Here is a 245046-nt window from a genome sequence, read left to right on the forward strand (position 1 = left end):
GAGCCAGCTGAGATAGGCGCCAGCAGCCCCTGCGACCCTTGTGAGGAATAAGCGGTCAAGAAAATGGATGGATCGATACTACTACTACAACTAATAATAATAATACATAAAAAAAAAAAACAAAGGGGAAATTTGTTCTACTGTTAACAAACACGGGTCTCTGTATTATTATATAATTTACAATAAAGCCTCCTTTTGCTCTGACCTGTGTCAACTAGTGAAACCACGTGAGTCGCCTTGATTGAAAGCCTGGCTGTGCATGAGTAGCTTCTCGGTGGGTGTGTTCGTTTGCGTTCACAAGGTGGAGCGTCTCTGTAATGGGGGGAGGGGACGTGGGTGACACAACGAGGGAAGGGCTGTTGATTCTGTGAAGTAGTAGTGAGCACTTTCTGTACCGCACGCTGAAGAGGGGGTGGGCCGGAACGCCACGCCCACTCCGGGGTCCTCTTCACGTGACTTTTGAGCTCATCTCTCCCCCACCCCCTGTGGAACTAGTGCTGGCTGCCCATCCTACAGCTGCAGATTGACTGTGGGGGGAAGACAACCCCCCCCGCCGTCCCCCCACCATACACACAGGCCCAACTCAATGAATGAATTGCACTTGCGCGGATTCAAAATGGTTGCAGTCAGATTAAGCTAAATTGATCAAATCAATGCCACGGCAGTCTCCTAGTGTGGGCTGTTTACATTCTCCCTGTCTACGTTATGGCCAAGTAGGTCAGCGTGTTAGTCTTCCAAAGTGTAGTCAGTGACGAGAGGACGCCATCTTCTCGTTGGTTCCACGAGGGGGGAAACGACACAAAACCTCCACGTCCTGTATTTTCATGAAAAAAAATAAAAATAAAAAAATAAATATATATATATATATATATATATATATCGTTTTGTTTGGATTAAAGGGGAAACATGGGATCATGGACTCACAAAAAAAACAACATATTTTTATGTCAGAAGGTTGCATAGAAGAGAATTTTCTTTGTTAAAATCCAACACATTCCTACATTAATTTCGTTGGTTTAAAAAAAAAAAATACATGTGAAGGAAAATGGTTGACATACTATATCAGATAAGAGTAATTTGTCAGTAGTTGAACATGATTTGTGCTTTGAAATGTCAAAAACTACATTGTCATACACACAATAACATAAACAAATTGTACAAAGCACATCCAGTTGGTAATTTTTTATTTATTTTTTGCCATTTTTCCTAGTGGCAAAGCCTCAAGATGTCTTGTATCTTTGTTCAATAGCCAATGTCATCATCATGACCCCCTAGAGAAATCCAGCTGAGTGATATGTGGTGAACGAGGCCAGTGATCATCGCTTCCAGTCCACAAGTCTGAAAGTGTTTGACTTTTAACACATACGGTGGCGCAGCAACTTAACAGGAAAATGGTCGATGACGATCACACCGTTTTTCTGGTTCCCAGAAAAGTGATGGTTTTAGGGATGCATGGATCCCGCTCGACGCCATTTGAAATTCTTACAGTTGGGCTTTTTTTTTTCCACCCACAAAACCTAGAAACTCCTCACAGGTTATGACAACAATCTTTTGCAACAAAAAAATATTTGTAGGTACCAATTGAGAGCCAGCCCGCTCTTGCCAAGCAAGAATCAACAGATACAGGCTATACACTAAGTTATGGTGTATTGGGCTTTTAGGTGAGATTATTTTTGCAGTTTACTGTTATTTAAAAACAGCCAAAATTCACAGCAGGTTTGATTCAAGAATGGACCAACAAATATCCTGGTTCAGTTTGAAGTGGTATTCAAACAGCCCTCTTCATTAGGTTTATATGGAGATACTGAGAAACTGCAACAGTGACAGAAAGGCAAACAAATGGGCACATTTTTGTAGTAGTTGTTTGGTACGGCTTGGCGACAGCGGGGAAGGCTCTTGCCTTGTACCTACAAAAATATTTTTTGTTGTTTCAATGCCATTCATTTGCGATTTGACAAGAATTGCAATCAAACTCATTGCAGTCCGTGCTTAAAAATGTGCATACAACATAACTAGTAACATTTCTTATTTCCTTGACCAGTTCAATTAAGTTAAATGACAATGATGAAATAAAATGTAGTCATGAACGTTAGTAAAATGGTGTGTGCTTGAAACAAAAACAACACACGTAAAAAAAAGAAAAAAAAGAAAAAAGCTGCAAAAGGTGTTGGGATGCATTAAATAGTTGGTTATTCGTGAAATCAAGACAGTGTGACATTAATTCAATTCAATTTAGCCAACTTTGGACAACTTTGAAATCAAATTGGCATTTTTGGCTAAGCCAAAAGTCCCCAAAATGTTCTAAACTAGTGTGACCCCACACTGGTGCTCTGCAGTCAACATGAAAGTTAACACACGGTCCCCATAATTGTCATAAGTCAGTAGGTTATGTTTCAAAAATTTGAACGGTGCTGTTAGTTGTTAGTCCCACAAGTAAGTAACATTATTTCCTACTCAACAACCCTGACAGTAGAATAATATTAGGTATAGCCTTGAGTGTAATAACAATTGGATTCTATCAAATTACTATCTTTACAAGTAATGACAAGGCGTTTGGTCTACATGTAAGGGTTTATGTCCTGTAAAGTCTGACGTAATAGTATAGGATAAAAATATGATCATAGCACAATACAAAACTAAAAATATGCGCCCGAACAGGGACTTGAACCCTGGACCCTCAGATTAAAAGTCTGATGCTCTACCGACTGAGCTATCCGGGCTCTGCAACAATATTGGATTACTTTGTTATTTATATGATAAAAAAAAAGTAGCCAGGCAAAAAGAATAAGGTCCAAAAATATAGGATAAGGGCTTTTCAAAGAGCTGTGAACTCCTTCGTACCGAAAAACGCTAAAAACTTCACGAATTCGTTCTTAGCATAGACAGCGACATCTGCTGGCACTTTTGAGTCAAGGCAGGGATTCGTTCGACTGATCAAAACGCTATGATTACATCATTTATCATCATTTAACATTTTATATATTACAGAAATGTTTTATGATATAGTGATGAATACAAAAAAACAAGAAACAATTATTGTGACTGGTTGGTTTAAACGTACAAACAATACACAATGGCGGCCAGCGGAGGCGCTGTTAAAATCTCTGCTTTGCTTAACAACACCGAACTCAAACAAGGAAGTGATTGCCGGTGTGTCAACTGACGTCAATGTAATGCAATAGTGCAACTTTCGTGCCAATTTTTGGTAAGTTGGATTGTTTTAAGTATAAATTGTATATTCTTTTAAATATTAATTCATTATTGATTAGCTGTTTTAACATCGGACATTACATACTGTATTTTTTTTTTTAGCATAGGCTGGATCCATCGCAATCAATGACTAGCTATGTGTTTAAATTGCGTTTTGTCTCAAACACTACACGATTATTTCTGTTACTTTACAGACTGGATAGTGTTCCTCGGGTTGAGAAACACTGCTCTAGCAGACTTCCAGGTAGTCAGGGTGACACCTGAGTGCTCTTCAGAACAAGCAGCATTATGTTTCTGTGCGTCTCAACTGAACATTTAAATCAAAATCATTATTTCACCTTTTCTTCATCTTGCTATTTGCTTGTTAACCCATGTGTTTTGTAGTTCTGCTGTTTCATGTTGTCATTACAACACCTAACACTTTTATGTTGGGGTTGTTTGTAACCGTTTTGTCTTAGCTTCTGTATAGCACTATGGGTTCTCACAAACTTGGCTTGCCTTAAACTCTCTGCCTCTGCCTCTGCCTCATATGCTGTTCCAGGTGTTTGCCATGAAGCCAGTGAGTCCGGACTACTGCTCCATATTTGATTTGTCCTCCCAAGATGAGGCCTTAACAGGACTTAGTGAAGTTAACCCCATCCTAAAGCAAAGTGCTAAAGGAGAGCCAGCTACAGAAAGTAAAAAGCGTGCTATATTTGCATAATACTTTTGTTATGTTAATAATGAATGGTTGTCATTTTTGAATTTCTTTGATTTCAGAGCTTGAGGATAAAACGGCCGAGGATGTCAGAGAGGTCTTGGATAAGATGGCCTGCTCGGCCTGCAGATGCTCGTTCTTTAACCGTGAAGAACAGGTGAACGCTTTTACAGTGGAACCTCTCATTACGAGTGACTTGGTTCACAAAGTACATTTTCAAGGAAAAATTATATTGGTTTATTACCTATTTTCGGTTTACGGACAGTTTTAGCATGGCTTTTTCTGATGCTGTGTAAATGGTTTTATTTTCTTTAAATTAGCGCTCAGTGTGGCCGCAATGATTACGAAGTATTCTTGGAAGCTGAAATGTATTTTTAGTGGTTATAAAGGAAGTAATAGCCAAACATGAGAAAGATGTTTGTGTTCTGGTATGTGTACTATTGTAATTATAATAAATCTAATGTGTATAACATTTTCTCAACACCTGAGAGAACAAAAAATAAATAAAAAAAACTTTAAAGTTTGGTGAATTCAGCTGAGGTGGCGAAGTCGGCCCTCCATGGAAGGAGGAGCTATGTTGGCCCAAGGTCCACCCAGGTTGCATCTTCAGCTATGGTTAAACAGCTCGCTGGTGATAGTGTTAGCCAGTCTTTGTGGACTGTTTCCTTATCCATCCATCCATCCATCCATCCATCCATCCATCTTCTACTGCTTATCCGAGGTCGTGTCACGGGGGCAGCAGCTTTAGGAGGGAAACCCAGGCTTCCCTTTCCCCAGCCACTTCAACCAGCTCCACCGGCGGTATCCCAAGGCGTTCCCAGGCCAGCCGAGAGACATAGTCTCTCCAGCGTGTCCTGGGTCTTCCCCGGGGCCTCCCGCCGGTGGGACATGCCTGGAACACCTCTCTAGGGAGGCGTCCAGGAGGCATCCGAACCAGATGCCCGAGCCACCTCAGCTGGCTCCTCTCAACGCGGAGGAGCAGCAGCTCGACTCCGAGTCCCTCCTGGATGACGGAGCTTCTCACCCTATCTCTAAGGGAGAGCCCGGACACCCTGTGGAGGAGACTCATTGTATCCGGGATCTTGTTCTTTCGGTCACGACCTACAGCTCGTCACCATAGGTGAGGGTCGGAACGTAGATCAACTGGTAAATCGAGAGCTTCGCCTTTTGGCTCAGCTCTTTCTTCCCCACGACGGACCGATAAAGAGTCCGCATCACTGCAGACTCTGCACCGATCCGCTTGTCGATCTCTCGCTCCATCCTGCCCTCACTCCTGAGCAAGACCCCAAGATACTTGAACTCCTCCACTTGGGGCAGGGATCTCACCCGCGACCCGGAGAGGCCACTTCACCCTTTTCCGACATGTAAATCCCTTTCCATTTATTTCCTGTTAACATGGCGTCTTTTCATTGGCTGAATATGATTGTTTACATTCACCACGGATACGGCGAGCCCCAGATTTTATCTGACAATGCAACGCGGATCCCAAAGCCGCATTGCATTGTGGAATTTGGCAGCCATTTTGGACCTAGTTCCTCAGCAATTTTTTGAGCTTAAACGGACTTTTGGATAAATTCCAGTCAGGTTTCCGACCTCATCACAGTACAGAAACAGCTCTGATTAAAGTACTGAATGATATAAGATTGAGCACTGATGCAGGGAAGGTATCAGTGCTCGTCTTGTTGGACCTCAGTGCAGCATTTGACACGATTGATCATAATATACTGTTAGACAGGCTGGAAACTTGGGTGGGGTTAAATGGAACAGTCCTTAAATGGTTCAGGTCCTATTTGGAGGAAAGGAGTTACTTTGTGACCATTGGAAATTTTGAATCTGATCGAAAGGCCATGACATGTGGGGTCCCTCAAGGGTCAGTCCTTGGACCCCTGTTGTTCAGTCTGTATATGTTACCTTTGGGTCAAATGCTTCAGAACACCGATGTTGACTATCATAGTTATGCAGATGACACACAACTGTATTTATCTATGTCCCCAAATGACAGCAGTTCTATTAACGCATTGTGTCATTCTCTAGAGCAAGTTAACAACTGGATGAACCAAAATTTCCTTCAGCTGAACGAAAACAAAACGGAGCTCATTGTTTTCGGCAATAAAGAAAAGAGGATTGCTGTTAAAAAACAGCTTGAGTCACTGTCTTTAGAAACTAAAGACCAAGTTCGAAATCTTGGGGTATTAATAGACTCAGATCTGACCTTCAGTAATCATATTAAATTTATCACTAAAACAGCCTTTTACCAGCTGAAAAACATATCCAGACTGAAGGACTGCATGCGTCAAGCAGACCAAGAGAAGCTTATCCATGCTTTTATCTCCAGCAGACTAGATTACTGTAACGGTCTTCTGACTGGACTCTCTCAAAAGAACATAAGACAATTGCAGCTCATTCAGAACGCTGCAGCTCGAGTTCTGACCAAAACAAAAAGATCAGAACATATTACTCCAGTACTTAAGGATTTACACTGACTCCCTGTCAGCTGTAGAATCGATTTTAAAGTTCTGCTACTCGTCTATAAATCACTAAATGGTTTGGGTCCTGAATATATCCCAGAAATGCTGATTGAGTACAAACCCAGCAGGGCTCTGAGATCGACAGACTTGGGCCAACTAGTGGAACCCAGAGTTCGAAGTAAACATGGTGAAGCTGCATTTAGCTATTATGCTGCACACAGATGGAATAGGCTACCAACAGAAGTGAAGTCAGCCCCGAGTGTAAATGCTTTCAAATCCAGGTTAAAAACTGCTTTTTTCTTATACCTTTGATTAGGGACTTTTAAACAGCTTTAATTAAGTGTTTTTTTAATTATTATTTTTATTTTTATTTTTATTTTATTTTTTTATTTTTTTTTTTATTATCATTTTAAACTTCCTTATGTTACATTTTTTAAAAGTTTGTTGAATAATGTTTTAAGATTGTTAGTTTGTAACCTATTTTTATTTAGTTTTCTTCCTCTGAATGTTAACTACTGTTTCTTGATGCTTATGTGTTGTCTTTCCTCGTGTAAAGCACATTGAGTTGCCTTGTGTATGAAATGTGCTATACAAATAAACTTGCCTTGCCTTGCCTTGCCTTGCCTAGTTTACATAAACAGTGTATATGCGCAGTATTTATTTTTACTGTACATAATGGGAATAAGGTACGGAAATATAACATAATTCTGGGGCTGGAAAAGATTCACTGCAACCAAGGTTCTGTTGTATTTTTATACTAACGTTAACTTTTTTGACATGAACTCAAATACACATGTTCCCCAAAATTTCAGATGGAACACTACAAGCTCGACTGGCATCGATTCAACTTGAGACTAAAGATGTCAGGAAAGCCGCCAGTCACCACCGAGGAGTTTGAGAGGAAGACTGGAGCTGGTAAGTAAAATCCCGCATGGTAGTTTACAGTTGGACATCATGCGTCGCCTCCACTCCTGCCTTCCGTTTTGTCTTTATCGCTACACAGGAGATTTGTCAAGTATCTCAGGTTCAGAGTCTGACTCGGTGGAGGAAGAATCCGATCAGGATGAGGCAGAAACGGGCTGGAGCGCCGCTGGTGGGGATGATGACAACTCGGATGATACTAGCTTAATGACAGGCAGGCTCTCCAGCAAAGTGGTGTTCCGGGATTTAGCGGGACAGTACATGTCAATCTACCGCTGCGTTCTACATGGAAAGGTAAGGCTTGAGTTTAGGCTAAGTTTTTTTTTTTGGTTTGTTTGTTTTTTGAGAGGTGTACAAAAATTATGGAGAAATACCCTACAAAGATTTATTTATGAGGCAATCACGTTTGCCTCTCGCTTTTTATTTTATTATATTTTATTTTAAATTCTATTAATGATCATTTTATTTGGTCAGTCAGATGAAGAGCAAGCTCTGGAGTGCTGCTTAAAGTCTATCAACAAGAGGACACTGTGGATAATCCTCATGACAGGCGGTGGCCATTTTGCTGGCGCTGTATTCCAAGGGTATGCTTTGTTTTGATCACCTTTGTAGTAGGGATGGCTTGATCAATTGATTATTAAAAAGTATTTCAGTTGTGTGTAGTTGGTTGGTGATTAATTCTGACTTGAAGAAATTGAAGCAAAACAGAATGCGCCAAACGTGCTCCATCATTTGCCCAATGTTTCTCAACATTTTGCTTTTACTTCCTCAAGGAAAGAAGTCCTTCAGCACAAGACCTTCCACCGATACACTGTGCGAGCGAAGAGGGGCACCGCCCAAGGACTCAGGGATTCTCAAAACCGGGGCCACGCGCCAAGATCCGCGGGAGCCGCTCTGAGACGCTATAACGAGGCAGCGCTAGTCAAGGCAAGTATAACACAACCTCTGTAGTTTGTAGTTTGATCATCCTGCTTGGGAAAGGTCGCTCAAAACCGCCATCATATGTAAACATCGCGTCGTACCACATTTTTACAGGACATTCAGGATCTCATGGTGACCTGGGGCGATCACTTGAAGGAAGCCTCTGCCGTATTCGTACGAGCTCCAAGCTACAATAAGACAATCTTCTTTGGCGGTCACACGAGTCCGCTAGACAAAAAGGACGCCAGGATCCGCAGCATTCCCTTCGCCACGCGCAGGGCGACCTTTCGGGAAGTACAGCGGGTACACAATGTGCTTTCCTCTGTTCAAGTTTACGGTAAATGGAATTACTACTAACTTGTATGGTGCTATATGTGTGTAACATGCTTTGTCACACAGATGTTGTATGGTGTCTTCATCCAGGGAAGGACACTGACGTGTCCATTTTCAGCAGCGGATCAAATAAGGCATGGAAGAAGACTGTCCAACCTGCAGCATCACTGAGGACTGAACAAGAGGAAGGTGAGTTTCAAGGTCAGAAATTGCTCGATTTCTGATTCCATCCAAGAGAATTTCCTTTGAGAATCATTCTGTGGCTATGAAAAAAAAAAAACATATAGTCTACCACTAAGAATTTGTTCTTTGTACCTCAGCAGACGATATCCAGAGCAGCTCAGATGGGGAAGAAGGAGGTGAGATCCAGCTTGAGATGGTGGAGTCGACCATTGGAACACAGGACCTCAAGGAGTTTGACATCCAACCCTCCAGACACAATCGGAGGAGGTGGAGGAGGAGGAGGAAGAAGGAGGAGGAAAACAGACAAGAAGAAGAGGGTGTGTCTCACTTTCCAAAGTCACACATTTGGTATTAATCAGGGTTATTATAGTTTTGGAATTTTTCATTTCAGGTAGTTTTTATTTCGTTTTGAGTTTTGTTTTTTAAATTCAGTTAGTTTTAATTCGTTTCCAGGGTGGTTCTATTAGCTTTTATTAGTTGTAGTTATTTAATAAATGTTTAGTTTTACTCAGTTTCAGTAAAAAAAAAAAAAAAAGTGTATTATTTAAAAAAACACCATGGGAGCGACGTCATCTGAAGATGCTTTCTATTGGCTGTTGATAGATGACGTCACTTCTGTGACACACACTTTCAAACGTCCTTATTCTGGTTAATATCAAAATAAATCTACTTTACTTAAAACCACATTTAAAATCATCCCCAAAGGCTCATGCATTAAATTAATTGCCAAAGACTAAAACTTGCTATAATTATAGTTAGTTTTTTTTAAACATAAAATATAGTTTGTTTTCGTTTTTTAAAAGAGCATTTTTGTTTTTATTTCCTGAATGAAATTGTTTTTTATTTTTATTGAAAAGTGGAAGCCAAACATCTGTTTTTCACGTTTAAAAAAAAAACTGCGCATGCGAAAGACCCATCCTACCAGCTCTCCTGCTCGTCCGGGGGAAACGCCTCTCAAATGTCGCTAACATGCAAGCTCATCTTCATCATCATCTTCATCAGTCTCTGCAGCCGGCCTCGCTTCATACGGGTGTCCTATTGCGGCTCTCAGATCTTTTCAAAGTATGCGGTCAGTTAGGTGGAGCTACAACGATAAATGGCTGAATCCGAAGCTCACGACACGAAGCTAGCTACATGCTACAAACACTCAAAGTGCGCATGGGCAGCTCGGAACGAGCACGCGCATCGTTGTTACGCAGACTGATTGACAGGATCGAGAAACAATCGTGAAGATGATCCACCTGGAATACACTGTTATGTTCTGGGGTTGGATCCCAAACACGCAGACACAAATAAGATTTTAACAAACTTGACTAGACGAGAACCAACGAGAATGTATCAAGAATCACGAGAGTCATGACAGACGCGGCGACAAAAAAAATATTTGAATCCACCTTTAACTAAAATAACCTCGGTATTAATAAAGCGAAAAACAACAATAATTCTCACTCAGATATGGGAGACCTCAGTGACGCAGAAGTAGATGACATCAATGAGGAAGATGTCACCCCTCAGCGGACACTACCCAAGAACAAGAGTAGGAGGAAGAAACGACCTGATGGTACATTTGCACTCATCATTACAGCGGCGAATGGGAGAAATGATTTTGTTTAGTGGTTCCACTGTACTAACATGCATTGACCTCCCGTAGAAGCGGTGGAGGACTCCTGGGAGTACAGCCTGAGGGATGCTCTCTTCACAGCCTGCAAGGTTGGAGATGTGGATGCCTTGTGCCGTCTCCTCCATCCTTCCGGAGAGCCTGTAGACGCCGCCAGTCCTTTGACTCTTCTTAATAAGCACATTGACTCTTCGGGGTTCACTTTGCTGCACGTCGCAGCGGCGGCTGCTCAGAAGGCTGTGGTCAGGCTGCTGCTAGATGCTGGAGCTGATCCGGCATGCAGGTAGGAATAGCATTTATTATCTTTTTGTTTTTGCATATACCTCAAAATTTGTTATTATGGGGTGAGAATTAATCCGTTTTGGAATGAAGCTGTAACACAAGCATCTCCCACAGTGATAGGAAAGGGCAGACCCCATATAACGTCAGCCCCGACAAGGACACCAGGAACGTGTTTCGTAAATACATGGGTGACAATCCTGACAAATATGACTACAACAAGGCTCGGGTAAGAGGCTTAGTATCTCAACTTTGGCACAGGCGCTCAAATAAAACAGACTTTTAGCATCTGCGCTCCCCAAAGGTACCCGGGCCATTAACGGCGGAGATTGAATCGATGAAGACGGAGAAGAAAAAGGCTCAAAAAGCGCTGAAAAAACAACGTGAAAAGACACAAAAGGAGGAGAAGAGGAAGCAGGAAATTGAACTGGAGGAAAAGAAGAAGTTTGCTTCTTTATCAGATAGGGAAAAGGTGACTTCTTGTGCATGTTTATTTTCTCCTCATTTGAATTCCCGCATGCAGTAAATATTTCGTTTTTTAACACCAGAGAGCTTTGGCCGCTGAGAGAAGGTTGGCAGAGCAAGTGGCTGCAACAGGAGCCAACATCTCCAACGTCAAGTAAGACCTTTTTGTGTCCACAACCACAAGGTGTCACAAAATGTCCACCAAATGTCTAGTTTGTGTTGTTGCATGGTTTATCACCAGGAGGTGCTGGCAGTGTGGAGAGTCTCTGCTGGGCAAGATCCCATTCCACTATCTGGATTTCTCCTTCTGCACCCCTCGCTGTGTGCAAGCACATCGCAACGCTAATGCTGCAACAGGAAAGAGCTAAAGACTCTAAAAGGAAGGTACCTCTTATATGGCTAGGTCCCTTAGAGGTTTGTAAAATATAAAGATGAATCACAGATCTGTCGATCAGCATCTGTATTGTAAAAAAAATAAAAAAAATAATAGTCTTTATAAAAGATTAAGTTTTACCCTTATGGGGTAAAAATAAATTGTCATTGCATCAATGTTGGACTGTCAAATGCTAAACCATGAAGGAGCATTGGTGCCACACTGAAAAAGGGGAACAAAAAAATTGAGGGGGGGAGAAGTCAAGCTTTTTAAGAATAAGATTGCAACATCACAAATAATGTTAACAGAATTGCATTTTTTTTCCAACCATTTTTTTTTTAAACTTGAACAAGCCACTGTCAAAATGACCACACAAACCCAGAGGTCCACCTGTTATTAAATACATTTTGAATTTTTTTCCTGAAATAATTTGTCTTTTTTTAATTAAAAACAAACAAACAAACTTTAACACAACCTCATTCTCTAAGATGAAGGCTGTTTAAAAAATAATACAAATAATATGACCATAGATTTAGAATTAGGACTTTTATTCTCCTGACTCAGTCATTTTTTGAGCACTTTTGGAGAATAAGAACAGATTTTTTAAAACAAAAAGAATCCAGTTTTCTCAGTTCAACCGGATTATCTTTACCTGGATGACTAACATTATGCGCAGACATAAAAAGACAAAAGCAATTTTCAGCAAGCACCTTCTTTTTTTCTTTCTTTTAAATACAACAACAGCACTTTTAAAGCTGCCTTATGTAGGAATTTGCCAAAAAATCTCTTTACAATAGCCTTTTTATTTGACCATTTATGATTCAAACGTCTTCTAATTAGTAGATGATCCCTTTCACCTCATATTAGGTTTTTCTTTTCTTTCATGTTGATTCGTGTATAGATCTCGTTTTCACTGTCGCCCTCATATTCCTTTTGTACAAAACAACAGAGTTCAAAGTAATAAAATCTTTTATGCTGGATTGCCACAAGCATCGCCCGCGTTTTATTGTTTCAAACTCGAGCGTCACGACTTATCAGCTGCGGCTTTTGAGCAGGGGTCGGTCCATGAAGAGCACCCTTAAGTGTGCTGGCGCCCCCTCCAGTTCAAACACTGTGATGTTGTTGGGCAGGGTAGCGCTGAGCAGGGGTCCGGGAACATAAAGTGTCTGCTGCGGGCCCCTGGCTGGCCAGTATCGCCCCAGATTGACACCATTGATCCAAACCTGACCCTAAGAAGGTGGAACAAAAAAAAAAGTGGATCAAGATGGGAAAACTTCAATTCAATTGTATGCGTTTTGTCATTGTACCTTTGTCCATTCGTTTAGCTTGAGAAACGTGTCCCATGCTACACCACTGGGCTGCAATGTTCCCATGTAGAAGGTTGGCCCATTAGAGGGTCCATTTGTTTGGTCGTGGAGGCTAAACGTGTGAGGCCATCCAGCAGCAATGGTCGCATCAATGTCCAAAGGGTACATTTTCCAGTCAGTTAGTACATCTTGGCCCAAGATAAGGTTGCTGACGAGACCCTAGAATTGATGCAGTTTGGCCTTAGAATCATGTTACTCTTATTTGAGTCTTTCCTTAGTGGACAAACAATAACATCGCCTTGCCTTGTAGTCATTGATATGGCTCCCAAAGTTAACTCTTCCCATATTTTCCACGAGGATGTCCACGATGTCCCCCCGTCGTCCAGTAACGTTCGTCACCAGTACGGTGTCTCTCTCCAAGACACCCTGGAAAACCTGCTCACACATTTGTGACCAATTCAGACTTGATTTGACTTGGCATTGCAACATTAAGTCGATTTGTGAGGGCTTCTTACCCCATTGACGGACACATACGCACGGTCACGGACGCCATTTTGAGGAGAGATGAGTGGCGTAGGCTCTGTGAGGTCGCGGGGCAATGTGGTCTGATATAACACGTATCCATAGAACTAAACACAATATTGATGTGAGACACACAAGCAGCCAAGGGGCTTCTCTCTATTTCATGAGTGGCGCTACCTGTTTGAGCTCCTCAAAAGTCAAAGGGTACTTGGATGAAACGGGTCCCACGGAAAGTGTGTCCAACAGACTGCTGATGTTGCCCACCTGGTGGAAGAAAAATTTGCATCTGTTAAGAGCCACTGATCTGAATATATGACTGGATAGCGGATAGGCCGAGACTTTTGAAGTCGGGAGGCCGCCATATTGCTCCTCCCAAGAAAGGTTTCTCGGTATACGAGCCTATACATTTACAGTATGAAAACTGGAGAATATTTGAGACAGTACTTGTGATTTATGATGTTCTAAATGTGGTAGACATAAACAAGAGGACTTCAGACATTTTACAACTTGCCATAAGATACATTTATATGCTTAATGAAGTTTACAGGAGGAAACTTGTATATTTTTAAATTAAAGAATTACCGTATAACTGTAATTCAACAAAAGATGCGTCTGCCAAATCTACATTGTAATTATTGGGGTCTAAGGAACTGAGCGATAAAAAGGGGGCCTTCAAAGCAGCACATACTGTCCACTTGTTTTTTTTGTTTTTTTTGTTTTGTTTTTTTTTACATGTAAAAAAAAAAAAAAAGTGACCACCCTGCCACAAACACCCCACCCCGCCCCCGCCCCGATACTAACTGCCTACGAGCTGTATATGTCTCCTCAGATGGGAGGAGCAAGATGGCCGCCCTGTGACTTCAACGGCTTGCACGGGCTATCGACTATCCAGTCATATATTCAGGTCAGTGGTTAGAACAGAGACGAAATATGGTATTCATTTTGTTCAAAACTGTTCTCTATTAAAAACAAAAATATATATTATAAAAAAATAATAATTAAATATTTTCGTCTGTGTGCTGTAAAAAAAAACTTCTGCAAAAGCCAAATTTATTGAGTTTAAAAATAAATAAATAAAATGGCTTCTTGTAAATTAAATACAACTTGTGCTGTGGAAAATGACAAATTGTTTGAATTGGAACAGGTATTAAAAAGGTACCTTTCTTAGCATCACAAAGCCATAGGCGAATTTGGGAGTAGCAGGTGGCATGGGTCCAAGGGGGATGTCCTTAAACTGCAGAGAAAAGAACACAATGCTGTGTTTCTCTTATTATGTACATGTGTAAGTGTTACATAAACATTGTTTGCGGCGGGGAAATCCATCAAACCGTTTTAATGACGTCACGGATGGCCAACAGCTTGTCCGTGGGGTCCCCTGCCTCCGATAGAGGGGCGTCGTAGTCGTAACTTGTCACCACGGGACGGAACCTGGTGTCGTGGTCAGCACCTTTTGCATGGCATGACAAGAGATGAGAGACACAGATGAGATTTTGAATACCGTAATCGTGAGCAGTGAATTGAAACCGCACCATTCCAGTAGCCAAAGTTGGTCCCGCCTTCAAACATGTACCTGTAGAGAAAACGTAAATCAAAATGTCGGTGAATTCTGTCCACAGCGAAACAAAATTATTTTCAAATCCAAACAAAATGGATGTCAACCAAGCCTTCAACCTAAGGCTCTACTGCAGGAAAAAAAAAAAAAAAAAAAAAAAGTATCGCACGTTTGTGTGGACGTACATATTGACGTTAGCGCCCATGCTTAGCATCTCTGTTAACCCTCTGCTGACATTCTGAGTATCAACCATGGCATGCTCGTCACCCCAGTGGTCCAACCAGCCCGTGTAATACTCTGAATTCACCTGCAACATCATCAAAGAGACAGTTCACTTTTTGTACACATCACTAAATATTGAAACTATAACTTTCCATTACAACTAACCAAAGGACCTTGTGGTTCAAACTGCCTTTGCCTGTTGAATGCTTCAGTTATGTTGTCACCTAGTGAACAACAAATAGCAATAATTGTGACTTTCAATCAAATGCGCTCCACTTCTGGACAATTCCCTGCAAATGTCAACCTGTGCCAAAGTCCACAGTGGCGTATAATCCCTCCAGGGTTCCACATCTCATTTCCTTGTCCGTGTTGCCATCAGTGGTGAACAGGACGGTGTCCTTGCCCAGAAAAACTCGCAGCAGAGTCCGCAGGTGACGCAAGTAGTTGTAGTCACAAGCGTAGTAGCTTCCGTACTCGTTCTCAACCTGACGGTGACAATGGAAGCAATCCGATTTTCAATTACTTGAAAATGAACTTTCAACTTCTGCTGTTATCCCGTTTACCTGGACACTAATGATGTTTCCGCCATTGACATACAACCAAGGCGTCATTTTGGGGAGGAGAACAGCAAACCAGTTAGTGACTGCCTGCAAATAATCTGGAGAACAAAAATAATTTGAAGCTATATGTCAAACAAAAATAAATAACGTGCATTTCCTCATATTTGTCTGTTGTACCTGTATCAGCTGAACGTAGTGTAATGTTGTTTCTTTGGAGTAACCAGGCTGGCAACCCACCCTGTAAGAGTCACATTAGTTTGAAGCTGTGTGATTGTGGTTTCATAATTTGATTAAATTAAGAGATTGGCAGTTTGATTGTATTCGGAATATAAGAGTCCTCTGTCCTTAACACTTTTATGGAAATGAATACAAACAGTGATTTCTTACCATCTCCCATTCGGCACAGATGTACGGGCCTGGGCGCAGGATCACCAATAGGCCCGTCTGATTGGCCAGACCCAAGAAATGCTCCAAATCCCGGTCCCCTTTGAAGTTGTGGATCCCCTCCACGGTTTCGTGAAAGTTCCAAGGAACATATCTGTGTTTGTGACCACAAAAAAAAAAAACACATCTGATAGTCATACATTATTGATCTCAAAGTTGTTTGTGATTTCTTCAGGCTTACATTTGGATGGCGTCGAGTCCCGCCATGTACATCTTGAGCAGGCGATCCTTCCAGTAGAAACGTGGGATTCGGGAGTAGTGAATGCTGCCTGAGATGTACTGAAAGGGCTTTCCATCTTTCAGGAAACAATTGTTTTTGTAGTCTATTGTGAATGATCTCTCAGGTGACAACTGCAAGAGGAGAACATATTCTAATAAAAAAATAAAAAATAAAAAAAAATCCCCAGAAATATCTAGTTTGTAAAGGCACATTTTTAATCCAACCGAATAAGAATAAATAACACAACATGTGTAGAAATTGGTAAGTGAAGTATTGTGCGTTTGAAGTCGACCAATTGATTTGTCACTCAGTAGAGCACAAACCTGCGCAGCCTATTTTGACAAAGGAGTGGAACATAATCGTTACTGTAGATGTTTTGAGAAAGGAAAAAAAAAAAAAAAAAAGGGACGTTAACTAAGAACAAGGGGAAGCGATTGAAAACAAACTTTCAAATCTTGTTTGGAATTAGCACTAAACGGGGTTTGGACAAAAAGTTAAACTTGTTTTGAATAACACCGTTATTATTTGCTTTTTTATATTAGCAAAGATGAAAACTGTATTCTACTGCATGTAATTAAAATATTTTTCTGCAATATCTAGTTTGTAAAAGCACATTTTTAATACAGCCGAATAAGAATACGTCACACAATATACATAGACATTGGTAAGTTCTGGCATTGTTATATACCTATATGTAGACAAAGTAATTAATATTATTGACTTAATTGATAGGTTCTTTGAAGTATATGAAAAGAGAAGTGTACTGTACACGTTGCATGTAGTCTTACCCCATGGGCAGTAGAACACACAATGCTCACTGTGATGGAGAACAAGACACTCGCGTGCATTTTGGCTGCCTTTCGCCTTTTCCTGCAACAGAAGCTAAAAATGTTGTGTGTTCAACATTGTTTGTGCTTAGAGCACTTCGGCTAAAAAAAAAAAAAAAAAAAAAACATAAACGAGAACGTTCTAGTTTGTTGTTATCGAGCGATACCATGCGCCATCATGTGATGTACTGTACGTCGGAGGTGGGCGTCTTCCGGATGGTATGGTAAAGTAGACACCACTTCAGGCTGTTACTTCTGCGTTAATGAAGTCGCCATATTGGATGTGATACAGTTGAGCGAATGAAAAAAAAAAAAAAAGGCTCGCATTTACATTTTTGTGCGTTTTGAAAAGGTACAAAGCCGTTAGTGAAAGCCAAAATTGAACAATTACTACATTTTTCAGGTATCTGGACTTTATTACGTTTTCTAAAGGCAAACTATTATTATATGTGCTTTTTTTGTTGTTGTTCGTTGAGTAAAAATGTAGACTTTTATAATAAAGTACATTTCAGACTACACAATGTGCTTTTTTTTTTTTTTTTACTTAACTAATTAGTATTTTTACCTGAGTCTTTAGGAATAAAGTAACAGTTACTGTGACGATAAATATTTAAATAAATACATTAGTCGTTTTTTTTTTGTGCCACAAATTCCCTAAATAATATTCGTTTGTATGTGAACGGGTGAATGAGTGGAATTTTGAAGTTATGTTCATTGACTCGCATTAGGGGACTATCTGACGCATTCAATATGGCGGACGCTCTTATTTTGGTACAAATTTATTGAACTAACACAATATTTGACCACGTTTAAATATTTAAAATATACTACATAACCTTCTTTCTTACTGGGTATTCTGTACTGAATTAATAGGGTGAAATTGTTGTCAAATAATACATTTGTAAAAGACCAAAAAACATCACGAGAGTTACTTATCCTCCATGGGCACAAGATGGCGGTGTAGTAACGCTGGTCACAGACAATACATAGCACAACCGCAAACGCATTCAGATGATATGTGAGAGAACTCAAACCGGGATCCACATTGCCACATATTAATCATTGCCAATCAATGACAACGATGCCATACTTTTTTTTTTTTTTTTAAGCTGTCATTGGCAATCAATGAGGGTGTCATCCTTTGAATGCCTGGATCATTTCAGCGACTTTTCTATAAGATGGCTTTGGGATGACACATCAGCCTTTTTCTGATGGTTCATTGTCATACTGTGAGTGCAGTATTCTGTAACGTGAGGCAAAGAAGCCGTGAGCCATTGGGGGAAATCACAGAAAAGTAAAATAGAAAGTAGTTGTGACAGTAATAGTGACGCATCAATGTGTCAAGGCTTCACATATTACATCCTCCAACTTTGTAGTTTACCGTCTTTCGTTGGAATCCCTCAATATGTTTCAGAGAAAAGCAGCCAGCGTTGATTAATAATTCAATTTATATGTGTCTGTGTTTCACCTTTATTACAGCCGCATTTCATCATACGTTTTACTACCAATGATTGGACTTGAAAAATGGTTGCAGCTCCTGTCATTAGAAGATCTGTGGCTGGGTGTGGTTGTTTTTCACCATTCCCAGTTCTCAAGCTCGGCAGCAGGGTGCGTTTATCTTTCTCGTTCTTTTTCTTTTTTTGAAAAACTCAGTATGAATTCTTAAGATCATATAAAAAGTTTCCCATGTAAAGTTCAGGAACTAAAACACTAAAAGGGGGCATATTATGTCTTTTTTTTTTTTTTTTTTTTTTTTTTAGTATACATGCAAGAGTGTATTTTTTCCTGAAATGGAAATTTTTGTCCAAATTCCTGTTTGATGTCATGGCGTAGTTGTCGGGACCCCTACGGTGAAAATAAACAGCAGTCAGTATAGTTTGAAGTTTTGAACATATAAACATATAAACATAAACAAATAGCAAATAAAAACTGAAAGAAAGAAGAAGAAAAAAACTCATAACAATCATTAGTGATGGTTTGTCCAAAGGGAGTAGGAAGAAGTTAAAAACTTATCTAATCCTACCCCTTATTCTTTGTATCTTATTTCATTATTAATACAGTAAATTAATTCATTACAATACAAGAAAATGTGCAATCATACTCATGTAGACAATTTTACTTTAACATACGTACAATTGTCAGTTGCGTATGTGCATGAATTTCTTAGGCGTACACAATAATACATCATCGTACTCGCATATACAAATTTCATTACACTCATAATGGTACATCGAAAAAGGAAATTACATTTCTGCAATTGTACTAGCTCATGTCAAACGACATCTCACCACATTTTAAAATAAAAAATAATCCTCCCAAAACAAATTACAATAATCCCAAGTCCAATGTTTTTCTCAAATGTTTATTTTCTTACTGCTGCCATTTGTGCAGATTTTAACCAAATAATCATATTATTTATGCAGTATGTATATGTATGCAGTTGCTGAGCGGAAGCTCCTTTTTTTTCCCAACCCATAGGTGGCACTATTGAATAACACAGAAGCTCAGAATGATGGTGTGATAATAATTTCTCCAATATTTTCTGTCTACTGTGTAAAATAAAAGGGAGCTTTTAAGGTCCATTTTTTATGCACAGCTGTCATGGAAATACATAAAATGTGTCTCAAAGTATCAAAACTTTTCTTAAACTGTTACACCATGATTCAGTCAAATCAGTTCAGATTTCAGAGGTAAAATAATATCCTAAATCTTATGCTAAAGCTTTTCAATGAAGTTCTTGTACTTGAACGCAAGCTCCAAGTTATTTGAAACACTTCTGAGTGAGACTCTACGTCACTGGAAAACTACCACACAAAAAAAAAGAACATACTGCAAAGTGAATTATCGTTATTTCTCTTTGTCAAGGCAGACATTTTATATTGAATCTCATTGGAATGTGTCTGACTTAATTTTGAGGTATGAGACCTTTTAATAGGGGTGGTCATTTACCGTATGTGCAGTTTGCCGACCCAAGCGCAAGTACCGGGAAACATTTTGAAAAAAGTGTGTCCCTTTTAATTTGTGCTGCATTCTATATTCACGACGTGAGGTAGAGCTAAGTCCTGGCTCCACTCCACAAAGGACAGAATGCAAATTCCAGCTAATGACTTCATGGTATTCTGCTGATTAAGTTGTTTTTTTTTTTTGTTTTTTTTGTTGGAAAGCACAGCAAACATTACTGTAGAGTGTAGACGTTGGAAAAGTTTCATTTCGGTTTTTGAATTCAAAAAGTAACATTCAAATATTATAATTAGGGATGTAACGATAAGGGCAATATCGTGATATCGTGATAATCAAACTGCCACAAATAGGCGGCGTCATGTTCACAATATTTAAAAGTAACACATCTGTTAAAAAAAAACTCACGTTGATTTCCATTTGTGCAGTTCTAGCGCCCTCTAGGGGTTAGTTTATTTAATTTTCATTAGGGATGTTTTGGCCTTCTATGTTTAAAATCTATGCTAATTGTCAGATGAAGGGAAACCTAATTTGCTTGTGAAGCGATCAATGTGTGCTTGCATTAGCAAATAAGTGCCTCAATATTGTTATTAGAGATTGTAGGTGGTTTATGTGCATTTCTGTCATATACAAAAGCACAATATTGTGCTCTTTTTTTAGTATGAGCTATTTTTTTTTAACAATATTGTGATCTTCTTTAAATATCGCCAACCCCCCCACGATATTATGATAATTATCGTATCGTGACCTTCATATCGTGATAATATCGTATCGTGATGTTTGGATACTCTTACATCCCTAATTATAATGGATTCATTAAACACATAGAAGGCCAATTACTCCCTTATTTCTGTATCAAATATTTCGATTCTGGTTTTTGTCTCGTGTAGCCTTGAGGTAAGAGTTTAAATTATTCCAAGGTTGCTGGGCTTGGCAGTAAAAACAGCCATACACATACAAAATACACACACTTGGCCATGAATCCCTGGCACTCACTCACTCATGGCACATGATAATGTGGTAAATATTACAGTCAGTGCAGGCTCACAGTGCACATATACGGGACTGCAGAGGGTAGCTATGCACGACTGTATAGTTTAGTGAACCTTCATGCATACATACGACCTGTTTAGTGATTATTGCATTGCCACTGGCTTATATGCAACACAAATTTAGGGGGGAGGGAGCAAGACGGGGAGGACCAATGGGATGTGTGGACCATAAGCACAGATGAATATTTCATCTGGATGTGTTTATGGCCTACCCCTAAAATATTAAGCCTCAGTCATATGTATCAAATGATACGTATGCATTTTTTCCCCCACTATGCAAAACAGTTCCCAGGTGTTTAGACAGCTCACAATTATAAAATGTTGCAAATTGGTCCGCTTGTAAGTCAAGGTATCACTCTCCAAGATTTAGGTGGTCATTCTTTTCATACTTGTTGGCTGGACAGACACTACAGAGACCAAACTGTTTGTAAACAAGCCATTAAAAAGGCAGTTTGCCATGATATGTCCTCTTTAAGGAACACGCTAGACTGCAGTGGCTCTCAAATATTTTATACAAGCACCAAGTACCGCCATTAGGGGTGTGAATTGCCTAGTACCTGACGATAGGTTTTTTAATACTTTGTAATGTACTCCCAAAAACGTGTTTATACGTTTTTTTGTTTTGTTTATGCTAGAGCATACAGAAGGCTTTGATATAGCTTCTGACATGAAGAAGTCACTTAAAGCAATGATTGTTAATAATAAAAAAAAAAATGCCATCAGTTTGCAGCAGAGTATAAGAGATCAGCCAGGGCCATGTTGCAACAAGCTCTTTTTCACAGTATTTTCAACAAGTTTGTGAATAATGATTAAACTTAGCTATATTATAATGATAATTGCTGTTCTGTGTTTTTATAGCAATAGAACAGAATACTCTGGACCTTGCAAAATCAGTCAAAATCCAGTAAAACAGCTGGGAGCAAAGGAGGTTTGTTTCAGTGAAAATGGCTGGGAGTGAATGAGTTATGCACCTTGAACATGAACACTGTGTTTACATATAGGAAAAAAAAAATAACAAATCTCAAATAATTATTAATTAATTAAAATGAATTGCACATAAAATTTATTAAAATGTTTTTAAAACAAATGTAAATTCTATTATTTTATTATTTTAAATATATATACAATTGAACTGTATGGATTATTGAAAAAACAAAAACAAAGTAGTGCAGCGTTTCAACATTTAATTCAGTGATTCTTTCACCTACCACTAGAGGGCGCCTGCATTTCACTCACGTACCACCTTTTTAAGAATAGCTGGGCTCGAGAGACGAAACAAAGAGCAACAAGCGTGTCGCTTTAGTATGAGAAAGGCTCTGGAATAAATCGTGTGAGTGGCGATGCACGGGGCGATGTGTCGCATGCGTGTTTGCATCAAAGAGGAAAATTAATCAATGGAAGGAATAATTCACACAGAGGAATGCAGGACCGGGTGTGGCGAAATAGAGATGCCGGGGTGATAAAGCGTAATGAAAAAGTGCACGAGTGGGAGGGATCTGAGCGGATGGATGGCTAGTGTGAGTAATAATATGTCGTCGAGAGGGAGGGAGGGGAGAGAAGGAAAGCGTGGCCGATGCAGGCTGATGTATGATGGCGGCTGCTGGTTGGAGGGATGGTGCAGAAAGCGAGATGAAAAAAAGTCACGGCGATAAAATGGTGAAAGGACTACTGATGCAGGATTAACTTCCCGCCCAAGCGGTGACATTAAAAACTCTTTGACTGCTAAAAACTTTTAATAACGATGACTAAAATCACGATGTATGCCGCCATAAACGTTAAATGATGTCAACTATGTTTTTTTTAAATCAATGTGAAGTGTTAAGTGCAGCGCTGCCTGGTCAATAGGTTGTGGAATCAAAAACACCCACTTACCATGGCCAGCAGATGGCAGCATTGTATCTCTTTTCAATGGGCTCAAGGTGTATAAAATTACAGTGAAACATGACCAAATCTAACGAAATAGAACGTTTTCAAGGATGACATGAATGATCAAAGCCTTTGTTACTTCTAATCAAATTCACAGAGCGTCACCAAACAAAAAAAATATTAGTGTCAAAAGTACTGTTGTGGAGAAAATTTATCTTTTCACAAAAAGCTTGTTTTCTCAAATTACATATTTTAAAATGGTGATTACTAAAGAACAGAATAAGTTAGAAACATACTTTTTTTTTCTAATGAGAGAATGGAATGCAATCTTTCATGTGGTACCACTACCCACCAGGATTATGTAGTAAAAGTACACAATATTAGTTAAAATGCTCGAAATCAGCTGACACTGTCGGGGTTATTTTTTTGGATAACGCGTGGCAGTAAAAGAGTTAACAAATATCGGTGCCATGTAAAATACCAACAAAAACATTTATGCTTAGCGGCAGATCACATGACGCATGAGCAAGTTCTGTCACCAGTAGTTCAAATATCATCAGGCCTTGAGGGGGGAAAAGTTGGCTACCAGTGCTTTAATGCTCTGCAAACAAACAAACAAAAACTTTTCTTTTTCTCTCTTGCATCATAGTTGTTGAGCACACAATGTCAACCCTGAATAACAGCAAACAAAAAAGTAAGCAAAGTGACAGGCTAGTGACGCTTAAGTGTCTTTCTGCTGAATTAATATTTCCCCGGTCTGTTGTTCAATTCTCCTCGCAGAAATGAAGTTCAGTCCATCGAACACAATGGGACTCATTAGCAGCGAAGGGATAACCACTCCCAACGCAAGCACATGCATCCTAAATAAGTCGCACACGGATGCTTACTTTCCTTCCGTGGTATCGTACATCATCATCATTAAAAACAACTCAAGGTAAACTATATGAAAGCGGCATGTTTAGCATTTGCACGTGCATAACTGCGACTTGCAATACCGAGCAAGAAAGGTAGGTTTTAATCAGATTGTATTAGCTGCATATTATTTCCAAAAAATTATCTGCGGGGGCTGTCAAGCTGAAAAACTAAATCAGAATGTCATGAATTTATCTTTTAAATGATGAAAGCAGTACCCCGAGACTTATTACTTTTCAGTGATTTCCCTCTTTATCAACAGGAATTCTGATATCAGATTGCCTAAGGCAATAATCCACACACCTTTCATCACAGTCTCCTGACAATAAGCAATCTTTACTATCAGAGCACTCATCCAGAACAGAGCTGAACCTGATATGCGTTTATTTGGGTATATGCCAATATACAGCTAATAAAGGCTAGGTTGTATTTCATACAAACATAAAATAATAATAATAATAATAATAAAAAAAACAACAACTCACAATTCACAATATTAATAAAATGAACATACGTCCGTCTCATTCCTGAAATACTTCAAATATTTTTCTTCTCCTTTCACCTTTACACCGTCTCAAACTATAGTTTGCCGCCACCTAGTGGTTAATAGTGGGATCACACCCATCAAAAGACAAGCGTTAGACCAGATAGTTATGAACCGTACAAACAAACGAACCTGTTATTATTATTATGATGAGTTGATTGAAATTACTTTGTTTACTTTCAAATTAATCGTCTTTTGGGGGGCCTCAACAGGCCCCAAAACTCACTTGCTTTCCCCAATCGACACAAACTTGGGTAGCATTATCATAGCAAATGAACAGGAAGTCAGCCCTTTTTTTTCTTTCTTTTCTTTTCTTTTCTGAATCCTGCTATTTGGGGTCGAATTCCAAGGCTAGTACTTGGACAAACTTCTACAAGGGATTTTGCCCAAATTAATTTATGTGTATTGTATAAAATACTAGTATTACTGCTATTGTGTACCCCCCCTTTTTTTCTAGCTTCTATCAACCTCCATCATGCTAGCATGCTAGCTTACGGCCACTGACCATGTGGTCAAATGGATAAGGCATCTTACTGCGAATCAGAAGATTGAGGGTTTGAGTCTTTTCATGGATGTTTTTACCTTCTACCTGATGGTCTTGGTAGTAGTTATTAATATGATAATCATATTAATGACTATTTAATCAGGAGTGGGTGTCTCAAGTACTGTATGCTAATTTCCAGATGTGATTCAATGTTAGATTTGTAGGGCATAGGGTGATGCACCACACACAACTTTTTCCGATATTTTGGTTACCTTTATGTAGCTACACGAGGGTCAAAATATTGGTTACATTTAATTACAGGTACAACTTGCTGGCATCCCAAATGGTGACTGAGAGCCGTGGTATCCTGTTGGCGGAACCTTTCAGAGCTGGCAACGGAGTGAGAACGCGCGCGGGGAGGATTCCCACGACGGAGCCGCTCGTGCCAACTGTCTCTGAGTAAGCAGCTGCCTCACGCGTCGTCCGTGGTTTACCTGTCATTCAAGTCGTCATAAGTCATCGCAACCAACCAACTAAATGAAGCAAAAGCAAACCGTCGTCAGCGAGAGACCCATTCACACCTGCGGTTTTGATTTAGATCGAATGGTGTTGGTGCAAGTAGCTAAAAAAGGAAATGTTGCTTATCATGTTCCCTGTTTAGGAAACTGTAACTACCACAATAAGAAAACCCTCATCTAAAAGTATATCATTTATTTAATAGGGCATATCATGTGAGAAAATTACTTTTTAAGCGATTGCATACAAATGGTTGGACCTTGGAGGGTCCGGTATGAAATTAAACAAGCAAGTACAGTAACTCTCAAATTTAATAACTGCTTCCTCGACGACTTTGCACCTCAGCTTGCCAAAGTGTTTCCAATTTCAAGCTACCAAAAGGTAAGCAGAGCTGCGGTGTTAGAACAGATTAACGTTAGTTAGACAAGGGTGTTGGCATATTTTAAATGCAAATGTTTCATCTTAAAGTAGCCTGTGATGTTTTTTTGTTTTTTTTGGCAGCCTGGATGCAAACAAGTGACTATATCCTGCTATCTGCATAAGTCTCCAATAACGTCACAAAATGTCATCAGATTTGTTTCTATTTTTATTTATTTATTTATTTTTAATATTCAAGATAGGCAACGTTGCTAATTTGGCAACAGTGAGTATAACACTCATATCGAGTCGCCCCTTAATGACAATAAGCCGTACTCTGGATTTGCATGATACTGATCCGACCCTCAAAAAACGAGTAATTTCAACTATAGTTGCAAGTGGATATTAAGTGTGCTTTAGCTATTTAATTCTTAATTTGTTTTCACTGAAAAAACACGCATATCACAAATCATCTTATCAAATCATCTTATTTCATTTTGAGTTTTGTTATTTAAATTTAGTTTTAATTAGTTTTTAAGGTGGTTCTGTTAGTTTTTATTAGTTTGTTTTTTAATGCTTAGATTTAGTTTAGTTTTAGTTATTCAGTATTAGTTTTCGTTTTTTCTTTATTTTTTAAGGTGTATCACTTGTGCACAATATTTAATCAACACCATGGTAAAATGAAAACATCACTTCAGTGTGACATACTTTCAAACGGCTTTATTCCGGTTAATTAATAATGTAATAAATATGATTTTAAAATCATCCCCAAAAGCTCATGTATTAATTAGCAAAGAGTAACATTTTTGCTATAGTTTTAGCTAGTTTTGTCAACATAAAATGTAGTTTCAGTTAGTTTTCGTTTTTTAAAAAACGTTTTCGTTTTTATTTTATTTTGTTAACGAAATTGTTTTTTGAATTTTAGTTTTTCGCTAGTGTTCGTTAACTATAATAACCTTGGTTAGAATGTATGGAGTTTTGCATTGTGTCTTAGCATTAAGCAATTTAATTTTTGTAAGTTACAGTATGTCAGTTGGTTAAATACACTTCTCTGTGTTTTATGTTGAAACGAACAGCAGCAAATAGTTTGAAGCTTGTTGTGAAGTTTGCTGCCTCCCGTTCAGCGCTCTTAACAAAAATGTTGCTTGTAACTTAAAATAAAAAACTTTTAATAGCAGAGCAACATTACTATAGTGTAAAATCATCAGGCAGCAATGTGTACGTCAGCAAGTGGTGAGTTTAAATGAAAGACAAATTAAGCAAGAGGATGTGGGTGACGAGAGCGCTGAAGCTGCTCACACGTTTGAGGAGAACTGAGTTCGACTGAGACAGACAAGAAGAAACAAGTGGGGTGGTGGGGGTGCAGGAAGTAGTTTTCACACACAGCGCCACGCACCAACGCGACGTCCATGCGGATGTCTGAGCGGCAACTTCAAAGACTGGCTCAGTTTGGTGTGGCTTCTCTAAAACGCATCACTGAGCGAGTTAACGTTGCGGTTTTACGGTACAGACGTCAACATGATAAGCTGACTGAAATAGACTCCGAATGTAAGCGCTGAACGCTATCCTGAACAGGATGCAGCTCCACATCTACTTGCTGCTACATTTAAAGTCTACTCGGCTAACGCTAGAAGTGAAAGAGAGTGCCTGTTACATCTCACGCAGGACTTCAAGCAGCTTGAATTCTGCGACCTTGATTGATTGAATGCAAAGCTGACTTTCACTTGAACAGCTTCAAACCACTGAGCAATGGTCCGGTTAGCCCATTTAAGATGCTTCTCTTATTATCTGTGGTTCATTAACTCATTCACTCGCAGCCATTCTCACTGAAGCAACCCTCTTCGCTCCCGGCTGTTTTACTGGATTTTGATTGATTTTGCAAGGCTCACAGAAAATTGTGTTCTACTGCTATGAAAACATGGAACCTACCAAAAGAAAGATTACAGTCTCTTCTTTCATCAGGAAAAAACAAAGTATATTTCTGTTTCCGTTTTGCAGTAATTAGCATTAGAATATAGCTACGTTTCATCACTATTCACAAATCTGCTTAGAATTGTGGGGAAACAGCTTGTTTTCATCATGGCCCTGGTTAATCTATTATACTTTGCTGCCACCTGCTGGCCGTTTTTGTCATTACTACCATTTCTTTCACCTGTTCTCTGCCGTTGAGGAGCTGCATCAAACCCTTCTGTATGCTCGAGCATACAAAAACAAAAAATAAGCATATAAATACGTCTTTGGGACACTTAATACATTTAAAATAGAACATATTTGGTTTGGTTTATTCATTCTTTCCTTTCAGACACATTACATCGATCACATAATTTGCAACATTGACATCCGAAAGAAGGGCTGACGGGTAGAAGCCGATGGCTTATTCGAGACCCGTCCCCATCGATCCCTAACTAAAACCCATTTATACGTTTTGGGGAGCAAATGAGTTAAAGGTGTATTTAAGGATCTTCTCAAAAAGTAGAAGCCAAACATCCGTTTGTCACTTTTTAAAAAATGCGCGTGGCAGACATCCTATCAGCTCCCCTGCTCATCCGCGGGGGGGGCGGGGCCGGATGTGCATGCTCAGCTAAGAGCGAGAACGCACAAGGTCGTTACGGCAGATTGATTGACGGGATCGAGAACCAATTGTTAAGATGATCCACCCGGAAGACGGAGAGACAAAAGATCCTTGAATACACCTTTAATGTCACGATAGCATATTTTCAAGACACGTCTGTGTGTGGTGTTTATTTGAGCATTTAAACCAGTTCAGTTAAAATTTTGGTCCAGCTACCCCAGGTTTGGAAGTCGCTCGAGTGTTGGCTGCGTGATTGTGCTCATGTTTTACTACCATTCAATAACTGAGGTGGGAGTAAGTCACATTCTATATGTGCAAGTTATAAGTAAGGCTCAGGTCTTAACCTTCAAGTTTCAAGCAAATGCCATTCACGCAGACGGAGCATGCAGCTCCGATTCCTGCCAGTCCCAAGCCCGGTAGTGCACAAACAGTGACCTACTCCTACATACGACCCGTGACAGAAATATTGTATATCAAGATGCTGGATTTTTCCCTGCTCCCAGATTCCTCGACTCTCCGTATACGCCTGCGATTCGTCTGTCTCAGCACGTTGAGGCCACCATGAAATGCGGTAAGCAGCGTAAACAGGTGGCTCATCAGATTCCTATCAATGCAGAGGTGGGAGGCAACTAAACACTAAAACCACAGCTGAAGATGTTTTGCGATGCTGTGCCGAGATACAAACCTCAGGCGTGTGGTTTGGCGGGGGCGAGATGCTGGAGTCTGTTTACTTCGCAGTTAACTGTATTCCTTTAGATGTCTTTTTTTGGGGGGGTTTCACAAAACATGCAAAATTCATTTTACTGTATTTTCACTCTCTCAAATTTGGATCACTTTTGAAAGCAGGGTCATCTCGTCATTTCTTTTGATTTTAAGATCCTTCCACAACCACCAGGTAGCTGATGTAAAATTCTACAACTAATCTATCGATTAACACAATCTGCGGCAGTTTCTGCACTCAAACATGATCATAACTGAAGTAAACAAGCTACGGGCGTTGCACAATCATTTCACAGCACATCACTCTTATACTTTCGCTGCTGATTGAAACTACGTGAAGCATCAGGTCCAGGAAACCGAGGTAACCAGAGCTGAGGATGAGGCTATCACCTTTTCTGCATATCCTCATGAGTTGATAGCTTTACAGGTAGAAGATGACAACGGAAGAGCTGGTCCATATGTACCGACAATGCTTTTGAGGTTTGCATCCATGACACTGTTCTTGCACAAAAAAAAATGGAGCTTGCCAGCAAACTGATTGAAATGGTAATATGATGTACTGCAAAATCATATGACAAAGCAGCGCATACCGTAACTACAAGTTACAGTTCTTTCAGAACTGAACAGCAATGAGTAGGGCTGAAATCAAGAATCGAATCGTCTGATTACAAACAAAAAAGTAAAATCTCTGCCTCGAAGCTTCACTGCTAATTTTCCCTCATGGACTAAGGTAAACTGTAGTCTTGTGCCGCCACTGTGTAGAAATAAGTTGGCAAGATGGCGGTGAGTCAGGATAGTTCATAAAGGACAGATAATGTCCAAAGTTTGGGATCGTTTCACACTTGAAAAGACGTTAAAGTGCAAAGAAGAGCTAAGTGACTTAGCGTAACAGCATGTCTACAATGGTTAATTCATATAGGACAGATAATGTTCAAAGTTTGGGATCATTTAACACTTGAAAAGATGTCAAGTGCAAAGACGAGCTAAGTGACTTAGCGTAACAGCATGTCTACAATGGCTAACTCAAGGTATCGATGTTAGCTAATTTCATTTCGTCTAGCATGCTTTATTGAGAAAACGGCGTAAGGGCGTTCATACACAAGCTGCTATGGCCACAATTGACACCCAAGAACTCAACAATACGTTAGCCAGTTAACAACCAGGCTAACTTTAAACTCTCATTCGCTGACTCCTATGTCACTCACAAAGAATCCACCTGTTATAGCTATATAGCTAGGAGAGATCAGAGGGTGTTATCGGAAATTTGTCAGAAAATTACTAATTTTCTACAAATACACCTTTGCTCATCTATTTATACCAGTGACGTATTGTTAAGGTTCCGGTGCAACCGGAGAGTGGATCCCAGAATCACAGAACACAGAGGAGTAAGCGAGAGGTTTTATTCACCAAAACACGTGAATATGAACATAAAGCGCTGGACACAGCCAGGAAAAATGTTAACAAAAAGTGCTTGCAAATTGCAAGGAGGGAAATTAACACAAAGAGACCCGAAGGCTACAAACCGCAAACACAAGAAAGCAACAACTTACTATAGCTATGAAACGCACCACATAAAAGTGGGAACAAAAAAAAGACGTAGCAAAACTTACGTAGATGAAAATCAAGAATCTTGGACTATAATAATTAGCGAAGGCGAAAAACAGTAGAAACACTAGACGATGGCTGTGAGCAGACTGAGCAGACGGAGCAGCGACCCGACAGTGGCTGCTAGGAGTCCCAGTCCTTATGAAGGCCTAATAGGTGATGCACTGCAGGTGTGGTGCAGGGGACACGCCCCTCTCATTAATCAGGCACTGTGAGACAAGGAAAACACACTGAGAGCCCAGCAACATGACAAGCATTGTGTCAGGCAGAACAATTATGCGTTCCGTTTTAGATAGCAGTCTTTATAATAAACCTGCGTCGGCTATCCAACGTTTGCCATTCATACAACACTGCTTAAAGAGGACTTGAAATCCAAGTGTTGTGAGTCACGAGCATGATCACGGAACAAATTCAGCTCGCAAGTCAAGGCACAGCGGCATCACAATTTACAACTAAAAAAGACGGTGCCGCCAAACTTGCCATCTTATGTTCTGAACATCCTGTCTGCAGTCTTGAAGCCCTCCTCCCTCTTGTCCTCTTCCTCTCTGACGAGAAGAGCTGTCAGCTGCAGTCAAGTCATCTGAAAACAAGAAGAAAGACGGGCAGACGAGATGCCGTTTGGCTGCCGGACGGCCGAGCCGCCGCTGCTGTTGCCAATGCTGCCGATGCTGTTGCTGCTGCCAGCGGCTTGTCTGGCTCACAGTGGACAAGGAGACGCTGACCTGGGTGAGACCAACAATGGTTTGGATCAATACAACAAGACACTTTTTGCACTTTATCACTCACACTGTCCGACTGCGTGAAACAGATGAAGATGACTTGGTTTGAAAAATTATCAAAATGTTACTGATGTTTTGTTTTTGCAAATGTAGCTTACTGTATTGGTGGTTGATTATAATAGTATGATGATTTGTTCCGTTTTAATCATTCATAATCATCAGTATTTATGTTAGGACTTGATACCCTTGCACAATTTGTTCTGTATGAACATTCCATAAAGTGGACGGTATGCCAATAACTCTTTGTCTTATCTCTAGACGAATTAAAAGCTCTGATAATTGAAAAATATTGCATAAATCTGACATCCCTGTAAGAATGAAGTAATTTTCTTTTGACCAACAGTTGCATTATTACAGGAAAAGTATTTTTTTCAATCAAAAGCTTGTGTTCTCTCATTTTCCGCTGTGGTTAGGTTCCAAAAAAATACCCGCAATAAATGATATCCGCGAAGTAGTTAGCTTTATGTTTTACATTTAATGTAAATATTTTAAGGCTCGAAAACCCCTCGTCACACGGTACACTTTTCTCATCAAGGCATTTACATTTTCTCACATTTCTCTTTTGTTTAAACATTCTCAATGTTCAAACCTTCATAATTTTTTAAAAATAGATAAAAAAAAAAAATGCATGCAAAATTGTACTAAAAAAAATCTGCGAAACAGCGAGACCACGAAAAGTGAACTGCTTTGCAGCGACCGAGCACTGTATTGAATACGCAATGGTGGCATTTTGCCTCTAAAATTTTAGACAGTGCAACTCAAATTTGAATCTTTTTGCACGTGTGACAAATATATTTGCTTCATTAAAAACATGTTTAATCTATTTTTTTTTGCTGCTGACAAAGTTCTGCTCAGCGAAAATTTTGATTTGTGATTCGTGTCAATCCCTAAATTTTCTATTTGTCACTGTGCTTCTAGTAAAAAATTAAAATAAAAACTAATATCCTTGAGCCCTGCACATACAGCTCTTTTCCATAATAGATGTAATATTTAAAACAAGAATGTTGTATTTTTGAAAATTACTTGCACAACTTTGAATTGAAAATCATATTACAACTTTATTTTGGAGAAATGCAATATTATTCTCACAGGATTCATTTATTTTCTCCCAATTTTATTTTTTGGGAAAAAAAATACGACTGTTCTCATAGCATTGCAACTTTTTTTCCCCTCTAAAACATTAATCTGTTGTAATATTGCAACATTTTTTTTTATCATGATAGTTAAGTTTAACCCCTTAAAATTCGGATGGTCTCTGGTGGGCATTCTTAAAAAAAATATATAAACTATGCCGATACTCTAAATGGTTCAGGAACAGCTTCAAACTTACTTTGAATGCAACTTTTTTTAAAGCATTTTCGGCAAAATTGCTCGTATGATAAGGGGTTAATATCTGCTTGGTCCTTGGGAAAATGTCTGCATGGTAATCCGTAGGTACCGGGACAAACCTCCGAGCTTCTCAGTCTCCTTTCTGCTCTTGTTCCAGAGTCCAGAATCATCTGCACTTCTCACATCGCCAAAGTAGAAAGCAGTTTAACCTGCAAACTAACTGACAGCAGCAGCGAAGACGACGAAGATGAGGATGACGGCGTGGAGTCGATGACCGTGTGGTAAATGTCACACCTGAGAGTTTGCGTTGATGGTTTCGCATCTGTCAATCAACATGATGCACACTTATTGTACAGTATGTTTGTTCATATACAATTATGAATGATCATGTACTTTTGTTTTGTTTTTTTGTTTTGTTTTGTTTTTTACCGGTACTTCTAGTTTCACCATCCCACAAGAGAAGAAATTAAAATGCCTGCCAAGGTCAGGAGATTCGGTCACCTCTGCCGAACTGCAACCCCTGACCTGGCTCAACCTAACCATCCGTCTGAAGGGGGGCGACATCGCCACCAAAACAGTCCAACTGAGGACAATCGGTAACAATTCATAAGATCACAAGGACTTGTAAAGTATCTTTTAGGTTTGAAAATGTTCATACATGTTTCTTTTTAATTAACCCTATAAAGCCTGAACCATGAAATATTTTTTGGAAATAGAGTACCGGTATTTATTGACCCTTTTGAACAAACAATTTTTTTTTTTTTTTGGAAAATCAGCTTCCACATAATGACTTTTGATTGGTGTCATATTTGATACATCCGGTCACAATACTTAAAATTCGTACATTTATAACTGTCAAAAATATAATAACGAACAGACATAGCAAACATATTAGTATTTCCAAAAAACAGAACATTACCCACTATTAATAAGTCTCTCTTTTCTCAATTGGGACCATCTTGCAAGGTCGCTGGAAAAGCCATCAACTGGGTGATACTGCCCTCTACTGGAATATCCGTCCAATGCATGTGTCATATCATATACGTCAGGGTTTTAATGGGAAAAAAAATATTATACTCATGAAATAGAGCGCTCAAAATGTCTTTTATTTATGTTACGTTTGGCTTTATAGGGTTAATTTGAAAACAGCCTTTAAATAAAAAAACAAAAACAAACGAACAACAATGAAACTGGGTTCGCCAGAGGAAGGACTGTTAAGTAATAACCCAGACCGAAATAAAAAGTGATTGAAATCAATCAATCAATAAATAAATACTTTTGAATAAAAAAAAAAAAAAATGAAAATTGGATCAGATCATCTTGGGTTTACTTGGGTAAATTTGACCCAACTTTGGGTCAAATATTGGGTCATTTTGTATAAAGCAACCCAGAAAGTTGGGTCAGATCCTCTACTTGGAGTTAATTTGGCTCAACTTTTGGGTCAAAAAATGGGTTCAATGTGTATAAAACCACCCACAAAGCTGGGTCAGATCATCTATTTGGGTCAATTTTTCTCAACTTTGGGTAAAAAATTTATGTCATTTTGTTTGAAAAAAATCGAGAACGTTGGGTCAGATCCTCTGTACTTCTCAAAGCAACTCATCCCTTCATCGCTACTTCTAAACTAGGTCAGAACCTGACTTGCTTTTGTGTACGTTGTCCTTGCAGTTAAACCTCGAAGTCCGGCGGTGTGGAATGTAACCGTGATGCAGGAGTCAAATCAGGCTGTGTTCTACATTCGTACTCCTTACCACCACGACGACTACCTGAGAGTTGAAAAACAGCTTTTTCAGCTGCATATTTGGATCTCCGGCCAGAAAATGGTAATAGCGGCTTAAGTTTCCCGTGTTGGGTATGCGTCAACCATAATCCACGTCGCAATCTTTGCAGATTCAAAACGTGTCTGCGTCAGATCGGATGGCCATCGACATGGAGCATCTCCGTAAAAACGCGAGATATCACGTCAAAGTGCGAGCGATACACATTTCTCTGAAGGGGAGCTGGAGCGAATGGAGCAACGCGTTGCCTTTCTCCATCCCTGATGGTGAGAAACGCTCCTACTACTTTTTTTTTTTTTTGCTTTTCAGTAAGACATTTCAATTTCCATATGACATTAACTTGCCATCCATTAATCCTCAGAACAGAGACAAAGACACGAGAGAGAGAAAGTGACAAGGAAGCTGATTGTGTGTCTCCTGTCGTTGGTAGCGCTGATTTCCATCTTGGGGTTCTTCTGTAAAAAAAAGTAGGAATCTCTAAATTTTGAAATGGATCTGCTCGTATTAATATTCCCACAAATAAACAAATGCAATTTTCCCCACAGGATATTTTCTTGCATGTGGCCCAGCATTCCGCATCCTAAACCCACGCTGGTGCACAACTGCAAACCCAATAAGGTGAGTTCTACTTGTTCTCTCAGGTCTCTCCTGGCTTCATGCCTTCTTGTTTCAAACTAATCAGCTTTCAATATGGCTGTTTCTGGGATGTTATTGCATCTTCACAGTCACAGTTTTCAGGTCCAGACCTTTCCTTGTGGGTTTTCACATTCCAAAAACATGCTTCTTCGTGTAGTATAATGAATATGTACATTTGGCTGAGGCATTTTTGGTCATTGGGAGTCTGTCTGTTGTTAAGCTGTAACTTTGACTATTGTTTTTGGTCGTTTGATCTTCCCTGCTCCCAAAAAAGATTACTGGCCAGGAGATGACACAGACTTTTACAACCTCTATCTAAATTACTAAAAGAAAACGGACTTTAAGATGTCAAGGAGAGCGTGTCTGTTGTATGGTTGAAGGGAGCTGGAAACCATTATAACTAATTCTCATGTTTATTTTGTCATATGGGCCTTTATTTTGTCATATAGAATTGAGCAATCCTACCTGGAGTTACCGAGTGAGACTTTTGTTCGTACGTCAAGGTTTTTCTGCATCCGACCAGCTCAAGGTTCTTATGCCGCATTCGAGGATGGTTGGAAGTCGGATATATACGAGTTGGTGTTTCCCAGCTGAAAGTGTTCGAGGCGAAAGTAAACAACCAAAATGGCGGATAGTGATAAATAGTTTTTATTTTGGTCCTCAAAACTGATGTTGACCTCCAGCAAACTTGCCTTCTAGTAATTTTGCTTCATTTATTGTTTTTATCTTATTTCATAAGCATCCCATACAGTTCAAGTCGTTCACGGTATAATTGCATGCAGGGAGTTAGCGGCATACTGTCACGTATGTTGTGTTACGTGAAGTTATGTCGAATATTTATGAATGAAGAAAGCTATCTAGTTTCATACTCAAATCAATTATTTTACCATTTACGGTCTGTGTTTCGAAACGGTTCCATTGTAGAGTGACGTCACATTGTATAGTCCGTCGGTGAAGTTGGCGTACTTTTTTTCCTGACTTCGAATGGAATTTCCGACTTCTGACCATCCTCGAATGCAGCATTAGTCAAGGTTTCTCCATCACGTGTTTTCCTCGAGGCCATCTGAATCCAGCCCCGCTCTATCATGATAAAGCGTACACTTCTGTACATGACCGCTCAGGTGCATGGCAAATATACTCTGAAAGGCAAACCGAAAAAAATCAGCCATCAGCACGACGAAACAAAGCGGCGCCAGCATGTGGCGTGGTGCCATACTACGGATTGTTACAACGTTTCTGGAACAAAAGACTTGTTTGACATACAACCTGAATCCAATTTCTTGTCATTCTTTGTTTTCAGGTTGCCCTTCTACTCCACATAAAACCAGAGGAGTTCAGTACGCTTAAAATCTACCCAGAAACAGCTGAGCAAGAAAGAGTCCTGGTGATCCATTGCGCAGCCAATAATCCCACACTGGCCAATTCTCCCAGTTCCACGCAAAACTCCGATTGCAGCACCAGCACTCAAGAACTGGAGCTTTCCATCTCGCACAACAGCAGCTGCTCCGACGGAGACGACAGCCTTCAGAGCGCCAGTTCGCCGCTTGTGCCACCCGCTGAAGCCAGTCCGGGAGACTCCGTGCCTCATATGTTAGGACCGCATCAAAAGGAGGAGGATTATGTCACAATGTCCAGTTTCTACCAGGTCAAATAGAACAAAGGTAGTGAAACTGCGATCTGTCAAAATCTCCAAATGGAAACCGTCTTCAAGTCAGCCAGAAAGGAGACTGCTGGTAAGAAAGAGGAGGTGGTCTTTGGTGCTACCAGTGCTAACACCGCCACCAACTTGACATTTGTTCCATACGTCATCAAATTCTTGTGATGCTTGTTAGACAATGCGGTCTTCAACTGTGCGAGACAGGAAATAACAGATTTTGCCAGATTGTTAAATCTATTAAAATTGCTGTTTTTGGCTTCGTTTTGGCAGGATTTATACTGTAGGTCTTTATGCCCTACAGTAGAAAAATAGAGCTCGGACTGGCACCCAAAATCTCTGGTCCTTAAATCGTGTTGACGGCAGCAAACAAGTTGTTTGGATTCATACTGTGAGTACTGAAAAGGTTTTCTTTTTAGTTTAAAATTGCTTCCCTAAACTTGAAAGTATTTGACAAGAAGAAGAAGAAGAAGAAAAATAGAAGAAGAAGAAGAAGAAGAAGAAGAAAAACAGGAGAAGAAGAGAAAGAAAAACAGGAGAGAAAGAAGAGAAGAAAAAGAACAGAAGAAAAACAAAAAGAAGGAAGAAAGAAGTTTTTTTTTTTTTTTTTTTTTTTTTTTTTTTTTTTTTTAATTCGACATTACCAACATCAAATACAATACAAACAAATTAATCACCACAAAATGTTACACACAAGTCGATTACAGCACACTTCAAGAAACATACACTTAAAAAAACAACAACACATAATTTGAACAAATAAAGAACAAGGGGCAGTGTTACAAATTGTCAAAATTAAAGGATCCCATAAATCTTTTAAATCGAGTCAAAGTCATTCAAAAAATCTTCAAAAGAAAGGGCATTTTTCTGATTCATAAACCTTAACGATTTTTCAAAGAGACAGATCTCATTCTTTAAGTGAGCCATACTAGGATTTTTAATCACTATTGAGTATAAATAAAAAATATATATATAACTTAGAATGAGAAAAATATGGTCTATCTGATTCATTCGACATAACCTGAAACAACTTTACACGCACATATGTCCAAAATGCATTCAAACAACTGATAACAAATACATATAATAACACATATTGAACGTTCCAAACCTTTTAATATAACTAGACTAAGTGCAATTTCTTGGAGAAATTGCGTGGGAATGCTGAAAGCTGAATGCTAAGATTTGGATGCATGTGGAATTCTTATGAAGTAAAATGAGAGATAAATTATAAATGATAACCCCAGGAGGCGTCAATTTTTGAAACTAGAAATTTGAACAGTGTAAATGGGAAGTATTATGTGGGAGTTATTACGCGGCAAAGATGTGTGGAGAATAAAAATCACCATAACATACGTGGGAATGCTTTAGCATTCCCACAATTAACCTTGACATTACTCCACTGGCCGTCATCGGGAATGAATTTGCTTATTCAAATGTCTAAGGACCTCTTATGTAGCATATTTAAATCTTATTTAACGGTGTATGTTTTGATGTCATCATATATCCACACATCAGATATCAGCATGCTTTATACTAAAGAAAAATAAGAGGAAGAACATTTTTTATCATCCTGAAATTTGACTTAATCTCCTCTAGTGGTTGATCGTCCATGTGTTCTGATCTACCTCCACGATCATGACACATATCTGAACTGGGCGACGTCATCATTTAGCGTAAATGCAACCTAAGAGATGTCATTCTTCAAAGTATTTCTATATGAGTTAATTGTATGTTTTTATAACTTGAATTCTCCCTGATGAGTTAAAGTGTGACTTTGTGAGAAGACATGAGGCAATTGGATCCTTGGCGAGGGGAGCCCCTTTTGGATTTTTTGCAAAGCTGCTATTTTCTGGAGGTATTTCAGCACGCTTCTTTGATGCTTCATTATGTTTGACCGTTTTGTTATTGTTATTATTCTTATTCATGGGACAGGATGTGGACATATGGAACAGGATGTGTTGCTGCAGCAATCGCATTTGCTCAAAGCTGCAAATTATATCATGTTTATGTTTGTTTTGTTCAATTCTCTGACTGCCCATTTTGCTGCTGATGATATATCAAGTGTGCAACAGGTGTTACGTGGAATTAATATTTTCTTAGACCTACACTGAATACGTATATAGAAATGAGACTATTTTATATTTTTTGTGTCATGTGTAAATCTGCCTCTCTGTGGTTTGGATTTTTTTTGTGCTTGGTTTCCTCAAGAGGATTAAAAATATCAAGTTAAAACAATAAATAATCTAACTGAATAGTTCAAATGGACTGCATGCTTTAGCAGCCCTTCAGCAAGTAAAATAATGAAAGCATTAAAATTAAACAATCACTTTTTAGGAATTCTTTTTTCTTTTGTGTGTGTGTGTGTGTGTATATATATATATATATATATATATAAAAGAATTAAACTTGGGACTTTGCTTTTGACTTGACATGCTATAGAATAGCTCCACAACATGTTGACCGCACAAATAAAATTATATCAAATATTGCATATATAATAATGGTCAACTTTGATTTCAGAGAAATTTCATTTGAACAATTTATTTTGGTTGTAGTTGAATTATACTTCATCACAATTAGAGCTGTTGCTAATAGTTAATTACTTGTATGAAAGTAGGTAGAGCTGTCAGTATAATGCATTGTCCTGAAATAATAATAATAATAATAATAATAATAATGGTACATCCAACAATATATTTTTTTCTTATTTTATATACAATTTGTTTACATGTTTTATATTATTTGCATATTTTATATTTATACACAAAATACATTTTCTATATTACAATATGTTCACTTTTTATATTAATTCCATATACTTTATATTTAAATATAGAAAACACATTTGCTTTGATTTAAAAAAAAAAAAAAAAAAAAAAAACAGCCATTTTTTTTTTTTTTTTAACCGACATGTTCTGTCGAATGGCCAGGCTAACTGTAAACTGGTCCCTTTTGTCAATAAATACAATTTGCATTGTGCCACAAGTTTGTCTGTGGAAACATGATTGTGATCTCTGACGTCTGTCACCAAAGAAATACTGTGAATCATCTGAGAAATGACTGGAATTTATGTGATGATTCAGTTTATTTCTAGTTTCGTGTGTATGCATGTTTTAATTCGCGTTCGTGTAAACACATGACCTTTGTAGATCTAAAAAAACAAAACAAAACTGGTGGCTACATATTAAAATATTATTATTGTGTTCAATGAAGTATTTATGCATTTATTGCCAGATTCTTTGATTGGTCAAATTGAGTCAAAAGTAGTAGATTGGTAGACTAGATTGTAGATTTTAGCTGTATTTTTTTTCTGAGTCGTCATAACATTATGTTAAGGGACCACTTTGAACATTTTTATCGGGTATGTAAAAACAGAAATTGTTTTGGATTACTAGGATCAATTGATAAAAACAACTCTGCAAAAATTGACCTATGATTCTGTCAGCACTAAGATCAGGTGTCATCTTCAAATCCAGAAGGACCTAAAAAAAAAAAAATAAAAAAAAATGGCAGAAATTAATTAGTCATTAATTTCCATCGTCGTGCAGAGCCACAGCAGAAGGATGAAAATCTCCGGAGCTGTTGGGTTGCTGACCCCTGCTCTAAAACGCACAAAAACAAACTACAACGACAAAATAAACAACAAAAAACGTTTTGTGTGTCTGTGACAAATTAGAGGAATTATTTGTTGGCCCTTGGAGTCTTGGCACCGTGCCGTAACTCTTTGTTTAAAGAGGGATGGTAAACAGAGGCTCCCCTAACCCTGAAAGGTGATATTTTTTTATATTGTGCTCACAAATCATCTGGATCACAAACAAACAACAACGTCTTGCTCATGAGTAAATAAGATTTATTTGAACAAAAAAGGCAACGTGAGACAATTTGGTTCACTTGCTACAAGGGTAAAAGTAAAAAAATAAAAAATAAAAAAAATCACTTGTCACACCTTCCGGTTCCTTTCCAATAGTGGTTAGTCACTGGTTAGCATTGTCACCATCTTCTTTCTAACTATGCCTTCCTTACTCCCTCAGTCACCATCCATCCTTGAGCCCCCCTTTTCCTTTCCCATTGCTCCTCCGCTGATGGCGGCTATTATTAAAAGCTATGTCACCCATGGCTGTTATTGATGCTCTTTCATTATTCATTATGCTCGAGTGCCCACGTTAGTGCTGACTGGCTGAAAACCGGCTGACACGACTCACGAGAACAACTTTTAGCACTGTGCGCGTGTCACACATTCAAATGCAAATTATTGAATGATAGTCCTAATAGGCCACGCCTTTGACTCCTGTGTGTCATAATCCCACTTGATCGGTCAGTGGATTTATAGTTTGTTAATATTTTATATTCAACAGCAAGGTGTATGTGCGCGTGAATGCGCTTTTTTGTACATTTTTGTCCAGTAATAATTCAGTAGCCTATTATTTATGGGATGTAATTCCACTTACCGCCATTTGGAGGCGCCACACTATTGTTCAAAAACTGTAAATAGTAATAATAGCTCAGTAGTTCATTATTTATGGGATGTAATTCCACCTTCCGCCATTTGGGGGCGCCACACTATTGTTCAACAACTGTAATTTGGAAGAAGAAGAACAAGTGATTCATTGCTTAAAATTACACGGAAATGGATTGCAAGCAGTTTGAGTGGCTACTAAAGCTTTTTTGTTTATTACATTTTTTTTTTTTATATATATATAAATGAAAATTATGTATTGTAGCCCCTCTCCCAGGATTACTGGTGTCCGCAGTACCCCACCTCCCCCCTACCAGTCAGACGGTAAGGTTGAGGTGTTGGATCTTCAGATGGAACCTTCCAGCTAACTGTTCATAACTGGTTTATTTTCCATTTTATTTATTATTTTATTTTAATGATACGTTATTGGATAAGAATAATTTATTGGTACATTAACATTATATTATTAATAGGGAGTAGGACTAGATAAGTTATTGTGCTTCTTCCTACTCCTTTTGAACATGTAAATTGTAACATTATTAGTGAATTATTTTCTTTATTCAATTTGTCATTTTAACTTCAATTTATATTGTGTAATGTGTTTATATGTTCAATAACCAACCAACAACTCTCTGGCCTGTGGTCTCCTCTTTGCTCTGCTTCGTCAACATTTTGAAGCAGATGTAATGTCTCTACTGTTGAATTTTTTTTTAATAGGCCAGTCCAGGATGACATTTCTCTTAATGCCTCTGCTGAAATAATGGGTTCAGATGAAAGCTATGAATTCACTCTTTAAAATGCTACCAAACATACATGTCTTAAAAGATAGGTAAACATCTGAAAATAAGCTTTAAATAGGATATGCACCAGCGCCAAGAATCCAATTTCTTGAATGGTGGAGTCATGTGCTGATATCAGTGATAAAGCTACTACTTGGGATGGGTTATCATACCAAAAAAAAATATCTATGGACAATATGTACCTTCTGAAGTATTGTTACTAGATTTTGCCACCCTGAGTGATACCAAATTCTGGTTTGGCCCATGGACCAAAGAGAGAAAAAACAAAGCAGAGTTAAACCCGTCTCTCCTCTTCTTTGATGCTTTGACAAATGCACACAACCACACTCATAAAAAAACAATAATGAAAATATACTCCAAAACGCTGACAACTGGTCGGGGTTCTCTGAAGGAAAACAAACGGCGATGGCAACTATTATTAAATGTTTTAACACATTTACAGTGTTAAAATGCTTTTTTACTCAATTTTCCTCATATAGTGTCACAGGGTGTTTACTTACTGACTTGGTGTTATTACACACACACCCACACGATTTGCAAGCTAAGCTGACACTTGTAAATGATGGCGCCGAGAGGACTAACAAGCAAAGTGTACCTCAACATACACCGATTTTTATAGTCCGAGTAACCTCTTTATCATCTCCGCCAAGGATAAAGACGTTCTCACCGCTACTTGTGTTTTTGTTCGCAACTTCCTGGCTAAAGTTTTTCTGATATTATTTTAATGATGAATAGGTCTCCTTGCAAGGATATTCCCACGAAACATTTATCATGTTGTAAAAATGATAAAATCCTTCTCTACTGCACCAAACTATTATGCGTGTACAAATGCCATATATTTGGGAAGGTTATTTGTTGAACTTGTTGTCTCATTCATGGGTGACAAACGTTTAACTTTGTGATATATTATTGAAAATATTATAGACATCTGACTTTGTGTTGCTCATATACAAATAGTTTGATCTAGAACGTTAAGTATGACATTAAACAGCCGAGCTGTTTCACCACAATTACAAAATCTATTTTGGAAACTGTAATATATTTGGAAAATAATCCTTCTCACTTGAAAGCATTTTGAATTAAGGCACTTAACACTTTATTATGTCTTTTGTCACATTATGAATGGTCAAAAACTTCTCATAATATATTCACTCAGCTACTGCTGTTGCGCTGATTTATAGGTCACATGATACTGTGTGAACTGTTTATATGGCTGACGCCTACGCTCTTCTCGCTTCCTTATGAGAAAACCATGCAAACCATGTTCTATGACAGATGCCTTGTCTGAGTCTGGGACTCGTATCAAGCTACACGGACACACATATAGGACAACTTGGAGACATATGGAAATACTTACTGTTGTTTGTCTATGTGCTTGACTCTGTTGTTCTAGGTTCTGGTTGTGCACCAAAGGAAGCCATGTTGTACGTCCTGTCAACACATAACCCTTCAAGGTTCATCGACTGGACGTGCTAAGGACGGGTAATGTTGAAAAGCATTTCATATACACTGGGGGAACGTGTTTGCGTATGACATTCAGAATATTTGTTCATGTCAAACTGTTGGGGTCATATTTTTCCCCCATTTTGAATTATGCAAGTAATTAACTGATTAGAAAAAGAGGATGAGCGTGTGCAGTGGATGAAACATTTTGAAGACGTCTTCCTTACATTAAATGTAAAAAAAAATTAACACAACAGATGCTCTTTAAAATTTGGCGGGCAAAAAATGCAAAAAAAAGTTCTAAAATTCTTGTGGCATCATACTTAGAGCTGTTTATACAACCAAAATTCCACTGAAGTAAAGGTTTTGTGTAAAATATAAATAAAAACAGAATGTAATGATTTGCAAATCCTTTCAGCCTATTCTTGTTTATAAAGACAAAATATTTAATCTTTAAACTGATTAACTTATTTTTTTATGTAGTTATTTTTTTTTGTAAATTAGGATATATAAATATTTTTTTTAATGCTTGCAACACGTTCCAAACAAGCATTGTTGGATCCGAAAAACGAAGACACAAATAAGATTTTAACTCTTTATTCGCACAACATCGAGAGGCGTAGAACAAACTTGACTAGACGAGAAACAACGAGAACGTATCGAGAATCATGAGACGCTAAGCTAACTTGGGCTGTGGAGGTGCACAGAGGAACAGAGGTAATAATCCGACAAAACACACCCTTCTCAGACAGGCTTATATAGACAGCGAATCGATCTCATTGACTGTGGCTAGACATGTGGGTAACAGGACTGACATGGAATTATCTGATTGGCTGTTGACTAAATAAAGGGATTAAAGATTCCTGACATCACATAGCTTCTGACATCACATAGCGTTTAACCAGTTGAAACTAGATGCTGGTTACATCAGTTCAAAACAGACACTTGACCTCACGGTCATGACCCAAACATAACCCTTGCATGACCCTAGTCATGACAGTAAACATAACCCTTACATGACCCTAGTCACGACAGTAAGCATAACCCTTGCATGACCCTAGTCATGACAATAAACATAACCCTTACATGACCCTAGTCACGACAGTAAACATAACCCTTACATGACCCTAGTCACGATAGTAAGCATAGCCCTTGCATGTCCCTAGTCACAACAGTAAGCATGACCCTTGCATGACCCTTGTCATGACAGTAAACATAACCCTTACATGACCCTAGTCACGACAGTAAGCATGACCCTTACATGACCTTAGTCATGACAAGCATCAAGTTGCAAAATATGTAAGTCTATACTCAGACACAATCAAGAACCCAAGTGATGTAGAAATGGTGAAACGGATAAATGTTTTTTTTTCCACTTTTTATTTTAGATTGGATATGATGTCCCGTCTTACAACAGTATGCTATAGAACACAACACAAGACTGGTCCCACCAATTAAAACAACAACATACAGCGAAATGGTAAGTTGTTGTTTTTATTATATTTTGTTTCTGTATTCTGTATGTTAATCAAAACATTTCTTGACATGAAAGTGGTCTGTAGCACAAAAAAGGCTCAGGCCTGCAGTAGGCAACTCTATTGAAAAATAATCAATGACGTCATCAATTAATTGACTTTGTCTCAACTGTCTCTGTTTATTTTGGTTTCTATGCCAATCTGTAAAAATATCTTTATGTTAAACTGGTCCGTGGCACAAAAAAGGTTGGGTATGCCAGTGACATCATTGACTAGTCTACTTTGGTTTTCATCACATTAGCACCCACCAACAAAAAAAAGTTACATTAGTGTATCCATACAGTACATCACAATGTTGACACACCCAGAATCTATATTGATTTGTACAGGTCTGAAATGTCAATGATCATCTTTCACAAGTGACAGGATTACTACAAAGCATCCGCACCCAATGTTGGGAACGACACATGCTGAATGCTCAAGTAATAAAGAGACTGCGGCGATGTTGTGCAGCAGAACAATTGCGGCGTTGATGAATTTGTTGCGGAACAAACGGCGTCATCGCAACGCTACCTCGCCTTCCATCCATCACGCGTCTTTACGGCTTGTTTGGGGAGGGCGTGGATGTGCGCGGCAGCCTCGCTTTGTTTGTTTGCGGCCCTAACACGACGCACAAGTGTAGAACGGCGAGTCAAAGAAAGTATGCGAGCGTCGGGATAAGGCTCGGTCAGGCAATTAAGCAGCTGTGCTAATTATTTTGGTGGTTTACAGCGCCATACGAGCCTTTACGGCCTTTGTTGTCACTGTAATTTAGTGCTCTCGGCTATAACGTGCTGAGCGGTTTGTTTGGCCCATTGAGCTCGCCTTTCCTCATAAACACCCACCTTCACGCACAAAATGCAAATATGCGCGCTCTCTTTTACATACGCACACACATTACTGCTCTTTTATGGCGCGTGTGTTTTTTTTATGACGGGTGTCTAGTGATTCACCCCGGGAGCAATCACAAGCCATAGATCTGGATGATCATCAAGTGCGGTGTGCAATAAGACTGCGGAGGCCACGGCGGAGGCTTTGCATTGTGCATTGAGATATCTTCTATGAATACAGAGAAGCCATCTTTCATACAAACATCCCTTTCTATAGCGTCTTGTCCTCAGTTTGGGTCGATCAGAATTTGCGGATTTGAGTGACAAATGAATCATAGCATATTGTCGTGCGCATGTATGACAATGTTTATCCGGCTAATGAGCGTTAGGTTGAACTTTAAGGAGTTTAAACTAAAAATGAAAATCTTTCCCTAAGTTGAATATGAGCCTGAGTAAAGCAGTTTGGATAACATATGCTGTTGATGAAGAGCTATATAGGTTCACCCCATTTACCATTTTTTGGACGACAACGTGTTTTTCTGCAAAAAGTACAATTACTATCTCATTCAAATTGATTGGAGATTCGGTGGTGAGATGATAAACGAACAGTAATCGTGCAATTGGGGTGCAAGTTAGCTGGGCTGATATTTAGCATTTTGATGAACATCGGCATCGGCCATTTTGAAGAATTATATGGCCGATAAATCCATTTTAAAAAAAGGGGGGAAAATCAGAGAACTTATTATTATACTGATTATTTAAATTTTCATTGACGCTTCTGGCCCTGGGAACTAAAATTTTAATACTCCAGATATTTTTAAATTAAAACAAAACTTTATTTAATGTAGGATAGAATAGGTTTAATAAGTTTTTATTTAACTGTTGAAGACATATTACTGGCGCTGGAAGATCCCTGAACTTTTTGTTAGATTTTTAAAAGGAAGATGTCTATTGAATAAGATTTTTTTTTTTAAAGACCAGTATTTTACAAACCCTAATTGTTGTCCAATAAACATGTATTTATTTATTTATGTATGTATGTATGTATGTATGTATGTATGTATGTATGTATGTATGTATGTATGTATGTATGTATGTATTTATGTCATTATTTATTTATTTATTTATTTATTTATTTATTTATTTATTTAATTTAATAAGAGCTGAAGTTTGTATGTTTTTTTTTTTTTTTTTTGATGCCAAGATTTTCCTTTTTAGTGAAAATGAATACCAGCTCAAAAATATCGATTATCGGCATCCTTGACGACTAATAATCAGTAACGGTATCGGCCCTGAAAACAAAAAAAACAACAACAAAAAACAAAACAAGAACATATTGGTCTATTCCTAGTACAAATCCAGGCAGCGAGACATAGATATGAATTATAAAAGAAGAAAAAGATACAGAAAATATTACAGGGTGTATACAGGGTGCGGTCAGTTTTTCTGCACATCAATAGATGTGCAGTGCTCAATCGTTTGATGTGCATTAGTTAGAGAGTCGCCACCTGTAACTTCAATCACATTTGGCCACGTTGCTAAGCGTGTGGTGGGTCTAATGATGATAAGGACAGATGGAAAATACAGTTGGGCGAAGATGCATAATTAGAAAATAAATCAAGAACACAATACTGGATATATTGCAATATATAAACTGATAGAGAGTATTAAAGAAATAATTCACCTCACCCACACATGCATACAAATATACACCAGCACTTGGCCTCTCACTGCACCAGATGCTACCCCAAGTACACCATTACACAAGCATTAGCACCTCAATAAACAAACCCTCGAGTTAGCTGACAAGCTCCTCGGCATGTTGCGGCTCTTGTTGTCATGGACGTCAAATCAACTTAAACGTGACGTCAAATCACGCGTGTTTGAAATGGCTGCCAAAGATGAATGTCTTTTTCGTTCCGTTTTTGACTGTGTGTATGTGTGCGTATACCCAACTCCTATATGTGTGTGTTGCACGGGGTCTTAATTAATCTTTGTCATTAATAATTTAATCATGGCTTTTTGTTTAATAAACAGTCTGGCAGTGATGTATTGCGGCTGGGTCAAGTAATTTGATTGGTGGCGGAAAGGAGCTGGCTATGCATATCTCTCTGTCTCTCTCTCTCTCTCCCTCTGCTCTCGCTCACTCACTTTCTTGCCCCAGCGTAGAAATGATGGCATTCGGGGGCCCCGCCAAGTGTGCACGCGCAACAGGAGGAGGGCAATTACGTTAAGATGCAATAATGATTAGTGATGGATGTGGAGAGTGGAGGTTCTTTCACAGCACATTTCAACTAATGGAATAAATAGTATGGGTGGGGAGGGGCAAGAAAATCAAAAATATTTTATTAAGTACATTTCCATCACAGTCTCAACATTTTTACAATTATTCCGGGGCTCAAAATGGAGTCGGATGTGAGTTTCTGCTCTCTCTCCGAGCACATTTATTAATGAACCTGTGCCAGTGCTTCAGCCAATAATTCATCTTGGCAACACTAGGTGGCACTCTTGAACAACCAGCATCAAACGACATCCTCTTTTGACATCCTCTCAATTTTTCCTCCAGCCTGTCCAATTGTAAGAGAATCATCTTTTAGCATGTCAAAGGCAACACGCCATTGGGATGCAGGCCGCAAGATGGATTATAATATAGAAAAGCTTCATCTTTCTCAACTTCACGATGTGATTTTTCATATAATACAGAGCAGAGGCCCACCCTCAGCCTCTTTCCTGTTGCAGTTCAAGGCCAGGTCGTAATAATGTGGCAAGGATACACTTGACTGGCTAACATTACCCGGCAGGAGTTGCACAACAGTGTGACCATTCTCAATTACTTTTTTTTTTTTTTTTTAGGAGGTGTTTTTGTTTTGTTTTGTTTTGTTTGTTTGTTTGTTTGTTTGTTTTGTGATTAAATGTGCGAAATGTTAAGGTTAAAAAAACAGTGCTTTCCAGAAGTCAGGTCTCCACTTTCCCATTGTGGTCTTCTTTTAAAGGGGCTGTCTGCCGGTTTCACTCAGGAAAATGCACTTTTTAAATACAGGATGTACACACTTTAACTTTCTCTCAGTCTACACAATTGTGTTTTTGTTCATCTTTTGTGGTAATTTCGTCCTAAACCCCCAGCCTGTATTTCGCCATTTTGTGTTTGTTTTGTAAACAGCGGGACATTTCTATGGAAAGACAGTGTTTACACCCCTCCAGCCAATCGCAGAGCGGGGGGTGGCGTGTCGCAAACGGGGCCGGGCGAACGTGTCAGCTGCGTGACGTCACTCCCGCAGCAATTTGAAAGCACGCACGGATTTTATTTTTTTTTCACTCACTCACTCACAGAAGCTTACGTGTGTGAATGTGAGAATCGCGATTCTTTTATGAATCGATTTTTTGGCACACCCCTAATAAAAAGTAATACAGTATTAAAACTACACAATGTACCTAAAAAGTTACGTTAGTAAATGTAGGAACATGTCACGCCGCCACCAGGCGTGGCGGTTCATGCTTTTATTTTTGTGTCTCTGTTTCCCGTTTTACTTTGAAATCCTAACTCTCCTCTCACCCCAGGTCACTTGCCCTTCCTGCCACTCCATAATTACCGGTCCCCGCCCTTGATTATCACCACCTGCCACCAATCACCTACTGCAATAAAAGCCACCTGCATTCTCCCCTCAGTGCCGAAGTGTCACCGTCAGTGCATGGAAGCGTCCACAGTCCTTATGTCCTCGTTCATGTTGCCTTGCGTTGTTGCCTTGTTTTTGTGCCTTTTCCTCCCTTTTGGAGCGCCTTTAGTTACCCCTTTTGCCTTGTGCCCTTTTTCCTCCCTAGCGGAGCGCTTTCTGTTGTCCCCAGTACCTTTTGCCTGTTTTTTCCTCCCTAGTGGAGCGCTTTTTGTTCTCCACTTTTTCCCCTCCCTGTTCTCCTCTCAGTTTGAGAGGAGACCACTGTTGGCCGGAAATAAACCTGCTGCCTTGGTGGCCTACCTTACGCCTGCGTCTGAGTCCTACTTGACCTCGCCTTGTCAGTACACTTCGGCCAGCATGGACCCAGCAGGCACGGTCGAGGCCGCACTGCAGAGCCAGGAGGCCCGGCTCAACAACCAGGACCGGATCCAACAGACCATGCTGTCCCGGATGGAGGAATTGACCAGCCAGGTCCACGAGCTGGTAGGCCTTTCACGGCGTCGAGCGCCAGCTCCCACTGGACAGATTCCTCACCCTGAGTTCTCTGTACCGACCACGCCATTCACCGGGGTAGGATTGAGACTGGCCTCCCCAGAACGATACTCCGGTGAACCCGGACGCTGTCAGACTTTCCTCACGGAATGTGATATTCATTTTGAACATTTACCACAGGCATTTTCCACAGCCCGGTCCCGAGTGGCCTTCATGGTGTCTCACCTGACGGGACGGGCCAAAACCTGGGCGACCGCAGAATGGGCCAGGGGTTCCTCGGTCTGCCAAAGCGTACAGGACTTTCAAATCGCTTTGCGCCAAGTCTTCGATCCAGAAAACAATGACCGAGAGAAGGCACGAGCACTGAGCCGACTTCAGCAAGGCAACGAATCTGTCAGCGACTATGCAGTTCGCTTTCGAACGTTGGCAATGAGCAGTGGCTGGAACGCCATCGCACTTCACGACCATTTTTTAAAAGGACTCTCACCCGCTATTCAAGAGCTTCTGGTTCCCGTAGATCTCCCCGCGGACTTGGACGCCTTGATTTCCCTCGCCATCCGGACCGATCATCGTCGCCAGGAGCTGGCCAAGATCGGCGGACCACGAAGGAGGGAGGAACCCACCCCCTGGACGCCGACACCGGAGGTCAGAAGGCCGCGATTCATCGCTCCTTCCCGACCGGCACCAGGAGAGGTGGACCTCGCTCGCGACGAACCCATGCAACTGGGAAGGGCTCGGCTTTCGCCGGAGGAGAGACAGCGCCGACGCCGAGAGGGCCGTTGCTATTATTGTGGTGGTCTTGGACACTTGGTGGAAGCCTGCACCACGAAGGGCAACCCTCCGGTGAGTTCTCCGTCACCCCGATCAGCCAAGAACCACAGACTCACGCAAATCCAGATAACTCACCACAATGTCACCACAGTTCTGTCAGCCCTTATCGACTCCGGATCCGACGAAAGTCTCATGGACTGGGAGCTCGTAAGGCAAATACGATGCTCCACCGAACCCCTTTCCGCGACCATCCTGGCTAAAGCGCTGAATGGCAAGGAGCTCTTCAAAATCACCCATATTACTGAACCTCTGGAAGTCCGAATCGGACCTCACTTCGAGACTCTCCGTTTCCACGTTTTCCACGCTGCTTCCCCCACTTTGGTGCTGGGACACCCTTGGCTGTGTCTACATAATCCCAGAATCGACTGGAACACTGGAGTTGTTCTGGAGTGGGGAAAGGACTGCAGCTCTCACGGGTCGGAACAACCCGCACTCCGAAACTCCACAGCCCAGGTTCACCAGGTGACTCTCGTCCCACCGGCTCAAGAAGAGTACCCGAACTTGCACACTGTTCCCTCCTGCTACCACCATCTGCGGGAGGTCTTCAGCAAGACCAAAGCCATGACTCTCCCTCCACACCGCCCATATGACTGCCCGATCGATTTGATTCCCGGTTCAACCATTCCCAAGGGGAGACTGTACTCAGCCTCAGGACCCGAACGCCAGGCCATGAATAACTACATTGATGACTCCTTGAAAGCCGGCCTCATCCGACCGTCTTCCTCGCCTGCAGGACAGGGCTTTTTCTTCGTGAGTAAAAAGGATGGATCCCTACGCCCCTGCATTGATTACAGTCCTTTGAACGACATCACTGTCAAGAACCGGTACCCATTGCCCTTGATGTCCTCGGTGTTCGACCAGCTGCAACAAGCCAAGATCTTCACGAAGCTCGATCTGCGGAACGCCTACCACCTCATTCGGATCCGTGAGGGAGACGAATGGAAGACAGGCTTCAACACTCCTCGGGGACATTATGAATACCTGGTCATGCCATTTGGCCTCACGAATGCTCCCGCCGTCTTCCAGGCAATGATAAATGAGGTACTCAAGGACTTCATAGATCACTTCGTGTACGTTTACTTGGATGACATTCTGATCTACTCACCTGACCTAATGAGCCATCGAGACCACGTAAACCGAGTACTCCAACGTCTTTTGGATCACCATCTGTACGTGAAAGCTGAGAAGAGCCTATTTCATGTTAATACCATCTCCTTCCTGGGATTCATCGTGTCGCCAGGAAAGGTGGAAATGGACGCGGACAAGGTCCGCGCCGTACGAGAGTGGCCCACGCCAGACTCCCGGAAGAAAGTGCAACAGTTCCTCGGATTCGCCAACTTCTACCGCAGATTCATAAGAAGCTTCAGCACCATTGCCGCTCCCCTACACGCCTTGACCTCCCCACAAGTCCGTTTTTCATGGAACCCGGAAGCCGAAAAGGCATTCAAAGACCTAAAAGCACGCTTCACCAATGCCCCAATTCTCAGAGTCCCAGACCCCAAACGCCAGTTCGTGGTGGAAGTAGACGCCTCCAGTGTTGGAATTGGGGCGGTGCTGTCCCAGCGTTGTCAAGAGGATGGCAAGACACATCCCTGCGCATTTCTTTCACGTAAATTATCCAAGGCTGAATGCAATTACTCAGTCGGAGATCGGGAGCTTCTCGCTGTAAAAGTGGCCCTAGAAGAATGGAGGCACTGGCTGGAAGGCGCTGAAATGCCTTTTGTGATCTGGACCGATCACCGAAATTTGGAGTACCTACGCCAGGCCAAAAGACTCAATCCCCGACAGGCCAGGTGGTCCTTGTTTTTTAACCGCTTTGTATTCTCGTTAACTTACAGACCAGGCAGCAAGAACGTCAAGGCGGACGCATTGTCAAGAATCCACGAATCCGAGCTATTGGAGGCCGAACGACTGAACCAACAGCTTGAAACCGGTCTCCGATGCCTTGTCTCCCAGAACCCGACCGCCTGGAGCAAGTATCTGGTATGGGTCGAACTTGCGCACAACTCTTTACCCACTTCTGCCACAGGTCTCACCCCGTTCAAGTGTGTCCATGGCTACGATCCCCCATTCTTCGCCGAACTGGAAGAGGAGGTAACGGTCCCCTCGGTCAAAGCCATGATCCGTCGGTGCCACAAGGTCTGGTCGGCGGCCCGGACGGCGCTTCAACGCCAGGGTGACCGGGTAAAGAGGGCCGCCGACCGGAAGAGGAGACCGGCTCCAGAATACCGCCCAGGCCAGCGAGTTTGGCTATCTGCCAAACACCTCAGACTCAAGGTACCATGTCCAAAGCTGGCCCCGCGATTTGTGGGGCCTTTCCCAGTAACCAAGTCCATAGGTCCCGCCGCCGTTCGACTCCGCTTGCCAAGATCCCTCAGAGTTCATCCAACATTCCATGTCAGTCAAGTCAAGCCGGTCCACGAAAGCCCACTTGTGCCCTCCGAACCCGACCCACCCCCCCCAGAGATGGTTGAAGGCGGCCCCGTTTACAAGGTCAGGAAACTCTTAGATGTGCGTAATCGGGGCCGCGGAAGACAATACCTGGTCGACTGGGAGGGGTACGGCCCGGAGGAAAGACAATGGGTCCCCTCCCGGTTCATCGTTGATCCCTCCCTCATTGATGATTTTTATGCTGAGCACCCTGACATTCCTGGGCCGTCAAGAGCCGGCCGTTGAGGGGGAGGTACTGTCACGCCGCCACCAGGCGTGGCGGTTCATGCTTTTATTTTTGTGTCTCTGTTTCCCGTTTTACTTTGAAATCCTAACTCTCCTCTCACCCCAGGTCACTTGCCCTTCCTGCCACTCCATAATTACCGGTCCCCGCCCTTGATTATCACCACCTGCCACCAATCACCTACTGCAATAAAAGCCACCTGCATTCTCCCCTCAGTGCCGAAGTGTCACCGTCAGTGCATGGAAGCGTCCACAGTCCTTATGTCCTCGTTCATGTTGCCTTGCGTTGTTGCCTTGTTTTTGTGCCTTTTCCTCCCTTTTGGAGCGCCTTTAGTTACCCCTTTTGCCTTGTGCCCTTTTTCCTCCCTAGCGGAGCGCTTTCTGTTGTCCCCAGTACCTTTTGCCTGTTTTTTCCTCCCTAGTGGAGCGCTTTTTGTTCTCCACTTTTTCCCCTCCCTGTTCTCCTCTCAGTTTGAGAGGAGACCACTGTTGGCCGGAAATAAACCTGCTGCCTTGGTGGCCTACCTTACGCCTGCGTCTGAGTCCTACTTGACCTCGCCTTGTCAGAACATAAATGTATATCTCATTAACCCACTTCTGCTTACTATACTGTTTATTGTACCAAACAGCAAAGACAGAGATGTGTCTATCCTACAATAAGTTCCATTAATGGGGTATATGCCACGGAAGAGGCGGGACTGTTTTTGCACATCAGTTTGTTTCCGGTTCGGTTTGCGACGTGTGGGCTGCGTCAAAAATACTTGCGCTTCCGACTTTGTGCCCCTCGGTTGCGCGTTCGCAACCCGGACCGGAAACAAACTGATGTGCAAAATCACGTCCCGCCTCTTCCGTGGTATATATCCCATAGTTGTGTTATATATATATATATTTTTTTCCTCCATTACTTGTACTTTCTTGTAGTGACACTTTCCAAAAAAGCCAAAGAATAAGCAAACCACACTTAGAGGAATGGATTTTATATTGGGTTTGTAACTGGGAAGTAGAAAACAAAACAAAAGAAATCCTGCGTCAGTCCCCTTTGGATGTGCAAAACATAAATATGGCCTTTATTTGTCCAACTGCACCCTATAGTTTTATGATAATATTTATGGTAAAACAGTCCTGAGCTTTATTTTGTGGGGGGAATGGTATCCCAAGAGAGGCATGTTTATTTTATCAACCTTATACGTTTCAAATGCTCTCCTGTGTCGTTCTTATGTAAGCAAAATGGAGTCAAGTTAATACTTTGTCCAACAATGTTCAGACTTTTGTGAGAAGTCCCAAGGCGGTGTTTTCAGCCAAGGTCACAAACAAACCAAGTCAGTTTTTAAAAGTAGTTGCAGTATAATGGAGTAAAGCAGATGTCCTTCTGAGTATCGTTTGGGGCACTTCTAATGTTGACTTGATGTATTGTTTCTGTAACAGTTCACTGGAAAGATTAGAGAAGGCCTTTTTTTCATAATTATCTCATTCATCATCCATAACAATGATAAAGCACAAGAAAGCACAATTCCTTATTACATACTTACAAACTGTGACTCCAAATAAGAATAGTGTAGTTTTGAAGTGAAGAATTAGTTAATATAATTACGGTTGTCAGTATCAGGCTAATGAAACACATCATTTATACTCTGCACTATTGATACGGAATATACAAATTCATGTGTATATTATATACTATTGTTCAATCAAATGCAGCTGAGGCCAGTTAGGGGTTCGACCACTGTCAATCTTACGATTATTTTTAGTCTGCCTAACCCAAGTGATTTCTAACTACAGTAAAAGCCTCATTTCAATTTGAGTGGTATATTATTATTATTTCCCCCTATAACACTAGACAAGCTCTTATGCTAATTCGCTAGCCTAATGTATCACTCATACTTCATAAACATTTAAATTACATTACATGTATTTTAGTGGCATGTCAGAAGTATATAAGGCTGTCTGCTTACCGATGCTCATTCATTGCGTGAGTCGAACCAACCAACCTTTCAATCTGCTTCTTATACATGAATATAATTACATATATTTTATATGAAAACACTAATGGGGCACCAACCACTTAGGAAGCACTTAGGTAGGCTACATACCAGGAAAAAAGTACTGTTCCCTGCTGTCTGGTGTGCATTTTTTAACTCTTAGAATGCCGTAAGTTTCTCAAGTTCCAAGTGGAGTTCTTGTAGGCTGGAATGTCAACAATGTCATGTGTAAGGGAAATCGGTCCAATTAATTATTAAATCAATAATTGTTCTTTATTAAATTAATAATCAATTAACTCAATAATTGAAGGAGACTGAAACTTAATCTTTAAATTCATTTTGAAGGATGTACTCTTCTGCAATTGGCTGGCAACCAGTTCAGGGTGTACCCTGCCTCCTGCCCAAAGCCGGCTGGGATAGGCTCCAGCACCCCCGCGACCCTTGTGAGGAGCAAACGGTTAAGAAAATGGATGGATGGAAATTCAAACAGAATTCGCCTCTCCCCCCCACTGCTCGTTGAATCAGTGGGTGCTGGTGTCTGTGGACTCTCACTCTGCTTTATCTATCCTTCCCTCCTTCCTCTCTTTAGTTTTTCCTCTGGTCTGTTGAGATTGCCTTAATTTGTTGGAATTTAGAGGTTTCTGGGGTTGGCATAAGACTCTGATTTTGTAACCATGTGGATGGCAGGAGGTGTTTAGTTGGTGCTGGATTTCACTTTGATTTATCTTTCTCTTCTTTGACCTTTCCTCTGGTCTCCTGACCTTCTGAAGTTCACGACTCTGGCGAGACTCTGAAGTATCCGGTTAAGGTGAAGGGTAATGGGATTTTTATTGGGTTTTAGGTGAATTAATAAGCATAAATTTACACGTATTCACACGCACGCACGTGCACGCACATACGCGCACACATACGCACACAAAAAAAAAAAGAAAAAAAGAGAGAAAAGAAAATGGATGGATGGATGTACTCTTACAATTCTGTTTACTCTTTACAATTTTGTGAGTTCTTTGTTCAGCTTAAATTGATGAAACACACAGTAAAACAATCAGGTTTTGATTTTGTGCACGTGTATTTTCTAGCCTATGTGGAACTTCAAATAAGCTAAACGAACTACTGTGATAAGAAATAAAACAAGAACTAAAATGATAAAATAATCAAAGAAAAACAAGAAAAGAGAAACGGTCTTCACCAAGGTGATGGATTTCCTAATCAAACCAACATAGGATCCACACTAATTGCTTGCACCAATTTGTACAATCTGGCTAATGCCTGCAAAGTTGCACTTACAGATGGTCTTGTGTTAATCCGAGAAGCGTCGGGCCCTGGATTGGAGATTCACCAAGCCCGTTCTTTGAAGAAGAGATGTAGAAGGTTCAGTTCGGGAGAGGGACAGAATTCGTCCGGCTGGCCAGCCGAGCCTTTTTGGTTGAGGCCTCAGGGTGCCTGGAATGGCACCATCCGTTTGAGCTTGTGCAGGGACAAAACACTGTGTTTCGCTCTACCTGTCGCAAAAGCGAGAAAAAAAAAAGGGAGGCAAGCAGGAAGCGTGCCTTTTGTAGGGGGCTCGGCTACCTACTCACCAGGGGTCCGCGTCTCAAATTACAGAGACAGAAACTGGAAATTTACCAGCTTGGTGTGAATTTTGGGAAAGAATAATGAGATTGAATCTGGATTCCACGTTCAAACGAGATTCTAAGGTCAAAATTCAATCAATACAACACGTACAGTTGAATACGTCGAACGAAATGTTCCCTAGCTTACAACTGTCAAAAGGTGCACCCAAGTGGGGAATCTGCCACTGCAATGGATCATTTTCATGACATTTCATGGAGTCAACATTTCAAAAATGGCAAACATTTCAAAATTCATTGTCCTGTTGCAAAATAAGACGAAGTGAAGTCAGTTGTTTATGTAACATGGGTTAGTGATTGTATACATGCAAGTATGGTTTTTAAGCTTCTTTGCAGCCATCTTGCCACATTTATATCCAATTAGACATTTTAGGCGGGCATCAGTTATTTTTGCTATTCATTGTAGGACTTGGGCCCAATCCCCAGCAAATGGCTGTAATATCAATATAGCTTTTGTTTGTGAGCTGATATATATGTGCAGACTATCGGTTGTACGTACTCTTCGTAGACAGTTCTCCAGATCTTCTTGTGATGTCTTTAGGGACAAAAAATGATCAGACAAGATGAAATTGTCTGCATTAAGTGTGAGAAACATCCTCAGTGATGTATCACCACATGTAGACTTGCTAATTAAGTGTGTGCACCATCTTAAAAGGAAAACCAAGATAAGACTTGTTACCTTCTCTTGTTCCATCTTCATAATGTCTAATGCATGCGAGCCACCCTTAACCCCAACTCATATAGTGCTGGGCTGAATTGTGAGTCAAGCTCTTGTTGCCATCACAACACGGGGGCGTCAATTTGTGCGCAGAAACGTGTATGTGGTAGCACATGCAGCGCACACATCTGCAATCACAACCCTCCCCATCCGCATGTCAACAACTGTACAGAGAAATGAAGTATACACCGCTTATCAGAAAGTAAAGCTGTGGATTCAGTGAAACGCAATGCAGCTTTGCTTACCTTTTGGCTTTGATAGGATTGCAGCAGGTTTACATTCATGGGATATTTGGGTATTTCTACATGATAGCGTTTCGATGGTTGCTTGAAAGTGGCACTGGAGCATTGCCAAGCCTCACAAGTCGCAGGCATGAGGCCGCTTATTATGAAGTTAGCCCCACTGTTATGTAACTGAGGGGGTGGAAGTGCGGAACATTTTTAGAAATAGCCAGATAACAAAAGATTGACTTTGTTGTTTACGGTAATTTCACACTTGATGCGACTTGTGCAGGCATGCCAGCCTATTGTAAACAGGCAATTCTAAACAGTCACTTTTTGATAATAGGTCTCTTTCAAATCCCATAACACCGTCTATTTTCTATTGGAACATTGAGCACGTGAGTCACACAATGGAGTGAAAACAAAGCATTGTCAGTCGCTGTAATATTTTTCTTTGCGCTTGTCACAAATGAAGTGACACCTCCCCTCCAAGCAAGGTTTGATTAATTAGACAACCATGTGCGTTGCGCTTGTGATGCTGTTTAGTGGTGCGTGTAACATGTGCTGTTATAAACACTGGAAAAAAGAAAAAGTATATTTACCGATTCCATTAGGGATTGGATATTTATGCAATTACTTATATATCTATATATGTGTGCTCTCAACCGAATGATATTAGTGTGTCTGTCAGACGGGCTCATTATCCGTTGCTATCACAGTAGTGGGTACTGAACAGGTCCAATGCAACCCCCCCCCAGCCCCCGCACAAGACTGAACAGATGTTTCCTATGAAAGAAGTCTATGACATGACAGGACACGGCGCCCTCGCACACTATGGCGCTAATCACCACACTTGCAAAGCTAAATGTCCGTTGCCGAATACACAGCAACTGGTCACAACGTTATAACGACTTGCACATGATGATGAGAGTCAATATGAGAACTGGAAGGAAAATTCTGACCTTACAAATATGATTATGTTCACTTTGGGTTGACACTGTGAGAGGTATTCATATAAAGAATAGGGAAATTCCAGAATGTTATTTGCTGTTTTATGATCTATTTTGGTAATCTTTGTCTTTTGTATACTGCAAATATCTAAGACTAAAAAACATAATTTTACTTTTTTTTATTTATTTATTATTATTATTTTTTTAGCGTAATAAATCGGTGAACAACAAGAAGTGTGTTAAACTATGGTAAGTGTGAGACCAATAACTCTAACCAACAGTGCCAGCCGATTTCGAGCATTTTCACTCATCTTTACGGCAAACAAAATATTGTGCGCTACAACTACATAAACATAAAAAAAAGTATCTTTCTACCTTATTCCGTTCTTTAGTAATCACCATTCAAAAATAAGTAATTTGAGTGACATTGAATAGATACATTTTTTGCACAACAGTGACTTTAGACACTATTTTTTTGTTTATTGACACTCTGTGAATTAGATTTAATGTGACAAAGGCTTTGATCATTCACGTCATCATTGAAAACGTTCAATTTCATCATATCAATCATGTTTCATTGTAATTTCATATACCGTGAGCCCATTGAAAAGAGATACAATGCTGCCATCTGCTGGCCATAGTTAGTGGGTGTTTTTTTTTTTTTTTGATTCCACAATCCCTTGAGTAGGCAGTGCTGCACAAGACATTGCACTGCCCATTGAGAACAAAAAAACAAAAACGTCAAGTAACGTTTATGGTGGCATTCATTAGGATTTTAGCATACGACATTATACGTTTTTGGCGGGCAAAGAGTTAAAAATAAGTAGAATAAAGATTGTTACAGATATCAAAGGAAGTCTAGACAGGAGATCAGAAAAAGCAAATGACCCAATCACATATAAAGGAGTTGTCTCTAAACATAATTTTTTGTAAATAATTCCATGTTTTTCCCAATGAGCTTCAGTCTTTCCCATCGATTTGAAAATAATTGTTTTTTTGTGATTGGTCCTGCTCGAACATTAGCCTCTTTTTCCTTTCGGCTTTGACATTTTTCCCGCTCCTAAGAAACATAATCAATTTTTACTTAAGTCTTGATTAAGGTGTTGGATGCCGAGGAAGGGACAGGACGCAACCTTAACCTCATCTGGCCCTGCCCGGGGACCCTGCTAGCCGAAAAATCACTCGCATTTTCCCGACATCAATTTGAACCCACGCCTCCAGAGGAGGCTGCAACCTGAATGTAGTAACAACGTGAACAACATTTTGTTCATCATTGTGGTTGTTGTGTACCACTGCAATGCATCATATTATTGACTGATGTTTCTAATATTTTTACATATTGAATTAACTTGAATACCAGATTGAGAGTTAACGCAGGTCACTGGCGAGCATGTCGAAGGCGCCCCTGAGCTATTTGCATTTTAGAATGCCAAGTCATACTTTTGCAGTTGTTTTTAGTGAGGACTAAAATGAACACTTTAAATCTTCCTGTGTCCCTCAAACACAAAGCAAACACTTGTAATACCTAACCAGGCTGAGGACAAAACAGCAGCCTTATGTACTTTAGCTTTTTGTGTTGGTTCTTTATGTCCTTTACATAATTGTTCAAAGGATTTAATCTCTTCTGCTGGGAGGAAGTAAACATAACTGGCTATACTTATGTTGGAGACACATTAGCAATGATGCAGAGGAAGAGTGGAGTACTATAAGAAACTGTTGTCTTTTTACAGGAAGTATCATACGTGTTGATCATACAGTGGCAGTGATACTCGGAACTATTTGCAGTTCAAACTCGGCTCCCTCACCCACATATGTAAAACAAAACTAAACAACAACAAAAAAAAAAGGACAAATATCACACAAAGAAAAACTTTGTTAGTCTTTCATTAAAATTCACACATGCTGGGTGATGGTAAGAGCCACACTGATTGGCTTAATTAGCTGATGAAGTAGGAAATTACACCTTCAATGAGATTTGTGTGATTTCTGGCCTCAAGGAGAATGACTTCATCAAATATAATCACAATGGAATAAGTACCTTCATTTACAACCGCAACTACCGCTACTACACTTGAAATACTAAAATAGTGTATGTTTTAATGACCACATGTAGTCACACACCAATCCGTTTTAGATTTTAAAAACTTTACTGTAATTTTACCTTGTACATTGACCATCTTGTGCTTAAATGTAAAAAAAAAAGTTCAGACAGAAAATGTTCCATTAGATTGGTGATGATGATATTTGACTCTTCAAGTGCCACCATAATGCGGTGAGCATGTAATTGTACATTGAAAATAAATTCAAGCCAAATACATCTAACATTCCATTCCAAATATGCTACCAATGTAGCAGCAATGGCTAACATCAGCTTGTTTATGGCGCTAACGCTAGCTTATGCTGCATTCGAGGATGGTCGGAAATCGGAATTTTCCGAGTTCAAACCAGGAAGTGTGTACGGCAACGCCTCCTTGAACTCGGAAATTCCACTTGTTGAAGTCTAAAAAAAAAAAAGGACCTCGACTTCACCGACGGACTGCAAGTAACGTCACTCTACAATGGCGACCCGTTTGGAAACACAGACCGTGAATGGTAAAACAAAACTTACTTGAGTATAAAACTAGATAGCTTCCTTCATTCATAAATATTCAACATAACTTCACGTAACGCAACGTATGTGACAGTATGCCGTAATCTCCCTGCATGAAATTATACGGTGAACTACTGAACTGTATGGAATGCTTATGAAATAAAAACAATAAATGAAGCAAAATTATGAGAAGCTAAGTTTGCTGGAGGTCAAAATGTGTTTTAAGAACCAAAATAAAAAACAATTTACCACTATTCGCCATTTTGGTTGTTTACTTTCGCCTCAAACGCTTTTAGGTCAGAACTGGGAAAAAACAACTTGGATTTTTCCGACTTCCGACCATCCTCGAATGCAGCATTATTGCTCAGTAGTAGCGTATAGTAGTATAGTATATACTGTGACTGTCACGACAAAAAATTTTTGAGAATAATGCTCGGGGAGCAGGTTTGGTCAGGGACTCAAGGGAAATTATTGAAGTGAGGATAGATCTAGGTAAAAAAGAAAAAAAATGCACCTAATTGTTTGGGGAAAAACAGTTCTGAAAGATGAAATGCAAACGTATCAGACTTCAAAGTTGAATACAGCTGAAAAATGTACAGTAAAAAAAAAAATAAAAAAGCATAGTTTGTACATTTAATTCAGTGAGTCTTCTCATCTCACACTTTGGCAATCACTAGCTAGTGAACATATCCCATAAATCTAACTGGATCCTTGACCTCACAATAATAAAGGATTTAGACACGATCACATATTCAGACAGGTAGCTGTGACATCCGTGGAAATGTGGAAGGACAGTTTATTGAGCCAGTCCATGTGCTTGTAGACTCAGGTACACTCACGCACACACACAAATCCCTGTTGTCATGGGTACCCAGCTGACTAAAATAACTTGTGTTCTTTGTTCAAACACCTGTACGCTGACTAGCCTCGACTTCATTTGCTGTCACTGAACTCCCACATTGGAATGGAAACACTTTTAGATTATTATTTTTTTTAAATATTTTTTTTACATTTTTTTTTTATTAAAAAAAAATAAAATAAAAAATAAAATAAAAAAATAAAAAAAAGGAAACACTTTTAGAGCGGGGATCATCATGTAAATAATTTCATTGAATCTGTCGTGTCACGAAACGTTACATTACCTTTATACTATTAGCTACTACATCTGCTATAATATTCATGAAATTACAAAGTGCCATTTGATTATAATTAACAAGCGACACTTCTAATGGAAGAGGACTATTTGTTTTATTCAAAGTGATTGCAATAATGAGCTAATTGTCTATAGCTGTAGCGCTACAAACTCAATTTGTTGTAGTTCATTGGTTCAGTGTCAACAATATGTCACGATAGTATTAGCATTGATGGAGAGCATCGTGAACAATAGCTGTATGTGATTTATGAGGCCGCTGTAATTGTACACAAATCCATATTTCCTCAAACAGGGGCCTCCACTCGAATAGCCGGTGTCGCCATGAAAGGCCTGAAGCAAATAATCGCCTCCCCGAATATATTACTCTTGCTTCTTGATGTTTCTTTGCATTTTCACTATAAGTAATTCTTCATTTTGTTTGAAACTTTTTCTGATAGTGGGCATTTTTTTCCCCCTGTATGAGACCTGATTTTGAGTTTCCATTTACCTTCCTTGACGTACTTTGTATATCCGAGTTGTGCCACTGGAGAATATAAAAAAAATTGGGTTGTGTGAGACTTGAGCCATGCAGTGTAAATCCAGCCAAATAACACCAGTGAGCAGCTTTTCCATTAGCATGCTGTACTCCTCCATGTTTGACATATGGGGCGGCAAGCTTTGGATCCACTATCCATTCCTAGTTTCACGTTAACTCTTTTACTGCCACAACGTTATCCAAAAAACAACCCGACAGTGCATTTTCACTCATCTTTCAAGGCAAACAGAATATTGCGCATGATGACTACATAAACATGGTGGATACCATATGAAAGATTGGATTCCATTCTTTAAAAAAAGTACATTTCTACCTTATTCCGTTCTTTAGTAATCACCATTTGAAAATTGGTCATTTGAATGACATAAGCGAAAATAGAAAAAAAAACAAAACAGAGAAAACAAGCTTTTTGTGAAGATGCATTTTCTGCACAACAGTGACTTTGACGCTAATATTTTTTGTTCAGTGACACTCTGTGAATTAGATTTAATGTGACAAGCGCTTTGATCATTCACGTCATCCATAAAAACGTTCTATTTCATCAGTTTCCGTCATGTTTCATTGTAATTTGATACGCAGCGGAGCCAATTGAAAAGAGATACAATGCTGCCATCTGCTGGCCAAAGTTAGTGGCTGTTTTGGATTTCACAACCCCATTGATAAGGCAGCGCTGCACAAGATGTTACACTGCCCATTGAGGAAAAAAAAAAAAGTAGTAAACGTTTATGGCGGCATTCATTTTGCTTTTAGCATACGTCATTAGACGTTTTTGGCGGTAAAAGAGTTAATACTTGCCCCCCATCAATGCACTAATAATCCAACCATCCTTGTTTTACTCACCTTCAATCACCCATCAAATGAACCCTCTGACACCAACTTCTGTTTCATTTTCAAAGTGCTCTCAGCCCACCGGGGACACTGCCTTTATTCTTACCTCCATGTAAATGTAGCTCAGCTTTAAAACTGGGTTAGATCTCTCTGACCACACTCACACACATGCACAGAGGTGCAGAAACACACAAAGAGCCCCCCCCCCCCCCCCCCCCACACACACACACACACACACAAAAAAGATCCCACACAGAGCACACACTGTGCCAGTCCACTTAACCAAACCACTCTCTTTCTGAAAATGGCTGATTTGAGCCCCTGCAGCCCCTAATCATCCAATCAGGGACAGGCCAATCTCCTCCCCACTGGGCCTATCAGAACCTTTCGCTCAGGTTCTACCGCTCCCGCGGCGATGGCAAACCAAGTTGTGTTCAGAGCGCCCTGCCACTCATTGTGTGCTGCATTCAAAGGTTTTTTTTTTTTTCCTTTGCACTTCATTTTTTTGTAGCTACTGCAGACCATCAGCCGCAAGTCTGAAGTGCATATTGGCAGGATCCACAAAAGGTCACATATGTCCTCTTTAGTACATTACTGCTTTCACCAGTCTTCATACCACCTCTCAAATATTGCGTGCGTAATAGCGAGTCATAGTTATTAGTCATCATTCTTTTTTCCCCTTTTTTTTGTGTGATTATATTGGCAACATTCGACTGCCTAGATATGTCTCCATTGTATTCGAAGCGTAATCCATGCTGCGTCCAGTCCTTTGTGCTCTGATTGTCATCATTAGCATCAGAAGAAGGAAATTACGCCCCTTCAATGAGATCTGTGATTTCTGAGGGTGCGAAAATGAAGATTCAATCAAATGTAATCACAATGGAATAATTGGGACTTTTATCTATTGCGAAATGTTATAATCGTAAATGCCAAAGTTATGGTTTGAAGTAAGATCAAGGACAAGATAGTTCGTATTTTCATATTTAAATCAACCTTAGACATTGGGAGTAATATTGTACTTTATTTGACTTGCACTCGTTTGATTGCTGTTGAAACAATGAATGACGGCAGATTTTCCTGTACTTGGCTGGCAACATTGCGAAAAAAATAAATAAATAAGGTGCTGATTTCACGACAAATCAATGTCATCTGCTTTTTATACTGATGTGATGTCAAGAGTACACAATTCTTAGTTATGATGGAACTCTGCTTGTGCAGCGGCAACATACTGTAACACAAATTAAGATCAATAACCTGTGTTGTAGTAAATCTTAATTACAGAAAATACTAGGGGTGTGAATTGCCTAGTACCTGACGATTCGATTCGTATCACGATTCACAGGTCACGATTCGATTCGATACCGATTAATCCCGATACGAATTTATAAGTCGATTGTTGCGATTTTTTTTCATTCAAATTTAGAAAATACTAATCAGTAAGCTTGTAGAGTGTAAGATTTATATGAAAATGTATTATTTATTTATCTGAAATTTCAGTCTTATAGAGGTTGTAATTTGTTTCATGTTTGAACAGCATTGAAATAAAATATTAAGGCTTAATGTTCCGTTCATATAACATTCTTCCATGCTCAAGGTGTGAATCCTAAAAAAAAAAAAAAAAAAAAAAAAAAAAAAAAAAAAAAAAAAAAAAATCGATTCAGCCGATTATTGAATCGATTCGAGGATCGCGCGATGTAGTATCGCGATATATCGCCGAATCGATTTTTTTTTTTTAACACCCCTAGAAAATACAGTGAAAATTCCCTGATCTACTCCGGACCCACAAAATTCTCCACATTTTTTGTCATTTGTTTTTAATAAAATAGAATAGCAGTAAATAAGATAAGTGTGTGGTGATCCATACTCGCTGAGTTTTGATGGCATTGTAATAAATGGTCCGATTGTTGGACTCAAACATATACAGTGAATAGAAAATGAAAGTTTGCCTTCCACCGTAGCAAAGTGCACTACGGTCGTCGAGGCTAAGCCATCAGAAATGTGTCTTTTGTTCAGGCCATTATTGGCATGTGTTCATTTGGCACCATGAAAACACACGCACCATGCGAAAGGCCCAAGAGGAAAAACAAGCGTGTGCTTTTAGAACTGTCGTGGGAATGAGAAGAAGGGCAGGTGGAATTAGCTTCTATCTGTCTCCGTGCCGGTGAAAGGGGATGTAATTAGAGAAAAAGCAATCTCCCTTCCATATCCATCTGTGTCTTTCACGACCTGTACTCTCACTCAGCCCTCATCTCCATCACTTTTCTCGCTTCCATCTCGCTGTTTTTGGCCATTTGATTTTCTCCTTTTGATGCTCCATAATGGACACATTCAGAATCCTCATCCCCGTCCTCCTCTTCTCTTCCATTATCCCCCCTTTTGTCATCGGCTCTTTCCCTCCTCCGCCCCCTCCAGCTCCTTCCCCGCCTGCCCCGTTCCTCACTTTTCCACCCCGCTCTCATTGCCCCGAGTGGGCCTCACGCTGCGCTCCTGGCCATCGGTAATGGATCGTGGCCTCCGCCGATGGTGGAGTGCAGTTGTGGCGCAGATGAAATATTAGGGGGGGCGGGGGGGGTGGTGAGATTCTGTCAATGATTGGCTTATAAAGGCAGACCGGGCTCCTTGGTAGCCCTCACACATGCTCATCGAAGGCTTGGCCTGTTCTTGCTATTATCTTTGCCGCTGTGGGTGACCCTCACTTTTGTGTTGGTAAATCATGCTGTCGCCATTCTCGAGTTCTATCAGTTAATCATCAACACCAATTTATTTTCTCCACTGTTGAACTGAAAAGGAAAAAAAAAACTACCTCACCTTCCACTGTGTCCCTCTCAATCAGATTCTCTCCTTCATTGATGGGATTTGATAATGAGGGCTGTGACTTATTGTGTCTATTTTATACCCTCTTTTCTGTCTTCCGCCATCCACCTCTTCCTCTTATCTGCTTCTCTTTACAGCAGCAGGTTGATAATGGGGATCAGAGTGTGTGTCTCTTCCATTAAAGCTACGGGTTCATAAACCAAATCGCAAATCAAACAAAATTGCAGAAACACGGGCATGAAGGACTCCGTATTACACCAAGCAAGTCTGCGTTTTTGGGACCCAAATCCAGAACATAACACCTAAATGTTCTCACAAATTGAAAGCCGAACTGTCGAAATGGTCTTGAGCCCCTTACAGACGGGCCGAATGGGCGACTGAAGTCACCCCGGGCTTCAGACGCAGTATCGGAGTCGTAAAAGAGGCCGAACGCCACCGACCGCGACCAGGGTGTCAGGTTTAACACCCGAGACGACTGTCACACGCCCCTTTGTGTTGAAAGCAATCGTAGCTGTCGCAACTGACAGCTACAATTGATTCTTTCATTGCGCCAAGCCACATAGGCTGCGTGACACGGTAATATCCCGCTTGGGTGAGTTCTGTCTGAAAGGGACAGGCGAATAAATCCCGGTTCTACTGCGACGCCGCTGATGCGCCACTTTGCCGGCAAGTCAGTGTGAAAGCAGCTTCGTATGAAGATGAATACCCCTCAGGTAGAAGCCTCCACTTTAATAGATGCCATGCCTCAATTAGCCGCTGGGTGCGTTATCCACTTGAGCAAAAAAAAACGCCTCACCAAATGGATGCCCCATGAAAAATACAAAGAACTCTTTTCTAAGAAGCTATGAATCCATTTTGTTATCACCACATTATTTTTATCCTGTTAAAACAATGCATTGGCTCAATCTGAACACGTTTGGCAAACATTTATAGACTCTATACAGAATGACGGACATTGTAAGAATCAAATTTTTAAATTAGTCTTTCAACTCACTTTGGAAAAAAGTTCTTCATATGAAATGATACTAACGACATGTTCCCCCAAATGGGTACTGATTGGAATCGACAACTATCCTTTGATGAATTAAACAATATTGATGTTTCGACCCAGTCTTATACAAACGTTTGTATAGGTTGTACTCGTCTTAGGACAAATTTCCGTTCTAACAGTGGCAACGCAACTTCATTTCGTACATAAGTTGGAACGTGTTATGCGGATATATACGTCAGTCTGTTCTTCAAAAAGTCTTCTTTTTCAAGTCAAAAACTACTACTGCTGCTGATACGGTAATCCATTAGATTTCAGGTTGACAAACTAGTATTTAATACTGAATACTGAATATTATATTAATTGTAAATGATCCCTTTGTTCGGCTTCCCTATAAGATAGTGTGCAGCGGTTAATTATGCAGGAGACTGTGCTTTGCATAATTGAGCAATAATTAAGCAATTGTGGTTTTACATAAATGGACTTCATTGCCACGGTTCCTGTCTGTGGGTTGCAGATACATGTTCAGCTTTAATGCTGTCAAAAGCTGTTGTTATTTCCCCATTTCAGGATTTAGTGTTTAGAGTCATTTCAGGTCATGACCATTAAGTGCGTATAAAAATTATTTATGCTTGAAATGGAAGTTAGTGGTCGGTTAGGTTTGGTATATTGTAGGCATTAAATGGCCATTTGTAAAATGTTACCATGCACAATAGTACGGATGCAGCAAGTAAATCCTTGCAAATGTCAAGAAAAGACATTTCGATTAAATTCTTACTAAGGTGCATCCATGACTTCCTAAGTCTCGTTATTTATGAGTGCGTTGTATCCAATAGCAGTCACAGTAAGATTAGAAATTATAAATGTCCATGTGGAATGTTTATCTCTTTTATAATACTGACAAATATGGCACAACAGAAGCATTTGGATCTAAAATATAAATCTTTTGCCCCTGAATGTCATTGATGTTTTCCACTGTTTAATATATAATGAACACTGCATCTGAACTTTCTACTATGAGGTGTAATCTGACACACATATTTATTTGATTTAAACGCAGAGATTATCTGGTGTAGTGTATATATTTTTTTTTCTTTACCCGTTTAGACTGTAGACAATCCCACCTAACTGGCTGGCGGCTGGTCAGTGGCCAATTACAGTCAATAATAAGCAATTATTTAACTCAATTCACACCTATAGATAATTTAGAGACTTAAAAATAACCCGTTTTTGAGGAAATCGGAGCAACCAATGAAGTGTGCCTGAGTCCAGGATGGAATCCAAAGCCTCTCGACTGAGGCAGACCTGCTAACACCACTGCCCTACATAGCATCACTGTATATTTCACCCCCAACAAAAATAATACAAAAAAGGACAATTAAACATTACAAAAGTACAAAAGTTTTTCCAACTCAGTCGACACTACCGCGTCATCATCATTTTACTGAACAAGCATTGAGACTTTAATCGGTGTATAAATCAGTCAAGTATCTTGCAAACTGCCTGAAAGACCATTACTATGCAAATGAATGCCAGACTGCCTCATATTTTGTCTCTAGCTGGAATCCAAACAACATGCTTTATCATGGTTAGAGTCATCACACTATGACTAGCTGTAGAGCTTTGTTTATGAGCTGTTGTTTGTATCTGCTGCTATTATGCTGTTAAATAAAGGAAGTGGTCAGGCTTTCTGTTTCAGATCCATGAAGAAGCATGAAAAACTTCTCAAGGCTACCTAACGTTATCGGTTGCGTTTCCACATCTTGTATAGAACCGAACGTCGTCATCGGATCTGGCAAATCTTTGTAATCCAATTTTTGGACGTCTTTCTTAAACCAGTCAGTTTGTCCTTCATGCACAGTAATTCACATAATTCATGAGGAGCAACATCGGTGGGTAATCTACGGTATCTTAAAACACCGTTGATTTTGGTTGATGACGTACACACTGAAACACAAAAATGTTCATGGTATTGTTTGTGCTGCTTTTATGAGACTCGTACTCGGTAAAGCAAGATTACGAGCTGTATCATCTGCAATGAATATGATGTCACGACCTCTATTTCACATCATACCCAACTCGGTGTTCATCACAAACACAAACATTTTTGAACCAAAATACTGAACAAGTTTAACAGGTCTGATTTTGATGGCAAGAGATTGAAAAATGCCCAAATGAGGCCCGATTATCCCAACATGTATACCCTGCTTTAGTCAAAAGACTGCCCGTCACACCACCGTTGACCGTGTTTTATTCATTTATTCATTCATTTTCCAAGCCGCTTATCCTCACTTGGGTCTTTTAACACAGTGTTCAATCATAATGTTCATTATATGGTAACCAGTTGGAATCCATTTCTGACTTGACCGTGACTATGATTGGTAGGGCGGAATTAAGGTGAAATTCGGCCTAATTATCGTTTTGCGTGTATCGGCAGGTAAAAAAAAAAAAAAGATCTCCCACACAGAAATCAATCAGTCATTTCATTCTCGTAAAAGTATTTTGTCTCTGGTTCTTGATTGCTTTCTTTTCCTTCATCTGTCATTCTCTTGTCTTTCCCGTCCCTTGCTCTCCCTCTGCTTCGTGTCCCCAGTGTTCGTTGCCACACTGAGTTTTCACAGGAACTTAAGCATGAATCTTTAATTAGCAACAGCTGTTGTTCTTCTATCTGCGTGTACGTGTATGTGTGTGTGATGCTAACTATTCTTATGGGCTCGCTGTCACCTCAATCCCAGCCTGCACTTCATGAACAAGTTTGCCAAAGATGTGCATGCGTGCACACAACCACAAAGGTTAGCACCGATTGCATGCGCATGTACTTATTAGCAGTCATTAATACGCATATACATGCATGCCCACACGTGAATGCACACCACACTTGCGTCTGTCACTCACCACACGGTATGTATACACACACACACATACACATGCTGACTTTTTCCAAGCTCCTTCGCCCATTTCATTGATGCCCTCGTCTTGCCGTTTTTCTCTCTTTTGTCCTCAATTGCTCAGCTGTTAGTTGTGAATTATGTATTATTTCCTTATGGAGTGTGAAGAGCTTCGCTCGGGGCTATCGTTCCTCAGTAAACGGCCATTAGTTGTGTCTTTGCTCCATTTACAATTTGATGGCTGATCGGGATCTGTTTGCAGCTATAAAACTTCTATTTGCAGAAAATGGCACACGGAGCCCGATTTCACTCAAAAGTCACATTGAAACACAATACAAAGCAAGTGCAATGCAATTAGAACATGCAGCCATTTATCAGTAACTAGAGTTATAATTTCATTGGGACTGTGGAGAGTCATTGTTGCCAAAATATTGAATGGGGTGCTTGATCATTCCCAACAGCCCATTTTTTGTGGCAATGTGTTTCTTCATTGACAATCCTGACATGTAAAAGTTTATTGTACGTGGAGCCTCAATACGCTATAGGCTACAGGTCACAGTTTTCACTTGGTGAGTGGGTGTGAGTCACCAGTTGTAATTTTTTTCCCCGATGGTCCACTTAAGTTGCTTTCAGACATGTTGCTCGGTGAGCACTGAGCAGCTGTTACGATATGTGGAGTATGGATGTGGTGGATGGACCTTAAGGCGGAGAAACAAGGCAGGGAGACAGACTGGGATGGCTATATAAGGAACTTTATTGTCAATGAATAAGTAAAAGGGGACGTGAGAGGACTGGGCACCAAGACTTGACTTGGAAAGGGGAAGCTGGTTGACATGACGGAACATGAGCAGACTGGTCGACATGACTGGGCTGGGATGTGGAAGACTTGGCTTGGACATAGAAGACTTGGCTTAGATGCGAGAGACTTGGCTTGGACGCGAGAGACTTGGCTTGGACCCGAGAGACTTGGCTTGGATGCGAGAGACTTGGCTTGGGTGCGAGAGACTTGGCTTGGATGTGAGACTTGGCTTGGGCGTGAGAGACTTGGCTTGGATGTGAGAGACTTGGCTTGGATACGAGAGACTTGGCTTGGAAGCGAGAGACTTGGCTTGATGCAAGAGACTTGGCTTGATGCGAGAGACTTGGCTTGGACCCGAGAGACTTGGCTTGGATGCGAGAGACTTGGCTTGGGTGCGAGAGACTTGGCTTGGATGTGAGACTTGGCTTGGGCGTGAGAGACTTGGCTTGGATGTGAGAGACTTGGCTTGGATACGAGAGACTTGGCTTGGAAGCGAGAGACTTGGCTTGATGCAAGAGACTTGGCTTGATGCGAGAGACTTGGCTTGGACCCGAGAGACTTGGCTTGGATGCGAGAGACTTGGCTTGGATGCGAGAGACTTGGCTTGGATGCGAGAGACTTGGCTTGGACTCGAGAGACTTGGCTTGGACCCGAGAGACTTGGCTTGGATGCGAGAGACTTGGCTTGGGTGCGAGAGACTTGGCTTGGATGTGAGACTTGGCTTGGGCGTGAGAGACTTGGCTTGGATGTGAGAGACTTGGCTTGGATACGAGAGACTTGGCTTGGAAGCGAGAGACTTGGCTTGATGCAAGAGACTTGGCTTGATGCGAGAGACTTGGCTTGGACCCGAGAGACTTGGCTTGGATGCGAGAGACTTGGCTTGGATGCGAGAGACTTGGCTTGGATGCGAGAGACTTGGCTTGGACTCGAGAGACTTGGCTTGGACCCGAGAGACTTGGCTTGGATGCGAGAGACTTGGCTTGGGTGCGAGAGACTTGGCTTGGATGTGAGACTTGGCTTGGGCGTGAGAGACTTGGCTTGGATGTGAGAGACTTGGCTTGGATACGAGAGACTTGGCTTGGAAGCGAGAGACTTGGCTTGATGCAAGAGACTTGGCTTGATGCGAGAGACTTGGCTTGGACCCGAGAGACTTGGCTTGGATGCGAGAGACTTGGCTTGGGTGCGAGAGACTTGGCTTGGATGTGAGACTTGGCTTGGGCGTGAGAGACTTGGCTTGGATGTGAGACTTGGCTTGGGTATGAGAGACTTGGCTTGGATGTGAGAGACTTGGCTTGGATACGAGAGACTTGGCTTGGAAGCGAGAGACTTGGCTTGATGCAAGAGACTTGGCTTGATGCGAGAGACTTGGCTTGGATGCGAGAGACTTGGCTTGGATGTGAGACTTGGCTTGGATGCGTGAGACTTGGCTTGGACGCGAGAGACTTGGCTTGGACGCGAGAGACTTGGCTTGGACGCGAGAGACTTGGCTTGGAAGCGAGAGACTTGGCTTGGGTGCGAGAGACTTGGCTTGGACGCGAGAGACTTGGCTTGGATGCGAGAGACTTGGCTTGGACGCGAGAGACTTGGCTTGGACGCGAGAGACTTGGCTTGGATGCGAGAGACTTGGCTTGGATGCGAGAGACTTGGCTTGGACGCGAGAGACTTGGCTTGGATGCGAGAGACTTGGCTTGGACGAGAGAGACTAGGCCTGGGTGCGAGAGACTTGGCTTGGGTATGAGAGACTTGGCTTGGATGTGAGAGACTTGGCTTGGATACGAGAGACTTGGCTTGGAAGCGAGAGACTTGGCTTGATGCAAGAGACTTGGCTTGATGCGAGAGACTTGGCTTGGATGCGAGAGACTTGGCTTGGATGTGAGACTTGGCTTGGATGCGTGAGACTTGGCTTGGACGCGAGAGACTTGGCTTGGACGCGAGAGACTTGGCTTGGACGCGAGAGACTTGGCTTGGATGCGAGAGACTTGGCTTGGGTGCGAGAGACTTGGCTTGGACGCGAGAGACTTGGCTTGGACGCGAGAGACTTGGCTTGGACGCGAGAGACTTGGCTTGGACGCGAGAGACTTGGCTTGGATGCGAGAGACTTGGCTTGGATGCGAGAGACTTGGCTTGGACGCGAGAGACTTGGCTTGGATGCGAGAGACTTGGCTTGGACGAGAGAGACTAGGCCTGGGCGCGAGAGACTTGGCTTGGGTGTGAGAGACTTGGCTTGACAGCACATGAAACCAACACAGCACGCCATAACAGGACAAGACAAGACAATGCTCCCACACCGCGTGAACAAAACACTGACTAAATATACCAACACTAACGAGACACTTATCAAGACACACAACAAGACACACCTGGGAAAACACAATAGGCTTAGGGCACCGATTGGTCACACATACTGGGAAAGGAAAGACAGTTGGACGAGGTTAACCATGATGAGACAAGGGTAGAACTCAGGACAAAACACTACAAACACCTAAAACCAAACAAAACCTAACCACATGGAACCAAAACATGACATCAGCGCGCCAAAGGCTGAAACGGCTCTGTGACACAAAGACAACGTAGACGTAGTTTTGCTAGTGATGCGATATTGAAACTGCAAAGTTTACTTCCTCATGCAGTGCTGTCGAACCACTATTGATTTGTTCATTCCGATCTCTTTGAAATGCAGCGCATGTCAGTAAAATAGATGCCAATAGGCCACAGAAAACAAGGCTTGTGTGATAAGAATAACAATGGATAAAGGGACATTCATATACTGCGTAATTATTTACACTCTGGCTTGTTTTCATATGAGAAACTTTTTTTCTTCCTTTTCCCCTCATGTTTGCCCACGTTTCTATCAATGAGTGTGTAGGTTTAATTTAAAGTAAAATGACCGTAGGCTAATGAAGAGAAAGGCGGTGGAGAAAATGTGGAATGCTTTGAAAAGGTCAGTGTGTGTGCGCACGTGTGTGATTTCACCCAGCGATCACACTTGAATGCCAAATAAAATAGATTTTTTTCCTTCTTTTTTTTGTTTTACTCTATACTGTATATTATCAGGCAAATCCTTCTTACACACAATTTCTCCTCCTCCCACATTGCTTCTTTTCCCCCCCTCTTCTTTTAGCCCTGTGACCTGTTCAAACCTCGGCTTGCTGAAAATTCAATCTGAGCGCTGTGATGTATCCCTCCAATATCATACCCACTACCCCCCCTCCCCCCAATTACAGGCCAAAATGTTCACCAAACCACCATTCCGCACACACACATGAAAAGCAAGCAAAAAAGAAAACATGACAGAGGCATTTTCTTTACAAAAGCCAGTCTGCAGTGGGATGTGATTGTGAGTGGATTCAGGGGCACCATAGTCTCAGGCCAATCATCTATAATTCATTTTTCCAAGGCATACAGTAATATCTCAACCTGCCTTCTATTTCATCAAAGTGAACAAAGAAATGGAATTTTATATGAGGGGAGACTATGAAAATATTGTTCCTAATAAATAAATCTGTGGCTTTTTTTTTTTTATCCGAGGCATACTGAACTGAGGTTTTGTTGAAGACTTATGAAGTTGAATATATAGGGAAAGAAACATCTTCTTGGTCTCAATCTGAACTGAATGTGCTGTATTGTATATATTAGGGATGTAACGATAGCCAAACATCGCAATATGATATCACAATATGAAGGTCACGATACGATAATTATCATGATATTGTTGGAAGGTTGGCGATACAAAAAAGGTCACAATATTGTAAAACAATGAGCTCATACTAAAAAAAAAAAACACGCAATATTGTGCTTTTGTACAATACAGCAATGAAAAATTATATATATATAAAAAATAATACTTGCTAATGCAAGCACACATTGAGTTCCCGCACATATTGACTCGTTTCACAATCAAATTACATTCCCCTACATCTGACCATTACAGTGGATTTTAAACATCAAAGGGGAAAAACATGCCTTATGAAAATTAAACTGCACTTAAAAAACTAGCCGCCAGAGGGTGCTAGAATTGCACTTATGGAAATCAACCTGACTTTTTGAACAGATGTGCTGCTTTTAATATTGTGACGACGGCGGCGATATATTGTGGCAGTTTTAATATCGCAATATCAAGATATTATCGTTTTTGTTACATCCCTAGTATATATGTTTTTGTGATATGCTTCAACCTTTCTTTAGTTTGGTCACTTTTTTTTTCTTCATCTGTTATCTACAGTTGAACCTTGTTTTTTTGGGATTAATGTGTATAAAAAAGTCAGACTAAAACTAATTTAACTTTAAAAGCAAGCATTTCCATTGGAAATAGTGTCAATTCAGTCAATCTGACTTCAAACATGTTAACCAATGTTTTTTTTATTTTTATTTTATATATTACATGATCAGCCCTTGGTGTCTTGAACTCCTCACCCTTACCTCTATGACCTCACATTCTTTGGGTCATTACCCAGAGTTCCATCACGTAGGCGGAAGTGTTAATATTTATAAATTGAGATCCTCACCGACCAGCTTCGTTTTCATGCTCCAGCTTCCCATTCATGAAAACACACTCCAAGATAGCTCCAACTGATGATGACACTTCACTTGCGAGTATTGACAGTCATCGCTGTCGGTTCACGTCGTTCCGACATCTGCCCCACACGGTGCCTGTTGGAGGTCACAGTCTGATGAGGCCAGCAAAACCAAACATCCTCATTTGCATAGAGCAGAGATGCTAACCTCAGGCCCCTCAAATTGGACCCTCACCAGCCCCTGATGGCACTTTGAGAATTTAGCATTAAACAACAAGTCATGTTCAGACGCCTTGCCGAGAATATAAAATGTGGCTCTTATCCATAAATGGTATAGTTTTAAAACACTTACTATGGTACAAAAGTGAACTTTATCTGGCGTTAATGAGAGGAACTTGAAATAGTGGCAGGTGTGTGCTGCTGACTCATACTTAACATGTGTTTGAATGTTACTGCTTAATTCTGAGCACTCCCACATCCCCGTTTATAATGTGAACACTAGTGCAACCACATTAACGCAGTTTATTTTTCTTTTTGTCTCAAAAAGGTTTTAAAATTAATTTCAATTGAGTTGTACAGCTTATAGTTCATGTTTATGGTTTTTGATTATTATTATTATTATTTTTAAAGAAACTGATTTTAAATGATTTATCTTGGTCATATTTAAAAAGAAAAAAAACATTTAACCTGGCATTTAAACTGAGACATGTAATCCACTTAGATACTGGATGGATGGATGGATGGATGGATGGATGGATGGATGGATGGATGGATGGATGGATGGATGGATGGATAGATAGAGATTTGCAGTGGTTTATCGCCACAATCTAATGAGATTTGACACAAGTGTTGCAACAAAAAAGCTGCTGGAAATGATTTAGTGGTGTCACTCAACCGAAACACAACAGTTATGAGCAGTAATGGTTGTGCATAAAATTCAAGAAGTGGATAGTGTGGACAGCTGAATCAGTATTTAACAATGCCATTTTATGCACGGCCATTGGATTCATTGTGGATTTGCAGCGAAGAATGAAACACTAAAAGTGGTGTGTGGATGCTATAGTGTAGTGAAACACTACAACTGCAAATTGGATAATACAATAGCATATCTTGGGACTGAGTATTAAGTGGTGTGAAGGTCCTCTTAGAATCTCTGTTTATCGTTTTTCTTCTAGTGAATGAATCACCTTTTTTGGGGGGCCCTAAATTGCCCCAAAATGCACCAATTTTGGCAAGCATGTGCATGGGTAAAAATGTACGTTGTCTGTGTGCTCTTTTGATTCTAAAACTATTAATGACAATAATATTCTTATCACTGCGCGGCGCATCGCATGCAGCTGATAGATGCACACTAATCTAGAAGATGTTTGCCTTTTCGAAGGCGGAAGGATCAGCTGGCTGCAGTGCGTCGATTAGCTCTGTACAGGGCGACGCGCAGTGATACGAACGCACAGAAAAGTAGTGGCTGGCGGTAATGGCGTCTGACTTTTTTCAGAAAAGGAGTATTGTGATACAAATGTATCACGCTTTTGAACACAAATTGTTTTTAGAAGAAAAGCGCTTTATTTCCGAGACCCCAGCCAGCTTGCTGGACTATTTTCCTCTCGTCCAACACCGGACCAGAACTCGTGTCACAGAACGCTGTCAGGGGTAAGTCAGTGCTGATCGCACACACTGGAGGTGAGGATGAATTTGAGATTCATGCCAAAAAATCCGAACGATCCCTTTAACAATAAGTCACACAAATAAATAACCCAAAATGTTGGGTTAGGTTTCTTTTTTTTGTGTTAACTAATTTGCTCGCAAAAACGTATAAATGCGTTCTATTTTAACTATTACCATGCTCCCAAAGACATATTATACGTTTTTTTTGTTTTTTGTTTTTTTAATGCACCGTCTGATCTGAAGAGAATGCTTGAAGCAATGGTAGTTATTACAAAAACGACAAGCAGGTGGCAGCAGAGTACAACAACCAACTAGGCCATTTTCCAACAAGCACTTTTCCCCACTGTTTTAAACAGATTTATGAATAATGGTGAAACTTAACTTAAGTCAATGAGTTAAGTAACCCTAAAAGGTGTGTTATATAACTTTCTTGTGTTACAAAAACAACTCCGAAAGTTGTTTTTTTTAAGATTGTATATATTGCTGAACAGTTTGGAAACTTGGGTGGGGTTAAATGGGACAGTCCTAAGATAATTTTGGTCCTACTTGGAGAAAAGAGAAACTTTGTAAGCATTGGAAATTTTTTATCTGATTGAATCACAATGACATCTGGGGTGCCCCAAGGGTCAGTGCTTGGGCCCTTTTTGTTTTGTCTGTATATGTATATGTGACCTTTTCTTCAGAACACCAATGTTGGATATCATGGTTATCATACTATTAAATTGATGAGATAGGAAGGCGCCAAGCCGTGTAATCTTTTGTATATAAGAGAACCTTAAAATCGCATCTCAAGTGGACCGGATGCCAAGTGCAAGTTGGTTTGTATCGGGGTAATTTGATCAAACTTTCTCGTCATAATCTAGCTGCAGCATTTTGTATTAACTGCAGACTTTTAAGACTGATCACGGGAAGACCAGAGAGTAATACATTACAGTAGTCGAGGCGGAACATAACAAACGCATGAATTATAATCTCTGCATCATCATCAGACAAAATAGGAACATGGTCTCTTTAAACCTTCTCACACGGTTCACTCACTTTGGTACGCAAACTATCTTAGCTGGAAATATTTGAAACTAATAAAAACAGTCTTCAGATTATACTTACACAGATTATGTTGCATTTTTTTTCTATTGATGGTGTGCAAATTTAGTATTTTAATTCATTTTGCATACAGGACGCACAAAAGGAAGGGTCTTTTGTCGCTGCCAACTTATCTGACACGGCTCATGAGTTTGCGGACTTAGAGTAGGTTGATACGGAGGAAATCCATACCCTGTACCATATCACGCTTATATTATTACCAGCAACATTGCATTCTCACAGATTCTTTGAACTGCTTAGGGATTAATCCAAATAAAGAGTCGGTGTCAATCTCCACTCTTCTGCACAATGATAATGTTAAGATGAATAAAGCGGGCCAAGATGATGGTGTGTTTAACATAACAAAGGGGTTTTGCTTTCCATTGCTTCTCAGGCTTGGAAAACCTTGACTTCATTCATGCTGCAGTCAGTCGTCGTCAGTCTGCTATAAGCTTGTCTTTTATTATTTGCCTTGTTCTTTAAGCTGCTCCGGGTTTCTCTCTATTTCTTAACCCTCACAGCACATTTTCGGTCTCCTCTATCCTCTTTATTTCCTTGTTGGATTTTCTTCCTTACTCTCTATTTCTTATCTGTCAAAGTCTGCTGGTCGTCTCAGGATTGGGGTTTGCAACTACTCAAATATTTTTTATTTCTAACTCATTAGGAGTTGTAACGTGATATACTGTGATTTGAAAACTATTTCAAGATGATGGTAGTCCCTGAGAAATGGGTATTACTCAAAGTCATACGGGTACTGTGCAAAAGCCTTCGGAATCACTATGATTAGTATTTTAGTAGTTTCATAATGACCACATAAAATACAATTGAGTCCATTATCATTTATAACCTGGAAAAATTACAGTTAAGTTACTTTATGCATCCAGCCATCCATCTCCTATACCGCTTATCATTCAGGGTCACGGGGAACCAGAGTCTGCGATTGACTAGAAAACCAGTCCCGGGTGTAATCAGACTTTTTGGCCTGAAGTCAGCCGGTATAGGATCTGGCTCTTGGGTGACCATTAAAACACATGGATGGTATCTTTGGTTCTAAAATGAGAGTATCTGCCCTACTGTTTTAGTATGTCAAAACTGACTGCTGCGGAAAAGATCAATAAAACAGCAAAGTTCTACTCAGAAATGATGGCAAAAGAACTACGACTGAACATGCGTTGGCTGGGGGTTCAAAGTATAAGGATTGAGTGGGTGTTGGTTTTCCATTAATGAATTTACATGAGGTAATAGGGCCTGCTTGCCAGACAGAATGTAATTCCCATTTTCACAATGTGATCGGTAACGAGTCTGACCTCTGACAAGTGGACCGTTCAGAGATGCACGGAGAAAAAGAGAGCGTGACTGACCTTAGAAGAAAAAAGATCTCTTACTAAATTTCAGAAGCATTAATTTACAGAGGCTTTCATATGAGAAAAGGGAGCGATGGGGAAAAGATTAAATAGTTTCATGCATTGATAATATCCCATATTTTCTATCAGAGAAAGAAAGGACGGACCCAAGGGGGAGAGATCAACAAATTGTCTCAGGGCTGGTATATCTTCTTAATTTCACAGACCCTCATTTACAGGCATTTTCACAGAAAGGAGAGGGATTAAATTGCTTCGTGCATTGAAAATGTCACTTTTTCTGTAAAAGAGAGAGAAAGGAGATAGAGGGCATGAACTTGGCGCTCTTTCGCGATACAATTCTGCTTCTTTCATTTCATTGTAAGACTGCTTCCAAAGCCATTGCTCTGTTCATCAGCTCACATTCAATTTTCACTCCACTGAAAAGGAAAATGTAACATACTATATTGATTTGTGGTGACATTTAAGGGTTCTGCTTGCATCAACAAATTACGCAATAAATGAATATATATTGCCCAGGTAACTAAAACACACCCCACCTTACTCGTCTATGCCGTAGAACCCAGATGTTGTCCAAAACAACACTTCAATCAATCAATCACATTGTTGTGCTGTATGACGTTTCTCCATTCCATGTATTTTAAATCAGTTCCACCGATGGCCTTCAGTGCTGATATTGCAGTGAGTTGAAATGAGCCCCCAACATATCCCGACCAGGTTGATCGATGGAAGCTCACTGGAAGGCTGCGTGTCGTGTCGTGAGATTTACCAGCATGTACGCGTGTCATCGTGGCTGTGAAACTTTCGGGTCATTATAGTCCTCAGGTGGCTTTGAAGGCCACAACATTTTTTGTGAGGCAACCATAATGTAGTGATAGTTGATGTCAACGTTGATTAATCAATGATGACATTGTTTTTTCAGCACAGTACGGCTGATTCGGTTTCAGCTCAATCAAGAGATATTGTCGACGGACAGACATAGAAACAAAAACAAATGATTGCAAATCAAACTCACCATAAAGCAGCTGTAAAAAGTGGGAGCATTACACATTCTTCGCTTTACTGAGCCATCTTGTGTTCCCGCAATTATCTTTAAACGTCAGTGTTGAGTAATAAATTCGACTTGCGGTTCAACAGCTACAACAATGAGGCCACGTTGATTTAAAAAAAAAAAAAAAGAGACAAATACATTTTACACAGCAGTGTCATATGATCGTGTAACTGTAACACAAGCAAACAGCCGGGACAGAAGAGAAGCAACAAAACAAACTTCACTAATGGATTAAAAAAAAAAAAAACAGTGCAAAGATGTTGTTTACATTTTTTTCACTGGGCCAAATGTAACTTGCAGTGAAATCGCACCAAAACAAAACAAGAAGTCCGTTGCTGGATACAAATAATATTCATCATTACAACATGTACAGCGGGGGTGGCGAGATCCGGTCCTCGAGGGCCGCAGTCCTGCAGGTTTTGGATATTTCCCTTCTTCAACGCAGCTGATTCATGATCAGCTCATCAGCAAGCTCTGCAGAAGCCTGCTAACGAGCCTGTTGATTGGAATCAGCTGCACTTCGAGTAGGGAAATCTATAAAACCTGTAGGACTCCGGCCCTCGAGGACCGCAGTTTGCCACGCCTGATGTACAGTGTTGTGGCATCAGGTTTCATTTATGTTGATGCTAAAGAGAACATCAAAATGTCTATAGAGAAATCATATTCTTGGTTTTAACACCATCCTTGCTTCAGGCTTTGAATCAACCCAAGCCTGATTGTTTTCCTTACATAATACCCCAGACATGATGGGCTGCATAATGTATTATAATGACTTATTGCATAATAATGTTGTGATTATGAACTGCATGAATACATTGAAATCAATGTAGAGATGTTTGTTTAGATTTTTTTAAATCACTGTTTGGGTGGAGAACATGTTCATATTTAATAGTTGGATTTCAGCTTCAGCCACATTTGCCATGCAGTGGAACCTGGAATACCAAAATCCATGATACGAGTCGTCATTCAGACAATTTTTGTTTTGACTGCAAGCAAAACTTTGAGAGTTCAGTACGGTGAAAGTGAATTCAAATCACTTCACAACAAGTGACAGAAGAACAATTCTTTACAAAATAGTGTCATGTTTCGGTTTTGGGGGGTTGGGCTTTGTTTTAGTTTTGGGTGTTGGCTTTTTGTCCAGTTTTGTCTCCCCTAGACTCGTCATAGTTAACCTCGTCCACCTGTGTGTCTCCCCTCCCCGTATGTGCCCTCTGCCTGCTGTGTTTCCCAGATGTTTCTTATTAGTGTCTCGTTAGTGATGTATTTAGTGAGTGGTGTTTGTTCATGCGTTGTGGGAACATTGTCTTGTCTTGGCTTGTCTTGTCTTGTCCTTTCCAGTTGAGGTGTGCTAAGCCATGTTAGTAGTGTCAACGTCTGGTCAAGTTTCTCAACGCCTGGTCAAGTGTCTCCACGTCTGGTCAAGTGTCCCCACGTCAACTCAAGTGTCCCCACCTCTAGCCAAGTCGTCCTATCATGGCCAGTCTGTCTTGCCAAGTCTGTCCACGTCCTGCCAAATCTGTCCACGTCCTGCCAAGTCTGTTCTGCCAAGTCTGTCCACGTTCTGCCAAGTCTGTCCACGTCTTAACCAGTCTGCTCAGGTCCCGTCCCGACATGTCCATCACCATCTTGGTTGTAAATAATGTTCCGCACGTTTCCCTTTCTATCTGTCTCCCTGCCTTGTTTCTCCGCCATTGGGTCCATCCACCACATACCCTGACAAATAGGCTTTAAGCTGTTTATTGCCACTCCCGGTTTACATTACTGTCAAACTAAACATAAATCATTACAATTTAAAACAACACTTCACCTTAAAAGTCTATTAACTCATTGCAAACACAACGTTGTCGATGGGCTAACAAATAGCATTGTGTTGTGGACTGTTTCTTTACATGCCATTTGATTGTCTTTTTTTTTGTTTTTTTTTGTTAAATAAATCACAATTTTATAGTTATTCTTATTTTGTTAAAAAACAAACAAACATTGAAAACATTTTTATATTTTTGGGAGGGCAGGCTGTAACAGATGGGAAAGATGATTGAAGTGTTTTGAGCGGGACAGGTGTGGTAGCAGAACGAATCAAACTCAAGCCAGTACTGTAGTCTACAATTTATGAAGTCTTTTTCTCACTTTCCGATTAAATGAGTCGAGTTTAGCTTGGATGTAAAAATAATAAGCGCATAAATTGATAAACGGTCTGGTTCACGCAGGTGCGCATATGGAGGCTTTTTTTCTTCATCACAAAAGCAGGTGTCGCAGGTGAATGCAGCACTCATCCCTGAAATGATGGAATATTTCTATGAAGTTTCTCGAGCCTTCAGATGAATTAGCCCTGCCTGTTATACACATATAATTAGCTTTCAAAGCACTACTCCGTGAATAATATCAATTATTTTCTTTCACTTCACTTTCCGCGGCGTCAGGTGCATTTATTCACATTTTCTGATATGACAGTGTGTTAATTGAGCCATTAGCTGGAGGTGTGAACGAGAGACAGAGACAAAAAAAACAAAAAACTCTTTGCTTAGGTTCACAAGTGTGTGCATCTGCTCCTTCAAAGGTGTTTTGTATTTCATTCAGATAACACCTGTTAATTAATAACAGCCTGATACTTCCATGTGCTTTTCTTCCCTTCGAAAAATAACTTTAATGGTGTTTGTAACAAAGAAGTTCTGCTATTACTTTTGTCGATTGCTTGCTAAAAGGTGATATGAAGTGTGCTAAAGTTCATCTGGAACTATTATTTGTTGGTGTGGATGCATCCCACTTCATGCCAATTAATTACCACACAAGAACATAGTTACTAAAATAATAATTCTTCACAGGAGAAGCATCAAGCTGTTTAATGCCACTCCCAGTTGACGTTTACATCGAACTAACCTTAAAACAAGGACTAGTATTTATTAAAACGACAAAACGTTGCTTCAAAGCATGCTAGCTTAATGGTCACACATAATGGGGAAACGCAAACAAAAAGTGCAAAACAAAACAGAGGAGTACACGTCTGTTTAATGAGCACAGCCAAATAACTTTACCTTGACGTCTGCTAGCTTAATGCTAATGACGATTGTACGAATAGCATCCATGTGGCAGTTTTGTAAGTTTCAAGCAAGCGATATTTGAACGAACGCAAAGGGCAGCAATGCATATAGACAGACAATTTAACAGAACACACGGGCGTATATTATTTATCCTCTGCAATAAAATAAAAATAGCAGTTTACTGACAAATAGACATATGCAGTACTGCTCCCTGGAGGAGCCTAAATGAAAATAAGCATGATACACAAACTTTTCAGTTCTTTATATTATATTTAAAGGGATACTTCACTTATTTAGCCCATTATAGCAATAAAAAGTTAATATTTTGTCTATAATTAATTTGATACTTTCATTATTTTTCAGGTACAAATAGTACTTAAAAAAACAACACATTTTGCAACTTGCTGTCGACTGAAAATGACATCACAAGGGCTCAGGCAACCTGTTTTCTAGGTTTGGTCATGTGACATTCACAAGCTGAGCTGTGATAGGTTACCTGAGCCCTTGTGATGTCATTTTCAGTCGACAGCAAGTTGCAAAATGTGTTTTTAAAGGTACTAATTGTACATGAAAAATAATGAAAATATAAAATTTACTATAGGTAAAATATTAATGTTTGACTGATGTTCACTTGATGTTATTATGTATTTTTTATTTTTTTTAATTTTTTTTTACAATAAGCACCACTGTATTTTCGGTGCTTCAATTAGCATGGGAGTCCAAAAAATATTAATACCAGTTGGTGCGTATGTGTCACTGGCGATTCTGGAGTGTGACTGATCAAATCTCCCCGCTGAGATGGTATCGATCTGTCTATTTCTGTGACCGACACATGGCCCCGCTCAACATCACACCCGTCTGCAGGCTTTTGGAAAAATCTTTCAGGGACCTGTCATATGTTAGCACACAAGGGACAGTTTGTTTTAATTCAGTCATGTTTTTAACTTAATACACTGTATATATGGTTTGTACTTTGTTGCACTTGCCAATTAATTCCTTTAGCAGTAGCAGGAAATTAATACATGTCTTGTTCTCCCCAAAACATGCACACATGCTAGCTTAATTGACGACTGGATTGTCCCATTGGTGTGAATGCGATTCTGAATAGTTGTTTGTCTATACATGTCCTGTGATCATCTGGCGACGAGTCCTGACACCCAAATTCAGATGGGAAAAGCTCCATCTCACGCGCGTCCTTAATGAGGCCAGGCGCTATATGAAATGGATGGCTAGTTTAACAACCATCTGCAGTCAAAGTCTGTGATTTTACCATCCATGTGTACAGCCTGCATCGGTCAATTTTCCGCCCTCCCACTGCGCCTAGCATGTTCTTCCAGACACACTGATTTATTTGTCAAGGTCTTGATGGATCAGGCCCACCAGCAGGGAGCATGCACATTTGCTCGATACCGCTGACAATAGGACTTTTTCATGTGGAGAGGCAATGGCAAGGAAGGGAGTAAGACTGACCATTTAGTTACACTGGGTGTGAATGCATATGGAATTATGCCACATATAAAAAAAAGAAACATACAAAAAGTAAGGCAAAGAAGATTTCTGGCCAACTATTCCATGAGTTCTCGAAATTAATTCAAGTGTAACTGATCAGTTAGAAGATATTCAAAGTCGCTGAAGACGACTCAAAAATAAATATAGAAATATAGATTTATTTTTTTCTCTTTAATTACAAATTAAGCATTCTAGGTCAGAAATATGTTATGTTCTATAGGATGCTTATGATGTAAAACATAGTTTGAGTCAAATAAGGGTTTGTAACTGAAACTGATGCTCATCATAATTAGTGTTATTCCGATACCGATACTGATATCGGCAGAGGTGCCGATACTGCATTAAAACAGTGGTATCGGTATCGGTGACTTCTCACAAGTAACATGCCGATACCATTAATTCCAACACTAATATAGGATTTTGGATGAAACATCTTGTGACATTCACTGATATGTGACATGTTCACTGCATGCCGATCTAAGATATCCTATTGGCCCTTGAATGCTCTGAACCAATGGCAGGACAGCTTTTTCATGTTGAGGAAAAAAAAAAACTTCAGTATCGGTATGGTATCGGCCGATACTGCAAAGTTGGGTATCGGTATTGGTATTGGGAGCCAAAAAATGGTATCGGAACAACACTAATCATAATGTATGAAAAGAAATATGAAAAAGAGCGTCGCACACAGAGAAACTTTCTTCAGTTCATTAAAAATATTTCCAAATATTCATTGCTTAAATCATTATTCAAGCGTACTCCTAATTTTCTAATTTTAACCAAAAGAATTAGGTAAATTATGCATGTGTGTATTAGAGGCCTTCTCCCCTGTGGTTCATTAGAAGCAATGAAATTCAATGACCCAGAAACTAAACCTAGTCCAAATCAATTAGTAGTAGACGTACACATGCATACATTTGAACTGCTAATTACAAAGGCGGAGTCCGCCTCTCAAGGAGGGGTTTCATCTTTGAAGTTCCGTCAAATTGTGTATGATGTTATGCGAAATAGAATATTTTGGTTGGCGTCTATTGTTTAATATATTTGAGGCGACAGTAGGAGATGATTAATGGGGGATTATTTCAGAAGGGTTTGGCAAGGTTTGCACGACACAGTTACTAGCAGAGGCCTCATTACTTTGGCGGCACAAACATCATCAAAAACTTCACCGGGTTCACCAATCAAGTGTACCATAACAGAAGCTAACACTGTTAGCTAATGCTACAACACTCATTGCAGATTTGTTGGCCTTTGCAGATGAGCACTTCCACCCACCGTGTGTACTATTTATGGTATTTAAAATATGTCGAAGATAATAATGATTGAAGCGGCATGGTGAATGAGTGGTTAACACATCCACCTCACAGTATTGAGGATGCGGGTTCGAGTCCAGGCTTCGGCCTTCCTGGGTGGAGTTTGCATGTTCTCCCCGTGCCCACGTGGGTCTTCTCTGGGTACTCCGGTCTCCTCCCACATTCCAAAGTCTTGCTTGGCAAGTTAATTGAACACAGAATTGTCCCTAGGTGTGATTGTGAGTGTGGGTGGTTGTTTGTCTCCGTGTGGTCTACGATTGGCTGGCGACCAGTTCAGGGTGTACCCTGCCTACTGCCAGAAGCCAGCTGAGATAGGCTCCTGCACCCCCCGCGACCCTTGTGAGGAGTAAGTGGTCAAGAAAATGGATGGCTGGATAATAATGATTATGTTGTTCAATAAACTGATTTCTACAATGATTCAAAAGTATTGTCCCACACTGTTGTCATATTTATGAATGAAACACGATATGCACCACACTCATCCACGAAGCTCATAATTTGTCTGCCTGCGCATCATTAACCCACCAATCTCACCGCCTTCACCAAAATTTAGACCTGCTTTTGGATAGTCTAAAATGTAGTCCACTTTCAGTCCATAATTTCCATATGCACCAAGGATGTGCAATAGAAGACATTGGAAGGCCTTTCGAGACACATTAAACTAGATTTACCATGCACAAAATGAAGATGCACCCATTTTTATACAGAGCGCTCTGTCACCTTTTGTCAGGTGCGCCGGTGCCGGAACAGTTCTGTCTGCCAGAACGCCCAACAAGGTGGAATACAATCTGCCAAATTCCCAAACACTGTTCGACTTGCCCGGGCACGAAAACGAAGATGCGCTTCTTTTTTTTATAGTAGGAAAATAGGCCCCAGGTCTCATCTGGAGGCTGGCACTTTTTCTGTACTGTCACTTTAAGAAAGTAGCGAGCAACCTGGCTGTGGAAGCGCTGGTCAGGAACTGGCCAGCAGGAGCAGACGCTTGGAAAGGAATCCCCAAAACTTCCCCCCCAAGTGTTTACCTCTCTATTGCACGTCATTTCCAGGTAGTCCGATATTAAAAGTACTTGTAATCATCAAGTGACGGTCGGCGATGAAGTGGATACCAGCGAGGGCCTGGAGAAAAGAAACATGAGAGTGGGGGCAAAACTTGTGGAATGATGCCTGAGCGACTGCACGCCTCCCAACAAAGTTCAGCGAAGGTAGCTAACGTGAGCTAGCTCAGGAGTGGATCGGATGGGAAAGTTTTTGAAAATGACGCGAAACGCCACCTTTCTCACGCGTTCCTTCGACTAGTTAGACGGGGAGAGCAACAGCTACGCGTATACGTGTTGTGCTGGTAACGGAATGCCGCTTGCTGACTTGTTAGGTTGGCGCTGCTAGTTTCCAGTTGCGTTACCAAGCTAATGTTATTTAGCTAAGTGACAGCAGATGATACCAACCTCTGCCAAGGCAACTTCACAGAACACTGGACGGTATTGTACAAGTGAAATGTTACGTCACGAATAAACCTGCACATCATTACAACGGTACACAAAAGTAAATGAGACGCATTGTCTGCAACCAATCGATATGTTAAGAAGTTTAAAAAATTAACTAATGGAGATTTAAGAGTGGAGAACAGTAGAGCAGAGTTTCCTACACGTTATTGAGCAAAGGCACCCATTTAGCTTTCGAAACATTACCTGAACTTAAACTCAACTAATCACCTGTGGACAAAAATCTTACTGGGTGATGAATCCAAGGTTGAACTTTTTGGACATAATTCCTAGAGATACGTTTGGTGCAAACACAACACTGTTCAGCACCGAAAAAACACAATACCTGGAGTGAAACATGGTGATGTACTGTCTTTTTGTCTGCCTGAGACAAGGAATGAATTATGAACAGTTTGATGTTGCAGTTAATGTTTTCAGATTAAATAGAATATAAATAAAGTAAACCAGATTTTGTTTCAATTCAAGTGTGCTGCAGTTCTTCACAGAGGATAAAGAACACAGGCCTATAACTAGTGTTATATTACAGTATCGCTACATGTGTTGCACCATTTGTGTTAAAATATCCACACCTTAAGGGTCATGACTCAAAAAATGTGTGCTCAAAAAATCGATACGGCAATATATCGTTGCGGGCCTCATTACAATACACGTATTGATACACAGGTGGCAGAATCGATAATGCTTGTTAACTTTAAAGAGGCAGTTAACGTTTGCCGTTGCAGCTTGCATTGTAGCTAAAAAATAAAAACCAGCAACGTCTTTGAAGTTAATTGCCTCCAATTAATGCAAAAATAGCTCACCAGTGATTGGAGACACTGTCTTGCTAAGAAAAATTAAAGCAGAGGAAGAATATTAATATTTATTTACTTATAAACTTTACATTGCACATGTCTTAATGTACCAGTTTTCCTATATTTTGTTTAAAAATGAAGTAGAATGTGTTACGTGAAAAAAATGCTGTTTTTGTTTCCCCAAATATTCCAAATAAGCACATTTTAGAGCTGTAATTTTAATACGTTGATATTTTGCTCATATCGGCTCGTGCCTATTAATGATTGTTCCCGGTGTGTCTGTGAAAGCTGCAAATTTAGACCAGGCACACCGCTTTGGTGGTAAACCAGAAGAGCTGCTATCAAAAATATTTTTTGTCAGTCAGCATTAACAAACATATCCTTTAGGCATACACATGACTGTTACTATAAAATGCAAGAAAATTAATGTAACATATTGAGATACGTATCCCCATGAAGATCAAGTATTGGAACACATATGTATAGCGATACGTATCGTATCGCGGCCCCTGTATCGTGATACGTATCGTATCGTGAGGTTGGCGGCAATACCCAGCCCTAGTCATGACTGCAACACAAATGCTATTTGGTAGTCTGTCTACGGCGTTTCCCATTGTGTGTTGCCATTAAGCTAGCAGATATTGAAACAAACTGATGTCATTTTAAATACTAGTCCTTGTTATAAGGTTAGACTGTAAAGTTAAACTGGGAGTGGCAGTAAACAGCTTGAAGCCTCTTTTTGAATATTTGTTTACTATCTTCCAACCGCTGCTTGTTGTGACGTGAGGCGAGTTGAGTTGAGTTCACTGCCACCACGCAACACTTATATATCGAGTTTTTGCTGGCAAGTGAAAGCAAAATATTGAAAAATTGCACCATTTTTCTTACTGCACAGTTTATAGGTTGAATTTTTTTTTTAAAATGATATAGCATTATCTTTATTGTCTTTTTTTTTTTTTTTTTTTCTCGCTTACATGACTAAAACCTGTCATTTGAACAGGGGTGTGCAAACTTTTTATTTATATCCACTGTATATTTCAAGCCGTTTAGCATTAACCTGTGGCTTTAAAACTCTTAGTTCCCATTTTACATAGCAACGGCTGTACTTTTTAGTGCTAACCTCTCGCATTAGCTCCAGTCATTTTGCTCAGCATTTGTGGTTCCATTTACACCACGACTCACTGACTTTTCCACTCGCTGCGTGCTTGCTTCCTTCAGGCTTCCAGCGTGCCGTTCTACTACTTTGCAGTTTTATCCACTGCTACGCCGAGCTCCTGCCATCGCCTAAGACCTCGGGGAAGCGTCCCACAATGAAAGTGACGGTGACATTTGGGCAGACGGGTGTGGTGGTGCCTTGTAAAGAGGGATGGACGGTGAGGGACCTCATCCAGCAAGCCACCCAGAGATACAGAAAACTGCTGGAACAGGTATTGTCAACTACAAGTAAATCAAGTATAAATAATAATAAATTACAAGTACTCAGGGAAGTGCAACACTCTAGTTTCCACTATATGCAAATAAAAATGTATTCCAGTAACTCCCCTTTTATAACTTATTACCTCTAATATAGTTCAAATGTAAACTTTTGAAGCCTGGAATGAAAATAAAGTAATACTTTTTGTATAGGACCATAAATCACTAACTTCATTTGTTGAAGTAATTGGCACGAGTTCCTCTGCAGCATCCACACTAGCTTCCGTTTACAGCATCTGGTTGCACGTGTTACTTCACCTTATTGTTTTTACTTGTCAGAGCAATGAAATCTCGCGGGCTGTAATTAGATTGAAAAGACGAACAGAAAGACTGACTTTGCTAGACCAGCGCGCGAGATAATTATGTTAAAGCTGCAATGTAAAATCTATTCATCGTAAATTTGCATATATAAACTGAAGTGAAAGTACGCTTGTGTGCAAAAGTAAACATGTTTGAATATAAATGAGTGAATAATACTGTGTGGGTCTACACAGCACAGTAGAATGGCATGACTGACCCATAACACAGTGTTGAGCAATTGTACATGCTTTTGGTGAATGGGGTGAAATTTATCCAAAAAGATTCCTTATGACAGCAGAGATAAATGAGTCACTTAAGTGTCTCGCAGTTGTGTGTACTGTAGGAGATGGGATGGACTCTGTTAGGTCACTTAGCTGATGTTTCTCCTTGGCTCATATGTCTCCAGTTGACATCTTGTACAAGTACAGCAGCAAAATAATATTGTGTGAGCAATTACTAGAATACACTTTAAGGGATGCTAAAGGGATACTTGACTCAATGAGCCATTTTCAGCAGTAAAAAGTTAATATTTTGTCTATAATTAATTTGGTAGCGTCATTATTTTTTATGTACAATTAGTACCTTTTAAAAAGTAATGTTTCTTCTTGCTGGTGACTGATGATGACATCACCTGTGATGAGGAAGTAGGTAACGACCAGTCATCGTCCAATCACAGGTGAGCCATGATTGGTCGTTCCTCAGCACAGGTGATGTCATCATCAGTCGAAAGCGAGTAGAAAAATTACTTTTTAAAGGTGTTAATTGTACACGAAAAATAATGTAGTTATCAAATTCATTCTGGACAAAATATCAACTTTTCACTGCCGAAAATGGTTCAATGAGTCACGTATCCCTTTAATGGCTAAATAACTCAGAGATAACATTATTTGAAACACTATAATTATGTAAGTTCCTTTTGAACCAAACAAGATTTATTATTAACTTATTAATTTTTCACAAATCTATTTAGAATTGTAAGTAATTGAGCTTTTTTCAACATGGCCCTGGTTGATCTCCTTTGCTTTGCCACCTGGTGGCCGTTTGTGTAATAACTACCATTTCTGCAACCGTTCGTTGCAGTTGAGAGGCTGCATCAAAGCCTTCTGTATGCTCTAGCATAAAAACAAACAAAAAAACGTATAAATACGTCTTTGGGACAATAAAAATATAAAATAAAACAGTTATACGTTTTTGGGAGCAAATGAGTTAAAATTGTCATTTTAAAATTAAAAAAGGTGCAAATATATAAATTCAAACAACTCAAAATTAGTATTAATAATCTTTTGTTTACGATTATACTGATTTGGTAATTGTGGAGAGTAGTAATTGAAATTGTAATAAAATTTCGATTAGTTGCACGGCCCTAATGGCGACATTGTATCGCTTTGGAATCGAGATCAGCACAAACTCAAGTAGAAGACTAAGTTTAGGGTGGAATTTCCACTTGTCACGTCAATTATGAAGGAGAGAAATGCCAACATGGAAGTTGGACATGTTTAGGAACCTCACACTTGAACAAGACATGAATAAGTTTATGACTAAGTAAATGTAAATAGCCCTTTTTTTCCCGAAACAAAACAATTGCAAATAAATTCCTAACAAGCATATACAGTACAAGACATTTGGCATTGGCCTTAAGCGACTTCAAATTCAATCGAAGATGGATGGATGTTTATTGACTTCAAACACTCCAACAAGAGGTCCAGTTGGCTGAAATTACATGTCAGCCATTATGTTTATTGTCATTTTTATAATACAGATTTTTATAAACCACAGAAATGCTTATGAAAATAGCTTTTTTTTTATGGTGCAACATTACTTTCAGAATCCCCAACCTCCCGAAGCCATACAATTATTAAAATCTTTGTCATATTTAATACCGTAAAAGAACCCAATGATTTCCACGTCGGAAATTCTTTGCAAAAGCCACAGAGGACCAGCTCTTCATAATTGCAGCATGAAAAATTAAGCGCATATCTGATCTGAATTGCGATGCACCAGACAGGAGGCTGCATGACTCATTTCCTCTTAAGATTGCGAGTTGGTGTAAAATGCAAAAGTCTCTCTCCTGTGACTCCTTTATGACTGTTGTCGATTCCCAGTGTTACTCTCAGGGCAGCGATCCTGCTCCTCCCATCAGACAACCAGATCTTCTCAGTGACCTCGCGAATACCGGCTGTTATTTAAACAACACACCAGACGTACAGTATGTGGCCTCAGTCGGGGCTCGATAGTGAGATGTCGATGTTGTGTGTTGTTCTTTCTCTTCCCCATTACTCTTTCCGCCTCTTCATCTCTTTTCATCTCTTCATATATCAACTCCCCATGCCCAGTGCTCCCATGTGTTTTGCCCCATCGTCTTATTTATCATCCTTTCTCTTTCACTATAGCGCAGGCTTCATTTTCTACATAGCCTCAATGCTTGCCTCCCCCCGTGTGAACTCTTGATTCCTACTTAAGTACTACTTGGTAAGATAACAGTGTGCCGTGTCTTATTGGAGATGATAAGCCCACTTATTTTTAGGTCTCTAATATGGATGGGTATTTCACTTAATTTGAATATTTGGTACAATCAAGTTATCCATCAATAGACTTTTCTACTTTTATTATTTATGAAACCTTCTGAACTCCTGTTTTGTTAGAAAGCTTCTCAGTACAGTACTGGATGAGAGTCTTGTCAAGCTCGTGGGAAATGGAACACAAACAGGAAGTAGAAACCTACCAAAATAAAACCAACAATGGCGCTAAACAAGATTAATAGAACCAAGATTTCTACAGTTATCAAAATGTCTTCTGGCTATCATTTCCCATTTTGACAAAATGTTGGTAAAACTTTACATGTGTTGGTGTTTGAACTTAACTCATTTGCTCCCAAAAACATATAAATACGTTCTATTTGAAATGTTGTGTCCCAAAGACGTATTTATACGGTTTTTAATAAAAAATTTTTATGCTAGAGCAAACAGAAGGCTTTGATGCAGCCTCTCAATTGCAGAGAAAGGGTGAAAAAAAGGATAGTAATTATAAAAACGGCCAGTAGGTGGCAGCAGAGTATAAGAGATCAACCAGGGCCATGATGAAATCAAGTTGTTTCCCCACAATTCTAAGCAGATTTGTGAATCATGATGAAACTTAGCTATTTTCTAATGCTAATTGCTGCAAAACGGAAACAGATAGAAATGTACTTTTTTTTTCCTGATGAAAGAAGAGACTCTAATCTTTCTTTTGGTTGGTTCCATGTTTTTATAGTAATAGAACACAATATTATGTGGGCCTTGCAAAATCAGTCAAAATCCAGTAAAAGAGCCGAGAGCGAAGGGGGTTGCTTCAGTGAATGAGTGAGTGAATAAGTTAAAAACAGTTTTTCTCCCTGACTCCCTCAACAGTGTAATTTTCAGTGTGGCAACTTTAAGCGAAAGAAATTTCATGGCCAGAGGCTCAGGCAGCCGAGCCAAATGAGCGAACCACTAACACAACCCATCACCAGTGTAACACCACTTGTCTAAATATCATTTGTGTTCACATAAACATCAAATCAGCACTAAAACAACATGAGATGCGGAATGTCATGTATTAGACCCTGGGTTGCCGTCACAAGCGCAGCTTTGCAATGAAAGTGCCGTTACTGGTCCAGCTTGAACTTGATGTGCCCGTGCCATAATTGACAACTGATGAAAGTAAAAGCAGCACGACACTCTTGTGTAATACTTCAATAATATTTCCTGCTGGCTTCAATTTCCGGTGCTTCTGAACCCGGTTTTACTTGGAGATGTTTTTAAAAATTTATGACGCAGCCATAAATTTATATTCTTGTACATTTTTAAAACCTTACATTTAATTGTGGGAATGCTGAAGCATTCCCACGTTATTGTGATTTTTATCCTCCACACTTTTTTGCCACGTAACAACTCCCACATAATACCTCCAATTTACACTGTTCAAATATCAGCTAGCTTCAAAAATTCACACCTCCCGCGGTATATATCGTCGGATTCCACATTACTTATATTATTTGCACAATTTAACATTTAATATCAACTTTTCCCCATTCATTTTCAATGGGACAGACATTGAACTTTTTCCAAGTATCACTTTCCATGCCAACTTCCATACATATAACTTACCATCATTACCAGGTGTCTTACACTGCTCGGTGACACAGTTGGTTAAGTGCTTTGTCCAGTAACCAGTAGGTCATAATTTATCTCTCAATTTACTTCATAAGCATTCCACATGCATTCAAATCTTAGCATTCAGCTATTAGCATTCAGCTTTCAGCATTCCCACGCAATTTCTCCAGAAATTGCACTTAGTCAAGTATATTATTAATCTTGATCAGTTTAGACTCTGATGATGTTACATTTTTTTGTGTTTTAAACAAATGAGAGCACATCCTTAATTCTTGGTGGCTTTCCGCCACAGCAGTCACAATTTAGCTACACTGTAAATGTTCCCAAGAGTTATCCAGGTTTGTTTTCCTGCAGCTGTTATTAATGACGTCGCTGTCTCTTGTATTGATTAAATCTCAGGGTGTAGTTTTTCCCGTCTTGGTGAATGTAATGCCTTGTTAAGCACGTGCACAGTGTGTTGGCAGCATTTTTGCAGAGATTTTTGCCTCCACTGTTTAACATTTGCGAAGTCTAAGACTCTTTGAATATTTAAGACTATATTTCCCCTTTTTTAAGTGGTCCAAACCTTGTTGAGGTTTCACCATTTTCACCCCGCTCTTTTTTTCCTTCATATTTTCTCTAATGTTCCTGCTGTATTATAATCTTTAGTTTATTTCTTCATCTCTGTTGTTGGATGGGTGTTGTTGTATGTTTGTTATTGTGTGGATGCGCTGTCCATCCTTTAATCCCTCTTGGTGCTATGCAAATCACATTTTTTTTGTAAAGAGTTGACAAGACAGCTTGCTAGTTGTTTTTCTATTTCCACGACATCGGCTTCTGTGATTCATCATACTTCAGAGTATTTTTTTGCTACATCTAAAATGCTCCCCACCCCCACTTGCTTCCTGTGAACTGTAAAGGCAACTTTGCTTTTGGACATTTCAATGCATTGGCGGAAGAGTGGCTAAGAAAATGGATGGATATATGGATGGATGGACATGTTCGTCATGACAACAAGACTTTAAAAAAAAAATGGAATGCTGGACAAAGTGACAAAAGTGGTGGAATAACTAAAAGTTGCAGTATACCAAATATTGGCGTAATATACAGTACACTGTGTAAAGTAAATTAATTCAGATTTTGAAACGGCAGAAATGATGAATGTGAAGAGTTTATGCCTGATGTTGAAAGATTGGCTGGAAGGTGCAGGGGGGAGGGAGAGTTTGTTTTTCTGGGGAGTTGCCAGGAAGTTCAGTGCTTGTTGGCGCACTTCTTAATTACCTTCATCCAGCAGATAAGATGGTGGTTGTGTACTATTAGAGGCTATTATATTCTCGTACATTTTTAAAACCTTACATTTAATTGTGGGAATGCTGAAGCTGCTCGGTGACACAGTTGGTTAAGTGCTTTGTCCAGCAACCAGGAGGTCATAATTCATTCATCAATAATACAAGTCATAATCTGGCTTAGCTTTTGCTTAGGCGTTGCCTAGTTTCACTGGCCTGAATGTATAACTGCACATATAATTGTTAATATTTATACAGGTGTTTTAAACATTAGATTCCACTTAATGTGTTCAATTTAGAAATAAACTGCTAAATCATTTGTGAGCTAAAATTTGCTTTGCTTTTTTGTGTGCTTTTATTGTTGTTCTTCTTCTTCTTAATGGATAAGGGTCATATACATGTAAAGGGGCCTATGTAGGATTGAAATAATTAATGGTCAGCACATGCGGTGCCTTTTGACTGGTGCAGGAAGAAGAAGATGCATCCAGGAATACTCTGTTGCTCAAGCTTTACTTCCCTATTTACATGCATGTTTTTTCACCCTAACAATACATCTATTTTTATATTTATATTTATCTTGCTTTATTTAGTAGTAAAGTTTGAACTAAAACTGAAAGACGACTCACCATGTGGCTGGCTAGGTTGCGGAATGATCAGATTGTCTGGTGAGCAACGGTGAGTAATGGTTCCAGTGTCATTTTCCGACCCCATACTCATTGTTCCCTTTTCTTGATTTTTACAGACACACTTTGCCAAAGAGGTCACGTGATGGTTAAACTCGTATTTAACATTTACTTCAGACATCTTGCGTATTTATTAAGGCAGCTGAGAGGAACTGTAATATGGTGATGTGGATAGTTAAGCTGTCAGAACATCCTTTGTCACAGGTGTTTTATGAAAACAACTGACCCCGAAAGAGGGATTTAATGATCCACAACCATATTTTGATTGATAATGCACTTTCATTTTTCACGATTTAGGTGTTTGCATGTGACTGTACAGTATTGGCCAGATTCACAGTAATGTAGTGTCCTACTCGGGACGTTTTTTTTGTGACATTTGACATATTTCCCAACTTTTAACGAAAACGCTCGCCCAAAAGCTGTGTACATTCATTTGTTATGGGATGTTTGCCCTTGAAAGTGCTATATAAATAAAGATGACTTGACTTGACTTGACTCCGTGAGGCGCAGCGGAAGCTAAGTAGTAACGTCCGCTGGAAGGGTCTATTCAAGTTAGAAACCATAATGTTTGTTCCGTACACAATAGTACACAAAGACAGCATATAAAACAATTCTCTTCAAGTTGCATATTGTTGATCTGCATTTATTTTGCCTTTTGTTGTATAGGAAGGGGAATTTGTGGTTCGGACACACCATGTTGAATACTGTGACGGAGGCATTCTGGATCCTGACGACATACTCAGTGATCTTGTAGAGGACAAGGACAAGGTAAGACCTTGCAAAATGTGTTGTCCAAAAGCTACCTTTTCAACATTGTTGTTTTTGCGTGTGGCATCTTGAACGACACTTTCTTTAGTTTTCACAAGCCTTTATTCATTGGTGAACAAGGTTGCGTCTACGGTTACATTATATCACACATTGTTGGTCCATTATATTTCTTTGTCGCTCCTAGATGTATGTCTGACGGATTCATTCATATTAAAAAAAATCTCTGAGGTCACTGGAACTCATTAGCATTTTTTTTTTTAGCTTCTCTCATTACCTTTATATAATCTTTTATGAAACACTTTCCTCTCACTCCACTGGTGAGCGGGATGCTGTGTAGGTAACAAGCTTAAAATAGGAGGGTTATGCACTAGATTCAAACTTAGTCATACAGTAGCTCTGGGCGCACACCAGTAGGTGCTATAGGTGCTGATTCAGGCTATAATTTACATAATGTGACTCCTCACACTGTAATTCCACCCATGCTGCTTTTGCCTTCTTCTTGGTATATATTTTTCTTCTTTATTTCCTCTCCCTGCTACACCTCAGACCGAAACTCACTGTTTGGTTTGCTTTGGAAATTTGCTATCAGCTACTGTATTGAAAGAAAGGGATGCATTGTTTTACATTCCAGCTTCTAGCATGTTTTAGTTTCCCCTTTCCACACTGCTTCATACGCGATACATTGCTTCCTAAGCTAAAAATGTTTTGCCGCTATGGTCTTCTTTGGTCTCTTTTATATCACCTCATTTCCAACCGTCCTGATGAATAGTAGTTTGTGCCCGTTAAGATTTGAGTTTCTCAAACGTTATATCATCTCATGAAATAACATGACCAAGGTTTATGTTTTCCCACTTAAACTACAGGTTATCATAATCTCCAGCCTGAATAAAATTGTACTTTTGCAACAATTGTGGCTGGGCAGCTGATGAAATATGGGAACTTAAGAGCAGAAATTGTGCAGAATGTAAATGTAATGTAATGAATGTAAAAACCTGGAAGATTTTTGTTTTAGAATTAATCTACAGCAGGAAAAATTAATCTTAGAAATGTCTGAAGACATCTTCCTGCATGTTTTCCCCACCACCACCAATTTCCCCCTGTTTTTCATGCGATTTTTTTTTATTTTTTATTTTTAAGTCACACGTGACACAGCACATTTGCCCAAGTATATCTGAGAAGGGAAGTGAAAAAGCTAAAATACTGATATAGCCTGACGGAGATAACCTAAGACTAGCGTCTCAATTATTGCCTAAGCTTGAATAAAGATGACTTCACTTGACTTGACTTGAATCCTGGAAAAACAACAGAATTTTTGTGAGAATGTCACACACGTGACTGGAGAATGGCTGAGTCATGTTTGTTTGTTTGCCTCTTCTACAAACACTTCTAATTAGATTACTTCAGTCTTCGCTTTGCACTTACGGTCCTCTTCAAAATGTTCAATAGGGAAACCCATCTGAGCTACCTAAAGCACAAAACCCTCTTTTAAGTATTCTGGTCACCACTACTTGTACGCCAGTTGCCAACAGCGTACACTATCTTTTAGAGTAAACACGCAAGTGCTTTAGTGTTGGCTATGTTGGGATAGTAGTAAATCAGGCCAAATGTGTTGACTTTGTCCATTTGATTTGGCTAAGCATGTCAGCGCGTATATTTCTTGGCCCGTTATGGGACTTGGCCATATCAGTGTCGTCATTGTCTCATTATCTGCACACACAATGCATCTCTGAACTATCGCATATTTTGAATTGAGGGCACACACTGGGCCATATTCATTCATCATTATATGATGCGTCGATCTTGCACTCTGTAACGTTTTTTTTTTGTATGTACTAAGGGCACATTGATACTTGTTAGCGCTCTGAGGTGATGTGTGCACTGTTGTTCACAATTACTGAGTAATTGTGTACTAACCTCGCAGAGTGCAAGAAGACTTTACAGGTATAAGCATGCGAGACGCGGATATTAGATATTCGCTACATGCAGTCTGAAAGCATTTAATTTGCATGTTGCACAAATACTGCTACTTGTAAATTGCATTTTCTGTTAAATGTAATTTTTTGTTATCATTGCTATTTCCTCATGATATTGTGATACTATTTCGAGTCCATGTCGAACACCTGAAGCTATTACTAATACACACAAAGAGAAAACATTCTCGACTGAGTTGAGATGCCATCTCTCATAGCAAATAGATTCAGAGATATTTATTTTTCTACAGTGTAATGTCAGCTTGCTTAAGTTAAGTGAATGAACGTGAAAGACAAACACACTCTAAGGTTTCTGTCACACACCCAATGTGCGGCTATGCAAACAGTTTTTTGGTCACCTTTGCCATCTTGGCCCACCATGTGAAGTGGCCAGCCGGTAAGAATAATATTGACCTTGGATCAAAGAAATGAGAGTACCTTATTGCTTTCACACGTTGAAATGGTTTCATTTACAGAGAATCATAGTCCATTTCTGTATGGGTACAAACATTCATTTTACATGTTTGTTGTGGCATACAAGTCTTTTTATTTATTTTGGTTAGCCTTTTTTTCCTGGATAAATTACTTTGTTGTTTTATTGTATGTATAACAACACACAACTACCATTTTTAAACATTTATCAACCAAGGAACTTAAGGCACCAATCATAATAAAACAGAATCACCACTAAAAATATCTACTGTGTAATCTCCTGTACTTCAGTTAGTATGCGTCTAATATTATACTTGACAGGAACTCTACGTGGCACTTAGATGCTACTTTTGTCATTTGACGCATTTTGACGGTTTTTCCCATTCCATCTTTCCAATGTCATGACTCTGTAATTGAACTTCCTTGTTCACGGCGGTAGGCATCTATGTGAGTAGAGAAGAGGTTAGATGTTAGTCCTTGAGAAGGAAATGATCTACTATTTCACTCACTGAGCTCATTTATTATCTGAGTTGTGAATTGTATTTGATGAGGCTATGGCCTTATCGGTAAACTGCATTTCACGGCCTCATTTATCAGTCTATTTTGGCAGTACATATATTTCCAGAGCTCCTTTAGCATTTTCTGCTCTTTAGTAATCAGCAGTAGAACATGGGTTAGTTGACCATAAACATCATTTTTTGACCAAATAGCAGAGAAAACGAGCTTTTTGTCAAAAGAAACATGTCAAGCAGACAGTGACTTTGGCATTGATATTTTGTACATATGTGATACTTTGAACTTTTGATGTCAAAATAATTATTTAGCAGTAGCTAGATTTACACCCTAATCTTTATCCTCGCATAAAATGCTGTGTTGAGCTCAAATCCAAAGTGATGCAATGCCACCACCTGTAGTGATATGATAGTTATTACAGTAGTTTACAAACCTGAATTTCACAGACAAGCTTGGTGAAACACTCTTTATTTTTCTATCTGTTGAAAAACGTACTCGACAAATGTATTTATCAGTGGTAGAAAATGGTTGTATTCCGGCTGACGAATATACGCGTCCACGGCAGTGAGTGAGATTTTTTGTTCTAAAAAATAGACGTGGTCTGCCTTGAACATTTTTATCAGACAGTCTTCAAATGAGTTCTTTGTAACAAAAAAATATGTTTTCTGTTCTCTCATCTCTGTCAAGTTTAAAACTACAGGTTTTAGGCTTTTCTACCTCAATGTGCTGTGATATTTGCTGAATGGACACAACAAAGACGTCACACAAATGCACTTCAAAACAAGCTGTTACCTATTTGAGTCACGTTATTCGTTCACCCTACTGAACAAATTGTCAATGGCAGCCTTAAAACAAGTTTGTTTTTTGTTTTTTTTATGACTGGTTCATTAACTCCAGGTCTGTATCATGACTGACAGTCTGGATGAGTTAATGATATAAATGACCAGTTCTTTGTCATCTTCCTTAACAAACCCCACTTTCAGATACTTCATTACAACAATTAATCATCACAATGAATCCGTGAGGATGTGGGCTTCATCATAAAAACAATTTGCACAAATACACACTCACGCACACCTATTTCATGCATCCATCAATTATGGGTGGACCGCAGGTGCAGCTGTGTTTCCTTAATTAAGAGTTAAGGTCCGTGAAGAGTAGAGGCTTCATCGTTTATTATACTCGTAATTAACCGTTTCCTCTTCACCCTATCAGCTTCTCACTCCGTTTCATTTCAATCACCCTGTTAACCCCTTCTCCTTATCACTTAAAATCAATCTCCCGTAGCTTGCTGATTGGCTCCTTCTTGTTGTCACCTTGTACCCATCGCGTACACACTGTCCCTATCAAGCCCACATTTGCCTCTATTTTGCTATCTCCTCCTCGGTTCTTTAATTACCTTCCTCCCAGTGCGTTTCATTCCATTCACACCAGCAATTAACCCCTTTTTCCCTTTTGCCCCCACCTGCTTCGTCTTCTCATATGCTCTTACAAATTGCGCCTATTTGTCTCATTCTGACACTCTTAATGCACCTATTGCCGCTGTCTCTTAATCTCTCTGGCTTTCTGGCTCGTCCTCCTGTAGAGTAAACGCCTTGACTCAATTAACCCCCCTTGGTTGCGAGCGAAAGGTCAACATATGTATCAGGACTGGTCACACCAAGATGTGACTCAAACATGATTGAATTCATTAGAAGATAGGGTAAAAGAGACGGTGAGTGAAGTAGGAGACAGAGGGGGGTGACTTGGTGAGGAGGCCAAATCATGGCCAAAGCATGCGAGCAGGTGATTCAGGATATGGAGAAAGAAATTACTCCTTCAATCAAATAATATGGAATGAAGCGAACAATAAATGTTGAGGTAGAGAAGGGGTGAAAAGCCTTTGATTTATTGATTAAAGGAATTTTTGTTATAATTTTTCTCAAAAGCAGTGCAAATTCACAAGGGTACAGATTTTCGGCATTACAACATACGTGGATTTGAGGTTCTGAACTGAGCGCGGCGAACTAATCTGAGCAGCGACATAAAAAGTAGTCACAGAACTAGGGTTCGGCGTTGTTTGAATTTGGACTGAATCTGGTTCTTATTCCGGTTCCTTGATTTGATTCAGATTCCAAAAGATTACCAATTATGATAGAAAACGTATGTATGGTTTAATAGTTAAATTATCTCAACTCTGTTTAATAGTTCAATTATTGCAGTCATGCAGTTAGGCTAACGATATTACAGATACAGAGATGCTAGCTAGCATATACAAAATTTCTCTTCCTGAACAATTTATTTTCATATTTTTTAAATTCTGTCAGGAACAATTATTATAACAGTAACGGCAGTGCAGTTTAGCATTTGTTATGGTGTGATGAATAAAGTTGCCGTTAGCACACAATTGTCGTCTGCATATTATTGGACATCATAATATGGTGACAAAGCTTAACTTTGTGTCACTGTCATTGTTCCTAACCACTGATATGAATAATGGCGATCAGGGTTAGCCTCAAGACGTTAATTTTCAGTGAATGTTTTAATTTAACACATTACAGACAGACCATAACAGTCGGAATGGAACCCCGCCGTAAACCAAGGACCCTATATTTGTTCTTTAGGAAATAATTTAATTTTGGTCACTATTGGCGTAGTGATAACCATTGCTGACATACAGCCAGTATGAAATCGATTCCCACTCAGTGACTTTAAATGAGAACGTGAGTGCAACTGATTGTCTAATGCTGCGTTCTCACCAAAAGCGGGGGAAGGCGTTTCGGCGGCACTGTACTCAATGGAGTTCGCACGCAACGGAACGAAAGTGCGTGGGGCGGCGCGGAGGACGCGTTTGGCGCGCTGGGATGCCGTGCGCAGCAGCAAAAATCTGCACATTCGTGACGAAAATTCGCACAATCGCATATTTGCCAAAGTTAAAAAACTTTTTCCGCTTTTCGCCTCGCGGCAGCCAATCGGCTTTAAGTACGGGCTACGTCACACACAGTGTCTTCTCTATTGTCACCCCGAGCGCATCGACACACCAGCCGGGACAGAATGGTGAGCAAAGAAGTAGCATTCAAGTGCTGGTAAGTCTGTTTACTTGCTAATGAACTGTACTGAGGAAGCAGCAATGTTTATCATCCATGTCAAAGCTATTTTTAGCGCAACGGGCGGCCACCAGTTTTCCACTAAAAAAGCGAAAGCACTATCACGTACCTCAAAGAAGGAGAAAATAGTGCCACGGCTGTTTAGTCCCAGGAAAGAAGTTGAAGTACTTGGCGGTGCTCACTTTTTGTTGACTCGCTAAAGTGCTCCACTTCCTTGTTGACCAAGGGACACGCCTCCTCCGCTCCGGTGCGCACAAAAGCGCGAATGAGTGGCAATAGTTCCAAAAAACTCTACCCGGTGAAACGCTCGCGAAGGAAGCGTTCCAGTTCGCCTTTTCGGACTTGGTGAGCACCCAGCATTAGAAAAGGAAATTGATAGGAGGAAGATTAAACTCTTTAATGTATTGTTCATCCTGAATGTGTTCTCAGCTTGAAAGACTTATAGTATCACATAAGCAAAGCCTCAAATCCACGAAAGCCGCACAAAAAGACCTCCTACATGTCATCAGCGTTCGGATTGGAGGGTGTTCTAATCAGTGACACCTGACAGAAAGCAATTCCAACTTCAAAAGCTACTCAGACATACATTGTTGTGCGGCGAGGTAATTGAATGAGATAAGAGGTTAGAAAAAAGAGAGGGTGGAGAAAAGGAATGCTGGATAAAATGGCTTTAAATGGGATTGGGGGATGGAGACTAAACCTTTGTATAATTAAGAAACCATTAATTAAATCATAAAAAAAAAAAAGATAGCGAGAGCACATTAAGCTACACGCAAAATTGATTGATTTGCTCTGCCCAGGAGTTCATTTGCTGTGGTTACAAGTGGATTGAACCAAGTGGCGGAACCGACTAGAGTTCGCTGGTGTGAAAGCGCCTTTAGATGCCTTCTGTTGAATATTTTTGATCAGCTGCAATTTCCTGCACAGAATGTGTCCATCTGTGCTACACGAGTCTCCATAATGCTGTTCCATATGGCCTTTTGTGGTCTACACATACTAGCATGTAGTCCTGTGTAAATTACACACACTCCCAGATTACCAATATTCGTTTATGACACGGAATTTATGTACTATGTGTAATGTAAGAACACATATTGTCAACTACACTCACAGAAATATTTCAAACCCAACTTTATGGACCGTAATTTATTTATTATTTTTTTTTTTTATAACAAATTCCCGTTTTTAGATCATTTTAACACAAACCTACCAAATAAAACTTATATGATTAGTCTAATAAAGCATTTATAAATTTATTTGAAATGCACAATCCTCAGTTTATGTATTTAGTATTAATAAATTAATTACTATTGTTTTATTTTTATGTGTTTTGGGATGTCTACATTCAGTTTCATCCCAAAAACATGAAAAATTTAAAAAATAAAATAAAAAAAACAAGTTTTTCACATAGTGTATTTATTATGTATAGGTAACCTGATTATTATGCAATTCAAACAGTATGTATTTTAAATAAATACTCATTACTAATTTAGAGTAATTATACTTTAGTAATACTACTGGTATATATATAAACCTGAGGATTATGAATTTCAAATAAATAGGCTTTATTAGACGAATGAATATGTATCATATATGCAATATAAATAAGCAAAAATGCCATACATTCTGGATTCATTACAAATCAACTGAAATATTGCAAGCCATTTATTGTTTTAATATTGCTGATTATGGCTTTTTTTTTTACTTGGTCTGAGGAAATATTCCAATATTTTGAGATAGGATATTTGAGTTTTCTGAAACTGAAGCCATAATCAACAATATTAAAAATAATAAAAGGCATGCGATATTTCAGTTGATTTGTAATGAATCCTGAATGTCTGGCATTTTTGCATTTTTAATTGCATTACAGAAAATTATGGATTTTATCACAATATTCTAATTTTTTGAGACGGTCCTGTTGTAAGGTGTATTTGGTTGGTTTTGAAAAAAAAAAAAAAAAAAAAAGTAAATGGGAATTTGTCATGTAAAAAAAGTACATAAATCTCAAGTTAGGCTTGAACTATTTCTGTGAGTATATCAACGGCTACCGTATCAGATTAAAAATTCTGATGGATGATGGACAGACTGTATTTGGGTTCTATTTTGGAATGTTATACACGATTGTCAGCATTTCATACATAAGGGACATACCTCGCATTGCAGTGACCCTCATCTGTATCTGCTGTACTTCTGCGTCACAGGAAGGATCTGGCTTTACTGGCAACCTCTGCTTTCTTTATTCTTTGCCTCTATATCTATGGCACAAACACCCAGAGCCACATATGTACACAAACACGGGTCTATTCAGCGTTTGCGTGGAGGCCCCTAGAAACCCAGTGTTGACGAGCTCTGTCCCATGTTAAGCTAAACGCAGACTCAGTGCTATGTTCAATAGACAGGGATTGCACTATATAACAAGGCGAGCGGGAGCCCCGTGTCGCACACATGAAGAGGAGGGACACAAATGGAGGCTGTTAAGTAGTAGTTAGACACACTCTTATTAGAATGCTGGGCTCCTTGGACGTCCTTTACAGTGTCCTCATCCACAAGGTAAAGTAAACAAAAGACATTTGTCTTTCTTCGGTTTGAAGAAATATATTTCTTGTGGAATATATTTAGGGATTTGACGCGCACAAACATTGCAAACATTTTACCTTCTCTTTGACTCGTGTTATACTGTTTGTAAAACCATAAAGTTACTGCTCTCGACCTCCCACAACAAATGATTTGGAAGAATAGAATATTTGAAGAATTCTTGAAAATTATCAGATGCCTTAAGTGTGTGTTTTTCTTATTTCTACCAGCTGATGGCTGTGTATGAGGAGCAGGAAGCCCAGGAGAGGGATGCAGCCAACACAAGCCCCGCCCCCAGCCATGATCGCTACCAGGCTGAGCTGTCCGTCTTCCAGCCAATCACGGGAGGAGAGATAGAAGTCACTTCATCAGCTCTCAAGTCAAGTGAGTATTGGGAAAAAAAACAGACAGTTTCACTAAGAGACTGTACCAATAGCATGTCCCCCCCCCCCCCAAACCAAGTACTTGCATTTTAGTACTCACTGATATTGAGGATGGATATTTGATGATGCCATTACGTCTTACAATTATGATGGACATTTTAATCAAATATTGTTAAAGCGGTTCCAATGATGGATAGATGGATAGTTGGATACTAAATAAAAGAAAGGTCTCCCTTTTTCTTGAAAATGACCATCTTAAAAGAAGTCATTTTTAACGTTTTCCGAAAACAACTCAACAAACAAGAAGTGTTGCCTTGATTCAACCTTTGTGGGTAACCATGACCTGAACGATTGAGAATCTAAACAGACAAAAACAATATATATATATATATATATATATATATATAGATATATATATATCATGACTTGGGAAATTTTACTGTTAGACTAACTGTAAATATAACTTAAAGACTTTTTAGAGTAGCAACTTGTCATTTTAACATTCAACTGCATGTTTTTTTTGTTTTTTGTTTTTTTTGCCACATATTTTACTTATATTTCCCCTGTAAAACAAGACATCTCAGTTATGTGGCGTCTCGGTCTGAACCTTAGTGGCACTATTTAAAAGGACATAAAGTAGATAAGAGACACAGAAGGCATACGAAAGGGAGAATATTGCATAATCTGGTAGGAGGCCAGGTTACTTCTGTCTGTTAGCTATGAAATAAAATGAGTAAAAAGAAATACAAGTTGAGAATACTGAAAGTTGGGGGGGGACTAATAGGTCAACTGAAGTCATGTTACTTGCTTGCCTTCCTAGTGTGTCAGTCTATGGATGTCATGACAGAAAAATGATACACTTTGTTCTAATGCATATTGCTTTTACCCTGGCATCAAATTTCCCTCCAGCTTCCCTAAGAACATTTGAAGATGTGAAACTTTTCCTCGGTTGCGCAGATGCCCGAGCTGTTCGATCCAGCCACTGTTAAGACAGGAAGTTTAGTCTGTTTCAGTATGGTTGCCTGGCAGGAGAGATTAGAGGTAATGTGTGGTTGTCATGGAAGATTAGAGGTAACAGCGCTCTGGAGACTATTACTGTCAGTGTGAGAAGGTCAGAGTTAGGCTTCTGTCTACTACTCATACTCGAGAGTAACTTTCCTCTTTCCAAAAACAAATCTTCAAATCTTTGTTTTAATGCGTTCTCTGTTTTCTGAAACATTTTATGACTAGTCTACAAATATGATGGAGGTTGGAAAGTCCCTGACCATAAATGCATATGACTGTTTGTCCCTTGTCAGCTACTCATTTGTACTGTTATGTCTTGTCAAATTAATCTCACTTTTATTCCTATTCACTTTCATACTGCAGCCAACTTGAGCCAACTATTTATGCCTCTTTTGTCCTCTTCCTTTTCATTGCCATTCAGTGGGAGGGGATGCATTGATTATGGCATTGATGTAATCCTTACCCCCCAGACAGTCTTAAGAGCACCAAGGGTCCATTTTGTCACAATCAATAAATGACCCTACAAATATCATTTGTCATTTGTTCGCTCATGTAACGCTCTCTCATCCAAACCTTTGCCATCCAATTCCCAACGGAACCACAAGGCTCACATAACCAATGTCTTAATGTATACAGTATATGAATTGATTATGATTAAAGAGGATAAGTATGAGAGAAGGGAGTATACAGATCCAACAGTGATGCCCTTGTTTTACTAAACTCTAGCAGTGATCGTCAATAGAGGAGTGTTTCATTCATCATCTTCTATTTTATGATTATTTTATGCAGTGGGCTGATGAAATGAGCAACAGGAGGTGCAATATGTTACCTTTATATGCATACAAATATTTGCAAATCACATACTTGACCATTTGGACCAATGAGCACCAGTCTGTTCGGAGGTACTGTATGAAACGCATTGATTTGTTTGTTTTTTGTTGTATTCATTTTTGTGGATACAAAAAACTGTACCATGGAATGTGTTTTGAAAAGCAGTTATCCTGCAGGTACCTCCACTTTCCAGTGGTTTCTCACTTTGTGAAAGAGCTGAAGTCCTGTTTCTCCTTGAAGCCAGTTTCATATTGATGACGCTAATGCAGCACACATGATTTGTGCCACAGAAGTCTGTGCACATGTAGCTCGGAGTGGCAAACTAGTTGAGACTGAATCACACGTGCTGGTTTTATTCCGCCAAGTTGTGCATTCCATTTTTTGTAAATTATTCGATTTAACAATTCAACACACTCAATAGAATTTATTATTATTTCACCTTGACTTGCCTTGATGTGAAATGTAGTTACCAATCATCTGCATTAGCGTCTTACACCGACTCTTTACAAAGGAGGTCACCATGTTGTCATTTTGCTTGCTGTGCATTATGAGAGTAATCCTCAACACGGTATTATTGATTCATGAAGTTATTTGTCCTTCTTATTTACATCTGCCTTTAAGAAGCCTCTCTGTCATATCCCTCTTGCATTTAGAAATTCATAGTTCTTCCTGAATATATGATAGCAAATGCCAAATAGGAGTTAAAACTGGCAGTAAGTGTCCAAATGCGGATGGATTGTAGACTGCTCTTGCAACATGTGCCTTTGTATTTCCACAGACACCCCCCTGCTGGTGAGAAGCAGTAGTGATTCAGCTCTCGGTGCTCAGTCAGCCGAGCTTGATTCCTCCCGCCATGGAGATGCCTCTGTGATGGTAAGACATTGACAATGTCAGATGCTTCTTCTGAAACCTGAACCCTTCATTTGTCACTCGATGTACAGCATCACATATGTGTTTGCACACATATTTTTAAATACATACATAATATCCCAACATATAGCCTTAGACTCACATTTAGTTGAAATATAAGATATCTGCGATCATTTTATTTGTGAGTACTTATGTTAGTGTTACAGTTATTCCCCGAACATGTTTGGACATAGCAAGTCCCACAAGATGTCTTTTGAAAGGCTCGCCATGCTTGATTGGACTCCTGAGTGGTGAACCTCTCGAAACAAATCTTTTTCTTACCACGTTGTAAAAATCCCTGTAGAGCAATATGTTTACGCGTTTCAGTTCTTTGGTGGATATGGTTTGTTCTTAAAGGTGGTTGAAGCAGGTTCTCGGTTTTATATCTTGCTAATTACTGGATTTGCAGGTGAATGGGAGAACCTCGAGTATAGTCAAATGGCACCAACAATTGATTCATGTAACAAAAAAAAACAAAAAACAAAAAAAAAGATGAAGATGATAAACACGTAACCAAACCACATTAAGCCATGTACGTCATCATATAATTCTTTTAGGCAAGCAGAAAATTATCAGTGTAATTCTCTATACAGAATTTTGCGTGTGTGGTTAGTGAGGGGAAATAGATTTTGCCATCATAGAGGGTCATTCTGTGCGCTGTGAAGCACAATAACCTTGATGACTGTGAAAGAGAGAGCTAAACGAGGGGAGGGCGCTCGGCTCGCACGTAGACTTGAATGGATTTTAGCTTATCCCTTCTTATAGAACAGCTTCAGCTCAGGGATGTTGGTGGATGGCCTGCATCAATTCTTGCTCTGCTGCCAAAGTCTCCCCGAGGAGAGATAAAAACATGTTTCGCTGTCCGTTCTCTTGATTTGCAAGTCACATTGTGTACATGGTGTGTCTTTGCTCATGCTACAGAGGTTTTTTTTTTTTTTTTTTTTTTTTTTTTAATACTAAAGACCACTCATACAGTTGGAATCTACACCAAGAATAACTAAGAATAGATTTGATCCTACATCCATCATTTTCCTTGCAACACTGTGACATCTTTTTTATTTATTTAATTATTATTATTTTATTTTTTTTGTGCGTGCATGCATGCGTGTGAGTTTTAATTCCCCTGAAAACTATTAAAAAAAAAAATCCCAAACCTTCACCTTAACTGGATATTTCAGAGTCCCGCTAGAGTCATGAAGTTGTCAGGAGACCAGAGGAATTATCAAAGGAAGGAAAGATGAAACAAAGTGAAATCCAGCACCAACCAGACACCACCTACCACCCAAAGGGTTACAAAACCAGAATCTTTCACCAAAACCAGAAACATCTAAATTCCTACAGATTAGGGAGACCTCAAGAGACCAGAGAAAAGACTAAAAGGAAAGAAGAAAGGAAGGATATGGCAATATATGATATGTGGCATCTCTTTCTTTTTTTGCAGTTTCTCTTTCTGTGTCTCACTCATACACATAAAGTCAATTGTCCGTCTACACTGCCAGGTTCAGATGGAGGTAATGGCCCTGTGTAATTGTTCCAAATGTCACTTGGCCTTTTTGGTAAGAGCAGTGAGAGGAGGAAAGTAAAGTTCTTGCTGTGAATTCCTCTCTGTGTTCTCTCTTGTTTTTAAAAGTCTCTTTCGCTGAGTCTGTGGCATAGTGGCAGGTTAGTTACGATGTGTTAATCAGACTGGGACTATTTTCTCTTGCCTGGAATACTACTGGGGCTAGAAGGATGTACACTACTTATTAATCCTCCAGAACCTTGCTTGAAGTGTGTCTGTCGGGTTCTGTTTACTTTCTCGTGCCTTCTCAAATAAAATAGCTCTGGAATTATTGAATTAGAAATGAAGTCGCTATTCCTCAAATTGCTGTTACATGGTTGGTTCAAATATGTGAATAACAACGTAAGTACTTTTCTTTCTTTTTATACTTAAATGTATGCAGAATTGTGTGTCTTATAGATCTAATACTTTATGAGGTTAGCATGAATCATGTGGCACTTCTATTAATTGACATTTTACAAACTACTGTTTGGTTAAATACGTAGTTATTGGCCTTTGGTAATTACTTCAGAGAGCTATTTCTCGATTAAATGAGACATACAATTAAACACTGATAGACTTTCCAATTAATATTGTATTTCAGCGGTTGCTAATATGATGAAGGTGTTAGGATAATGAATGTTACCTGCCACTCTGACAGTAATTAAGCTAATATGACGGCATCTGCATCTTGGCCAGGCTAATTGTTGTTCAAGTCACCAAAGCCGGAGCATATGTCGCATATGTGTAGTCTGTCAATCACTGTCAGTGCTACAGTGGAGTTCTCACCTCTCCTCATTGCTCATATTTAGCTTCACTCAGCTATCTTAAGTGAAGTACACATATACGGATTTTTGCCAGCTTAATTGATTTTTAAAATGTGTGAGATGCCACGCACGATGAGAAACAAATCAGCAAGTGTGTACGCAGGACATCCAGACTGCGGATCAAAAAATACTGGTATACCTTGACTTAGGAGTGACCTGACTCTCAAATGTTTTGAGATACAAGTCGTCGCTTGACTATTTATTTATTTTTGCTTTAACTAACAAGCAGAAATTTGAGTTACAAACACTATCACTAAAAACGTGTTTGTGTGCGCTCTCTACAGGCACCAAGTCCTGCTGTTGCAAGACCCCAAGTCAAATATGCTTTCAATGACAGGTCAGTATGTGCATTTTGTCTTTTTTTTCAGTGCAACATCCACCTTCAAGTAAAATAACTGGTCTAGTAGTATTTATAGAAATATATGGAATATACTTGCACACTGACAAGCCTCAACTTTATGAACGCTTGCACGATATAATGATACGCAGTACAAGAACCACATCAAATAACCTTACAAAAATCCAAAACCATGTTGAAATGTAGAAGAAAGGTCAAAGTAGCCGTTTTTGCTTGGACATGGCCTGCTTATAGGGATACTTCACTTATTTAGCCCATTATAGCAATAAAAAGTTAATATTTTGTCTATAATGAATTTGATACTTTCATTATTTTTCATGTACAATTAATACCTTTCAAAACACATTTTGCAACTTGCTGTCAACTGAAAATGACATCAGAAGGGCTCAGGTTAACCAATCACCTGTTTTCTAGGTTTGGTCATGTGACATTCACAAGCTGAGCTGTGATTGGTTACTGAGTGAGCCCTTGTGATGTCATTTTCAGTCGACAGCAAGTTGCAAAACGTCTTTTTAAAGGTACTAATTGTACATGAACAATAATAAAAATATCAAATTTATTATAGGCAAAATATTAACATTTGACTGCCAATAATGGCTAAATAAGTAAAGTATCCCTTTAACTATTTATTGTGTAGGTCTGAAAAGTGTGCCTGTTTGTCAGTGTGCGTGTTTATGTTTTTGTGTCCTACTTGGCCGTCTTCATTCATCATCTAATGTAGATCAAGGCCTTTAAAGCAACAGTTAGTATAAAGCCTCCCCATCATTAGCCCACTACAAAAGAGCAAAACAAGGTCACACGCATGCACACATGGGCAGAAAATCACCCATGGGAGGCATTCAGTATTCTCGACTCCAAACACTAAATTGGGAAGCTCTCATTAGCTCATCAAATGTGTAGGGTTGCTTTGCTAGTAAATTAATAAAAATATCCTATCTGTCCGTCTGTCCGTCCGTCCGTCCATCCGTCCATCCATCCATCCATTAAATATGTATAAACTTCTATGCAGTCATAGTAATTTGATTCAGTCAGGAATTGGTATGATAATTTTCACTATACACCAATAAGACAAATCTCAGCATGAAGTAATGTATAAGTGATTTAGTGGTTTCTGTGCTTGTCGGTGAAACGAGCCTTGAAATTGCAAAAAATCAGAAACTATGGACCAGGACTATGATGGCTATAAATATTAGAACAGTAAAGTGTTCTTTAAATCAATGTTTATGTGTTTGTGTTTGAATTACTGATGTTGACGCTGCCCGAATGTGTGCCTGCATATCTGCGCATCGCCTACTGTAAGTACAGTAATAGCTTATCATAATTTAAATTGCAGAACCAAGAAGAAAATGATATTGCATTTGAATAAAAGCATCATTTTCATCTGGAGGATGAGATTTACTGCAAATTGTTTTTCGGAATGGCTTTGATAGTGCCACATATTTCTGCCTGGGAGCTGTTTCTGGAAAAACAGGAGGTGAAGGTCTGGAGTGCTTTATAAAAACTCGATTTAAACCGATTTTTCAGATTTTATATGTTACCACGTCCATCAATCATTTGAACAGAAGTGAGCCGGTCTTTTGTAAAGTATGTGTGGAGTTTTTGCCGATTCATCCAGAAGAAAATTTGTGAGGCCTGAGTGATGTTTGACGAAAGCGCCCGCCTCACAAGATTTATTAACATTAAGTCCAGAACTGTTTGATGGGGTTGCTTTACATTTGTTAAGTTCTTCACCAAAAAAAAAAAAAAAAAAAAAGTACCTTAACAGACATTGCTTTGTGCAATGTACCATACTCCATGCTGCAAGAGTAAAGGGTTTACACAAGTTACAATTAAGATGGAGGTGAACAAATCAAGCGTACATGCACACATGGACCAATTTTTAGCACCTTAACAAATTTCATGTGTGCTTACTGTTTTTATTAAGTGTGGTGAACTTGTGACCCGCACAGCACACCATGTGCTTAAACATATCTGAGCTGACAATTATGAATTTCACCTCCTAAACAAGGTTGGCTGACTTGGGAAAGGAAGCACAGTGCCACGTGCCATCCAGAAGCAAAATACAAAGTGGTTGTAAGCTAACAAGCTAGCCAAGTTAGCTAAGTCATCATCCATTTATCTGAGCAGAATTTGCAGTCAGCTAACAAAGTTTTGGTCATCCTTGTTGATTTTAATATACGTCAACATGACTTTAACTCTTTGACTGCCAAACATTATAAAAAAAAAAACAACCCCAACAGTGCCAGCCGATTTCGAGCATTTTCACTCATCTTTCAAGGCAACAAAATATTGTGCGCTACAACTACATAAACATAAAAAAGTATGTTTCTACCTTATTCCGTTCTTTAGTAATTACCATTTGAAAATAGGTAATTTGAGTGACATTGAAAAGATAATTTTTTTGCACAACAGTGACTCAGATATTTTTTTTTTGTTTATTGACCCTCTGTGAATTAGATTTAATGTGACAAAGGCTTTGATCATTCACGTCATCCTTGAAAACGTTCAATTTCATCAGATCAATCATGTTACATTGTAATTTCACATACTGTGAGCCCATTGAAAAAAGATACAATGCTGCCATCTGCTGGCCATACTTAGTGGGTGTTTTTGATTCCACAACCCATTGAGCAGGCGGTGCTGCACAAGACGTTGCGATGCCCATCGAGAGGAAAAAAAAAACAAAACCTTAGTAAACTTCAATTAACATTTAAGGCGGCATTCATTAGGATTTTAGCATACGTCATTAAACGTTTTTGGCGGTCAAAGAGTTAATGGCTCCTGGTCCACCTGATCTGAAGATACATAATAGGCTATTGAAGTGGTATCCTTTTTTTTTTCTTCTTCCAATTGCAAATTCAGACAAACAGTATCAGCACTGATGTCAGTAGCTATTCCTCTGAACTACATTACAGTTGCAAACTCTTCTATGTGTCTTTTCTTTTTTTTTTTAAATTGTGGTGAATGACCTGTGAGATGTGTTATGTAAACACTCAACACAACCTCAGTTCAGTGAGCTTCCGATTTGGCTATGTTTCATGTCATAGTCAGATTCCTTGACTCCGCCAAACTTTGTGTTGATCAAACACATAAGGATTTGCAGGGGAAATATTGAACAGGTATAGCATTTACTATTGTCGCCCTGATGGTTTTCCGAGCAGATCAGGGAGGATAAATCACTCTTAACACTCGGCACACTGCAGACTTAACGCTCAGAATAATAATCTTTCAGAGACATCAGCGGTTGAGCCTTCGCTGACTTTTGATCGCAAGGGATGAGATATGCTAAAATGTGTCCTGTTTATCGGAGCTCTTTGTATGTACCCCCACTTAAGGGTCTAGTTCAGTTAACCGTTGAGCTGTTATTTATTAAGAGGCGTCCCAATTCCTTTGACCACACAGTGTACCGATGTTGTCATCACAAACAACCCAACATTAGGCTGTCAGACGTGCCCATTACCTTGACAAAAGATGCATTGAAATGCCACCAAAAGCTTGGGGACACCTGGGAATCCTGTGATACACCCGTCACAAGCAGAAAATATTCATTTAAAATATAAATTATTCCATTTTTTTTTCTTTTTTTTTGTATTTGCATACATTAACATTTTGCATAGCATTAACATTTTTCCCTGGTTTGCATTCACTCCACTTCTTTTTTTTTTTGTGTGTGTTGCTCTTTGAAGATCAGCATGTAAAAATGTGGGAGCGCAAGAGGAGAATGATCCATTCAGTCCATTAGAAAATAGATGACAGGATGATGCTCGGTTTTGTAATATGCATCCTTTTGGCGTAATTTCTACTCTGTGTGTCAGTCTTTCATATCAAGCATCAGTGAAGTGGCAGGTGGAGAACACCTGCTCTTTTCATCTGTCTCTCTGTGTGTATGTGGCCTATAAAGTGTATTGTCCTTTTCCCTTTGCATTGGCCTCCTCTTTCTTTCCTCACCCAATTTCCTCCAATCTCTTCACACCACTTGAGCCTTTTTTTTTTCTTGTCAAATATCCCAAAAATCAAGAAGGAAATGTAAACTGTCTTTTTGGTAAGGAAATAAGAGAGCTACAGGAAGACATGGGAGGGCGGGGGTCTTTTCCCCTCGCTCATATTAATACTATTCATTAGCTTTGTCTAATTAATTCGCTGCTTCCTTCATTTCACGTTATCGAGCTTACAGTGCTCGCTTGCTTCCCTTTTCATTACACCGCTTTACTTCCTTAATGTATCATTCGCTATAAGTTTTGCCCTCAATGTATTCATTAATTTTTAGAGTCAGTATACTGTAGTTCAAGGGGTGTCCAAACTTTTTCATTTGAGGGCCACATAGAGAAAATCAGAAGGACGCAAGGGCCACATAATGTTATGAAGAGAAATTGTGTTTAGTCCTAAAAATTGTACAAATAATTTATTCGCGCTTTTGCATATTTAGAAAAATGGTACAATATATTAGAGATAGACCGATATGGTTTTTTCAGGGCCGATACCGATGCCGATTATTAGTCGTCAATGACGCCGATAACCGATATTTGGAGCCGATATTAATTTTCACTATAAAGGGAAAATATTGGCATCAAAATTTGGAAAAAATACAAACTCCAGTTCTTTTTTTTATTTTAAAGTATATACTTATTGAGCAACTTTTAGGGTTAGTAAAATATTGGATTTTTTATTTTTTTTATTTTTAAATCTTAGTCAATAGACATCTTTGTTTTTAAAATCTAACAAGTCCCAGGATCTCCCTGGTGCAGTGGCATGTTTTCAAAAGTTAAATAAAAACAAACAATTTTTTTTTACACTAAACAAAGTATTTCAATAAATTTGAAGTATTTTATTTATTTTTTAAATTATCTTAGTTTTAATTTCAAACAAAAACAGATGGTGCAGAGAGTTCCCAGGGTCAGCAGCGCCTCTGAAAATTTAAATGGAAAAACAAACAAACAAAAAAACCAAACATTTAAATTAGTTCCTTGAAGTTTTTTGTTTGTTTGTTTTTTTGTTTTTAAATGGATCTATTATCGGCCATATGATTCTTCAAAATGGCCGATGCCGATATTCGTCGAAATGCTTAATATCGGTGCCGATAATCGTCCCAGCCGATTATCGGTCTATCCCTACAATATATAAACCATTTTATTTGTAATATGGCAGTAGGGTTATTATAGTCTGCGATTGGCTGGCAACAAGTATAGGGTGTACCCCGCCTACTGCCCAGAGCCACTGAGATAGGCTCCAGCACCCCCCACGACCCTTGTGAGGAATAAGTGGTCAAGAAAATGGATGGATGGGTTATTATAGTATTCAAATTTTTCATTAGTTAGTTTTTACAAGTTTTAGTTCTTTAATAAATGCTTACTTTTACTTAGTTTCAGTATCAGTTTTAGTTTTTTTTCATTTTTTATTTTTTATTTTTTAATAATGTGTATTACTTGTGCACAATATTGAAAATAACAACACCATGGGAGCAACGTCATCTGAAGATGCTTGTCTATTGGCTGCTGCTAGATGACGTCACTTCATTTTTGTTTTTACTTTATTTGAACTGACGCCATTTTTAGCACATGTCGTGGGCCACTAAAAAATGGACGGTGGGCCGTAAATGGCACGGCTGTAGTTCTTAGTGTAGGAAGTTGGCAAGAGAGCCAGCCTGTCACTGATGGTAAACTAAAAAAACAAAAATTATCATGTGCTATATTTAAAGGACGTAATTAGCTTTTGGTTGCTAAATGTAGGTCAGTCACTAAGCCATATATTTTTGACCTTCCCATTCTGAGGCCTTCGTCTACAAGTAATCTTCTAAGCACGAAGAAGCACTTTTAGTTATGCTTTGTGATCCTACGTTAATGTATTAAAATTCTACTAGGAGGTTCACCTCCTGTCTCACTTTTCCATAACTGATGACCTAAAGATGTTTTATTCAGCGGTCTTATTTTCCCTCCATCACCACATCCGTTGACTCCACCTTCTTCTTCTATCACCTTCACTTTCTTCAATGATGATCAGGACGCACCAGCTTTATTTTTATATACTCCATGTGAAGCAGAGGCATACCATGTGTATTACCCTTTGCCACTCGCCATGATCAACAGCCCTCTCGCTGAAGTCTATCACCGCACCTACTGCTCAGTTCATTGGGTGCTTTGGGATGGGTGGAGGGGTTTTATTTCGTCGCTCCCGAACGCCAGGAGGGTTTTAGAGAGCAAGACAAAAGGAGCAGCTGGCCTTGGAGACATAATTGAGGTTGTAGCTACAGAGCACAAAACTAAGTTGATGCAAACTTCTTGAAAAGCAAACACACAGAGGGAGCAGGGAGAAGGGCAGGCGGGGATTATTGTCTGCACTCTGATAGATAAACTAATCAAACAAAGACTTCAACGAGCACTCCAATTTAAACACAGATGCAATATAAACCGCATTCATATATGAACAATCCAATTTAGAAAGACATGTTCATAGATGACAAACAAGGAAGAGATAAAAAGAACAAAAACTGTTGTCGAGCTTCTACTCGCAACAAGTGTGCTGTTTGGATGCCTTTCATTAAAATAACCTCATCTCTACAGACGAGGTTTGCGCTCATGGATTAACTTCACAAATCGTCCTTTAAAGCATTGACTACATTTGTGAAACTAATGTATCAGTATTGCATAGTATGAACTACATAGAACAGACTCATTTCCAAGAGAGTATTGATTTCATGTTTGCATGAGAGAATTTTCAGTCAATTGCTTGCTATTAATAAATCAGCCAGCCGTTTTAGAAAATTTGAAAATTTCCAATACCCATGCGATATTACGTTAAATAATTATATATTAACCGAATCTACCAAATGACAGAATAGACTTCCTACTTTTTGCCCCTTCCCGTTCTTTTATAATTGACAGTAGAAAAATGGTGGTTTGCCAAAATACAGCTATTTCTCCCATGGACTCTGAAACTGTGTTTATTTTGTATAAAATGGGGCAATGATGTCATCTACCGGTGGTTGGGCATCAGTAAAGTTGTTTCCAAGTTTGGCATTTACAGTGGAGCATAATCAGATTCTTACCATCTATCCCCACTCTAAAAAATACAATTGACAAGTATACTTCTCAAAGGCAGTGAATGAGTTAAAGGAAATTGCTAACCTTAACTTTCGCAAGATGAATTCTTGCGGTATTTGTGAGTTCACAAACTCCGGAGAAGACATCTTGTACTGCTCCTGCTGATAACCGCCTTTCCCGAACCACTGGTGTTTCGGACCAATCACAGAGTGACATTGTGTTTGGGGGCGGGAACAGCGAGAGGCGCTTCGTGCATTTTTAGCTGGTAAGATGTTCGTGCTTTCCCCCCTTCCACATGAACGAAGATGACGTTTTTACCGATGGCCGCGATTGATTATCAAACGTGTAGAATGTCACATCGTCCAATCAGCTTGAATTATTGTACAGAATGTCCCGCCTTTTCCCGACCAAATTACTGTGGAGCGGTACCAGATAGATATGTAAAATGGTATCCATCTGGCTATTGCCAGGTTAGGAAATTGCCGAGATTAGTATTAATATATATGTTCTTAATTTGTTTAGCCTGACCCGAACAGTGGAGATCCTGGGAGGGGACAGTCCTTTGGGAATCCATGTGGTTCCATACTGCTCATCGCTCAGTGGACGGTGAGTTATTTACACGTAAACCAAAATACAAAAAATTGTTTTTTTAAGTTGTATTTGTCTTTTTGGTGCGGCCTTGTGCAACTTGTGATACACAGTGGTGCCTTTACTTGAGTTTAACTTGTTCCGTGACAATGTGGTCTCTCTAAACTCTCACCTCAAATCATCTTTACCCTTTTCTAATGGAAACGCGGCATTAGTGCATTCCAGCCCACATAGATCCCCACCATGGGGCATGCTTGCATACCTAACACACAACGAATGTCACAACTCCTCAGTAAGAGGCAGTAATATTAGTCGTTTGTCAATGACGTTAAAGAAGATATGCCTGTGAGTATTGTTACAGTATATTGTCTGTCTACATGTGTTGCACCATTTTTTTTGTTCAAATGTCCGTAGCTTAAAGGAGCGAGATTGATGCAAATTGTGTTAGGTTGTTGTTTTGCCATGTGTGTTAGCATTAAGTGAGCGGACTAAAGTTATGTTAAAACAAACACTTTTTTCTTTTCTTTCTTTTTTTTCAAGAATTATTCACTATCTGCCAAACTGCTGCTTATTGTGAAGTTGACTGCTGTTGTCAGGTGCTTAACTCAAATTTGTATTTGCAATTCAAGACTAAAAATTAGCTGACTGGTGGATCTTTTCAGGAAAAACTCATAAATCGGGTCACTTATAGGTCAGGTACCACTGTGTATATACAGTATTCAGATATATAGTTGCAATAACTAACTGTATATAATACTCTATAATATATATACTCTGCTCACAGGTCTCTTGGTTTGTATATCCGTGGAGTGGAGGAAGAAAGTCGCTCAAGTAAGGAAGGTTTGTTCCAGGAGGATGAATGCATTGTCAAGATAAACAACACCGACCTTCTGGACAAAACTTTTAGCCAGTGAGTTTACTCCTGTCTTTGTTTTTCAGGCCCTTTAATTAATCAGTTGATTAGCCATAGTGTTGAAATTTAGTAACCAAAAGGACTATATGATTTTATGTTTTTTTTTTTTTTTTTCTTAATGTAACCTAACGTATAAGGATGTTATCCTATCTAAAATCTTGAACAAGATATAAATAGTAGAGACACTTTGATGTTAGGTCTGATTTCTCTTCGTGTTACCACTGCTGTCGCCTTCCTCTTGTCAGAGGTCTAATTTAACATGTAGCGACATCACAGAACAATACAAAAGACACTTGGCAGATGTCTGAGTAGTAATCCATGGAGATCACATTGTGTTTCTGCTCATTCCCTTGTATTACTTTCCGAGAAGATTTGTTCAGGACTCATTTGAGACTTGTTGTTTGTCAGTGTTTATTGCATCAGTGAAGAACCCGTCAAGTAGGCAACTTGGCGGCATTTCTTGGGGATGTAACCTAATTACTGTAACATTACAGAACATACAGTACATATGAATTTTCCAGCGCAGGAAATACACTAAGTTTTTTTCATGATTAAATACCATATGTAAAATGATTATTTTGTGTTGCATTGCAAATGACAGGTTTTTAAATTCATCAGTTGTTGGCCTATGCTGGTATTTTTTCCCCCTTGTTCTAGTGGCTGCCATGTATATTTATTTAATTAACTTTTTCATCTCTAATGACACATTATGTGTCTATATTCTATGTTTGTCACTATTTCCCCTCTCCCAGAGCCCAAGAAATCTTTCGGCAGGCAATGCACTCCCCGGTGGTCTCTTTGGAAGTACTTCCCTCATCCAACAGAGAACGCTTTGAGAAGAGTCTGATAGGTCAGCTGTTTAGCAGCAATGCCGGTCCTGACAGCAGTCCCCGGATTCCCAAAACCAAAGAGCCACCTCCGCCTGTCAAAGCCAAACCTTGGTTCAAGCCTCCTGAGAGTGCCATCGGGAGAGTAGCTGAAGATGCTGGCACTCTGGAAGCCGCTGTGAGTTTTAAACGCCTTCGCTCCAAGCTAACCTTATTTCACAAGATATCTTGACAGAATTCAATTGTATGCAAATGACTACAGTCATTTGCACTGTGGAATATATTGCCATTTCCTGTTGAGTGATGGGCTTGAAAGTGACCACCCTTTTGAATATCTTGGTTTATAGAATATCTCTGCGCTGCATTAGTGTTGAACTTTTTACCACTGTAAACTATTTAATATTGCCCCCTTTTCTCTCTACATAGAGATCTAAAGGAGGAAGTGAGAGCTCGCTTTCCGAAAAAAGCCCTGCCCTGTCCAATCTGATGGCCAGTAAGAAAGGAGGACGGAGATTAAGAATTGACCTTAAGAAAGGTTAGTAATGTTACACAACATTTTTCTTTTAAATGGATTTATGTTCATTTCCAAGATTTTTAATCAATCACTACGTATTAATTAGTGTTGTTCCGATACCAATACTGGTATCGGCAGAGGTGACGATACTGAATTAAAAGAGTGGTATCGGTGAGTACTCACAAGTAACATGCCGATACCATTAATCCCAACGCTAATATAGGATTTTTGATGCAACATCTTGTGTCTTGCTCGTGCACGACATTCACTGGTATGTGACATGTTCACTGCATGCCGATCTAAGATATCCTATTGGTCCTTGAATGCTCTGAACCAATGGCAGGACAGCTTTTTCATGTTGAGGGAAAAATAACCTTAGGTATCGCTATGGTATCGGCCGATACTGCAAAGCTGGGTATCGGAATTGGTATCGGGGGCCAAAAAAACGGTATCGGAACAACACTAATCGGTATGGTATCGGTATCGGCCGATACTCCAAAGCTGGGTATCGGAATCGGTATCGGCGGGCAAAAAACGGTATTGGAACAACATTAATCGGTATGGTATCGGTATCGGCCGATACTGCAAAGCTGGGTATCGGAATCGGTATTGGGGGCAAAAAACGGTATCGGAACAACACTCGTATTAATACTGATATAGGTTTCACCTTCTTGAAAAAAACCCCAAAACAAAATCTGCAATGTGATATAGAGACCCAGGAAGAAAAACATGAAATTTGCAATCCTGCTGTGCTCTACTATAACATTGCTTGTTTAATCCATGTTTCATAGTAATTAAGAAACTTGACTCAGTGCAGGCCACTTGTGATTAATATCGCTGTAATTCCACAATTGCTGCCTCTTAATACTACCGTCTGCAAGTCCAATTAAGTGAAGTTTTGGAAGGATGTATTGCCTCACAATGAAGTTTCAGGATTAGAAATCATTAATATGCATGTCAGTCAGCTCGCAACCATCCGTTCATGTCATTCAGATTCATAAAACATCATTTTACTAGAGTTGTTGGCCAATGTCGATATTGCATTAACTTTCTTTTGGGATTGTTAGACATTTAGCTTACAATTGCAGTATTTATTGTTTTTATGCATTGCTTTTTTTTTTTTTTTTTTTTAATTACCTCTGAACATTGACTCCTGTAACCTTACATACAAAATGATGTGAGGCAAACTAAAGACATTGTGTCAAATCAAGCTGTCAACAAGATTAAGAGACTAATTTCATTTTAGTTTCCTGACAACATCGTTATTTTTTCATTTTTATTCTAACTTCAAAAACTTGGTTTACGAAACCAAACGGTGAACAAGTGAACGGTGAGGTGGAACACAATACAAACGCCAACAGGCCGGTGATTTGTTACTATTGTGTGTTATGGGTGAGAAAACCTTGTATTGTTGTTCTCATTGAACTTTTTTTTTGTAAAATTACGACTTTTTAACTTATTGTGGCCCGGTGGGCTGTTTAATTTTACTGTGACATTAAGCTACTGTTCCTTCCAAAAAGAAGCTCTGTGCATCAAGTGGACCACTGGCCTGACTTTGGAGCGTTGAAAAAAAATTAAAATAAATAAATAAATAAATAAAGTAATAATAATAATAAATAATAAAATAAGTAGATAAATAAATAAATAAATAAATTAAAAAAAACACGTTAAAAAACAAAAAAAAAAACAAAGAAAAGTAAAATCAAAACACAATCCCAGAGTTGATGCTTGGTGAATTGAAGGATGAAATTAGAGGCATATTTATTTACCACATTTACTTTATATCGCACATGTCTCAGGTCTTAGATTTTCTCTTTCGCCCTTTTCCTTTCCTAGCACTCCTTCCTCTCTCTCCATCTTCTTGACTTGTTCTCTTCAAGGTCTATTAAGTCTTTATTGATCTGTTCATTTCTGCTGATATGAATTCATAGCGGACCAAACTGCTGACTTGGCGCTGCTAAAGAGACCAGACTAAATGAGGTCTATAAAACACACAACCAGTCTGTGTATTGGGCACTGGCATTCATGTTTGAGTGCTTTCTTACACAGTGTGTGTGTGTGTGCGTGCGCACGCGCTCGTGCGTGAGCCTGTTTTCCACTGATTAGTATTTTAATCTTCCTCACTTCTCTTTCCAGAACATTCACCACTGCGTTAGACTTACACCTCATTTCCGCTTTACTGTTCTATACTTCACCCCCACCCCGCCCCGTTCTGCCCCACACCTGAACTCTTTGCAGATACGAGCCAATGTTTTAAAGTAATGCACATACTGAGTTGTATCTTATGTGCAGCACAAAGAGGCACAAAAGCGCAGCGTGGCATTAGTTTGTTTCCGGCCAATGCTGAAAGTAATTTTCTCGCCCCTGCACCCATGTGAGTGTGAGGTTTGAAATGAGGTGTGGTCAGTGGCATAGTATAGCTTGTGTTTGCGTTATTGCCCAGTGACAACTACATTACTATAGTACGTGACAAACTTTTTTGTTTACTCTTTTGGGCCATATTGCTCGAGTAACAGAAAAGGCCAAGCAATCTCATCCTGTGATTCCTCAAAATTGGAACACCTCATAGGTCTGTCTATTTCTGATTTTTACAATGTATACAAAATTCCCACAAAAAAATAAAAAATAAATTGTTAAATTGTCATCCTTTGTGAAATCTGTGGCAGTTTAGCTTAAACCACTAGCCCCAGACTGGCTAGCTTCTACTGACATGTGTTATTAAAAATAGGATGTTGTATTGATTCTTTGTTTTGAAGTTTGTTTTTTTTTTCTTTTTCAATATTTGACACTTGGGTGACAAATGACCTAGGTTTAAACAAAACAAAACAAAACAAAACAAAACCCTCTGTCATTTGTTATTAAGGTTCAGAGAATGTTAAACATCATTTCAGTGGTTCACTTGTATATTAGGGATGTAATGATAACAGCAATTTCGTGATATCGGGATATTAAAACTGCCACAATATATCGTCGTAGTGATGTCACGATATTAAAAGCAGCACATTGGTTAAAAAAGTCAGGTTGATTTCCATTTGTGCAGTTCTAGCACCCTCTGGTGGCTTTTTTTTTTTTTTTTTTTAGTGCAGTTTAATTTTCACCAGGCATGTTTTGGCCCTTATGTTTAAAATACGCGCTAATGGTCAGGGGAACGTAATATGCTTGTGAACCGAGTCAATATGTGAAGGAACTCAATGTGCTTGCATTAGTGAAACTAAGTGCCTTAATATTAAGTGTTATTAAAGATTTTAGGTTGTTTATATGCATTACTGTAATATACAAAAACACAATATTGTTGTTTTTTTTACATTTTTTTTTAATGCACTCAATTTTTTACAATATTGTGACCTTTTTTGTATCACCAACTTCCCCACAATATCGCGATAATTATCGTATCGTGACCTTCATATGATAATATCGTATCGTGATTTTTGGAAATCGTTACATCCCTATTGTATATGTGTTTAAAAAAAAAATAGTGTCCAAACCAAACACAGTTTCCCAAACTTTATCGAGCCAACGAACCCATATGACCTCAGAAAAAAATCTCAGGGCACAACACCTAACAAAAATATTCCAAAAATATAGATCGATATCAAGAAAAAAATATGTATAATTTAATAATTAGTTCATGACAAATGAAGAGAAATTAGATAATTACCTGCAACAACCGCAATATGTCACAGCAAACAGTTCTCATTAAGAATCACTGATCTAAAACATTGTTTGTGCAATTAATACGTTTTATGGCAAAAATTGAAATATTTATTTATTTATTTTATTTATTTATTTTTTTATTTCCTCTATTTTGTTCTGTGAAGACGTTTTTAAAAATGTCCCAAAAACTGAAACAACTTGTGCTACAAAATGGGAACTTGTTGGCCACCCAACTTGTAGGACAACCTGAAAGTCGTGACATTCCCCCCCCCTTTTTTTTTTTTTTCCTTTCTTAAACATAACTAACATTAACTCCAAATTATGTATTCTGTTAGTATTCCCTACTATGTCAGTTGGGTACAGAAAGTAGCTAGCTACTTGAATAAAAAACAAACAAACAAAGGTGTTCATGCCTGTCACTATTGTAGGTTCAGAGGGTCTTGGATTTACAGTGGTAACCAGAGACTCGTCAGTTCACGGTCCTGGGCCAATCCTTGTCAAAAACATTCTACCACGTGGGGCGGCTGTCAAAGATGGACGCTTGCAATCAGGAGACCGCATATTAGAGGTATGAATGATCAGTGAGCAAAACTTTTTTTTTTTCTTTTTTTTTTTTACGTTAAGGTTTATGCTATATTTAATTGCTTCTTGTTTTTTAGGTAAATGGTGTGGACATAACTGGTGTCGGTCAGGAGGAACTTGTGTGCATGCTGCGCAGCACGCGGCACGGCGAGAGCGTGTGTCTTGTGGTTCTACGACAAGAAGACATGTTTCTGCCCCGCGAGATGGTAAGGTCCAGTTAATGCTTTTATTTGGAGACCAAATAAAATCTTTCACATCAACTATCCCTTTGCATTTTTTATGATAGTGTTTTTCTTTGATTGTTGAGCCGATCAACAGGCTTTTCTGGATGACGAGCAATTTAGCACCCATACGTATATTTTTATTGGCATTAATTAATGGCGTATGAGATGCCATGTGATTGATTTGTGTGGTGCATAGTGAGCACACTGTAAATCCTCACATTGATGGTAATTGTGTTACATCATCACTGGTGATTTACCAATTAATAAAATACACATGAATCCTGTTTCTGATTCTCAGTCTGTCTTCTCCTTCATTTTTTTCCCCTTGAAAAATGTTTTGGTGTGAGGCATGACATCAATTAAAGCACTTTTAATTCATATTTCACCCACGGCTTAATTAAAGCCGTTTTGAGGTAACAGACAATACATCCAGATTAAAACCATTATGAATCATAGCATAGAGTTCTTTAGCACACTAGCACACGTTATATTAGCATTTTGAGAGTTCACAGTGTTGTCCTGCGAGGGCAACTCCATCCAGTTAATGAATCTGCTTCAGAGCTAATTTTCACTTGCAAGGAAGTAATTAATTAATAATCCATTAACACTGTGTGCGACAGTTAGGAGATGCCATTTTTTGCACATGCAGAGAGTTCAAGTACCACTACACCTCTTTTTGCCCTCTTGGAGCATTGGCTATTCAATTATTTCAGCAGCTCTTGTTTCTTCCGAGGAGGTATTTGGCACCGAGCGCACTAAAGTAATCTAGAGTTTAGTTTCTACAAATGAGAATGCAAATGTTATTTTGGAAAAATGGAATGTGGTCACGATTTGAATTGGAGAAAAAGGCAGATCGATGAGGCTCCGACTCGACGGCCTGGAATTGAAGAATGAATGTGAAAAATGGATGGATTGACTCTCCGTTACAGTTAATCGTGAGAACTGATTAATTATACGGGTGAGCCGCAATTTCTCATAGAAAAGCTTAGCTCAGCTTGAATATGTCAATAAAGTAGCAATGCGTGGGCGTGGGTGTTTTGGACATGATTATTTAGTGACCGTGTACAATCTATGATGCATACAAATAGGGCACAAAAAAAGAAAAATTCTATTATCCATTGTTGTGGTCCTGGCCAAGCAATGAGATCACATCTCTATGCGATGTTGTCATGTTTTATCTACATCAGGTTATTACCAAAATGAATATAGTTAAATAGATGGATAGATTCAACAAAGGTAAGCGTATCTAATGGCACTTCATAAAAGCCAAACCCCCTCAAGCACTTAGTGGGCATATACTGGCTTCCATTTACGTCTATTTGTCATGCAACAATTATTGTTGTTTTTTTTAACCTCATTTATCGCATACCAAATATTTTGTTTTCCAAATCAGTCCGAGAAGAACAAAAAGTACTTGAGTTGCTTTTTACCAATTACTAGCATCATCGCAAATACTTTTAGGATTTTAATTTGCTGTTTTACTGCCACAAACTAATATATTGTTATGATCTGGAGTTGGATACCAAGAAACTAGATGCTGGTTACATCAGATCAAAACAGACACTTGACCTCACTATCATGACCCTAACATAACCCTTGCATGGCCCAAGCATAACCCCTGCATTACCCTCGTCATGACAGTAAGCATAACCCTTGCATGACCCTAGTCATGACAGTAAGCCTAACCCTTGCATGACCCTAGTCATGAAAGTAAGCCTAACCCTTGCATGACCCTAGTCATGACATATATTGGCAAGTACATTTTTCAACAGGTTGATGTAGAAGAGGGGCTCGCTCAGCTTTTGTGAAATTTAAATTTGTAAACCATTATAATGACTAATACATCCATGTTGTCACGTCTGGTATGAGGGAGACAAATGCACAAAATGTAGACATTTCACACTAAGTCAAATGTTGTTAGACTCAAAGTCACTCTTCTGCTTGAGATGTTTCTTTTTAACACAAAAAAAAATATTTTTCTCCACTTTTTGGCCAAAAATGGATGTTTATGGGTGAAACCAGCCCACGTTCTACTGCTGATTAGTCAATAATGCAAAAAAAAACAAAAACAACCTTTTGAGTGCAGTGTACTGAACTCTCTTTGGTTAGCGTCAGTACTGTTTACATCACAGAAACACAATATTTTGTCCATCGTGAAGGAAAGATAAGTCAAAATGTTCTAAACTAACTAGCAATCCGGTGAGCTCTGCTTTGAATACTGCTGGCAGTGAATGAGTTAATTGTGATTGCTAGTTCATGGCAGTTTGGTTGCGTACGGGATATTGAGCCAGAAGAACCACGTTGAAATAATGGATCCATCTTGTCGATCTCCTCCCCCCACTGCCGATGTTTCTCTTCAGACCACCATCTGGTGTTGTATGTTAACATCTGTGCTCAGTGTAGTACAGACACATTACTACAGCAAAACACACACTGGCAACCAGTCACCTTTACCTAAGCATGTTATCATTTTAATGAACATAATGTACAGCATGTATAAACATGCATGCTGTATATCTAGTTACCAGTTCTGCATCAGTTATTAATGCAGTACATAATACGTTTTAAGAATGAACAATTAATTATATTATATGGCTACAACCTTGAAAGAAAAAAATAAATCCGCTCAAAGAGAGCTGACAAGCTTCAAAGATATTGATTACACCAGATGGACCCTAAACATACCCTGGTTGTATTCAGACAACATATTGAGAAGCTGCTCTATTCTGCTCTCCTATACATGACACCACTACTGTGTTTGTGTGTCACTTTCCACTAGTAACATCACCACTGTGACCTCATACAACCATCCTTATACATTTCCCCATCTGTTATGCCCTCGTGCGCACATTCACACAAACTTCCAAGGCAGCATAGTGCCTATGTCGGAGTTCCCATCATCTCTTCTCTTTGTTGTTTCTTGCCTCCCAGTATTCTTTTTCATTAGCATAATATGTAGGCTGTGTTACAGTGTTGTGGACATTTTACATTCACAAGTGTCACACGAGCGTAACGAGATGTTAACCCATATTATCAGTTCAACATAGGAATAGCTGATAACAACATAAAATAAATCACTCACAAAATGTATGTAGAGAAGCGCTTTCGCAATATTTGCTTGAGGTGGTCTTTGGATGGCTCGTATACAGTACAGGTCAATTGTGTAGCGTATATTTTATGTGGAACCTCAAAACCTGATATAGGGTCGCAGTTTTTCTGTTTGCAACACGTCTGGAGATGTGCGGTGCTCAATTGCTTCGTGTGCCATCTTTACTGTAGGAAATACACAAGTGGAAATAGCACAAAGTAACACAGGTGGTTGCCACAACAACATTAATTTCCAGAATGGTGCCTTGGTCTTGATCACTGAATCCTCTGAAGTCTTTGGTGTCCGAGTTGATTAAGCAACGCAGCTTCCTTCAGCATCTTATCACCGTATTCGGTAGGATGGTTTGCGCAAGTGCAGAGCCGATTTGAATATCTATTCGAATACTTCAACATGTGTAGATTTGTTTAAAAAATGTGTACAGCTAACACTGAGCACATGGAGCTCAACAACAAAATATGAACAGTTAAAGAAAAGCTAAGAGGACGAAAATGTGATGCTAAAAATCCATAAATGAGCCAGAGGGCTTAAAGCTCGGCAAAAATAAAATAAAATCAAAAAAAAAAAAGTAAAAAAAAAAAATCAAAAAAAAAAATAAAATAAAAAAAATCACTGCTTATAGTCTGGAATTTACAGCACTACAACATAGATGCTAATTAGCATTAGCATTAAGCTGGAGTACACAAAGGTTATGCTCTGTGGTTGTTTTAAATACACTAGTATGACAGAAAACTTCAACTGGGAGTGGTAAACAGGTCAGAGACTTTTATTTTGAAGAATTGTTCACAACTTGTCAAAGTTCTCTTTATTGTAAAGTAAGGTGAGCTGAGTCCATCCAACACTCGTATCTTAGAGGTGAATGATGGCTGGTATCTCGAAAAACTTAGAAGCCAAGATGATGCGCACACTTTCAACTTGCCACCATTAAACTGTTCTTGTCGTTGGCGCCTTTACCCTTTGGCATTTAGGTAATCGTGGGGAGAAGCGTGATGAGTGATTTGACACCAGGCGCTTAAGTTGAGTAGGCACAAAACGGGATAGTTACTTCCAGAAGTCACGAGCATAAACCGAAAGACAGTGTTGCTGATTGCAGGAGCAACCATATTATCGAAATGCACATATAACAGTGGGTAATGTTAACGTATTACAGAATTCATCATGTCTTTAGAATGCCATCCTTGCAGTAAGTCGCTTTGGCTAAACTAACCTGAACAAACTCAAACCCTTTCAATATAAAGTTGACGTTTTCCTGCTTGTGTTTATCACGTTTTCTCCGTATTTCCGCCTTTGACTCATGTATAAATAATTTGTGTATGCGTGTTTACCATTGCTGTAATTTATGTTGAGTTGGTCATGCTTAGTTTAATAAATCACAAGCACACCAGGAGACACACTGAGCCTCGTTAATGGTACATAATCCAGTTGATCCATCATTGCAGTAAGCCATTTAAATGTTAAACGACCAGCATGGGGAGGTTCATTTGCAAACATCTTTTTTCTATAATGAGATGCATTTGATAGAGTACCTCTAATAGAAAAGCACACAGGCATACGGTACCAATGTTTATTCTTTATGGAAATCTCCAGTGGTTTGGCCTATCATATACAGTCATTATTCAACAACATTTGGCCATTTCACCATAATGTGTTAGATATCTATATGGACTCATTGCAATAGTTGTATTATGAAATGGAAATGTTATGCTCTATTTATTATATTAAAACAAACACACACACACACGCCGATTAGTAGTGTTGCCTTTTCTCTTAAAACCCACTGAAGAAGTCACTAGGGGTTTGCGCTTATGCATTGTGTAACAAGGAGGTGGAATTAATCAGCGAGATAAACAACATAACATGCTTTGCATATTCTTGTCAGATTCCATGAACAATCTCACGGCCCATTGGGGTCCTTAACCTGCTGCTGAGATCTGTTGGTTTATGTTCTGTACAAAGTACCACTAAAGCTGTATTTTCTCCAAAATCACTCCATTGTTTGTTATTCTTGTAACATGCTGAATACTTGAAAGAAATTATCGGAATTAAGGATTTTGAAATAAAATACTTGAGTAGTACTGTTTAGTAATAGAAATGATTCATGGCAAGTGCTAGGTCTAAATCATTTTCAGTTCCATTATCTGTCAGCAGTTTCCTGGTGTTTATCTTTTCTGTCTGGGGTTGTGGTGCCTCCTATCCTGTCTAGACACTGACAGTCAGTCTGATCGGGGCACAGTGTAGGAGGGAACGTTATAGTGTTTGAAAGGATTATGTTATCCCTGCACTGTATATTCATACAAAATGAATATTAGATTTTAATGTCTTTGTTAACCACTAAGTCTTAATAGTAAATTTGACAGACCACAGAGAAGAGTATTGTGAGCGTATCTGACAACTTTTGTCATGATTGGGTCATGCAAGGATTATGTTTGGGTCATGACTCTGAGGTCAAATGTCTGTTTTGAACTGATGTAACCGGCATCTAGTTTCAACTGGTTTTAAGCTATGTGATGTCAAGAATCTTTAATCTCTTTATCCGGTCAATGTCAGTACAGTTACCCACATGTCTAGCCACAGCCAATCCGATCGATTCACTGTCTATTTAAGCCAAACCGAGACGTGTGTGTTTTTGTCGGGTTATCCCTCTGTCCAGCCGGCCACCTGCTTCTCTCTTCCTCGATGCCTTCTTGTTGTTTCTGGTCAAGTTAAGTTAGTTCCACGCCTTTTGATGTTGTGCGAATAAAGTGTTAAGACTCTTATTTGTGTCTGCGCTTTTGGGATCCAACTCCAAAACATAACAAATTTGAATGCTACTTTCTTATGCCGACACATCGCCACATGTTTGAGCCACGAAAATATACTCGTTTTGAAGCCTCTGGTGACTGGAATATATCCCATCATGTTGTTGCAGGGCAATGAGAAATGCTAACCACCAGCTAGCGCACAAGCTAACAGTTTTCTAGGGCTCCTCTCAGCCGGTGGACGGGCAGCGGAATAATTCTCGCAGTCATCTTTTTGATTGGGAATTTAAATAACAGCACCACGCTGTTTTGTAAATCGTGGCATCTAGGGAAGATGCATTTCCGAGGTGTTGGCATAGCTAGCTAGCTAACTGCATGCTGTAGTGGTAGAAGTTGGTTTGTTATTAATACACTACTCCATGGACCTTGAAATAACCACTGATCCGAATAAAGGCATTCAGGTTCATACTTAAGTTCTTATATAGCAAGTGAGGGTGTGTTGTTGGGCACCATTTTAGCCACCCCCTCAAAAAAAACATAAACACCGGAATGGTGAAAAATACATTTACTTAAAGTTAGGGTTACCTGTTTGACATCTATTAAATACGACACAAAAAGGAGAGAAGACACTTAGTTCATGGCTCGCGAGGAGAGAGGAGAGGAACTGACTGACACAATTCACTTCTGCACTCTCTGAAGATTCCTCTCCTCACCTTCTCTATTTATTTGGATTTCCACGCCCCTAGTTACATGGGTGTTCCAACCCTAAAAATGCAAATGCAAGGCATAGTTGGAACACAGTGTACTTTTTTGTCTCTGTGTTGTGAATGTGAGTGGAAGATTGCTGAGTACATGTGTGGTCAAGTTTGCAATCATTTCTTAAAAGAAAACAGGCGACCTCAGCAGACTGGCTCGAACCATTCTGCTGCGTTAGATGTTGTGGTTCTTCAGCTTTTTGAGTCATCTTCAAATAGCCAGGCTATGTGAATGTGAGTGCAAAGCAAAGTATTCTTCATTGCAAGCAGAAGCAGTTCTTCATTACAGCAAATGTATGATAACTTATTTACAATTATTCCTACACTTAATCGTCACAATTTGGTATTAAATTCACATTCAGTGCATGTAAGATGTATTTATAAACAAATTTTTAATTTCAAAGACTGTCCTGTTTTGTGTCTACCCTCCTTGTGTGCTCTTGTCTCGTACCTTGCTGATGAGAGAGAGAGAGAGGCATGTTAAACTTGCGCGTCTTATGTTCCGCTGCTTTATAGAAGATGCCTGTGACTCAGCCCTATTTCCAAGGCTATGTGCACCCCGGAAAGCGCTCCATCTAGCATCTTGTTGAACCTTTTAGCTGCCATCATGCATTCCATTTGCAATTGCTACATGGGTCATGATGGATGCCAATTATGTCTGCGTTCACCTGAGGCAGAGGACTGACAGATTATTCCTGTAACTGGTTGTAGCTGCAGGCGACATGCAAATGGGCACGGTTCCGTTGCTTGGGAACATGTGCTTACTGTACTTTGAATGTTCAGCTCTGCTTTGCCTGGCTTTACAGAATGATTAGCATACACGCTCTGTTGTAGCTTTGGGGAAACCTTGTTGATGAAAAGCAAAAGGAGACCGGGAGCAACAGGCTTTTCCTGTCGGTGTCATGTTCATATTTGTTTTTTAAAGGGGAGGGGTGTGTCTGCGATGCTAAAACTGCTAGCAAGATTTGAATGTCGCCTCAATTTCACTAATCCCTCCCTTCCTGAATTTCTAACTAAAGCCACGCCCCTCACTAATGGTCACTGTAAACAAGCCTTTACGGAGGTGGATATTCCCCAGTAGTTTAGCAAGGCTCCTAAAGCCCAAGCTAACAGGTATGTCTACTCGGCAAATGATTGACACCTCGATGTTTACGCTCTCCAATTGGTTGATTTTCCTCAGGCGCGGTGATTTCACACAAATCAAATTAAGGGTACCACTTGGGGCCAGAGAGAGCTGAGAAAAAAATTAAAGTAAAATAAAAACATTTTTTTAATGAACCACAGTCAGGTCATACTGACATATTAAAAAAATAAGGCAAAAAGTGATTTAAAAAAATATATATATTAAAATCTGCCTTCAAGGTCAGTCTAACGGTAAACTAGGATTATTATTATTTTTTTTTTTTTTTAGAGAAACTCTCAGAAATGTGAAGAGGGTTCTCAGTTGACAAGCGGACTGACGTACAATTTTTTGATTGGTTAATATTTATGAACTAGAATTATTTTCCATTCAAATATGTACTATTCTTGTGATTTCACTACTACCTTAGCAGTAGTTAACTGTACAAATTCAGGTTAGACTGACGACATAGGAATGCTCTTTCCCCCAGAATAGATATGCAACTTTCTCATAGAGTGGCCAGGGATGTTTATGTACTCGATGGGAGAGAATTTCAAGTATCTCGCCATGTCTTAGGTTGTGAGTATCAAAATTTATGTGTAGGAGAGTTCCATTTTTTTAGTACAAGATTGGCTTGGCTTTCCCTTCTGTCTTTGTGTGTTGTGCTTGAAACCTCTGTGTGGAGTGTAACAAGTGTTTTGCAAAGAATTGAGGTAAGACAATTTGCGTGTTCTTTGGGTGACTAACCACTTATTCTTGGAAAAAGAAACGAGTGTTTTTATGTTAATGGTAAATTGAAAATGATTCAAATCTCTTCATTCCTGTGTTTCCTCTTCTCCCTTTAGAATGATGGAGGCTCCCGTGACCCTGGCTTAATTTTGGAGAATGGAAAGGAGCAGCTCATGTTCGAGGTGCCCCTCAATGATTCCGGCTCAGCGGGTTTGGGTGTCAGCCTCAAAGGAAACAAGTCAAGGGAGACCGGCGAGGACTTGGGAATCTTCATCAAATCTGTTATACATGGAGGGGCTGCTTACAAGGTGGCGTTCCCTAAAATGAATGCATTCATTTTGAGTTGGCATTGCTCTTAATTGCTTGGCATGTGTTTACTACGTTGATTATTAGAGCAGGGCGGTTAGCATGTCCGCCTCCCAGTTCTGAGGACTCAGGTTCGAGTCCAGGCTCCGGCCTTCCTGGGTGTTCTGTTTGCATGTTCTCCCCGTGCTCGCGTGGGTCTTCTCGGGGTACTCCGGTCTCCTCTCACATTCCAAAGACATGCATGGCAGGTTAATTGGGTGCTCCGAATTGTCCCTAGGTGTGCTCGTGAGTGTGGATGTTTGTTCGTCTCAGTGTGCCTTGCGATTGGCTGGCGACCAGTCCAGGGTGTACCCCGCCTACTGCCCAAAGCCAGCTGAGATAGGCTCCAGCACCCACCGCGGCCCTTGTGAGGAATAAGCGGTCAAGAAAATTGATGGATGGATGGATTATTAGAGCAAACTTAAGATTTATTACAACTGTGGAAACTCTGTCAGAGACCACCATTTTCAAAATGGCTGCTGTGTTCTGATCTGTTCAGATTTAATTAATCATTCCCCTTAAGATAAATTGGAAATTGGAATACATTTGCCCTGTGGTTGGCTGGCGACCAATCCAGGGTGCGCCTAGCCTGTTGACCAAACTCAGCTTGGCCGGGCTCCAGCTCATCAGTGAACCTATCAAAGAATCCTTGTGAACTAATAGTGCTATTTTACCATTTACTTCCCATTGTAACATAACACTGTTGACCCAGAAATGAAGCTCATCCAATGAAAATGTGTCCTGTTTTTTTTGTGTGTGTGGTAAAGGATGGACGTCTGCACGTCAATGACCAGCTGGTCGCTGTGAATGGAGAGTCTCTGCTCGGACGCTCCAATCACGTGGCCATGGAGACACTCCGTCGCTCCATGTCACATGAGGGAAATGTAAGAGGGACCATTCAGCTTGTAGTGATGAGAGTTGTGAAGGTACACACATATTACTTTTTTTTTGTAACATTTTAGTTGTGTCCAATCATTGCAGTTTATGAGTTTGTGCTTTTGCTCAATCCGGTCACAGGTCAGCTAGAGTACACCCTGGACTGAACGCCAGCTAATCACAGTACATATATAGACAAATAACCACTCACACCTATGGACAACTGAATCGCCAATGTACCTAACTGGCATTTTTTGTGAATATGGAAGTCAAAGGTTTTATGCAAGATTCAAACCTTCAGACTTGTGAGGCACATATGTTAACCACTACACCAGCATGCTACAAAGTAGCTAATATGTTAATTTGAACAATAGATTGTGCATATTTATCATATAGCACAAAAAAACCCAGTTGTCAATCATTAAAGTATTCAATTTTCAATAAATCGGATTGACTTTTTTTTTTTTTTCCCTCCAAGACTGTTTCCTGTACCCTTTCTTTGGCCCCTGCAGAATAAAGTAGACTTATTTTTCACAGGCTATTGACTTTCCCTCTTTCCACAGTGACTTTTCAGTCCTTTTAGCTCCATTTATACTTGACACTAGTCTCCCTGCTCTCTTTTCTGCTCTTACCAGCTAACTGCAAAAGAGCATTTGCACTGGTTTTGTCCTTGTGCTTTTGTGAGTGCGCGCGTGTGACTTGGTGTTCATCTCTCAGCTGTATCTCTTTTCTTTATCAGCAAAAAAAAAGGTTCTTTTCATCCTGGCTGCTATTCAGCACATCCACTTTGCATCGCTCTGTAGAATCTATCAAGGGCCTTGTGCACAGTGAGCTTGACTCGAATGTAAATGGATTTTTTTTGCATCGGCTGCTGGTAATGGAGGGGAAGTACATATCATGGATGTTCAGTGACTTTTGTGAGTTGTTTTTATTTGATCGGAAAACTCATTGTAAAAAAAATAAAATAAAAAATTAGAGTTTAGAGGTTTTTTTTTCCCATTTAAAAAAAATCGTGAAATGTTTTTTTTTTTTTTTTTTAATTAGTATTTTTAAATTGGACATCATGCAAATCCCTTGCGTCTAGTTTCTCATTGATAAACTGTAAACACAAAGGTCAAAATATAAGAAATACTAACCACATTTTCTTAAAATTATTATTTTTTTTGTGTATTTGAGATACCTCAGCCGTCGTCTGATGGCAAACTTATCTACAAATAAAAACTCATTCAAACAAACAAAGCTTCGAAATTATTAAATGAACAGTATGGCTGCTTTTCACATGCCACAAATGGAATCTTCTTTTCCACCCGTCCTGACTGCATATTCTATTCATTTTTATAACATGCTTCATATTTTTTCCACTTTAATTCAGCCCCGTAGCTGACTCTTATTTGTCAGGCTGCTATTTTCTTTGTGGACGAGCCAAATTTGAGCTGATAAATATTTGTAGTACATGCATGTGTATGCACACAGACGAGGAGCTCTCTAATGCGTATTTTGAAACAGACCTTACAATATATAGAAAGATGATCAGTGCCATTTATTTCTTTGAGGTAGTCATGGTGAATGCTTATATACAGTATTTATAAAAACATGAAAGACTATAATTCAGCATAATGGCTTTCACTGCTTCAGACATTTTACTGTATGTTACTGTTGCAAAAACAAGTGCAAAGGGCTCCCAAGCCCTTTGGTTACAGATATTATGTTTGCTTAAGAAATATGGGCTGCACATAGCAAAAGCTATCACACATTAACATAACAATGTTAAGATCTGAATTGTGAGTGTAGATAAGAAACTGTCTAAACAATGTACGCACGAACCAGAAAAATACAAAACGCACGGTGGCGTCCACTCATGCGACGGATTTGTCTCTGAGCAATGTGGCTTTCTTTTCCTAAATATTCATATTCATATTTGTGCTTCCAGACAATATTGATATGTTCGGGGAGGAAATGAAGGAGATTTGAGAGCTATTACAGACAATCTTTTTTTGGTGTTTGTTTGAGTTCTCTTTCTTAAGAGAGACAGAAAAGCCATGCATATGCATATATGTTAATTAATACACAGTTTCTGCTTACCAGACAAACTCTGAATATATGCTAATTAAATTCCCAAAGACTCTCCTGAAAAAGACAAAAAAACAATATCACAACACTGAAATGCCTGATTTGTTTTCATCAGCATCTTAAGAGGCACAAGTGTCTGCACAAGTGCCGTTATCATGGTTGTCATTGATATGACTTTCACAACTTTTCGTACGCATCCTCGTTAGGCTAAAAAATATATTATTTATCCTCATGATGGTGTGCATTCAAATATAGCTGAACAATAAATTGGAGAATATTCTTTCTAACAATTTTGGTTGAAGTCAAACTGACGGGTTTGACTTCAGTCATTTTGTATTGTAGTATCACAGGGTCTCATTCACTAATTAATGCTTACGAGGAATGTTCGTACTTTGCATACTAGTTGAGAGTATACGCAAAATCATTTTTATATTAACGACATGTCCATACCGGCCCAGTTTCTTCACAGTGTTGGATGTTGATGAATCAGAATTCATTCTAAATGACCCACACATTTTTTTCCCCAAAAAGGGGTTTCTATTTGAGAGATATCAGCCAGTTTTTAAAAATGTTAAAAAAAAAATAAAAAATAAAAAGTTGTGATGGCCCCTATACATCCATATCTTTCTCAGTCTTTGTCCCATTTTCAAAAGATTAGTAGCATCGCAAAGCTTGCTGAATACAGAACATGACAACATGTAATGATTTCAATCAATGAAATGTAAAGTGGAGATGCTGTTCACAAAGCATGCATAGAAAAAAAATCATAGCTAGATAGAAACAGTACATCTGGAAAATATTCACAGCATTTCACATTTTCCACATTTTATCTTACAGCCCCATTCCAAAATGGAATCAAAAATTCTACATACAAGACTCATAATGAAAAAATTAAAAAAGCTTAACGTTTTAAAAAAAAATTGTTGATGTACCTTTGACAATAATTACAGTCTTATGTATTTTTCAATATGATGCCACAAGCTTGGCACACCTTTTTGAGCAGTTTCACCCTTTCCTCTTCATAGCACCACTCAAACTCCATCAGGTTGGATCGGGAGCGTCGATATGGTTCGTGAATGATCCCCGTTGTCTTTTTTTGTCTTTTGTCATTTTTCAGGATCAACATGGCCTGTCATCCGGTTCTTTTGACAACTCCCCGATCTTGTCCGGGTTGATGAATCAAGTGAACGGTCCCACAGGATTGGTTTATCACGCTAACAGTCACATGAACAGCACACTTCACACATCTGATGGTGAGTAGTCTGGTTTACTCTGTGGGTTTAATAATTCATACAGGTTTGTAATCATCATACACTGCTTAAAAAAAAATAAAAAAATCCCCAGCCCAATCAGCCCCCAGCTAAGTTGGCAATGGCTTCCTATATTGCTGCTGCAGCATTTGTGTTCTTCTGACATTTCAATAAGAGAACAACAACTAATGATACAGAAGGCTTTTATGGATACAAAAGATTTTTCCACTCTTCTAATTGCTTTGGCGTGAGACATGGGCTGTTTGTCAAGCTAGCTACAATAGCTACAAAGCTGATTTATTGACCTGATTGGCCTTTTATGGCTATAACAGACAGGATGTTTTTCCAACCACCTTGCACTTTTTCTTCAAATATACTGTCTCATAAACTATTGCTTGTGTCAGCCACAACTGCAGTGACATTTTAATGATAAAAATGTTTGGAATACATTGTTAAAGAGGATGCATTATGGATATAAGTAGGACTACAGCTATCAAATATATTATTTAATCATTTCGTGTAACGGGTATCACATCGATTAGGTGAGTAATTGGTAAAAAAAAATGATTTTGCGTTCTTCAGCAACAAAATGTGCATGTGAGGTGCCAGTATTGTTATTGTTATTGTTTCCCAATTGGATCGCCACACAAGTACTTGTGTGTGGCTTTAAAAGGTGGGACCTGGCTTGGTGAGTGATGTGGGAGGCAGCGAATGAACATGTAGAGTTGGCTGTTGTGTATGGAGGGCCAAAAGTGCCAACGTTAAATAAATAAATACACCATGAAATAATTAAATAAAAAGTGCCATTAATTAATTAAATGTTTCATTTATTAAATGTGGAATTAAATAAATCAATGTTATTACTTGTCATTAATTAATTAAATTCCCTATGATTATTTGTATATTTATTTATTTAGTTTTTTTCTCTATTTAATTATTTCATGGTCACTGTGTTGCGGTGTTTCATTTATCTTATCTGTCAAACTTGCCCATCAGAGTTTGGTGGGCAGGTCCTAACACCTGATTGGTCAATCTGCTCACCAAGTCAAGGCAAATCAATTTCAGAATAGTCAATTGATGCGGAGTAGCTTTTAAACACAGTTGATAGGCTGGGTGGCGCTATTCACCTCAATAGGTGTGTTTCCATTATACTCAGATTTACGCTCTCATGAGGTGCTTTTTTAGACTTGTTGCAATGGAAGTACTTCGCAAAAGTGTAATGGAAAAATCTTTTTTTTTTTTTTTTTTTTTCCGCATTTCCTGTAGTCATGTGACTCCGCCCGGTCACGGATAAAAGTAAGTAGGAAGTACAGGGCCACTCCCTTTTGTGTCCGAATTGCTGCACAAAGAAGGTTAACTATGTGGGCAGATTTTGCGTCAAATGCATGCAAATGACCTGATTTACATACGCGCAAATAACACCGGCGCACTGTGGCGCAATCTGGTTGGCAGTGCACTGAGTGACGGATTTCCCCATCTGCGCGTGTTTAGTGAAATAGGCACTCCCGGATTGCTCCATTTTTACCGGTTCGCGCGGTGCAAAGGCGACGCAAACCTTTAGTGAATATGCCCCTAAATTACTAATCTAAATCAAACTAATTAGTGTTTTACAGATAAACCAAAAATAACTGGGACAGGTACTGTCATCTACTTGACAATGTTAATGAATGATCTCTCCCTCACTCTCTTACCTTACCTTCTATCCTTCTTCTCATGTTTATCAAGTTCTGGCTGTGTTTTAGTTGAAGCCAAAGCTTTTTGTTTTCCCTTCCAAAGTTGAACTTCTTCACCTAATCTGTTTGGCGTATGAATATGCATGAGTATGCACAATATAATCATCGTGGGTATCTGTGTGCGAGGCTCTTGGTTAAAATGTGCGTCTCTGGGGTGTGCAAATGTGAGAGTGGTAGAGTAAGCATGCTTGCGCTCCGATGTTGGAATTGTTAGCCAGAATCAAACTGTGTTATCTGTGTGGGTGCGTGTGTGTTTTGTGTGTTTACACTGGCTCTGGTAAACACGTCTGACCTTGCTCTTCAAATTCACCTCATCTACAGTGTCATTCACATGCACATAATAGTAAAGGATGTTTTTCAAGCTCTTCTTTTACTACCTAAGTGTATGTGTGTTATATTTCGAGCTCAGTGTCACCATGCGAATGAAGCGTGCTATGAAAGCGAAAAGGAGAGAGGGTTCCAAATACAGAAGGTCGGATGCAAAAAAAAAATAAAAAAATGGACATCTGCTACTGGAGCAAAACCCGAATGATTTATCTTTAACAGAACAAATGCCTTTTTCACATCAAAGAGTGGGAGGCAGTGAGAACAGATTTGTGTGTGAGGTGAAAAACGAATGTGTTTTTGACAGTTCAGCTGATTAAGGTGCTGGCAGTGACGAGAAATGACTAACTTAGACGAAAAACAGGAAAATGGAGTACAAGATATGATGATTAATGGGAGATCTGAAAGGAGTAATAAAAAATATATCAGATTGTAAGAAAGCAACCAGAGCTTCATTCAGTGCAGCTGCGTGAAAGGTACAGACATGGGATGGCGGGACAAAGGCGAGTATTTTATCCAACGTTGGCATTCATCTAAATATCTTACATGTGGGATTCCATCTCGGCTACGTGAAAGCACACACAGCTGAGTCCAAATCTACTTAGCCGGTCCTGTGTGGATTGTGAAAGTGGATTTTGCTTGGTGTTTTATAAAATATACTGAAAAGTAGGGGTGTTCAAGAAAAAAAATCGATTCGGCAATATATCGTGATATTACAGCTCACAATTCTCGAATTGATTCAATATGTGGCCGAATCAATGTTAAGCCTGAAGTTTCAGATAAATAAATACATTTTTATACAAATCTTACAGTGTACAAGTTTACTGATTAGTATTTTCTAAATTTGAGTAAAAAAAATGGCAATAATCAGCTTATAGATTCATATCTATAGAATAAATATATATATATATATATATATATATATATATATATATATATATATATATATATATATATATATATATATATATATATATATATATAAGTAACACCCACACGTGTGTATTGATTAATTAATTAATAGTAAATATTTGTGGGGGGGAAGAAATACTAGTTTTACTAAATTGGGACATAAGAGCCGTATTTTTTCTTTCTTCATGATGGATTTTTATTTTTGGACTGGTGCAACTTCCACTCCAGAATGACTTATAGTCTGAATTATATGATAACTGGACATAAATTGAAAAGGCATAGCCAGCATATCAAAACAAAAATAAAACCACAGCCCACAAGGTCAAAGGAACACGAGCTGAGAGACAACAAAGCTCAGAAAGGAGAAGAATAGTAAAACAAATCTATAGCACTTCATGTTCCCAAGAGCACAGTGGCCTTTGCCATTCACAAAAGGAAATGTTTTGGACAATTCGAGGAAGAACGACCTCGGTGAGGGATGAGCAAATAAGTAATAATCACTCAGGGTGAGGAGAACTTTACAATGGAACTTAATTAAGGGTGCACTTCAACTCGGAAAAACATATAGTAGGTTTGTTTTATATTTAATGGATAGTTTGTTTGAGTAGTGTGAGCTCTCTCAACATGCACTCATGTGCCGGTGAACCATACAATAAAACATGGTCCATGATTACCACCCCCTTGTAATAAAAATTATCAGACAATAAGCCAATTAATCGAAGTATATCTACAGTGTAATCGGTGTGGACAAAAACAAGGGATCTGGATAGGTTCTGAAAGGCGGTGTATACTTTTCAGGCTCATATGCAAGTTACTCTCACATGGATGAAGAGGCAGAGCAGAATGGGCACCAAACAGAGGCAAGAAGCTCTGCTCAGCAATTCTCCTACCTACATGAAAGGCGAGTTGAAACATTTCAGTGATTGACACATTCAGTGGGTTTAAAAATATTGTAAGGATTAAACAAACATGGTTTGTGACTGTTGATTCTAGGGAAATGTCTCCGTCCCAGTACGACGTCCAGCAGCATGTCAAGGCCTCCAAGAGCGTCGACTTGGGCACCGCTCCGAACCTGACGCACGCTGGTGGGCATTTTTTTTTTATACCTTACATTCTTATTTTCAAATACTGTAAATTTAAATGTTCTCACATGGCAGTTGCAGTATTCGTCTCTGAGGCACATGTGACCAATATCTATGCTGACACTTAATGCATACTAAGCAAGCACATGCTCATACTAATCTCCACATCTTACATGGTCTCTTGCTTATACTGTAGTAATATTCAGTGCCTGTGTATATGCATATCAGTGTCTGCATGCCCTTCCGTATTAAAAGAGTTCATTTAACAAAATCAAATGTGAAGTCTATTTCAGTGGCACCAGGGAAATAGACAAGCATGGAGTTCAGGAAAGTTTTGTTGTATTCATACACTTAGATTGGGAGCAATCAGGCACAAATCAGGAGAAAAAGCAATCATTTAAAATATTTTATCCAACTGCTATTTTAACTCATTCACTCCCAGCCATTTTCACAGAAGCAGTCCCGTTCGCTCCCGGCTGTTTTACTGGATTTTGACTGATTTTGCAAGGCCCACAGAGTATTGTGTTCGATTGCTATAAAGGCATGGAACCTATCAAAAGAAAGATTAAAGTCTCTTCTTTCATCAGGAAAAAAAAAGAATGTTTCCATTTTGCAGCAATTAGCGTTAGAAGAGAGCTAAGTTTCATCAGTTTTCACAAATCTATTTAAAATTGTAAGTAATTGAGCTTTTTTTCTACATGGCCCTGGTTGATTGACTTTGCTCTGCTACCACCTGCTGGCCGTTTATGTAATAACTACCATTTCTGCAACTGTTCTTTGCAGTTGAGAGGCTGCATAAAAGCCTTCTGTATGTCTAGCATAAAAACAAAAAAAACAAAAAAAGTATAAATACGTCTTTGGGACACTTAAAACATTAAAAGAAACACGTATTTACATGTTATTGGGAGCAAATGAGTTAATGATCGCCACGACTCTAACATAACATATTTGGACCACATTCAGTTATTTATGCTTTTACTGTAGTTAGTTATTTTATATGTGCCCAATCGTTGTATTTCTATGAAAAATAATAGGCTCATTATATTAGCTTGAATCCAGCTTTTCAAATCAAATGAGACATCCCAATTGGGCGTGTGTGCACGTTTACACTCGATCTGCGTGAAACCAAAGTCGACGTTCAGTGATTTGCCAAAAATCTGGGCTGCTGAAGCAGTCATAAGAATTAGCCACAAACTGATGTGGTCAGACGCGCACGCCATTGCACAGTGCTTGAATTACATTTTAAGCTTGCTTTTGATTAGGAAAATATTTGCAGCGTACAGCCAATTTACTGTTTGGTTTTTGTGGTCTCGGTGTGTATTTGGCAGAGCGCTACCCGCCAGTTAGTGTCGGCGTCGGACCTTTTATATTTTTCTGTTTCTTCACCACCAAAGGCCGCAAAATCTCTTTTATAGGTGAAAAGTAACACAAAGCTCGACTAGGGACAATTATGAAAACTGTGGCGTCCAACAGAGGTGAAAAAAGGCCAACACAGCTGGTTTAGTTTGAGTGTCGCTCAAGAAACAATCGTTGAATAGCGAGACGAATGGAAAAGAAGCAAAAGTGAAGTGACGTCTTTGAGATGAAAGCCCCGATTGATATGTTCAAAGAGAAAAAGTGAGGGTTAGTGATGAATGAGATGTCTTGCTAGCTGTGATGCTGACTAAACATGCCGGGGAAAAAAAAAAAGATCAGATGGTGTCGATGACAAGATTGGTGGTGGGGTTGAGAAAGAGGGACTTTTCGCACATTTGGAAAAGTTGGGCAAGATGAGTGGAAATTGTGTGAGATCAAGTAAGATAATAATCATTTCAAAGCCACTTTGAACTAGGGGTTGGTTGTGTACAATATGTGTCAAGATTATTGATTGTTTTTATTTGTTTCAGTTGCAGATGAGAGCCGTTCAGGATCCTTAGTTGAAAACACTGCAGGTGAGGGAACCTCCACCAACTTACATCCGCATATAGTCAGCACACATCTTGGGGCCTTTATTATTTTTTATATAAGTTTAGTGATGAATACAAGCTAGATTTTTACAATTTTTCACATTACGCTGCACTAAATCAACTGTCTTTTGCAGTGGTTATATTCCACCCCCCAAAAACCTATTAAAAATTCAAATGTACAAGAAAATTACACCTACCCGCAATTCCCGCAACAAATCTTTGTAATGTTTTTAAGGAGAAAACTACAATCTTTTCTTTCTAAAGACATACAGTAATTAGTAAAGTACAATCAAAAGAAATTAAACACTTTTTTAAACTTTTTTTTTTTTTTTTTGCTACAATTCAGTCGACATTCAAAATGAAATTCAATTAAAAAAAAGATTGTGATCGGCTTTGAAATCCACAAATAACGATATAACGGATAGCTCTGAATTTCCCTTCCTGTCGAGTGCGTCAACATTTCTGGAAAATACCTTTTCAGTCTTTTTCCACATTCTGCTATGTCCTTGCCTTTAAACACATCATTAGTTTCTATTTAAAGGGTCCATAATCATTAAAAAAAGAAAAAAGAAAAAAAGGCAAGTTTGCATGAAGGAGAAATCATGCGAAGAATGCAACATGTGCTTTATAGACATGAAACACTAGTAAAACAGAAATGACTTTCTTCTAACTGCTGACAAGATGAGAGGAAAAAAAAATAAATTCTTTTTTTAACCCTTTCTGAACATCGGTTTGGACCTGTTTCTTTAATTTGGGAAAGTGGCATAATGTCTTCTTGATGCAATATAGGTATATGGATTGAAGTGGGTTATTGTAAAATAAATTAAACCCTTAACTGTTTGACCGCCAAAAATGTTTAATAACAATTAGTAAAATCACAATCTACATTTTTTTTCCATATATATATATATATATATATATATATATATATATATATATATATATATATATATATATATATATATATATATATATATATATATATATATATATATATATATATATATATATATCAATGGGCATGAAACGTCTAAGTGCAGCACTGCCTGGTCAATGGGTTGTGGAATCAAAACCAGCCACCAACTATGGCCAGCAAATGGCAGCATTGTATCTCTTTTCAATGGTTTGCTGGTGTATGAAATTACAAAGAAACATGACGGAATCAGATTATCAGATGATGAAACGTTTTCAAGGATGACGTGAATGATCAAAGCCTTTGTCACATCAATCCTAATTCACAGAGCGTCACTAAACAACAACAAAAAAAATATATATATATATTCGTGTCAAAGTCACTGTTGTGGAGAAAATGTATCTTCTGAGTTAAAATGCTCGTAATCGCCTGGCAATGTGGGGGATGTTTTTTGATAACGTGTAGCAGTTAAAGTTAATGAAGAGGTAAGATTAAGTAGAAGTAGTAAAACAGAAATTACACTCAGTACATTACAGTCTACATATGTATGTTTTGCTTGCTAGAAAATATTGAACGTATTGCTTATTAATGACTTTCATCCGCATCTCAGCTCGGTTGCGTTTCTATTCCAATTCTTCTCAGAGATTTACCGGGACTTTGGATAAGTATGGATTTAGTAAAAGAGTGAGCAGTGATGGGTGGGCTTTTGGGGGAAAAACATCAGCAGCTTTGACACAGTCATTTATGGGAATGCTGTTTTTTCTTTTACTTCCCGCGACGATTTTTCCCCCTCCACACCCCAAAAAGCAACACACGTTTGATGATCATCCTTTCCATATGGTGTTATGATGATGATGGAAATTCTTCATCATGCGTTGGGAAAATAATCCACTCCACATTATATTGTAATTTAGCCGACTCTGAGACGCAGAGTGACATTAATGGCGGTTCTTATCGCATATGAATTCTCTCACATACACGCAATATTAGATGGTATAGAAATTCAATACAGCAAGGTCAGGAAATGTGTCGACTGATGCGCATCATATTCACGCGCATTACAATGATTCTAACGATTGAGCTAATCGTTTTCCGAGAGCTAAAGCATGAAATCAGCGCTGATATTTTATCGAGCAACACTTTTTCAACTGCAGTTGGTCTCTTCCCTGAAGCCACTTTAAATAGGACAGAAGAGTTTGCTAAGCATATTGCTGACGTGACAAAAAACAAGTGGTTACAGTTATGTTTCCTCTTTTACCACGTTAATAGGAACAGCCCACAGCTTTGTGTGTGTGCGTAATGAGCATATGAATATGTGTAGAAATGTATTCATTTATGCACAAAAGTGGATTTTAAATGTGTGTCAGAATGTTTTAGCAGACAGGAAAATAAAACACTCAGCACAAGTCGAACCGATCCATTTTCTAATGACCTTTTTGCATAGCGACTATTTGAGTAAATACTTTTCAGCTTTCGACTTAACGTTCAGTTTTGAAATGTCTTTTTTTCTTCCCCAATTATTTCTTCCTCCACCCACCACTAATGTCCTCACTCTCGTGCTCTTACTTGCCCTCGCGCAGTCTTCCTCTTGCCAACACCATTCAGGCTTAGAGGCTGACAATCAGGCGGAGGGGCTTAGAACGAACAACGGCTCCCTGAAAATGTGTTTGTACGTGATGCTGAGGGAGACTGCTGCAGCCCCATTGTCTGAATCTCTCCCTCGTGCAACTTTGACTTTGATGACAGTCGCATACTGCCAAGACTCTGCCGAAAAAAAACGTGTCTTCAGAGAGCCATGTCTCGCTATATCCCCGTGCCTCTGCGATTGTTTACTGCTATCTGTCGCCTCTTCTTCTTTTTTTTTTTTTCCAGATTTGTTTTCGTCTTTTTTGTCCATTGTTTCCGTGCCTTGCTGCTCCTTGCCGACTTTGCTCAGGATTCAAGCTAAAAGCCACCTAGTTAGGCTTATATGGATTGACGTATTGATTTGTTAGAGAGAGAGAGAGAACAGTACATCTCTGTGAGTCTCTGCGGGTGTGTACATGTGTATGTCACTGCACATTAGCTCTTCTCAACAGTCCTTAGACACGCAGTACAAATAGCTCAAAGTCTTTGTACTGTTCTGCTTCATGTTATGTGTCTGTTTAGACTGCAAAACCTTTGCTTTGCCCACATATCGTCCTCTTGCAATGTGGCACACGGTTTGGGAGCTCTCTTGGCTTCGGCTTTGTGTAGTAGTGAATGCCCCTTGACCCCTCTCCATCTTCCCCAGTAAGCCAATAAAAGTGAGCAGTAATCAGTAGATGGTCAGCGCTGTCCTTTTTTGCTGCTGCGCCCATTTATCTCTATCAGCTTCTACACGGTTATCAATGACATGTGGGTGTATTGTATACGTTATGATGCTTGAAAGAGAGAGGCAACAAGAGAGGGAGGCCATTTGTTTCTGTCTTGATTTGTCAGTAACTTCCCATAAGATGGATTAATTTATAAACAGCTGTGTTTGTCTAAGGAGTACTGACTTGTCTGGTATGCATTAGATGCAACATTGGTCCTTAATGTGCTTTGTGTGTCCATAAATGTAAATTGTAAAAGGTTCAATGCTAAGCTATAAGCAAATTAGGTTCAAGCTTAAAGTGACATTTCTGTCACTGTCTTGAAGGGATGTTATTACAGTACAAGTGGTTGGAGTTGTCCTGATCTGATCACATGATGCAAAATCGGGGTCACTTGTTTTGATACACTGCTGCTGCTAGACTTATAACCAAATAAAACGTTGTACTGGGTTTATGCTAGCAATGAAATGTTATGAAAACTACAAATGTGTTTTCCAAATACTTGAAAAGTTAACTCATTCAAACCCAAAAACAGTTAAATACGTTTTTTTTTTATTGTCATCCTTCACTCCCAAAAAACATTTATACATGTTTTTTTTTGTTTGTTTGTTTTTTCTTATGCTTGAGCATACAGAAGGCTTTGATACAGCTTCCGACATGAAGAGGCCGCTTAAAGCAATGGTAGTTATTACAAAAAATGGCCAACAGGTAGCAGCAGAGTATAAGAGATCAACAAGGGTCATGTTGCAACAAGCTCTTTTTCCCAGTGTTTTTACAAGGTTTGTGAATAATGAGGAAACTTAGCTATATTCTAATTCTAATTGCTGCAAAACGGAAACAGATACAAATATTAGTGTTGTTCCGATACCGATAATGGTATCGGCAGAGGTGCCAATACTGCATAAAAACAGTGGTATCGGTATCGGTGACTACTCACAAATAACATGCCGATACCATTAATTCCAACGCTAATATAGGATTTTGGATGCAGCATCTTGTGTCTTGCTGGTGCACTACATTCACTGGTATGTGACATGTTCACTGCATGCCGATTTAAGATATCCTATTGGCCCTTGAACGCTCTGAACCAATGGCAGGACAGCTTTTTCATGTTGAGGGAAAAAAATTAAGTATCGGTATGGTATCGGTATCGGCCGATACTGCAAAGCTGGGTATCGGCATCGGTATCGGGAGCCAAAAAAACGGTATCGGAACAACACTAACAAATATACTTTTTTTTTTTCCCCTGATGGAAGAAGAGACGCTAATCATTGTTTTGGTAGGTTCCATGGTTTTATAGCAATAGAACACAATATTCTGTGGGCCTTGCAAAATCAGTCCAAATCCAGTAAACCAGCCGGGAGTGAAGGGGGTTACTTCAGTGAAAATGGCTCGGAGTGAATGAGTTAATCTACAAACATTCTCAAATTATTGAGTATTTTTCCTAATTTACTGTAAGGCGGTGCTTCGGTGCATTTGAATTCAGTTAATGGGATTTCCCGTCAGGGACTAATAATAGAAGTGTTCTGACTCTCAGAAATCACCCAGGGCCAATGAAACATAAACTTCTCATTGCACTGTAATCTGTTCTTTTGTGTGTGTGTGTGTGGGGGGTGGGGTGGGGGGGGGGGTGTAAGATGTAAATTATATGAGATAAGATGTAATGTAAAATCCATGTTGTGGAACTCGAGCTATCAGATTGAGGATCATCTTGATATTAGGGATCATTTCTAAGCATCTAAACAAGCCTGATATCACTTCTTGTACTAACAGTTTGTTCCTCGAGGCATGGATGAGGCAAAGGAGCCATTGACTTTCAAATTTTTACCACTAAGTGGTACAGTCAGACTGGAGTCAAGTGGAGCAAATGCTTAGGCTAGCTCGCCTAATTGATGGTGGCTTTCTTGCATCAAGTGCTGGGAGATTCGGTCTCTCAGTGAACCTCATCATGAGCAAAGGTTTGGTTTTAGTAGAGCTCAGGAGTCGCCTCTAACAAATGGGACAGCAACTTCTACGCTTGGCCCATTAGATTGGAATTTGAAATATGGTGCCTGTGAAAGGTACCATAAGGATATCGGGAGGAAATGTTCCTTCTGTTTGGAGTAAAGCCCAACACTATTTCTTACTTCCATGCTGCAGACTTGCATTATTGTTTGATTTAAATCAAGTCGCCAGTACGACATTTTTGCTGTCCGGCACAGTAATCTATCCTTCCAGCTCAGTGAAGATAACTGAATAGACTTCTAAGATATGAGAATGAAAATGATGTCGTTCATTTTCAAGACGCAATGAACCCCGGTCCCTGTTGAATTGCTTTATTTTTGTCCATTTGCAGGAATCAGTGATACATGACTCGACGCAACAGATACCACTCACAAGTATTTTATTAACCAGCCAAAGGACCACAACCCTTTGAAATGGATCAATCAATAAAATCTGACGTTTGTCCTAAGGAGTTAGTGTTGTGGATTGACCGTGTTTTGGCAGCAACTGGCGGAAAGGGCATTTAAATCAGGCCCAACGAGTTTGTTGTCTCACCGCTGCTACACAGATACAGGAAGAGGGAACAGTTGGGTGGGGACCATTTAGAACTAAAAATAACAAAATAGGTTGAGTATGTTGGAAGTTCCAAACCTCCAACACAGACGAGTGGTAAGTGTCAAGTTAGTGCAGTATGTCTGCGCACACTTTCACTTGTTGATCGGTCACTCTAAGATAGCTATTTGAATGTGGAGATGTTTTGCTTGTAGTATTAGCCTAAATGTAAGCTATATCTCAGTAAGAGACTCCTTATTGTAGTTTGACATTCTTGAAGTGAGGATTGTTGTTAGGTTTGCTGGCTCCGTTGCTGCAGTGTGCTGTTAAGCTGCTCCTTAGTGTAATTTTGACTTTGAAAGTAGCCTATTCCCTCGATGCCAACAAAATAGCTTTGGGATAGCTTGGCAGGCTATCTCGTTGTGTTTTATTTTCAAGACTTAATTTCATTCTTTTTTTTTTTTTTTATTCTCTCCTACTTCCTCTCTTGTTGTCATGCTCGTCTTCTCTGTTTAATTTCTGGTGCTCTTTGTTTCTCTTTCCGTGCTATCGTCTGTTTTCCTGTGCCAGTAGCCTATTCTCACCCTTTCCAACTAATCACTTGTTCTGTCATGTCTCTCTCTCCCTCTCTCTTTCTCACTCTCCCTCCAAAAGCAGCTTAATGCTATCATCTTACATTTGGACCGCAGTAATTACATTCATGACACAAATCCTGCTATGAACAAATACTTTGTGCTGGAGAGCAAGTGTGTTTGAGTGACAACATAACAAACCGCTTTGGGGTTTTGTGTAGGATATCTTAAACTGAAGATATTAAACCTCACAAATTGTTGATCTCCAGTAGAAAAATGAATATTCAACCTGGCTCCTTGTTATTGACTGTATATTCAAGCGACTGATAAATAGGACTGGGTGATATGAGCAAAAATTAAAATGTAGTTTGTTTGTTTTTTTATTCTGGACGATTATGATTTTAATCCATATATATAATAACATATTTCAACTTAAAGGCAGGGCCGTTTTCACTCAGGAAAATGTACTATATAAATACAGGATGTATACTCATGAACTCCTTCTCAATCTACACACCTCTGGGCTTCTGTTAATTTGTGGTGGTGATTTTTTTGCTCTACCCCCAACCCCCGAGCCTGTATTTTGCCATTTTGTGTTTGTTTTGTCAACAGCGGACGTTGCTATGGACAGACAGTTTACCCCTCCAGCCAATCGCGGAGCGGGGAGTGGCGGGGGGCGTGTCACTTACTCGGCAGACGGGGCCGGGCGAATTTGTCGGCTTCATGACGACACTCCCGCCGCAACTTCACAGCACGCACGTTTTTGGGGTTTTTTCCACTCACTCACTCACTCACTCACTCACTCACTCACTCACTCACTCACAGCTTGAGTAAAACAGCTTGAGTGAGTGAGTGAGTGAAAAAAACAAAACCCTGCTTGCGGGAGTGACGTCATGCAGCCGACAATTTTGCACGGCCCCGTCTGCTTAGTGAGTGACAACCAACCCCCCCCAACCCCCACCCACCCCCCGCTCTGCGATTGGCTGGAGGGGTAAACAAATGTCTGTCCACAGAAACGTCCCGCTGTTGACAAAACAAACACAAAATGGCAAAATACAGGCTGGGGGTGTGGGGGTAGAGGAAAAAAAATCACCACCACACATTAACAGAAGCCCAGAGGTGTAGATTGAGAAGGAGTTCATGTGTATACATCCTGTATTTATATAGTGCATTTTCCTGAGTGAAAATGGAAGACCCTTCCTTTATTGGTTGAGAGCATAGGTTCAATTGAGTATTTTCTACAGGCAGCAGCTAATGGTCGTATTATGTTACCGATTAATTTTCTGGCTATTGTCTCCATTAAATTATAATTAGGGTAGGCATCTGGACATAATGTGTAGTGTGTTTATGGATGGGAGCATCACCAGTCACAGCCTCTGTCCATCTCTCCTGCCAGCAGCCAATGTACATTATGCATGCATGCATTCTGCGTTTGTGTGTGTGTGTGTGGTGGCGTGGGTGGGCCAAAATTGATGCTACAGTCACGTAGTCATCAGCCTTCTAATCTCAGGACAAACTGCTCACACATCCAAACTCCGCAAGACCAGTCATGTGTATAGGGAATCATTATCTTAAGTGATTCTGGTTTGGCTATCATGAATCAAAGTGGCATCGTATCGACAATCTCCAGCCATCAGGTGCGTTTGTGTGTGCGTGTGCGCATAATGTTAACCTGTACAAATGTATTTTGAGCTGGCAGCAGGCCGAGTCTTGCTCACCAATTTCCATTTTTTTCCCCTTTCCTCTCTGTCACCATGTTCCGGAGAATAAACTTGATTTGCTACCTCCCTGGATGTTATTCATTTTATCCATTTTGTCCGATGTAACGTGTAAACTACGGCTAAGCTCGGGAATCACAATATGAGCCGTTTAATTATAGAAATTTCTTAAGTGGTGAAAATCCACACTCCCGCCCAGTCACTGAAAAAACAACACCCTTGAATGCAACTGTTTTCTGTCTTTTTTTTTTCCCTTCATCTGAACGTGTTAAAACTTTGCAAACCACTCAGTGACACGTTTCACATCACCTTTGCATCCTCCAGATGGTCCAACTTTACACATACAATCTCTTTGGCTTTGGATATTTCTTTGCAATCGACTAGACTTCTGTTGTGTTCATCATTCCTTCTGCTGCTCCCTTCCCTCCCTCAGTAATATCTCTCAATGCCGTCATGATGGATAGCGAACCCGTTCGACTCCAGCAAACACATCCATCACAAACTCAACAATGCCACAGTAAACTCAATCACAGTTTTGGTTTCGTGGCACAATTGCTCGCGAAAGGCCATCCATGCCATAGTCCTCCTGACTCCTGGCCAACTTCTTCTGTATTTTTGTCCGCCATCATAATCTTTGTGCTCCGCTGCTCTCCTTCAGCTCCGCAAAGCCCTGCTGGACTTGGCCCGACGCTGGGCTTGAAAAAGTCCTGTTCACTGGAGAGTTTGCAGACTGCTATGTCTGAAGTTAATAGAAAGAATGAACTCCTACTTTTCCATCGCCCTCGTCCAAATATGGCCAGAGGAAGAGGCTGCAACGAGAGCTTCAGGGCAGCTATCGACAAGTCCTATGATGGGCCACCTGAAGACGATGATGGTAAGTGTCATTTTTCAGTTGACAGCAGTATGTTGAAACCAACTAATCATATTTGTGTTAAAATATTACAATGTTGACTACTTCAGAACCGTTGGGATTAGTTATACTGTTCTTGCAGCATCGTATTCTCGCGATTAGCATGTGTCCGTTACACTTCAGTTCTGTATGGAGGCGGTACTACTACTTACATTTTTGGAATAAATGCGAAGTGGTCATAATAAAATTAAAGCAAGGTGAATCAACATTTTAGAGAAACACAACATTGGTGTTACTGGACTGTTTACCCTTACATAGGAGGAAAACGTTAAAATAGTTATAATGTATGGCATCTTTGAGTAAACATTGATTGTATCTCGAGGCTGGGTCGAGTGTCCTCCTTTTTTTGAAAGTGAAAATATGGTCACTCTACATTATATTTAACCTTATATTTAACCCACGTTTAACTCATTTGCACCCAATGACGTATACATACGTTCTGTTTTAAATATCACCAGTGTTCCAAAGACGTATTTATACTTTTTTTTTTTTTTTTTTTTTTGTTATTTTTTTATGCTAGAGCATACAGAAGGCTTTGATGACGATTGAAGCGATGGTAGTTATTACAAAAACGGCCAGCAGGTGGCAGCAGAGTATAAGAGATCAACCAGGGCCATGTTGCAACAAGCTTTTTTTCCCCACAGTTTTAAACAGATTTGTGAATAATGATGAAATTGAGCTATATTATAATGCTAATTGCTGCAAAACAGTAACAGATAGAAATATACTTTTTTTTTTTGTTTCAAAACAGCAGGGAGCGAAGGGGGGTTTGTTTCAGTGAAAATGGCTGGGAGTGAAAGCGTTAATTGTTCCCATACAGTATGTCCTCACTGCTGCTCTTTTTTTCACCCTCTTTGACCTAGTGATCAATGCATTCTTACTACTTTCAACCATTTGCAGTGTTTGCCCCCTTCACTTTTTTTTGCTGACCTCGAAAAACACAGGATTTTACCAGAATGCCACAATGCTGTCAACACAAACTGGGTATGAAGCAATGCCGCAGATTGCCCTTCAGCATATGATTCAATATTTAGTCGGGCTTTAGCTTTAAATATTTATTCAGGGGGTAAACGCTATCTGCTTGGTTTGTTTCACTGTGAGGTGTGGCTCAATTCCCAGTAGTGTTATTAGCAGCAAACTCTTATCAGTCACCACCAGAGTAATGAGATGGCCTGTTTCAGATCACTACACTACACACAGGATGGGCCTAATAGGGCATGTCAACACTGCACACACGCACTGGCCCTGTCTGTCACCATGGTTCTAATTGTTCAAAACTTTTGGAAGCTGCTGTTAATTGACAGAGAACAGTCTTTGAAAGTGCCCTCACAATGAATTTCTGTAAAAATGTTTGCTTAGGTATAGTAAATACTGTATCGGTGACAGATGAGTGGACATGCAAATACTAATTTCGAGCTGTGATTCCAACCTCAAACCTAAGAACGGTGATGTCCACTGAACTATCGCGCTGCCCTCTAAAGCTATGCAGCTACTTCAACATTTGTTTGGGTCAATGAAGTTTAATTGATTTTAAAGAAGGCTTAAGTGCTGCAAGCTTGATATTAACTCGTTAGAAACACACCAGTGCCTTTTAGTTCCCTGATTTCACACCATCCAATTCTCATTCTATTTCTCGTCTTCGTTCTAGATGCGTCAGAGCAGAGTTCAGGACGGGAAACGCCAGCGAGTAGCTCTTCGCGACAAGGGTTCGGGGAACCGGTGGAGGAGAAACCAAAAGCGGACAAGAAAAAGAAAGTGAAAACCAAGAAGAAGGATAAGAACAAAGGCAAAGGAAAAGACAAAGAGAAGAAAAAAGCAGAGGAGTCTGAGGAGAGTGAAAAGAAGTCGAAGAAAATAGGCTTTGGCCTGCTGAGGTGAGTTTTTTTCCCTAATATTTGATAATGGTTCGAGAGTGATACTTTCTCACATATTTCAGCAGGTTTAAAATAGCAGTCTGAAACTTAATGGTGGGGTCTCTAAAGGCGGGGTCTTCCGGGTTTTTTTTTTTTTCTCACTCATTCACACAAGCTTACTTGTGTGAGTGAGTGAGTGAGTGAGTGAGTGAGTGAAAAAAATCGGAAGACCTCAGTCACACAAGCTTACTTGTGTGAGTGTGTGAGTGAGTGAGTGAGTGAGTGAGTGAGTGAGTGAAAAAAAATCAGAAGACCTCAGTCACACAAGCTTGCTTGAGTGAGTGAGTGAGTGAGGGGAAAAAAAAAATCTGTGCATGCTGTCAAGTTGCCGTGGGAGTGACATCATGCAGCTAACAAATCCGCCCGGCCCCCGGTTTGGCGACAGTGAGTGACACGCCCCCCCGCCACCCCCCGCTCTGCGATTGGCTGGAGGGGTAAACAACTGTCTGTCCACAGAAACATCCCGCTGTTGACAAAACAAACACAAAATGCTAAAATACAGGCTGTGGGCGTGGGGGTTTAGGAAAAAATCACCACCGCACATTAACAGTAGCCCAGATGTGTAGATTGAGAATGTGTTCATGGGTATACATCCTGTATTTATATAGTGCATTTTCCTGAGTGAAAACGGAAAACCCCGCCTTTAAATAAACTGATTCATGCCACTGCTAAGACACAATAGAGTACATTAAATAAATACATAAAAACAAACCTTGAACTTGCTGTACTACTACCAAGATGCTATGAAATTTAGTTGTGCCACAAAATGGTTTAATGACATCAAGGTCGGTCACAGCAAACATGAGCTGATTTTTTTTTTGTGAATCCACCTGAGCAAATCTGAGCAATTTTTTACCAACCGCCTTTAGAATGTGCAGTTAGAAGTGCAAACTTCTTCGAGCAACCACTTTGAAAAAGTAGTTTGGATTTCATACAATGTCAGCCAAGGGTAGCACATTGGGGTACTTGCTAGCACATTTGCCTCGCAGGTCTGAGATTTGTATGTTTGAATCTCTTGTGTGGTGTGACATGATCTCCCAGTACTTTGCCTTCTACCCTCATTAAAAAAAACAACAACAACAACAACAACATACATTTAGGTTAACTATAGACTCTAAATTACAGTATGTGAGTGTGAATTGTTTTTCTGTATCTGCCCTGCGATTGGCTGGTGACCAGTCTAGGGTGTACCCAGTCCAAAGTAACCTGGGATAGGCTCGGTGATGCTAATGAGGATAAGCACTATAGAAAATGGATGGATGCAAGCCTCACTTGCATGTTTTTTCCCCCCAATTTTGCACATTCAGGCCCTAATAGGTCAACACCATCCTTCATCTGTCACGTCACAACATCTATTTAACATGGCCGAATCAGTGAATAATATCAGACAACGCAGTATGGAATTCAGTATGTATAACCTCTTTTCCAGTCAATGCAAATAAACAAGCCCAGTATGTGATCACCCCATCCACTCGTATTGCACACGTCAACACACCAAGCACTTACCCCCGTGAAGCGCGATCTATCACGTGTTCACGAGCACACAAAGACCACTCTAAGAGCGGTGCCCCAATTTCTTTAAGAGGTGCTTAAAATTATCGGTTGAAGCTATTTGCTGTGATTAACTCAAATACTATACAAATTTTTCAGTGTGAGAGGGAGAGTACAGTAGGCACATAGACGGTGTGAATGGGCTGACTGTTTCTATGAACAATGTGTACTTTCTGCTTTGATTATAATTAAACCTGATACCAGCTCTTTTCTTTTTAATGCATGCATAAATGTTATTGAACTGGGATTTCACATGACCATTACATTGATACATATCTGTAGAAAAGCATGTGCTTGTAATTTGAGCTCGGAAACACTTTTGTGGAGTATAATTCTAAAAAAAAAAAAAAGTCAAGCATAGTTTTATCCCACTGGTTCTGCCTCACGTTACTTATATTGAAATATTTGGTAACTAATATGCTGGAACAGCACTAATTAAATAGGGAAAGTCCTTGATTTATCATTTTTTGTATTTATTTATTTTTTGGAAATTCCCTACAAGATGGTACCAGTGGTGTCAAAATACTGTAATTAAATGATCCATCCTGGTCTCATTTTTTTATTTGACAAAAATATGGCATTTGAACAGGGCGGGTGTGGTGACTTTTTACATGCACCTTATGTAAATACAGTACATCATAAGTTGAGTGACTCACCACGGTAGCATTTTCTTTTAGCAGCTGTTTACAGCTCCATCTTCGTGCGCGATATATTACATAAGACAGCAGTGCTTTATACATATCTGAATGATGAATGAATTTGATTTTATTTTGGTATTTTTCTTCTTCCAATGGTGCTGCTGCCGACGTTATGCTGTAGCTGTTGACTTTGAAATTGTGCTCATTTGCTGTTTTTGTGCCTGGTTGGGTTACAAAAGCTGAAAGTAATGGTGATGTTGGTTTATATGTTGTTATCCTCATCTAATGGATAACTAGCCTGAGCTTCACCTATTTATTTATTTTATATCAAGGCAAGGCAAGTTTATTTGTATAGCACATTTCATACACAAGCCAACTCAATGTGCTTTACACAAGGAAAGACAACACATAAGCATCAAGAAACAGTAGTTAACTCATTCACTCCCAGCACATTTTCATAGTTTTACTGGATTTTGACTTGATTTTGCAAGGCCCATAGCATATTGTGTCCTATTGTTTTAAAACATGGAACCTACCAAAAGAAAGATTAAAGTCTCTTCTTTCATCAGGAAAAAAAAGTGTGCTTCTAGCTGTTTCCATTTTGCATCAATTAGCATTAGAATATGGCTGTTTCCTCATTATTCACACATCTGTTTAGTGAGGAAAAGACCTTTTTCGTCTCTTATACTCTGCTGCCATCTGCTAGCCGTTTTTGTAATAACTACCATTCCTTCAAGCATTCTCTTCAGTACAGAGGTTGCATCAAAGCCAAAACCTATAATTACATCTTTGTGAGCATGGTAATATTTAAAATAGAACGTATTTATACGTTTTTGGGAGTAGATGAGTTAACATTCAGAGGAAGAAAAATAAATGAAATATGAAATATCAGGAACGAAATTCTGTATTCCCTGTGTTTAAACGTAATTTTTAGACCTTTATATTAAATGTTACTGTTGATTTTAATGGTAATTTTAATTTGAACATCAGCCTTCATTTTCTTTTCTTATAAGCATTTTTTTTTTTTTTTTTTTTCAGTCCTGTAGCACGGTAATCTTTATATAATTCAAAATGTGCCTGGCCTTCTTTTCCCTCAAGCCTCAGCTCCCTATCTACATTTGATTGCATGTAATGGTGAGAGACTAAGAGGGCAAATTGGCGCTGCTTAGAGTTCCATCTCGGCCGAGATCTGCTCCACTCACGTCGGGATAAATGTATACCTTAATGCTCTGAAGGCAGTGGTATAGTCACATGTACACCTAATGTGTCTGTTTTTTTTGGTGTGATTATATTAATAATGTTCAGTGATCACACTTTTTGCTTTTACCTACAATTTACCTTTTCATTTGTCCATGCACCATCTGAAAAGAACAGAAAAAAACAGAGAGCACTTTTTCTTTCTTGATGGACTTTGCAAAGTATCACCAAATAAAACCCACATTACCAGAAAGCCTTCAGTGCAATTCCATTTTAATTCACATTAACTCATTAAAATGAAAGTGGACAGCTGGCTCTGTCAACTAGACTGCTGCCATCTGCCAATCAGATATGCCAGTCACTTGTGCGCGCGCGCGCGTGTCCTCGTGTGCGTGTGCGAGAGATTGTGTATGAGTGCAACATTTTAGAAAAGGAGACATGCGAACCAAGAATGGTAAAAATACACTTGAAGTAAATATGCAGGCCAGAGATCATGAATATTCACTTTGTGATTGGTCACAGTGTCAGATGGTCGTCACGTCGTTGGCTCACGGCCGCCGTGAATCATCGGTGCGCGTATGCGGTGTGCGTACCCCGCTAATGTTCCGCAGCTGTGCGTGCAGTTCTTTCTCTCTCTCCTTCCTCGCGCTCTTCTCTCGCCAGCTGGTCCAAATGTGACACCTCTGGTCGACTTAAAATGTTCCATCGATGAAGATATTATCAACAGTGGGGCCCGTTAAGACTGGATAGCTCCATTGTGGGGTTACGGAGCACTACATACAGTACAGTTTAGTGGTTCAGGTTTGGTGAGACTGCATAGAAAATATATACTTGTGAGATCCGATTGATCAGGAACAGATTTGTTTGTCAAATACAAAATGAGGGAGGATAATTACTAGGGATGTAACGATAGCCAAACATCACGATATGAAATTATCACGATATGAAGGTCATGATACGATAATTATCACGATATTGTTGGGAGGTTGGCGATACAAAAAAAAAAGGTCACAATATTGTCAAAAATGAGCTCATACTAAAAAAAAATAAAAATAAAAAAAAAACACCACAATATTGTGCTTTTGTACAATACAGCAATGAAAAATTATATATATATAAAAAATACTTGCTAATGCAAGCCCACATATTGACTCGTTTCACAAGCAAAGTACGTTCCCCTTCATCTGACCATTAATGTGGATTTTAAACATCGAAGGGTCAAAACATGCCTTATGAAAATTAAATTGCACTAAAAAAATAGCCACCAGAGGGTGCTAGAATTGCACAAATGGAAATCAACTTGACTTTTTGAACAGATGTGCTGCTTATAATATTTGATTGATTTGATTTGATTTATTTTTTGAACATATAAACAAGTGAACAGCAGAAAAACAGAAATTAAAAGAAAAGAAAACCCCAATAAAATCATCAATCAATTAGTTTCCGTGTTCAAAAGGGAGTAGGAAGAAGTTAAAAACTTATCTAGTCCTACCCCTTTTACTTTATATATTTAAACTTATTTCATTATTAATACAATACTAATATACTATTTTTTAAAGTAAAATATATCAACCTGTTTATATATAGAAGTGCACTTAGACATGCGTGCATTTGCCAATAACATATATACATGAACTTCCTAGACATATACCATAATACTTATCTGAATCATATACACATACTCACATATACTATTTTCATACTCTGGTCTGACAGTAATTTATTTTTAACTTTACTTTTAAAAAAAAATTTTAAACTCCAGAACTGAGTCACATTTTTTCAGATCAACTCCCAAATTATTCCACAAATTTACACCTTTGCTTGATATTTGTTCTTGTTTTAGGTTTTTTGTAGACACTTGTACCCCTTATGTCATAAGGACTGTGTCTAATTTCAAATTTCATATTGTGACGACGATGATTGTGGCAGTTTTAATACCGCAATATCACGATATTGCCGTTATCGTTAAATCCCTAATAATTACTTGTCTTTGTTGTTTAGTTAGGCCATGTTTCTACTAGTAGTAAATACAGAGGTACTGTTTTGATGGCTTAAAAGATACCATATTAGAACCAAAGCAGTTAGGGAGTTATTAAATTTCTGAAATGTGGAAGCTTTTGTTTTGTGTAGGAGCTGCCTCTCAATTTATTATGCAAAAACTACACTGTCGTCTGACCAGACTCGGCTTTTGTTTCATAATTAGAGAGAACATGCTCGAAATGGGTGGATGGACACCCCAGCTGCCAATCAAACAGTGTGACAGGAAGTCATTGGCGTGTCACTGACTGGTGTCATGCCTGCCAATCAGCTGTGTGTGCGCGCAAATGTGCGCGTGTTTGCGAGCTGCATTCGTTTGTCACGGTCGCACAATGCCAATCAGCGATTTCCTCAAGGGTCGGCATGCTGTGATGGCAGAGGGAGGGGAGATAGAAGAACGGCGGAATAAAAGTAACACGGACTTATTTTCTACTCGTGTCTACCTTCACATATTGGCTATTAACTCATTCAGCCATTTTCACTGAAGCAACCCCCTTCACTCCCGGCCGTTTGACTGATTTTGCAAAGCCCACAGGATTTTGTGTTCTACTGCTATAAAAACATGGAACCATGGAACATAGAAAGATTAAAGTCTCTTCTTTCGTCAGAAAAAAAGTGTATTTCTATTTGTTTCCGTTTTGCAGCACAGTTTCATCATTATTCACAAATCTATTTAGAATTTTGAGTAATTGAGATTTTTTTTCAACATGGCCCTGGTTGATCTCTTATACTCTGCTGCCACCTGCTGGCTGTTTTTGTAATAACTGCCATTTCATCAAGCATTCTCTTCAGTTCAGAGGCTGCATCAAAGCCTTCTGTATGATCTAGCATAAAAAAATGGGAAAAAAATCAGCATGGTAATATTTAAAATAGAACGTATTTCTACGTTTTTGGGAGCGAATGAGTTAATTGATGTGATAATAAAGTTGTTAAACTCTCTAATGTCATGTATCGTATATAAAGCTAACAACAATCGCTGCTTCACCTTCAGGATTTTCTCTTCCAAACCATATTAAATTGAGACGATCGAAATAGTTTTTTGTTATGATTTAGTAGTGTCTCCTCAAAGTTGCTTGGTGTAAAGTGAAGATTACAACTCTGTTATTTATGATTAGGAATGGGTTTAACACTGTTTAATCAATACTGTGTGCTCACGTTTCTAGCCTTCAGTAAGCTGAGATCCCATGTCTGCGAGGTCGACAAAAATCCATCAAGGTTTTGAAAATTCCCAAGTCTTACTGGTTCGTAATCCCCATCTGTACTCCAAGGGAATTTTTGGGTAGAGGGATTGCTATATTTCCAGCAACCACAGCATCAGACGCATATTATTAATGCACGCTCATGTAAATTAAGAAAATGTTCCTGCTCGTGGCAAAGTAGGTAAACCTAAAATAAAGTAGAAATTATGAGCAGGCGCTCTTTGCGGCTATATGCTGTGATGCCATTTACAGTAAATTCCTCAAGACATTTGGAATTATTACAGTTTTAATACACCGTAATGTGGTTCAATTATAGAAACACCTTGGAGGGAGCTGTTTTGGAACTGAGTGATGGGCTAATCCTTTTCAGTACATTTGGTGCTTCTATCAATGCGAAATTGAAAACATGTATAATGCACATACTGGCACTTTATTGCTTATGAACAAATCAACCAAGAAAATAAGTCAATAGCTACCGCAGCAAATGCGTTTTTTCTTCTGGTCACACCCAGCAAACGACTCTTTTCCCCCCACGAGCAACCTTCTCTTTCGCAGATGGTAGCCTTAATAACATGTGTACATAATTGAGATTAAATCATCCTCACATGCAAATGAGTGGCGGTAAAGAATGTAGTGCGAGGTCATGAATATTCACAAGTCATCCTTCTGTTCCCACTAATGACAGAGCAGGAGCTTTTTGCCTTCATCCAACTGGCTGCCAGTCAGTCCTTGCTGGTGCTGTTTTGTCATATTCCCTGTGAACAATAGTCTTCGTGGCGTTAATGCATACAGTGTGTACACTGCAGTCACACCTTGGAAACGTACCTTCCTTTTGAAGACAAATTTAGGTACTCATAAAAGTAAAAAAAAAAAAAAAAATCGGTGACAGGGACTCTCCCCACTTTGCTTTCTAGCCGCTGGAACAGTACATATGCAATTATAAATATATTTATAAATAAATATATTTACTGTCTCCTTGAATTAATAAATTTCTGTCAACAATGTAATTTCAGGATTTGTAACCAAGGTTTTTATTTATTTATTTATTTATTTATTTATTTATTTATTTATTTATTTATTTATTTATTTATTTTCCATGAAACTTGTACAATATGTACAGATGCACTGCTGGTGACTTTCTACTCTTACATAAAAGGAAATGTAAATTTAAAAAAAAAAAATGCTAAGTTTTCATTTTTGCCGACCCTGGGAAAACTCTGCACCTTCTGTTTTTGTTTGAAATTAATTAAAAGTAAAAATTTATTGCTTCAGATATTTTGAAATTTTGGAATACTTTATTTTGTGTAGAAAACAATTGTTTTTATTTAACTTTAGAAAACATTCTACTGCCCCTGGGAGATCCTGGAACTTGTTAGATTTTAAAATAAGATGTCTATTGACTAAGATTAATAATAATAATAATAATAATAATAATAATAATAATAATAAAAACTCCCAGTATTTTACTAACCCTAAAAGTTGTTCAATAAAATTCAATTAAAAAAAAAAAAGCTGGAGTTTGTATTTTCTCCAAATTTTTATGTTAGTATGTTCCCTTTATAGTGAAAATGAATATCGGCTATCGGCGTCCTTGACTACTAATAATCGGTATCGGTATAGGCCCCGGGAAGAAAAAAAAAAAAAAAAAAAAACCTTTTCGGTCTATCTCTAATGCTAACTACGTTGAGCAAAAAAAAAAGAAAAAAAAAGTGGTCGAACAAATATGTGCAATATGAATTCAGATGTATACCAGAACACATGGTGTTCCACAGGGTTCAATTCTGGAGCCTCTGCTGTTTTCATTGTATCTGCTGCCGTTGGGTTCCGTCTTATGAAAACAGCAGTAGTTGTTTGAAAGTGTTCTCGAGCTGAGTTGAGTCATGGGAGTCAGCGTCCCAACTGCATGATTTTGCGATGCCAAGTTGAGCAATTCTTTTCCAGCACAACTACCAATCAAGCAAAACTTAAAGAACGCTTCCTTAAGATGCATGAAGATGGGCAATACAAGAACACTTTCTGAATTAAAGGTGTAGAGCGCTAGATTCAATGGAAAGGCGACTCTCACTGTTCATTTTGTTCACCAATAAACCCTAAACCTGTTTTTTGAATTTTGGTCACATTTATTTTTCAATAAAAAAGGGTTCGGTGAATGCCCATAGCAAACTGGCGGAGTAGTAACTCCAACAAGGTACAAGGTTAAGAATCACTGGTCTAAACTCTTACCTGACGTTATGAATTTATCCACTGTTCATTTCTTTCCTCCTTAATATTGTGTCCATTTCTGTGACCTGCTCAGATTTGGAAAGAAAAAAGAAGACAAGAAGGAGGCCAAAGCAGCTTTGCAGCGTCAAAAGTCAGACCCTCTGAATGACCTGGACTTTAATAGGATGAAAGAAGAGCGTGAGAGGTGGGAATAGTTTTTCCCCCCCCCCCCTTTGTTTTCTCTTTAATGCAAGAAACGGGACAAAAAAGCCTTCTGCTTTAAACACTATAATTAGTCATTACTACTAATCTTGCATTGAATCCGAAAAGTCCTAATTTTTACACAGTTTTTCCAAACATGCTTGTATAAAATATGGACTGTTGTGCCTACTATTTTTTTTCATTTTCTTTATGCTCTATTGTTTCCAATCTTCCAAATGTTTTAAACTAAAGCTGTTTTTTTTTTTTTTTCCATTTGTCAGAATGGAGGCAGGACATCGTGAACTGCTTGAGCAGCGCTCCAAAGACCAACAAGTTGCAGGCGGCAGATCCATCTATGAAAGCGTTGAGGATGATGACGCAGATCCCAATTATGCCCGAATACAATCCTTTAAGGATCGTGATATGATTTCACCACCGCAGCCCCTGCTTCGGTCCTCGCCACATAACGCAGTCCAGCATAGTCATGTCAGGACACCTTCTCCCCAAGGCCCATCAACCGTTTCTGGGCAAGCCAATCGGAGTTATGACCCAGGAGCCGTAGCTGAAGACCAGTTTGATAGGCTTTATGCAAAGGTCAACAAGCCTAAGGGAGGTGCGACTGCCTCGGCTCCTGTGTCGGCAACTTCCAGTGACAGGTAAGGGGGAAAAAAAAAAAAAAATCAAGCTGTACTATTTAGGCCTTTAAGATCTTATCTTTGAGGTGGTTTCTGACTGCACACCTATATTAGGGATGTAACAATATCCAAACATCACGATATAATATCACGATATGAACGTCACGATACGATAATTATCACGATATTGTGTGGGGGTTGGCGATATTTAAAAAAGATCACAATATTGTAAGAAAAAAAAAAAAGCTCATACTAGAAAAAGCACAATATTGTAATGGGATTTTTATTAGGTTTTAGGTGAATTAATGAGTATAAATTTACACGTATTTACACACACGTACACATGCACGCACGCGCGTATATATATATATATATCCTTCTGATGGAGGGAATCTCAGATGAACGCAGCTCTGCGGGGGGGCATTGTCATCTTGAAGGATGAAGTTTGGTCCCAGACTGTGGAGATATACTGTAGGATTGCCACTGGATGTACAATCTCATCTCCATATCTTTCTCCCTCTGTGCATTGAAATTGCTTTCAACGATGACAAGCCTCGTTTTTCAAGTCGTGGAAATGTCATCCAACACCAGTAAACTCCAGTCAGGCACCTGTTTGTCAGCACTTGGGGGGTACTGGAAACTCATAAGAATCAGTAGCAACAGCGGACTATGCTTATGCTGTGGATATAAAAAGTCTACACACCCCTGTTGAAATGCCTTTTTTTTTCTCTTTTTACACCAACCTGTACAATTCATTCATCCATCCATTTTCTTGACCGCTTATTCCTCACAAGGGTCTCAGGGGTGCTGGAGCCCATCCCAGCTGGCTTCGGACAATAGGCGGGGTACACCCTGAACTGGTCACCAGCCAATCGCAGGGCACACAGAGACAAACACTCATCCACGCTCACAATCGCACCTAGGGACAATTCGGATCGCCCAATTAACCTGCCATGCATGTCTTTGGAATGTGGGAGGAGACCGGAGTACCCGGAGAAGACCCACACGTGCACGTGGAGAACATGCAAACTCCACCCAGGAAGGCCAAAGTCTGGACTGGAACCTGGAAGCAAGACGGGGGGCTAAAGTGTGAGAATGAATTCAACAAGCAATGTGTGTTGGTTTTGAGATGGATTTGAATTGGAGGGCGCATTGTTTATTTATTTTTTTTAAACCCACAGACAGACGTTTCTGTCTTGTCCACATGTACAGTCAGGTGGAGCTATGTCAAACACCGTCAATTTTCTGAAGTGACTGCAAAGCCTTAGTTTAGTGCTCCCTGCAGTCTTGAGTGGCTGCCCCTCCTACCACCACCACCAAAGCATCCCAAGTGCACTCAGGTTACCATAACAACAACAACAACCTCTGGCCCTTGACCAATTAGAATGCAATCACTCGTGGAGAGAACGGAGTGGAGTGAGCTTGAGAGACGCCGTTATTATTGCACATGAGCAGGACGGATCAATAGCAAATTATTGTCAAGAGCTATAAGGCACAATAAAAAAATGAAATAAAAACTATCTGAAGCTCGAGCAATGTGTCAGTTTGGATGCTCACCATCCGACATTGACAACTTGTAGCTTGACCTTCATTAATTATTAATTATTGATGATTGATTCAATAACTATTGATTGAATAAATGTTCCACCTATTACATAGTCATAGTTTAACATTTTCCACAGGTAATTTAACTATTTGAAATTGGATGGATGAATTTAGCGAAAAAGGGGGAGTGACAGCTCAAGGAAATGTTTCTGCAAATTCTCATTATCCAACATATGAAAAATCCTAATTGATTTATTGGCGTACGAAAATATGCATCACACATTATGACTCGAATGAGAAAACTAATTCGCGTTTGTTCACAACGGCGAAACCGCTACTTAATTCGAGTCACCTCCCATTTGTGCACTCGAGTTGATTTTGTCTGCCATTTTGAAATTTAGTCTGTTTTAGTCCAATTTCAATCACGCTTGTTAGTTTTTATCAGTTAGTTAACCTCATCCCATTTTTATTTAGTCCATTTTTAGTCGACTATAAATCTTGCATTTTAGTTGTTATTTTAGTCCAAGAAACCAAAATTTTGTTCGTCTAGTTTTAGTCAACAAAAACTGCCAACGTTTTAGTCAGGACAATCATTTTACCCCTGTATATATATTTTTTTATCAGCAGATTTATTGAAATTTTTCGAATCTAAAACTATTTCACATAAAATTGTCTCATCTTTTTGATGAAAAACAACTTGACACACAATTACAGTGGCTACTATGGCTCCATGCTATGAGCTAGTAAGTTAGCCAGCATTAGTTAGCAGTCGCATTATTATTATTGGAACATTATGCCGTTAGATTAATGTTAAGTTCTAACTATAATTTACTTTCACTGTGAATCCACCTCCTGTCTGTCCCATGTATTTGTACTGTGTGTACTGTGTACCTTCAATGAATGCCATACGGTATTTTTAAACTTTTTCCATATATAAGGCGCCACAGTAGAGGCTGGGGTTACGTTATGCATCCATTAGATGGTGCTGCGCTAAAGGGAACGTCAACGAAACAGTCAGATAGGTCAGTCAAACTTTATTAATAGATTACAAACCAGCTTAAGGGCTTTAGTTGGATCTTCTGCGCATGCGCGTCACTCATCGTGCAGGGTCACCGATAGCGTCTTGACACTCGCAACTATGGTAAGATACCATATACCATGATATGTCATGAAGATACCATGGTACAACCTAAAGACATAAAAATACTGCAGACTAAATGTAAATTATAACAATGAAGACTCACTAGGAATGTAATGGGGTCAAAAGTAAAACGTTCATCTTTAAAACCTGCAGAATTAAAATAGTTTCTTTATAATGCATCAATAATGTAAGATTTTATTTTATTTTTTTAATGATATATCGTGGTTTTACGAACGCGCACTATCACGCAGGCACATAAAAGTATTTTGTTCTAGTGGGGTTGCTGTAGTTAGTGATCCAAGATGGCGGGATCTTCTGCTCATGCGAGTCACCGATCGTGCAGGGTCATCGATAGCGTTTTTACAGCGAGACCTGTTGTGGCTCAATATTGATCCATATATAAGGCGTGCCGGATTATAAGGTGCATGGTCAGCTTTTGAAAAAATTGAAGGCTCTTAGGTGCGCCTTATAGTGCTGAAAATACGGTAAGTGAAGGACATTTTCGTCTCATCTTCATTAGTCGAAGGTTTTAGTCTAGTCTAGTCTAGGTTTAGTCCGGTGGGAAATGTGTTGACGAAATTATTTTTGTCTAGTTCTTGTTGACGAAATTAAAACTATTGTGCACAGCTCTAGAAAATATCGTAAGAAATTAGGGACTTTTGATAATCATAATCCACTGGGATGAATTGGCTTGATTGCATATTGGAATGCATGAGACAATCCAGATACATTTTTAGTTGAAAAAATGTGAGCAGTAAGGAGGTTCAAGGACCATGGTGAGTATGAGCAAGAGGAGGGATTTGAAGTGTCTTGAAAGTAAAAGGAGGCCAAATGGAAGGTCAAGTAGGATTAGGAATAAAGAGAAGGGAAGTTAAAAGAAAAGAAAACAGGGAGAGGGTGAAACTGAAAATAGTCGAGGAGACGAAAGAGAGAGAACGTGTGTTTGGCGCTAAAGGAACAAATTAGCGAGAGGAAGTGCTGGAGAAAAGGGGGATTTAGTTCTAAAAGCATGAAAAAGCCGCAGAATATAGACAGTGGATAAAGGTTAGAGAATACGACGGAAAAGATTGAACAGTGAGTGAGAAAGATTTTGAGGAAATGGAAGGGAGTGTAGGGCTTCGAAATGAATCAAAAGCAGATTCCTGGGGCAACGTTTGTGGGTTTAAAGGAGACAGCAATGGACCCGGATAAATGAAGAGTTGCAACTAGCGAGGGATACTGTGGGGAAGAGAAATTACGCGAATGTTTTGGGATTATTCCGCAGATGCGGATATTGGGGTCATTGAGTGTTGAGGTCTAAAAGGGCCAAGTAGAGAGATGTGAAAGTAGAGAAAAATAGGGGATGAACTAAATTGAGATGCTGGGTGCAGAGAATGTACAGAGGAATAAAAGAGAGGAATGAGAAGAGGTGGGGGGGGGGGGGGGGGGGGGGGGGGAGTCGTTGTAAAACGGGCCTGCATGTGTGTTTTCCTCAACTCAAAGTGAATGATTCAGCCTGGCTAATAAGGAACGCTCTCAAGAGGCACTCTGCTGCCATCCTTTCCTCCCCCTTGCGCTCTTTCCTTCAATGAAGCCTTTCTAGGCCTCTCTTCACCCTGTTGCACTCTCTTCCTCTCATTTATAATTTCCCCCCTCTATTTGCACAAGTAGTCCACAATGAAAAATATATTTCATGCAAAGGACAGCTGCCTGCAATTGAATGTCGGGTTTTACGTTGTGGAAGCGCACACGGGCAGGGACTTTGTACGTGGGCTTGCAGAAGGACACGACATTCATTTAAAAGGGGCACAGATGCGCTCATGGACAAACACATTTAAGGTTTTATCATTATTTTCTGTTCAGTAGTCTTTCTCTTTTTTTTTTTTTTTTAAACCAAGACATGTTCGTTTATGACTTGAAAACTGCTACCTGTTTTGCTATTATGCAAAAAAATCCAAATACAAGCTAAAGGACATGGCCCTTAACTCCAAAGCTCTGTGCAAAATTAAAGGCATCATCATGGGCTGTCATTTGACGCAGTACATTTAGAAATGATGAGTTGGTATAGCCAGCAACAAGTAAAGCCAAATTGGCTTGGAAGGAAGAAGATACATTGTCCTGCTGCAGAAAGGTCAACTCACGAAATTTATTTGGTAATGATGACTTCCTTTTTAGCAGCGTTATTACTCTCAGAGCACAGCGCGGGCTGTAGTCTTTAGTCTTGTCCCAAATTGCATTAAATGTTATAGAAATGTAGAGGGAATATAAATTTTTGGAGTACGTAGGAAGCCGTTAGCTTAGTGTGACTGTATAATAACCATGAGCAAAAACAATGCAATATCACAGCTGTAAAATGTAGAGATGAAAAAGGAGAAAAAAAAGCAAAATTGAATTTTTCTAAATGAAATGAAAATCAGTACAACAAACGTACTTATTTCCAATGAGGAGCTACTTCTTGGGTCTTTTTAACTTGTGAAGTAACGTCAGCAGAAACAAGCTAATGTTAGCCATACTAGCTAACGTGCTGCCTTAATAGCTAGTCAATTGTACAGTATATTGTCAACCAATTGTAACTCTCATAATTGTTTAACATGCGTTTTAAGACGTTGTTGTAGTAATATGTTAACGTTACCTTGGATTTGTACAAGAGAGAGGGGTGGTGCGTTCGTAAATGTGATACCATATAGACCCTTCCAGCTCACGTCACTGCTTAGCTTCCACTGCGCCTCACGGAGGGCAAACATGCCATAATAAATGAATGTACTGAGCTTGATTTTCAGCGAGCATTTTCGTTAAAAGGTGGGAAATATGTCAAGTGTCACAAAAAACGTCCCGAGTAGGACACTATATTACTGTGAATCATTGAAACCAGCCGTTTGGAGCCGCGAGCTACAAAAAAGGAGTTTGTTGGAAGGCAAAGTGGAAGCGTTGTGTTGTTTTTGCTTGAAACAGTACGTCGATCACTACTTTCATGGTGTAAATTGTCATTAATTAAAGTGTTTGTGTCCGGATATACTTGTCTTGCTGTATATCGAAATTTTCAAGCTATTTTAGCTTGCTAGCTGCTAACAAACAAATTGACGTCCTGCCCTCCATGTGACATCACACTGGAAGGGTCTATTGAAAGTATTTCCTCTTCTAGTAGTCACTCTTTGCCATGGTACCCAGAAATTTGCTGAAAGGGACAACTTTTAGCGGCGGTTATTTTTTATAATGGTGACTTTTTAAATTAGCCTTCTGACAAGTCAAAGGGTAAAACGCACAATATGCTTATGAGCAGCCTTTTATGCCAGCCACTCTGCCACCTGCCAGCACCTCATGCGCATGCAACAGACATGTCTACATAATTTTCTGGCGTATAATTTTCAATCTGTTGAATAAGACACCCAGACCGCCGTGAAGACAGGATGCCGGCCTTTTCTACCACGGCGCGTAGCACGCGCAGGCATTACGACAGCCAGTCCGATTGATGTCATGGCAGTCGACAGAAGCGTAATTACTCTCCGTGCTTAGATGGTGCTGCGAAAGGAGCGGTGTCATATCCTCCGTTTTAAAAACACGTGTCGCTTCCTGTTAGCCTGAAGAGCTAAGTGAGCCTTGGCACAACCTGCGAGAGTCTAAGTACCAAGCTCAGAACACAACCACTCTTCCACACATTTCCTTTCTCCCGATGCCTTTCCTTTCTGACCCACCTGCCATCGTTGGTCATCTTTTGTTGTCAAACTACATTAGTGAAGATGTCAGCTAATTAGTGCAAAACACAAGCTAGGGAGATTAGGGAGACAAAAATGATGAAGGCCGAGATGAGGGAGGGTGATGAGGCGGAGCCAGGGCAGAGGCGATGGATTGTATAAAAAAAAATTATAGATGATACAAATTACTCATTTGCATTTGTACTATTTACCACATAGTTTAGTGGACATATGTATGTTTGTGTGTGTTCGTCATGTACCAGAAATCAGCACGAGAGAGCAGTTGAGTGACAAAGTGAGACAAGATCCAGGGAGCGGCAGATAACACATTGATCGCTCTTCGTTGTTCTCATCTAGTTCATCCTTTTACGACACAGAGCTAAATGATCTTATACTACTAGACATCTGGGACAGCACACAGACTACAACTCCCTCTTGTAAAGGCACTCTCAACAATTTACTTGGCAAGAAAAACAAGACACGCCAATGCAGTATATATACTATACAGTATACTGTATATTCTTACCACCGGGAATAATTAATGACTCAATGGAAGAAGCAATATGTAAATTTTCCACCAAAATCTATTGGAATTGAAAAATCCTACTTATTGCAAAGCCTCTTATTAATTTTTATTATTATTATTTTTTTTAATCAAGACCCAAATCACAATGGGATAATGTATTATTTGAAGTTATTTTTTTTATTTTTTTATTTTTGGTTTAATCCTCCAGACATTAGATTTTAAATAAATAATAAATGTCTGATGTGTTTAAATCTATGAATGATTTGAGATTTGGCACATCTCTTGGCCGCATATTATTCAGTCTATCAATATTTATGATTTGCAATCGATCTAAACTATTGCTACCCTCACCACATCCACACTCATTTCATCTTTAACAGATTTTGAATGTGTATCATTAGTGGGAGTCGTATTATTTATCATCAACCGTGTAAATATTTATAGGTCTTGATGACATATTTCTTATTTAAGACTATGCTGTAGATCTATCATTCTTATAGCATTACTAATGGAAGATTACTTAAATATTCATACCAACGTTATTAACAACATGCCAAATTTTTGTGATTCATTTTAAACATTTATAGAATTATTATTGGTGTGACCTAGCAAGAGCAAATAATTTATCTCTTTCTGCAAGAGCGAGAGAAAAATGTCACAAGGCTGAGGCCTTAGTTAGTGTGTTAAGAATGCACAGCCAACCTTAAAATGTAAAAAGAAATAGTTTATAAAATGTTACTGAAATAAACATTTACTTTTATATTTTGGCTAATATAAGAGCGATGGTCAACTGGCTGTGCAGTCACATTGCTCAATCATGTTGCTTGTTATTGACCAGAAAATTGTTGCGAGTTGTTTGTCCTTCCTTCAGTTCAGTCTGTCTTGGTCAGTAGCTATGGAAATGTTTTCTGTCTTTTTGTTGGAGTTATTCATTCTAATTGTAGTGCATCTGTGGGACCATGTGGACTGGCTCGCTTTAAATGGTCAACAATATTGAGCATTTCCTATAGCATTTTGTCTGTAGGCTATTTTAAAATCACATCTTTCTGGCCACTCATTTCATTCAAATTTTATCTTTTAAATCACACTCACTTGTTACTGGTGTTCCTCAAGGTTCTATTCTAGGTACACTGCTACTAATTACTTTTACACAATCTGCCGATAAACCTGTCTAGAATTCTGCGGCTAGTGAATTATATGACTCCTGATCTTTAGCAGCTTTATTGGACTACTGTTGGTCAATTTTATCCTTGAAAGATTTTGCGCCTCATTTTAAACACCATTCATTATCGTCCTCTTGCACTCTTGGGTGTTCCTTTTTCCATGCACCTCATTGTTCCTTCCGTCTGTCCACGCACGTGTTCATTGTCATTATGTTTTGTTAACATTTTCAATGTTTTGAATGGTGACCTTGAATGATTAGAAAGACGCCCATAAATAATATGTAAGGTATTGTTGTTATTATTACAAGCGTTTCCTGTGCGTTTGCAGCAATATGGACCGCATCCAGCAGCTAAGAAAAGAATACCAGCAGGCAAAGAGGGAGGGAATGGTTCCCTCGTATGAAGAACTGGACCCTCGACGTCTAGTGCATGAAAAGGACAGGGTAAGGAGCTCTTCTTATCTATAAAAATGATTACTGCATTTTAGCCGTTATTGGAGATGTTTGTGCATTGAGACTGCAGTACTGCAGTGTTCTGTCATGGTAAAAGTTTTTTTATTTTACAGCATAATTGTATGTGTAATAAATAATGCACAATTACACACTGAATAAGTCATACAGTATACAGGATTGTGCTATCAAATAACCTGACAGATCCAGTTGCTCTTGCTCAAATCACAAGATCATTGTCGCATCCTCACAGCTCCACCTCTGGAGTTGAATCAAACGAGTGTCCGGAATAACAGTACATTATCAAAGCGCTAATGAAGAAATCACCTCCCACATTGCTGTCAGGTGTCATCCTGCAATGACTTGTTTTGATTGCCAAATGTAAATAGTTCTGGCTTAAAGACACCCACGGTGTTTCGCTAGGGTCATTATTTCACCATATCGCTTTATCTTGCTTTTCAAACAGTGGAGTAACGCCGTAGACGGACAAGCCACTCATATTCACATTATATCTTGAATGCATGTGTGTTGTTGAGTGATTGTCCTGTAAAACTCTTGATTATTGAGATGAATTGAACCGGTGAGAATACTTGGCAAAATACAATCCTGGTAATGGAAATCTACATACTCTTAGACATAAATCAAATCAGTCTTAGCAAATAAAGTATATTTAATGTTACAAGAACTAATTTACCTCTTATCAAAGAAAACTTCCCTTTTTGAGACTAAAACACATTTCCCCTTCCTCCATTTTGTTTGTCCAGTCTTAAGTTTGAGGCCATTCAAAAAATATTCAAAACTCGTCGAAAAGATAATAACATACTGTTATGTTCTGAGGTTGGATCCCAAAACGCAGACACAAATAAGATTTTCAATCGAGAATCACAAGACGCCAAGCCCCCTTGGGCTGTGGAGATGCACAGAGGAACCAAGGTAATAAGCCGACAAACACACACTTCTCGGTTTGGCTTAAATAGACAGTCAATTGATCGGATTGTCTGTGGCTACACGTGGGTAACAGGACTGACATGGAATCATCTGTTTGGCTGTTAATCAAGTAAAGAGATTAAAGATTCTTGACATCACATAGCTCCTGACATCATATAGTGTTTTTCCTGTTGAAATCAGATGATGGTTACATCAGTTCAAAACAGACACTTGACCCACCCATAACCCTTGCATGGCCCAAACTTGACCCTGGCATGATTCAGTCATCTCAAGTCAACTCAACTTTATTTATAAAGCTCTTTAAGAACAGGCGTTGCTGTATACAAAGTGCTGTACATAAACAAACATCAGTTTTGCGGTAAACAAGAACAAAGCAAACATTTTGAAGTGCAAATACAGGTTTTTTTTTGTTTGTTTGTTTGTTTTTTTGTTTTTTTACAAGTAAATACATTTTACATCAGTAAATAAATAACATACATGACACATACAAGGTTCTGTTTCACAATGTGCTCACACTTAGATCATTTAAATGTTACATCTGCCGGTAATTTGCACTGCTATTCCCGCCTTACTTTAATTTAGTTCTCAAAGTAATTTGGTTTGGTTACAGCGAGGGCAACCTCCTTCCTCATGGAATCAATAGCCACACTTGACTCCAGATTAGAAAATCTTGTTATTGTTTATAAATCAGGTAGGGAGACCAATTAAAGTGCCTCCAAGGCTGACATTCATTTTCACCTTTGAGAGATTACACATTTATTTCCATTTATGGCAGGTCTAATTTGTTCGCCCATGTTTGCTTTTCTTGTTTCTTTCAGTACTGTTTTTTTTTTTTTTTTTTTTTTTAATTAGTCATCATTTGTATAATGCCATTGAAACAACAACAACAAAAATCTTATTCCGTATGGAGGACAACATTTACCGGCACCTGTTTCTTTCTTTCTTTCTTTCCTTTATATCTGACAAAAGTGCACAATTAGTACTTTTCGGTACAGCTGCAGTCTAAAGAGGTTCTCACCGCCATCACAGGAGCAGCTGGGGGCTAAGTGCTTTTTTGGTGCTTTTGAGTGTGAGGTGCCTATTCGCCCTTCTTTCAACAGTTTTAAGACATGTACTAAAACTTGGAGTTGGTAGCGTTGTCTTTTGTCTCAATCAGTTGAAGTTGAAAGTAGTGTGTGGACTCTTAAATTATTTAACAAACAAATAAAATAAAACAAAACAAAACCATTTTTATGTTAATTTGAAAATCATTGTTAGTCTGCGCACCGACGTTTAGACCTTTCGACTGGCCCATCAGTCAAAAACATGTTTTTTGTTTTTTTAGCATATTTAATTTTCACGTATAGAAGCTTGTTAATAATACAACTTAGAACAATTAAACGTGTTATTTATACATTTGTTTATCTCAAAAGTGGTCATTTGAAACTAATCTGATGTTTCAATCCAATAAAAATATAAATTCTGAGAGTATTGTTGACATCTTCTTGGATTCGACCTGTGCATTACACGTTTGTATTAATGGCGAATGGCTGCTATTGAATTATGGCTTTTGGGACACAACACAATGGAAGAACAACATGTAGCTTTGTCACCCTCGTGCTATTATAAAAGGACCTTGTATTATATCCTGTTGATTAAGACATAATTCCCAGTACGAAATGTTTGTGTGTGCTTCCAGATTTGACACAGATTTCCGTTTGGAATGAGTGTGTGTCTTTCTGAGATTGTTTCCCTTCCCGTTCAAGGTTTCAGTCATCTGAACGGTATCCAGTGTTCCTCCTCATCACTTCACTATTGTGTGATTCACAAATGGGGAAAATCCCAACCCACATTTCCCATAACATGCTTATTTTGAAGAGTAAAATCCTAATATTCTCATTTCCTCTGTCACTTCAAAGACCCTATGAAGTGATTTTCACGATTTGTTTGTAAATACATCAATTATGTTTAAATATAAGTGCTGAAAAGCACTGTCAAGCTTGCTTCGAAGTATTCATTCAATACACTGGTACTTGCGATGCTTCTACAACTGTAAGCTTTATAGATATGCCACAAACCTCCAATAATACATATTTGATCAGACCTTTTATGGCCATTTGGACAGACATAACCTCGCTCCCCTTCCTCGCTACCCTCGGTTCTGTACAAGTGCTGTAAGCACGCAACCCCTTTTCTTTGTCACCTCCAATCTGTCCATGTAATCTCTGTCCTACCTTTGGCGGTTGTTAGATGTACATAGAAGGAAACCGTATACCTTTCATTGGTAGAGACGACAATAAACCTTGTGGCTGAGTGTAGCTCGTTACAGACAGGGTTAAGAGATTTGTTTGTGCACTATTGCGTACCATTGTGGCTAAACCTTAAATTGCTCTTTTCAGTTTGAAGGTAACTAAAGTGGCCTTTGAATAAGTTTTCCAGATTTGTTCATGAAGTAGTTGATGGGTTTATGCATTGTTATGTATCTGTTATGTAGTCAGTTATTCAGACTGGCGGAAAATAGAGCACAGTAAAATGGAGCACATTTTTGAAGTAACCTCAAAAGTGAAGATTTTACGTTATTAATGTGTTAATATTATATTCTCTAGTTTGAAGACAAAATGCTCTATTTTCCCATTTGCTACTTTTTGTTCGTTTCTACTACATGCTGGAGACATGCTACACCCTCATTTTTGAATAAGGAAAGTCATGTCAGTCCAGTTGACTGAGTTTACTTTGGAATATAACCAGCAATAAATGCTTTTAACTCATTCACTGCCAGCCATTTTCACAGAAGCAATCCCGTTCAATCCGGGCTGTTTTACTGAATTTTGACTGATTTTGCAAGGCCCGCAGAATATTGTGTTCAATTGCTATAAAAGCATGGAACCTACCAAAAAGAAAGATTAAAGACTCTTCTTTCATCAGGAAAAAAAAGTATGTTTCTATCTGTTTCCTTTTTGCAGCAATTAGCATTAGAAGAGAGCTAAGTTTCATCAGTTTTCACAAAACTATTTAAAATTGTAAGTAATTGAGCTTTTTTTCTACATGGCCCTGGTTGATCTCCTTTGCTCTGCTGCCACCTGCTGGCCGTTTGTGTAATAACTACCATTTCTGCAACCGTTCTTTGCAGTTGTGAGGCTGCATCAAAGCCTTCTGTATGCTGTAGCATAAAAAAATTTAAAAAACGTATAAATATGTCTTTGGGACACTTAAAACATTGAGAAAAAAACGTATTTACACGTTATTGGGAGCAAATGAGTTAATGATTAGTCTGGTATACTAAGAGTATCGGTGTCTTAAGTCAGACACATGCACAGATTGGGAGCTAGTGAAGGGACCACAAAAGTCAAGTGTTCAGAACAAATGTAGATTACTTGAACACCAGATGAGTAGCAGCACTCTGAATGACTGCAGTCTGATAGCAGAAGCAGATAGCCCAGTCAGAAAAATAATGAATTAGTCAAGGTGAGAAGGCAAATGAGAGAGTTTGTCACTCAGAGCATCACTTGAGGTTTGTAGTTCTCTTGGGAAAAGTGACACTAACACTGGGTTGTTGAGATTGAAAAGTCTACTCGAGAAGAATTTGGCTTGTCTTTATGTCTAGATTTTTTCCAATCACATGATCACTATTGTTTGTCCGCCATGTGTGAGGTCGAAATCTTGATATGGAAAGACTAATAGACAGACCTGTGTTTGTTTCCTTGCTGTTTTTTCTGTGTAACCCTGATAGGTTAATATCAGCTATGTTACTAAATTTTCCAATCTCTTTAGATGTGCAAAGGTGAGTACTAAAAATCTGTGAGTAAGGAGAAACTTTGATCTTTTTTTTTTTTTGTTACCCCCAAAGTAGCTAACTAACTACAAACAACTACGATCTCCACACAATTTAAACATCTCCCACCACCTAACGGTGCGATGGACATGCGATTGAAGAGTTTTCATGTGTAAAGAAATACGACGTTATGGATTGATGGTCTTGTATAGATATACTGTATGTGTAATGATTTGCAAGTGAAGCAAGATGTGGTGCGACTCAAGTCATATAAGTGGCTTGTCTTGAATTATTTTGCAAGGATAGATACATTATACCACATGAATTCACTAGAACTTCCTTTCAATATGGGCACAGGCACCAAAAGCTTAGCTAGCATCTGCTTATAATTTCCTCTGATCATAAAACCATTTTCTCCAGGGGATTAGGACCTAGCTCTTGTTTTAAATCCATACCTTAAAAAGGACAAGAAGAGTGGTGAAAGAGTACAAATAAGCTCTGGTTCCTGCTAATGTCCCAGAACAGCTACTAGAATTAGAGAGGGAGTGTCAAGAGATCAAAAATGCTTATTGGGAGTGGAGAGGTAACTGCAGTCATCATGTCAATATCCACCGTGGATATTTATCTTATTCCCCAACTTATTATTTGATATTTTATTGCCTCCTTAATCGTTATTGTGCATTACTAAAAACTGTAATCCGGCACTCGCTGCTTCCATGAAATAGTGTGTCTACTCTGTATGTGTGTATTTAAGATTAGCCTAGCTGCAGGTCATGGGGTTATAATCCCCAAGTCAGACAAGATGGGATCAGTGCCGACCCAATGGACCCAGACACATGCACGCCCACGCCTACTGTTGAGATATACGTCCTCTCCCTGTCCCAGTCAATAATAAAGACGCACTTGTGTCCGGACATTAATTGTTCATCTGTCTTCCCCTACATTTCTTCATGTGTCCCCATAGACCGAGCGCCGTGAAGCCAAACCCTTTTGCACATGCACACATATACACACAACTGCGTCATGAGGCAATCTACAGCAAGGTTCCATAGTTATGACTGACTGAAGCAATTAGCGGATGACTCATTGTTAGAGATCTGGAGCCATTAACACTTAAATCATTCACACCAACTGTCTCGTAATACAGAGTGTTAATGCGTATGTGTGTGCGATTGAAGCCGCGGCAGTGGTTTCCAGAAGGGGATATATATTTATAAAGAAAAAAAAAAAGTTAGTCAAAGCCAAATGCAGCTCCTACTATATAATTTGGCTAGAGAATAGTAAAAGTTGCAAAATTGCCTGGTTGTTGGAAATCCCCTTAGACCCACACGCATTAACCAAGAGGGAAAAGAAGTGCAAGAATGACATCAATCTGAGTTATTGAAAGCACACATCTGCCATCTACGCAGTGGAGTTGCCAAAACAGGTGGCTCATTCCATAGGCATCTGCAAAAGTAGTTTTAACTAGGCTCAAGTTTTGCTTTAATAGGATGCGACATCAGACTTCCCTGTTAATTAAAGTGGCTAATGAAAGTTTACATCCCTTTTTAAAATACCATATTTTTTGGAATGCAACTAAAAATCATGTCGGCAAAAGATGCCAAAACTTTTTCCACGTCAACATGAAAAATGATCATACATAAATTGAATTAACTGAAATACTTTCAGTGCTAGGAAAGAAGGAGCAAAATGGTTTTGGTGTTTTCTGCATATCAAGTTTAGAAACTATTTATTTTCATTTTACATTGACTTTAAATTCAATCTTCATGCATCACATATTCACATTGATGGGCTAATTGGTTGCAAAAGTGGGATCACAAGACTACACTCATATGAGAAACCAAGACAAATTATATAAACCATGCATTAGAGAATTTGGAAAATGATCCTTATTGATTGATGAAACAAGCTCGAACTTTTTGGGTTATAAATATGTTTGGCGCAAAAACATTGTACATCCCCAAAATGTCCACCATACCTTTATGTCATGACCTTGGCGCTCTTCTGATGCCGCTAGGGAAACAAAAGAGTTTCAAATGACAGCAATTTTTTTTGGCAAAGCTTTAAATGTGATGAAAATCTGAAGATGATTACAAAAGCCACACTTCAGCTAGATGACAATCCAAAGCATACATCCAAATTAACTCCAAGCTGCACCACTTTAAAGAGGTTGAAAGGTTTAGACTGACCTGGTCAGAGGTCAGACATGAAATCAATTAAAAATCTTTGGGGGTGACCTAAGGAGTGCTCTGCACTGGTGACATCAGTCACAATCTTACAGATCTGGAACGCTTGTGAGGAGTGGTCATATATTGACAACTATAGATGTTACCTTCCGATAAACTCCCACTAACTGATTAACTTAAGGTGGTGCACGTCATAGTGCAACCACAGAATTAACGTAAAAATATTTGTAGTTCCTTTATCTGATTATTCTCTGAAATTGTAAGAGGTTTTTGTTTGAGCAAAGTGCCACCTCTTCACAAAGTTTTGTGGGAACTTGTTAACTCTTTTACTGCCACACGTTATTAAAAAAAAAAAAAAAAAAAAAACAAACAATGCCAGCGGATTTGAAGCATTTTAACTCATTTTTCGAAGCAAACAGAATATTGTGTTCTTTTGCTACATAAACAACATGGGTACCACATGAAAGATCACATTCCATTCATTCATTAGAAAAAAAAGCATGTTTCTACCTTATTCCGTTCTTTAGTAATCACCATTTGAAAATAGGTCATTTGAGTGACATTGAGCAAAAATTGAAAAGATACATTTTCTTCACAGCAGTGACTTTGATACCAATATTTTTTGTTTAGTGACACTCCGTCAAATTAGGTTTAATGTTACAAAGGCTTTGATCATTCACGTCAGCCTGGAAAACGTTATATTTCATCAGATTGCGTCATGTTTCATTGTAATTTGCAGCTCTAGTTACGGCCCGAGCAGCTTCCGCTGCCATCTGCTGGCCATAGTTAGTGGGTCTTTTTGATTTCACAACTCATTGACCCGGCCGAGCTGCACTTGGACGTTGAACTGACCACTTATATATTAAAAAAAAAAAAAAAAAAAAAGTAGTTGACGTCACTTAACGTTTATGGCGGCATACATCGTGATTTTACTCAACGTTATTAAACGTTTTTGCCGGTCAAAGAGTGATGTTGGTTTAGGTTTATTTAACTAACAATCACACATGACAACAACCATATGATTCATGTTGGGAGGTTAAATATTAAATATTTATTTATCATTTAGCACAATGACCATTAAGTTAATCTGGTCTGAAACTGAACTAAAACTGTCATCGGGGTTTGATAGAATCAAAGGTCATGCCATTTTTATTTGATACGTCGATCGATACCACATTAATGAAATTGTATCAAGAAAATAATCCGACAAGGAATATAGGGAGCATAACGGATAGAATTAGGGAAGTCAGGGGTAAGAGTTGGAAAGATTGTCTGAAAAGAAGAGTTGGATTGTGTTATTACCGAGGAATGTTAATATGATTAGTGGATGACTCTGACCATGCTGTCTGGCACTGGTGCCTCACTGGTCTGGCTGCTGAGCCTTCGCAACGCAGAATGACAGGTTAAAAACATGCAGCGGACACATCCGAACAATCAGTAGTTTTACATCGCACACACGAAAATGTATGTCAGCAGACATGCACACATTTCTGCCAGCTGGGCGGAATGAGTCAACATGTCATGAGTTATCACTTTTAAACATGTGTGACTCCCCCTAATTAGGTTTCATAAAGTTTGGGTCAAAGCTGCTCTGCGGTTGGGTGACCCATGACTACTTGACTGATTGTTGGGCCTTGATCCCAGCTTCAGCAGACACAATTCATCATTCCCTCACATAATAAACTGAAGAAACATTCTTTCCAGGATTGAATTATTTATAATGTGGTCTGCTGTCTTTGATAATCAGGACTCAAATTCTGTGCATATAGCACAATTTCTTCTTCTGAAATGTACAACTTTAAAGTCCCTATAAAAAAATACAAAGTATGTCTTCAAAATTTGACACATCACACAAAGAGGTTGTTGATATCATGAAAATATGTGCTGGCTGGATTATATCCCTCATGATTGTAATGGGGCTGCTTTACTCTCCATGAAACGCGTACTCATGTCCAACAACGAGGCACTCTGAACTAGAGATAGACCGATAAGGTTTTTTCGGGCCCGATACCGATACCAATTATTAGTAGTGAAGGATGCCGATAACCGATATTTGGAGCCGATATTCAATTTAAATGTAAAATATTTTAAAGTTTTGTTTTTTTGTTTTTCTTTTTAAATCTTCGTCAATAGACAAGTTCTGGGATCTCCCAGGCTCAGGAGCATGTTTTCAAAAGTTAAATAAAAACAAACAATTATTTTCTACACAAAATAAGTCTCCCAAAATTTCAAAATATCCCAATTATTAAATTTTTACTTATCTTAGTTTTAATTTCAATTAAAAACAGAAGGTGCAGAGAGTTCCCAGGGTCGACAAAAATGAAAAAACTAACTTTTTTTTTTTCTTAAATTTACATTTAAATTAGTTCCCTGAAGTTAACACTTTAAAAAAAAATGGCTCTATTATCGGCCATGTGATTCTTCAAAATGGCCGATGCCGATATTTCTCAAAATGCTGAATATCGGCGCCGATAATCGGTCTATCCCTACTCTGAACTAACCACGCCAATGCAAAGTCCCAGTCCACATGCTGGCTGTCAGGTCAGACTTTTATTTATTTATTTATTTTTTAAGATTTGCATTCATGATTTTCTATGATGATTAAAAAGTGAGCTTCCAGATGGCGCTGCTCTATTATTAAGAAAATATTACTCACACTTAATTTGGTGATCATTGAAATCATGATTAGGACAATCATTTGTTTTTTTTTTGTGCAAAAAAAGAAAATGTTCAACTCATTCACTCCCAGCTATTTTCACTGAAGCAACTGGATTTTTTTCTGATTTTGCAATGCCCACAGAATATTGTGCTCTATTGATATAAAAAAAATTGCACCTACCAAAAGAAAGACTAGAGTTTCTTCTTTCATCAGCAAAAAGGTATATTTATATCGATTTCCGTTTTGCAGCAGTTAGCATTAGAATATAGCTTCAGTTTCATAATTATTCACAAACCCGTTGAAAACACTGGCAAAAACAGCTTGTTGCAACATGGCTCTAGCTGATCTCTTATACTCTTCTGCCACCCGCTGGCCTTTTTTTTGTAATGACTACCATTGCTTGAAGCGGCCTCTTCAGGTCAGGAACTGCATCAAAGCCTTCTGTATGCTCTAGCATTAAAAAAACAAAACAAAAAACATACAAAAATAAAATAGTCAATGCTACGTGTGTGATATAAATATTAATGTGTGTATACATTTTTTGCAAATCTTTTTTATTTTTTTTTATTTTTTATTTTTTTTGTATATGAGGCCAAATGGTCATGAAAACAACTGTACTGTGTACATATTTTAACAGGTCGAGAAACGGAAGGGTGTTAGCTGAGTTTGTGTTAGGAAATTTTTGTGACAGAAACTATTATGTTTTTACATCGGGTACATATTTCCTAGTAACATTCATGCGCTCCTTTAATTAATCTAACATCTACTCTTAAGTGTTTCATAAAAGTAATACATGATTAATGTATGAAAAATTGGATGCAGAAAACTCATTTCTTGCTTATTACAGAAACCAGGAGTCTCATGTCAACTTCCAATTGGAACATTTGTTTCCCGCCGCGAACTCGATGAGGATGTCACAATAATGTCGGCGAATGGACGCCAAGTCCCTCTCACCTTCTCTTTCACCCTCCCCGTCCCCTCTCCCTCACTTTTATTCCACGTCCGCCCATCTGTGGGTTCAGACCGACTGACATCTCACAGGGATTTTCATTGGCTGAGCTCCACGCTAAGAGGGGAGCTAATTGGCCAGCTGGGGCCCAGCCGGTGGCATAGCAGGGCCCCCGGCCAAGAGACTGGTCAAGTGGCATGACACTGGTCAGGCTGGCCCTTACACCAGCTTTTTAGAGAGGCTAAATTGTAATAGACAACCGTGTCTTTATATGAATGTGATCTGTTATTCAGGTGTCAGATTTTTTTTTTTCCACCCACTCAAAAGTCTAATCACTACATGTGTGTATTTATCCTGTCTGTTGCATTATGTAAAGATAACCTCTATCTCCCTAGTAAGCATCTGTTATTTAATCTGACAAGAAATCTCTCCCTCCAATCTTTTTTTTTTTTTTATCTCTCCATATTTTGGCTTTTCCCTCTTTTCCATCTCCTTTTAAGACTTGGCAATCCTTACATTGGCACATTTTCTCAATTATAGTGGAGCCTTGACACTAGACCATCCATCCAGCTAGCCATTATCCATACCACTTATTCTTATTATGCATGACGTTTGGAGCTCTCCCAGCTGACCCCACACACACACACACCACTTTACTGCAGGGATGGCACATGGAGGAAACTGGAGTAGGTGCCAAAAACAAAATATAGAACGTGCAAACTGAAGTGAATGTCTGTAACTATTTGGTTTTTCTGTCGCTTGACTTAGTTGCACATAATGAACGCTCACCATTTGTGATTGTTTGGGCAATCAATAGTAGTCAAGAGACTTGTTCATGTCAACAACCGAGTCCCGAATAAACTCGAATCGCTTACTTATTCTATTTTTCCCCCCAAAAAATGTTTCATAGTCCAATATTTATTAAAAAATAAATAAATTTGATCAAAATTTTAGATGTGTTGCCTCAACAGACCACCCAAATCATAATGGGACCAAGTTTCCATTCATAACGTTTTAGATTTTCAGCTTGGCGGTGGTCCGCGCTTTTCTGGTTTTGCAATGTTTTTATTTTCTTTCTTTGGTGGCGAGTCCCCACAATTAATCTTTCCTTCTCACTTTTTTTTTTCCTTTCTCACTCTGTAGTATCGGCCCACCTTTACCATTTCATTAAGTAGCAGAGTGAGTTAATCTAGAGGAAATGAGAGGTGGAGGTTAGTCACCGCGGATTAGTCTGGTCCCAGACTTCAAGCGCTCCTTTCCCACTCTGGAGATAATCATAGCCAGGTTAGCCAGGAAATTAAGTGACTGACTTTCAGAGACTTTCTAATCCCCACCATGTTCTCTTCTTACATTTCTGCTCCATTCCCACAACACTCATTTGTGTCTGTCCTTCTCTATCCCAGTTCATCTAGCCTGGGCTGGACCATAGTGGATTTTTAGAAAGACTCTAAGGTGCTATCAGGTATGAGTCAACTGTTTTTTTTCTATTTTCTATCATCTATTGGCCCTCTGGCATTTAGACCTGTATATTTAGATGGGTCTGGTCATGAACTCCATTCACATATCAAACAAATAAGCACGCTATAGTTGGGGTTCTGCCCCCTTAAAAAGCATCTCATCTTGTATAAAAGTTGCCCCCATTCTCCACACTTCTTGTCCATTGATTTGCCTTGTGCGTCTTATCATTTCACATTTGCACTGGCACACATAAATAATGTTTTTTTTTTTTATTGTTTTCCTTATAAATCATTTGACACTACATGAGATTATTTGTTAACAGACTCAGACAGTCTCTGTGACTGACTGTGAATATATTTAGCTGTTTAGTAGTAACGTTCAATACCATATGGCCATTATCTTACGCAATAAAAGATTGTGTTCTTCAGGGGAAAAACATCGTGCTTCACTTAATTCTGGGTTGAGTCGTCACTTTGGTGGTCGTCTCCCAACCCAGAGGTACGATCCCATGCCTTGTAAGATATATATATATATATATATATATATATATATATATATATATATATATATATATATATATATATATATATATATATATATAGGGGCTGTAGTCAGTCATCTGTACAGGTAAGGGAGGGTGTGAAGTGTTGTTTCGATTATATTATATCTCCATCTATTCTGTCCAGGTAGACACCTGCTCCCCGTCTCCGTGCGCAAAAAGAAGCAAAAAAATAAAAATAAATAACTATTCTTTTTTATATTTGCTTCTCTCCATGGCCATGCATTCCTTTGTGTCAATTTCTTTGTGATTGAAAGGTGGTGGTTGTATGTTCTTATATGTGTGCTTCGGCTCTAATACTTCCTGCCAGAGAGATAGCAAAAATGATGTCTAGAATCCCCAAATAAAAAAACCAATAGCGTTTTCTACCTTCGAAGCTGACAGTACTTTTCAACCTAATACTCCCATTTCTGCTGCCTCAGCCTTCTTTTCCGTCATTCCTGTATCTCCTAATTGTCCGCCCTTAAACTTCTACCTCACCCATACTTCCCACTGTACTTCTGTTCCCCCAGTCTTGCTTGGAATTCACCTCTCTTTGTTCCCCCCCCCTAATCCTCAAAGGGGAACTTTTTGAAGTGGAGAAGTTTGGGGTGAGACAGACAAACACATTCAGGGGTGCACATTGCTAAGTGGAGGGGGTAGAGGAACAGGGATATACTATCTGGGTGGCAGGAAGGAAGCTTAGAGAAAAGTAAATTATCTTTCTTCACTTTTAACTGCACCCCTTCTGCTGATCCCTCTCTCTATAGCCCTATATATTCCAGCATCACCTCTGACTCGCTTTCTTTTTCACCGCTTATCAACTACCCACCTTGCGTTTTCAAGGACACGCTCAGCTGTTGAGAACACTACAGTTTGGAAGAATCTGTGTGTGAGAGCTTTAAACTTATGTGTTCGTATAGAGATATACAGTTGGTATCGCTGCATGTGTATTAGCTATGGTGTGTTGTGCTCATTTTTCAACAGGATTTGCAGCAGCGACTAATCCTATCTCCTGTGCTATCACCTTACCTTCCTTCTTACGATCATTTATTTTTTTTTCCTCCCAGTGCACTTGCCTGCTCCACACTTTTCCCATTCTTCACTTGAACCAATATTTATGAATTGTTTTGTAGACTAAAAAATACCTGTCCTATTTATTTATTTATTTATTTATTTTTTAATAAGATCAGTATGTAATCAATGTAATCCTATGCTCTATTTCATTGTCTCAGAATCGGAATGCCTAATTTATTTTGTGTGGACAAAGAAAAATTCATATTCATACATTATAAGCACTTCGATGTGTGCTACGGCAGGCAGGTTAGGTCAAAACTACCAACGCGATTCTACCACAATGGAAACTTTTATGACTTAGTCTGATCCATATATGGGAAATCGACACAATTCTCCTTATCGAGGTCATGGCTCACCTGTTTTCGGGGTTGGGTCATGTGACAATTGCAAGCGCCCTTAGGCACTGTTTTGTCAAGTGGCAAAATGGTCGCCAACATGAGATAGATAAAAATGGGTTGATTTTTTTTCTGCTTAGTTCATATTTCACAAACGCAATATTAATGAGAATATGTTTAAACGAGTGGGGGTGAATAGAACATATTACAAAGGAATGTTTTGACTTGACTTTGCCTTTAACTCATTTGCTCCCAAAAACGTATAAATATGTTCTATTTAAAATATTACCAGTGTCCCAAAGACGCACTTATACGTTTGTTTGTTTTTGTTTGTTTGTTTGTTTTTAAAATGCTAGAGCATACAGAAGGCTTTGATGTAGACTCTGAACTGAAGAGAACGTTTGAAGCAATGGTAGTTATTACAAAACGGCCAGCAGGTGGCAGCAGAGTATAAGAGATCAACCCGGGCCATACCCCCAACAAGCTGTTTTCCCCACAGTTTTAAACACATTTGTGAATAATGATGAAACTTAGCTATATTCTAATTCTAATCGCTACAAAACAGAAACAGATAGAAATATACTTTTGGTAGGTTCCATGTTTTTATAGAAATAGAACACAATATTCTGTGGGCCTTGCAAAATCAGTCAACATCCAGTAAAACAGCCGGGAGTGAAGAGGGTTGCTCCAGTGAAAATGGCTGCGAGAGAATGAGTTAATAAAGAGATGCCACAAACACACTTTACATTAAGTAGTATTAATTGTATTCACCCGAGACTCAGCCGGCTGCATGCGTTTAGAGAAACTGACCTTCTGTTGTTTTAATTGTACCACAAGTTAAACTGCTGTGACATTTATCTGTGCCGTCTTAACTACTGGCCATCTATTCGAGAGTGCCACTGACATTTCCGTGAGGAGACATTTGTGAATAAACATGCCTGGTGTGCATTGTTAACAAAAATCACAAAGTTCCGTTCATATTAGATGTTGATCTTCTTTTTTCTGCTCTGCCTCTGCTACATTTGTCTGAGATGCAGATTTTTGTTGCGCGCCATGCTCCCTCTCTTTGGGCTGCCACACCCTGCCTGCCGTCTCTCTAAGTGAGATTTTACAGTCCAATAGTGCAAAGTGACCTGAATGGTGTATGTCTGCCGAGATTTCATGGGCTTGTTGATCAATAGCAGTGACTCAGCAATCACTTTGCCAGGTGCTGAGACTTCTGGTTTCAAAACTTCACTCAACAGCCCACAAGCCTTCACTTTGCGGCGTAAACATGCACAGAAGCGCCACCCACGCCACGACTTTCTTTGGTGCTCTCAGATGTAGATCGCAATGCTACAAGCAATGCCACGGCATTCTTTACATTCTAAAATGAAGAAAACAAAATATCATTCTTGTAACATGTTTTAAAAAATCTCCAATCTTTCTTCCTTTCCTTCCTTCGCTTCATGTATAGACTGAACTCTGTATGGCCAAAAAAGGATGTTTTTACCCTCCGGAGTAACTTAATTAGATCTAATGAGATGTCATAGAACTGCATTGTACTGAGAATGATTTCGAATAGTTGTCCTCATGTAGCTCAAGGAAAAAATGAGCATTATTGTATCCCGCTGGTATTAGACACATTGGATGTCGTTTCTATCCTAAACAACAATGAAGCATGGCCAGTGTGGTAAATTGTAATTATCTTTACCATCATGCACAGTTTAAATATGAACATATATTGTAGGGTACAGTTTGAATGTTGGTGATGTCTGGTGAGGATGGTTTGAGGAATTTGAGTGACATTTTGGGAGCGTAGAGTGAGGCAAAGTAGATTATGGAATCATGCACATAATGCACAAGATTAGTACATGTTTTTTAGGGTTAGGGTCGGCTTGAGTGTAGTCCTGTGTCATCAGGTATTGGCTGCAACACACACACACACACACGCACATCTTCACGAGCTTTTTGAAAAATGTGTTTTAATTGAGCCAGCCAAAACTGCTGGCTTTGCAGAACAACATGACTGATGCGGATTAGAACCTTTACTCGATGGATAGGGGGTATTCCAATTCAAATCAACAGTGAGATGGAGAGAAGGACATTGGTATTAGTAATAAAACTCTTAGTCTTATTGTAAGTGGCCAAAAGTTTGCACTTTTTTTTTCTTTTTAAATACTAACATTAAGTGGAGAAGTCAAGCCCACAAAAAATATTGACAATAATATATTTTATGAAGCCCCACTAGTCTAACTACTGTATTCTAGTTATTATTGCGTTAGTGCAATATGAGTTAAGCAGCAAAATCCAGCCGTTTTTATCAATATCTGAAGGCGGCGATTTTGTCACTAGCTGTCGAGTGAAAACGACATCACAGTTGCTCAGGTCTCATTTAACAACCAATCACAGCTCAGCTTCAGAAACCAGGCGAGCTGTGATTGGTTGTTGAGCCCTGAACGACTGTGATGTCATCTTCAGTCGACAGCAAGTGGCAAAATGGCCGCCTTCAGATATTGATAAAAACGGCTGGATTTTGCTGCTTAACTCATGTTCCGCAAATGTAATATTAATCAGAATGTCATATTTAGACACGTGAGTTCACATTTAACATATTATTGTCAAGAAATGTTTAAGGTTGACTTCCTCTTTACCCGAAAAAGTGTCCACTCTGTCATTGTCCACGTTGTTAGCATGTATTTTGCTGTTTGCAAGTGCCTGTACGTTTTCTGCATGGAATTAATTTATAAAAACAAAACACTAAAGAAAGATCTTAACTTTTTTTTTAGTAAAATGTGGGATGTCTCAAAGGCACATTATAGGTGTATTGGCTTGGCGATTAAAATAGGATTTGTTGTTTATGGTTTTGTTGTACATTATGTTTACACTGATTGCAAAACAGCTGTCAAAGGAAAAAAATCAAACAACTCATAAGGGACTGATTTGTAGTCAGAAAAGAAGCCACAAATAAAATGGAAGATAGCTCCTATGTGGATAAATGGTGAGGCTGTACATTCAGTGATAAAAGTAGATTTGTGCCTGAGGACCACTGTACATGATTGTACACCCGAGGAACATATAGATCCTAATTAAGAGTGTACATGGAGGATGGGTGTTTTGTAGCACTCACAGGGCCGCGCTATTTCACTTAAGTAGTGCAAGATTAGAGTGAGAGAGAGAGAGAAGAGTCCACAAGTGTTCTAATTGAGATGCTCCATCCATGTCAGTCTGGAAATATGATGTGAAGAGTCTGTTGAAAGAAGAGAAATGAAGCTTTTCTTGATGACTCCTTCCATGCTCACTCTGCTGTGAAATGTCACCGGACCATTTAGCCTACCAATGCTACACTCCAGCCTCAGCCATCTGTGACAAAAGGGAGAGGGGGTCGGAACAGGGTGTATATATGTTGGCCAAACACACTCGCCTGTCACATTATTCGCCCTGCACTGTGGTAAATCTTCTGTCTGTTGACACATTTTCATACAATAGCAACATTTGCTACAAGGAAAAAAATAGAGTACTGTGAAGCTTGACCAACAGAGGATTTCTGTTGTCGATGCTGATATCCGTGACTAACAATAAATAAAAGCTGTTGTTCGATAGCTAAGATATTTGCTGGTATTGGCCGTTATATGGAGTTAGAACTAGAGATAATTAGCGCAGATATTTAGCCCATTTAAAGCATGTCGGCATTGGCAGATAAGAGATGAATTTAATACGGGGTTATTTAGGGATCTGCATCAGTCAAAATTCTGGGAACTTCCTGGAACTCTTTGTTTTTGTTTGAACCGAGCAAGCAGTTAAGAAAAGGGATGGATGGATGCATGGATGGATGGATGGATGAAAACAAAGATAAAAGAAAAGATTAAAGGTGCATTGTGCCGTTTCAAGAGGTAACGTTATCTGTGGCTGTCACTTTAAGATCGTGCACGTACTCACACGCGCACAATGAACGAGCCTAAAACAGATGCTGCAGTTACACTTTGGGCCAAAGGTGGCAGTCGTGAGTAAAAAAAAAAAGTGACAAACTGCACAATGATCCTTTATTTTATCAGCTAAAGTGATATTTTGGAAAACTTTTTTTTTTTTATTTTTTTATTTTTTTTTTTAACCCTAGAAAAAATGTCCCTGCCCTTTTTGTTTGAATTTTAAAACAAATATGTCTATTGTCAAAGATTTTAATAATAATAATAATAATAATAATAATAATAATAATCAAGAAAAAAAAATGCATGTTGCAAATTTGGAAAACTGGGGCTAAGCGGTTCAGATAACAGATGGATAGATGGATGTTTAATAAACATTCTTAAACTTTAAACAAAGTTAATTAAGTATTTTCATTTTTCTATCACAAGTTTTGATGCCAATATTATCCCTTCCATTCATCCATTTTATGAATCACAGTTTCCTCACTCCCTTTTACTGCAAATGAAGATCAGCTCCAAATATCAATTATTGCCCTCCTTGGCTTCTAGTACAGTAATCTGTATCAGCTCTAAAAACAAACAAACAAACAAAAAAACGATACTGGTCTATCCTTCGTGAGAATTGTACGCAGGATATACAGTATACTCTATATCAGGTGTCACCAATGTGGTGCCCATGCTACCCTGTTAAATCATTAAAATGGTCTTTGTCTTCACATAGATAATGAATATCATTGATCATGTTCATTTTGGAGAAAAAAAAGGTCCATGTGAACCTGACATCTACTAATTAAAAATACCTTTACAATAGTTACAAAAAATATTTTAGAATACTGCAAAATGTTTTTCCCTCAAATTGTTCATCATAATCAGAGATATGAATCAATTTCATAATGTAAAAAAAAAAAAAAGACAATTGTGAATATTACTCATGAATATCACTACTACAACTTTCAGTCGTTTGCCTCTTTTTTTTTCCGAGTCATCCCAGGCAAAAGATACAAATTCAGCAGATACAAATTTAATTCTAAATTTGGCCAGCGTATGAATATTTCAGAGTCGCAGCGTATCATGAATAATTGGAAGACTCCTAGTGGGATTCATTGAGGTTGTCTACAACCGTGCACTTGTGCTTCACGGGGTCACAGTGAGGTCTGGTTATGTGCAAAAAAATATAGCCAAATTTGTGTATAAAAACCTGTGGACATGGTTGTCATAGTATCTGGCAAATTGAAGAGCAGTTTCCAAAATATATTGTTACACCCTTTCCCTGGCAATCATGGCCTCCTGTTGCGTTACGTCTGTGGCCTTGTTACTGTTGATAATATTTAATGGCCGTATAAAATCCACATCTGTTGCTTCTCTACATACTTCATCAACTCACACGTGTACATTCATTACATGCCCGTGTGTGTTTTTGTTTACTCTGCCTTTCCTTTGGCATTTAACAACCATCTGTGCTTTGGTACCAACACTTTTTTTTTTCCCTGTACAGTTTATCCCTGACTGTAAAGCAGCACAAAACAAGAATGTGACGGTGGGAGAAATACCTAAACACACACTCACACCTCCTGCTGTTGATTGCCTTCACTTGTGGTGTTGTAGTGTTTGTTTCACATTTGATAGAGCCATAGCTTCTTCTTTTTTTCCTCCCAAACAATGGATTTTTATTTGTTTTACGGCATGAACACAAAATGGGTAGCTCATGTAATATGTGCTTAGATTTTTGGGCAATATCTTCTCAAGTGGTGATGATAGGAGGGTTGGAATAGTTTTTTGTTTTTTTTCCCCCCACTTTGGTTTGTACGAGGAGTTCTGAAATGGTTTTCATCCAAAACCATGTCTTGGTTGAGGATGGTGCTTCACCGTATCACTCCGTCTTTTGGTAATGCATATAACCCAATTTTAGTACTTTCATCAGGCTTCTTAATTGCTTGCTTTAGAGGCCAACAATTTAAACCTTCTGAAATACATGAGTATACTTGTTTGCCCTCCAGCATTATTTAAGGATGAGACGCTATCGCTCAATGTATCGCTTGGCGTAAACTGAGACAAATTCGCGGATGTATTCCAAGTTAATCACTGCAGTGCTTATCTAGTCGGGTGTAACCTGTTTACATGGTTAAATCCAGATCAGATTATAAGATAAAATCAATTGTTTGAGAGAATTGAGATATTGCCAAGAAACCTTTGTCAGTGTTTCGATGGGATGTCTTGACATGCGAAGTACAGCACAAACTATTAACTAATTTTTCCTTTTTCAGACCGCGCGATCTGACCGTTTCTCTCCTGACTGTCTTATGTTGTCTTCACTATTCTCTCCTGATGCCGTGCTTTCATTATTATCACCCCTTAACTCATTCAACCCCAAAAACGTGTAAATGCGTTTTTTTATGCAAGAACATATAGAAGGCTTTGATTCAGCTTCTGACATGAAGAGGTGGCTTAAAGCAATGGGAGTTATTACATAAAACGGTCAGCAGGTGGCAGCATAGTATGAAATCAACCAGGGCCTTGTTGCAACAAGCTCTTTTTGACAGTTTTCACCAGGAATGTGAATATCGATGAAACTTAGCTATATTCTAATACTAATGGAAACATAAAAATATACATTTTTTTTCCCTGATGAAAGAAGAGACTCTAATCTTTCTTTTTGTAGGTTCCATGTTTTTATAGCAATAAACCACAATATTCTGTGGATCTTGCAACATGAGTCAAAATCCAGTAAAACAACCTGGAGCGAACGGGGTTGCTGGGAGTGAATGAGTTAATGGTCACCCTCACCTTTTTGTTGGATGTTGTCGTCACCCAGCTTTTCCTATTTTCTCGTCCCTTGAGCTATCTTGTTGAAATCATATTGTTAATGTTCCCATCACCTCGCCACGCCGTCAGGCCTGTCTTCACCCAATTCTCTCCCTCCTTTTATAATCCACCTCTCATGTCTTTCCTCCCACCGTCTCCTCGCTCAGTGGCTTCATTATATCCCTTCTATGTATTTCAACTGCTCTGGCTCATTTACTTCTCATTCATGCAATCTCTCTTTTCTCCTTTCTTCTCCAACTAATACCCTTTCATTCATTCACTCCACATATCTGTTCCCCGCTAATATCCCACGTCTGTCTACCTGAGATATTAGAGCTATAAAGACAGGTGTTCAAAAGAAAGCGGGGCCAGCAAATGTGCTTTATATCCCTCCTGGCATCATTCCCTTGAATGCAGAGTGAAGAGGATGTGTGTGATATCTCACGCTCAGACCCTTTTATGTTGACAATATTACCGTGAGTCGAAGCAAGGAGAACCTCGTTCTCTATAAAACCTTCAATCCTTTTGTCTTTCTCCTTGCATAGGACACGTGCGAGCACTTCACCTGTCTTTTTGTTGTGTTCTCCTGGATTTGATGCTAATATTCTTTATTTCACGGTGTGTAAACAAGCTATACAGGCACATTTTGGTTTTCGTGCTGGCAAAATTGTGTGTACGTTTGTGAAAGGTATATAACGTGGGTTCGATCGAAGGTTGGAGATTCAGTACCTCCAACAAGGTTAAGCACCGCTGAATATGTTCAAACGAGTTCTATTTACACTTTTCCATATGATCGCTACTTAGAGCACCTTTTGGGTTCTGTGATGCCTCCGGGTTTATTTGGAGTTTGTCAGGAGTACCGGAAAAGCTCGAATATCCCTACTGAATAGACCGGGATAATCCCACAGACATTCTGAGTGTTGGGGTAGCAAAAAGGAATAAGTTGTGGAAGATGTTTTTTGAAACATGACTTTAATCATGTGTGAGTTGGAGTGAAGCATTCACCAGTAACCTCCATGAGTAAGGAGACTCTTTGCACCTTCTCTGTAAATCCCTAATAACTCGCCTTTGTCAGTCCTTATCACTCGGACACATACACATTCAGAAGTAGACAAACTAATGAGTGTATTACACACCTTTATGCACACGTTTTTGCAAATTTAAATACTTAGGTTTGCAAATTTACTTTTTTTTTTGCTGTCTATTGAAACTGTGGTGCTTGCGGAATTGCTGAAGGAAGAGTAAGAGCATACAAAGAGCAGCATGTGGCAGGCAAAGACTGTGGACTACTTTGATTTAACCAGAAGAAAGCCATGGCAGCACGAGCGAGAGTCGGCAAGCAACAGGATCAGACATACTGTGTAACCAAATCACTCTAAACCCATTCCAAAGACAAGCTTTGGGTTGGGAGAACACGAGGGCAGGCAGGGAACCGACACAGGGAGTGCGGTTCTCAAAAAAGATTTATTTATTTTTTTTGGCTTGTTTTTGAATATTTTAAAATTGAATTGTACACACTGATCCACAGAGACTGACAGACACACAAACACAAGCTCAGCTTTTGATTCTTTGTCTGTTGCAGATTCCAGCCAGAGCGAAAGATCATCGAATGGCGCCACAATATGAAGAGGTGGAACGTCAGTATGCCTCCCTACCAAGGTACTCATCTTTTACTTTTTGTGTCTTATATTCCCCAAAATACCCACAACTTTAATATGTTCTTTTGTTACACCCATCCAGGGGTTTAAAAAAAGGTAACACAATCAATTCACTTTGTCATGCTACAATTATTTTTTTTGGCTTCAACTTTGTTTAGATCATAATTTAGGTCAGTTGTTTACACTTAAGTTTTTTGGCATTGCACATGACGTCCTATTCAACTAATCATTTGCTCAGCTAGACCCTTGGCTACCCCCAAATCTTAATACTTCTGCACAAGACATATTTGACGTTTTTTTGGCGCCAGTGTAAGAAGGACTTTTTATGTTCCAGCATGATTTTGACCCAGTGTAAAAATTCAAATCTGTAGAGGCAATGGATGAAGATGTTTGCTTAAGAAGTAAAACCCTGACCCTGATGAAAATGAAAGTCGAGGCCTTCATAAATGAATGTGGAGAAAAACTAGTAAGTTTTAAAGAGTGGATGATACACCCTAAATCAGGGGTCTCCAAGTTCGGTCCTCGAGAGCCCCTAGCCAGCCTGTTTTCCATGTTTCTCTCCACTAACACACCTGATTCATGATCGGGATCGTTATCAGGCTTCTGCAAAGCTTGCTGATTAGCAGATCATTAGATTCAGCTGTGCTGAAGGACGGAGACATGGAAAACAGGCTGGATAGGGGCTCTCGAGGACCGAACTTGGAGACCCCTGCCCTAGATGCAGGTTTGGTCAGATTTGAACGTCTCTGTAGTGAAGATAAACAAATACTGTAAGACAAAGTATTGTAAAACAATCCATTGTTCTGCCTGTAATTCACATCTTTATTGTTGTGAGTGTTAAGGGATCAAGAAAGAAGTTATTTTATTCATTGTATTTTTTTAATTAACTAATTTGTCCCAAAAACGTAAAATATGTTCTATTTTAAATGTTTTAAGTGTCCCAAAGACGCATTTATATGTTTTTTTTTGTTTTGTTTTTTTTAATGCTAGAGCATACAGAAGTTTTAACTGCAAAGAACGAATGAAAAAAATGGTAGTTATTACACAAACGGCCAGCAGGTGGCAGCAGAGCAAAGGAGATCAACCAGGGCCATGTTGAAAAAAAGCTCCATTACTCACAATTCTAAATAGATTTGTGAAAATTGATTAATCTTAGCTATATTGTAATGCTGATTGCTGCAAAACGGAAACCGATAGAAATGTACTTTTTCCTGATGAAAGAAGAGACTTTAATCTTTCTTTTGGTAGGTTCCATGTTTTTACAGCAATAGAACACAATATTCTGTAGGCCTGCAAAATCAGTCAACATCCAATAAAACAGAGTGAAGATGGCATGGAGTGAATGAGTTAATCAGTTATCAGAATTTGATTCTACCAAAACCAGCATCACCCTTACAAAAAACAAAAACAAAAAAAAACAAAAAACAAAAGACCATCTCAGTCAGGTCCAAGTTTCCACTATGTTGTGTTTTCCGATATTGTAAGATCACAAAATGGCAAAAGGTCAAAGTTGCAGTGAAAAGTTTGTCTAACACTTGTTGCGGACAAGTGATGGCCCACAGCTGCTTAACCAGCGTTTACACGTGGTCATCTTGATGGGAAACACAGTTGCAGACATTCTATATTCTCGATGCATCATCAGTCACTTTCTACCTTTTCAAGTCTCAATTTTCAAGGCAGTCTCTTGCTACATCAACGTGTGCATCATTACTTTATTTTCTGCATTTCTTCCCTTAATTATTTCTCTTTCCCCAACCCCTTCCTTGTCATGTCACTCTCTTCTCAGGTTTTTTATTTTCTTTCTCCAGGCATGCCAAGCAAACATTTTCCTGAAATTGTGACCCTAGTCTAAAGATAGGAGTTGCAAATGAGTCAGCAACAAATTGCCAATCTCGCAATGTAATTGTTGTGTGCTGAGAAGGTTGGCTCCCAAAGGCGCAGACACGAATAAGATTTTATCTATTTATTCACATCAAAAGGCAGAAACTCAGAGACGCTGTACACAGGAACAGGTGGACAATAATCCGGCAAAACACACACAATTCTCAGATCCTTAAATAGACAGTCAATCAATCTCATTGGTTGTGGCTAGACATGTGAGTACTAGTACTCAACTCAACTCAACTCAACTCAGCTCACCTCACCTCGTTTATTTATATAGTGCTTTCAAACAGCCTGAACTGTCACAAAGCGCTTTACAGAAAGACAAAAAAACAAACATAACACTAGAGCTGCGAGCAGCTATAAAGGGCCCTCGCAACCCGGGCCACGTTGGGGTATATGCAAGTCGGGGGACTTGCACGTTGGGGTACTGTTAAATAGATAAGGACCATGGAAAATAGAAATGCATTTGCCTTGCCTTGTGTGTAAAAAGGTGCAGTAAAAGGCCAAAAATGATGCACAATTCCCAAAATAAATTCAAAAGTGTGGATTTTCTGATGTGTGTGCAAAGTTTCATGAAAAGTCGCTCGTTTGATATTCAAAACCAGCATCTGTTCATTTGAAAACATTGCATGGCACAGAGATGGTGTGTGATCAAATAAAAAGCTTTTTGATGACTCTTAATGTGGTGTCGCTGTGCAACACATATGTATTCATGACATAGTGAAGTATTGTGACAGTTTTGTAGGGTCCAGCAAACAGTAAATGTGTGACAGTTATTCAAGAAAAAATGTAGCTTTGAAGCAGGCTAACCAATGACATCATCTAAAGGGGAAAAAAGCACATGAGCAAGCATAGGTATAAGTAGAGGAGAAAAAGAGACGAAAGAAGTGCGAGAGATGGAACAGGAGAGGAATGCAGCTGTTTATGTATAGCTGTTGTAACAGGACAGATTAAATAACACTTTAACCTGGGGTTAACAGCGCCCTAGGACAGATAAACTCTTTAGTGTAAAAGTTTTCTGGGACAGATGAATCCCTTGGGGTCAAAGAGTTTGGGTTAGCACATAGTCTGTCTTAGGATAATGTAACCTCCATGGATGAATTAGTCCTAGGACGCTTTGACCTGCGGGCTAAAACTTCAGGGGGGTTAACCTGTCCTGTTATATTGTGATCATCGTCTTCGTGCATGTCCTCAGTGGCTTCTTCTGTCTGTGTGGCAGCATTTGATACATCTGTAGAACAAAAAAGAATGAAGAATCATGTTAGATCTGTGAAGTTTGGTTGTCTTAGGTGTAGTTTACAGAACAGTCGTGTGCATATTTTTAGCATGGTAGTGTCTTAATACAAATGCATATTATGTAATGCACTGTATATGGATATTACAGACGTAATATTTGACGGTGATCTTATATTCATAGTTTTTGCCCGTTAATAAATAATATAGCTAGTAAGTAATAAGACACGCAAAAATGGTATAGTTGAATCATCTGGGTCAAAAAGCAATGTTTTAGGATTGTGTGATGAAATGATGAATAAAAGTAAGGATACGACAGGTACATAAATGGTTATGTAAGTGTAACGTGTTGGTGCAAAACGTTGTGGTCGTGTTGCATGTTACTCAATGGCTGTGTGTGTCAAAACGAGTTTATTTGAAAGAATATACAAATATATACACACGGACATATATATTTATACAGTATAACAGTACCGCATGTATTGGTTTTAAGGAAAGAGTTGAAAAGCAGTGTTCAGAAAAAAGCATAAGACGCACAAAGTACCATTTCACTACATGTAATAAGTTGTCAAGTAGACATGTGAATTAAGTGGTTAAGATAGTGGCTACTGTGCAAGTAAGCTTCAATTGTCTCTAAAAGGTTAGCATATGTGTTCTACATGATATCAATGGCTAGACGTGCTCGTGGAGAAACATTACAAACAGAAAAACACACTAAAGGTGCCTTTAACAAACCTGTTAATAAATGAGAACTTAATACATATATGTATGGCATACTGTATATGATTGAGAAAGTTGTCCTGTTTAGTTTATGTATTGTATACTTACGGAAAAAAGTTGGCAATCTTTGCGTATGGAGATGATTAGAGGGTCTTTATCAAAAGAGAATTTGCTTGGTGATTTGTTCATGTTCTGTAGAAAAGCAAAGGAGTAGAAATAAATACAGTATCATACTTCATAAACATACAAGAAATTTGTAGCTGTATTAACCATTGTTGGTATTTGAAGTGATAATTTAGGAATAGAAGTGTAGTGATTGCAGAATTTATAGAGTGCTTACCTTGTATGACTTTGTAGATGGAAATGTCTTTTGTTGAAAGAGCTCTTTGTTGTCTACTATATATGCAAGGACAAGCATAAGTAGGTGTGGTTATGAAGTACTTGACCATTGAAATAAAGCAGTGGTATCAAATGTATGGACCGTGGTTTGGCTCAGGCCTGCAAAGGGGTTTAATGTGGCACAAGAGATAATCTTGTAAGGTACAAAAAATAATAATAATATAATAGGTATGCCTCTGAGTTTTCACAAATCTAGGTCAAGTCAAGTCATCTTTAGTTATTTCGCGCTTGAATCATCCAATCGGAAATGCTCCATAAAAAATGTATAGAGGGTGCGATTTATTGCAAATTGCACAAGAAATCTCTAAAAATTCATGTTAATGACAAGTCTGATGTGTGTGCAAAGTTTTACGAGTTTTCACACATGTATAGATAAAAAAAAACAAAGCAGCACTTTACTTGGCAACCAATGCATCGCTATAGCAGCAGCGTGCGACAAAATAAAAAACTTTCGATAAATTTGCATCTTAAACATCTTAAGATGAAACACATCAAGTTTGAACACGGTCGGATGAATTTTGTAGGAGGAGTTAAAATATGACCCCTAAAAAAGGCCACAAAAAAAGGCTACAAATCCCATCATAAATCAAAATGGCGGACTTCCTGTTTGGTTTAGCACATGGTTCCAAGAGACTTTTTTGTACATCGTGGGCTCTTATGTATGCCTCTAAATTATCATAGCGCTAGGTGAAACGTACAACCGGGAATGCTTCGTTAAAGAGGAGTTTTTTAGCTCAAAATGTGATGCCCGGCCCCTACGGGACTTCCTGTTGGGTTTAGCACATGGCACCAAGAGACTTTTTTGTACATCGTGGGCTGTTACATTTGTCTCCAAATTTTCGTAGCTCTAGCTGCTTCGTACAACTGGGAATGCTTCATTAAGAAGTAATTTTTTCCTTTGCAAACTGTGCATGCCACGGCAACAGCGTGCGACAAAATAAAAAGCTTTCAATAACTTTTCATCTTCAACATCTTAAGATGAATCACACCAAGTTTGGAGATGATCGGATGAACTCTGTAGGAGGAGTTCGTTAAAATAAGACCCCTATGAAATGGCCCAAAAAATGGCAACACGTTCCAAAGTAAATCAAAATGGCGGACTTCCTGTTCGGTTTAGCATATGGTTCAAAAAGAGTTTTTTGTACCTTGAGGGCTGTTACATATGTCTTCAAATATTGGTAACTCTAGGTGAAATGTACAGCCGGGAATGCTTCATTAAGTTAGAATTTTGAAACACAAAATTTGATGCCTCGCCTCTGGCGGACTTCCTGTTAGGTTTAGCATATGGCACCAACAGGCTTTTTTGTAGATCATAGTCTGTTACATATGTGTACCAATTTTCGTAGCTCTAGATTAAACGTACCACCGGCAATGCTTCGTTAAGTAAGAATTTTGAAACTGTAAATTTGATGCCCCGCCACCGTCATATAGTATGTCAAAAACTTTAGATTTTTTACCATGATGTTGTCCCAGGTGTTGAGATGGTACATCCCAAGTTTGAAGTCAATCGGGTTAACCGTGTAGGAGAAGCGGGCAAAAGTATGACCCCTGTAAATGTGCAAAAATGGGCCAAAATTGGACATTCAAATACTCATACCTCACTTCCTGTCTATTTTAGGGTACACATATCAAAGAGGTTTTTGTTCATCTGGATGTGCTACGGGTGCCACACAATTTTCGTAGCCATAGGACAATCGTAGCGGGACAGGGATCCGTTAAACCTATGTAGGTGGCGCTACAGAGCCATTTTTCTGTTATCATGTATGGCGACTTTAAAATATCAAATTTTTCGCCAGACCCGATCTGCGTGTAAAGTTTGGTGAGTTTTCGTTCATGTTTAGTGCCTCAAAAATGTGGTTGTTTGCGGAAAAGAATAATAACAAAGAAAAAGAAGAAGAAGAAGAATAATAATAACTAGAGCTGCGAGCAGCTATAAAGGGCCCTCGCAACCCGTGCCACGTTGGGGTATTTGCACGTCGGGGTACTGGCACGTTAGGGTACTGTTTCATAAGAAACCGTCTAAATTGTAAATGATTTGCCATGCTTTTTGTGTTTGTTCACATTGCTATGGAATGCTTTGTCGAGGTATTCGGCTGATAGGTATGCCTCCCAATATTCACACATCTAGCTGAATCATATAAAAAAAAAAATTCTTTGCAAACAATGCATCGCTACAGCAAAGGCGTGCCACGTTGGGGTACTTGCACGTCGGGGTACTGGCACGTTGGGGTACTGTCAAATAGGACAAGGACCATCTAAAATGTTTTTGACAAGCCTTGTGTGTGCAAAGTTTAATCAAAACGCAAAATATGGTGCGCAATTCCCAAAATAAATTCAAAATGGCGGACTTCCTTTTAGGTTTAGCATACGGCTACAGAATACTTTTTGTAGGTCTTAAGCTAATAGGTATGCCTCCCAGTTTTCACAAATCTAGGTCAAGTCATCTTTAGTTGTGTATCGCTTGAATCATACAATTGGAAATGCTCCATAAAAATGCATAGAGGGCGCTATTGAGCACAACGTTGGGTTACTTGCACGTCAGGGTACTGGCACGTTGGGGTACTGTTACATGGAACAAGGACCATTTAAAATGTTAGTTTTTTCCATGCCTTGTCTGTGCAAAGTTTAATGAAGAAGGCCAAAAATTATGTATAATTCCCAAAATAAAATCAAAATAGCGGACTTCCTCTTTGGTTTGGCAAATGGCTACATAATACTTTTTTGTAGGTCTAGCATAATCATACAATCGGAAATGCTTCATAAAAATGTCTAGAGGGCGCTATTTAATGCAAATTGCACAATAAATCTCTGAAAATTCATGTTCATGACAAGTCTGATGTGTTTGCAAAGTTTCATGAGTTTTCATGTGTATAAAAAAAAAAAAAGCAGCACTTGACAACTGTTACATGGAACAAGGACCATTTAAAATGTTAGTTTTTTCCATGCCTTGTCTGTGCAAAGTTGAATGAAAAAGGCCAAAAATGATGTATAATTCCCAAAATAAAATCAAAATAGCGGACTTCCTCTTTGGTTTGGCAAATGGCTACATAATACTTTTTTGTAGGTCTAGCATAATCATACAATCGGAAATGCTTCATAAAAAGGTCTAGAGGGCGCTATTTATTGCAAATTGCACAATAAATCTCTGAAAATTCATGTTCATGACAAGTCTGATGTGTTTGCAAAGTTCCATGAGTTTTCATGTGTATAAAAAAAAAAAAGCAGCACTTGACAAACAATGCATTGCTATGGCAACAGCGTGTTACAAAATAAAAAACTTTCGATTACTTTGCATCTTAAACATCTTAAGATGAAACACACCAAGTTTGAAGACAGTCGGATAAATTTTTGTAGGAGGGGTTCGTTAAAATATGACCCCTGAAAGTTTTTCCTTGCCCGGTTGGAGGGTTAGATCAGGGGATGTCGCAACTTGTTTGTGGTTAAGTGCTACAGAAGTAAATGTGTCTTAACAACCTCATGATTGAATGTGTTTTCAATTCTCTAGGATGTGATTGGATTGTATCAATTAAATGTTCTTATAACTGATTCAGTGAGTAGTAAAAATAGTGTGTCAAGTATAATGACATGAAATATAAGGAATACAAAAAACAAAACAAGAACCCTCTAAATTACACATTTTGTTCCAGGCTTTATGTGCGTGCATAGTTTGAGTATACACCTAGGTTTAGGCCAGGAGTGTTCAAACCTTTTGCAAAGAGGGCCGGGTATGGTAAGGTGAAAATGTGTGGGGCCTAATCAACCATTTAGTTTAGCCTGACATAATTTTTTTACATGCATATGTAAATATATATATGTGGACAAATGTGTACATATGTCTACAAATTTTTGTAGCTCGAGCTGCTTCGTCCAACTGGGAACGCTGCATTAAGAAGGATTTTTTTTTCCTTTGCCAACAGTGCATGCCACGACAACAGCGTGCGACGAAATAAAAAGCTTTCAATAACTTTTCATCGTCAACATCTTAAGATGAATCACACCAAGTTTGAAGATGATCGGATAAACTCTGTAGGAGGAGTTCGTTAAAATAAGACCCCTATGAAATGGCCAAAAAAATGGCAACATGTTCCAAAGTAAATCAAAATGGCAGACTTCCTGTTAGGTTTAGCATATGGTTCAAAAAGAGTTTTTTGTACCTCGAGGGCTGTTACATATGTCTTCAAATTTTGGTCACTCTAGGTGAAACGTACAGCCGGAAATGCTTCATTAAGTAAAAATTTTGAAATGCAAAATTTGATGCCCTGCCTCTGGCGGACTTCCTGTTAGGTTTAGCATATGGCACCAACAGGCTTTTTTGTAGATCATAGTCTGTTACATATGTGGACCAATTTTCGTAGCTCTAGATTAAACGTATAACCGGCAATACTTCAGATGAAACATGCCAAAGAATGAAGACAATCTGATAAGTTTTGTAGAAAAATATGAGGCCTATAAAAGGCCCCCAAAAAATGGCTACAAATAGCAAAGTAAATCAAAATGCCGGACTTCCTGTTTGGCTTAGCATATGGTTCTAAAAGACTTTTTTGTACATCGTGGGCTCTTATGTATGCCTCCAAATTATCATTGCGCTAGGTGAAAGGTACAACCGGGAATGCTTCGTTAAAGAGGAGTTTTTTAGCTCAAAAAGTGATGCCCGGCCCTTGCGGGACTTCCTGTTGGGTTTAGCACAAAGCAGCAAGAGACTTTTTTGTACATCGTGGGCTGTTACATATGTCTACAAAGTTTCGTAGCTCTAGCTGCTTCGTACAACTGAGAATTCTTCATTAAGAAGAATTTTTTTCCTTTGCAAACAAGTGCATGCCACGACAACAGCGTGCAGCGAAATAAAAAGCTTTCAATAACTTTTCATCTTCAACATCTTAAGATGAATCACACCAAGTTTGAAGATGATCGGATAAACTCTGTAAGAGGAGTTCGTTAAAATAGGACCCCTATGAAATGGCCAAAAAAATGGGAACACGTTCCAAAGTAAATCAAAATGGTGGACTTTCTGTTAGGTTTAGCATATGGTTCAAAAAGAGTTTTTTGTACCTTGAGGGCTGTTACATATGTCTTTAAATTTTGGTAACTCTAGGTGAAACGTACAGCCGGGAATGCTTCATTAAGTAAGAATTTTGAAACTCAAAATTTGATGCCCCGCCTCTGGCGGACTTCCTGTTGGGTTTAGCATATGGCACCAACAGACTTTTTTGTAGGTCATAGTCTGTTACATATGTGTACCAATTTTCGTAGCTCTAGGTTAAACATACAACCGGCAATACTACGTTTAGTAAGAGTTTTGAAACTCTAAATTTGATGCCCCACCGCCGTCATATAGTATGTCGAAAACTTTAGATTTTTTACCATGGTGTTGTCCCAGGTCTTGAGATGGTACATCCCAAGTTTGAAGTCAATTGGATTAACCGTGTAGGAGAAGCAGGCAAAAGTATGACCCCTGTAAATGTGCAAAAATTGGCCAAAATTGGACATTTAAATACTCATATCTCACTTCCTGTCTATTTTAGGGTACACACATCAAAGAGGTTTTTGTTCATCTGGATGTGCTACAGGTGCCACACAATTTTCATAGCCGTCGGACAATCGTAGCGGGCCAGGGATCTGTTTAACCTATGTAGGTGGCGCTATGGAGCCATTTTTCTGTTATCACCTATGGCGACTTTAAAATATCAAATTTTTCGCCAGGCCTGACGTGTGTGTAAAGTTTGGTGAGTTTTCGTTCACGTTTAGTGTCTCAAAAATGTGATTGTTTGCGGAAAAGAATAATAACAAATAAAAAGAAGAAGAATAATAAGAATTCCTTGAAAAACAATAGGGACCTCGCAGCGGTCGCTGCTCGGGCCCTAATAATAAGAATTCCTTCAGGAACAATAGGGACCTCGCAGCGGTCGCTGCTCGGGCCCTAATAAAACATTAACACCACTGCAATACAGTCACAACAAATCAACATTCCTCCATCCCTACATTTCAACTAGCTTCTGTTGCTAACGTCTATACTTTCACTGCTGTCAACGAAGAAGCCAGGCAGATAACCTCTTTGACACGTGCCCCTCCCCCTCCTTGCTGCTTTTCTCGCAATAAGACAAGCTGTAGGCAGTTAGGGAATATATTCAGAAATGTTGCACATGCATTAAAGTATCTTTATTGGCTATTGCACATAGTAGTGCTACACTATTCTGTGTATGCAATATTTTTATATTACGTGACATGTTTACTTGTAAACTGTTGCTATTTTTATATGTTCTACTCATGCCAGTGTTAGGAAATTAAGCTAAGATACTGGTATATATTACGTTATTCTACATTAAATGAAGCTTCAGTCCACTGAAGACGCTAACCAGAGCAATGTTAATGTAGAAAGTCAAGCTACAAAGAAATGTTAGGTAGCCAATATGCAGAGCGTTAACCATGAACGTAAACTAAATCAATAAATATATATAAACATAAGGTTGAAATAAATTAAATATATAATAAAAACTCTAAACATTCACTTTTTGAAATAATTTTATCAGTGTAGATTGATGTGCATGTCTAACTTTTATTTGAATTACCTTTAATGTGAGAATACCGACCTTTTGTTGACTAAATATTAACTATTATTATTTAAGTTTGCTTTAACATCTACCATTAAGTAGATCATAATCATGCAAGCAAGAAAGTCAGTTAATGGAAGAAGTACAGAAGCATTCAGTATCGGAACATTTCTCATCCGGTTCCCACCTCAGTGAAAAATGCTGAGGATGGCTTTTTCACACCTCTTCCATGTGCGCGTGTTTGTGCGTGTCTGTGCATGTGTGTGAGCAACAGGGAGGCAGAGTGTCTGTGCTGGTGATGACTTTAGCAGATGGGGCCGAGAGCAGTGATGATAGTTAGGGGGTCAAGCTGTCGCTTTCGAAAAGCCTCGAGAAATTGGACACGCACACGCTCGCGCATGCACGACACCGTCTCAGTCTCATGCTTTCGCGACCAGGAAGCTACTTGCTAGCGCACTGACCTCCACCAAGGTGGAAATTTGTGAATTTCAGGCAAATACCTTTTTTCTTTGTGCTCCATTTAGCACCTTTGTAATGATAATAAATTCTTCCTTGCTTGGAGCAACTCCCCAAAGTTATGTGAAGTCACGGCTAATATCGTGTGCTGATAGTGCGGCGCACCATGAATGAGACATTTCCATTTGCATTGTGGGCTGGGAGAGTTGACAGTTCCATTGAGAAGAAACGGTAGCAGGAGAAAATATGTCCTTTGATCCAGCATTGATCGACCTTAACTCATTCACTCCCAGCCATTTTCACAGAAGCAATCCCGTTCACTCCCGGCTGTTTTACTGGATTTTGACTGATTTTGCAAGGCCCACAGAATATTGTGTGTATTACTATAAAAGTATGGAACCTATCAGAAGAAAGATTAAAGTCTCTTCTTTCATCAGGAAAAAAAAAGTATGTCTCTATCTGTTTCCGTTTTGCAGCAATTAGCATTAGAAGAGAGCTAAGTTTCATCAGTTTTCACAATTCTATTCAAAATTGTAAATAATTGAGCTTTTTTTCAACATGGCCCTGGTTGATCTCCTTTGCTCTGCTGCCACCTGCTGGCCGTTTGTGTAATAACTACCATTTCTGCAACCGTTCTTTGCAGTTGAGAGGCTGCATCAAAGCCTTCTGTATGCTCTAGCATAAAAAAAAACAAAAAAAACACGTATAAATACGTCTTTGGGACACTTAGAGCATTAAAAAAACACGTATTTACACGTTATTGGGAGCAAATGAGTTCAGCACTTTTTTTCCGAGTTGTCTCAATGGCTTTACCTGTGACATGCTTTCATAACAATACAGCTCTGCCTTACAACAGACAGTTTAGCTTCATGCTAACAAAGAATGAAAAACACCAGTCAGTTGGGAAACTTGATGGCTGAATGATCGTGTTTTCACACTGCACTTTTCTTGGTGCATGCTTCGCAGCATCGCACAAGGATGATGTAAGCGTGGCCATATTTGGAAGTGCTTGAGTAGCAGCACGTGCACCAGAAGGAGCAGCACAATGGCCACTGAATTGAAGCAAAACAAACAAACAAAAAAAACTAACTTTATATAACTTATGTAACCGGTTTTATAGAACGCAGGGGTTCGGTAAGTCAAGGTAAAGAGAGCCAGATTTGATGTCTGCATGTTTGTGTTCTATTTTGTTTTTCTTTAAAAAAAAAAATACAATAAAATTATACAGGCCTCTACTAATCTGTACGCTTGACTACATACAAAAAGAGAAGTGAGGAAACGATACCGATATAGTCTTTATCACTGCAGTTTTCTTCCCGCTACCATTCTACCATTCCCCCTCCTCCACATCGCACCTTCTATCTGTACTTTACCAGTTTCTCACACTTCTCCTCTTTTATCTCACAGTGCTGCATTATAGCTGAACAATAGTCCCCTGTTGAGAGCCACTTTCAACTGTAAACAGCCATCGAAGCTAAATCAACATGTGGTGATTCTAGCTGAAAATTAGAGCTTTACAATCATGTCGCAGCTACACCGAGAATATGGATCTCGGTCATTGCTATGGTGACCACAGATATTTTAGTGCTCTATAATATTGGTGGGCTATCTCAGACAAGTTTTTTTTTTTTTTTTTTTTTTTGCTAGCTTTGGTGGTAACTTCGTATGACATCTCCATATGTCTGATAATCTTAATGGGGCAAGCTGCTTTGAATGTTTGTGCACTTCTGACATGTCCCGCTTGGGTGAGTTCCTTCCATAACCCGCCACAAACTTCTCAGCCTCTGATGTGGTAATTGCCTGGGAACGCAGTAAGAAATTGGCTTTTTAATCTAATAACATTCTTTTTTCATGATGTTGTTTTAATGTTTACAGCTATATTGATTGATTTAGCCAATGTTTATGTTTGCGTCGTCTTCAGTTGTGTATGACTTTCAATGCACATCAACCTTTTTGTTATTAAATTACGATTCTCAACAAGGATTTCTGTTGTTGATAGCAATCTGTTGTTTGAAATGCAGGTTTGACCCAATTAGATTATCCAAACACCCTGTCCCATTTTTCCTTGTTATCACTCTTATTGGATTTAACTCGCCGGTCAGACATGTCGTTCAGGTCTCCGGCAAGGCTGTCATTTCCTTATTAGAATGATAATTTGATTATTACTCATGAGAAGCGCATGCTGTTTTGTGTATCTCTTTCTCTGCATGTATCTTTTTAGTTGTTTACCAATATTTTCTGCTTTTTTTCCCGTTGCAAAATCACATTCTGTTCAACCTCTTATGCTCTCTAAGTTCTGGATTTAAAAAAAGGACATTCTTTGCGTCTGTTTAGGGGAGAAAGGAAATGGAATGTCCTTCACTCTTTCTGCCTCTCTCAATCTCTCTTGACAAGACCTCCCAACCAGGCCTGAGATTTTCCCAGACCACTTTACCACCGCGATATAAGCGACCCCATTGTCCGCTTTTTTTTGTTTTTTTGTTCTGCATCTCTGGACTCTTCGAGACCCTTGTTGATTGTGAGCTATGTAGGAGATGCTAAAAAGACCCTCCCTTGACCATATCCTATGTTTCGTATGTCTTAATGGTCATTTCCAAAATCATTTCCCATAAGTTGATCTAGAATGAAACCAATTTTTATCATGCAGCCACGCTTGTCGATTGTGAGATGATAAGATGTGCCATAAACAATTTAGTACGGGTTTCCAAATCTGTCAGGCACAATTTGGGACAACCCATCTGCCTTATATGGGATCTGTCCAGGTACTTTAGCTTTCTCCCATAGGCTAAAAACATCTTTACACTGTGAATTTATATGAAGACTTTTTTTTAATATTTTTTTTTATGTATAAACGGTTGTCTGTCACCGTGCCATATAATTGATTGGCAAGCAGCCCAGGGTGTGCCTTGCCTCTCACCCTAAATCCAACTAAGATAAACTCCAACTTGATTGAGAATAGGATAAGAGTATAAAGTAATTATTGTTGCGGGATCTTAAATGATGTAATACAAACTCGAGCATGCTGTATTATGTAATTAGAACTACAATGTACAATGTACACTATATAATCAAACTACTGACTCTGCTACAGCTGTTTGCCACCAGCCTTTTTGTTTTATTTGGGGACTGTCACATAACCAAAATAACCCTCATACTTCAAGACTGAAAATGGATATAGAGCCACTAAGGTATGTCAAGCCAACAATAAGTTCTCTGCATTTATTTGTGGGTCCACTTTAGTACGATACTAACATGGCAGTATGAGTTTTTAAGGTTGCGAACAGTGAGCAACGAACAATTTTGCACAGCGGAATAAAAGTGTGTTACGTGGTACAACGAGGCACGCTGAGTTACCGCTGTACTTGCTTTTTTATATTTGATTGTTTTCCATTCATGGCCTATAAATGTTAGACAAATTTTTACTGACTTTATTATTGTGTACTGCGTAGATTAAATTATTTTCCAACTTTGTTACGTCGGGTTTGAAAGAACTGAGCGCCGTCATAAGGGCAAACTCGGTAGTATGATAGTATTTCACCTAAAATCAGAAACAGTCTTGGCTGTGAACCATCAAACAGCATAAACACATTTGTGGTCTGTCTGCTTATGTCAAGGTCTCACCACGAGCTCACCTAGTTGGCAGGGTTCCTCCTCAACCCCTTGCATGGACTACGTAGTTTCAAACTCTTCTTCATGTACCAAATTAGTAGCTGTGCTATTTTGTGGTTTTGTAATTTCACAAGCAATTGTGATCAAGTCATCACGCTCAGAGCGAAATGTCCCAGCTTGAAACTATTACACGTAGCAGAGACTTTATTGGCTCAAGATGTGAAATAATTGAGGTAGTTTCATTAAACATGGTACAAGTAATGGATATCATGATGCTTCTGGAAGTCACCAACTAAACTGTCTAAGTGGTTAGGTATGATACTTTCAAGCCCAATTGCACCAATTAAACCCACTGGACTTCCATGATCCACATTGGTAATACGATTATTTTACGGCTGTTACAGACTATATCTGATAAGTTTAGTTTCCATTTAGCACAATTATGTCTTTGATATGATTAATTGTGACAATTATCCCAATGATTAGCACTACCTGTGATACCCATGGAGAATCTTATTATTAATTATATACAAATACTGTATATATTTTACAGGAGTGACAAGCAAACAGCATGAAACAATTTCATTTTTACATCAAGGTATACCTTGCTAACCTAATCTACAATGAATTCTATACCACAGAGAAAATGGTATTTATAGCTTGACATCTGCTTAAAAGCAACTGTCAAATGTCAGAATACCGAAGCTACTCATTTAGCTCAAGCTGTGGCTTTTTTCACCAAATAATGAAACCTTATGTCTGCAATTAAGGACCTTTATTTTCCACATTTCATTTCATTTTTCTTTCTCTACATGCTGGCTTGACCTACCTTCCTTTTGCCGCAATACAAATCTCGATAGCAGAATAACATGTAGGGGATATAATTAAGCAATTGTTTTTTCTTTCTATCTCTGCGTTTACTTTCTCTATATCATTTTGTTACCCTTAGTTTGTGTCTGTTTTTTGGTCAAAACTTCTCCAGTCGGTTTCCATCTGGCATTGCTGTATTTTGATGTTTTGTGAACCAGCACTCCAAATCTCCATTGTTCTGCCCTCTTCAGTGTTTCCGAGGCAACAGTCCCTTACCATCTGGAAGGTCCTCATTCCCGCTTCCTCGCCTTTCCTATAATAGGTTTGTCCACTGTCCTTCTCCCCTTTTCTTTCCTTTATCGAATACATTTTTTTTTCATTCTCTATGGACTATATTCTTTTTGCAGTTTTCCCCTTACATTCAACCTCGCACACACTCATGTGCGCACACGTAAACCCGATACCAGCGTGTGTTTCGATATATGCGCACGCGCTTCCATTCACTGGAGAATGTAATCATGTTAGTTTCCTGCACAGGCCACTTGGTGATTCATAATTTCTTGGTGAATGAATCATATTTGAAAGAGCTTTATTGACAAAGACAGGTAGAAAGCCCTTCAAGTGTTTTCCTATTTCATTTGAACTTCAATTGACCGTCTGAGCATGGTGACCTTCAGTATAGCCGAACTTTTGCATTTGTTCCTCCTTTCTACAGCTGCATTTTCTATATCTTAAGTTTTTATTTTTTCAGTCTCATATTTCAATTTTCATTTTTACCTTGCCACATAGAAGTACAAAAAAACAAAACAAAAAAACATCCAGATACGTGTTACATTTCTATTTCCTTGTTTGTTCGTTTTCAACATAATCTCAAGTTTTTCTGTCTGGCACATTTTGACCTTTTGTCGATAAGCCCATTGTTGTCCTGTCATCTCAACTCAGAATGGCTCTGCTTTCTTGGGTAAAAGTATCAAGGGCACACTTTTGGAGCAAATATTTCTTTTGCAGGTCAAGAAAAAATATCAAATAAGGATAAATTTGAGTCCTGGAATTCTTCCATAAATGACCGGTTCACACCAAAATGACCAATTCAGATCTAGGCATAGACCCTTAAGACTTTTACATGCATCTTGTTGTGACATACAAGTCTTCCCAATTTCTTGTTAGTCAAAGAAAATGGTGTCAAGGTGGCGCAAATATTTTGCCTTCTAAGAATCCCCCTGATCATCTAGATTTCACGCCATGTCCAACTCTTGCATGGTACCTTGAGTCTTTTTTTGTGCGTCTTGATGCCCTCCAAATTTAGTGATTTGAAAACTCTTGTCCAGGAATTTGTTTTTTCTAACTTTCTATGAGGCGCTACAGAGTTAGTTTTGGGGGATGGTGTGTGGGACCCCTAAAATACATTCATATTCACCTGGTTACACACACTTGCACAACATGGTGAATTTTAGGGCGCACGCCAAAGATTTGTTTCCAACCGAAAACTGGCAGATCCAGCCGCCGGCGAGTCGAAGTGGACGGTAAACATCCATGTGACGTGACTTGTACAATGCTAAGCTAAACTACATGTCGTGTTCTAAGCACGCTTTAGCCCACATTAGGAGCGGCCACCCTGCACCCCCATACGGAATGACATGTAACCGGACGTGTTGAGGACTTTACACTGAACAGTATTTGGGATCGAAGACGGTCTTTTTCTTGCCAATTACGTCAGCAAACTCCCATTGAAATGAGCCAAGGCGGCTTTCGTTTTATGCACGGGACACATCATCACGAACGCGTGACCAGGATAATGGCGTCCCCCACTGTAGGTTCGAATTTTGATACTTAATCGGTTTAAAATAATGTCATAATTTTGTAATTTTGTAATGTTTTTGTAATAATGAAACAGCATAGCACTATACTTGTTGAATGAATTATTGTTGCCCCCACCAAAATCAAATGTTTGGTAGTCTTGGCTCATGCTTTGCCTTTTATTTCTTTGCATTTGGTAATGCTCCTAATTCCATCTTGATAATATCCTCTAGACTTTGACCCACATGCGTGTTAGTTAGGAGCTAATGGAGTATCGCGTGACTTGGCGAGGTCAAGGATCAAGGCGGGTCTAAGGGCCTTCGGCACCAAAGCAACAACACAAATCTCCCTGGCAGCTGAACTAACAAGAAACCATCTCTGACACTCGGTCACACAAACACACTCAGTGTGCAATCACTTAGCCATAAGTAGCAAAATAGCTTAATGTCTTATTTGGCTTCTGCCTATCTCTGCTGCTTCAGGTGTCACCCGTAATGTTTTTTCTTTTGCCGAGATTAGGTTTTGTCACAACTCACACATACGGTCCAAGATTCCTAATTCCATACCTGGCCAGGATTTTCACGCGGCGGCTTAGTGTGGTTTAGTTTAGTCAACAAAGGCAACTGCCAATCATACTAGAAGCTGCTTCGCTCCGCAATGTTGCCTGCCCAGTGTGTCTGGGGGAAAAAAAAACTTTGAATTCCACTTTAAATTGCATTCTGTATGCGCATAGTTTTTCTCTACTACCATCACATCGCACGGCGTAAAGGGATTTATGTTATACTAAACGTAACAGCGATGAGCAATAGATAACAGAAAGTAGATTTTTATCGCCATGTTATTTGGACTGTGCTGCCTCTGGGATTAAAACACTAGAGCGCCGCATTAGGAAAGTGAACTGCTGTGACATGATATCACAGGAGCCATATTTATTACAAGAAATAACATTAGAACACCAGAAGCTGTTGCTTCTATTTTTTTTAATTTTTTTTTGGTGTGGTTTTTTACTCTTTAGCTCCCTCTCACTCACACTCAAGTTTCTTGCTCTCCAACCTACCATCTCATCTTTTTCCTTCTCTTTACTCATTCCAAGTCATTGTTCGATAGCGGTTGTTTCTTTTTTTTTTAATCAACTCACTCCATTTTCTTTGTGTATGTCTTTCTTAAGCATATGTGTGTTTGGTGGAAAACACTGAGAAGATTGATGTTTGTGCATATATGAGAGCGTCCATGTGTTTACATGGGGATAACAGCTGTGTACAGCACTTTAAAGAGTAAGTGAGCATGTGTGTGTTTGAGGGGCGGGTGCTGAGGTTATATAACGGCTCCTGTGTTTACTCTCAAATCCATCGCAAACCTGAAATCCCCAAAAAGTAGAAAGTCTCACGTTACTGCAAAACACTGTCTGAGTCCGTGGCTTAGCGAGCTGTATTACCAATTATCCCTTCAACTCTTCAACCTGTTTTTTCCCCACTTCCTTATGTAGTTTTGCTACTTGATGTTTTTGTATACGTGTTTCATAACTTAAAAAAAACGGATTGAACAGATTTATTGAAAAACTTTATACAGGTTCGGTAACTCCAACTTCTTCCCACAGTCGCAGTACAAACACTGACCTGCGAGAGGCACTATTGTGCCATATTGGTCATCCAAACTGTAGTAATACAATGAAGAAAAAGTCATTGAATAACCCAGGCATACGTTATCTTATTTCGCATCTACATTCGGTTGCAATGACACCTTAGTCATTTTATTGCGGCGAATGACTTATGATATACATAAAAACAGTCAAACAGTTGCGCTTCTAGTTGTGTCCAGCAAGAGCACAAATGTAATTTTGCTTCTCAGTTGGCTATCGTTGCGTTTGACGTCATAATTCCGGAGACCGTAAAATTCGCAAGCGGAAATAATGAACAGGTTCAACATTAAGTTTGTTGGTCTTTGGGGAGGAAAATTCTTAATTGATCAGATAATCTTCCTGAGACATTCGACCTCAAAAGAGAGAAAATATTCAAATTTGGCCCAGTTGTTTGTATGTGTGACCGCACATCAGCAGTATACGCTGAAGGTTCAGGAAAGTTGCTAGAGTGGTTTGGAGATTGAACTTTCTGAATAGGTCTTATCAATTCCTACAAAGAGTAAAACATTGTCTCTTTCTCAGTGTCAGACGGTAAATCAATCCAAGATGAACGCCACTCACCACTCGTGGTTTTTATAATTGTGAAAAGTGGCAACTCTGAACGTTGTCCTCTATAACTTCCCACACGCATGCCATTCACAGATTATTTTAGGTTGGTGGCTGTGACTGGGAAAGTTTAATTAGAGGTTTCTTTATGTACGTCGACGCTGTTGTTTTACGTCTCATACTGCAACAAGTATGTGTGCGTATGTGCTTGAATGCATGCATGTGTGTGTACATACCAGCCGGTAATGGCTTCCACTCTCATTATTACCCCATAATCCCCAGCTGCTGTGCAGTCCTGACTGGGTTCCTGGGGGGAGAATTCCAAACTTGCCACTGGATTTACAATTGATTCCCCACAGATTCTAACTGGATTTCCACTCCATTACCAATATGGTCTCTCTCATAAGACTGCAACAACTACTTAGGGTTTTTTCCCCCCCTATTGTATCATTATTGAGTCTTTCTCTGTCTATGAAATATATGAATTATTTAAGAAATATACAAATAACCTTTCAAAACTCTCTGAAACAACAGTGGCTCATTTCTCACATTCTGCAAAATTAGATTTATTTTTGTTGTTGTTGTTTTTACCCGATTCACAGTCGTGGCAAAAATATAGCCACTGGAAAGCAAAATATTGTGTTGTGGGTTGTGCTCTCAGTAGGATATGAACATTATTCTCCCCATGTTTGCTGCAGCCATTTGTTTTTATGCATGCAGCTCCCATATACTGTATGTACGCTGTTGTTGGAAAATAATGCAGTTGTACATCGGCCTATCCTCCTTTGCCCTCTTATCTGTCTGCCTTGGAGACATCATCATGGTCAGGACAGTCAGTGACAGACTGGCTGACTGATGCAGGGACAGGTTAACTTTCAGGACAGTCGCCTGCCATAGCTGCTGGCAAACGTCATGAAGCGCAAAAAACAAACATTTGGTATTACGAGTTTGTGAAAAGGGTCATTCGTAAGTCGAGGTTGTTGCTCCTGGTATATATTCTTAATTAATGAGTTGAATAAAGAAAAGCAGTGAGTGCAGTATGACAATCTGCACTCATATTAATATATATTTGACCTTCCATGGGTTGCATGCAATAAGATACTTTCCTCAAAAATGAACTACCCACGTGTTAAATGATAAATGTGTGTTGTCCTCATCGATCATTTGCCATGTTCCCTTTTCCAGACGAGGTCCATTGGATCCAGCTGAGTACACCGTGCATCCGTGGTCAGGTCATTACATGAGCGCTCCCCAAGCTCCGCAAGTTTACCACAAAGCCCCGTCCTACCCTAACCCGAACTTGCAGTCCCCTCCATCATTCTCCAACTACCCCCCTAGCCAGCCTTACTCACGGCCAGGAGACCCTCGGGGAGTTGACGCTGGTTTTTACCCCCACCCAAGGTAAATGAATGCAACACTTTCTTCTGAGCTCATGATCCTTACTCAACTCGTACGAAGTGTGTCAGAAAAATTCCAGGACTGCCGTCACAAAAGATATATTTTCTATCCAAACACTTTATCAGCCTTCACTTCTCTGTCATATCTTTATACACTCCTGGAAGGATTCTTCCGTGATTCAGTCTTGCTTTCTTCGAGCCTTGATGAAGTTGGACTTTCCCACTGAAGGTCCTGGCTTTTGGTCTTTAGGTCATCCTCGAAGATCCATGACTTATCACTCTCCCTAGAAAGTGTGGTCTCAAGGGCCTCGTCACTCGGCACGTTCCTAGAAAATCTGTCTCAGAAGATATGAATATAAAAATGCATAGAAAATAAATGGAGAGAGCTGATGTTACATTTATATAGTCGACTAATTGCAAGAAAGGGAACAAGTCATAGTTTGGTGATATCAGTCCTGCAACATTTTGACGCACTTTGTCACTATTTGGTCTATATTTAGTCACCACTAATTGGGTATTCCTGTATAAGAGTGATAATACTAGCGCTGTCTTTGCCTCACTGCGTGTTTTTGTGCCCTCAGCTCCCAACAGAGAGGACCCTTGCGACAGGATGTCCCCCCATCACCGACCCCACCGCTTCGGGGACTGCGGTACGACACGATGAGCCGTGGAACTGCCGGTGGAGGAGGTTACAGGTAAGTTGACTTTGAGGGTGAACGTGGCCCTAGGTACTAATCTAAGATTGATTGTAGAGTTTTTCGAGAAAAGATAGTTGGTTGATTACATGCTACAATAGTGTATGTTACCTTTAAAATGTGACTATAAAATTAGGATATGTGTTACAGTTCATAATCCAGATAGTCTATTATAGTCTACAATATACGATGGAAAATATATTTTTGGCTTCCCAGATCCCTAATTGTGTTGACGGCAACGAACGAGTTTCCGTTGGATTTGAAACTTCCACTGCTACCTAGTTGAATGTTTTACTTTTTAGTTTCAAGTGGCTTGCCTTGACTTGAATTCCACATCACATTGTGGCCAAAGGTAGAATCCTGGTCAGTTAGTGCGCCTTTTGGTGCTACAAATTAGTTAATCCTTGTTGTTTTGCAGATGCTGCGCGCTAAAGAAGGTGGCGGTAATGCACCAAAAGTATTTGCCAGCTGACAAAAGAAAGTAGTAGAAGAAATTGAAGTAGTCATAGTAGTGTGTGACGTATGCCCACCTTTCCCCAGCTAGCTCGCTAGTTGACAACGAGGCACTCTAAAGTGGCCATGTCGGCAGACTATCCACAGCCCCCCAAAAAAGACAAAGAAAACTGGTGGAATTTTTTTTTCAAAAGGCAATATGTCAACAAGTGGGTCCTATATAGTTGTATTTGCACATTTAAAGTATTTACAGGTTGTTTAATATTAGGGCAGTGTATTTTGCCCGAATACAACACAGTATTCAAATTATTTAAGTTAATGACACACAAACTTTTTCAGGCGGTCTGACTTGTCCATAATTTAGCTATGTGCGAGTGTAGCTGCATGTAGTTTTGTTGTACTTTTTCTTAATTGTCCTGGAGATGCATTAAATTACCTCAATGTCCTTTTGAGAGCACAACTTAGAAATTCATCTTTTGGCTACGCTTTAAGCACTTCCATTCATTTCAAGAAACTCCTATTTTGAATAGCACTGATTTAAACTTGCTCCTGCCTCGGGTTACATTTATGCTAATGTCATGCAAATGATATTTCTCCCCAACACATCAATGAAGCCACAGAATTCCATCTCGGCATCACGATTCTTATGTAAGAGAAACTATTCCAACAGGCACCTTGTGGATCCCAGTCCAGAACAGTATGGCTACACTGGGGAGAGTGGACGACAGCAACATCAGCACCAAACCAACCCGAGACAAAAGAATGCCATGACTGCAGCTGTGTAGATTTGGATCTAGAGAGGAAACTTCAGAAAATCCAAACCGTCTTTTAATACAAAACTACATTTTAGTGCTCCAATGAGAAACTGAAATCAAAGCTCTTCATGGTGGAAATCAGATTTCTGTCACTATCAAACGCAATCTGCCGTTTGAAGTGTGTCGCCAAGCTAGACAAAGGAGGTTAATTGTAGGCCATTATAGACAATATCACCTTGTTTGAAGTCATGTTAATTGCCTCCCTTGACAAACCACATTCTGTCACTTTAGAACCATGTCTGCTCTCGCAGGAGGGAAATGTTAGCCAGTCTTCTGGCTGGACCACCACTTTGGTTACAAATGAACTCCATTACTGTTTCGTCATGCGCCGTCATCAGGATCAGGATTTCATCGGGTCTACTTTGCGACCAAATACTTTCACACCTAACACCTAACAATATTCTGATCGGTCGCGAAACAAAGTCTGAAACTTTGCCTTTCTGCACTTATAAATGATGCTATTGAAATGGTAAAGATATATCATTTTAAACACACTTGAATCGACGTTTTGACCACTTCATTTAAATGTGAAGATGCAATAATTAATTCAGTTTAATTTAGTTTATCTTTGATTTTGTTTTGTTTTTTTATGTGAATGTACGAAAACCTTTAGTCACTCCACGTAGTAAAGTTACATATAACACAAAAGTAAAGAACATAACACTGTTAAAAAAACAAAAAAAAAGGCCAAAACCACTGTTGTGTTCAAAACATACGATAATGTGAGATTGAATAAATGTGGCTGTTTTTACAGCCAGTATATTGAACGCGCACACCAAAGTAAGATTTCAGCAGAGCTTTCAACTGTTTACCTGAATGTCAGTGGAGGTGGGAGAACTGGAAAGTTTTTTTTTTTGTTTTTTTTTGTAGTCATATCAGTCCAGATCCTCCTGTTCTATCCCTATGGCCTGGTGATGTGTTCAAGTGCAACACAGGAACCGAGCTGGAGAGTCCACTTGATGTCGGCACACCATTTAACCACTTGCTCGAAAGTCACTTCACAGAACTAAGCGTTCGAACCTGTGTTAACATCTTTTCTCGTTTAGCAGTATTAATGTCATGCACAAAAATACATTTCAGAATCAGCTGAATTGCTTTTGAGGAAAACTCCAGTCAAGCATTTCATTTTGGCAGCAATCGCACTTGCCAATTTTGGCCAAACAAAGAAGGTACGAATAAATTGAATCGAGGGATAAGAAATTAAATTGGGATACAGATGAGGAGGAAGAATGTGGCTAGAAGATGCAGTGCAAGATTCACGAATGTGGGTTTGAGTAAGAGTTTGGAGTAAAACATGGAAATGTAACTCTGCAGTGGGAGGAATACATTTTTAGTGCCAAGGTTAATCATAGTTCTCTTCACTAAAGTTATTACTGAAAAAGGTATTGCAGTATGACTGTGAGCGTGGAGAGTGTATGAGTGTTTAAAAAAAAATCTAATAGCAGATTACAGAAGAGAAGCGCCACTTTACTGGGATGTGAATGTTACATGCAGTCAACTTTACGATCATTACAAGTCTGCGTTTAATCCAAATGGTCAACGACCAGGTGTGTCAGAAACATTCAAGGAATGATGTCACAAATTGTCACTCTCTTACAACATATTTTTTATTTTTTTGCAAAACATTTTTTTTCATAAATCATCTCATGATACAAATGGTTCATTTTTTTGTGTTTCCTGATAAATCTGAAAAATGACTTAGGCGATTAATTTAAAAAGGCGTCAATGATATACAGTGGTACACATTTAATTAGTTCCATGTTCATATCTCAAATCATCTTTCCCCATTGAAATGAATGGAAATGCCTTTAATCTGTTCCAGGTTCCCGCAAAAACCACAGAAATGTATATAATCTGTTTTTAATTAGAAAAAAAAGTTGCTATTGTCCATTTGAGGGTCTTAATTTGAACAAGGGGACGCATTGCGACATCATCTAGTGCGCACGTCATGCGCGCACATTCAAACATGAACTTGACATGTTCAAATATCCGTCCCCACTTTCGACAAACTTCTAAATCAGCTAAAAAAATGTTGTCATAGCAGTCCTGGAACTTTTCTGACACACCTTGCACTATATGTTAATGCTTCATTTTTGTTTTTACACATTTCTTTTATGAATGTTTGTGTTGATATGGAGTTACAGATTGTTTCACAAATGTCTCCGTGCTGTTTATAAGCACATTTTACACAAATGAACAAGCAAACCTTTTGTGAAAAGTGTGTATGTTTAAACACCCTGTATGCATGATCTGCGCCTTTTTTATGGTATAATCTAAAGGTACATACGAGAGTCCTTTTTTAAAAAACTTCTGGTACTCACCGAGACCAATGTATGAAGGAACAAATGTAATAATATTTTTTATGAAATATATTGTTTGCAAAATCCTATAGCTGTCATTTTTATAATTGTCCAACCACATTTTATATCCATGTATATAACATTTTTTGCATTAAAAACATTTAAACAACACATTAGCTCAGATGTCTTTATATAAAGTTGTCTGTGCTGCTTTTTATACCGCTCTAACCTTTTCTCTGCTCATCTGTTAAGGTTAATTAAGTGCGAGTCGAGAGAACTGATTTTCCTCCACCCTTGCATATTCTACAAGGTGAGTCCAATTTTAGTCCGTTCGGCAGCTGATAAGTTGCCTCTTTGTAAAGAGCGATAGATGTCTGCCATAAATTAACGTGCAACTGATTATCAATTAGAAAAAGTAGATCCGCTGCTTTGATTGCGTCCCAAAGTTTAGAGTTTTTCTGGCATGCTGCCGCCGCCCTGCTGGGTCATGTGCCTACTTTTAATAAGCGTTTTATTTTTGCCACAGCTTCCCGTGTTATCAGGCGCGACAGGGGCAGGACTTGGACAGCAATCAGTGAAGTTAGTCGTAATGAGACACAGAGGCCGAGGGAATTTTTTATTTTATTTTTTATCAGTCAAGACTTAATTAGCATATCCCACACCTTTGGACCAATGGGGACAGAAAGTAAAAGGCTTTAAATTTCCCTAAGTCACGACCGCTTCATTTTGTGGAACTGTAAATTGTGTGCAACTTCATCACTGATTATAATGGTTAATAATTAAGTCCTCGTGTCAGTGTTAAAACATGTCAAAAGTTATTAGTTCAGCAGATTTATGGCACCGTACTGCGGAGTGTTTGGATCAAACATGCCTGTGAAAATTAAAATACTGGAACGACAGCTTCATTGGCACAATACTTGTTGATGACTAATATTTCTCCGGCAATGTTGGTTCATAGCTGGGTGAGTTTGTGGAAAAACTCAATGGCCCTTGGCCCGTGTGTTACTTTATATTCAATTTTAAAAGACATTCTGCCAAATGAAACGTTACATTACAACCTGGCCTACGGGGACGCTCGCTGCTCCAGAATGCGGTAGCGTGGGTGCAATGTTCCGACTTAACAGGTTGTCAATTTGCCTGGGAAATATTCTGCGAAGAAATATTGCAGTGCCACTGACGAGGGGGGGGAAAGTGCTACCAGAATAAAATTAAGCAAGTGAAGTTAGTAATACTGTGGTGCCATGAGATATGAGTTTAATTCATTCTGTGACCATGCTTGTAACTCAAAACGCTCATACCTGAAATCATCTTTCCCCATTGAAATGAAGTGAAATGCCATTAATCTGTTCCAGCCTCCCCCCAAAAGTTTGCAACATGTTTTTTTTTTTTTTTTTAACCCTACTGTTAGGTTGTGACTGCAATTGGCTGCCAACCAGTTCAGGGTGTACCCCGCCTACTGCCCGAAGCCGGCTGGGATAGGCTCCAGCACCCCCGTGACCCTTGTAAGTAATAGCGGTTAAGTAGTAAAGCGGTTAAGAAAATGGATGGATGGATTTTTATTTTTTAATATTAAAAACATTGCATTGCGTTATATGATTTTTTTTGATGATTAAACATTACAATTGGCCACATTGACCCATGAACGTTGTTAAAAAAAAAAAAAAAAAAGAGGGTTAATAAGGAAACTTGCACTCTATAAAAACATAACTAGAAAGTTCAATTTCTAGAGAAATTGTGTGTGAATGCTGAAATGATGAATGGAAAAAATGGAATTTTGGAATGACATAGAACAATACTGACTGATATGGAATATATTGGTTAGAAATGGAGGAAAATGTGGACTGATATTGGTGAAAATATGCAATATATTGGTGAAAATAAGGAATCATATGGAATGAATGTTGAATGATGTGAAATGAAAGGTAAAAATGTGCAATATGCAAGTGGAAATGGGGTATTTTTTTTTTGTATGCACACATTTTTAGAATTTTTGCAATCGTCCTCAGCGTGAACTGAATAAGATGAATGTTTTGAATTTCTGATCACTGATATGAATCTGTTGAATGGGAATTCATGGGGACTTTTTGGTGAAAAAATGTGGAATATATACATGTTATTGAACGTTCAGAAATGATTTTGACAAAAAATGTGCATGCAGAGCTCAAAATTCACACACGCACCCAACGCTTGCACTTCATTAACTCATTCACTGCCATTGACGGAAAAAGACGTCAAATGATGCATTTTTTTTTTCTGGGCTGGCAGTGAATGTGTTAAGAGCCTATTTCAATGATTCCCGATAAAATACAGCATATAGCTCATTATTGCAGTCGTGTAATGTGAGTAGAAGTGAACAGACATGATCTGTAGTTGCAATAACTGCTTGGATTTGCTGACTGTACGGACTTGCAAAGCCTGAAACGACATCATTGCACTGGCAGACTGAATGAAATAGCCACTGACTGACTTGCTATGCAATGGCTCTATCCTAAGGCAGGATTGGCATGCTTCAATTATTCATTTCATTTAATAAGCTTAGTAGACAGGGAAATTTGTATTTCCCTCAATATGTCTGCCAGAGTGTGGATGAGTCTTCTTGGCGGGGTTTTGTTTCCGAGTCGCTATTATTAGCGGCTTGACAACCTGCTTTTTGTCCCTTTTGTGACTGTTGATTGTTGTGATTGTAAACAGTGTTTGAAGGCTGCCAGACTAGCCCCAAATCCTCAATTACTGTTTAAATGACTTGGACTGCCAAAAAATTGACAGTGCTTTGATAATTTTTGGTCTAGAAGAGAAGCAAACGTGAGTAGAAGATGGGCTTTAGTCGGACGTCCTCAGATACTTCCTGGATGTCCTAAGAAGACTTCAGTAGGCACTGTGCCAAGTGTGACAGCAATGGAAGGGAAGTTGTCCAGGGGTATAGTAGTATAATCGTATTCACCCCGCAACAGCTGCTTGGCCCAGGAGGGGGTCTGTTGGGGTGGGGGTTTCAGCACACAGCAACTTCTGCTTCTTCGGTTTTGGCAATTGAATTGAGGCTGAAACTCCGAAGACGGATGAGCAGAAGCCTTCACAATGAAATTCTTTCCAGAAAGAAGAGGTGAAATGTGTCTTTTGGGAGGCCACGTACGTAAAGGAAAAGCATGCTGCAAGAAAAGTTTCAACTTTCGCTTAAACAGAAGAAGGGTTTTGGCGCAGGAATATAATTTGAAGACCCGCAATTGACATGACGACGGTTTCCCTTTTAAGGGTGACAGACCCGTTACAAAGTCCAGGAATATGCGGGACCGTGTTCCATGATTTGGCTGCCTCAGAGGGAAAAATTAATTTGGGACGAAAAAAAAAAAAGAAATGTCCCAAATTGTTGCCGTGCCTGGTGATGGTGTCATATTCCATTAGTGTTGTTTGAACGGTGGAAAACGATGAACTCAGTCTTTCCCATTCAAAGTCATCAGTCTCAAATTGGAACCTGCTTGCGCCATGTTGTGGGCACATCTTTGTGGTGAGGTGGACTGTGTAGTGAGGAGACTGATGGACCCTTCTGTAGCTACAGCAACAAGCCAAAATATAAATAAAAATACTAATAATGTAGTATTGACAAAAGCAAGTGAAATAGCAATGGCTTCCTGGGAACTGAAATACCTACAAATCAGTTTAGTTCTTTTTTTCTTATTTAATCTTCAACTATTTTTGTTCTGTAAAAATGTGTTTCATTAGCTCTCCAACTTAATAGAATGTTTGACTTTATAGTTTTTGCGGCAGAACAGGAAGTGATCGTAAAAATCACTGGCAAGGCGAAGTGTTGATTGCAGGAAATTCCCAAGTTTGTGCATGCCATACCCAATCCTCACATCCTGACTGGGTCATGGACAGTGTATTAAGCGCACCCGGTACATCACGTACTGTAAGTGTGTGCAAAAATCACATTTCCTCTTGCCCCTGCGCACTGTATCGACTTGTTTAAACTCCAATGGCAGCTGCTTCCCCTTTTCCTGCCCAACACACACAATCACGCGCGCGAACACAGACCAGGTCAGCTGTAACCATCCGGCATCTTGCTCGTAAAGGAGAAAAAAAATAAAAAGAAATATCGCTTTTCTCTCTTACAAGGTCCTTGACTCATCTAAGAATTTTAAGGTGACAGGAAGTCTTTTGGTTCTGAAGTGGTGCTTGCACCTAGACTGTTTTAAACAGAACATACTTTTATATTTTTATTGACACCAATGGATAGGTTCCTAAGATCAAGATCATGGTACCTTTGCCCATATTAAAGGAAAGCTACTTTGGTTCCGGTAAATACATGTATTTCCACTGAGCACAGTCTATGTCATTTTTAAACAACATATTGAATATTTGGTACTCTAGTAACTGTAAAAAGAAAAAAAAATGCTATAAAAAAAGATGTAGTTTGACAGTAAAAGTATTTCTTGACTTGGTAAAATAGCATCAGCGTGGCAAGGAGCTGATGTTAGCTATGCTAGTTAGCCATGTTAGCCGCCTAGCTAGCATGTCTAGCTCAACTACTTTAGTATTTATTTGGCCAATTGTAGACCTGTAGAACAACAACTGCTCATACACTGTGTGAAAAGTATTGGTGGTTTTTACAATATTACTTTTTTAAAAGTGTGATACAATGAAAGTAGCAAACAGTCCGTGTCTAATAAGCAATTTTGAAAAGAAGCAGACATATTTCATAACCTCCACCAAGTGCAAAAGCCAGAGACTGGACGTGTTGTGTTGTTTGTTGGTTCGTTAGCAGTTTTACCCTCAAAACTACACAATGAAGTTCCACAATACGTTGTAGTGCATAAATGGAGAACAGAGCCAGCCTTGGTCTCTACTCCCCGGAGGGACACCCTACTTTTCCAACTTGTGATGATGAAAGAACTGGACTCTTACTTGATGCATTTCATTTTTTTCTGTCGATGAAGTGAAACCAAAGAAGTTTGCCAGGCCTTAGGACAACCCCTCCAAAACCCTCAAACCTCCAGATGGCTGGTCCAGCTCTGGCCACTGTTGATTCATAAGCTGATCTTCTCACGGCAAGTGCCATGAGATGGCATGGAGAAGTGGGGGACAGACTCTTTGCTAAAATCCATTTGATCCCCCTGGAAGGCTTGAATGGCGCAGGAGAGGCAGAGCTGAGAGCTCGGGGCTGTTTATCAGGTCAGAACCAGAATCAGTTCATTTTTTTTCTCTTTCAGAAGCTATTTATTTCTACATCTTTATTTCTCTATACACAGCCGTCCACATTTTTAACACGATACTTCATGTGGATGTTTGTCGACGAGCCGCAGTTAGAGGTCAAATATATGGCTGTCGTGGTTTGAATGCGTCTGTGTTACATCATGCGTGTTTTGTGGCCATGTGACCAGTGCTTGGATTGCTGTCCAAGAAACAAGCGAGTGCAGGATGAAAAGAAGCATTAAATATGGATAAAGCAGTTTAAAAGGATAACGAGTACGACTGGAAGAGGATTAGCTGCTGTTTTTGGACATGGCCAACTGGGTTGCTTCCAAGACGTACGACAGTCTTGTTCTTAAGAGGAGACGTTTTTGGTTTTTATTCCCTAAAACATACATTATTCATCAATAAATGTAGTAACAATTTCATCATTGGTTGTATCATTTTGACAGAATCACTTACATCCACGTTGGTGCCTGAAAACTAGTTCTGTTCTTCATTTTTTTTTTTTTTTTGTCTTCATTTGTCTCGAGACTTCATCTAATTTGGCGTTTTTCCACCAACAAGCCCAGGAACTTTGAGTTCTGGGTAAAGGGAATTCTTGGTGGTAAAAGTTCAGCAGGAAATTTAGAATTGTGTTTCCACAGCGTCTTTCGAGTTCTCTGTAATTAATTCAAAGGAGTTGGTTTGAGTCCAGCCGATGTAAAAACAACGCGCCCAAATTTGACCAATCAGGCGTGGCCATTGCATCCCGCCCCCTCAAAGTTCCTGCCTGGCTCAGCAAGACCCTGCTGCCGAGATAGTACTTGGATGCCACCTGAGGAATTTAATTATCCTGGTAATTGTTGTTGGTGGAAAAATGTCCACTGAATTTTACCAAGGTAAACTGAAAAGTTCTCCAAAAGTTCTGGCGGTGAAAAAACGCCTATTGTCTAACTAATGATGCCCATTCATAAAAACACACATTATCGTTTTGGTGGGCCAATTGTCTTCAGTAGTTTCGCCTCAAAGCAAACACCCCAAATAACAACTCAACTTTTCCGAGAATTAGAAAATTGTTCCAGTTGAAATGAGATGAATCCTAATGAACGTCATTAGTTCCCTCACAGACAGATGTGCCTTTTATATTAACCGTATGTCTTCTAATCGCATTTCGTCAATCACTGTGATGCTGAAGAGAGCTCCTGTCATTTCAGTGAGGTCCACGGAAAGGTCAATTAGGAAAATGAGCACAAGCACGGCCCACATGCTCTTTATTATTTCATGAATATGGGAACTTTGGAAACACACTTCCAGGTATTACCTTTGTCTTTTCTTTTGACCCTTTATTACCGTGGAAAATAAGGATATTTTGGTCAGCTTCAGATTAGTTCAATTAAATTGTTACATTGATTCAAACAGTTTGACATTGTCGTCGTATGTGTTTGTGTGTATGAAAATCACACAGCAGTTTGTGCACCTTTACTAGACCTCACATCAGTCATCATGAAAGAATGATGGGAAGTGAAGGCTATATCCACCGGATGTTAACGTAAGGTAAGCTGATGCGCTTTCTAAACAGTGTTAACAATTTCACCTTCATTGTCATGTCGGAGGTGCCATGTGGATGACAGAGAAGAATGTTGATTCTCATATAAAAAAAAAACAAAGTTGGCTCTCAAACTACTGCCATCTTGATCAACAAAGCTTTGTGCTACTTAGGCTACGTTAACTAGCTAGCCATGAGCTTCGGTTAGCTACTAGTGAGCCTCCGTCGATTCTGAAGTCAGCAATCATCACCTCCGTGGCAGAGAATAAGCTACTTTTCGGACAAGTATTATTCTCATGAAGGGATGATGAAAGAAGAAGCCATGCTACATGCTAAGCTAACGTGCTAAGATTGGCACAGCCAGCAAGTTTATCACCGGATTTAAGTACTTGGGTGATGGAGTCCACTTTTCACAGCTGCCTGGCTGGAACCGTGTTAAAGCAGAGAACATAAAAAAAAAAAAATCAAACAAACAACAAAATAGACAAATTAACAGTCTGGATTCTGGAGAGGGATTGCTCAAGAACTGTAACGGAATGAATTAACTTACACTACGGTCTACATCAGCCAGGAACAGTGGCCTATAAGTTGTTAAAGTACATTAATATAATATAAATAAAATAGCAAATTTAATATCAGAGTAATGTTATTTATTTTTTGCCACTTTTTTTTCTTGAATTCTTAAGAACTTGGAAAGAAGAGCATCATTAGTTTTAAATGAGGTTACCATTTTGTTGACAGACATGGCAACATAATCGCCGTGTGTGTGCTTTTGTATTATCATCTTTTTCATGGAATTTGGGCATAAACTTTGAGTAAGTCTTGTTGCCCGAGCCACAGCACGTTTGAAGAAGGCCTCTGCTGTCTTGTCGGCTGCCACGTTTTGCACCGACAAACTGATACGGAAGGAGCCTAATCCATTAAGCCTGGGAGCGTTTCACATTGATTTGGCTCCAAACGGCCTCTTCAGAATAATCATCAGTCTGCATACACTCGGTCAGTCTGTCCGTTGGCCGTATGTCAGTCCGCCCGACCGCCTACACTACCAGTGTATATACAGTAGATCCATCTGGTGGCATTTAGTAGTGAACACTAGAAGAAACAATCACAACAACAAGCCTTTTTTGACAAGCTTGTTCATGTTAAACTCTAACAAAACACATTTGTGCTTTAACTTCACCACTCATGATCATAACAAAGAGGCTATTAGTCTTATTTGAAGCCCGTATCAGAGTTAGATGTTTTAAGCAACCTGATAGTCTGATATAATTTTGAAGCTGAGATCCATTTCTATAGTGTTGTCAACAGGGATATAATGAATTTGCCATAACAAAGCAAGGCTCATTTGGAAAAGCTTTCCACTGGAAATGTTATAAAAACAATCAAAGTGTGACAATTTCTGTGTGATTTCAATTTAAAGCTCAGCCTTGACGATTTCACTGAAAAAGGTGCTGTACGTAGACGCACGCTCACACAAAGTCGTGTCGCGGCCAGACATAATCCAGAGACGGAGAGACGGGAGGACATAAACAAGGCTGACAGGTACGCTAACACAAGCTTGCTTGAGTTAAGTCTAAATGTATTTTCCCTTCATATGTCATCCGATTGTCATTCTTATTTTTTATCACAACTGCTGGAACAGTACACGACACAACTCGATATCAGTGCGGCGCTGATGAGTTTTATTCAAATTTAACCTCGGAAATAATAGTTGGAAAAGAACATTTCGTCTCCTTTCTTCCGTACGGGGAAATATAAAACTTTATTACCTGTCCATAGATTTAATTTAACAGATCAGTAACTTTTTAATCTCACTACAAGTCGTGAGGGTGAAGCCTCCCCCTCAACAGATCAGTGAAGCATCTCACTCATTTTGAACAGCCAAGCATTTATCCTGTCTGCCTCTGTTGGCTGCCTTTATGAGGATGAGGGAAGTTGTTCCATGTGTCCAATTATACAAGCTTATTTTTCATACACGATCACATTTTGGGCGAAGGTGCACTGATGTGTATTTAATGGATCTTTTCAACAGGAGATCTGCTTTGCGTTGCGCCATAAAGCCTCCGCTCACACATACACGTACATATACATCCCCTGAGAGGTGTGCTGTTATCCAGACGCCCTGACGCGGACATTTCAGCCGGCTAAGACACACAAACAGTGCGAGTGTATTTCTACAGAACACACACACACACACACTAAAACATAAAGCGTGAGAAATGATTTTCACCTGGCGTGGATTGTGTTTCATCGCCTCAGGCGTGAGAGACTTTAAGTGAGGTACACGCATACTGACGATCAGGACAAATTTCAGCATTGTTCCCTCATCTTCAATAAAAGGCCTGATTATTGGATTTTTCTGAAAGATTATACTGAGGAAGTGTTACCCAACCTTTATTGAGCCAATGTGTATATTTCACATTAGAAAAATCAAACGGCACATCACTAACAAAAATGTCACCAAAGTATTTTCTGTATAACAGTGCATAGCACTGAAATAATGATGATTTCATCTCAATTTTTTCGCAAATTTATTTCTTGAGTTTTTCCAAACGGCTTTATACTAGGTTGAACACTGTTGCCGTGGCGACGCACTGTTTGCCGAGAAAAATACTATTTTTAAAGGTTTAAATATTGGTGAAAACATGAAACTTTGTTGACACAAAATGCCTGGCAAACAAATGAATATTTTATTAGTTTAACAAAACACAAAAGGCTCAGTAGCGCCACCTAGAAAGTTTTAACAAACCCGCCCCAATTTTACCACGTTTTACCAAGATCTACAAAGAGATGTAGGCGTATGTAATAGCCCAAGACCTACAAAAAAATCTCTTGGCGTCATATGCTAAATCACTGTTGCCGTGGCGATGCGCTGCTTGCAAAGATACATGATGCTGTTTTTGAGCGTCTAACCCTAGGCAAATACTCATGACATTTTGCAATCACATAAAGCCTGGCACAAACAGATATATTTTAGAGGGTTCTTGTCCGATGTGCCAGGATGCCGACGTGCCAGCACGCCAATGAGGGCCCTTCATAGCTGCTTGCAGCTCTAGTTACTTTCATTTTTAATCATTTGTTTTTATTTGTTTCTAAATAAGTGAAACTATGCCACACACTGCAAGACCAGTAAGCAGTAAACGCTCACTCGTAAAAAAAAAATACTTAAAATTTTAAAAGGTAACCACAAAGGGAGTTTCCCTGCTTGTGCTCCAAAAGGTTCCATTACACATACACGTTCACTTGTGTTGGACCCTTCACACTAATCACTTTCCACTCCTGGCTCAAAAACTTCATTTTCTTCTTTTCCCCTGCTCTTCATCTGCTCCACTTGCACTCCTCCTGCCTCGCAGGCATACCCGCACACTTCTGGAGGCGAACTAACTGCCTGTTAACGTTCGCAGGCTGGCTGAAGGCTTCCAGATTGTTGTGTTTAGACAAAGTGCAGCGCGGAGACAGACGGGACGACGGACTGCAAGGAAAGTGAGCAAACACACCATCTCGTGCGCAGCTCTTGACACAAACTGACATTTGTAGAAGCCTCACACACGCGCAATATTCCGTATGTGTGTGTGCGCACTCACCTGCAGTTCGCACACATCCTGCAGGACACTTACTGGAGCTTTTCCGTAGCTAATTATACTGCTTAAATGTCAAGCCCGTTAAAGTGGCCTATTTGACTTAATAGGGATGCAGAGTGTAAATAAATGCTTGAGTCCGGTTTGTTTTTACGGCTCCCCAGTATGCTTCTCTCTTTCAAATCCAATTCCAAAGCTGATTTATTCACTCTGCGTTTCATTCTCGCATCTCCACCTTTCTTTCTTGTTGTTTTGGCTTTATTTCCCCCCCCAATCTCCGCACTCCCTTTAAATTTGTTATATCACCTTTCTCCTTTGCACTACCTCCAAAGAATTGGCTTTGTTTAGTTTCATTCCAGCCAGTCAGTGACTCACTTCGCATCAGTTTGATCCCGCCTACACACGCTTTGCATATCAAGTCATAAGTGCAAAGTTCTATAACTTGAAAAAGCACCCGCTACGAACAGAATGTTTAGCATACTTGAACTGGCTCCTGTACAATAACTATGCTGCAGAATGCTAGAAAATGCTTTTAATATGATTGTAATTTTGTCGGATGGATTTTTTGTCTATGATGCAGATACAGATACTTTTGAGAGAAACAAAATTCAAACCAATAAACTGTGTTCCTCCGCAGACGTTTTTGGTGGGTGGACCTATCTTCCATGATTTGCTCTGAAAAACTGATCTGGTCATTGTTTTGGTGCTCAGGTCAAAGCTCTGTATAATATGGGAAGGGGCCAAAAACAGGGGGGGGGGAGGAGTATCAGGCGGGGAACGTTACAACCCAGGGAGGAAGTCCAATAACAGAACACCGCTCAAGTTCTTATCAGTGGGGCCGTTCCTCGCAATCATGCCCTTCCAGATCTCGTTGTCATTGCCCACGTAAACATTGAAGTCCCAACGGAGTACCCAGCAGCAGCGCTCTCTAACACCAAGCGCTCAAACGGGTTGGTGCTCTGAACACTTGTTTGGTGCTTGAGCACCAACAAAACTCAGGACAAGTTCCCCCCCACGCAAAGGTGGCAGCAGGCTACCCTCTCATCCACCGCGGTGAACACGAGGCGAGCTTCACTATGTCCATTCACAACTTCTCGATCTTGAAAACCAGCTCAGGGTCCTTCCACATCCCTAGAACCAGCTTCTGTAGCCAAGAATCGGACTGCCGAGGTTCTTGCCTTGGTCCGCCGCCAAGGTCACATTGCGCTCAACCACTCTGGTCCCTCTCACAATTGGTGAGCCCACGTTGTCCTTTTGGATTGAGCCCGTCTGGGCCCCATGGGTAGAGGCCAGGCCACTAGGCCCCACCTCGAGGACTCCAGAGGGTCCAATATTATAACGAATCATATATATAATGTGATACAAAGAGATGGTGATGGGTGGATTCAGAAGAGATGGATTCTAAAGTATTTTTAATCAGTTCAGTGTCCTTGAGTTGTTGCGATCAACCTAATTGAGGCTGTAGTCAGTTTTCACAACTTGTCGACTGAGTCAGCATATCACATCAGGTCGCCTCCCTTCCTTGACGAAATTCATTCTTCTCTCTGAGTTACTACAACTGACACCGAACCTTCTCTGTCTGCAACTTCAAGTGGTGCAAACAGACGAGAAGCGTTGGGGGGGGGTGGCAGATGCTGGATTGTCTGTGCACATTGTACGCAGTCCAACTCGCTGACCCGTGCAACCTTGCAGACCGGCGAGGAAATACGGCCGGCGATCACACACAAACACCAGCGTTTACTCGCTTAAATGCCGCCTTCGCTGTCACACTCGGAATCCTCCCATTTCCTCTTTCCTGTAGCTGCTCAGCCAGCCGTGTGTGACACGCTGTGAGAATCGATGGCAGTGGACTATACGCACACACATCTAAACATGCCAAGCTTGCAAATATATGCACACTAACATTCCTCGAGATATGGGTCAACCCTTGTCGGGTGACCCTTGGGCGACACTGGTGCTTGCGCCAGGTGTGTGTTTCCTCGATGGTTAATGGAGCATGTCCAGCCAGGTGATAATAAGCTACGGGTCGCCTTGTTTCTGCTGTGTGTGTTTGTCCAGACAGGTCATGGACTGTTGCACTTCACTGAACCTCTTGTTCCTCCCCAGACAGCGCTGATCACCTGTGGAGGTTCTGTCTCTCGTGTCGCTCGGTTCTCACCGCTGTTCAGCGAGCTGATGTGTTGTGTATTTGAACTGATCACATGACTTTTGTGGGCGGTGCTGTCAACAAGTGGAATTTTGTATTTTCTTGAGTGGCTACAGAATTTGTGACATTCAACTTGGCAGAAACGTAACTTGGGTATTGATTACTGACTACGGAGTGATTCCGCAATGTGCTTACCTTGCCTTCACATGCTATGGGAAATATGGACCCTACCACTCGGAAACTCTTAATTACGGCCACGTTCTGTTGATGTGCTTTTGTTGTTGTAGCAAAAAAATACACGTGGAAGCTGACATACTCTTTTGCTCATAAAACTGAACAATTGCGGCAAATAATGAGTTGTAAAGGACAGGACATTGAATTGTGTAAGCTACGTATTTGTGTAGATTCTAAAACAACCTGCTAGCGGACAAAAACTTCTCTCAACTCGGAAACTCGGGTATCAAAATTAATTCCCAGTTGTCATCCAGTGGAAAATACGACATGAGGGGCCGTTCACGGGCTATTTTCTACTCTACATGTGGTATATACCATAATATTGATACCACATGAATGTAGCATTAGCTGCAATTTTAGCCCGCAAAGCTCGATGCTAGCTAGCAGGTGCTGGGAAAGTAGCATGGAGCTGTGGCTCAACCTCCAACTACCTGCGGTGAGTGACATAGCCCAGTGCAGATTTGTGGGACATCTAGCTGTTAATTCTCAGTTATGCTATTTTCACTGCATTTATAATTGAACATATTGCGCATGCCAGAAACTGCTAGTGAGGCTATCAAAATGGGTGGATAGGCCGACACCAGCCCTTCTCTAATAGTGGGGCAGGCACTTCTGGGGCCTAGGACTTTTTTTTTTTTTTGGGACGTATTAGAATAAAGTGTAATTGCACATCCACTACAGTAGGTGGCAGTGGTGCTACCATTGTCAGTGTGCACAGGGTGCACAAAAAAAACGTTATTCCACTTTTTTTTTTTCTTTGACGTTAATAAGGATACACTGTTATGCAGAGGTGCACTTTTAAGTTGCAGTGGAGAGTTGCGGGGGTGCGAATTATTTTCTGCTTCCGAGTGTGACGTAACAGAAAATCATTGAGAAGTATTGGCTTATATCACTGTAAAAAAAAATACAAATAAAGAGAGAGTAATATGTACTTGAAAAAAAAAAACAGGTTTTATCTCACTCAGAAATTCTAATGAATTCTAATGAGCAGACATCCTTCAGATTGGAAAAAAGCCGCTCTACCACCTGAGCCATGCCACTCCTGCTGTGTTAGTATATTGCTAATTTGCTAGTGTCAGGCAGAACTCTCCAAGAGACCCGTTTTTGGTCTCAATGCCATATAGTGGCAAACAGCAAGAGTGGCATGGCTCAGGTGGTAGACTTGATGTCTCCCAAGGCAAGCTGAAGTTTATTCTTTATCCCTTGAGTAACTTTTTTTTTTTTTTTTTTTTTTTTTAAATAGTTCTGCACACCTCATCCAGCTGTGGTGGTTTTTAATCATGGTCAAAATGCGTGAGATTTATTAGAAATACGTTGTATTTCCCATGTAAAAAGTAGTGTTCATATTACCTACGTGGTAAACAGCAATTGACCAAACCACCAATTACATGCGTATTTAGCATGCCTTGGCTACAAATCCCCTTACACAAATTTATTAGGATCACGTTACGGGTGCATGCATATTTCAAACAGGGCAAAAAGACCCTGTTTCAAATTCTTGTATCCCTTTCATGTCAGTTGCTCACAAAGGACATCAAAGTATCATCACTTGGATTGAACTCCTGTTTGATCGCTCCGAGATCAACGAGGTCATGTCCAACCAGGGAACCAAAAATGTTTGCGTGTGGACATTATATGGCGTCAATAATGATGATGATACTTGATGTTGGGACGCAACACGCTGGATGCTCCCGTTGAGTTGTGTGTAGGAGGAGAGGAAGCCGACTCGTCAGGCTGCCGCCGCACAAACGGAAGCTGCGAGTTAACGCGAGCGAGGGTGTGCGGGGTCGCGTGCTCGCGTTGTGTTGCAGATTACACGTTGGCCCCCGTTTGTGTGTGTGTGTTTTGCACATTTAGTTATAAATGAGGGAGGGCAACAAAGTGCCTGCTCCTCAGATGGCTTTGTCGTTTCTTAGCAACCCCATGAATGAATAATAAGCGTAAACACACACGCAGACATATTAATGAGCGAGTCTTCTCCGCTAGTCTACTTAATCTCGCTCAGCTGTTTTGACTCTTCACGCGGATCCATTTCACGGCAAGCGTCGGTTTTACTTTCAGCCAAAAACAAATCATTTCATACGTAATGACCTGGATAAGAGGAAGGTGCTTGATAGTTTTCAATGTAAATACTTGTTGAACTCAAAGTAAATATGCCAGCAATGTGGAGGTTATATTGGATGAGACAACTTTATTCAGAGAGCATATTTTGGCAAACAAGAATTCACATTTACACCAACAATTTAGAGTCTTAAATGGACTTGACGTGTTTTTTGAAATGTCGGACAAAGCTGGAGTACAGGAACAAAATTTGTGCAAACACGGAGAGGACATGCAAACTCGAGATTCGAACCTAGAACCACGTATTAGGCACACGTACTTCCCACAGCCATGGCTGCCATCTTGTGGTGAATGGAGATATTACAACTTAATCATTGTATTACCACAGATGAATCACACTATTAATTTTGACCGCAGATGATCCTTTTTAGCCGACAGTGGATGGTTACATTAAAGATAGCTGTTGGAGTTTGAGCAATAAACATAACTACATGCATTAAAGTAAAGCATTTAATAAATGTTTACATATGCCGTAGGTCATTTTTTCCCATTTTAAATTATGCAAACAATTAATTGATTAGAAAAAGCAGGATGAGCGTGTGCAGTGGAGATAAATTTTTGAAGACGTCCCCATAACATTAAATGTTGGAAAAATTAACACAACAGGTGCGCTTCAAATTTAGTGGGCAAAATATGTTGCAGGGGGGGGGGGCTTTTTAAATCAGTGATTAATCATGATTAATCAAAATTCTAAGATGTGATTAATCTTATCGTTTGACAGCTCTAATATATATATATGTATATATATATATATATATATATATATATATATATATATATATATATTTATATTTATTTATTTATTTATTATTTATTTATAGTAGTTAATTTCTCACAATGATCATCAACAATGATTTAGCATATTAGGAAACCGTTAAATATCAATATGCAACACTTTATTTCCATCAATCTTTGCAAATATGAACATTTTCAAATGATCACTTGACTGGGGAACTATATTGAGGAAAAGCCCGCACGCTACTTATGTGCTACCTGGGGGTGGGGGGGTGGGGGTGGGGGGGGGGGGTTACCTGTTTCTGGTGGGCACCCTGTTGGTCACCCCCTGACTATAAAACAATTGCCTTAAGAAATAAAAAAAAAAAAAAAATGCATGTGTGTGAGTGGTTCTATCTGTCTCCATGTGTGTCTCCATCTTGTTTCCACTTCTTGACCTTTGCACTCTCGCTCTCTCAGTCTCTACCACCTTCTTACTATTGGCTTCTCTCATGTGTTGCGTGCGTGTGCAAGCGTGCTAGTGTGATGTCGGTGTCAGCGGACTGGTCATTTAATGCAATCACTTAGCGAGGACCCACTTGAAGGCGGATGTGCAGCAGCCACGTGCTGATTTATGATTGGTCAATATCTTTTATTGCACTTGCAGCTTGATTTCCTCCTTATCCTTTTCCCATTCTCATTCTTCTCTTCTCTCTGTGAGCTTTTTACTTTCCCATTATTTCTTTTGTATTCTATTATTGACTTCCATTGTTCACCTCAGGACACCTCTGGAGCAGCACAGTAGCCTAGTGGTTAGCACATCTGCCTCGCAATTTTCTAGTTCCTTACATGTGAATGGTTGTCATCCAGTCCAGGGTGCACGCCGCCATCTCTCACCCAGTCAGCTGAAATCGACACCGGCTGACCCGCTATCAAACGTTTTGTATGTTGATTTCAAGCATTTAACGTGAAAAAACAACTTGAGTGATTGACATCGCTTGACAATCCGTCAATCTCGCCGTGCTCACGCGCAAGTGCGCCCGCCTGCGTTTTGTGCACATGAGCCCCGACAGCTGCCATATTTCTCTCACTACGAGAGATAGAAAATAGAGCGGCATGAATGGCATGTTGTGACTAATTGAATGATGCACCTACACATCAGTCTCTACTCTGCGCCTCTTCTGCATTTCACAGTCCAACCCCTAAAAATGCTGAAATGTCCGTCGGCAAAAGTGTGTAATGTTTGTAATGGCGCATCAACTTTTTGTCTGTTGAATTTCCCCCCCCAAAAAAAAAAAAACTTCTCATCAACCTGTCACTCACAAATGTGTGTCCGTGCGCAAGAAGAAAAGACACAAAGTTGTGAGCAGGTCATTAGAATACAGTGCAGGAGAACAGAGGCTGTGAATGGGGGAGCGAGAGGGAGGGTAACACACTATTAAAACAATTAGGCTGCTATTTAAAAAGCTTTTCTTCGCACCCTTTTGATACTGAAATGACTGATGATTGCGTGAAATTATCCTTACAATGCTTTCAAAGAGGCACACGTGCACACGCGCTCGCTTTTTCTTTTTTCCTCACCTGTGAATGTCTCCCTCCTCTCTCATTTTACACAAAAGTAAAGCAGAAGTAATTGGCAAGAACAATATTAACTCATTTGCTCCCAAAGACGTATAAATACGTTTTATTTTATATGTTTTAGTGTCCCAAAGACGGATTTATCCATTTTGTTTTGTTTTATGCTAGAGCATATAGAAGGCTTTGATGCAGCCTCTCAACTGCAAAGAACAGTTGCAGAAATGAAAAATATGAAAAATGTACATGTGAGTATGTGTAAATGATCTAGATAGGTATTATGGTATATGTTTAGTAAATTTATGTATATATGTTTTTGGTAAATGTGAATATGTTAAGTGCACTTGTGTATATGTGTGTATATGTATGTATGTATATGTGTATATGTATATATATATATATATATGTGTGTGTGTATGTATGTATATATGTATATATATATATATATATATATATATATATAACTTGGATTATATATATCATTTATTATTATTATTTTTTTTTTATTATTTTTTTTAATAATTAGTAATTAAAATTGTATTAATAATGAAATAAGTTTAAATATATTGAGTAAAAGGGGTAGGACTAGATAAGTTTTTAACTTCTTCCTACTCCCTTTTGAACATGTAAGTTATGATTGATTGAATGATTATTTTATTGGGATTTTCTTCTCTTTTGATTGTTGTTGTTTTCTGTTTTATTTCTGCTGTTCATCTGTTTATATGTTCAAAAAAAAAGAAAAAAAAAAGAAATGGTAGTTATGACACAAATGACCAGCAGGTGGCAGCAGAGCAAAGGAGATCATCCAGGACCATGTTGAAAAAAAGCTCAATTACTCACAATTCTAAATAGTAATGCTGAAACTTAGCTATATTCTAATGTCAATTGCTGCAAAACAGAAACAGATAGAAATATACTTTTTGTTTCCTGATGAAAGAAGAGACTTTAATCTTTCTTTTGAAAGGTTCCATGTTTTTATAGCAATAGAACATTATATTCTGTGGTCCTCGCAAAATCAGTCGGGAACGGGATTGCTGCTGTGAAAATGGTTGGGAGTGAATGAGTTAATAAATAATAATTTAGTGTTACAAAAATGTACACATCCTCTGGCTTCATGAAAGTATACGGTCGCTATACGACACGCTGAGAGGGGAAGTTGAGCTCCCAATTTGGAGCAGGTGGTGAAGAAGTTGTTCCGGATGTTTTGCTTTCCTCAAACATGACTCAGCCAAATGGCATCGCGGGCGGACTGACTTTCTATTTATTTGACTCGCGTTGGTGCACGCTTGCGTCTGGGATAGTGTTCGGCCAAATAAAAGCGTAATAGGGGTCACACAGATTGTTGAGACAGATAGATAAGGCCATTATTTCTCTCAGGGCCGTGGTGTGCGCGCGCGTGTGCGTGCATGTGTATACGCACGCTCTTAAGAGTCACAACCCATTAGTCTTGATGGAGTGGGGCAACAGTAGGGGGTCACCACGGGAGAGCCCGCAGTGTTTGGGTGGAGTTGGCTTCGGACATTTGTGGTTGCAGAGCAAAGGGATTCACACAAACTCTTGACTTGTGTTCGTGCATATGTTGTACCAGGTGTCAGCAAACCTTTACTGTCAAAAGAGCCATTTTAGGCCAAATAAATAACCAAAAATCTGTCTGGAGCCACAAAACATTTGAAGATTCTGATGAAAGAAACGGTGTATTAGTGTTAATCTAATGTACTGAGGGCCCAAGATGGTGCTAAAATATGCAGCATCCAATACTTTAAGATAAATTTTTCTTCTGCCTTTAATCTTCCGTTTTTGGATGATTGTTGTTGTTGTTGTTGTTGTTGTTGTTGTTGTTGTTGTTGTTGTTGTTATTGCAATTTTTCAGACTTGTTTTCATTCAAAAATGTATGACAAAAAGTCTGAAAAATTACAATTAAAAATTAAAAACTAAAAATAGGCTTGTCTGACTTGTCAAACTTCTTAAATTTTTTACAATTTTATGGATGTGGTCGTTTTCTGCTTCTTCCCTTTTTGGACATTTTTCTGCCATTTTTGCTATCAATTTTCTGACATTTTTTGGCAATTTTGTGGACATTTTATGGTCATTTTCGGGATTTTCCTCTTGTTTTTGAATATTTTCTTTACTGCCTTTTCTTAAATCAAAATTTCTGACTTTTTTAGCAATGTTGTGGACATTTGGTAATTTTTTTGGTAAATTTTGGGATACTTTTTTTTTTTTTTTTACAGTTAGTTTTTTTAAGATTTTCTTTTCTGCCATATTAAAAATAATTTTCTGACTGTCGGGCAATTTAATGGATATTTTATGGTAATTTTCTCCTTTTCCTCTTCCTTTTTGGATATTTTTAGGTAACTTTTAAAATCTTTTTCATCTGCATATCATCTCTTCTGACAACTTAAAAATGTGGACTGACTTTTTTTTTTAGAAATGTTTATTCATTTTATCTAAATCACTCGTTCCTTTAAAGAATATTTTATCTAATAATAAAGATAAATATGCATAAAAAATAATTCCTACTATTTTTTTTTAGAGATCCACAGGGAGCCACAGGAGAGTGCTGAATTAAGGATTGACTTGGAGACAGTCACAAGAAGGAGTCATGCCATATTATCCATGACAAATCTCCTTTCAACTCCAATGCGCGCAATATATTCAGAAAAATAAATATAGTACGTATTTATTGAGATGAATTGTTTAAAAAAAGAAAAGAAAAGTTTTGAGTATGAGATTCTATCTTGATAAGACAAACTTGTGATAAGCCACTTAGGCATCATTTAATTATGTAAAAGCATCAGCCACAATGTTGGCTCATGTTACGTAACATAACAGCAGGTAACTACAGTATATGAATCTATTCATATCTTTTTCTTCGTTCACATTTACACTCTAGGGTGGCGTCTCTCTGGTGTTAAATTGTGTGCAAACAAGCCAGATTGCGGACTGTTTTTAACGGTTGTTTTATGGCAATGTGGCGCAATCTCAGCGTCAAGGAGGCTTCTGTGACCATGACGTGATCTTATTGACCGACTTCATGACTGACTGTGTGACTACTTAACACTCGCTGCAGAGGCTGTTCTTCAATGACCATTTGTCCATTGTCTCCTTTTTTTTTTTTTTTTTTTTCCCCTTTTACAGCGCCATAAAGCACTGGAGTGAGAGAGAGCCACTAAAATGAGTGAATGTGTGTGATTGGAAGGGGGTGCATTAAACCCTTTGTTTTTCATTGTGCACCCTGTTTTAAGGCTATCTTGAGTTGTAAAGAGGAAAGCAAAGGAAGTCAGACGGGAGAGAAAAAGTAAAGTTGTGTTAGCGTAGACATGTTGACGCCTTCTTTCTTTAACTGCTCCTCATTGTGCTGCGTTGCCGGTACTGAACAGTTCATTAATTATTGGACAGTGTAAACTAATGGGGACTGCAGATGGTGCTGTGAGTTCTCCTCTGAGGATGCTAATTATCTGCTACTTTTTGCTGTTGATTGTTGAGGTCACTGTGCATGGTGGTCGTGTAAATGGTGTAGTATGTTTCAAATAAGGGCTCATTTGTCAACACTTGATATTTAAAATATTAGTTGAACAGCTCTCAAAATGTATGACCTCAATGATAAACCTCCAGTTGGATATTGTTAACTAATCACTGTCAAATTTGTGGATGCAGATTTGATGCTCAGTGTTTGTATTGTGTGACATTTATGGTAAACTAAGACTTTCGCAACCTCAAAATAAGATGTTGAGCGCCTTCATTGACATTGTTGCAATTTCGACCAGGTTATTAATGCTATAGGCCAATTTCTACGACTACAACAATTGGCTAGCTAGCTAGCTAGCTAGCTATACCTACACCCCAAAAATGCATCTTCCCTGGTTGCCACTATTCACAGACCAGCTTGTCATGCACAAATTATGACCTACATAAGCATTTTTTTCCTCAACTGTTTTTATTCCTCTTTAGGCATGAACAAAACCACTTCTTTTTTTTTTAAACATATTTACCAAGGAGTTGGTAACATGTCTAGTTGTCCACTAGGGTGGACAACGTGCATTTAACCAACTGATTAAATATGTTTGTAAGAAAAGAATAAATAACCAGAAAAAAAAATGTAAACACGATAGAAATTATGTTTGAATTTTAACATTGTGCCCACATATTTTTTTAATATATTTCAAAACTACATGCATTGCAAAAATATTTACCCAAAGAAAAATGACTTTTTTATGAAGTACAGATATAGTAATTTTCTTTTTTTTCTGGCAACCATTCATCATCACTGCCGATGTCATCATCCCCACTTGAGTCAGATGGTATATGGTCGACTATCCTGTAGGTTTTGCTAGCATGTTCTGCACCTGAAGATTACAAAACACCAGGACCAGGATCCTTACTCTCATATGAGGACTAAAAGCCATAAAATATTGCCATAATAAAAAATTAAATAATGATTTAAAGCACACAAAAAAAATTACTCCAGATGAACTATTTTCAAAAGCAACAAAGTCACAGCAACACTAAGTTGTAGTCAGCTAATGGTGTCCAAAGTCCAATTTAGTGGACTCATGATCAATTGCCATTTCCTCAAATTACAAAATCAATACTTGGATATTTTAACAATTATATAACTCCTTAGCTGTCGCTTGATGTCCCAATATATTTTTTTTATTTGCAAAGGCCTCCTGGAATAGAAGGAATTAGGCACTTATTCCTTCCTTGCACTAGTGTCCACTGGAGTGGCTAATGGCCAACTGTGGCAAAACATTCATTTATATAGGAGAAACCTTTTTAATATCTGTCCACTATTGATAAAAGTGTTAAATTCCCAAATAAGGAAGTGATGCTGCAGTCGAGCCGTGAGAAGCCCAGGAAGCCTGTTAGCTTGCGAGCTAGCTTAATGGCTAGCGCTTCACGCATTCAATGCCCACAGTATATGAGAGCAGGGACACTAAATTGATTTTTCTCCATTTTGAAGCCTCATTTACTTGCCGGGTTTGTATTCATATTTAACGGCACTCTTCTCTGTGATGTGTCAAATTTAAAACATATATTTATTTATTTTCACTTTACAGGGACTCATAGAGTAAAATCACGTTTTCCAAATGGGCATTGGCCATTTTCTCCACATCACTCATTTGCTTGTTTATCCTACTTTGAAAGCTATTTTCTTTTGAATCAAAATGGGTGTATTACTAGAACCCCACCCCCTCAATACTAAATGTTAGCGAGGGAATAATTTGGCCAGACTGTTACTGACAATGATGTTATTCAGCCCAAAGCCATTACTTGTCTTCATTAATCTTCCAGTTAATACAATTCCAAACAAAGCAATAATGTTGACGTTCATTTCTTTGTTGTTGTGTATGAAGCCTGTCAGACATGTTTGATGATCTTTGTGTCTTTTGGCCTAGATTTGTTTCTGATAGATTCATGATGAAACATAATCAGTCATGTCCAAAAGATGACCTGACACC

General features: G+C 39.3%; 4 protein-coding genes and 1 non-coding gene across 16 annotated transcripts; 3 read left to right on the forward strand and 2 right to left on the reverse strand.

Moving 5' to 3' along the window:
* Nucleotides 1-2647: 2647 nt before the first annotated feature.
* trnak-uuu (transfer RNA lysine (anticodon UUU)) lies at nucleotides 2648-2720 on the reverse strand. The gene has a single exon. It is a non-coding gene; the product is annotated as a tRNA-Lys (tRNA).
* A 363-nt stretch (nucleotides 2721-3083) lies between these two features.
* Nucleotides 3084-16890, forward strand: ankzf1 (ankyrin repeat and zinc finger peptidyl tRNA hydrolase 1). 5 transcript variants are annotated; one of them, XM_077536679.1, is made up of 17 exons: nucleotides 3084-3205; nucleotides 3752-3887; nucleotides 3970-4064; nucleotides 7188-7290; nucleotides 7379-7590; nucleotides 7771-7880; nucleotides 8070-8223; nucleotides 8332-8554; nucleotides 8641-8751; nucleotides 8871-9050; nucleotides 10187-10294; nucleotides 10385-10634; nucleotides 10748-10859; nucleotides 10935-11102; nucleotides 11179-11249; nucleotides 11337-14201; nucleotides 16038-16890. In XM_077536679.1, exons 2-16 carry the CDS (start codon nucleotides 3761-3763, stop codon nucleotides 11461-11463), a joined length of 2151 nt encoding a protein of 716 aa, XP_077392805.1. In that variant the 5' UTR covers nucleotides 3084-3205; nucleotides 3752-3760; the 3' UTR covers nucleotides 11464-14201; nucleotides 16038-16890. The 5 variants fall into 5 exon arrangements, with proteins under 5 accessions (XP_077392805.1, XP_077392807.1, XP_077392808.1 ...); XM_077536681.1 differs by having other exon boundaries at nucleotides 8874-9050; XM_077536682.1 differs by having other exon boundaries at nucleotides 8641-8739.
* Nucleotides 11596-17367, reverse strand: glb1l (galactosidase, beta 1-like). Of its 2 annotated transcripts, none has more exons than XM_077536686.1 (16): nucleotides 17084-17367; nucleotides 16257-16426; nucleotides 16019-16169; nucleotides 15809-15869; nucleotides 15635-15729; nucleotides 15376-15550; nucleotides 15237-15295; nucleotides 15035-15156; nucleotides 14827-14867; nucleotides 14626-14744; nucleotides 14457-14531; nucleotides 13475-13561; nucleotides 13291-13404; nucleotides 13079-13210; nucleotides 12776-12994; nucleotides 11596-12697 (listed from the first exon to the last, which is right to left on the reverse strand). In XM_077536686.1, exons 1-16 carry the CDS (start codon nucleotides 17141-17143, stop codon nucleotides 12503-12505), a joined length of 1875 nt encoding a protein of 624 aa, XP_077392812.1. In that variant the 5' UTR covers nucleotides 17144-17367; the 3' UTR covers nucleotides 11596-12502. The 2 variants fall into 2 exon arrangements, with proteins under 2 accessions (XP_077392812.1, XP_077392811.1); XM_077536685.1 differs by having other exon boundaries at nucleotides 11599-12697; nucleotides 15376-15556; nucleotides 17084-17365.
* A 1311-nt stretch (nucleotides 17368-18678) lies between these two features.
* On the forward strand, nucleotides 18679-37505 carry il7r (interleukin 7 receptor). 4 transcript variants are annotated; one of them, XR_013287268.1, is made up of 11 exons: nucleotides 24750-24804; nucleotides 25260-25397; nucleotides 31265-31434; nucleotides 32974-33097; nucleotides 33258-33412; nucleotides 34485-34639; nucleotides 34707-34860; nucleotides 34956-35061; nucleotides 35140-35212; nucleotides 36531-36963; nucleotides 37158-37505. XR_013287268.1 is itself a non-coding variant. In XM_077536818.1 (10 exons), the coding sequence occupies exons 3-10, from the start codon at nucleotides 31320-31322 to the stop codon at nucleotides 36882-36884; spliced, it is 1236 nt and encodes a 411-aa protein (XP_077392944.1). In that variant the 5' UTR covers nucleotides 18679-18730; nucleotides 25260-25397; nucleotides 31265-31319; the 3' UTR covers nucleotides 36885-37505. The 4 variants fall into 4 exon arrangements, 3 of the variants coding, with proteins under 3 accessions (XP_077392944.1, XP_077392942.1, XP_077392943.1); XM_077536818.1 differs by lacking the exon at nucleotides 24750-24804 and adding an exon at nucleotides 18679-18730 and having other exon boundaries at nucleotides 36531-37505; XM_077536816.1 differs by having other exon boundaries at nucleotides 36531-37505.
* A 4023-nt stretch (nucleotides 37506-41528) lies between these two features.
* LOC144030672 (partitioning defective 3 homolog B-like) lies at nucleotides 41529-222674 on the forward strand. Of its 4 annotated transcripts, XM_077537156.1 has the most exons (29): nucleotides 41529-41667; nucleotides 43537-43625; nucleotides 44975-45066; nucleotides 90734-90942; nucleotides 98033-98134; nucleotides 106940-107093; nucleotides 109707-109801; nucleotides 112489-112541; nucleotides 120122-120205; nucleotides 120972-121097; nucleotides 121853-122105; nucleotides 122354-122462; nucleotides 126524-126663; nucleotides 126755-126883; nucleotides 135466-135657; nucleotides 136462-136620; nucleotides 139758-139893; nucleotides 143658-143760; nucleotides 143853-143944; nucleotides 145828-145872; nucleotides 154617-154832; nucleotides 156517-156742; nucleotides 165700-165810; nucleotides 166088-166462; nucleotides 174816-174930; nucleotides 197127-197203; nucleotides 218029-218244; nucleotides 218822-218935; nucleotides 220059-222674. In XM_077537156.1, the coding sequence occupies exons 4-29, from the start codon at nucleotides 90826-90828 to the stop codon at nucleotides 220171-220173; spliced, it is 3654 nt and encodes a 1217-aa protein (XP_077393282.1). In that variant the 5' UTR covers nucleotides 41529-41667; nucleotides 43537-43625; nucleotides 44975-45066; nucleotides 90734-90825; the 3' UTR covers nucleotides 220174-222674. The 4 variants fall into 4 exon arrangements, with proteins under 4 accessions (XP_077393282.1, XP_077393281.1, XP_077393283.1 ...); XM_077537155.1 differs by lacking the exons at nucleotides 41529-41667; nucleotides 43537-43625; nucleotides 44975-45066 and adding an exon at nucleotides 88168-88427; XM_077537157.1 differs by lacking the exons at nucleotides 41529-41667; nucleotides 43537-43625; nucleotides 44975-45066 and adding an exon at nucleotides 88168-88427 and having other exon boundaries at nucleotides 145834-145872.
* The last annotated feature ends 22372 nt before the right edge of the window (nucleotides 222675-245046 follow it).

The sequence above is a fragment of the Festucalex cinctus genome, chromosome 11, assembly GCF_051991245.1.
Source record: "Festucalex cinctus isolate MCC-2025b chromosome 11, RoL_Fcin_1.0, whole genome shotgun sequence".
Taxonomy (NCBI): domain Eukaryota; kingdom Metazoa; phylum Chordata; class Actinopteri; order Syngnathiformes; family Syngnathidae; genus Festucalex; species Festucalex cinctus.

Bases quoted from the DNA above. Each gene is read 5' to 3' on its own strand.
- ankzf1 (XM_077536679.1), top strand. From the start codon at position 3,761: ATGAAGCCAGTGAGTCCGGACTACTGCTCCATATTTGATTTGTCCTCC. The intron at 10,860-10,934 runs GTAAGAGGCTTA...CGCTCCCCAAAG, and splicing joins ATGACTACAACAAGGCTCGG to GTACCCGGGCCATTAACGGC. The intron at 11,103-11,178 runs GTGACTTCTTGT...TTTTAACACCAG, and splicing joins CTTTATCAGATAGGGAAAAG to AGAGCTTTGGCCGCTGAGAG.
- glb1l (XM_077536685.1), bottom strand. From the start codon at position 17,143: ATGCACGCGAGTGTCTTGTTCTCCATCACAGTGAGCATTGTGTGTTCT. The intron at 15,157-15,236 runs GTTAGTTGTAAT...ATGATGTTGCAG, and splicing joins TTGAACCACAAGGTCCTTTG to GTGAATTCAGAGTATTACAC. The intron at 14,868-15,034 runs GTACGTCCACAC...TTTTCTCTACAG, and splicing joins ATGGGCGCTAACGTCAATAT to GTACATGTTTGAAGGCGGGA.
- il7r (XM_077536818.1), top strand. From the start codon at position 31,320: ATGCCGTTTGGCTGCCGGACGGCCGAGCCGCCGCTGCTGTTGCCAATG. The intron at 34,861-34,955 runs GTGAGAAACGCT...ATTAATCCTCAG, and splicing joins GCCTTTCTCCATCCCTGATG to AACAGAGACAAAGACACGAG. The intron at 35,213-36,530 runs GTGAGTTCTACT...CTTTGTTTTCAG, and splicing joins ACAACTGCAAACCCAATAAG to GTTGCCCTTCTACTCCACAT.
- LOC144030672 (XM_077537156.1), top strand. From the start codon at position 90,826: ATGAAAGTGACGGTGACATTTGGGCAGACGGGTGTGGTGGTGCCTTGT. The intron at 126,884-135,465 runs GTAAGGTCCAGT...TTCTCCCTTTAG, and splicing joins TGTTTCTGCCCCGCGAGATG to AATGATGGAGGCTCCCGTGA. The intron at 145,873-154,616 runs GTGAGGGAACCT...GCTCTCCTTCAG, and splicing joins CTTAGTTGAAAACACTGCAG to CTCCGCAAAGCCCTGCTGGA.